The sequence below is a fragment of the Esox lucius genome, chromosome 2 (genome assembly GCF_011004845.1).
Source record: "Esox lucius isolate fEsoLuc1 chromosome 2, fEsoLuc1.pri, whole genome shotgun sequence".
Taxonomy (NCBI): Eukaryota; Metazoa; Chordata; class Actinopteri; order Esociformes; family Esocidae; genus Esox; species Esox lucius.
Genome location: NC_047570.1, coordinates 22886490 through 23142990, shown reverse-complemented (window position 1 = coordinate 23142990; position 256501 = coordinate 22886490). Strand labels below are relative to the sequence as shown.

The window sequence follows — 256501 nt, the reverse complement described above, 5'->3', positions numbered from 1 at the left end:
CAAATCTCTCTTTTACAGCCAAGATCATTGAGAGGGTTGTCTTCAATCAACTCAGCAATTTTGTGACCTCAAGCGGTCTCTTAGACAAATTTCAGTCAGGCTTCCGACCTCACCACAGTCCTGAAATGGCCCTGATTAACGTTTTAAATGATATACGGCTGAATATAAAATAACAGTTCTGGTTCTATTCGAACTCAGTGCAGCATTTGACACTGTAGTTCACAGAACACTTATAGATAGGCTTGAAAATTGTGTAGGATTCTCCGGGACAGTGCTGGATTGGTTCAGATCTTATCTAGATGGTGGGAGTTACTTTGTCACCACTGGTAATAATGAATCTGATAGGGTGGCTATGACATGCGGAGTTCTCTGTGTCCCTATATAGAGCACATAAATACCTGGATGAACCAAAATTGTCTATAATAAAACCAGGATAAAACTGAGATCATTGAGTTTGGCAAGAACAAGTATTAGTAAAGAGCTGTATTCCCGGGCCCTTAAAACCAGGGATCAAGTGCGTAATCTTGGTGTTCTGATAGACTCATACCTCATATTTAACACATTTAACATATCAAAGTCACCAAAACAGCATTCTATCATTTTAAAAACATAGCCAGAATCAAAGACTTGGTGTCCCAAAAAGACCAAGAGAAGCTCATCCATGCTTTTATCTCTAGTAAGCTTGACTACTGTAATGGCCTCTTAACTGGACTCCCCAAAAAGACTGTAAAACAGCTGCTCATTCAGAATGCTGCTGCTAGAATGGTAACCAGGACCAAGAGAACAGAGCACATCACTCCAGTTCTTAAATCTTTGCATTGGCTTCCAGTCAGTTACAGAATAGATTTTAAAGTGGTGCTTTTAGTTTATAAATCTCTGAATGTTTTAGGACCCGAATACATTTCTGATATGTTTGAAGAATATAAACCGAGCAGGGCTCTCAGATCCATGAACACAGCTCAGCTAGTAGCGTACCATCTGACCATTCATAAGCCTCAAGAATAGAAAGGCCAGATTAGACAGATTAGCCAAAAAACATTTTAAAAAGGCAGCCCAGTTCTGGAACAGCATTCTTTGGACAGATAAAACTAAGATCAAATGCAAAGAAGTGGAATATTCTGCAATGGCCGAGTCAATTATCTGATCTCAACCCGATCGAGCATGCATTTCACTTGATAAAGACAAAACTTAAGGCAGAAAGACCCATGAAAAAACAACTGAAGACCGCTGCAATAAAGGCCTGACAAAGCATCACAAAGGAGGAAACCCAGCGTTTGTTGATGTCCATGCGTTCCAGACTTCACGCAGTCATTGCCTGCAAAGGATTCTCAACAAAGTATTAAACATTTTAATTGTATTTATGATTGTGCAAATTTGTCCAATTACATTTGAGCCCCTGAAATAAGAGAACTGCAATTCCTAAACATTTCATATATTTTTTTCCAACCCCTTGAATTAAAGATGAAAGTATGCATTTTAATGGCATCTCATTTATTTCATTTCAAATCCATTGTGGTGGCATTCAGAGCCAAGATTATGAAAATTGTGTCAGTGTCCAAATATATCCGGACCTAATTGTATTTATTAACAAAATGGGGGGAATTTCTTCCAGTTCATGGAGAGGGTCATCCGATAATAAATTGTTTGGGAATGTGCTTTTTTATGACACTGAGGTTTTCTCTAAAGATAAGGCCAGAAATGTGCCGGCATTATGAATAGCAGGGGAGTGAGAAAGGGTGAGGTCAGTTGAGGAAAGTAGAAGAAAGAAGTGGAAAGAAATGAATAGAAGGCAGAGGCAAAGATGTCAAAGTCCCCCAGTAATATAAATGGTGAGCTGTCATCATGAGCTTTTCAACGAGTCGTGTATTGAGAAACTCTCCAAAGGCATCCAGTCGAAATACATTGCGTTAGAAATAAACTCAGCAATCTTATTTGATTTGATCACTTATCACACGTACTGAACTTAATATTACAAACGTTCTCCTAGGTGCAGATATCAGGAGGTTGTTTTTCAATTACAGTCCCGGTATCTTTCAGTCTTTGTACAAATAATTTTCTAAAGAATGGTTAGTGTCCAAATAGCTGGTTATTACTCATTGAGTTATATGTCTTTCATGCCTCAGAGCCCTGGGCTAGGGAAGTACTGTCCTGTCAAACTGCTCTCATCTGCTTTCCTACAGAGGATGACTGAATACTGACTCTCTCTCCACTGATCCACTGTACCCAGTCACCTACACTCTTGATTGAGTCTGCTGTCACTTGTAATTCGGTTGTCTGTGATTTTGTCCCTAACATGTTTTGTTTTTGTTCAACAGCTTATTTTCCATAAACTGACAACCTTTCTCAGTGCAATACAATGCAATTGCATATAGTTTTCAAGGAAATCTAATAGAAATTAAACAGCATGTTGCTTGCTATCATCATTTAAAAACCAAAGTTTGCTCTGAGGGAGTAAAATATGGTTTCACTTTAAGATATGAACAGACTATGTCCCTAAGGGCCACTGTCAGTAAGGAATAACTCCTGTATGGTACATAGAATATCCCTCAGTGCCACGCTTGCTTGCTCGCTCACACACTAACACTATCCTAGTGGGGACCTCACTCCAAACTCATATATCATTGTTCCCTTTTCCTTAGCACTATCCTTACCCTAACCTTAACCTGAATGAAGTAACCTTTATGCTTAAACTAGTCCTAGCCCTAACCCTAATCAATTATGCCTTAACTTTAAAGTAATCCAACTTCTAACACTAGGCCAGATTTTTCCCAAACCCTTAAGCCAGAACAATAACATTTCAGAACTGGCCCAGAAAACGTTTTCAGGTTTATCAGGTTTATCATCATCACATACAAAATGGACCTCACCCACATACATAAAGACAAAGTGTCACTGTGCTTAAGAATAATCTTTAGCAAGGCTAAATTGAAGGAAATGAATAGTTTGTCATTTTTGTTTTTGAAAATGGTAAATGCAAAATATAGACACCAAAATGTCATATCCCACTATTCAAAATGTAACAGATAACAGGCAGACAAAAATAATAACTGGATTGTTCTATTTCCAAGTAGGAATCACTTTTTTCTGTTATTTGCACTTATCATACTCTAAAAAGAAAAGTTTCTTGAAGGGTTATAGGGGTTTTTCACACTGAAACTTTTGGGGAACCCATGTAAGTTCTTCCAAGGAGCATATTATCTGCTATAGTTAACATATTTTGAAATTAACCATCAACAAACACATTTTGCATTTTAAAATTGGCAAATGGAAATACGACTGATTTCTTGTTGTTAGGCCTCATGGAGACATGTTTTGGGGAGGTTGGTGCTCTGGGGTCCCACATTGAGTAGACTGGACCTGGTATTTAGTGCCACAGGTGTCTGCAGTTGGTGTGGACACCGTTAAGTATGCACCAGCCCTGACAGTGCAGGCAGGGTAAAATGTGCCCAGTCTGTCAGTTGTCAGTCAGATGGTACTGTTTTATGGGGTAGTTATAATGAGTAAGGGGAGCAGGAACAGCTGGTGATAAAGCAGTACAGGTTTGCTCTATCTCAGCCTGCAGGGACATTCCTGTCTAGGTTCAAAAAGAGAGAGAGGATACTCTCCATTCCCCCTGGATGTCCCAGTGCAGGGTAGAGCATGTACAAGGGGAGATACTAAAATACTGTCCAACAGCATAACCACCTGGCTGGACTTGTGCGTTTATTCACAAGGACACCCCTGTCCAAAACAATGACGTTAACCTTCAGATCATTGGAGACACGTGTGTTATGCTATAGTAATAACTTTAAAACGTTTTAAGATGCAGTCTGGGACTCATTTTTTAAACCAGACATTTTGGGCTGTATGTGTAATATGTGCATAATCTACAAGTAGAATCACTATGATACCTCAGTTAGCCATGAATGTTTGAAAGCGAGTGGTTTAGCACTAATCAGCACATACATGAACATTTTAAGGAAGCCTTTTGGGTTTTGCAGCACCAATTTTCCAACCAGTGGCCAGACATTGTGGACTACATCATTAACAGGCAGAAGAGAAACTAAAAAAAAGCCTTTTGATGACATTTTTCAGAAGAATCCTTTGATTTACTCCAATAGTTATTTGATTATTGACGGACTGAGAATAAATTTCATGCAACATGTTTTGTTCATTATCAGAGAAATACACAATAGGAGAGATAATCATAAGCATGTTAAAGTTTAGGAATCTTTTAATGCTAAGAATACAGAAAAAAGTAGTAAGTCCTAAAACAAAATATGTTTTCTATGCCCTTTTCATCACACCAGGCAGAGAGTGAAAGTGCAACATAAAGTAGAGATAAAGACACAATAATTCTGAGAGACAGTGGTAATCTTTAGCAGGAGATCAGGGCCTTGACCAAGGCTTTAAAGTGCTAAGCCTGCTCCTCCTTAGGGATGACAATGCATACTCTTAACTCAAAATGTATAATGTGCATCCTGGAATCAACTAGGATAGGAAGAGAGTAGAGATAAACGTGAACATTGTATACTCCAGAAAAATTGACATTCGAGCTTATGATGCCTATCTGGTGTTTATCTTTTAGCTATAATAAAATAATAAAATCTAATCACTAAACTATTTGATTGGCTGACACCATGTGATGATGAAGACAGTTTAATGCAATGAGACAGGGCAGTCCAATATGCTTCAGTAGAAGAGTGCTCCAATATAGTTTAGTAGAAGAGTGTCCAAAATGCTTTAGTGGAGGTGTGTCCCAGTATGTTGCAGGTGTCCATTATGTGTTAAGTATGCTGTACAGTACTGCAGTGTAGGTGGTCTCTACAGCTTCAAGTCTCATTTTTCCTGTGTGGAGAGCCTGTTGAGGCAAGCTCGACGGAAGGCCGGTCGGTCCCTCATCTCCAGCACACAGTCTTTCACCAACTCTACAAACAAAGAGGGCCAAAGCTTGTGGAGGGCATCACCCTTCAGATTAGTGTCAGATGCCCTCTGCACCAGCTCCTGTAGGTATTGATCCATCATGGCCTTGCGCTCTGATGATGACTCCATTGCACCCTCCTGAGGAGAATCGAGGAACAGAGGTTTGACACTGAGGAGAGGGAGTTCAATGATGGTAATCATGCTATACAATAAATCCCTGATCCTCTCTCCAGAGAAGCAAGGTCCAGACAACCAAGCTAAGACAAAAACGTGCTGTACAGGGGCTCTCCAGGAGCAGGACTGAAATTCTCAGTAATTGCATAAAGCATGCCCCTTATTGATGCTGCTAAAGTATAATGCATTGGGAAATGTCAACTAGGAGTTGTGTTGACTACAGTAATACAGTGAGATCATCCAGTCAGTGGTGAAGCTGATAGAACTACACTGACCTCAGGACTATCGGGTCCCACGCTGCAGCAATCTTTGCTGGGGTAGTTGAACAGCGCTCTGCTCAGGCCTTCTCCTAGCAGCTTGCCGTTGTCACGCAGCTCCTCAGGGCTCAAACCAGACCGCCGCCCACGCCCCTCCAAAAGAAACTGCAGCTGACGCTTCCTAGAGAAAGAGAAGCAGAAAAGAAGGGAGGGAGAAAAGGGAACAGGTAGATGGGGGGCATAGACATGTCTGGGGCATCTGGGCATCCATTAGTGGCAGTGTCATTGTCAAAGAAGGGGTTACCTAAGAATCACAACACACATTGAGAAATAGCTTTGCATTAACACATCTGTCAAGACTGGTCTCAGTCTTACTTTTACAGTGGTGCCAAAGTGAATCACTCTAAATTATAAAGAACTACAGAAATGTAGTTAATCTTAACATCTTTTTAAATCAGTCTTTTGGCCGTCATATGATTTTCAGCAGCAGAATTGGTACAGATGTAACCAGGATGATAACATTAATAAAGGATGTTAGCTACATCAAACGTCCCTGTCAATCATCATTAATCTCAAGAAATCTTGCACTGCACCAACATGTTCTAAATGCTGGTACAAGAACTCTGAAATAGTAATTGAAGTGGAGGCTCCAGGCTAAAATACCTGCTGGCTGGTCTAGGATAAGTGTATGTGGTTGTGTGTGGGAGACAGTATTAGTATGATATGTGTAGCTGCGCAAAGGATAAAGAGTGTTGTGTGTTTCTATCAAACAGCCCCCATACTGTACCATGATACTAGTGGAAGTGGAAATACTCCAGACAAAAATCTTTTCAGGAAAACAACACATTGTTCTACAATTCTACACACTTAATGTTAGGGTAGAGAAATAATACTTTTACAGATAAGCCAGTATTATGCTGAGCTCTTCGTATGGTTGACCAGTGGACCATTACACTCCCAGTAACTGAACTCTGTAGCTCATTCGAAGTGATTTGTGGCCATTCGCTAACGTCGGTAGAATGTTCCATTTGTAATTCAGTAATATGATGGTATTCAGATGGTTTTCAGGTGGAATTATGTGGGTACTTTGAAAAAGTTCCACTGGCAGCGATCATAGCGTTGAGTCTTCTTGGATATGCCTCTATCAGCTGTACATACTAGGATTAGGGCAGTTTCTCCTGTCAGATTGAATGGGGAGCATCTGTGAACTGTGGCACTTCTTCCCAGATGTTCAGTTGTCTCTGCAGATGTTCACTGGGATTCAATTCTGGACTGGGCCACTCAAGGACATTCAGATCCTTGATTGTCACGCCTAGTCTGAGGTCCTGCTCTCTGAATCAGGTATTCTTGAAGGATGTCTCTCTATTTTGCTCTGCTTATTTACTTCTGAAACCTGAACAGTCTCACAGTTCCTGTTGCTGAGAAGCATCATAACAAGTGGCACTAGGAATATTTGAGGGGGAGCTAAGACAGGGCTTCGTCGAGGTCAGGGGGTGCTGATCACCCGGGGCCCTGATCACTTATGTACTGCGGTTCAGAGTTGCATTATGCGTGGTGTCAACAAACGGTCACTCGACGCACAAGCTATTTTCATAGATGAAGTTCGAGTTGATAGTCTGCACTTGAAGTTGATTGTCATCGTATTACTTCAAATCCAAAGGGCAGGAATACATGGACAACAAACAAAACATGATGTGTCACTGTCCAAATTCTTTTGGAGTTCCCTGTATAAGCACTACACATAACTATAAGTGTCCGCACAAAAATATGACTGTACAATGGATTGCCCAGGATGCATTGCCCAGGGTTATACATGTCTGTACTAGATCTAAAACCATTTAGTGATGGCTGCGCTGCAGCGCTCCCCCATCCTAAGCTCTACACTCTCCATCTCTGAGAAAAGCTTTAGGACTTAATGTGAGAGTTGAAGCTGAGGTGGAAACATCCATGGAAGGTTATTCTATAATCAAATACACACATTGCTGGACTCAAAGGGTCAGAGCTTTGGCAGAATGTGTAGGTGTGAAAAGTTAAAAAGAAATATGATGAATTACTTTAAGCGTCTCAAGGAATAAGTATTGTTTGATGCTCAGACAATACTTCTATGCTTTGCTTCAGCCTGGCCCAGACTAATGCAGGGGTTTACCAGGCCTGAAGCCTTTGGGCCCAAAACCACTTACAGCCAGAGGTGCTGAATCTTTTAAAAAATATATATTTTACTGCTAGCTATAGTCAGTTACAGTGAATGACTTGCATAAAAAAATAAAACCTCTTGTTGCATTATGACAGTAGATACACATTGTTAGCCATGGAAAGTAAACATCTAGAAGGGTTTTGAAACCAATTTGACTGTTGAACTCATGGCTACATTTTCAATGGTTACTAGTCCTGACTTGAAAGCATAATGCAATCTAGGGATTATATTATTAGGTTGGTTGAGGTTGTCCATTTGTCTTTCACAAATTTCTAAATACAATCACAAGAAAAATATAGTGTACGGTCTGGAAAGCGACTGAAAAGGGGGGAGGTTTCTTAATCCAGTCAGGGGACCAGCAGACAATGAGGTGTTGTGGGCAATCACACAGGGACAGAATGAAACTAACTCTTCATCCATTTTTCACATATAGCAGCTGCAAGGGACAGACAAGCACTGGCCTGTCATCTCATGGCCTCACACATTGAAGTGCAGTATATCGGCTATGTACATTATACATATGGGTGGATTGATTTCCGGCCTGTTGGGCCCTGTCCGGGGCCTCCCTCGGGTAGGGCCACAGTTTTGCCGGACCCCCCCGTCTCAGTTCCATGGTGTTACGCTGCTATATTATTGTGCTGGGGGATATGAGGAATGGACTTTCTAACTTTTCTCAGTCTCCTCCAGTTCTAAATTTGAGGTCCTGGTCTACACCTGCAGAGTACCTGGTTTGGGGGGCCCGTTGCTTTCCCTGTCCTTGTCCACCTGGTCATACTTTTGACCTAGTCTAGAATCAAATAGACTCTGGATTTAGCCCAGAGAAATGTATTTATTATTCTAATTGGACTCTTAATATCTCACCCGGCACAGCCAGAAGAGGACTGGTCACCCCTCTGAGCCTGGGTCCTCTCTAGGTTTCTTCCTAAAATTCGGCCTTCTTAGGGAGTTTTTCCTAGCCACTGAAATCTAACACTACTGTTGTTTGCTCCTTGGGGTTTAAGGGCGGGTGTCTCTGTAAAGCACTTTGTGACAACTGCTGTTGTAAAAAGGGTTTTATAAATACATTTGATTGATTGATTGATACCTACAGGACTACCAAATTCATAAATAAATACACATACAAAGACAAATCATAGCCACTGGTGATCTGTCTAGTGTTGGAAAGCTTTATTGAATTTCCTTTACCTCTCTGGCCAAGCAAATTATTTCTGACTCCAGGGTCAATCAATACCTGCTCAGCTACATTATTGCTACTGGTTTCTGTCAGCTGACATAACACTACATGCCAGCCATTTGGCTGCTTACTCAACAGTGCACAGGAGAGTAATAATAGACAGGTTTCTCTTTTCAACAATTCTCAAAAACTGAAGTTCTTGGTGCCTTACGAGACATCGATTGTAAAACGTTGGTACTGTAAAAAGTCGGTACTGATTTTTCCTAAAGAATGGAAGGATCTGGATAATTATTAACCAATTTCTAGGCTTTCCCGGGATTTCTAAACTTTTTGAACAAGCAACTAAGCTCTTTTCTATTCATAAATGTGTTGATAATATAAATTGACCTGGTTTCAGATCTAAACATAGTACCAGTATGGCTACATCCTTGGGAGCCTGAAGGTACCACGTACATCTGTACAAACAATAGTATGCAAGTAAAAACACCATGGGACCCCGCAGCTGTCATACCACTCAGGAAGGAGACACATTCTGTCTCCTAGAGATGAACGTACTTTGGTGCAAAAAGAGCAAATCAATCCCAGAATAACATCAAAGGACCTTGTGAAGATGCTGGAGGAAAACAAGTCTTATATCGACATAACACATGGGGACAAAGACTTTCTGGAGAAATGTCTTCTGGTCTGATGAAACAAAAATGGAACTGTTTGGCCATAATGACCATTGTTATGTTTGGAGGAAAAAGGGGGAGGCTTGCAAGCCGAAGAACACCATCCCAACCGTGAAGCATGGGGGTGGCAGCATCATGTTGTGGGGATGCTTTGCTGCAGGAGGGAGTGATGCACTTCACAAAATAGATGGCATCATGAGGAAGGAAACTTACGTGGATATATTGAAGCAACATCTCAAGACATCAGTCAGGAAGTTAAAGCTTGGTAGGAATGGGTCTTGCAAATGGACAATGACCCCAAGCACACTTCCAAAGTTGTGGCAAAATGGCTTAAGGACTACAAAGTCAAGGTATTAGAGTGGCCATCACAAAGACCTGACCATATGTAGGCAAAAAATGTGTAGGCAGAACATAGGCGAACAAGGAGTCCTACAAACCTGACTCAGTTAAACCAGTTCTGTCAGAAGGAACGGCCAAAATTCACACAACTTATTGTGGGAAGCTTGTGGAAGGCTACCTGAAATGTTTCACCAAAGTTAAACAATTTAAAGGCAATGCTACCAAATACACATTGTGTGTATGTAAACTTCTGGCCCACTGGGAATGTGATGAAAGAAAAGCTGAAATCAATCATTCTCTCTACTACTATTCAGACATTTCACATTCTTAAAATAAAGTGGTGGTCCTAACTGGCCTAAGACATGGAATTTTTAATAGGATTACATTTTAGGAATTGTTAACAACTGAGTTTAAATATATCTGGCTAAGGTGTATGTAAACTTCTGACTTCAACTGCATCTAAGCAAATTTGTTCCTTGTGAGGACTGGGACCTACATACCAAATATCATAATAATACTTTAAACAGGTTGGAAAGTTTGCATGTTTAATGGTATGTTATAGACTATCAGTGTAACTGTGTAATGGCCAAGTCTTTATAACAAGACACGTTAATTACCCTAATTTCATCAAAATCGTGACATTGGTGTCCGAGATATTGTAATTGACATACATACAAAGTGACGGATGAAGATAGATGTACGCTTCCCTAACCAATGACATTGTGAGGAACAATTCTCCTGACAGACAGCCCTCTGCTTGAGGCATAGAGAGATACACTACTATAGTGAAGGCTGAGGAGGTGTGACACTTTCAGTTCAATTGCAAGTTTTGCTGAACGTGGCTGTGCTACAGTGACCAAGAGTGATATAGCTGAAGTGCTGTTGGCTGAGGAGAGGAATGTGAATGCCAGGAAGGTGCCAGATACCCACCCTACCCCTGGGACATCAAGTCCAACCAATTCCACATGGCTGCTTGGATGTCAGGCTTTGTCAATCCTTCAGCACAGACTCATAAAGACATGCATACCCTAACTTAACACCTCCAAACACACATCCATACACACACACACACAAACACACAGACACACCCACCGTCATAAACACACTCACACAGGTTGTCTCTGGCACAGTGAGCACCTGAAATTTAAGTGTAGCAAAGGTTTTTGTTTGGTAAACTGACTGAGTACTGAGTGTTATTTAGTACCAGGTAGCAGGTGCTGTAGGTAAGGAACTCACCTTGACTCCTCCAGTAGCACTAACAGGCGGCAACGCGGCGTCTCAGTGGCAGCAATGTGACCCAGTGTTCCAAAGAGACGCTCCGCAGAGATCACATCATTCATAGTTACCTGGTGCAAACACACACGCAATGTGAATGCATACAAACACATGCACACACACAAAACACAAGAGAAAACCAATAACCTTTTCTACAGAACATTCCAGCACAAAATGCTTACAAAATAACTATAAACAAACAACTCAACATAAATACATTTAGTGTTAAGGATTTTACCTCAAGCCCATTGATCTTGTGTAGGTTGAAGTGGTGGAGGCGGTAAATGATGAAAGCTCTCCAAAGGGACAGGCTGACCACAGGGTTCCCCTCTGGGTGGATGGTCAGCTGGTCCAGACGTCTCAACTGGGCCAGTGCAGCCAACTGAGGCAGACGACAGATGTTTGTCTCTAGGAAGATCAGGTGCTATGTAGAGATAGAACCATAGTAAGTTAGCGAACCAATCAATGTTTGGCCAGAAAGTATCAGACGAGCCAATGAGAAGTCAGAGACCAACAGAGACCATGTGTTAATATAGAGACAATATGGTTTATAACAACATCATGCAAAGTCAGAGAAACAGTCAAAGACTCAGTTGATAGCAGCTAATGAACATACTGCAATCTTTGTGAAACATTATGTAATCTGTGGTGAATTTGTACTCACTGATAGGTTGGGAAACTTGACTCTTATGCGTGGCAGTGTTGGCACAATCGCATCAAAGTGGATGTAGCGAAAAGCTATGACAGTGACAGCCCCTGCAGTCTGGACCCCCCAGCCCCTCTCCAAGGCCTCCAGGGCCCCGGAACCAAACAGGCGCAGGGTTTCCCCATCCAGTTCTGCCAGGTGGCTGTCCGACAGGGAGAGGCTCTGCACGCTGGCACCACCTGCCTCCAGAAGCCTGGAACACAGAGAAAGACAATCAGCAAAAACACCTGTGGATGGGGACATGATTTGTTAGGAAGGTGCTCACCCCAGCCAAATCCCTCTGTAATTCGAAGCAAGACGGTTGCTCCCCTGATAAACTGAGTGATACCAATCTGGGCTATTCTCCACCCACCTGGAAAAGTCAAATACCATTTGCAGCCCCATCACTGTGTCAGAATTCTACTCTTGTGATGAATGAGACAAAGTAAAATCATGTCAGCACATTTTCCACTTTTAATGTGACCTATAATGTGAACAATTCAATTGAAAAACAAACTGAAATCTTCATGGGGGAAAAATGAAAACATCACAAGAACCTGGCATTTTAACAGGGGTGTGTAGATTTTTTATATCCACTCTAGCAGCCACCGACTTTATAAATCTAACTGAATCATTTAACATGACACAGCATGTCTCTGGTCAGACACACAATCATGGCCACACATTGGATATGATTTTAGTCTTACCGTGAATAATCTTGAAAATATTTTTGTCTCTGATCATCTTATTATTGTTTTTAACGTCCTGCTTAGTGTTTTCCCCAAAAAGGAAAACCATAATATTCACTCTTACATCATTAATTCACAGACAGCTTCAAAATGTTCAGCTATTTTTACTAGTCATAGTGAAAACCTGTATGCCACAATTAGTACTGGTGTATCACTAAATAGATTCAACATACTATGTCAAAGCACTCTTGATGAAATTGCTTAGGTCTAGGTTAAGGCCAGAAACAAAACTTTACCCTTGGTTAGATGAGAACATAAGAAACATTAAGAAGACGTAGAAACGCAGAACGAAAATGGAAAATGACTAAACTACATGTATATTACATCTTTAGGAAGGAGCTGCTATTATCTTACAATAAGGCAATTAAGGATGTGAAGGCTTGGTGTTTTTCTGAACTAATTGCAGCAAACTGTCACAACCCAAAGTTCTTATTTAGAACTACTGACTGTGTTGTAAATCAAGAACCAGTCAGGGCCATGGCCTCAACTGCTGCAGACTCTGAAAAGTTCTGAACCTTTTCACACGTATTGAAGTTCCTTATCCCTGTCTGAACTTATTTAACTACAATTTAAAACAACCTTATTTTGCCCTCTAGACATCATTCCAACCAGACTGCTTAAAGAAATGATTGGAACAGTAGGCCCTGAACTACTACCATTAGAAACATTTCTCTCTGCACAGGTTTTGTCCATGACTATTTTAAGTCAGCATGTGTTAAGCCTCTTCTTAAAAAACCTAATCATGACACCTGTTTTTAATAACTACAGGCCAATTTCCAAGCTGCTCTTCTTATCCCAGATCTTGGAAAAAGTCCTTTTACAGGTGGTGGAACACAATTAAATTTTTTTGAAATTCCAGTCAGGCTTTCTTCAGAAACACATAACTGAAACGGCTCTTGTCAAGGTTACAAACTACTTGTCGTCGAATACTGACTCTGGAGATTGTTCGATCCTGTTGTTACTGGATCTTAGTGCAGCTTTCGACACCATAGACCACAACATTTTAATTGAAAGACTTAGAAATTGGGTTGGAATATCAGGGATTGCCCTAGATCTGTGTTTCTTAATCCTGGTCCTGGGGACCCAAAGGGGTGCACGTTTTTGTTTTTGGCAGTAGGTGTGTAGGCGGTAGGGCAACATTTGAAACAGGTGTGTGAGTGCTAGGGCAAAAACTAAAACGTGCACCCCTTTGGGTCCCGAGAACCAGGATTAAGAAACACTGCACTAGATTGGTTCAAGTCATAGCTGTCAAATAGAGCTTTTCTAGTGTCCATTAACAATTACACGTCTTCCTCTGTGCCTGTCATATGTGGTGTTCTGCAGGGTTCCATCCTGGGGCCAATCATGTTTTCTCTGTATATGCCTCCCTTATGTAGTATAATTCGGCAGCATGACATTTCATTGTTATGCAGATGATACACAATTGTATTTGTCAGTTAATGACATGAGCAAGTTGTGTGTTCTGCATATTTGCCTGGAAGACATTAAAAACTTGATGTCCAATAATTCAGTTAAACACTGATAAAACCAAAGTTTTAATTATTGGCCCCCCATCTATTCCCAGATGAAGTTCAGATGGCTCTAGGATCGCTAGGAAATCATATTGTGCCTGTGGCCAGAAATTTGGGATTTTTCTTTGATCCAGACAATTTGAATGTAACACAAAAAACCTGGTTCAGTCATGCTTTTACCAACTTAGAAACATTGAAAAATAAGACTGGTTTTATCTTTTGAGGAAACTGAGAAAATTATACAAGCACTCATTTCATCTCGCCTAAACTACAGTAATGCTTTGTTTACATGCCTCAACAATACGTCCCTAGGTAAACTCCAAGTTGTACAGAATTCAGCTGCCAGATTTCTTACATGGACTAAATCAAGGTCTCATATAACCCCAGTGTAGATTTAAAATTTCTTCTTACCACTTTTAAGTGGCACTACATGGTCTAGCAACTGATTATATTAGTGACATGCTTAACCCATACTGCTCTCTTAGGCCTCTCAGATCAGCAGAAAAGGACTGGCTGTCCGGGAGTCTAGACTGAAAACTAAAGGGAACCGGGCCTTTGCCATAAGGGCCCCTAGACTATGGAACAGCCTACCACAGAATGTCAGAGATTCTACATCAGTGCATTCTTTTAAATCTTAACTAAAAACAAATTTTTATAAGATGGCTTTTACAAACATTTTATCATTGTGATTTTATTTGTTGTTGATTCTTTTTACTTCTTTTACTTTTTTACTGGACCATGTAAGCGGAGCCGGCTTAGAAGAGCGAATGTCTCTTACTAAATGATTGACAGACTGAGTGAGTGCCTGACTGACTGACTACCCCTTCTTAAATAGAGTAGTGGTTAGAGATGCGGACGACTCCCATCACAGTCAAAACACATTATGCCTTAGGATTTGTTCAGGACAGACAAAAACTTTGCTGGTTACAACCTTCAGTAGCTACGTTACAGGAAGCCTAACAAGATAGACAAACACTTTGCTGGCTATACGATTCTCTCATCTTTTCACTTGACAAAAAAGTCAGTTATTGTCACCTGTATTGATAGATACTGTATCAATTTCATTCACAAATGGCTAATTAGCTGTAAAAATGGCAAGTGGCAAAAGAGGATTTGTAAAGGATAGACAAACACTTTGTTGGCTACAACGTTCAGTAGCTACATTAGAGGAAGTCTAAAATAAAACTGTTTTTCAAATTATGTATTAGGATTTGTTCAGGATAGACAAAAACTTTGCTGGCTACACGATTCTCTCATCTTTTCACTTGACAAAAAAGTCTGTTATCATCAACTATATTGATAGTTACTGTATCAATGTCATTCATGAATGGCCAATAAGCTGTTAAAACGGTCAATGGCAAAAGAGGATTTGTTCAGGATAGACAAAATCTCAGCAGGCTACAATCTTCAGTAACTAAAGTACAGGAAGCCTAAAATAAAACAGTTTACTGTAATATGGCTATTTCTGGTGGATTTTCGAATGATGCATTATGATTTGTTCAAGACAGACAAAAACTTTGCTGGCTACATGATTCTCTCGTCTTTTCACAGTTATTGTTCCCTATATTGATAGTTATTGTATCAATGTCATTCACAAATGGCTAATAAGCTGTTAAAACGGCCAGTGGCAAAAGCCATACAGGTCATAGATGCTATTTGTGGTGGAGGTAAACTTAATAAGAAATGTTAGTCAGTTCAACACAATGCTTAATGTTGTCTAGCTAAATATTTAAACTTGGTGTGATGTTGATGCGTGACAAAATTATCTAATGTTGAAATGCTGAACCAACTCTCAGCAGATGTATAGCTCCGTGGCGTAGTGGTTAAAGACATGTTTTTATATATATTTTATTTGTATGTATTTCTATTTTATTCTACGTAAAGCACTTTGTGTAACTCTACTAGAAAATAATAATTATTATCATTATTATTTAGACCAATGCCTGTTTATTTACAGGTGTCAGGAAAATGTTACCAATCAAGCAATAAGCAATGAGTTACGAAATGTATGTAACTTTGGTCTCCCAGTGCTGCCAACTTCCTCTCTGTTCTCTGTGACAACAATGAGTGGAAGTGCTGTTACCTGACAGGGGAGATGGGATAGTAGAGAATGCCAGGGAATAATCTCTCTGTCCCTGTTTGAGACTCAATAGCTGCTCTGAGTATTTTTGGCTTCTCTTCTTGCCTCCAAGTCTGCTGACGCTTAGAGTACTTGCTGCATACCAGAGGATAATATGGCTCCATTGCCCACCAGTCAACACAAGCCATTTGAGTTCAACGACTAACAAACAAATCAGTCTATTCATATTTCCCTCCCTTTAGTATCTAACACTTCACATGGAAAACAACCGCAGGATGACTAATGCTGAGACTATTCTAGCTGTAATCCTATAGGCCCAAACCTGTTGGGCAGATTGTAACAGTCAGGGGAGTGAAGGCCATCATTGTTGCCACACACCAAAACAAATCTCTGGGAGGTCAATTCTTTCACTCTAGAGGACTGACCTACTATATCTGTCCAATCTCTGTTCCTTTTACTGCATCTAAGACCTGCCGGTTTCCAGGTAAGCAGAGACCAGAAAACCCATTTGAATTAAAGACAGTGTTCTGAGTACTTGTAAGAGGCTTTGTACTGTGTGCTGGAACAGGAAGAAAACCTTCCAAGAGTGCTAACCCAGAAAGATGAGAAATGGAAAGGTTCAGGTACAAATTAGGTAATATTTGGATGGGAAGAGATTTATGTAATGAGTGACTACTGATTGGCCCAAAAGTACTGTCCAATCAACCTGAATAACTTGGAGCAAATCTGCCAAGAATAAGACAAAATACTCCAACATGGTGTGCAAAGCTGGTACATACAGTGGGGAGAACAAGTATTTGATACACTACCGATATTGCAGGTTTTCCCACTTACAAAGCATGTAGAAGTCTGTAATTTTTATCATAGGTACTCTTCAAAATGTGAGTGACGGAATTAAAGTCATTATTATGCGAGATTAAACTTGTTAAATTTTGAGGAAAAAAGTCTAAATACAATCTTGTATATATACCCTGCAAGGCAGTGTATATATCCTCAGGGTTTTAAAAAAAATCAATTAAATTAGCAAAAAACTAAATATATATGAACACTGTAAAACAATTGCATTTATTATATGCAAGGTGGTCCTGTGAGACCCCATGCACTGCATAAACAACCATGCCCACGGCCATGAATACATGCTTTTGGGATAATGCTTAATTCTACAATGAGTACATGTAGTTAGGGTTAGAAAAATGTGATGTGGAAATCCATGTCAGCATATGATTTAATACCACCATGTGAAATGGTGGAATTTAAAAGTGAAATATATTGTGTCTGTGCAACTGTGTGTCTCAGTGTACATGCCCACATGCAAGCAGTAATCTGCTCATGGCTGCCTCAGAGTTCATTAACGCCTGTAGTAATGCTGCATTACCCTTGGGAGTTCTTAATAACCTGAGAGAAAACCCAATCCTAACAAAACAACCGAGGAATTACATTGGCCAATAAACATAACCTCCAGATAAACCTGACAGAGTACGAGTTGCTTCCAAGAATCCAGCAGTGACTGACAGAGTTGCGTCTGACTCAATCATGAAGAACACATTTTCTGGCAGGCCACGTTTCCCCATACATATCAATCTACGACGACTCACCAAGCGGTGGCTGTAAAACCCAATCTTAATCAAACAGTTTTGCATTTCAGTGAAACACCCCATCTGATACCAAGGGGCAGGCAAGGAATGTCATGGGTGATGAATGGTGAAATAAGAGTGGATGTACTGTACTACTGGCCACACAGAGGTCTGTCAGGGGAGCTACTAGACTGGGGTCTCACATACACACATACAGTATAACACACACACACTGTGGGAGACACTGGTCACCCAGAGCTGAAGTCCTGGCAGTTATAGAACAACAGGCACCAGTCAGTGAACTAAATGTATTAACCTCCAAGACATGCCACACCTCTGAAAGACAGCTCTGCCAAAAGTATATCAAAATCTGTGTGATATACTTCAGACAGACACAGAGAGACACTTGGGGCAATATGTACAATGTAGTTAAAATAAAAAAGAGTGATGTTGACTTTTTATCCCTTTTTGGAAGTATATCTGGAAGCAGGCCATAAGGATACTTAGCACTGTGTCATGTATTGTCCCCAGTAATCACTATGGATAGACTGCCAGGTGAATCCAAATCCCCTCCTGAAACAAATTGTAAAATGTGCTGCCTTCAAAGAGAAGAGACACATATATATAGAAGAGACACAAAGATGTTAGCACTGAATAGTTTAAATGTGGTAAACATTTCATGATGTGTTCAGCAGCTATTATCTGGACTGAATCCAGCAGGGGTTTCAAATTATGTCTGTCACTTAAAGTAACTGCCAAGAGTTTCCAGATTCTATGAAATACAGCCTAAAATTACAAACAATGAGTGAATTAGTGTTTCTTTCAAAAAACGTTCATTAAATGTGTCTGGTGTGGGCATACACAGGTCATAAAAAATATCCAAACGATTTGCCAGCTCAACTTCTCTAGACAGATTTTTGGCCAGCTCAAACTCCTTCATGGGAGGATTTCATTTTTCAAACGGTTTGAGATAAACATTTGAGTGTTGTTGTTTTTTTTTTACATTTTTCAATTTCACATTTAGCCATAAATAAATACTATTACAGGACAAGTCATCAACAATATTTGGGTTTGAGTTGGTAGAATGGATGGTTAGTTTAAAGCAGCCAAATCCCATAAATATGATGTAGTATTATGAGCCTTCCAATTCCCTCAAGGCCTTCCAACACAACAGACATCAATGTTAGATATGCCATCATCCAATGAGGGAACACTTCAGTAAAAAGCAGCTACCCCGCCCATGTTTTGTAATGTCCAATAACAGCAGGCAAGTTTAAGAAAAGTGAGAAACTAATTTACCATTTTATAAATAAACATTTCTCTATCAGCATGGTTGCAGATATACATTGTCATAAAAATAAGAAATGAAGACAATAGTCAGATCATTTGGCTAAAATGGGGTAACAGAACTGTAACCAGGCTACTGCATATCGGAATCATTATGGCATGATTTGGACAATAAATTCATTTTTTTATGAATGCTTGTGGTTTCCTGAAATATTTCATGCCTCTGTGTACGCCATGGGTTCAGTACCAGTTAACGCTGAAGTTATGAGGACAAAGACCTTCACTGGGCACATTCATTTCAGTTAGTTTCTCAACCAGCTTTAAAATGTAATGATTTAATTAACCTGCAGACTGCTCAATGATCATATCTATCCAACGTTAATGCCTGATGTTCTTTACTTGCACCCTCACTCTAAGATTCAGCAAGAAAGACAAAGAACCATGTCTTCACACGTCAGCCGCATCAACATGTCTCATGCTGCTTTTCAGTGATAAATGGAAACAATGCTAAACATTTCCTGGGAACATGCAGTCTACAGCGTATCAAGAGAAAATAGATTGAAGATGTGACATATTCTAAGCAGCCCATGTTAATGTTAGTGATCAGGGGACAGAGCAGGGGAAAGCCAGTCAGACCGTCTCTCAGTGAGGAAAACCCTCCACACCAGGGGGTCCCCATGCTCCCTACCCAGGCCCAGAGCAAAACCAGATGTCAGGGACAGACCTAGCACTCCCCAGTATGCGGGAATTAATAACTCTCTCTGTCTTTGAGGATTAAGGAAAAACTATAGCAGACCAGGACTGAATATCAATCCACAGATAAAGCAAATAAATCATGCTTAGATTGTTAACTTCATGGAGCTTGCATGTGGACTCACACAGAGGCTGCTGATCCCTTACCATGGGAGAATACACGGTCATACTGTAAATATTACATCTATAAGTCTCTTACCATGGGAGAATACAGGGCCATACTGTAAATATCACATCTATATGTCTCTTACCATGGGAGAATTCAAGGTCATACTGTAAATATCACATCTATAAGTCTCTTACCATGGGAGAATACAGGGACATACTGTAAATATCACATCTATAAGTCCCTTACAATATAAAGATAGAGGTGCATAACTGTACATATCACATAAATAAATTTCTGCTTAGTCCATATATCTTCTCCTCATTTAAACTTACAGGAATATAAATATTTACTATAAAACATTGACTGTAAGGCACCAAATAGACGAAATACAATGCATCACAATCAATCAAATCAACTACATAAACAAAGATAAACATTTCCTGACACAGAAGTATCAAACTATTGAACTGTGCCCTAGTTCTGGTCCCTTTGTGACACTGACTGCTGTAAATTAGTCTAGAGGAAACCAGGTTCATCTGCAGCCCATGGAGCAGGGATGTGCAGAATCATGCAATAATAGTGGTTGACAAAGTCACTCCTTTCACCTTGGCCTGATCCCCTATAACCCCCAGGCCTGGTATGCAGTCCTTCCAGAAAAGGCTTGAAACAGCCCCTCATACAGATAAGGGCTTGCTGCCTGGGGGCTAGAACTGGTCAGATAGACTGGGCAACAGAGTGTCAGTCTGCTTCAGTTTCCACACATACTGACACACGTCACGAGACTCTCACAACAGTAGGCTAAGCAATGCAGCCCTGTGCAGTTTCTAGGAAATCATCATATAGTGACAGACTGGTAAAACACAGTAAATCGTGTCTCCATGGAGGGAACAATTTGGTCCATTTGTATGCCAGTGTACATCCTGGACCACCGTATACCTCCTGTTTGGAGCCTAAGAGAATGAACCACAATCCACAGTTTGCTACAATCCTACAGATTTATTAGCTAATGGGCTAATAGTTTATAAACGGTATACAAAATGCTTGGAATAATGTTAACATATCAATATTCTGTCTATCCTCTGTGTGTATGTTCCTCAGTGGGGAGTAGTACCTACTTGGGGTCTCGAGGACTGTTGGGACGACTGGTGGAGCGTAGCCTGTTCTCACTGCCCCCTGGTGGCCGTTCTGGTGCTGACAACGGACTCACCCTTCTGGCAAAACATGAAACATTAAACTATATACAACCCTGTTACCAAAAAAGCTGGGACTTTATGTAAAATGTAAAGAAAACAGAATGCAATGATGTGCAAATCATTTAAACCCTATATCCAATAGAAAATTGTATAAAGACAATACAGCAAATGATAAAACTGAGAAATGTTGTTGTTTCTTGAAATATATATGCCCACTTTGAATTTAATGCCAGCAACACATTTCAAAAAAGCTGGAACAGGGGCAAAAAAAGTTGTGTAATGTTAAAAACAAAAGCTGGTGAAAAATCTCACAACTATTTTCAGAAGTAAAGATGGGGAAGGGTTCACCACTCTGTAAAAGACTGCACAGGCAAATAGTGCAACAATTTAAGAATAACGTTTCTCAACATAAATTTGCAAATAGTTTGGGGATCTCTTCATCTTCGGTACATAAAATCATTAAAAGATTAAGAGAATCCGGAGAAACCCAAACATACACTTCCGGAGAAATTAAACATACACTTCAACACATGCAAAGAAGAAACCATATACAAACAAGATCCAGAAACACCGCCAACTTCTCTGGCCCCAAGCTGATTTAAGATGGACTGTAGCAAAGTGAAAAACTGTCCTGTGGGCTGACGATTCAAAATTTGAAATTATTTTGGGGAATCATTGACGCCACGTCCGGCCATCAGGCTTGTTATCAGTGCACTGTTCAAAAACCAGCATCCATTATGGCATGGGGGTGCATTTGTGCATATGGCATAGGTGACTTGCACATCAGTGATGGCACCATTAATGCGGAACAATATATACAGGTTTTGGAACAACATTTGCTGTCACCCAGACAACATCCTTTTCAGGGAACGCCTTGCTTATTTCAGCAAAACAATGCCAAACCACATTCTGCATGTATCACAACAGCATGGCTCCATAGTATAAGAGCCTAGGTGATAAACTGGCTGCAATCTCAACCTCTCACCCATATCAAACATTTGGCGGATTATGAAACGAAAAATACGACAAAGGAGACCCTGAACTGTTGAGCAGCTGCTATCTTATAAGAAGCAAAAACTGGGAAAAACATTTCACTTTCAAAACTACAGCAATTGGTCTCCTCATTTCCAAAACGCGTACTTAATATTGTTAAAAGAATAGGTGATGCAACACATGCCAGTTCCAATTTTTTTTAAATGTGCTGCAGGGATCAAATTCAAAATGGGCATGTATTTTTCCAAGAACAATACAACATTTCTCAGTCTCAACATTTGATATCTTGTCTTTGTACAATTTCAATTAAATATGGGGTTAAATGATTTGCACATCGCATTCTGTTTTTATTTGCATTTTATGCAGCGTCCCAACTATTTTGGAAAGAAGGTTGTACATCTAAAGCTATAACCAATGTATTTGAGAGAGCCCACAAAATAACCACTATGCTTTGAACATTCTCTCTTGGTTACCTTAGCTGCTCATCTGGAGAAGGCTCCAGTGCAAGGCCATTGGTCTGGGCGGGGCTGTGGGCGGGACTGGCCTCTGGGCTGACTTCCTCCTTGGAGCCGTTGTGAACTGGAAGCTCCAGACAGGACCTGACCCCCTCCCACTGCTGCGCTGCATTACGGATGGCTAAACGTCGCTTCTCCTACAAACACACACAGACATTAATGCACATAAACAAACATACAAACAGACAAACACATGCAGATACTGACACACCCATACATGTACATGGCACACAGAAACAGACATAGATAATTGCATGCAGATAAAAGACACAAACACACACACACATACATTAATGCACATGGATAAAGACTATCCACACATAAACAAATGCAGATACACACAACTGCAGACAGACAGACCCAGATAAACACATGCAGAAAAACACACACAGATAAATACAGACACACAAGCAGATACACACATACACACAGATAAATACAGACACACAAGCAGATACAGACATACACACAGATAAATACAGACACACAAGCAGATACACACATACACACAGATAAATACAGACACACAAGCAGATACACACATACACACAGATAAATACAGACACACAAGCAGATACAGACATCCACACAGACAGGGGGCACAGCAGATTCAGATGACGCTAGTCCTGATCCAGGCCCACAGAGGACACAAGGTTATTAAACACTCTCTCCTGCTTCAGCCTACAGACGTAATGCCACCTGCCTTGCTTGTCACTGAGGAGTCCTGAGACTTCAGTCCAAGTTGAGTATAGAACTGCTGAGGCGCAACATGAGCAGGACTCTATGGAAACAAATGTTGTAATTTTTTATTTTTTTTAATGTAATTATGTTACATAAAAAGCTTACGGTACATACAAACATGTGTCTGGCTCCGCAACTGTCAGTATCTGGCTCCGCAACTGTCAGAACCTGGCTCCGCAACTGTCAGAACCTGGCTCCGCAACTCTCAGAACCTGGCTCCTCAACTGTCAGAACCTAGCTCCGCAACTGTCAGAACCTGGCTCCTCAACTGTCAGAACCTGGCTCCTCAACTGTCAGAACCTGGCTCCGCAACTGTCAGAACCTGGCTCCGCAACTCTCAGAACCTGGCTCCTCAACTGTCAGAACCTGTCTCCTCAACTGTCAGAACCTGTCTCCACAACAGTCAGGACCTGGCTCCTCAACTGTCTGAACCTGGCTCCTCAACTGTCAATACTGGGAACTTACCAATATTTATCTCCCAGTTACAAAGGCCATGTCTGTAATGTGAAGTAACATGTGTTGTGTTGTGCAGCCCAGGATCACTTAGTATTAAAAAAGCAGCTGTGTTGACGTCAGCACAGTGCATCCAACAGTATACTGCTGTGCCTTTCCTACCCGATAGCAAAGAATTAAGCACTCTCCTTATTTCTATCTGTGTTTTTGTTCCAGTATTTAGTCAGTTTTGACATGAGCAAGGATGGAATGTAATACTCCCACACACAGAGGAGGAAGGACATGGAAGGGGATATCCATAGTGGATCATTTTGAGACAACATGAACCCTCATTATGGAGCATTCCTTTTATTATTATTTCCTAAACAGGGATAAGATTGCTTGAATTAAACATCCTCTGGAGCCCCATCTGATCCTGCATTATCGGCCACTATGACTGGATGGCAGTAACACACACACTGAATATAAATAGAAGCATGCACTAAGCAGCACAAACACACATACATATTGTTATTCATGATAATGACTTGTCCATTCAAAAAGGAAAAATCCAATGCCAGACACAATTTGGGGAGTTTTTTTCAGTCGCCTTGGATAATTATGAGTGATTGGAGGAGTTTCTGAAAGATTTGTGACCACAGCCTTGTTTTTTAAACAGCCCAGGAAAGTTCAAATAATAACGTCATTGGTTGAAATAGCCTGTCTGATAAAAAAAAAGAACAGAGTAATGTTTCATAGCAATTACTGTGGCCTTGGTGTTTCTCCGATGATTCGATCTCTGTGATACAGTGCCCTCCACTAACATTGGCCACCTTGATAAATTTGAGAAAAACAGGCTGTGAATTTTTTCTTTAATTTATTGTTTATCCTCTTGATCTTTCTTCCAAAATATGAAGAAAAACCAAACCTTTAATTAAAGTAAAACATAATAATTTCTCATCATAAAGGAAACATTGCTCTCAAATATATGTATGCAACAATTATAATTGAATGCTTTATGCAACCTCCCTTTGCTAAGATAACAACTCTGAATCTTCTCCAACAACACATAATGAGGTTGGAGAACACATGGCAAGGGATCTGAGACCATTCCTCCATACAGAATCTCTCCACATCCTTCAGATTTCCAGACTCTCCACTGCAGCTCATCACATTTTTAGGGGTGCCAATAATAGATGTTTTGGAAAATAATATTTGTTGAATATATATATATATATATTTTCAATCATTACACTTGAAGTACAACATATTCCAACTGTTTTTAAATAAGAAATACTACTAATTGCTTTTCTCCTGCTCATCTTTATCAAGGATGCCAACAGTTTGAAGTCATTGTCCTTGGACATGAAAAAACAGCACTCTTGTTCCCTCAGAAACAAAGTGATTGCAGTCTGACTTCCACAACATAATGTGTCATCCACATTCAATACGTTACACAGGGCAAAGTTTTTAAACAACGGCAAACATACTGCATACTGTACACAAAATAAACCTTGAGATATTTTGCCGATAAACATTTTAACAGAAAGCAACCAGGGAGCTGGTTTATTATTCAAGTAAACACTTTACACAATCCCCTCGTCAAAATCAGTTACTGTTGGTCAGAGCTGAGGTATAGAGTGTAGTATGAGACAGTATATAAAACAAAGATGTTTACATAAGACAAAAAAAAAAGCATCACAGTTACCTTGTGCATGGCCTGCTTGTGACTGTCCCTCTTTTTCTCATCCTCCTTTCGGGCCATAATGCAAGCCATACGTCTCTCCTCCTCCTGAAACAAAGGGTCAATAACACAACCAGGTTGTAGCTCCATTCATGGACGAGTCTAAATAATTGAATGTGAAAGTGGCAATCAGAATAATCTCTGATGTCAGTTTTCCCTCTGCAAGAAGAAGCTAGTTGGAGAGGCAGAATCTGTTGCAGCATCATAGGATTATGTATGTCTGTCCGATATTTAGCTGCAGCCTGAACTGAACCAGCTGTTTCGGTGAGCGAGACACAGCTCCCAGCATGCACTGCACCGGCAGACACAATCTGACATTGTCAGCTGAGCTCTAGGAGATGTTTAGCCCTTGCTACTCTGAGACGATTCGGCTCAGAAAAGATGCCTTCATCTTTAAATGCCGGATGTTTCTGCACATTTACAAGTGTCTTGTAAATAAACAAAAAGATTGCTTTTTTTGTTCAAGAGGGCCATCACATCTTTTCATACAAAGGTAAATAATGAGAAGTTTAGCTAGCCCCCGATATAAATTGAAAAGCACAGTGCAACACAGCATCTAAAGGTTTAAGTGTAGAAACTGCTGCTTGCATATATATTACATCCCTTGGTTCAAAGAAGACATAATGGATGACTTGCACTTATTAAGTCAGTAATGTTTATTCAAAATGAAAACTTGTAATTAAGTGTCCAAATTAGTCATTTGAAAGTTATTTAGATTTGAACTATGCCAGCTAGAGAATACAATGTTTGTGCTCAGCACTAATTTAAGATTGAACAGGGACTTCTGTAAAGCTTTGAAAGCAGACTATAGGGAGGCAATGGGTTGATTTATAAGGTGCGGTGGAATATAGCACAGTATTGTCAGCATGTGAATATGAATGTTATATTTTTTTATATTATCTCCAATGTCATGAATGTACAGAGTGAATAACAGAGGACTCAAACTCGAGCACATCTTTATGCACTTCAAAAATTCCGATTTGACCTCTTCAGTCACAACAGCCTGAGTTCTATTACTTAGACTGTCCTGCAACCATATACAGGCATCAGATCTAAAGCCTAATGACCTCAACTTGCTAATTAAAAGTAAAGGGTGACTGCTCTATAAAGGTGTATAACGAAGGCAGCTCAGTGTTCTTTGAACACTCGGGCAATATAATTTACACAGTGCTGTGCCATGACCAAAACGGTCATTGATTTATATTTAAAATAGAATGTTCAGTCAGTAAAAGGCATAGCTGTGTATGTAATAGGGATTCCAGAATGTTTTGAAATACAATTATTATGGAAAAAACAACAGAGCATAGAGTTCGATCAAAACATGGGCCACTGAGATAGCAATAAATGGTGCTGCACAAGTAAACCCAGCTCCTGTTTATCTGCCCCAGTATAAATATTTTGGATTGTTTTGTGAGATGTACCGTGCTACATCAACGATTGCACCTTGCTTTATTCCACAGGGGATAGGAACAGATGTTCTTTCAGAAAGATAGCCAGCAAAATAAAATAGCATAACCAGACACAGTGGTTGAATATATTTGTTTTGGCTGAGCTTTTAACAGTCTTCCAAGAATTAGCAAGTTTTCCTTTACAATTAAACAACAGCCAATCAGGAACTGATTTGTGTTTTCTAGCCTTTACCCATGCAGAATTTATTTTATGAATAATTTCAGAAATAAAATCATGGGTTCAATATCATTTTTAAGTTTCTGGTTTATCTGGACATGTGTACGGCATGTGTATCTGCAATAACATTAAAAACCTTTGAGAAAAAGCTTAAGGTTATTCATTTTCTGATGTAGCTGATGTGTCACTTTGACGAATATGAAGCACAGAAGCTAGTTTGCTACAATTTTTGTAATGAATTAAGGCTTAGCTCTAGGAATCCTTACACAAAAACCAATAGACACTGGTCACTAATTTCCAGAGAAAAAACACATGTAGTGGTGTATTTGTCTCTGATGTATTTGACAGTATAAAATCAATAAGAGTAGACGTAGTGGGATCCTTTAGATTTGGCCAAGTAGGCCTGGTAATCAGCTGGCTCAAGTTAAGATGAACACAGATGTCCTCCATACAGTCTGAGTCCAGAAATCCAATCCAAATTCAAATCTAACCCTTCACCTCTGATGTTGAAATGGATGCTTTTTGGTCAGTGAGTTTTTCCTGGCAGAAGGACGATATACACCCAAAATTGTTAAAGTAGAGTTATTTCCTAGTTATTTCCTAAATTACTTCAGGATAGAGACAGACTTGAACATTGTGATTGAGAGGTGATATTTTGTAAAGATGGCAACTCCACCCCCTTTTTCCTCCCTACCTGCTCTTGACACATTGTAACCTTCCAACAAATGCCCTGAGATAACCATGATTCTGAAAGAATGGCAATTTCTCGATTAGTCTGACAGATCCATATTTGTATATTTCAACTTCGACAGTAGGCTTCAGAAATGTCAGCGCTTGAATCCAAAGTTAAAGTATTTTAATTGTCATATGCAAAATTGCATAAGTACTTCAAAATTAAATTCTTACTTATAGGTAGTCCTGACATTATCCTGGCAAAGTTCCTTACAAACCTTTAAACTCAATAGCAGTGTCAATACATACCACGTTTGGAATCTTTATCCAAAATCCTGTGTTCTTGGGTGATAATCCAATCCTGATGCACAAATCGCAGACTCTCATGTGCTTTTCATACTTCAACAGGGTGTGGTCTGCTTTAAAACTATGAGTTACAACAAGGTCCACACACCCTGAGGCCACACACTTGGCTTGCCATTTTAATAGCTACCTGCCACAATATAATAGCTTTCAAGCTGGTCGAGATTGTCAACACAACCTGTTTTCTTACTGTTGTCCGGGACCAGTTCTGAAACAAATATGAATTCACTCTGCCTCTATTTTGATAACGGCTTTAGGGTGTCATTCCCTGAGCTTTAAGAAAATAGAAAGCACACATCCCATTTGTCCTTCCAGCAGCATGCCAAGACAGATATTCAAAAAAGTGATAAGAAGAATAATTTGATCCAAATGTGGGTAACACACGTTTATTTCATTGCAACCCTCTAACAAGGGACTGATGCACACCCTAGATACCAGGTGAGTGCAAATAATGATGAGGTAGAACAGAAAAACAGCAGGCTCCGGACCAAGTAGGTTAAGAGTTGAGTATCCCTGACCTAAACCATCTAAACTGGAACAACTATCTCAGTAGGTGTCATAGATCCAACCCCTAACTGAAAGGATTGCCATTATATAAGGTCAACTAATCAATAAAACATATAAAAAGAAACATATTTTAATACAAACTGAAAGATGCAACAAAGCATGCTGAGAAAAATGATAGGTTCACTTCCCACATATTTTTCACTCAGTGGCTGCCGTCCAATCAGCAAAATGTTGCCCCTAAGCTCTCTCTCTTGCCAATTTCCCTTGGGGAATTACCATTGAAATCCGATGCAGTTTGACTGGCATCATAAGTGTAGGTCAATTTGAAAAAGCCTCCTCCATCCTTGATTTATCTTGAGGGGAAGAGTGAAAATCTTTGCTCGTTAGTAGGGTCTATATAAACCACATTTCAAAGCAAACTGGAGTCACACATCTAACACGACAGCCAGTTCAAAATTAATCATCACGACAAAATTTTGTGTCAGACTCAAATCTCATTGATCAGGGTCCTTGCAAGATACGTAGCTAATTTGCAAGAATTTTATCAAATTCACTAACTCTGATTGGTACGCTTCCTTACGTGGGCATGTGCACTTGCATATACACACAGATGTGATGATGTAAAAATGTATTTAAGGTCAGAAGGTATAGGTCAAAAGTTTACGTTTGGAGTGCAGCCAGAGATTAAATAGAAACATTTTTAAGTATACTCTAGACAGGACAATGGGAAGGTAAAACCTAGCTTTAAAATGTGAAGATTTGTTTTTATAAGGCTTACGTGGTTTATTAAGAAATGCGTTGTAAGAAAACATTTAAATCCATATGATTTTCTGTATAAAATCCATTGGAGAAAAGGACTATTAATTACAACTAGGTCAATTGTCATAGTATCTATAATGCATTAACCTAACTAGTAGACTTGAAATAGTATGGATAATCTAGACATTAACACTAATTTACATTGAACAAAGAGCAGTCTATTGTTTTGACACGGATATACCATGAGGAGCCAAAGTAACTACTGTATTTCCTGGCATTTTTCAATTTTATTCTGCCTCAAAGCAAGAGGGTTCAGCTTCTTCACATTTGCTACTAACCCACATTTCATTCATAAATTATGTAATTTGCTTGGCCTGACACTGACAGAAAGTGTTCTGTTTTATCTCAAACTATATTTCCACTGCACACACCACATGATTTCCGCATGGAAATGCAGGTAATATTTGGCTGAGATATGAATCAATGCCATTTGCACCTTTATTCAACCACTGACAAAGATTACCATAAGTGTGTTCAATTACCAATGTGTTTTCCATATTCTTTTAACCATTTAGAAGAAATATTAATATACTTTAAGGGTTTCTAATAGCAAAACCAGATTAACTGGTTACACTTCCTGGTTAGCACAGATTACACTTCCTGAGGTCATCAGTTAATATTAAAATGGTAATCTATTATTGAAAGAATATGAAAGCAGTGTTAGTATCAAAGCAGAGAGTTAGTATCAAAGCAGGGAGTTAGTATCAAAGCAGGGAGTTAGTATCAAAGCAGGGAGTTAGTATCAAAGCAGGGAGTTAGTATCAAAGCAGGGAGTTAGGCTACAGATGGTGTTAACTGTTTCTGCAAATCCTTATGTGCAAAATATCACAATATAATGGTAAAATAAGATTTATTTAACCAATTTATGGCCAGTGGGTTACCGCCAATGATGTAGAATACTAGGGCATACTGTGCAAATAAAATAAATTATCTGCAAAAGATACAGAACTTAGGATAACTATCCTACTCTATTGGTTGCAAGGACATTCCTCTAAAGCGGTGCTACAACATGTTTAAGAAAGCCACATGCACATTGTAAGTGCAAGGAGTGTGTGTGGTACCTCAGGGTTTTTCATCAAGTAGCCTAGAAGCTTAGATCTGGGTGTTACCTTCCTGGTTGAGAACATTCAGATGTATACACCTCTAAACTGAATGTTTTGCTTGTAGAGTGAATACCATGACAGGTTTGATGGGCAAATTGCTCTTTTATGCCTATAGACATATGTTGCTGTCAAGAATCAATATGCAGCTGAACAACAAGACATGCTTTGCAATACACAGAGAAACTCATTCATAGCCATGGAAACTGCATATATGGTACAATGACAGTACATTTCCCTGTTTTACATGCATAAGTATAGGTATCGCAGCTAGGAGCATTAGTACATGCATTTCGATTTAAATAAAGTTTTGCTAGGGAGTCCAGGTCGGGGATGGCGTAAACGACACCGATGTAGACCCCAATGCTTAAGTTTGAATCACAAGAGATGCACTGGAAGCATTATCAAACCTTAACTGTTTAGGCACAGAGCTTGTATACATGAACCAGAACACGTAACTGGCACTCCATACTATCATGTATAGGTGCACGTACATATTTAGGAGACTCTTTTGCATACAAACACCCCCGCACATTTCCAATTGTTTAATTGAATCAAAATAAAACATTTTAATAGGTTTCAAACATTACAAAGGTTGTAATGTGCATTGACACTCAAGGATACAAAAAGCCCCTTGTTCTCCACAAAGCAGGACTACCGATGATCACTCACACAGAGCAGTACCTCGCAAGCCACCACTAGCCCACACCGATATCCAAGGCTGCTCATGCACAACACAACGGACTGGAATTTCAGCAAAGTCCTGCTCCATGAGGTCAAATAAGCAGCCCACTTCTAGAACTAGCACCTCTTTCTCTCTGATGCCTCCTTACAATATAATATCTGGTATATTTTGTACACTGGAGAACACATCCAAAATATCAAACCAAATTCCTCTAACAGATATACAGTGTCTCACGAAGTGAGTACACCCCTCACATTTTTGTAAATATACTCCCTCATACTGGTCACTGGAAGTTCAACATGGCACCTCATGGCAAAGAACCCTCTGAGGGTCTGAAAAAAAGAATTGTTGCTCTACATAAAGATGGCCTAGGCTATAAGAAGATTGCCAAGTCCCTGAAACTGAGCTGCAGCACTGTGGCCAAGACCATACAGCGGTTTAACAGGACAGGTTCCACTCAGAACAGGCCTCGCCATGGTCGACCAAAGAAGTTGTCTTTGGGAAATAGACATATGAGTGCTGCAGCATATTCCAGAGGTTGAAGGGGTGGGGGGGTCAGCCTGTCAGTGCTCAGACCATACGCCGCACACTGCATCAAATTGGTCTGCATGGCTGTCGTCCCAGAAGGAAGCCTCTTCTAAAGATGATGCACAAGAAAGCCTGCAAACAGTTTGCTGAAGACAAGCAGACTAAGTACATGGATTACTGGAACCATGTCCTGTGGTCTAGATGGTGTCAAGCGTGTGTGGCGGCAACCAGGTGAGGAGTACAAAGACAAGTGTGTCTTGCCTACAGTCAAGCATGGTGTTGGGAGTGTCATGGTCTGGGGCTGCATGAGTGCTGCTGGCACTGGGAAGCTACAGTACATTGAGGAAACCATGAATGCCAACATGTACTGTGACATACTGAAGCAGAGCATGATACCCTCCCTTAGGAGACTGGGTCTCAGAGCAGTATTCCAACATGATAACGACCCCAAACACACATCCAAGACGACCACTGCCTTGCTAAAGAAGCTGAGGGTAAAGATGATGGACTGGCCAAGCATGTCTCCAGATCTAAACCCAATTGAGCATCTGTGGGGCATCCTCAAACGTAAGGTGGAGGAGCGCAAGGGCTCTAACATCCACCAGCTTCATGATGTCATCATGAAGGAGTGGAAGAGGACTCCAGTGGCAACCTGTGAAGCTCTGCTGAACTATTGAAACTTTGGGCCAAATTTTGACATTTTCACTTAGGGTTGTACTCACTTTTGTTGCCAGCGGTATAAAGATCATTGGCTGAGTGTTGTGTTATTTTGAGGGGACAGCAAATTTACACTGTTATACAAGCTGTAAACTCACTACTTTACATTGTAGCAAAGTTTCATTTCTTCAGTGTTGTCACATGAAAAGATATAAACAAATATTTACAAAAATGTGAGGGGTGGACTCACTTTTGTGAGATACTGTAAATGTTTCTGAATCTGTGCTGTTAGTGATGCCACCAGTCTCGCTGGCGATCATGTCCAAAATAGGGTCATGTCTAGCACAGTGTAAGTTCTTAATGAGTGGTAACCTTTAACCACATACACACCCACACAGGGTCGGGTCTTACCGTGACGCGCTTCATGTCCAGCTGTCTGAGTTGAAGCACACAGCGCAGGGCGGCCTGCTTGTACCATGTCTCCAGGGCTACAGGGTTCCCATCCAGGGTGAGCTCAGAAAGGGAGCACGAATCTCCTAGGCAGGCTAGGTCATCAAAACTATATACAGGGAGATAAACACACAGCAAACTGTATATTAATATAACTACGGATGACACAATATGCCTGATCCTATAACATCAGTACCACATCAAGAGCCAATCAATTAGTCACATTTTAGAACACCTTTAAAACGTTTTGTTTAATTAACCAGAGCACGTATTCAGAAAGCATCTCAGATTAGGATTTCTCACATGGAAACACGTCCCCCTCCACCATATAATTTTGTTATGGCCAAATGTATCCAGTATCAGCTCCTACTGTCAGTCACTTTGTGAATGCACAATGCCCAGAGCTCAACAAAAATTCTAATGTAAAACCGGCAAATTAGGCTGACCAGCATTGAATGCAACAGATATGGGCTAGGGCTGGATGAACAAAGTTAAAGATGGAAAGAAAATGTCTGTGCTAAAAATTACAGTAGATTCACTACAAAACTGTACACTTTGAGGATTTCTTATTGGCCTTATTTGTGATAATGATCAAAAGGCTTTGATGAGCCTGGGATGACAGCTGTTTCGCTCCACTGGGCTTCACCTATGACTATGAGAGCAAACATCCAAATGCAACATCTTATCCTACCAGAACTTCACTATGCTCTGTGGGTATTATTGTAGCCTACAATTCTCTGATGATTTGACTCAAAATGGTCCAATTTATTCACATAAGGCAGGAGTTTGCAAAAATTATAGATTGATATACAGTATAGCTTTTTGTTTAGGCAAAGTGGACAGTCAATTCATTATTCACAGCCTAAAAGTGAGCGTAGGATAGCAAGAGCTGCCATGAGAAATCCATCACAACTGGAGTCAACTAGGGTCCTACAGGAAGGCAATGCTGTGTGGATTTCAGAAGGCTATTTTCACAGTGCTACTGCAGCCTCCTGCCTCTCTGTCCTCCTGGAAGAACTCAATGACAACTACTGTTTTGAGAAGGCGAAGGCAAAAGGCAAAAACACACAAAGAAAAAAGATTCCCTGCATCAAAACAGATGTTTCTGTACAGTGACACGCCAACACACATTCTCTTAGCAACACTGCCAGAAAAATAATCTGTCCACACTAAAGTAACACTCATTCAATTTCTACAGTCTCCATCACATTATTAACATGTTAAACACTGTCACTCCGGTTCCTCTGGAAACACACAGCTGTGGAACCACTAATCCAGAGTGGAGATGGGGAAGCTCTCCTGTAACTTGGCAGTCATTCAAAATCAGCAGTCTGTGTGTGCTCAGACAGGGACGGCGGACAGGGTCTTCCTCTGCAGGCCAGGCCCAGCCCGAAGCTCTGTGAAGAGGAGGGAGTTAAGCAGTAACAGCAGCAGAGACGCTCTTACCTGGTGAGGCGGTTGCAGCTGAGAAAGAGACGCTGCAGACAGGGCAGCAGGTCCACCTCTGTCTAAGAAGAAGAGAGGGACAGTGTGAGGGAGGGGGATGAAGAGAGGGGACTCTAGAGAGGCTGGTGCAGCGGCGGCGAACCGGCACAGTCACAGTTACAGACACGGCGTGGCTCAGACCATCCCATCCCTCTCCGTTCTCTCAGTCACCTTGCAGCTCGCTGCTCCGGCATACAGCCCCGTCCACCCTGCGCGCGCAGGCACACAGGCACACAGGCACAGCACCGTGGCTACACAGGGAGGGGAGGGGGAGGGGAGAAGTGTGTGCTAATGCAGAGATCCCCTGCTGCAGGAGCTCGCTCACGCAGTCTGCTTATAGAAAGGTCGGAGGAAGGGTTTCAGATGGGGGGGGTGGTGGTGACACAGCGACCGCTGAAGAACAAAGAGAGAGGGCCGCAGCCGCAGTAATATGGGCAAATCAGCAAATCAACAGGAATACACTGTAGTGGTGACGTGGTGGTGGAATCTGTTTCATCATCAGACCGTACCAGGATCAGCAGAGGAAAGACTCTGGGGGAGGAGGAAGGGAAAGGAGCAACAAGCAGGCAGCCTCAATCTGACTGATGAGCACACGGACACCCAGGCAATGTCACAGCCGGCCCCAGGAAAGGAGCCAGGGGCGAGGAGAGGGCGGAGAGGAGACGGGGGAGTGGAAACGGGGGAGAGGAGACGGGGGAGAGGGGGACGGGGGAGTGGAGATGGGGGTGAGGAGACAGGGAGAGGAGATGGAGGAGAGGAAACGGGGTGAGGAGACGGGGGAGGGGAGGCGGGGGGTGAGGAGACTGGGGAGTGACAGTGGGGATGGGATTCAGCCTCATGGTAGGGTAGGGCAGCTCCACATATCTTTGCATATGGAATGCAGATGAATGACCAACGCCCGGATGCTGTGTATTGTGTGTGTGTGTCTTTGGACACTCCCAGATGGGACTGAAAGCGCTGCGTCAGCCCTTACTGCAGACACTCTGCCTTGCAGAGAGCTACTGTACAGCCTCCACCAGCACTGCCTGTGTCTCTGCCTCTCCTCAGCCAATCAGGGCTCAACTTAGCAGTCATCCACAACAATATGAAACTAGGCTCAGTTGACTGGTTGTAATCCTAGAGTAGCCACAGAGAAAAATATGTTGTTGTACCCTTGAGCAAGGAATTCAGACCTCTTTTCTCCTGTAAGTCACTATTGAAAACAGGTTCTAAATTACAAATACTGAAATGTCAGTAGATTCCTGACAATGGTCAACTACACATTTGTATTAACGCCCCATCCACCCCATATATGGACAATACCCTCTGATCATCAGTAGCATGGCTGTCTTCTACAGCTGTCACCATGACCACAGCCACTACAACACTGCATTTGTGGAGCGACTGTCCACCAAAGCCTTATCTTTGGTGGACAGCAAAATATTGGGTTTGCTGCCTGCACCAAAAATGTCCTACGCAGCATAGAAAAAAGATCCCTGTCCAGTGCATGTTAAATGTGTGCCAGACAAAGCTAGAACTGATAATAGATAGAAAAATTTATACATTCTTGATTTGAAAGTAGTACATTAATCATCAAATATAATGATGATAAGCTATCAAATTAGTTGCATAATAATGTGTCCAGTATGTTAAGGCAACTAAGGGTTAATCTATCAATACTACTATAGGGTATCAGCATGTTTCAGCATGGTACATTTAAGACTCTTTCAGACTTTCTTAATGCCACTTCGAATTCAATTTAAGACCAATTTCACAACACCCCACGGAAAAAATACATAAGGACACCAAATCGACTGAAGTAAGGCACCTATTCAGTTGTTGATGAGCACCAAAATAAGCAGCTGTTTAAGGTGCTTCTGCATGACTGTGGCATTGATATGCATTGTTAGTGAAGTAGGCTACTGCATCTCCCTCCAATGTTGTTTAAATCCCTCCAGTGTGTGGCCAATCAGTGTCCCCATCATGAACATAGTGGTTTACTATGTTCTCTGTGATCTCTGGTTCGGTCTTGTACTACCTTTTGTTCAACTAATAACTATAATAATTAATACAATAATAATAATAGGCCTATAACCTAATAATTATAACAAAAATAATATTGCACACAGATAAGAAATACAAATAATCCGATTGCTTACTCAAATACATTATTTCATTCTCAAGTTGTCTTTCATTTTTATTTAATTTACAACAACAAACAACATCTGTAAAGTAATTTTTAGACAACAAACCAAAACTAGCTTCACCAGAGCATTGTTGTTACTATGGACACCAACGCAAACTCAGCTGCTGTAGCTATTACGTGCAAACTCCCGCATTACGTGTAAACTCCCGCAATTCTGCCTACATACCGTAGGCAGAATTTTCTCTCCGTTCAGTTGTAGCTTATCGCGGTCTATCGTTAAGTGCCTGTACCCACAGTTGTCAGAGCAGTATGCCCTACTGCTAACAATAAAGTTACTGACTGTACTCCGCGGGACTGTCGTCTGTGATACGACCAAACAGAAAAGAGAAATGCCGGGAGAGAAATCCCATGGTACCTGCGGGAAGTTTAACAGCGAATGACTATGTAGCTAGCGAATTACCTAACTTGGTGCTAGCTAGGTATCTACCTCATGAATTGTGTTGGGAGAAAAAAACAGGGTGTTGGGAGAAAAGCAGTGTCTTGCTGACGTCTAACTATCTGACTGAAATAGTGGTTCTTCTCTGCGCGCAACCAGAGGTAAAATGCGTTCACAAAACAAAATGTTTTGCATCACATATTCACAGTGCTAACAGAACTTAATAGATATTGTTTAAGACATTTAAAAAGACGAAATAGGGAAATGTAAGACTTTTCAAGGCCTTTTATTTATATAAATTAATTTAAGGACCCGCAGATAGGCCTACCCTATCTGCGGTGTAGTCTGGCCCAGTGGTAGGTAGGTGACCGGAATTGCTTGATACTGTACACCCTTCCAAAATAAAAGTTACATTAGAGTTACATCCCGTTACACGTCTACTTTTTAGCATTGTATTTGTTATGTGACCACTTCAGAAAGAGCGCTGAAAGAACGCAATTTCTAATGGCTGCAGTGGGACTCGGTAGTTTCCCCAAACGATGGGCGTGGCTCTGCGTGTTGTAATGTATGATGTGACACCGAAGCTGATTGTGACCATTACCGCGTCACAGGTTGCTATTGAAATGCGTCATAATGGCTTCCTCCTTATAAAAGCACATAACATTCAGTGAGGTCCTTATATTGCTTTACATTTTTGTGTATTGTGTACCTTGACTGTAAATTCAAGACGAAGATTAAACTGTCAGAGCAGAGTAACTTTGATCTCAAATGGGTCAAGCTCAGAGCCCAAATGTCTCCAAGAGGCAACCTGAGCATATAAAAGAGGAAGTTAAAGCTCAGAAGAAAAAGAAAACCCATCTGATTGCGGCTGCCTTTCAGTTTCTTTTTATACTGTCCTGTTGTGGAGTCAGCTGTAATGAAAAGGAAGATTATAGCTCATCCACATCAGTGAGAAATATTTTTCTTCTGGTAAGCCTAGATCTTCCTCAGACAAGGGAAAACCACCAGACCGGCGCTCAAGAACCAAAACCCTGGACCATGATTATGATGAATCAAACAAACAATCTTCCCAATCAACAAGTCCAAAGTCATCCAAAAGAAGGAAAAAACTCCAGTGGGCTCCAGACCCAGAAAAGAACAGACTGTCTAAGGAGAAGAATGTAGGATTAACAAGATCTCAAACATCAAATAATCCTGGTGGAAGCAAAACCTGTGTCATGAAGATCAGCATTACCCCAGATTAGTCTCCAGACTGGCCTTTCTCCCGGCCTCCTAGCAACACATCCTCCTGCTCCATAGAGTCATTGTCCTCACTGTCTCAACTGGTTTACACCAAACTTTCACAGGTTCTCCAAGCCTCTGCTTCAAACTCATGCCAATGCTGCCAATCCTTCAGCTCACTGTCGTCATTGGGAAACAGCAGAGGTTCCCCGGACAGTCAAACGGACTGGCAACTCCTGCCAGGTGTGCCATCCCTATCCTTTCCAGGAGAGAAGAGAGACAAAACCCCTGTTGGGATACAAGCTGGCAGCACATTCTATAGACAATCTAAGATAACAGTTACTTCAGAACTGTCCAGGATTTCCTGTTATCGACCTCTGGTCTGATCTCATTCTACTTCCATTGTTTACTCCTCTTGTACCTTATATCTTGTTGGATTACTCCGGTTTTGACTCTTGCCTGTTTCCGCCCTAACTATTCTCTTGGATTTGCCTATCTATACCATTGCACTCTGTGCTTGACTCCATACCTGCCTCCTGAGGATCATTACACCATCCAACCAACCAGCCAGCATCCATCTATTTTGAACTAACAAGCTGTTCAACTAATCAGCCTTAACTAAAGACAAACAGTAAGAAAGAGAAGTTCTAGTCCCGATCCTAAACAGTACTAGATTATATTCCAATTATACTGTTCTAATTTACAAATAAATGCAGATTATCATAACTGTTTATATTTGCTATGATTCTGTATTAGTGTAAAATAAGAGTTTTGAGCTCCAGGATAGATGGCTTCATATAAAAACAGAGAAGCTGATCTCAGGGAAACCCGCAAAGGTTGCCAATGCCGATTTGGAGCAGAAGATGAAGAAAATATACTTTGAAACTAAAAATTTTTCTTCTTCACTACCACATCGACAAGTCTGATTAGAAATATTGTTAACTGGGTATGTCATAGCCTGCTCAGAATCACATTGGTTCGTAAATTCTTGAGTCAAGAACTCTCGCACTATTGCGTTTCTTCCATAATTCCGCGACAACACAAAGGTTGTTGCTTTTTAGGTTTTTCAAGCTTTTTTCCACTCTATCCTCTTGAGACCCGGTAATTCATTTTTGTACACTGTAGTGCGCATTCAGGTTTTGCGCATAACTCTAATAGTGTACATACCACTTTACCAAGTCCTGATGTTCCTTAGAGTAGACAACTGTAGCTTTAAATTGATACCCCATGTGTGGGGGTGTGGCCTTGCCAACTTCCCTTCTCCTGTCTTTTCAAAATGGCTGGCATCACCACAGGCACATTTTATGGAAGAAAGAAAGGTAAGCATTACATTTTAATTTAACATGATTTTGAATGTTATATTTTGATTGCTTTTAGTAAGTAAACATCTAAGGAGTAATTTCAGTAAGTTTTCAGAGCTGAACTTACTTAGTTTCATAGTAAAAATCACTGATTAATTAATGTACACTGTAGTGTACATCGGGACTTTGTACTCATGATTATTTCTCTTTTTTAAGTAGACAGCTCTTTGTCAGAGGCAGAGAGAATACTTTCCAGAATCAATGAGGGAGATTCAGACATAGAGTTCTCTGAAGATGAGAGTCCAGTGAGCAAGACAGGAGAGGGTGAGAACGCAGATAAGGAATCAGATGAAGATGACCAAGACACAGAACTAGCGGAAGTCGACCCAGGGCCAGCTGAAGTGTGCCGTCGTCCTCTATGGGCCAAAACTACCATGTAGGGATAATCAGAGCAGAAAAGCTAAGATAACCTACAAAGATGTTTCGGGAAAATTGATTTGATGATGATGTATAGACTTAATGTTATAGCCTAAATGTGTTGTAAGTGAACCATCCCTTTAACGCTCCTGTTATGTTGCGGGTCAAATTGATCTGTATGTCTGTCTGTCTCTATGTCTGTATGTCTGTCTCTATGTCTGTCTGTCTGTTTCTATGTCTGTCTGTCTCTCTCCAACAAACACCATTGCTGTTACTGAGAAACAAATATAACAGGAGGGTTAAAAATTGTACATGTTAATTTTGCCTTTTCTTTCTCTTAGGTTCATGCCTGTTAGAAGAGCACAGAATTGCAGAAGATTGTCCCCCTGTAACCCGTAGTAATTGGAGCCCACAGCAGTATTTCCAGCAGTACATTGACAATGAACTAATTCAGGACCTGCCCTTCTTCACCAACCAACGTATGGTACAGGATTCAGGCTTTAGCTTAAGCACAACACCAGAAGAAATCGAGACCTTTTTAGGAATCTCGATGTACACTCACCTAAAGGATTATTATGAACACCATACTAATACTGTGTTTGACCCCTTTCGCCTTCAGAACTGCCTTAATTCTACGTGTCATTGATTCAACAAGGTGCTGAAAGCATTCTTTAGAAATGTTGGCCCATATTGATAGGATAGCATCTTGCAGTTGATGGAGATTTGTGGGATGCACATTAAGGCCACGAAGATCCCGTTCCACCACATCCCAAAGATGCTCTATTGGGTTGAGATCTGGTGACTGTGGGGGCCATTTCAGTACAGTGAACTCATTGTCATGTTCAAGAAACCAATTTGAAATGATTCGAGCTTTGTGACATGGTGCATTATCCTGCTGGAAGTAGCCATCAGAGGATGGGTACATGGTGGTCATAAAGGGATGGACATGGTCAGAAACAATGCTCAGGTAGGCCGTGCCATTTAAACCATGCCCAATTGGCACTAAGGGGCCTAAAGTGTGCCAAGAAAACATCCCCCACACCATTACACCACCACCACCAGCCTGCACATGGGTAACAAGGCATGATGGATCCATGTTCTCATTCTGTTTACGCCAAATTCTGACTCTACCATCTGAATGTCTCAACAGAAATCGAGACTCATCAGACCAGGCAACATTCTTCCAGTCTTCAACTGTCCAATTTTGGTGAGCTCGTGCAAATTGTAGCCTCTTTTTACTATTTGTAGTGGAGATGAGTGGTACCCGGTGGGATCTTCTGCTGTTGTAGCCCATCTGCCTCAAGGCTGTGCGTGTTGTGGCTTCACAAATGCTTTGCTGCATACTTCGGTTGTAACGAGTGGTTATTTCAGTCAAAGTTGCTCTTCTATCAGCTTGAATCAGTCGGCCCATTCTCCTCTGACCTCTAGCATCAACAAGGCATTTTCGCCCACAGGACTGCCGCATACTGGATGTTTTTCCCTTTTCACACCATTCTTTGTAAACCCTAGAAATGGTTGTGCGTGAAAATCCCAGTAACTGAGCAGATTGTGAAATACTCAGACCGGCCCGTCTGGCACCAACAACCATGCCACGCTCAAAATTGCTTAAATCACCTTTCTTTCCCATTCAGTTTGGAGTTCAGGAGATTGTCTTGACCAGGACCACACCCCTAAATGCATTGAAGCAACTGCCATGTGATTGGTTGATTAGATAATTGCATTAATGAGAAATTGAACAGGTGTTCCTAATAATTCTTTAGGTGAGTGTAAGTACATACTTCGTGGATGATGGAGAAGTAACTACTGTTTTGTATGCTAGTATGCCAGTATTGCGACTGATTGGGACATACTACCTAATCAGAAAATTGCGTCTAAACATTAGATCATTTTGTCACGCATTAACATCACGCCACGTTTGAATATTAAACTGACTAACGTTTCTTATTAAGTTTACTTCCACAACAAATAGCATCTATGAACTGTATGGCTTTTATTAGCCAATAATAGGCCTAATAGTATTTACTTACTACTTGGAATAGACACAACAACATTTGTTGTTCTTTCATTCGTGAATGACACTGATACAATAACTATAAATATAGGTGAAGATAACTGAATATTTGTCAAGTGAAAAGATGAGAGAATCATGGAAACCTCTCCTGTTTTTCTGCGCAAGGGGTTGTGATCTATAGGCTACTACCCCAAAAGCATGCACAAATGCATACTTCCAAAATCCACCAGAAATAGTCGCAATATAAGCGTAGACAGTTTTACTTTAGGCTTACTATCACGTAGCTACTAAAGGTTGTAGCCAGCAAACTTTTTGTCTATCCTGAACAAATTCATGCTTTGTTTTGTCTGCGGCAAGGCTCGAACATGGCGAGGCTCAAACACCCGAATGTCCAGAGAGACATCAAACACACTGCATTAACGTCCAAAGAGACATCAAACACACTGCATTAACATCCAAACAGATGTCAAATACACTACATTAACATCCAAATTGACATCTAACAAAGTGCATTAACATTCAAACAGACATCAAATACACTACATTAATGTCCAGAGAGACATCACACACTGTATTAATGTCCAAATTGACATCAAAGTCACAATAATAGAGAATAGACATAAATGCTATAAACTCTCATTCTGTTTACCAAATAGGATGAAAAAAGCTTTCATTGGGGTCTAATTGAATCAAATGTTAATTAAATTATTCATGCAATGTTCACATCCCTTGAGAGCTAAGGCTCAACATCAAATGAAATGCAGTAGAAGGCTTCTAAAACTGCACCTTCCATGCTTTCGTGAGGTGGATCTAAATGAACACACGTGACCCTGTATGGCCTCCTGTTGTTGTACCATCCTGCTCAGCTATGTACATTGCAGTGACAGTGTGCAATGGGTTACCAGAATAAATGCATAGGCTATTTAGGCATAAACAGAAGGAAGCTAGTGTATGTTCAAGCACTTAATGACTTAGTTAGGTGGCCTTCAATGTTGGGCTCCTCTAACCCTGCTAGAAACAACGGCGCCAGGTGGAGAGAAGGGTATGCCATTCAGGAACTATTACTCCACACTTCTGTGCTGTTCTGTAACACTAACATTATTTCAGGGATGATGCCATAATTAGGATTATGGATGTCTTCATGGAAAACCTATGAAATAATTAAATCAATCCCTGCTCAAAGGACAATGAGAAAGACAGGGAGGCTGTACCATTTGCAAAAGAGAAAAGGTCTGTAATTTGACTGAATATTTGTGAACAGCAGCATCTGCTTGCTGCATTGCCATAGTGACAGGAACGATGTGTTTCTGAAATAAAGAGACTAGGTGATTATGTCCACTCCCACTCAGTGTCACACTGTCAGCTTTGAAGAGAACGCTGCACTGAGTCCTTATAACATCATTTTCACACAGTGTGTGCAAATACAGCAAACTAACACACAAACCTGCTTCCCAGACATACTATTCACTTCTGCTTCACAGTCAGTCCAGCACTGACTGTGGTTGAGACTATTCTTAACACTCAGAGTGATGTCATCAATGGGCTAATATCACAAAAGGCCACTGCATGACTGACACTATTTCATTGTCAATCAACACGGGCCCAGCGTCTAGAGACTTAGGAGAAATATATAGGAGAAATATAGCCATTGAGAACAGGCCCTAGATGCTAGGCCCATGCTGATGTCACCCGACAGGCTTTCACTGTCCACCCACTAGGCCTCCTCTCCCTATGGGTAGGGGAAATTATGCTTCAGATTTATACATCCGGCATGCTGTTCTCCAGTATTCAGGGTAAACACTGGTGCTGAACATTGGTCGACCTGATTGTATTTCTAACTAATTGACAGTATCGTTTAGGAGCTGAAACACAAGCATTCTACTACAGCTCTGAAAACATCAGCCATAATGACTATGCAACCAATAATGCTTGAAACTCATGTGCCTTGAACTTGGCTGCTGTATCTCCACCTCAGATCCACCTCATTTCCACCTCAGGTAAACCTTAGCTCCACCTCAGCTCTACGTCAGCGCCACCTTAGCTCCACCTCAGCTCTACGTCAGCGCCACCTTAGCTCCACCTCAGGTCCACTTCAGCTCCACCTCAGCTGCACCTCAGGTCATCCTCAGCTCCACCTCAGGTCCACCTCAGCTCCACCTCAGGTCCACCTTAGCTCCACCTCAGGGCCACTGACAACTGTCAGCTTGCATGTTTTATTTTCTCTCAAACAGAGGAGCTCTGTTACCACCATCAATGTGCCAACACAGCCTCTCATCACTACGCTCTATGCTTGCACGCACAGGTGCATGTATGTTTATCTGTGTATCATCCTTAGTAACTGCACCTGGAGACATTAGCTGAGCTACTTAGTTGTTTGTCTTTTAGAGAGTGCGTACAATATAAAGACATAGCCTCACTCATCACCAACACCAACATGATAATATTTTAAAAAATTCTATGGTAAACAAACTGTACAGTATTGACCATAGAATCCAGATTTAAATAGGGTCAAAAAATTATGTATTGCTATATAATTGAGCCCAGTGTTTAAGTGGAGGTTTAAAGTGGGAAAGAGCACTTCAATGTACTTATCTTTCCCTTTAAGATATTTCCAAAAGTGCATTCCATATGCCTCACTAGAATAAAATGGAAAACCTTTTAAGACACCTGAAAGTATCCATGGTTAGTTTGAACATGCAATAAGGACTTGGCTGCAAATCATGGTAATGAAAGAGCCAAGCGAAAACTGAAAGCTGAAATTATTTCTCCCCACTCCTGTGAATCTAATAAACCATATCCGATTATTAAAGAGGGAAATAATTTAACCAAACCTTTACTAAGTAAGTAAATAGAAGCTGCAGTAATATCAGTTATGTACACATATTTCTCAACATACTGGAGGAAGAAAGGGTTTTAAGATTTGCATACAAATGAAGGACATGTTGAAGCCTGTTTGTGCTTTTCTGTTGATCAGATTAATAGCCTACTATAGAAATATCTGCAGTTTTATAAGTATCCTACTTCAGTTCCAGTCATTTTCCACTGATATACAGTAAATACAGTAGATGAATGAAAGGAAGTCTGCTATTTAAATGTTTTTACTTGGTAATACATGAAACACATAAATGTAATACTAAGGAAAACATCAAAATGAAGTAGCCATGCCTATGCTTGTGCCAGAACCTGGGGAAAACAACAAGATGACAGAAGCTGTAGCTAGGAACATCATCAGACTGGCAAAAATATAATGTAGTACAGGATTGGGCAAACGTGTTGTATGCATGTTGTTTTTTTGTCTTTTGTTTGTGCTGTGCTTAGTCACTCCTGTAGCACCATCTGATCACCAGGCCATCTGAAATGCCTGGCATGTTTTCCTTTACACAATAGGACAATCACCATATAATATTCCCCCATGCTGCATACAGCCCATTCCATTTCATCGCAGATATGCTCTATTAACATTGGTAGAATAATCATTATTTTTATTAATCCTAGATTACCTTTTAAGGTGGTAAAATACTAACTGTAAACATCCATCACCTATACATCTACATTCTAACCCCATTAATGCAATGAAAAACTCGATTTAGGCTGAGATTCTTGTTAATCACCCGAATTTAGAAATGTGAAAGAAGGCATAGGGATAGCTTCTGCGTGAAGCTTAGCCTAGTGGTGAAGTCAAACACATTAAGGTAGCAGATGAACAGTTTGATGATTGAATGAACAGTACTGTGAGATTAGGATTTTGGGTCTCCTCACACTATCCATTGTTACCGTAAAGTAAAGGCTGTATTCAATTCATGTAGCACTTTCCTTGTAGTATACTTGTCTGTTAATGTTATTTATCATTATTATGGACCTCAGGAAGAGTAGCTGCCGCATTTGACCATATGCTAATAGGGATTCAAATAAAAACAAATATAATGTATAATCAGAAAGCTGCTTCTCTCCCCTCACCACAGTGGAGATGCAGTTGCATTGCAGGTTGAGCTCAGTCAATGAGTGCAGGCCCTGCAGGTTGTTCACACAGGAGATGCAGTTCCCTGCCAGGTTCAAAACACGCAGCTCTGACAGGTGGGAAAGGTTCTCTATCTGTGAGATCTGAAGACAGGAGGAAAACACGCAGAGATATGTCAGTATGATAAACAGATGAATTGTCAAGTGATGGAACATATCTTGTACATGTGCTGATGTAAATATTGTGGATGTAATAGGGGCCATAAGGGTGAGTTTCTGTTGGAGAATCTGCTGTGTGTTGTCTAAATTAAAGAGTGACACATCGCAGTTCTGCTATTTGTGCATAATTCCACTTTTAGGTCAATAGAATGCAGCAGACATTTGCTTCAATACTCCATAAACTTAAACTAGACCAGTATATATGCTGTTCTAAAACCAATACCAAAAGAAATAACACCTTCAAATAAGTTAGTGATGAATTGTCTGCATTTTTACCACTCAATATTAACTTTCATTCATCACCTGTTGTCATAATTTCAGTGTCAAAACAGTCAATATTTTAATTGGGCCTCAGTCAAATGTAATCCAACAGAGAAGGTATTTGAAAGGTATCCAGATTCTAAAAAGGTTCAGTAGTATTATAAGGAATGTGCCCATGTTATATGGGAGTTTATTGCCTTTGGTCAAAATGTAACTAGTTCAGGATCCAGGGGATTCCCTGGTAGCTTTCTGACTGTCAGGGTTTTCACTATGTATTTTGCTATATTATATTTTTGTGGGAAAAATCTTCAGCAAACAACTAAAACCAGGTGTTGTGTAGAAATAGTGTGTAGAAATCATAATGAACAACACACATGAAAAAAAAAAATCTTAATTGTTTTCTTCACAGTATCAAAGTATTATTTAATTACAGAGTTACATGTTTAAGAGGTTAAACAAGTTTTGTGGCCTCAAACAAGTGAGCTTGCCAAGATTTCTCAACAAGAATATGAGCAAGATGGAAATATTAACAACAGAGGTGGAATGTTGTTGCCTTGTCCACTATAATTGCTACATTTTCTATCACTGTAGGATGGACAATTGTTTTCCTGACAGGATTTTTGTAATTTGCTCAGTGAAATTACCTTTTCATATTTGGCAACTACACTAGTCAGTTCCTTAAAAGAAAATAGGTTGTGTGGAGCTCTGGAGCTGGCTGAAAGGACCTTCCATTTGGCTGGAGGGAGCAGGACAACACCCTTCTCTCCACATTTAAAGATGTTTATGTGTGATACTCATACTCTGACTCTTCTTCCTAGACTGACCATACTGCTGTCATAGCCAAAACACTCTAACACTAGTGTAACAGTTTTATGTCTTGCATGTCTGTGTGTAACAGTGTTATGTCTTGCATGTCTGTGTGTAACAGTGTTATGTCTTGAATGTCTGTGTGTAACAGTGTTATGTCTTGCATGTCTGTGTGTAACAGTGTTATGTCTTGCATGTCTGTGTGTAACAATGTTATGTCTTGCATGTCTGTGTGTAACAGTGTTATGTCTTGAATGTCTGTGTGTAACAGTGTTATGTCTTGAATGTCTGTGTATAAAAGTGTTATGTCTTGAATGTCTGTGTGTAAGTGTTGTGTCTTGAATGTCTGTGTAACAGTGTTATGTCTTGAATGTCTGTGTGTAACAGTGTTATGTCTTGCATGTCTGAGTGTAACAGTGTTATGTCTTGCATGTCTGAGTGTAACAGTGTTATGTCTTGCATGTCTGTGTGTAACAGTGTTATGTCCTGGATGTCTTGTGTGTGTAACAACTCAATGTCTTGGAAGTCTGTGTGTGTAACAATGCTATGTCTTGGAAGTCTGTGTGTGTAACAATGCTATGGAAGTCTGTGTGTGTAACAATGCTATGTCTTGGAAGTCTGTGGTGTAACAATACTATGTCTTGGAAGTTTGTGTGTGTAACAATGCTATGTCTTGGAAGTCTGTGTGTGTAATAATGCTATGTCTTGGAAAGCAGCGTGTAACAGTGCTATGTATTGCATGTGTACAAAAGGTTTTCCAGCTACCAGTAGTGAGCAATACAGGTGACAGTATTGACAAACTGACAATAAGCTCAGGTGCCAGAAGCCCGGTCCACTAACTACCTGTTGTTATTGTACAGAGATCACAAACAGCTGAGTTGTTGAATTTCAAACTACTATTTTGTGACTGCTGATTAAATACAACAGAGTAAAAGAATGTTCCTCTTGGAACATTCCTGACCGGGGCCTCCCACTGGTGGTCTTTTGGTTTTACAGCTCCATCATGGGTCCAAAGACAGCACTCCAGTCTCTCTCCTCTCCAACACAGGCAATGCATGGATGATAGAATCTCTGGCTGCAGGTGAATCATCCACTACAATTCAAAAAAAACAACACAACCACACACATACACATATAGAAGGTCCACTGACTCTACATTACATCTCTTCCACTAAACTACGGGTGAAATAATCATTGTTATTATATAAAATGTTACCCCTATTGTGCCATTTAACCCGAGTACAAATTCTCATTTACAACAATGATATATGGAGCAATTAGAGGTAACTGCCTTCCTCGGAGACAGAAAGGATCATTTTTCATCTTTCCAGCCTGTGATTCAAGTATGCTGAGGACATAGTTATTTACAGCTTATTTACAGGTTACTGGTGCTCTAAACACTAGGAAATCTGTCATAGTCAGGCAGGTAGACTCACCTCTCCTCAGTGCAGATTAGATCTAATTTAAAACTATTCAGGTTCTGATATTTCTATTGAGCACATGCCAAAAGATGTCTCACAGAAATACACCTAATCTGAAAATATTGAACTGGGTTGTGTTACAATGGGAGGTGCATTGCATTGGGGTAGATTAGGCATTCAAAATATTTAGGCCAACCTTGGTTCTCTGCTTAAGAACAATATTCAGAAAATATAAATTTACTACCAAACAATTATAAGATGATTATGCACAGTCTGACCATGACATGAATGGAAAAAAGTACTAAATAGTGTTATTTTGTATATTCATGTTTAAGAGTTAGACTTAAAACTTTGGGAGTCTGCCTGGTACTGTAGGCTGCATTGAACTCTGCTAAGATCTTTGGCAATAAGAGAGAACCTTTATTAACCAAGCCCTTCATTCCTGCTCACTGCTCAAAATAAATTATTTAATGACTTCTCACTCTTCAAACATTCCAGAAAGACTAGCGTATTATTTTTTTGGGATATTTGCTCTGCAGGCCTGGTCACACAGCTATCCTCTACATGTATAAAAAGAGGAACAGAAGTTACAGGCTGGGGTGCAGAGTTACTAAGTACGTATTACAGAAATGTATTGTCAACAGTAACTGAAGATCAGTTTATTTGTGAAGAGATGTAAACGCTTATTCAGGAAGAACATATAATGCCTGATGAGAACACAATCAAATATAAAATAAACTGCAATATGTAAACATGGCACAAACATTGTCTTACAACCATATAGTGTGGGTACTATCTGTTTGCTGAAATAGGTAAGAGATACCTTTATTTCACTCAGTGAAACTCCCAACATCCATGGTAACATATAGTATGATTGACTAGAATATTGTATGCAGCTCTCTAAAAAACAGCTCTTTCAAAGTGGGAACCTAAAGACAAGAGGTTTTAATTCAGGCACAACTGAGGCACCTAAAAAAGGCAAAACACCCCCCCTTTGAATTATACTATAGTTAAGACTATTGTCTTTCACAACATGGATTAAAGTAAGGTAAAATAATAAATAATGGTTACTACTCTAAAAGCTTTGAGCTGTCAAGAGGTGTAAGACAAGGTTGCCCACTATCAGTGGACTTGTTGCTTATAGCCACTGAAATTATGAAATTATAACATTAGGGGGTTAAAAAGTTGTGCTTTGGAAACACTCAACACTTTTTAAAAATACATTTCGGTGTGTCTTTGGTATTCATATTTGTGTAATTGTATACCTGAAAAACTTTACTTATATCCCTAATTGTTTGGATCCTGACAAATTGTCCAGTTAGAATTAAAACACTCTCAACCTTATAAATTTGAACCCTCGTATGTTTATGTATCATTTACACAATTACACAAATTGTAAAGCGCTCACCACATCGCCTTTGCAAGATGTGCTTCTGATATCCCATTCATACAAAATCAGAACACTGGTAATTTGACCATGCTTTAAAGTATATGCCAACCTACATATGAAAAGTACCCAAAAGAAAGAGGACAAACAAGCTGATACATTTGTTTTCGGCATCAAACCTAATAATGCATATGATAAAGTTGTCGATCTAGCTTGGTATGAATAAATTCAAATGTATTTTACAAAACCCTTTTTACATCAGCAGTTGTCACAAAGTGCTTTTACAGATACCCAGCCTGAAACCCCAAAGAGCAAGTAACAACAAGAGTTGATGCACAACTAGAAAAAACACCCTAGTAAGGTCCAAACTACGGTGCCTTTGTTTCATATCTGAAGTGACTGTAAAACAACTGCTTTGGGCTATATTAACAATGTTGTAATTGGATGAAAGTACATGAAAAAGAGCAGCCAGACTCAGAGAGAGGAATTGCACAGGAACTCTGAGGTGACTCTTAACAGAACAACAGAGGCAATATACAGGGTGCTCATTGCAAATAACAACCATAACAGATGGGTGGCTTTTCAGTCCCATCCTCTTTTTATAGGTGCTGGCAAAGTCCTGATTTAACACCAGCATTACTGTGTACCTACAGAGGGAGTCAATCAACAGTTTAGTCTGGTTTCCTTGATTGCATAATAAATATGAATGTCCTTGCCAATAAAACATTTCTAATAGTTAAAGAACAACAGTAGGCTAAACAAGACTGGGACGTGGGAGTAAGGTCTTAAGAATGTTTTAGTTTGGTGGGAAAATATGTAATGAAAGGTTCTCTACATGACACAATGGCTGAAAGAGCACTGAGCTTGAACTAAAGGTAAAATATACCTCATTGCCTTCACACAACTGAATACAGAAGGGATCCAAAAGCCTCACATCAAGGACTAATGTACTTGCTGTCCTGCAGCCAAGCCTGCTTGATCTTAACTGTAGCAGCCTAGATTACAAGGTAGTAACCTGAACAGAAGAATTCTCAGGTCATAGTAATTCAAACTGCTTTACATACACTAAAAGCTTAAAGAAAAATGTTTGAGATTGTTTGGGTGTGTATTTGGAAAACAAAAAGGAATGTTAGTGACGTCATGCTATTCTAAGTTTGAAATACAGTACTGTACCTTATTGCCATGCAAGTCCAGAACATCTAATTTAGTCAGGTTATCTAAACAGCATATCCTCTGGATTCTGGAAAACATTAATCAAACAGTAATGTTAGCACCACTCTCGCTGGTCTTCTATACAAGATACACATTTCTCTCCTATCACATGATGTTACTATGACAAATAACTGAAATCCCATCTGCTAATGTTTACCAGGCACAGGAAATGTTATTGTCAAAGAGCAGCAGTCATTCATTTTCCATTGATGTGATGTTGACTGTTCTCCACTGTCCTGTCACCCAGGCATGGCCATACAGACAAAACTGTAAGGTTACAGTGCCATGGAAATACCATCAGAATCCTAGATCTTTGGTGTGCTTTGCATTAAGGACTTTTGAAAGCAGGTTCTAAAAAGACAAATGTCTTGTTTCAAAACCTCTGCAACAAAACCAGACCTCAGAAACAGGTTCCTGGTGTCATTTTCCATGATTTGTGCCTTTCTCCCTCTTGACATCTTGTTTCAAAGTAAGGTGAAGCCCAATATAACATTCAGAAACAAGGCAGATGTATATTTCATTGACATGGTCCCATGCAGGAAAGTACTTTTTAGTGAAGGTTTCTACATATGCTGGTTGTGCTATGGTAGTCATAAATTATATGTTTAATATGGAATGCAGGATGTTCATACTTAAGGTAACATCTTTATAAATATAAAGACAAATTGAAACACAAAAGACAGAACAATGTGTTTACCAAGCAATCAATGTAAAAGCACTGAAATAAGTGGGATCTTTTTAATGCAAGAGAGAGCCCAAACACAAACCTGTTTTTTCCTAACATAAGCACTCTGAGAGAGGCCAGAGCTGAGATGCCAGACATCTCGGAGATGCGGTTGTCATACAGGTCTAGGAAGATCAGGCGCCGCAGGTGAGATAGATTTTGGATGTGCATGATGAGATTGTGCTGAAAATTAAGCAGTCGTAGCCTCTCCATGCCCTCAAGCATGGGACATTCCTCCAGACCACGCCTGACACACAAAACACAAAAGCCTTGTCATCAACACCACTTGTGGAGGGGGGGGGGGGTTTCTTCCAACACTGGAACGCAGGGGTCAGGAGATCTCATTAACCAAAGAGGATCAAGCTACAGATATTGGTTTATTGTTGAGATGCGCTGACAGCGGGTAGGACAATCTTTGCAAAGAACTTTGCTGTGCCCTACTGGTGAATCAAAGAAAAGGCAAGTTTGGGATAACACTGACAGTTTACTGAGAAGCTCAACACATACTACTAAACAAACCATGGGTCAAGAGTGTTTTAACCTACCTGTCCAGATCCAGCCGCTCAGTACTCAAGCCACATTCATCATGGGAACAAAAGGCAATTGGAAAACCAGGGGTTGAATTCTCACTTAAGGATAAGGTTTCACCCAGTCCTATTACAAAGACACATTCATGTTCAGAAAACATTTTTAATAATAATATGTTTTTAAATGTTTAATTGTATTAGAATGCCTTTGATCCATACATTTTTTTTGGGAGGCTGGCATTGTTGCAGAGAGAGGAAGGATCCTGAGTGTGGTCACTCACCAGTTGATGTGAAGCGGGAGGTACCGTGGGAGTAGATGGCCCCCGCACTGTGGGTTGCTCTCCTAGGCTTCACTCTGTGTGACTGTGGACCCAGGTCCCCCATCAGCCTGCTATGAACAGCAGCAGGAGGTTGGAGGGTACGCTCAGGGCCCTTAAACTCACTGACAAACGCCGGCACAGGGATGTAGAGAGGCCTGCCACCTGCGGTGCATGCATGAAGCCTGCTGTCTGGATAGAAATATTTATGTTGCAACAGATTAGACAATGGGGATAGGACAGAGACTGTAAATTACTATGTCAGTTAGCAGTACCTTGTCTCTGTGAATTGATCTTCATGGCGTCCATATTTAAGTATTTTGTAAAGTCTTTAGACCATCGGCCGTCTGGCTATGAAATAAAACATGACTTATAATACATACATTTGATAATCAAATGGTAATTCAAGCTATCCATTTTTATGTTCCTGCTTTTTCTTAAACAAGTATAGGCTGTTTGGGGACTCTGTAAAACATGAATATACACTCAGTGACCAGTTCATTATGTACACACATCTAGTACCAGGTCAGATCCTTTTGCCTCCATAACAGTCTTAATTTTTCAATGCATGTAGTTTACCAGGTGTCAGAAAGATTCCACATTGAACACCCTGCTCCATTTCTACCCACAAATATGCTTCATTGGTTTTTGGTCAAGGGAATGAGCAGGCCACTCAAGTAAAATGTACAGGGATTGGTCAAACCAGGCAGTGTTTTTCCACTCCTCAGTTGTACAGTGTTGGTGGCCGTGTGCCCGTTGGAGCCACTACTTGTAGTTTTTAGTCAATGAACCTTGTCCACAAGTGCATATGGAAAAACATTTTATTGTTTTTATGTTGGCCTTTAAAGAGTGATTGTATCATTCAGTGGGATTTGTCTTCTTTTGATTTTAGTGAATAAAAATATTGCAAAGTGTGGCCTCAAATGTAAGTAATGTTTCAGGTAACACTTCAGTTACATCCAGTCTAGTCTGAGCGAGCCACGTCAAAATACTAAACAGAAGTTAACCAGCTAGCAGCCCAAAACAATATTTTTTATTACATTTAAATTATGCAAGAACTGCCTTGTGATGCCCAAAGTCATTGCAGTATCTATTAAGATTGTTCAGTTGACCCACACTAACATTAAAATGCAGCGATTGGTACTAGGTGTACAAGATATATGGGGGAAAGTGGAAAATGATTGGTTGGTAGACTAAGGCGAATAAACCAACACCTATGCGGTGGGAATTTCTCACAACATTCTTTGTGGCAAATGAAGGCCAGGCTTCACTGTGTTCCACCAGATCTCCACAGACTTGGGCAGAGGTGCTTAGGAATTAGATACGTTGCGGGTTCCAAGATGTGGTTCTGTTTACCACTGTTGTACACAGGACTGCTCCTGGCAGGATTTTTTTGTTTGGGCTGTGGTTTCTGAGATACTGGAACCGGAGGCCTGGCACAGACCATAACACACCCCCCTCAAAGTTGCTTAGACCTCTTATTTAGGCTTTTCCAACATTTCATCTAACAGTAACTGAATTCCTCAATGCTCCTTTCATGAAAATTATTTTGTTTGTTGCTTGTCATAGACATTATGCCATGGCCATCTGTCTATAGAGACAATCCATTTTCAAGAAAGCTTTACCGTATGTACTGGCCACTGAGTGTAAAGACATCTCTCACCAACTCAGTCTTCACTGTGTATATATAGAAAAGGCAAACCCACCAGTCTATGAAAAGGTTTCTCTGGTATTAGAGATTTCACAGCTGTAAGGTGAAGTTTATAGCTGTTGACCTGTGGGGGGAAAATGGGACAATTTAAGACTGGCAACCCACTAATCACAGACTGAGAAGGCATCTATTGAATGTCTTGGTTTCAACATCCATGAATGGATATTTATGATCCAATTTGGACCAGATCAAATCTGAGACAATGATAGATGTTCATGCTTGGTTCAAATTTGTTCCAGTCCAGACAAACCATGGTTTGGCCCAAACAAAGAAGCCTATCTTTGTTTCAGACTTGGTCCAAAACTAAACCCGATTTACACCTTGTCCTGAATTACATTTCTTTCAGCATCCACAAACCTATTGTTGGCTAAGAGCATGCATATATAAATGGTTTAGATTTGGTTTGGACCAAATATAAATGTGTATGATTAATTCAGATTTGGTCTGAAATACAGAACCTATTTACACCTTGTCCTGAAATGTTATGTGTGCTGGACTATTGCTACACCCCTACAAAACAGATGTTTATTTTAAGAAAACATTCAAAATACACCTGGCCGTAACACAATAATGTGCTTTTCTATTTCCAAGTTCAATATTATTAGAGTACATGAACATTAACTTGATTACTTTTCTTTTTGTGGCTTTTCCTCATACTTTCCGTGTGAATAGGGTAAATGAAATGGACAAAATGGGTAAAAGTTTAATCCTCGTAGCTTTGGGTTAGTTTATATAAGTTTACAAATTACTACAATTACTTGCTAATATGCTGGGTTACAAGTGTTCCTGTGGGACTCATTTCAGGAAGTTTCCCCAAGAAATCTTTTTAACCTGGATAGGATCCACCATCATGCCAATATTTAGAAACCCTAAGTTTTCTTCAGAAATTAGCTTGGTTCACCATTAAGTAAACATTGCAGTATATCATTATCAAAATGAAATCAATTTAAACCGAACTCTAACGCACATTAATTTGTTTCATTACTGAATAACATCATGTTATTGGTGTAGAGCAATGATTAGCACTGAAAAACATGTACGTTGGAGTTTTACTACATCAAATAAGGTTGGAAGGCAGATCTGCCCTGAAGGCAGAAGTTAATGAGTTGATTGAGTGGGGAGAGCTCAACTTGGTGTTTGTGACAGAACGTTGCTTTAGATCAATTTGCAATTACCACCACAGATTGATGCAGAACCATAGCCCACAGAAGATCAAAACTTAAGGTCAAATTGTAATTTCCACTCCCCACGAGTAGGGTGGCTGTAGAGCAAGATGAGACTGGGACAAGTTCGGACGATTTTTGTCATCCATAGCAACACAACGCTTTTCCCAAAATTAGAATACGTTACAGATTAAAGACTGCTAGCTATCTTAGTTATTATGTGACATCGTTTCATAAAACCTAACTTGTGCCTAAACAAGTAAGATTTATTGTTGACACATCCTTACCGTGGGAGTTAGAAACCTTTCCGTATTGTTTGTCTGTTGTTTTTGAGAACGCATTTCTGCAAATGTTATAGCGTAATCGTTCCTGCCTGCCAACTTCCTAAACAGTGGATAACTAACAGGTTTATGTTGGTGGTTGAATGTCAATGTTTTCCTATTCTGCCCTATTTTCATAAACATATGCTAAAATATAAAAATGTCTCATCCTAGAACTGAGTCCTCTTGCTTTTTGGCAGTCTACTATCTCCATGGCAACGACAACTTGTAGCAAACTATTATACAACGCCGGAGATATAAAACTCTTAGTAACGTATAACCAACGTTGTTATGCCGCGTCATGCGGTTGCTAAGCTAATCGTTACCAATCACCTGTAGAAAGACAGAATTAGTAGAAAACTGAAATTGTTCTTCAAAGCACGTAATGTCAAAATTTAAAAATGTATTACAAAGAAGAAAGAACAATATATTACAAAGAATCGTCTGACACAAATTCACTCTTGAAGTGCTCTAATTGTTCACTACTGACCCATAATGCATTGCGTGTTGAATTGATAACGTGGCGCAATTTAAATAGTCCTATCTCGCTAAAAAGTATCTCTGCTACAGGAAAACCCTGTTCCAATACAAAAACAAAAAATAAACGAAATCTCTGAATCTGATCGTTTCTGAAAAAAATATTGCAGATATAATCACTTCAAAAAAAATAATTGTCACCAGGAATGACTGAGAACACATTTGCAACAATTAAATAATGTTGGTTTATTGTCTTGCATAAGGACAGAACCACATATAATAAAGATATAACATTTACTTTGTGGGCTTGGAGATTTGATCTTATAACCATTCTGTTACCGGTCAGATGCTGCAACAGCTAGGCTACTAGAGATAAGAAATATGAATCTACCCAGAGGAAGCCAATATTAACATTTCACTCTAGAGAAATGGGGCTGGAGTTGTATTGACTCCAGATTAATGTTGTTGCAGTGGGTGAAGATATCAATAGTCTGGTAATACAAAACTAAACTGGGTTCAACCCAATGGGTTCGAGTTAGGGACTGGACTGTGGTCTTTCACATGATCGGGAGAAAGTGGGGAGTGATGTGATAGCAGAAGATTTTACAGCCCTGCATCATGTTTTCAACAGGTCTGTCACTTATAAAATCTTACCCAATGAAGCCAGAAGAATACTATCCCACCTCAGAATGCAACGCCTTTCTAGGTTTCTTCCTACGTTTTGTTCAGAGGGTGGGAACTGGAAAAGGGAAAAAATACTAATGTGTCTCTAACATTTTATGTAATGATTTCAAAAAATCATGTAACCCCTAGACCCTATAGCCTCAGCCCTTGAATTACGTTTAACATTGTCAAATCCAAGCACACTTGTAAGTGCACTTGCCCAAGCAAGGGGGAGTATTGACTGGAGTTAACTTGCTACAGGATTCACAAACTAGCTTCGCACCTCACTTGGAGTCTTACAAATGAGGTTAGAGTCTGAAACAAAATGTAGTCATGTTGATTAAATTTGACATTTTGCAGCCACTGGCTTTAGACACAGTGTTGTTTATCATTTCTATGGCAGCAGCATGGCAACTTTTGTGTTGCTTGACCTTTGCTAAAATTTTTAAAAGTATAAAATAAAATAACATATAAGCTGTCAAAGAGGTGGCAGGAAGATGATCCTGCAGAACCGTAATCTGTTTCATGTCTGCTCCTGGCTAGTGGCCTTGGAGCGTACAGTATGACACTGTCACTGTAGCTGCTGCAGTAGGACATGTGGTGCAGAGAATGAGTCAGTCCACAAGCTGTAAAACCCTTGCCAACAGGGAGGAATAAACATGAAGTCATCTAACGGTTGGCAACTGTATCAGTGGTGGTGTAACAGTAACAGAGGTGGTGTGGGTGATGATTTATGGGTTCATGGAGGAAATTATACACGCCTAGGTCTACACTTATTACTGGTTTTCACTGCTACATGCATTTCCTGAATGTGTACTACATTTTCTCAAACCTCACACCATGTTAATAAAAAACCATGTCTCATACAAAATGAAACATTATATTCAATGCCATATTATCTTTATAAATCAAACTCAAATGCACACAAAATACATTGACACTGTTGAATACCTGTTATACACTTTTGAGAGGAATTTAAAACATTAACATAAAAAGGTATTTATGAATCAATGTGTTCCAGAACTTTACAAGATATCATAGACTGCAGAGACTATGCTGAAGTGGACAGAAAAACACAAATAATTTCAGGTCCACTCTTCACTATGCCTCAGACATAGATCAGCAGAGAAAACTGACTAATCACTTTTTTTCTTAGTGAGTGCAGATGATGCCATTAAACTTAATGAAAATAAATGGAATACTTTGTTTTGTCTCACTAACTGGGGGGGAAATCATTGTTACAGTCTTATTGAAAGCAAGGTACAAACTGAGTGATTTTTTCAGTCTTATTGAAAGCAAGGTACAAACACAACCCCCTAGATTGTGAGTCCATAGCAATTACACACTTGGTTGATGAGAAACATGCTTTTGCCCAGGCCTAACTTTTTTTGTAAACCGATGTAACTTTACAAGCTACTTTAAATGCGGTAGAACCTAATACTGTACATGACAATAGATTTTCAGGCACCTGTTTTGGCTCAACAATGCCTCTTTTACAACCAAGAAATCCCATCTCAGCTCTTTTGAAAGTACTAGAAGCAATAGGTGATGTCATTCAAAATGAGCCAAACCCTCCAAGAAGTGGTCAATTAGTTGTCTTAAAATTTATGTTTTTGAGAGGGTTGAGAGAATTGTGGAGATCAAGAGCAGCGGTGGGAGGATCTAGAGCAGCGGTGGGAGGATCTAGAGGAGAGGTGGGTGGATCGAGAGCATTTGTGGGAGGATCAGTCTCTCCTGTTAACTGCACGGTGACTGAAAATGGGTGTGTCGAGGCTCGATCAGTGGGGGAACAATGAGCGGTTGTGAGAGGATCATGAGCGATAGGTGTTTGCATTTTATTTTACTACCAGTAAGGTTAGTAGAATAAATGTGGCAGGATAGGTGAATGTTTAGGGTTAGCTATTATCAAAACGTTCTCAAACGTTGAAGGTCGAAACCCATGAATATAGGAGAAGTGGGCTAATGAAAAATTGTCGGGAAGGCAATATGCGTCAACTGGTTTCTGTTTTATCCTGTTCAGTATTACAATTGACTTAAATGGCACAACCATTGCAGCGATTCATAGTTCTGTGATTTTACGTGAGCGCTCCGGGAGTGGGGCGCGGCCACATTGCAATAATACCCCTTTTCATATGGGCTGCATGTGTAGATACAACCATACTGACTTCTTCAAATGTGTTTTTCCCATAAGACAACCAATACGCATCATATCATAATAAAAAAACAGGTCATGTAATACGGTGCTACAGTGTCATTTATTTTTGTCCTTCACCATTACAAATCCTCCGACAAACTCAGCTGCGACCTAATACTAAAATCCTATTATCCAATTTGTCGGTTCTGACATAGGTGGGTAATGATTGGTGCGTTTTAATTTCCCCAATTGGAAAACAGCACGTGGAATATATTATTTTACTTCCCCTATTTAGTACACGTGTAGAATGGCAGCCGTGTCTTTCTAGAGAAAGTGACAAAAAGAAAGAAACAAAAAGATGCACGCGTTGGTTAACGTATTTGTTCGTTGTCTCTATTTTCTCCTCCCTCCCTCTTGGCTTCATCTCGGGTTTTGCTGGTGGGATGAGTGTGGAAAGATGCCATGGCCCAATCCCAGAGCTCGTTTCAAAAGCAAAAAGCCTCTTACATATCAGGAAGTAACAACACAAGACGGCTTCATCCCCTCGGTCTCCCCAGCTTCTAGCTGCGTCTCGCTAGCTGCTAGCTCCACGCCACCTCAGGGTTCTCCGTGGGGTAGAATTTGGGGGCTCTGGCACGCTGTGGAGCGCATCTTCGGAGCTCCCTTGGCCGTCCACCAGCGCTGGTGTCAAAGGCGTAGAGGTTTATGTGCCCCATATCCTGGCGCTTTCAATTGCTGTAGTACGAGAAACACAGGCTTTAAGGAAAGCAACGCTGTAGCCGAGGAGGAAGCAAACGAATCGGGAGAAAACTCGTTTATTTCGGGTAAAATGGCCAGTGCCACAATGGAGTTTCAGACCCATATCGAATCTGTATCAGATTCGTCGACGGGACGGGAAATTGATGAAGTGATTATTGTGGATCAACACCTGCAGGAGATGGGGACTCAAGTTACCATAACAGTGGCTATTCAGGCAGCTGAAGACGAGGAACCAGATGAGGAGGTGTCCTCAAACAATTTAGATTTCCTCGGAGGAAGCTGTAGTGAAGACGAAATCGGAAGACATGATAAGTCCAGGTAAAGCCTTTTTTTTTGCCGGTTCTACACTATCAAGGCTATATGATTTGAATTTAACAATTTTATGTGGGAAAACATAGCCACATGTACATGCACGTATTTGTTCTAGAGCTTTATGCGTTTTTGAGTGTACCATGTTATTTTTATGTTCACTTTAATTTCACAGTGAAGAGCTATGTTAAATGCCATACTGCTTCTAACCACCTGTAGGTAATCCTATTTACGTGAATGCCCGCTACCTGGCTATTACAGACACCGATGGCGAAGGCAACTTCGCATAATTCCCCTGCGTCATCTCCCGTTATTTTTGCCCTTGTACGTTCCAGTGACCTGTGCTAATGTAGGGTAGATGATGGTATGTTTAATTGAGATATTCTAAAATAATTTGCAGCCCTGTTGTATTCAAGGCTCGCCTCAGGGATTTGTATTTGATCTACTCCAGATGCAGCACAGTAGATTCAACTTGTTCACTAGATCTCAAACCTTTGAATGGGTGAATAGAGGTCCATTCGGTTTGCTTTGCAGAACGGTATGTAGTGAATGAAACGTTTTCTATAAAATCCATGTTTTGGGTCTGTTTTGCAATGGCAATGTGCCACTTGAAATAATTTTGCACTTGTTGGAACATTCTTGTTTTGTCCACTGGAAAGGCTACTCTTAACCAGTAAACTAATCACCAGTAAAGTAATGATACTACACTACCCTCCTATGATTCTGGCAGGACAGAATTGCGGCTGGATGACTCAGTCAACAATAATTGGTCCTTTTACAGTGGCATCGTCTGCGTGGGAGGTGTTGTGCCGGCAAATCTTTTGTTGTCTAAAGGGCTTCCCCCTGACCTGAATACACAGAGTTGGATGCTGCAATCATAATGTCTGTTTTTCTGAGGGTGGACTAGTGTCTTGCCTACTGCTGCCGGCAGTGTGGGATGGATCGCTGGAGGAGGATGACTCATCCACACAGTAATTTCATTCAGTCCTTTCTTCTGATCACAGGCTGCATACCTGTGTGAATTCCAAGGTGTTCTGTCCATACAACTGTGTGAGACACAGCACTCTTCAGATTGAGTGGTCTTCTAGCCAGTTCTGTTTGTGTTGGCGGGACACTTGTGGTGTTAAGGTTCTGGACAAGGAGTGCAATGTGATGGTCATGTAGGCAGCTTGTCTCTACTGTCAGAAGGAGGAAAGAATAGAAATGGCCTATCTCCAACATGTTGCTATGAGTAATGGCTGAGGCTTTTTGATCAGTGTTTTGGCCTTGTTTCTGTACATGAAACTAGCATGTTGCCCTTTCTCCTGCTGTTTGTCATAGTGGCGCTGGGACTAGTGGTGGGGAGCTAGAGGAGGAAAGCTGGCAGCCTCCAGACCCTGAGTTGACACAGAAGCTGGTGGCCCAAATCGAGTACTACCTGTCGGATGAGAACCTGGAGCACGATGCCTTCCTTCTGAAACATGTCCGACGCAACAAACTAGGCTTTGTCAGTGTGAAATTGCTCACCTCCTTCAAGAAGGTAATATTCGATTTTAAAAAAAAATAATTTTGACATTGCGATATCAAATTACCTGTGCGTTCAACAGGATTTAATGCAACTGAAATACACTGCTGTTCCCAATGCCAATATTAGTGTAAAGAAGTGTCAGTTTTAAATCTCCTGGTTTAATTTTCTACTTTTCACAGCTGCATGAATACTTTACATGTTTTTCTGTTTTGTAAGGGGAACTTAGAATGACTGTTTGCATTTTTTGCAAATAATATTTACAAATGTTTATAAAATGCACTCACATTCTTGTTCTGTGCATGCTTACATACTGTAAGCATGTTATCATACTGCCATCAGGCCACTGGCTTTCAGACTTTCAGGAAGTTTGAAATAGAGGAAGTTCTGTCATACAGGATGCTACAAAGACTTCAGACTTCTGATCATTACTAAACAGAAAATGATTTTCCACCCAGGTGAAGCACTTGACGCGAGACTGGAGAACAACTGCATATGCTCTGCGCCACTCAACAATACTTGAACTTAATGAAGAGGGGCGCAAAGTCCGTCGCAGATCAACAGTGCCTGTGTTTGCCAGTGAGTCTCTGCCAAGCCGCATGCTGCTGCTCAGTGATCTGCAGAGCTGGCCTGAGCTCGGCGTGGTGATGGAGGCGGGGGCTGGGGACGGGAGCAGTGAGGGCGGAGCTACCCAGCAGGAGCAACTGATGAAGCTGCTGCTGAAAGCGTTTGGAACGTTTGGCGCCATTGCATCTGTTAGGGTGCTGAAGCCAGGAAAGGACCTACCAGCTGACCTGAAGAAGCTGAGCGGTCGTTACACACAGCTGACCACTGAGGAGTGTGCCATCGTGGAGTATGAGGAGGTGGAAGCTGCGGTCAAAGCCAACGAGGCTGTCGGGAGCGATGAGGGAGTGGGATCACTTGGGCTGAAAGTGGTGCTGATCGGGACAAAGCCCCCCAAGAAGAAGGTTCCTAAAGATCAGCGTCAACGCGAGGAGGGAGTGGGAGGGATGAGAAAGAGCCGCTCACTCAACAGCCGGGTACGGGAGCTTCAGTATCACGAAGACTCTGCGTGTAGCTCTTCAGAGACTGAGAGCAACCCTACCTCCCCTAGACTGGCCCGCAAGTCCCGATCTGTCAATAAGTTAAGCCCCACTGGAGGGGGTGCCAGCTTCCAGAACAATCACCTGAGCCCAGTGGTGTCTCCACGCACCAGCCCCTGGTCTAGTCCCCGGGCCAGCCCCTGCTCCCCACGCAAATCTCCCCATTCCCATAAGTCTCCTTTGGCTACTGAGGGTAGACTAAGCCCTGAGGCTGGTCGCCGCTGGGCGGACTACTCCTCTGACAGCAGCCTAACCCCATCGGGAAGCCCCTGGGTCCAGAGGCGCAGGCAGGTGGCCTCCCAGGAAAGCAGCCCAGTAGGGAGCCCAATGCTGGGCCGAAAGATCCAGGGTGCAGACGGGCTTCCGCCTGGTGTGATGCGGCTACCGCGTGGGCCTGATGGAACACGCGGGTTTCACTGTAACGTGACCGCTGGTGTCACTGAGAGGGGAGAGAAGACTGCTGCCACCCAAACCTAACACTCGTACCCCCTATGGCCCCAGTTCTACTACAGCACACAGCAATGAGATTTGATCCAGACCTTTGACCACTACATTGACATTCTTTATGATGTTTGTCACCCATCCCACATTGAATGATTGTAGATTAGTTTTGAGTGTTATGGTTGGAGTTGTCTGTACTTGTTATGCTTTTTATACAATATTTTGGTTAAAATAGGGTGACGCCTAATTTATGAATGCTTTAGATTGATTTTGAGTTCAATATTAATTTAAGGGAGACCTAACAAATTCAAAATTAAGTACTGTATTCTGTACCAGAGTAATGCTTTTGTCACCTCCATTGTTATCTGAAGTGTTATTTGTGGGGTGGGGTGAAGACAAGCTTCCATGTACCCTATTTTGCTTTTTTATTGAAGTGTCTTCTGTCTTAAGTGTGTGTGGAAATCTCAACATCTTGTCTGTATGTTGTAAATGTATAAATGGTGTGAACAGTGTTACGGGCACACACGTTGATATTAAGATATCACAATATGCCTTTTGCTATATTTGTCCATTAGGAGTATCAATGTTACTATCTCTTCAAACTGTGGCCATAATCTCCCCTGCCATAAGGTTGAATTGTCATTACACATGGAGTCATTTTCTAGTTTTCCTTATTTTGCCTTTTAATTTATCTTTCCTGTATGCCTTGGCAGTCTAACTTAAGCTTCCATTGTAGGGGTTACTCTCCTAGCTCTTAAGTGAAAATACTGGATTTGGGGAGCCCTTCCTTGGCTGGAATCTGTTTCTATCAGTGTGTAGCATGCTGGTAGTGGGGTATAAAAGGGAAGCAATGTTTAACTTTGCGTGAAAAATACAAATGCTCTTTAACTCTTGACATGTTGAGCATTTCTTATTGTAAAAAATAAATCACTAAAATTGCATTGGACTTTGCATTGCAAGTTTTTTCCTTTAATCTGATTAGGGCAGGGACGGGCAGAATGACATTTGGATTTCAGACTCTTTCCCAGCACAGTCAAGTGTTAAGTTTGCAATTATTTAAATCAATACCCTATTGCATCAAACACCCGCAAAACCGTATTGTTAGAATTGGCAAAGATATGAACAAGATGTGGTACAAATAGTGGGCCACAATATTATATTGGAAGTTCAAAACTATAACCACCTAACTGGTTATAGCTGGAGGATCCAGTGAAATCAAGCCACATTGTTTCTTGTATGGGAATGAATCAAGGGTAAGCTCTTATTACTCACCATAAGAAATAAAGCAAATTATTGGGTAATTCACTCCAATAGAAGGCTCTTTCTATTTTTGCTATTGTTAACAATGCATGTTTTGGAGGGGGCGGGCAATACTCCCTTTGGCCAGAGTTCATTCCTTCCAGAATGCAAGGATTCCATATAGGAAGACTTCCTGGTTGAGTGAACAGTATCTCACAAAAGTGAGTACACCCCTCACATTTTTGCAAATGTTTGATTATATCTTTTCATGTGACAACACTGAAGAAATGACACTGCTACAATGTAAATTAGTGAGTGTACTGCTTGTATTACAGTGTAAATTTGCTGTTTCCTCAAAATAACTCCACACAGCCATTAATGTCTAAACCGCTGGCAACAAAAGTGAGTACACCCCAAGTGAAAATGTCCAAATTGGACCCAATTAGCCATTGTCCCTCCCTGGTGTCATGTGACTTGTTAGTATTACAAGGTCTGAGGTGTGAATGGGGAGCAGGTGTTCAATTTGGTTTTATCCCTATCACACTCCCTCATACTGGTCACTGGAAGTTCAACATGGCACCTCATGGCAAAAAACTCTCTGAGGATCTGAAAAAAAGAATTGTTGCTCCACATAAAGATGGCCTAGGCTATAAAAAGATTGCCAAGACCCTGAAACTAAGCTGCAGCACTGTGGCCAAGACCATACAGCGGTTTAACAGGACAGGTTCCACTAAGAAAAGGCCTGGTCATGGTTGACCAAAGAAGTTCAGTGCATGTGCTCAGCGTCATATACAGAGGTTGTCTTTGGGAAATAGACGTATGAGTGCTGCCAGCATTACTGCAGAAGTTGAAGGGGTGGGGGGTCAGCCTGTCAGTGCTCAGAACATATGCCGCTCACTGCATCAAATTGGTCTGCGAGGCTGTCGTCCCAGAAGGAAGCCTCTTCTAAAGATGATGCACAAGAATGCCCTGCAAACAGTTTGCTGAAGACAGGCAGAGTAAGAACATGGATTACTGGAACCATGTCCTGTGGTCTGATGAGACCAAGATAAACGTATTTGGTTCAGATGGTGTCAAGCGTGTGTGGTGGCTACCAGGTGAGGGGAGTACAAGGACAAGTGTGTCTTGCCTACAAGCATGGTGGCGGGAGTGTCATGGTCTGGGACTGCATGAGTGCTGCCGACACTGGGGAGCTACAGATTATTGAGGTAACCATGAATGCCAACATGTACTGTGACATACTGAGGCAGAGCATGATCCCCTCCCTCCGGAGACTGGGTCTCAGGGCAGTATTCCAACATGATAACGACCCCAAACACACCTCCAAGACAACCTCTGCCTTGCTAAAGAAGCTGCGGGTAAAGGTGATGGACTGGCCAAGCATGTCTCCAGACCTAAACCCTATTGAGCATCTGTGGGGCATCCTCAAACAGAAGGTGGAGGAGTGCAAGGTCTCTAACATCCACCAGCTCTGTGATATCGTCATAGAGGAGTGGAAGAAGACTCCAGTGGCAACCTGTGAAGCTCTGGTGAACTCCATGCCTAAGAGGGTTAAGGCAGTTCTGAAAAATAATGGTGGCTTCACAAAATATTGACAATTTGAGCCCAATTTGGACATTTTCACTTAGGGGGGTACTCACTTTTGTTGCCAGCGGTTTAGACATTATTGGCTGTGTGTTGTGTTATTTGGAGGGGACAGCAAATGTACACTGTTCTACAAGGCGTACACTCGCTACTTTAAATCGGTCATTTCTTCAGTTTTGTCACATGAAAAGATATAATCAAATATTTACAAAAATGTGAGGGGTGTACTCACTTTTGTGAGATACTGAAAGAACCAGAATGGGATCAATTGTGCTTTGGAAGACGGAGTACAGCGCTGGGAAAATTTTTAGAACTGAGGGTTATCAGGTCTTTAAAACGACACTAACTGTTAATACTTATTAAAGTTATGCACCACCGGATGCTCTTATGTGAAAAACTGCCCTCTTTAGATAAAAAAAACATCACCTTTAGCAGTAACCGAACACTTGTAGTTATTAAGTCTTGCATAGCGCTATGTAGAATTTTTGGCCCACTCCATGCAGAACTGCTTTAACTTGTGAGTTTACAAGAATGAACTGCAAAGATTTTCAGGTCCAGCCACAACATCAATTAATTATTGTTTTTAAACCATTCTGACATAGACTTGCTTGAGTATTTTAGATAAGTCTTGCTGCATGTACCAGCTTAATTTCTGCTTCAGCTGAAGGACAGAAGGCCTGACATTCTCCTGTAGAATTTTCTGATTGAGAATTCATGGTTTTTGTGATGGCAAAGCATCCCCAAACCATGACACTGCCACCATCAGGCTTGAATTCTAGTTTGACTGATGACAGTTCTAGTTTGACTGATGTCTATAGAACATTGTTCCAGAACATCTAGGTGCATTTTTACTACTCTGTCATGAATCACATTTTTGCATTCTGTATGGCTTTGGAACCTGTGTTGACAACCAATCTGCTCAAAGATTTGTGTCAGTCACATTCAGTTTGAGGTCTGGTAAGGTTTCAACATTATGTTGATCACTTACATATGTTAGTAGATGTTGGAGACGTTGTGAGTTAAAATGTGTGCAAAAGGAGCCATGGCTGTCTGATGGCCTGGGGGTAAAGCTTTTATTCAGTTTCTCAGTCCTAGCTTTTATGCTCTTGAACGGTCTCTGGTAACACAGCAAAAACCCCATTGCTCAGATGGCTAAGGTCCATGACCATCTTTGTGTGGTTTCTACAGCACTGTCTGAAATTAATTTCCTGTAGTGCAGGCATTGTGGCCCCAGGGTGTGCACTGGGCTCACCTCACCACCCTCCAAAAGCAAAGACCCATATGATCGCGGGCGGAGCGGTTGTCATAACAGCCGGTGATGCAGTCTTGAGAGTTTGCTCGTAATGTAGGTGGTGTGGGAGTGAGAAACTGTGAATGAGGAGAATTTACACAAATAAGCCAATGAAAAGAGATAAGACACACTGTACTATAGCAAAGTAAAAACAAATGCAGTTAAGTCAGTGTACATATTAATGACCCTTACACTAAAAGCAAGATGCTAATGTATTGCAAGTATTTCGACAGGCCTGTGAAAAAACACTTCCTCAAAAATTTCACATAGCATTCCTATATTAAGGCCAGGCTGTGACTGTGCGAGAAAGCACATGTAGAGGTGAATCCTTGGTCAATGATGGATGACATAATTAACAACAGATAATTGTGTTTATGAAAGGAAAGGTCAGTTTGAGTTCTCAATTGATGGCTGCAATACTAAATAATATCAAGAAGCTGAAGACAAAGCTCAACATTTTACTTGTTTAATAATTACATTAAAAAAAAAACATACATCATTGTCATTACAGTGTTCCAACCCGAAAAACCGGTGTCATACCTCCGAAACATGAACATATTTTCAGCAGCTGTTTAGATGACCAATTTGTGCAGCCACATTCTCAAGCACTGGATATGGAAGATAACCTTTAAGGCTTAGTGATTAGCCACAAACAATTGGCAGCTATGTGGGACACAAAAAAAATGTATCCTGTTGGACAGGTTATTTAAAGTGTTTTTTGGGGGGCATGCAGAGATGTTGGTCCATTTTAAAATAAATCTGTACAAAATACCCTCTACTATCTTTCAGCACACTGAAATGCATTTGTTGTATTTTTGTTAGATAAGTAATTAGGTGTCATTCAGGAATTTTGTTCTATTGAATTACTATTATCTGTCAATATTGTTTAAATGAATATCAACTCTCCAAATACCAAATAAAACCGTTTTCACGAGGTGGTACTTGTTTCCTTACACCATATATGGCCCTGCCCTAATTACCACCATATTGAATATGAAATACCAAAGATGGTCAAAGGGGCCTGAAGTAAACCCATTTTATTTATATATGCACCAAAATGTTGAATGCTGAAAAGTGTGACCAAGAATTTCACACACACTAGAACACCTAGAAAACACTGATGATACTAGCTTTTTATAGCACAGTTTAAACTTGTGAACCTACATCGTTGTGTCCGCTTCCATTTCCAAAGAACATTTTCACACATCTACTCCTTGTAAAAATAACATCTCAGCGTAAAGCTCAGTCCTGATTAGCGTACAGTTCCATGCATTCAACAGTGGCTACCTCCCCATCACCATATCAAAATAAATCAACCATACCACTCCAAAATGCTATGCCCGGTGCATTTTCTATTAGTCTCAGTAAAACATGAGGGGGCTTGATGATCTGACACGTCTATGAAGAGGCGGACCTGACGAGGCTGACAGCAACACTCCACCGGTGGCAGATGAGAGAGGAAGTCAGTCTGTTGCAGACAGTGGGAGTTTAGGCAGGCAGACAGTGTGATAGTGGGGTGGCATCTCCATGGCCTGGATCAGGCAGTCTGAGCTGAATTGGCAAGGGCATCAACCCTTCCACGCACAGACTTCTGGAGCGAGTGAGCGAGCATGATCCCCAGGTTTCAGATGTAGAGGGAGCCATCGGCCGGCCCCACGTAGCCCACACCGATCAGTAAGACATCGATCAAGGTCCAGATGCCCAGGCCTCCAAAGCTGAACAGCTTGCCCAGACCCTCTCTCCATTGGCCCAGATAGAATCGGTCAGCCCCAAATCCACCCAGGGTAATGCTGCAAATAATAAAAAATTAAAAAAACATAACGGTGTTGCTACTGGTACAAGCAAAGAGCACAAACTGGTCAATTGGTCATAAAGCTCTTAATCAACTGAGACTTTTAAAGTCTTTTGAGACAGTGGTATCATTTTTTATTTGTCTAATTTATTGCAGAGGATCAATCACTCTAGGTTAGTGGTTCTCAAAGTGATACTGAATTAATGTAATAAATTAAATACGTGAAAGCTTTTAACAGGGCAACTGATCAGAAATATAAGTCCTTTAAAAGGAGAAACCATTGTGTAAATGTGTTCCCCATTACTGGAAAGATGTAAGCTAATCAAAATACTACATACAAGAATTGGGACAAATGTTAAAAAAGTAGATGTCAAGCTCTGGTGGAAGTCCCCTTGAGAACAGCCATAATGATGACACCGCCCAGTCATTGAAAGAATGCATCTACTGTGCAGAGCTATGGTGTACAAGTTATACTCCCCAGCACAAGTTAATGTACAGCTCCCCACCAGAGACCAAGATATCATATTATCCTTGATCAAGATATGAAAACACTGTAGACTTACAGTAATTCATCAACCGTCAGTAATGTTGTGAAGACCTGTTCTAACACGTTAAATACTTTAGGTGTGGTTCAGCTGCCCTGTAACAGTGTGTGTCTGTGTAAGTGTATTACCTGAGTGCCAGAGCTGTAGACCACTTGTACCCTCCTGTCCAGTTGCAGTACAAACCTTTCTGAAATACTCTCTTACCTGAGATGAAATGAGATGTTATTTAAAAAAGCTGTTGTAATGAATGCCGTGCACTGTCAATGTTATTGCACAACAATGACCAAGAGACAACTGGACAGTACACGTATACCCAGGCAGTGCACGTGGTCCAGTACTTGGCAGGTGGCGTTGTAGCGTTTGCGAGGACAGGCTACTGTCATACATTTGGTGGGGTTGGAGCATCGGTACTGAGATGGGTCCAGCTGCCAACAGAACTGACACGTGACGGAAAGAGAGAAATTCTTCTGCTGCTGCCCCGACTCCCCCTGTAAATAGAGACAAAGAAACTGAATACAACAGGGTGCCAATAACTCTCAAGGGGACTAATGTATTTATCTATACACTGGTGTATTTTTATTCTTATTTAGAAAATTCATAAAGCTAGTCACCTCAGACTATAACACTTTTTTTTAATGACACAAGAAATGCCTTGTTTTTACAAGCAAGTCAGTGTTAGACAGACAGTAGTCCCTCCGCAATGTTACAACGTAGCGATTGGTGCTTGGGAAGGACTGGGCGATAACTTAATATTTATCATGACATTAAAATAATCACTGTTCACTATCAACTTTTGCAAATAATTGGATGATAAAGTAATATGATTGTGTATAATACAGAATAATTGGAGAATAATTATTGTGATTCAGACAAATGCTGAATACTGATAAGCTGAAAGTGGACATATATTAGACATAAATCGAAAGCAATGATATCACATCACTTTTTTACAGCTCTAATTGTGTTAGTAGTTAGCAACGGGTTCATGGGAGCAATAAGGCATCTCCCCTCGTGCCTTTTAAACCGGATGGTTTGAATACTGAATGTTGAATGGCTGATACCAATGGTGTATGAGACTGTATACATAGAGCAGTAAAGTGATGTCTGTGCCCAATGTTGGTAACTGGTTTATAAGCACAATAAGGCACACGCATCTAAGCACTGTGCCCAGGCACTCCACGATGCGTCATGCCTAAAAACAGCTCTAAGCCATGGTATATTGGCCACATACCACTTCCCTGTGTGCCTTATTGCTTACATACACCATGACATCAATATTTCGACAACGGTTTATAATAATAACAAACGTTCCAAGGAAAATATGTCGTGTTAGTTGGTCATGTCTGGGCATTTGTGGCAGAAAATGTTGGCACAGTCACTTTCATTCAAATCCAGCCACACAGCAATGTCTGCCTATGCCAACTATACTCACTGTACAGTGGACTCCTTTCTTGGACTTGCAAGAGAAAGAAGCAGGTTTGCCATAGCTACAGTTGTGGTGATAGCTACAGCTGATGCAGTCAGCGGGCAGTCTTTTGCATTCACCCCCACTAGGGCATTTGGAAGCATAGCTGTCTGAATCTGTGGGAGATGCTGCAAAACAATGTAGAAGATGGTTAATAGTCTCGTTGACCTTCAGGAATGTTACAAAAACATTGCACGGAATGTATTTTACCAGACGACGGAGCAGGAACCACCGGACTGGTGATGACTGGTTGAGCATCTCGGCTGTAAGGGGGCTCCTGGCCAACGTGTGGAGAACTAAGGTACCCTGAGAGACATAGTTGGAGTGCGCAAAGATAGGGGTACAGTAGCTAAACATACTCAGGTAGATTAAAAATAATAATAAACGGATTTCAGCACCCGGATAATAGTGTAGGTAGCTTAGCTGTTAATTATGTTGTTACACTTTTACAGCACGTTACGTTAGGTTGTGTAAATAGCAAACTTTACTAAACACTCTAAGGTAGGATCAAAATTCAGCAAGTTGTCTAAACTGACCAGTGTGTGAATATTATTCGCCATTATCTGTTTCGCTCGTTTACTAGTTTCTACTAGCCAGATACAGCTAGCGAGTAAACCGAATCTGACGTCGTTGGGTTACGAATGCTAACATAACAATCGCTTTGCTAGCTAGCTGGCAAGCTTCGACAGATGAAGCCTACCCTGGAATATAAAAATATTATTTTTAGCATTTGTGATTTTGCATAGCCTTACCGGTCACACATTGTAAACAAAGGTCCAAGACTAACAGTATTACGATTCCATGGGCTTTCAGACTGCGAACTCGCCAAATCTGACTGTTGGTAGCCATTGCAATAACGACGTATACCAACCTTCAAAAATCCGCGATTTAAAGGGGACGCGCGATTTATTTTCTTCCTGTCAATATTTTAGGGTCAGAGAACTTGTCAAATGTGTTTTTTTTGTGTCAACTTGACGCAAGTACTATATATGGTTAACAATGAATGAGATAAGGCAAAAGGTTCAGGCAGTATTTTATTTTACAATACTTTTGTTTACAGAACGTTTAATTTTGCTTACATTGCAGCCTTCTTTCAACCTCAACAACATTCCTATCTTCCTTTACCACATTCTATACTTAGAATACATACGTAATCAACTCCAAATACAAGAACGTTCTGTACGTTTAAAAGTACAATCTATTTTCTAGGCCTTCTGACTGCTCCAGTGCTCTAACAAACCACACTGTAATGTAGAAACACTATTACTCACAGGGTTCAATCTCAGCCAGTCTGACTAGAGACTTCAATTGGCAGTTCTCATTTCATTAACTTCATACTTTTCTACCCCTTTCCATTTTCATAATTCTCTCACTGACCTCTTGCATTCATAAATAATTTCCCTTATTTTCTATTGTGACTGAGAATATCACAGAATTGGGACCTGCTGAGATCCTGATCTTATTAGAACTCCTCCTCAGCATTCAGGCAGCGTGACTCTTTCAGAAGGGCCAGACGAGCCTGTACCTCAGAGACGGACAGCTCTCCATGAACTTTGTTGTCTCTTGTACGCACGTTCACAGTGTTAGTCAGCTTCTCCTTCTCACCAACCACTGCCAAGACACAAAGCCACTCACAGTCAACACACTGTCAAATCACAGCTGCCCTAACACTCACATTTTAACAACAACAATCTTAGTAGAGAGGAGTGCAATCATCTTTTTGTCATCTTACATAATCTGGAAATATTACAGGGGATTCACAAACCCACCAAAAAATAGGAGTATTGAATATATTTCAGTTTATTAAACAGAAACCTTGGGGAAAGACAAAGGAGAGTTTTTGATTAAACAGCAGTGGGCTGGATCAGAATGTGAACCAATGTGAGCAGAATAGACCGTTGGGCTACACCTAGGCCAAGGTGTCATGAATACACAAATAGTTAAAATTATTATATGGAAAAGTTTCCAGTTTTCCTTACCCAGGATAAAGTTGTACTGAGCTAACTGCGCGTTGCGGATCTTCTTGTTTAGGAGGCAACTAGAGTCGAGATCAGCATCTGCCATGAACCCAGCCTCTGTAAACTGTTCACATAACTGAAGGACAGAATGGCCATTCAGAAACTACAAATTCATCAAAAAAGGTTTCAAAACTGCCAATAGGCAGAAATTCAGAATGTCGTCGAATGACATAGGAGCAGCATCGTGAATGGTAGAAATAAAAAAGGAAGAAAAGTTTGGGATGTAGATGGGTAGGCTTACTCTCTTAGCATATTCTTCGCAGGTAGGGTTGACAGGTACAAACATCACCTGCCTTGGGGACAGCCAGAGGGGCCTGGAGAAGAAACCCATTAAGGCTAAGTAGCAAATAAAAATAAAACACTCATTCACACTAAATATATAAATAACACAGAATCTATAAATCCTGTGTAGAGGCAACATACACTCACCTAAAGGATTATTAGGAACACCATACTAATACTGTGTTTGACCCCCTTTCGCCTTCAGAACTGCCTTAATTCTACGTGGCATTGATTCAACAAGGTGTTGAAAGCATTCTTTAGAAATGTTGGCCCATATTGATAGGATAGCATCTTGCAGTTGGAGATTTGTGGGATGCACATCCAGGGCACGAAGCTCCCGTTCCACCACATCCCAAAGATGCTCTATTGGGTTGAGATCTGATGACTGTGGGGGCCATTTCAGTACAGTAAACTCATTGTCATGTTCAAGAAACCAATTTGAAATGATTCGAGCTTTGTGACATGGTGCATTATCCTGCTGGAAGTAGCCATCAGAGGATGGGTACATGGTGGTCATAAAGGGATGGACATGGTCAGAAAAAATGCTCAGGTAGGCCGTGGCATTTAAACGATGCCCAATTGGCAGTAAGGGGCCTAAAGTGTGCCAAGAAAACATCCCCCACACCATTACACCACCACCAGCCTGCACAGGCATGATGGATCCATGTTCTCATTCTGTTTACGCCAAATTCTGACTCTACCATCTGAATGTCTCAACAGAAATCGAGACTCATCAGACCAGGCAACATTCTTCCAGTCTTCAACTGTCCAATTTTGGTGAGCTCGTGCAAATTGTAGCCTCTTTTTCCTATTTGTAGTGAAGATGAGTGGTATCCGGTTGGGTCTTCTGCTGTTGTAGCCCATCCGCCTCAAGGTTGTGCGTGTTTTGGCTTCACAAATGCTTTGCTGCATACCTCGGTTGTAACAAGTGGTTATTTCAGTCAAAGTTGCTCTTCTATCAGCTTGAATCTGTCGGTCCATTTTCCTCTGACCTCTAGCATCAACAAGGCATTTTCGCCAACAGGACTGCCGCATACTGGAGGTTTTTCCCTTTTCACACCATTCTTTGTAAACCTTAGAAATGGTTGTGCGTGAAAATCCCAGTAACTGAGCAGATTGTGAAATACTCAGACTGGCCCGTCTGGCACCAACAACCATGCCACGTTAAAAATTGCTTAAATCACCTTTCTTTCCCATTCTGACATTCAGTTTGGAGTTCAGGAGATTGTCTTGACCAGGACCACACCCCTAAATGCATTGAAGCAACTGCCATGTGATTGGTTGATTAGATAATTGCATTAATGAGAAATTGAACAGGTGTTCCTAATAATCCTTTAGGTGAGTGTATTTTCTAGTGTATGATACTTCATCTAAGGTAAAATAATTGGTCCTGTCTGTAGTCTACTCACCATTTCCCTGCGTAGTTCTCAGTGAGGATGGCTATCATCCTCTCCACTGATCCCAAAATGGCCCGATGGATGATGACTGGTCTTGCATTGTCATCCCCATCCTTTCTGTAAGTCACAGGGTTAGCAGGGTACACCACTAATATCAGTCACAGCATCTAAACAATATTAATTCATTTTATTTTTAAAGGTTAGTCTCACTGATACAAAGCAGAAAAGGAACCAGGCAAGCCTAGTTCAGCCAGCCTGTGATTCAAAGGGATGAATGTTGTTGTCCCTGGCTGGTTTCGATACGTGGTTTTCTATGTGGCAGACTGGGTCCTTAACCATTACACTATTTAAACAGCGGGAATGCAACTTTTACCTCAGCCATTACATTTTTACTGAAATAACGTGGACAACAGAATGTTTATTAACAGAACTAAAGTGTACTCATGTACAAAGATTACTGCAGATGGCTAGCTAATAGCTATGCAGTACCTATAATGAAAACAATGACTCCAATCACTCCATGGCTGGTTTGCTTCTTTAGAAAACAATAACAATATAAAAGGGTCATGTCATGTATTATTCTCTTAAATATATGAGATTCATGGTATTATATTGTTGATATATATTGTTACATTTTTGCTGAAATAACGTGGCAACAGAACATTCATTAATGGAACTAAAGTGTACTCTTTTACAAAAAATGACTGTACATGGTTGTCCATACAATAACAGTTGAATATCTAACCACTACACTATGTGAACTACGAGGAAATTTAAAGCATTGGTGAATCTCAAATCGCGTACTTCAAGTACGTACTTCGTGGATGATGGTGAAGTACATACTGTTTTGTATATTGTAAGCTAGTATGCCAGTATTGGGACTGATTGGGACATACTACCTCGTCAGAAAATTGCGTCTCGACATTAGTTCATTTTGTCACGCATTAACATCACGCCAAGTTTGAATATTTAGCTAGACACCATTAATCAACCATTAATCATTGTGTTGAACTGACTGTTTCATATTAAGTTTACTTCCACCACAAACAGCATCTATGAACTGTATGGCTTTTGTTAGCCAGTAATAGGCCTACTAGTATATACTTACTACTTGAATTGAGCAATTGCTAGTGAGACTGAATACAAACTAATTGCCAAAGCCATTTCATGGCACAACAACGTTAGTTTTTCTTTCATTTGTGAATTACATTGATACAATAATTATCAATATAGGTGACTTTTTCGTCAAGTAAAAAGACGAGAGAATCGTGGAAACCCCTCCTCTTTTACTGGACAAGGGGCTGTGGTCTATCTTACCCCAAAAAGCACGCACGGAAGCGTACTTCTAAAATCCACAAGAAATAGTCGCAATATAACCGTTTTTAATTTAGGCTTACTATAATGTAGCTACTGAAGCTTGTAGCCAGCAAAGTTTTTGTCTATCCTGAACAAATCATAATGTATACTATGTTCTGTCAGTGACGACGATCGAACCCTGGTCACCCACATTGCAGTCCGTGTCTCTAACCACTACGCTATTTAACAAAGGGTAGTCAGACAGTCACTGAGACATCCGCTCTTATTGGCCGGCTCCGCTTACGCGGTCTGACAAAAATTATGTATAAGTTGACTTGTATGAATATGATTGATTAAATCCTTTTATTGAGCTTCATAGAGTTTCTTTGACCTTACTAAAAATACCTGACCTTAAAGAACTTTTAAATAAAACATCTTATTGTACAGTGTTCAGGAGAAAACCTATTAGAGTTAAATTAGCACTCAATCCCTTCTTTAACAAATATGTTGACTCCAAACACATTGTCATATACAGAAAAAATCTGGGGAAGAGCCACACACGTGAGAAAAGGAGGTTGAATGAGCTAAATTGAAGCTTGGGATAATAGGTGGACTGGAAATGTTGCCAGCACAACCAGAGTTAACAACCCTACTCTTACAATAACAGCCATGGGCTTTGTAGTCAAAACACCTGTTTAACGTCTCATCAGAAAGACTGTACTCTATAGACAGGGCAATGTCCTCAATCACTTTTATCAAATAACCATCTACTGGCCCTCTAACACCACTTCCAGGATCTGTTTCAGAGGCAAGCCAGTTTAGGATGCAGGGAGATATGAACCACTCACCCCACAAAGGTCAGGTTGAAGCGGATAGGAAGCTGGAAGTCCAACTGAATTGTTGCACATTGATGATAGCGCCCAATAGCATCTTTGATCTTAATGTCAATCTGAAAAGGAACAACCAAAGGTATTACATGGTTTTCCAACCTAAAGATTTTAAATCCAATTAAAATAAAATGGGGGGAAAAAATCTTGCTATTATGTGATTATTATTAGCCAGAAAATAAAAAACAAAATTTTTCAACAAACGATCAAAAGCAGAAAAGGCTAGGTTTTTCTGAAATCATTATACGTTAGTCAGTAATAATGGCACATGCAATTGTTAACCCAGAAAAGATGATGGGAAGAAAACATATAACATTAGCTTGGGCAGTGGATGTACAGTATATCTGTGTTATTTCTTCATTGGTATACATTCTACTTTCTGAATTCTTAAGGTCCACATCAGACCTGAAGAGCTTTGTATAAGTAATGCACAGATTTTATGAGAGTTCTATACCTCATTTAATTTAAGTGATGAAGAGAATATCTAGCATGACCAGGGAAATTGTGGCTGTAATACACACCTTTGGTCCATAGAATGCACCGTCTCCAGGGTTTAGTTTCCATGGCTCTCCAAACTCATTCAGGCTGTTTTCCAGTTGCTTTCAAATAACATTAAAAATATATCCTGGTTAATAATGTGGTAGTAATTCATTCAAATGTTCTTTCTTTCTTTAACATTTCAGAAAGATTTAATGGGCATGAATGTTTCATGCAGACGGATCAATTTGAATAATCGAATTCTACCTTTTCAGCCTGATTCCAGACAGCGATGTCTCCTAGGTATTTCTCTGGACGGGTTGAAAGGTACAGCTGGAAAGAGAATCCAAAGATGTCGTAGACACAGCGCAGGAAGTCTAAGCAGCCTTTCATCTCAAACTCAATCTGCAGGACAGAGAAAGTGAACACAGACACCTGGTCATTTGAATGGCAAGGAGGTTAAATCATTATTTAACATGACACTTAGTGCTTTTCAAGTACAGAGATGCTTTACAAAGTAGAAAAATAAACTAAACATTTTGAAGAGGGGAAAGACTGAAGGAAGAGAGAGTATGATATCTCAGTATGAGTGGGCGGGTGTTGTTAGCGTGTTGCGGGGGCTTAATGGTAGGTGCCTTTTCGAAAAGATATGGGTTTTGAAAGGACTAACATATTGAATTCAGACTCATCAATGACGGGAGGGAGGAAGTTAAGTCAAGAGCCTAAGAGCTCAGAAAAGTGGACCTGCTCTCAAACGTGGACCTAGGGATCACTTGGTGGCCTGGTGTACACGAACAGCATGAGCATGTGGGTTGGCATGGGAGAAGAACATCTGACTAATAGGTGGAATAGGGCTTGGTAGGTCCAACGGTCCCAATGTGTCGACCTTTCAATCAATGTGTTGGGAGACAGATAGCCAGTGGAGTTTAACGGACATTGGTGATGTGCTGATGTGGAGGTGAGAAATTCAAGCTGCAGTTTTAAACCATTAGAGACGTCTGGATAGAGTTCTAGTGGATGTCAGAAAGTAGTGACTTGCAGTAGTCAAGATTCAACAGCCATAAGTAGTCTGGTGATCAACCTGTTCCATGGTGCAGAAGATGTGGGCATCATCCTGTTGGAAGCGGCGCACCCTCGTAAGGCCAGTCAGTGTCCCCGACAGCTCGTTCCTATGCAGCACCCCGAAATCAGCTAGTCTCAGCGGCAGCTCCCTCCAGGACCGAGGCCGGTGGCTAAACATCAGACTGAGGAAGGAGAGGAAGAAAAGATCCAGGAGGAGAAAGTGGAGGGAAAGAGGGTAGCGATTGATAAGATGAAAGGTACAGCTGAAACCAATGTCCCTTCCTTTTAAGCAAGCTAATAACATACAGGGCCTCCCAGAAAAAGATGACGCATAATTCTGGAATAAAAAGTTAGGGATATTCTCCAATGAGATTGGCTTTTATTCCAGGAACATGCTAATTTTGTGTAGGGAAAAGTGGCCTAGCGGTGCCTACCAGTGTCCAGGACAGTTCATAGGCTTCAGGGCAAAGATGTCCTTCTCCACAGGGAAGGAGAACATGTTGTCGCTGTAGTGTTGCCAGTGGCCTGATGTCTCCCACAGCTTACTGTTATAGACATTAGGAGACGCCACCTCCTGAAATCCCCTTCTACAGTACTCCTCCTGCACAGCATAGTCATCAGAGCACAACAAGGAGAGGGACATCATTCAATACTCTTTCAATTGGTGAAAAAGCAACAAAACAGTCCATAACCATGCTGCAAAATTCTACAGATGGGCATTATTGTGTCTTGGCAGAAGTTGGACATATTGATTCTTTGGCCGAGGTTGTCTTACCCTGATGAAGTCAGTGAGAGTGTTGTACAGATAGGCACCACGTGGGAGGAAGAAGCAGCTGCCAGGGCTCAGGTCATGAAAGAAAAACAGTTCCTGTTCCTATTGTACAGTGGAGACCAACCAAGAAGCTTAACAGATATTTAGACAATTTACACAGGCAGATCTTCCTCTTTGTGGGAAGTTACATCACATACCAGCAGCTGTGAATGACAACCTCAGACATCTAAATGTAGCACCTAAGTTATTGAGTTTCCCACAATACTAAGAGCAAAATGTGTTTTAATCAGTACTGGCTGGGCTGGAGGGCTGCTGCTGTCTGTCTCCCCCACAGGGGGGACGCATCCAGACAGCCTGAGGACCAGCTGGACTGCACGTATGACTCAGTGACATGCCATCAGACGTACACACAGCACCCCCTACTGGAAACACCCACAGCAATCAAACTGAGCATGCAGTGTTACGGCTACTTTGGGTAAAGGCTCATTTGTATTTGTCACTGGCAAAGTTGACAGTTTTGCAAGTCACATAAAAGGGACTGATAATAATATAAAATGAACGTCTCTTTCATAGGTTTGAGCAGACAGAAACACATGAACAGAACACCTGTCTCACATCAAGGTCCCTCCAAATACAGGACTGCAGACAAAAACACATGAACAGAGCACCTGTCTCACATCAAGGTCCCTCCAAATGCAGGACCGCAGACAAAAACACATGAACAGAACACCTGTCTCACATCAAGGTCCCTCCAAATGCAGGACTGACCTTTCCAATCTTCCGATGGTCTCTGTTCCTGGCCTCCTCCTGAAAGCGTTCCCACTCCTTCAGCATCTTTGAGTCTGGGAAGGAGATTCCGTAAATGCGCTGTAGGGTCTCCATATCCGAGCGGCCCTCCCAGTATGTAGAAGAGTTCTGTGGAGGAGGAGCCGAAATCAGAGGAAATACTGTGACGTTGTTCTAACATGGGTCATTGGGTTTTGTAGTCTTGCCTGTGTGGTTCACCTACCTTGTAGATCTTCAAGGCTTTGATTTTCCCTGTGTGTCTTACGTGGGGCCCACGACACAGGTCAATCAGAGGGCCACATCTAAAATAGGGGATAACTCATTTTAGCAGAACAGGGGTAAGCAAGTATTAAGAGAAACATGATTACCTTATCTTTCATATCGTAATTTTTTTTTTAAATTCCTATAAAACAAAAGCTTAAATTACTACACACCTTTAGGAGGTTAGGGTTTCCACAAGGTCATATTTTCATGTTACAGTGCTTGTTTGTGGTATACAGGTGGAAGACAGAGGTGACCACAAGCTAATTTGACATCTAGCATTCTCCAAACATCAGTGTTCAATGGAAGGAAGTGTTGGCTGCAACTGTGTCAAAAGTGGTGAAAACACTACATATACCTACATATTTTTAATTTGGCCAAGGGTTATTTTTATATGACAGTAGATGGCTTGATGTTTCCAAAACCGCATCACAAGGATAATTAACACTTCAAAAGAGTCCAACAGTCAGCAATACTAACAGTCGAGAACCCAAGTGATAAGGCAGAATGCCCACTTACCTGTAGACAGTTGTAGTGGGTGTAGTAACCTTCTCATTCAGAATGCGACACTTGAATTTGTTGTACTGAAAGATGGATGCAAAAAGTTTGATGAAAAATGTGTATCAATCGCTACCCGTTTACTCACAACCCCAATGAGAAACATATAACATTATATAATCAAGCAACAGTCTTCCAACATAGGATGGAGAGATGTCAACAAAGTGCACTTTAGAGGTATTTCTCACCTTGAACATCCTGAGCAGGGTCTCCTTGCTGACCTCCAATCTCTCAAAGGGCTGTTTCTCCTTCACCACAGCCTTACACAGTGTCTCCAGGTAGCCAAACTCAGTACTCGACACAGACCTTGCAAAGACAGGAAACAGGTTAAACACTCAGTTACAACACACGCGTTATAGCTTACTCACTATATCAGCTCTGTATCGTTACTGCTTATTGGTATGTAAATGACATTGGAATAAAAAGCAGGCTTCCAACTGTGTTCCAGTTTATTTGTTATAATAACACTGCCAAATTAATCACTGCATGTGTTACATATCTATAATATCTTTCCCGAGTCTCCTTCAGCCCTTGAAATGCTTAGTCTGAGTGGGCGTTAAGAAGTCATTGTGTGAAGATTTGTACATACCGTACACAGACCTGATTGGTTGGTGGAATTACCATTAAGAACAAAAATACGTACATCTCCTATTGGGCCTTTAATAATTGCTAGTCACTTACTGGGGTCCATCAAGGAACATGTCATAGTAGAAGCCATTCTCAATGGGTGGTCCATAACACAGACAGCCTCCATAGAAACGCTCCATGGCCTCACCAAGGATGTGAGCACTGGAGTGCCAATAGACCTGCATCAATAAAAAAAAAATAGTTTTGCCTTATTTCAGTTTAAATAGCTGAACTCCTACATCTTCTCTGCTCTGTCCTTTAACCCTCGTTTTGAAACTTGAAGGGTCAAAATTAATCAAAGTGAGGTGGTGAGGAAAAAGCAAATTGAAAGGAATTGCACTTAAAATGGTAATTAATTTGATCCAGAAATTAAAGCGATGAATCAAATCCTTGTGCAAGCGTAAGTGTAACTAAAACAAAAAAGTGATGTATATCGGTATGCCACAATAGAGATTATAACTCCTGATGGCAATGACATGTGTACTGTGGCGCACAGAATTAGACCACTGAGCCATTTGGGAAACAGCATATTGATTTTTATTTAGTTGAGAAATATCTTATCACATTGCACGCTTAACCAGTAAGTACAGACCCGGGCAGGAGTGCGCACGTGGAAGAAACGCACTCTTCTGCCTCCTACCTCCACTGAGCTCACAGGCACCCAAGCCACCACAAGGAGTCACTAGTAAGATATGAGCCGAGGCAGAAATAGAGTAAACTTTATAGAGATCTGAGTCAGTGAGCCTGTGAGAACTTCATACTCACAGCCTGGGCATCGTCGTTGTCAAAGCGCAGAATCTCAAGTGAGCAGCTCTTCTCCAGAGGCCTGTCAAGGTCCCAAAGCTCCCCATCCACCCGGGAAATCACAGCATTGTCAGCTAGGCCCTGACTAAGAGAGATACAATATATCAGCATCACCACAGAGCTCTCACATGCTGATATAAACCAATGGCAAAAAGAGGATGCAACTGGGGGTGTAATCCTAGTGCAAATCGCAGCCAACAGAAGAAAAAAACTTTAAAAGAGTAGCTCCCTCACTGGTTGCTTCTGTTTGATTCCCCTCGTGAACACAAAGGGGGAAGGTTTTATTAAGTTATCATCCTAGATTTCTTCTACAGGACATGAACTATAGAGAAACACAAATCAATGAGGACCCAGGAAAACAATTTTGAAAAAATAGGCATCTGGGGTTAAATTAAATATTTTTTAGTTACAAAATATTTTGCTAAACAGAACAAAGCAGGCAGGGACCAACCTGAATTTGTACAACAGGAACTTTCTCATATCAAATTCTATTGACGGGCCATCAAACATAATGGTCCTAGCTTGGTCACAAATGTTCTTGTGCTGCAAACGTCTATGGTCAATTTCACCATGACAAAGACCATAGGAGTTCTGTAGACTACACATCCCAAAACGTTTTCCAGATCCCATACCTGATCCCACAGGCAAGCTGGTAGGGGGTGGTGACCCAGGCAAGACCCTCCACTCTGTGTCCATCGGGCAGTTCGACATGGATGGGCTGACTTTGTGAAGCTCTCCTGGCCAGTAGTAAATCACTCTCCTTCTTCAGCTCTTCATAAAGTTGCATGCGCTCTGATATGTAGCCAGGCCATGGTTTCAGCTGGAAGGAGTAATTCAGTGATAATAAAAACTTAGGTAGACAAACAAGTGGCTGAATTTGGTTATTTGGTATGAAAAAACATGTTCTTTATGATGTTGCACAACTTTGAAGAGAAGCTGATTGCACAGATGAGGTATTGGCCCATTGGGAAGTAATGTTCATAATTATTACCTCTCCAGCACAGGCCCCACCCTGTGCCTTTTGTGGCTTTTCCTTCTTATTCTTGTCAGCAGCAGGTTTGGTATCATTAATTACTACCTGTGCATGAGGGGAAATCAAAGGGCTGGTTGATAAGTAAAAACAAACATTGTAGTATTATCATTCATGACGGAAACAGCAAGCAATTGCTTAATGAGCCACAGCATGTGTGAACGGTTCATATATGACTGACATTCTGTGCAAACCACAAGAAAACTATCATAGGTGTTCCATAAAAATCTTCAGTGAACTTTACGCACATAACTGGCCAACTATTAGCTAAGTTAAAATCCTAGCAATCTGGGTATCAGTTGGGAGATGGATGTATATTGGCTCACCCATTCACTACAGTTAGCTGGAATAGGGCGACCAGAAATTCTTTGTTGTTGTTTTTTATTGGTAAGCTAGCTAGCTAGTTACTATATGCAACTGCTTACACAACAAGCACACCGTTTCATTCACTAAACTGGTTCATAGTTAACTACCTTATCTGTGTTTTTTTTGGGTTGTTGATGCTGTTTCTCGTTCTTTTTCCCCTGGACTACATTTGTACCCAGCTTTCCCTGTCCCTCCAGTTCAGATTCTTCCTGCAGACCCCGGCGGAGGTGCACTAGACGGTATCTGAGCTTCTCATTCTCGCTTCGCAGGCTCTCCAGCTCTGTAGAACTGGCGAGAAAGGTAGCGACTTCTGGACCACTATTTAGCCCGTCTCGTAAGAGACTAAATTCCCGAGTAAGGAGCTCTATCTGCTCCTCTTGGGCGGCCAAACGTGCTGCCATGCACTCCGCCATCTTTAAATTACCTATCTCTTTCATCAGCAAGTGGGAAGGGTCCTCAGTCGTTCTGTCATTAGGCGATCCAGCAGAGGATCGAAACCGCTATGTATCTTGGGTAAATTGTCGGTGACCACCAAGGTCAATTACTTTTACAGCCACAACTGCTGTAAAACCGTTACATCTTGAATTTGTTTTCGATTTGTTTTTTGATATTTTGATATGTTTTTTATTGAAAATAAATACATCAAAGGATACCAATTCATAATAGAGAAACGTGTTGACAACTTACTACATATTATAAGCTTAAAAACACCGCAACCATAAAAACCTAACGAAAAAAATAATAAACATAACAAAACCAGGGTCATTAATGTAATATTTAGTGAGGACGAGAATCAAATTCAACGCAAATTGTTCACGGAAAATATTGTCTTATCAAAAACTGCAAGACCATCTTGAATTTTCAGATGGATGTCTCTACCAATTTTCTTTCCCATGTTTTCTGATTATTGATAAAAACAATAGCAAACATGGTTTTATGTCCCTGAAAGAAAATGGTTACATGAATACAATGGCAAAAGAAATGCTCAAGCGATTCTGTACCAACTTCACTGAATCTAGTTTCACTAAACCAGTAGAGGGCAATATTCGATGTTGTATTAGTGATGGTCAAACGAGGCTTCATTAGCGTTATTTTAGCAGCAGGATATTATGCTGGCAGCACTAACATTTTCTTTATCACAATAAAAGCCATCATTGAAATTTATAAGGCCATATACTTAACAATGTAGTCTGTAAAAAAGAAAAGACAAGAACAACATTGGAACGGACATTAAACATAAAATTACAGACTAGACTGACATATTAACTATATTGCCTTAAATTGTAATTTTTTTTATTTTGAAAATATAAAATCTGAGTTAGCTCTGCTAGCATAATATCCTGCTGCCAGAAGAACAGTAATGAAGCCTCGAATGGCCATCACTAGTTGTAATGGTTTGGATTGGAACTTCGACGCGTTTTGATCAGGTGACACAGAGTGCGCAAACGCGGAAACCCGCAATGTCAACAACCATTCTGCAAATTCTGCAGTATTCTTCAATTAATTACGGTAAGAATGTTTCTGTATAGATACACAGTACACGTTTTTGATAGTTATTGTGAAGAGGTACAGAATGGTCTGAGTTGACCATTCTGTAGCAATAGCAGCTCGTATCTATTTAGATAGCTAATGTCAACTAGCTAAATAAAATAAAAAACTCGCCCAGAAGAGGTTAAAACACAGATAAAATCAGGTGCCTGCAATAAACGAAGGTGCGAGACGGGACTGGTTGGCTACTGTGCACATTTTCGTATCGTGCGTCAAATTGTTCATGACAGAAACCTGTGGAAAGGGTTTCAAACGTTCACTGTACAGACATTTGTATATTCTGTAAAGATTAAACCATTTTGATGTGCAACAGGTTGTTTGTATGTGTATAATGTATTTATTTATTTCACTGTCAAAACTCCGTTATCCACGAATTACCAAGTTTGAATGGTAGTGTTTTTGATCACATGGAGCACAGATCAGGTTTGACAGCGACACTTTTACAACCACTGGTCAATAATGGCGGACAGCATCTAATAAGTCCATGGAGTAATGAGTAGGATTCTTTGCATTCCCATCAAGATATTACTTTTCATAAAAATGTAAACAAACAAATAAATAAAAATTCCCAGTGTAAACAGTTTGAATGTTCAAATATGTATGTTGTGTGTTTCTGTAAAATGCGTAATTCTGTCTTGTTTACATTGGTCTAAGGTCAAATGGCACCTTTTGCTTCCAAGGACAGATCGAGACAGATTGTGCTTTTTGTTATGGCTTATAACTATAAAAGGAATTTTAAAAGCAGATAGGGGACACTAGATTTACGTATCTGCAGCTCCAGCCACCCTTTTATGTTACAAAGAGTATTATTATGGAAAGAATATGCTGTATTTTGCCTAATTCACATAACTAGTTGTCTATGAGCCCATGGAGTGTTATTAATGATAGTCAGCATGATTGAAACATGGCATAGTTTGTTTTGGCTGCACACTTATAGTGGACACTAGTGCAAATGGTGAAGGTATGTGTTATAGTACAAATGGTGAAGGTATGTGTTATAGTACAAATGGTGAAGGTATGTGTTATAGTACAAATGGTGAAGGTATGTGTTATAGTAAAAATGGTGATGGTATGTGTTATAGTACATATGGTGAAGGTATGTGTTATAGTACACATGGTGGGCAGATGGGATCAACTTCTCCAAAAGTTTCTAAGAAGTAATTACGTTTTTGACTGCTGTCACCTTCAGGTGCACCAACTGCACTATGGAGCCATCCTCTTTTTAGTAGATGGCACAAATTGTGGACCAATCATTGTAGTGTTTTTGATTGACCCATGTGAACATGTATAAAATGGTACTGACAATGAGAGAAACATTCATAGATCATGTAAAACCTTGACTCACAGATTTACAGGTACATATTCAAGATGATGTTACATGTTTTACCAGCACTTTCTTTTTAGAAAAAGAAACATATGGTCAGACTGAAATTTTCCATTAATAGATTTGACATACTGTTTATTGTATCTGTTTATATGGTCAATGTTAATTCTCCATTGTATTTTTATAGTTGTTCTCTACTCTGAGCAGCAGTGAAGGGGTCCACAGACAAAGCAACTTTGATGCAACTGTCAACATCATCATGGCTTCAAGTTTTGCCCCCCCAAAACTGGCTGATTTTATTCTCACTGAGAGGTTGGGCAGTGGCACCTATGCAACAGTTTATAAAGCATACAGAAAGGTATGTCAATCAGATTTAACCAGCTATACCAAAGTAACTCAACTCGTCCTGGTTTTGTTGTCTTGAGTTAAGACGTGATCAAAGTTAGCAGGATTTACAAGCAGCAACATTGAGTCACCAACTGTAATGCTTTCAAAATATAAATTCAGATAACGCTGACCTTTACTTACTGTATGTTTGTCCTCCATACATTAAACCATGTTTTATCAGAATATAAGCTAGCCCTCATTGAATGGTGCACTGCATTTTCTGTGTTGATGCACTATTACAGAAACCCTCACTGTACCTTACTACATTGTTGACATACAGCCTCAGGGATGGATAATGTTGGAGATACTGCTAAAGATGCCTTTAATTTGAAAGTGTCTTCCACGTGGAACAATCTCCAAGTAGCCCTATAACCTAGAATTGTAAATAAAAACCTACATAAGGATAATTCATTGTTTAAACAAACAATTTATTTAGTATGAATTGAAACTGGATCAGTAATCTGGCATTCAAACTGATGTCATGCTGATGTCATACAGCAATAAGGTACACGAGGATGTGGTATAAGCTGTGTTATATTATAAACCGGGTGGTTTGATCCTGAATGTTGATTGTGTTGGTAACAGGTTATTAATAACAATAAATCATCTCAGGAGGTTGAGGTATATTGTCAATATGTCACTTCTAAAGGCTGTGTCTATGTGCTTTGCACTGCGTATTGCCTAAGAACAGCACTTAGCCGTGGTATACTAGCTATATACCACAGACCCTGTTGTGCCTTATTGCTTACATGTACCACGCCTAAAGTCTCCTCATTGGCACAATGCTATCCAGAGTAAATCCTTTGTGGTATATTTGTACTGTAAGCTATATCTTATTTCTATTATAAACTGGTTACCAACACCATTTAGAATGACATAATCTGTTGACACACCCATGTTCAGTCTGATATACCACAGCTCTTGGAGAGTCAGCAATCAGTGAACCACCTGGTTTTTAATCTGGTTTAACCAGGCAACTGGATCTGTGTGCAGGGAGACACCCGGGAGGTGGTGGCAGTGAAGGTGGTGGGGAAAAAGAGTTTAAACAAGGCGTCTATGGAGAATCTGCTGACTGAGATTGAGATCCTGAAAACGATTCGCCACCCTCACATTGTTCAGCTGAAGGACTTCCAGGTTAACAAATCATTTAATATTAAGTCTGTTTATTAACCGTTAAAGGTGTTACAGTTCTTTTTGCATTGTAATTTCAGAGCCTGTCCATAATATATCTGTAGTAATAGTGGAATAATGGTGTTTGACAGTATACAGTTTCCACCATGTATATTGTCTGTGAATGCATGTTTTAACCTGTCCCTAAATTATTATAGTTACACAGATTTGAACTTTTTTTATTTTCAGCGTGTGTGTTATTATTGTGCCTGGTGGGGTAAGAGACAAAATGAATCTGTGCAAAAAAAGCACACTTGGATGTACGCACATGGCTGGCTTACCCACATTTAGAATTTACTGTATTCAATTAGATATGGTTCGTAAGAATTCCTAGGGGTGACAATCTTGACACTTTTTAAGAAAAATATGGATTTTATCACAATTAAAGGTTATATATTTTTCATTTCTAATGGACCTGATGAACATCTTCTCCAAAGGTGCCAATAATGTTTTGTGTTCTATAAGCCATTAGTTTGGACAATAAACATTTAGTGCCTTGTTTATGCAACAATATATAGAAAGTTTTGTACTTTCTAAATGGTGAAACTAATAGGTGCAGAAATACCCTCATACAAAAGCTATTTCATAGCTTTTTGATTTGTATAGCTCGTTGATATTTTTATAGCTTGTTTGATTTCCAAACTTCTTGAATTTACAGACAAAAAATGTATTGCATTACTGTCCCAATAATGTCTCGATCCTGGCCTGGTATTTGTCGAAATGGAATTCTGTTTAATATTTTGGTGACCAATGTAGAAATTGTTATTTCCTGGTTGTTTAAAATCATTTTAAAATATATATTTTCAATAACTAAATAAACTGTAGATAATAAAGTAAAATGTTTTTGTAATTCACCTGTCTTCCCCATGTGGGAAACATAAAGATATACCCTTAATGAGTAAGTGTGTCCAAACTTTGGATTGGCACACTGTGTCACTCCTTTCACTCATCAATCCCCATTTGTGTGTCAGATTACATTAAATATTTTCTCCCCATCTCATCCTTTGTCAGTGGGACAATGAGAACATCTATCTGATTTTGGAGTGGTGCTCTGGTGGGGACCTATCCAACTTTATCCGCAGTCGCCGCCTGTTACCTGAGAGGGTGGCTCGACGCTTCCTGCAGCAGATAGGTGAGTGTCACACACTCAATTATGCATTTAGTCTTTATATTTACTACAGTGTTTTCAGTGAGCTCGTCAGGGATGTTAATGACATGCTAGAGCCTCCGGGCTTAGGCAGATCGCTGTGAGTTGTGCGTGGGCTGTAGTACATACATCCCTGTGCAGGCTGTGAAAACAAAGCACTTGTTGCATGCTTTGCTTAACACCATATCAGCTGTGTTATCAGCAGTTGACAACGCATCTGCTAGCTGATATTAGCATATCTTCACAGTTGTGCGCATGGTTATGCAAACTCATCCGTACAAAAAATTATTAACCTATTTTGGGAATTTCATGAAAAGACAGAGGGCTACTCGAATGTGACGTGGCTTTGGAACCTGTGTTCTGACAACTCTAATCTGAAGGCCAAAGTTACTCAGATTTATTTTAGGCCATATCAGGGCTGATTATGTACGAAGGTCTTCAAACTCTTGACTCTAATAACCCTTTTTGTTGGGTTGAATTAACTAGGAGTGCAGTAACATTGTCACACCTGATGATTGATTCATTACCTACAGAAGCACTCCAAAGAAATGAATCATGCACCTAATTTTGGTGATTGTTTATAAACCTACTAACGATTAATAAATCATTTGTGTATCTATTTAGGAATACATTTATTATTGATCAGATATGTTAACTGTCAAACATGTCAGTGTTTGAACTGATGTCACTGATTGGTCAAAATTGATTTAACCCCCCCCCCCCCAAACTCTGTCTGAAAACAGCCTGTGCTCTTCAGTTTCTTCATAATCATAACATCTCTCATCTGGACCTGAAACCCCAGAACATTCTGCTTAGTGGTTCGATCCTTAAACTGGCAGGTACAGTACACTAAGTTATTGGGTTTAGGCTGTGATATGCCACGTAGTTCTGAAATACTATAGCAGTGTCAACATGCCGCTGTCATTTGATGCACTCTCAGCTATTTTATTGGGCCTTATTCATACTATCAGAATTATTAAGACTCTTAAGCTGAACCAACAAGTTTTCCCCCCAGATTTTGGCTTTGCCAGTTACATGTCACCATGGGATGAGCAGAGTGTTCTAAGGGGCTCTCCTCTTTACATGGCTCCTGAGATGGTGTGTCGACGGCAGTATGACTCCAGGGTTGACCTCTGGTCTGTGGGAGTCATCCTGTATGGTGAGATCACATCATTTAACACAACGTTAACCTCTGTCTTTATCCTCTCCTAATCTAACAAAATCTATCTTCTCTGTGCTCACTACAACAGGCCAGACCTGTTTTTTTTTTTTTACGGGAATATCAAATACTCTTCAAATGTCATTGCTTTGAATATGGTTTGCAGCGTTTGTCCCTTTGTGTTTCTCTTTTCATGTGTTGTTTGTTGCTACTTCTCTCTGTGTGTAGAGACACTGTTTGGCCGGACTCCTTTTGCCTCCAGGTCCTACGCTGAACTGGAGGAGAAAATCCGCAGTGACAAACCCATCGAGGTAACATCCCAGTTTACAACAGACTTTATGAACACAGTTCCATCCCAGCCAGGTGATCTTTGTAAACTGTTTTGTAAATCGAATAAAATGTCAAATGTGTTGTCAAACCGTTGTCGTCTTCTGGTTGTGTTCCAGCTGCCCGCTGGAGCCAGAGTGTCCAGGAACTGCCGGGACTTACTGCTGCGTCTGCTGGAAAGGGACCCTGACACCCGCATCACCTTCACCCAGTTCTTCTCCCACCCCTGGGTGGACCTGGAGCACATGCCCGATGCAGAGAGTCTGGGGAAAGCGGTGTGTGTCTGGGTGTTTCCATGTGTATGTGTGTTTTCGATGTGTGGTTGTGACTTCCTGTTTCCTTTTGCAGAAGGAGCTGGTCCTGAAAGCTGTGCAGAAGGACCAGGAGGGGCAGAGATCGGCTGCTCTGTCTCTATACTGTAGCGCACTGGAGCACTTTGTCCCCGCCATTCACTGTAAGAGCAGCACGCACAACACACCTGCCACGTCACAGCGTCTGTCTGTCGCTTTGCTATTCTGTCTGATATCTAATACTGCTCAAGTGACGTTTCTCCTCTCCAGATGAGACCGACAGACAGCGTAAAGATGCCCTTAGGCAGAAGGTACAGAGTACACAATGACGTTTGACTTTTGGAAAAAGAGGTACAATTGGTCTGCGGTACACCTAAGAGGCTGGACTGAAATAATTCTGATAGTATGAATAACGTGTGTCCTGACTGCTGTGAATTTAATCTGAGCAATACAACTCTCTCCCGTAGGTCAGTCAGTACGTGGCCAGGGCAGAGGAGCTGAAAGCAATGGTGGCTTCGGACAACAGACTCAGCTTTGAGCAGTTCAAATCTACTAGAGACATCCTGAGGGGTAATACACTTCACTTTCCCAGATACAGGTATATTATGTACACTTCACTTCCCCAGGTACATAATATATAGCGTGTTTCATGACCTTTTACAATAGAAGGCTTTATTTCAAGAGTACCCTCGTAGGGCCTTAACGCAACACACTCATAGGCAGCAATCAGAGGAGTGTTCTGAAAAGTCAGTCTCTCTGTCCACCTCTCAGAAATGTCCCGTGACCAACCACGCCTGCTGGCTGCCCTCGAGCTTGCATCTGCAGCAATGGCCAAGGTACGCTGAGGGGGACCGGGTGTCGTGGGCAGGGCTCTGGGTAGACTAGCAGGGATCACGGAATGAGGTGTTGGGTGGGGGGGGGGTGGGGGGTAGATGCTGTAGGAATGCTACAGGCTTCTATGGCACGTGGGAGCTTTCTTGTAAGTGGACGACTCAGTGACAATGGGATGTCTTCCCTTTTTCCTAACATCTTTGTTCCATTGCAGGAGGAGAGTGGAATGGAGGATAATGACACGCTGGATCTGTACCAGCAGAGTCTAGGAGAGCTACTGCTGGCACTGGCAGGTTAATACTACTCTGTTCTGTCATTTCCACACCGCAGATACTATGTATCTGAACTACAGCGTCTGCTGCGCGGAATATTATAGACACTGGTGTTATGTGCCAACCCACTGAAGTCTACAGGGAAGCTGGGAATGAAACAGCATTTGAAGCTTCAGCGTTAAGAAGCGATTAGATCTGAGGCCGCTGCAGTCTGGGCTCATGGTGTCTGCCGTGTCTACAGCCCTCAGCTTTTGCCGGCTGCTATTGTTACGGTGGCCCATAACGTTCTCCTCACTTCAGTTCTGGCTGCCGCAGCTCCGTCTCAGTGTCCGTATTCAGTAGACTCCTCTCTAGGCTGTGGTCTGGCGTCTATTAGCCCTGGCTCCATGTGACCTCATCTGGGAGACGGTCCTAATGACGAAGGGGGAGAGTTAGGCGGGCAGAATGGGGTTGATGGAGCTGGTGCCAGATGTGACGTTGATCTGTGGATGGGCTCTGGTGCCAGCGCCCTGTGTGGTATAGAACCACTCGCTGCCTGCCGGCCATCTGGTTCTGATTGTGAGCGCAGCAGTTTATTTCTTAATGTTATTATTACACACTGGAAACAAATAAAAACGATTATCTCTCTAATAGAGTAGCGACTGCTTGACTCATTGAATCATCTCCTGATGGATCAGAGAGATTTTGACTTTGTGGGAGATATCTTTGTTGAGAAATGTTCCCTTCCCAGAATGCCTTGCTGCTTGATAAGTGTTCCTCTCATCCGGCTGTAGGTTAATTACAACCTGGCTCTGTTAATTACACTCTGTTATCAAACATGATGATTGGCAGAGCAGTGATCCATCTCCTGTCTCTCTCTCTATCTCTCTATCTATCTATCTGTCTATCTCTGTGTACCAGCTGAAACACAGGGGCGCAGGAGAGAACTTCTCCACAGTGAGGTGAGTTATAGGGGCGAAGGGGAGGAAAGCGTTAAGGTTAGGGGTGGGTGTTGGGGGTGAAGAGGGGATAGTTCAGTGCTCACTGTAACACCACATAGACCACCTGAAGGGACACATACCAGTAACACCAAAACAACTCTGAGACACAACACCCATGACCATTTTCTGGTCGTCACAAGGAAATGTTCCATGGAATAAAAGCCAAATACACCAGCGACACTGAAGTTAAATGGTATATTCGGTTTTGTTTTGAGCACATGTTTTGCAAGCAACCCGGTCAACAACACACAACAATGTTTCGACAATAACACCCAGCTGGAGAGGGAGAAAGATTTAAAGCTGGGCTCATAGACCTCCCTATTTGAAGTTTTATGGGCGCTTGGCTTAAGTAAATTCAGATGCGGCTGTAATAATGTAACGCTGTGCTGGGGAGGACTGCAGATTGAAAGCATGTGTGTGTGAACACAAAGAGCCCTGGCCTCCATGTGTGTCGGTTCATCTAGACTTGGGCTCCGTTCAGCCTTTCTTATCTCAGGGCTATAATTCCCAGTTCAATATGCCTGGGTTTATCGCGTAAGAATGCCTGCCTTGATCTAGCTGGTAGGTTAATACATTTAATATTATAGCTGCAGTGTCACTCTGAGGGTCATGTGATACTATTGCAACCTTGGTGATGAGGTTAATATGATTTAGTAGGTTACTCGGGTGGATGCCACCACATTGGTCTTTGTAAAGAGGATTATTCTGCCGCAGCAGATCTTTCTTTTTAACTGCAGTGGATCCCAACCATTTTCAGTTACTGTACCACCGGCAGAATTTAACACTGGGTACCCCTGTAGTACCCCTCATGTGCCTTTCATCAGTAAGCACGTGGTGTTAAAAGCCTTCACGAGCCCTAGGAACTGCAGGTGTACCCAGTGTTCATTCTGTTTCTAGGGCCACTGTAGAAGCTTTTAACCGTAGGAAACATCTCTGCTCACGTTGCAGATCAAGAGCCTAATGAGCCGAGCCGAATACCTCAAAGAACAGATAAAGGTAGGAGTAGTGAATTGGATATAAGGAGAAAATCTGTAGGTTTGTGTTTTCATGTGTTTAATCCGGGAGCACTTTTCTGTCCATGATTTTAAGTGATACGGTGTTTTGTGTGTCTTTCAGATGCAGGAGACCCAAAAAGATGTGTCAGTGGACAGGGAGCCTCTCTCCGAGTCTGTGAGAGGTTGTGAGTACACCTACTGTCTACACTACTGTGACGCTTGAATATAAGCCTTTGCAATGGTAGCATAGTTTTCACGTTTCCCCTTGGATATTGTGTACTCATTGGTGTAGGTGTGTGCGTCACGGAGCGTACCGCTAGACAGTTCTGGCACACCGACTGGTTGGTGGGACATATGAGGGCTTAAGTGAGCAACGACCACCTAAAGCTCTAATGAAATTTCCCTTCAGATGAGGATTTTCCACTAGTAAAACCTGAGCCTTCTCTTACTGGCCTCGCTGTGGGAGTGTCTGGCCCTTTGATTTCAGCTCCGTCCTGCAAAGTGCTAGGCTTCCCTGTCTTCTGCCCGTCTACAAAACCCACCTTGTGAAATTGAGGCTTAGTTCTAACCAGGCAGAGGCTCCCACCCCAAAACACACTCTCTCTCTCACACACACACACACACAGAAACACAAGTTGCAAGTGATCTAGTTGATACGTAGTAGAGCCTCACAATATCCTGTTTTAAGTTATGTGCAAAGGGGGTTGAAAGATTCTTTAGCAGACTCAGGTTTCGTGGACATGGCTTGCTACTATTTCATTGTTTTAACCCACCCACAGCCATGTCATCTTGACTGCTTTCCAAGTACAGCTGGAAGGTCTCCAGAATTGTCTGGCAAGTGACCTTAAGCTACTGCTATGCCAAAGACCTAAGGCCTAGACCTAAGCCTCTGTCTGTGTTCCTTAAGGCCCCCCTCTTCCTTCCAGTACTGAACTATGTAAAATAATGGGGTGTTATGTGGGACTGAACTATGTAGAATAATGGGATGTTATTTGGTACTGAACTATGTAGAATAATGGGATGTTATTTGGTACTGAACTATGTAGAATAATGGGATGTTATTTGGTACTGAACTATGTAGAATAATGGGATGTTATTTGGTACTGAACTATGTAGAATAATGGGATGTTATTTGGTACTGAACTATGTAGAATAATGGGATGTTATTTGGTACTGAACTATGTAGAATAATGGGATGTTATGTGGTACTGAATTATGTAGAATAATGGGATGTTATGTGGTACTGAACTATGTAGAATAATGGGATGTTATTTGGTACTGAACTATGTAGAATAATGGGATGTTATGTGGTACTGGACTATGTAGAATAATGGGATGTTATGTGGTACTGAATTATGTAGAATAATGGGATGTTATTTGGTACTGAACTATGTAGAATAATGGGATGTTATTTGGTACTGAACTATGTAGAATAATGGGGTGTTATTTGGTAAGCAGCCTCAGTCTCTTAGCTTGTTTAATTAACAGAGGACATTGACACAGTTGTACTGAATACATTGTAAATCTCACCTGTCAAGAAAATCTTTCTCACAGATCACTGCTGAGTTCAGCCTAGTCTGTTTGATGGTAATGGAGTCCCTAACACCTGTGTGCTGATGCTCTTCCTCCTCAGCGTGCTGTGTGCAGTGAGCCAGCCAGGCGGTCCTCCTCACTTTGGACCACAGACAGATGGCATCGAGTTTACAGACCACGGCCTCTCGATGACCCTGGCTTCAGTGGTCCTGCGTCACCATGCTCGTCATACTGCTGTTGTTTCTCCAAATGGTGGCATGGAATCGGAGACAATCTACCCTGTCCTTACTCTGCCTGGACTGTTGGAGCCTATCACCTCGGCTTCTCGTCCTCACCACCACCAACCCAACACAATGTACTGTAATGGATCCAGTCGAAGCTCTGCCTCAAAGCCCTCCCACCATACCATTCATATGGAAAGGCTGGACTGCTTGTATGCTAATAATGTACTGTCATGTTAAACTACTGTGTCGCGTTGTATTATGTTGCAGGATAAATCAGGGTAATACTGAGGGCTAGTGCTTTGCTTTTCGAAAAAGCTTGTAATTTTTGAGAAGGTCAACTCTTCTGTTCTCTGACTGAAGGGAGTTATGGAAATTGATCATGAACATTTGTGAGAGCTTTTTTGGCACCTCTTGCCTTGAACACAGAAACCCACTGATTCCCTTTTCTGTGGCCTGACCACAGCTTCACCAAGCTCTCTCCACTGAAGGAGAGGCCTCCACCACTATGAGAGGAAAACTGGAGAGGTGTGGATGAGGCCTTATTTACTCTATAGACTTAAATTTACTTTGGGGTTGGCGCTGGTTAGGATTAAAGCATACTGTAGCAACTGTGATGTCACCCATCACTACTGAGCTGGCTTCAGTGAAATGCCAAATGGTTGTGTGTTTTGTGGCAGGTCAAAAGTCTCAGCTGTTGTGGTTCTGTTCTTCCTGTTTGGTTTCCAAAGAGCCAGGTGTTCACTAATCTACTTTCAAGGGATCTTTCAGTATTTTCTAATCCCTTATTGGAGGCTAATTGTCTGTAATTTGGAAATGGAACTGAATACAAAGAAATGTCTGTTGAATTGAGAACTGACAATTTTGTTCTGTCTTAGTATAAACAATTTGTATGGGTATGATTTTATGAATTATTTTTAAGATTAAAAAGTAAATAAAATTGTACGTACCCATGGCCTGTATTCACCCTGATTTGAGATATAGCAGATACGTTATAGTTGAATAGCCGACCATTATGCCTTTTATGCCCCTTGCCAACCAGCCACAGCCTCATGGCATTGTGGGTTTAATTGGCCTCCATTTCAGTGGTGCTCCATCAAGAGCACTTGTACTCTTTCCTCTTCTCTATTTGCTCCTCAGGCTCTGTTGGTACTGATAATGGGACAACGGTGGAGCATATTGACATCAGCTCATGTTGTGAAGGTGGGTGTGAGGTTAATCCGTAAGGAACTTGGGACCCCTTAACTTCCAAACATGCACCCATCAACCATTCACTGTGGGTGGACTCCTATCATGAATAGAACATTGTACCAACGGGTGAGACAAAACTCTCTGCCTAAATCTCTGTCACTCTCTCCTGAGAGGGAGGGAGGGAAACAGAGCAAGAGGCTGGCAGGGATTTGTTTCAGAGAAACGCTGAATAAAGATAATTTAGAAAATGGGCTTCAGCACACTGCCGCCTCTGTAAATCCTCCCCCTGCTGCCCCTACTCACCCCCTGGCTCCCCCACTTGTTTGTTTTGATTTGGTTCCCAGAAGCTGAGTGGGGGGTTTGAAGGGGTGGGGGTAAGTTAGAGTTGGAGAACGTTTTGAAATGCATGGCAATGGTTAGACCGATTGGACTGAGCCGAGTGAGGAGGGCCAAAATCCATTTCCCTCCCTTCCGCTTCAGAATGCACCCGTGGAACATACTTTTCAGCGATCTAAGAACTCTCTGTTGAGAGCTGCATTCTTTCCAAACAAAATCCGGGTTCGTCCATGAAGCAGGTTAAGAAGGCTAGGGAACTTCATAGTTGTTTTGTCAATGGAATCATGAATTAACACCGATTTCCCTGTTCAACTAAGTTGAAGTTTATATGATTACATTACACTTCATTTTACAGTTTGTTAATGACCTGTAAATTCTTAAGCAAATAATGATGACCAACTATTTGTGTGCAAGCTTCACTCAAGTTATATTTCCATTGTTATTGCTCTGCAAAAGTAATTGGAGAGCCAGAGAATGGAGAAGCATTTAAACTAAAACCAAACAAATTCACTGTCCTGAATTCTCATGAGTCATGCATGACCTTAACACAGACTGAAGGTGCCACTTACACACAGGTAACTGGTATCATTTACCTGCTTTCTTCCTAGAATGTACCTAATGTCAAAGGAAGCGGTGACTTTAACCGGATATGTCTCAAAGAGCACAGTTTCCAAGGATGATGTATTGTGCAAACAGACACTACTTGTCTGTTCCTTTAGGCATGTTCCCTAATGTACCTACCAAATGCTGGCATTATGAAAGCTAACAGCAGTCACTGTTACTGATAGCCTACCTGTTGTTTCAGTAGACACAGGACGCATTGATTGAAATCACTTTGTTAAAGGATTTGATTTTGTGTCAGACTGTGTATGTATGAGATTAAACTGGTTTATTCCTGCTTTATCTTTTCATGTAAGTTTCTTTTGCACAGGTTTGTGAGAAAACCAAGTACAACATCTCAAAGACCAGTGATAAAGTTATTTCAACCAACTCATTGTCTATTGGTCCTTTAGCTTTACTTGGCAATGGCACAAGTTAACTTTCAAAGACAACATGTGACTGTGGAGCCTGATCCAAAATGACATTTTCCCTCATTGAACATTCCATTCCTCTTCTCAAGTTCCAGCAGTTCCATTTTCCTGTATTTTAGGTATGCAATTTCATTAAACTGGGGACTTGGAAATATTTATATTTTTGGATAACATACAGGATGTCAAATAAACCTTTGGACCTTTTGACTAAGAATTTTATTACAATCATTCTTTCCCATCATATAATATGTTTCCATTATTTCTGTCCACATTGGTTGAGATGACAAATCTACATTGCTTGTGTAAATGTAAACTGATTGATTGCTATGTCACAATGGACATAATTGGTCACACTAATGTACAGCATTTATTATTCAACATACATGTAAAACAGTTTAATTCCATATTTAATGTCACATGTAATTTTACATCAACATAATGGTTACATTTCCCTATTGCCCAGCTTCTAAGATACCTGAAAAAGTGAAATAAAAAAATAAATTGCAATGAAAATCATTACAAAAAGCTGTGTGACATACTTTAAAGACATGGAAACATTTTCTTAGTTAAAAGATTTACCATACTTATTGCCTGGAAAGGAAAGTAACACTTTATAGGAGATTAATAATAAATTAAAATAGGCCTTTCAATAAGTAGCTTATACAAGTCATGTACCGCAGTTGAATGTATACTCTCTTTTATGGGGGGGGGGGGCATTTTGGTTCCAGGTAGAATATTTTTCTACCAAGGGTTCTTTTCTATAAATGGTTCTCCCTGGAAACAAAGAAGTGTTACCCTGCAGGGACATCTAAGGAAACATTTTTTGTGTGTAATTAACACTCTAAAAAAACAACAGTGCCTCGTTTTGCTTCAGTTTTCTGGGGCAAGCCCAACTGCCCACTAAATAAAGGCACTTCAGTTAATTTAACTAGGCCTACTTGATCCCAAACACTCTTCCGTCCACTAGCAGTTCCCAACAAATATTTGAAGTGTGGTCGCAGTAACAATGCAGAGGCCCCTAAAATTGAGAGGAAAGCAAACAGAAACTGAACGTGCCCAATGTTTATCTTAAGTCTTAATAAAGCCACACTCCAAGGACCATTGAGACGAAGCAAAACAAATAGGCCTATAGGAGCGAAAAGGGAAACTAACAGTAATTGAAACATGGTCAACTTTTCTGTGAGGAGTCAAGTTTGCTCGCTTTTCATTCTCTTGTCTTTGTGGATCGTTTCACTTCATTCCAGATCGGTTTCTTTGGACCGGGATATTCCATGAGTAGCCTTGGTCTAGTTCTCACATTTTATTGGTTCTCCGTATGTCCTGTCTTTACGTTTACCACAAGACATCATATTAAATTAGGCCATATCCTTTAGGTCTTGTGTTTACAAAGAGCAAGTCTTTGTAAACAACACCAAATATTACATTTGATCCTGTCCCAGCACAGGCTATCCCTTCTCTTCAACTGACCTGGCTCATAGCTCAATATAATATCCGTGTAAAAGTGATGCATAAAAAGGCCATATAGCTCGAAAGCTGCAAAGAACTAGAATTTGAATCAGGTGGATACATCTCCTCTGTCTTCGAATCATAGTCTTCGTCCTCATACATATCATCCATATCTGCCTGGTCTGAAACAGTGTGGTCTCCAATCTGGCACAGTTTGTTCATGTTCTCCTTGACCACCTCACAGAACGGCCTTTCTACCCCGTCGCACACACATCGGTTAAGCAGCATGCCATTTGGGATGAATAGCATCTGTTGTATTGTGGCCTTGCACCTGGACGAGCATTTCCTGCCGTTGAAGAGTTGTCCACAGTAAGACAAGTAAGCTGTCAGGGAGGAGTGGCAGTCGGCGTCCTCCTCGCAGCGTTGACGAGCCTCTGTGCACCCAATACCCTCCGCGTCTCCGGAATACCTCCGAGGGAGGCATGGCTCAATCTCCCGCTTTTCATTTCTACACTCCATATCCTGGCCACAGTCACACCTCTCGAGGTCAGGCCCATTACGTGTGTGATTCAGTCTAATCAACGAGTTTATACAGTGACTAGGGCATTGTCTCCTGATACCTCTGATATTTCCTTCGCAGGCAGCCAGATACTGACTGTACGCTAGCTCGCAGTCTGGCTCCTCATGGCATCGGAGCAGGGCTTGCCAACATATTAACTGGGCATCTATCGCTACCAACACGGATGAGAAAAGCGCCAGAGCGCTGCCCCAACTTTTCATGCTTGGCGAGAGCTTTACTTCGGTGATGGACACCTTTTCCTCCAGTTAGGACGGGACATTAAGTCTATAGCGGTTTCAAAATATAATGTAACTAATGAATTCATTTGGTTAAGCCATGTATGATCCAAGTAACATGCATGTATTGATTATTAATGTAGAAATGTCCCTATGTCTTTCCAAAACGCGCTTGACAGTTGTGGAATAACAGTCCGTTTCATGAAGGTGAATGTGTCCAGTGGGACGGTTGAGTAGCCTCAATGTTGCAATCCTTTGCATAGACTCGGCGACGCTAAAAGCGTCAATTTTCTTCGCGAAACTGTCACATTTGCTTGTAGTCGTGTCAGTAAAAAAGTTCCGAAAAGGGACCACATGCGTTCTCCAAAGTTTTCGAAAACAGACTATCCAAAGGTTATTACCCAAGTCAGAAAGCACAAATCATCTTTTTGCTCGTTTCCAAAACTGGTCTAACATTCCTGCCTTTAAAATACATGTATTCCGTGTTCTGTTCCATACTATTTTGAATTCATCAGTAGCCTACTGCCTTCTCGTTGTCGCATTTCTCCCGCTAGCTTGTCTTTGTCCCACTTGCAGTTACGCTTCACGCTTCGTTAAGCATTTCCCCACAACACCCCTCCTCCTGAGAAAGAAAGGAAAGTTTTCCTTCCCCCTCTCCCATTTACAATCCCTGTCAATGATTGGTCGTCATTGAGGAGTCAGCCGTGGGACTCATTACTATAGCAACGTAGGTTTTGTCCATTTTCTCGTCATTTTATAGTCTATGGAAAAAATAATCGTTGTAAATCGTTGTTTTTGTTTGATCGAATCAGGGTCTCCCCTTCTACTCTCCTCCCATTACAAAACGCTAAAATTCACACAAGACCCCGAACAGCCGACAGAACGCATTCCATTGCTAGAAGATCACATCTGCAGCCCAAACTCCAATTTTAATTGTAGAAAACAGACAATATATGTTGCGTTTTAGCTTTAAAGTAATGAGAAAACCTTTTTGTGATGGTTTCACATAACATTTCGAACTAATTGTCAACCTGTTCCCTCTCCCTCTTCCTCTTCATTCTAGTTTTTAAGCTCTGATTGACACAAGAGAATGGAAGAGAATGGTATTTTCTGGCCCGTTTCACCCCAATTGTGTCAGATTGGCCATGCAGTGGCCCAGTGTCTTTCTACGCTGAAGACTGTTCACGCCCTGAAGCCTATCAATAGAGAAAGGTTTCTGCATCAATATATTTTGCAGCTCCTCCCTTTCACACTGCACTTGAAACCTTCCAATAGCTCAGGCATCCCCGCTATTGAAATGGTAACTAACTTGATTTGGGAAAATTGATGGAAAACCCGTACGGACACCATGGCTGTCTAGAAATGTGACAAAGCCGTTTACTGGCTAGCCTTATCGTGAAAAACGATGGCCATTTCTGAGACATTGATTCTGCCAGGTGGCTGAGTCAATAACTGCATTGATAATACTTTTAGATAATAATCATTAACATTGTAATAACTTAAGAACACTGTTTTAACACTGGTTATAAAAATTAACCTATAATATAATAATTTGGCCTATCATCGTTGTAATGAGAATTTCATGATATTTTGAAGGATGAAATGTCTATAAAAATGTACACAAAATGCATAAAAATTATATGAAAACTACTGTAGATAACAACAGTAATGAACCTTGATTAGGGACTAATAGGGATTTTGGATTAAACATTTCTGTAATTTATATCCAATACCAACGACACTGTAGGTTTGTCTCCACCTGGTGGTTTAATATACTCAAACCATGGCTCCTGTATATAATATTTTATCAAACATCTGTCCTGGAGTTTTGATCAGAGGATCAGGCGTCCTGCTTATTGGGGAAACATGAAGCATAATGTCATAAAAATCTGTTTTATTATTGCTTCCATAAGCCAGGCTGTATTTAGGCAGGTAGTCAGAACCCATTTACACTAATCAGGTCCTTCTCAAAACTCATCTGAATGATCAAAAGACAATCAGTGGAAACAATTTCAGAACAGGATGCCTGTCTAAACACAACTTTAGTCACAATCTAAATTATATTCATACAGTGTTGAACAAGAAAGATGGTACAAAAGAATCATGGACAGTAAACAGAAACCACATTGACAACTCTCTTTTTGAAATATCATCATAAGATCACCCTGAGGTGACAGAGGGACAGGAATTGAAAGAGGCTCTTGTTTAAGTTTCATTGCAGATAACACAGTCATATAGAGGTACTCATTATTTTGAATAATTTATCTTGTTTCATTGGACTGAAAAGTAAGTACAAAGTAGCTATCACATAAAAGATGCCACTAAAGGCAGGTTTACAGTGATGTCATAAAAGGACTGTTCTACTATCACAAGACATATACCACTGTATTAAAGAAAGATGTCTCTATATTACTGTAACACAAATAAGGCTGACTAAGCCCTTTCCTGCTTTCACCTGTGTCCGAGTGATTGACAACAATCCAGACAAATAAGTACTATAAGTACTAATAAGTATTATATGTTCATACATGTTCAACTGTAAGGTGTGTTTTTTTTCCTTTTTCCATTTTTAACCTTTGTCCTTTATCCTTACAAATTTTGTAATATCCAATCTGTGATTAAGACCCTGCTTTATCACAGCAACTCCCAGCAGACTTGGGACAGTCGATGTCAAGATATATCTTCCGCAGCACGTCTTACTGTTCTGGTTCTTTTTTTATTACTTGCACAACCAAAAAGTCTGTACCAAAATCTTTACGTCCAGGAAGGAAAGCACTCTCCGGCTTCCTACCTCAATTGAGCTTACAGGTGCCCGAGCCACCACAAGGAGTTTCTAGGACACAATAAGACAAGGTAACCAAATTTGATTACTAACCCCCTATACATTGAAGGTGCAGGCCGATTCCACCACCTTTTGCAGGACCACTGGACTAATCTGCATGCAGGATTTGAACCCCTGTCCCCCAATGACGCAGCTAACTGCAAGACAGGGACTTCACCTCTGCCTATGACCAGGACTTTCAGCCAGAGAATGACATTTCCAAAGACAGCACTTGACATGAAAGCAGCTAAACAACACCAAACCACCAGCACAAAACAGAACCACTGAGATCGGGAGTTCAGGGGTTAGAGGTCAATATGAGGACAGGATGGTTAGAATTCAAAGGTTGGATGTGTGGTCATCGTAGGCTCTGTCAGCAAAGACCCCAACAAAATCATGACCACACTCTACTGCTAGGGCAATAGACCAGGTTAACAGCAAATACATCTACACCCGCGATTAGACACAACAGGCAATTGGTTTCAAATGTGGTGATTGTTGGCTTCAGACATATGCTTTATTTAATCTTACAGTCAGTACTGCGTAGGAAAAAAGGGGGGAAAATCGGGAATTCAGTTAGCCAGCCAGATCACATGAGGTTGCATTTCTCAGCGGACTGTTTGAGGTCTTCCAGTGTGGCCTGGGCCTTGTCCTTCAGCTGGTCCATGTCCACGTTCTGGATGTTGGTCAGCTGGCCCAGGACAGAGGTTTTGGATTCCTCCTCCTTGTTGTCATCAGCGATCATCTTGGCCAACTCTGTGGGCAGTTGCACATCATCCCCTGCCTGCTGGATCTGAGTCTCATCCAGCTCATTCTGCATCAGACACACAGGCCAGTGGCAGAGGGTGGTGTAAGCCAGGACAACATTGAGAGAGAGAAATTGGATGGTTGACAAACAAGGAGAAGGGAAACAATGCAAATTTTAATCATTAATTTGGAGTAACATGGTCATGATATAACAATGTAAGAACATTTAATAAGAAAACGCTGCTATCAAATATGCAGAGTCAGGGATGGATGTACCTTTGGCAGCCTGTATTTGTCTCGGAAATGACTTCTAACTGTTGCACGCTCAGCTTTCTTCTGGGCAAAACTTGCATCTCGTTCCTGCCTAAGGAAATCCAGAGAAAAAAAAAAACAAGGTTGTAATAATAAAACGCATGCAAAACACCCAGAGACATAAAAATAGAAAAACACACGCAAATACACTTGAGGTGGGATGGACTTAGGGGCATTACTTAAGTATATGCATCTCAACGAATGCCTTCCTCAATCAAATGTCCACCTCCGTAATACGAATTACTGATTTAAGCAACATTAGTGGATACTTGATAGCATTAGTAGCCATTTAGAATAAATACTGTAATGAACATGCTTTTTCATCCAGAAGGCCCTATGTAATAAACATTTATGGTCTTAATTATGGTACTTAGATATTTCATAATGTCAGGCATCACCAATGTAAAAGTTCACTGGTAACTGGCCACATGCAGTATCTCAGCTACGCACAGTATAACACTGGGAATTAAATGAAAAGAGCACAGGGACCCCTCTGCTGAGCTGCACTTTGACTCAAGTCTAGGCTATCAGACGGTGAATGAGCAGCAGTAGTGCCTGGAGGTTGTGGAGGGGGAGGGGTAAAGAGAGGGAGGCTGTGCTCTTGCGGTGAGACCCAGATGCAGTCTGCTCCTCGTCCATTGCTCTACTGGGGGATTGTTTTCCGATCTCTGGGATGTAGAGCAGCAATCACCTACTTCTGGGATCACATCAGTCTACAGAACTCCAAGCCATTCCAATCATGACAAAACGTATATTCCACCACATGCAGTAATCCAGTTATATACCATAAAGTTAGTGATACTATCTATTTGGTAATTCCAGCAGAGGGCAGATAAGACACACTTTGTGTTTTTAGCTACAGAACTCTTAATATTACTAAAATAATATTAGACCATTATTCTTTAACAATCAGATTGAAAACCTACCAAGGAAACAATAAATGAATAATAATAAATGTGAAACTGTATAAACACCAGAAAATGATCTAAATTAAGGACTAAATTAAGGAGTCCACATTGTAGAAAATATTCTCAAGCAGAAATGTGACCGATGTGGTCATGTCAATCCTGCTCTGAATCAGGGGATTTCAAACTGGAGGGTCTGGCGGCCAATAAAATGCCAGGGATTCCTGGACATTATGGAGCAGAAAAAAACACAGCCCTCTTACTTTTCATTAAATAAAATATTTGTATATTTTATTTATTGAAAAATAATCTTTCAATTGATGGATGTAGCGCTGAAAGTTGGAAATGATTGCAAAACACACCCATAAAGTATTGTAAACAGACATGACTCATGTACAAGGGAGCAGGGTGGGGCAGTGGGGCGTAAGTTGGTCTCCTCCAATAATAAGAACACTGCAAAAAATATTAAATGTGTCCCCCCAATATGAAACCCGCTCCTATGCCCAGTGATAAGATTTTATACCTATCATCAAAAGAATATTCATAGTGGCATTCCTGGTATCTTGTCCATTATGAACAAAATATCACCACAGGGTCAATCACCAGACAACAGCACACAGGGCAGTGCTCTGAGCCAATGGTAGTGCTCCATTCTCTGATGGAATTGAGATGACTAGTCTTGTGTCTTTTCCTCTTAAGGGCATCATATGACCAGGACATGTCATTGTGACTACTGTGCTGTTTTGGAAAGGGACTTTTTGTAGTGGCATGTCATAACATTACTATACATTTACATGCCACTGCAAACAATGTAATAGCAGCGTGATAGCAATATTTTAATGGCTCTCCTCTGCTGAAGGTCATTGCAGTATTTGAATGGAACAGGCTGTTGTTTTGTTTGACCTCGCATGTTGAGAAAGGCCTATAGCTTTCCCACAAGACAACTTAATGTGTATGGTGTTTGTAGAATGATCCTTCTCAAACTAAAGGACAATAATTATGTAGGCTAGTCCTTTAACATAAACTCATTTGGAATTTAGACTTTTTATGATGTGGACAGATGTAAGTTCTGACAGTTGTATCTGTGTACTAGGTATAACATTTTACAACATGTAATCGTTTCGGTTGTCCACTCTTTGTGAAGACATTTTAGATTCACATCAGCGACAAGCAACAAGAAGGAAAAAAACAATATCCGGAGAAAACGTATTGCAAATTAGGTTTACATTTTAAGTTGCACTGGACATAAAAGTAACATAATTCATGTTTTAGAATAAACCTGAGGAGACACATGCAACTCAAACATAACCTACATAGGAGAATTAGTTAGTTTTGCCTTGTAATTTAAAATTAGTTTGTATTTGCATCTTTTCATTTTGCCGAACCCCTCTTATAGAATTCGTAATATCTGAGAGCTAAAAGCTCCCAGAGCGAGGGTAGCAGCTGTTGGATGAACTCGTCACGCCGTGGATCCCACTGATGCGTAAAATAGTGCCTGGCACACAGGGGGCTTGTGAAGGCACATGCTCAGCCTGAGCACCGTGCTTACATTGGAAATTACACAAAATACATGCCACTTTCTAGCACGCAACCCATTTAAACCGACAGGCTATTGAAAATGGATATATATACGTGGGTTTGGTCTTACTTTTCCTCCTCCAACTGCTGTTGATATTGTTCAAATTCCTCCTGGGTCATTCCTGCTGCCGCGGCTTCCGACTTATCTCCTTCGGGCTTTTCCTCCGTCAAACCCCCGGTCAGGTTCTTCACATGCCCTCCCACCATTTGTTTCACCATAAAAGCCATCTTTCTGTCTCTTTAAGAGTCCGTTACCTGCCCGGGTCAAAAAGTTGGAGCTTCGATGTTCTCTTGATGACAGCCGAGTTGGCTAAATCAGTGGATATTCACCGAAGTAAAAAATATAAAATATTCAACTAGGCGAAGTAAATAAAATCATGCAATGTTTTGCTTCGGACACTTCGTCGCGCTCCGCTGTGAGGGATTAAGAAGAAACGCGTTTCTCGCGCCCCGTTGGGATTGAGAAGAAACGCGTTTCAGCACCAGCGCCAATGGACAGCTCCGCGTTGAAGGGGAAGGTAATAGCGAGAGAGGACGCGGCTGCACAGATATGTGAGTTAATAAATTAGACTCTAAGAGCTACCAATCCAGGTTTCTCCCCCAACCCAACCTCCACTCACTCTTCCCACGGACAGCTGGATTAAGCGTGCGCTTGCATGATGCGCCATGGGATCATGTGTTTGGCTGACATTATAACTCAATATTGAGTCAGACTAGTGCTCCTCACATTTCCCTATAGCGTCTCCTATATGTTGTCAGGGACGGGTTTATTACATTTGTGGCCCCAATCAAAGCTGAGTTTAGGGGCCCCCAACCTCTAGCATGACCATTTTAGCATTACCACATATACCAGTATCTGCCCTAAATCAAATGCCATTATAAGTGGGATAGGTGGGATACAGTATTGACTGCTAGTAAGTTACAATAGGAGAGTGAAAGACATTTTATTGCTAATGACAGAAATGTATTTGTGCGATGTCAATATCCTTAATTTGGATTTTGGCCCCTTTTGATCAGCTGAGATTTGTTATGGTTGGTAAGATTTTCTGGCCAAAGTGCAAGGCCATCCAAGAAAAGAACAGTTTCACATGCCCTTTAAGGGAATTTTCCCTAGCCACTGTGCAACAACCCTGTTTTTGCTCTTTGGGGTTTCAGACAGGGTGTTTTGTAAAAGCACTTTGTGACAACAGCTCATGTAAAAAAGGCTTTATAAAATACATTTGATTGATTGATTGACCATTGGGTCATTCATAAATTGTTGATCAAACAATTCAGGCTAGACATCTACAGCTTCTGAGCTAGCCTCTTTAACTTCAGGTCTGTGCTAACAGTGGTGGCGCTATCTCAAGAAATATTTCCTTCTTCATCATCGGGATTCTTTGCAGTGTTACTCTCAAAGAAATTAGAGAGCTTGTGCAAAATTCCCTATTATTCTGAAATGTTTTAGCTTCACTAGAATACAGGGGCTTCATTTTGATAGTGCGCACTTACTGAAACACGCTTAGCTAAGTAGTTTGCAATGGTAGCTCATATGTGTCATGAGGCATGTTAAATAAAATGACCCTTTTTAAATAGATTGATGTGCAGATTCATGTGTGTGGTGTATAAAATCTACAGCTCCGGAAAAAAATAAAGAGACCACCCTACCTTTTTCAGTCCTTTCCAAAAAAGTCAAAAAGGAAAGTTTTGAGTGAGGAACAGAAGCGTTCAATTTGCAGTTGTCTCTTAACCCTTCTGCTCCTCACTCAAAACCTTCCTTTTCGACTGTTTGGAAAGGAAAGAAAAAGGTGCAGTGGTCTCCTAATTCTTTCCGGAGCTGTATGTCATTATGTTTGAAACCATGTGTCTATGATATCATGTGTGTATTATTTATATTAGTTGCAACACATGTTTTATTTTAGTGTTAACTTGCAATTCTGCTTGTAATACCTGCAACTAGGCATCAAGGAGGCCCCCTTCCCCACGGGGCTCCAAGCCATTCCTTGTTTTTTTTGTGCTGTGAAACAACGCACTTGTATGTTTTTTTATGGCTTTTAAGCCAGTGCAGCTTTGGGTAATATTTTATTATTTTTCAGATTGGAAATTAGTGGGTTCCAATTATGTAATTTGGAATAAGCCTATCCTTAAACCTTGAGTTACTGTAGGCCTACACCAATTTTCAATCATTTGCAACCATTGTGTTTTATATGATACTCTAATGGCACTATTCTTTAATGTGGATGAAGGAATGTAATCTGGTTTCCACTGAGCACACATAAACATGTGTCTCATATGGGGCAGTTGTCTGCTGCTTAGGGAGGAGAGAAGAGAGAGCAGCTCCTGCGGGCGAACTGGTGTGTAATTGCATTTGAAAGGAAGGCTGCACAAACCTCAATAAACAGTTTTCCACGCGCCTCGTATAAAGGCTCTTCTATTTAATGTTTAACACGCAAACCGGGCATCCTCACACGCCATTCATTTACATCCATTTGATCCTTCAACACTTTATAATTTACAGTCTGCATCACCTAAACTTCCTCCATAATTACACCACAGTACCAGAAAAGGCTAAAGTGCTAAAGATCAATTAGACCAATTACACATCAAAATGGATCTCTAGCCTTTCTCTCGCATCCGTGAATTATGAAATGTATATTTTCCAGAGATACAAAATGAGCAACATCTAAAAAGCAAACAACTTTTGCATCGTGGTGGGCGCTGCAAGCCTAACACTGAGAAGCATGGCCTACTTTCAAGTGGATTAGGAGAGACAGATCATGTCTCAATGCACTCTGTCATAGGCTTAAAGACCCACCTAGGTAGTGTCAAATCCCCGGGCTGCCATACTTCAAAGGATCAACTATGTAAAATAAATTGAATTAGAACTTTGTGAATACGAACGATCGAAGAGTAATCTGTGTAAAATTGAAAAAGAATTGGCACCCGCAGGCAATGTTTTTTTTATTTAAGCACAAGTGTTCCATCTTATTTGATCGGTACTCTCCTGGACACGCTCTCTGTTTACAATCAGTGTTTTATCTGATCTCACACACAGCTTATCATGAGTCAACATTCAGCCATGGATAAGAAGGTTGCATGTGTATATTGTATAGACTTATAGTTAGAGATTACAGACACCAGTGGGACCACTGGGTTCTCCAGTGAGCAGTCAGTGTATTGCAGGTCAATGACACATGACACTGATGGTGACACAGTGAGCAAATTAGGTACATTTTTGTTCTGAATGAATGCTTTAAAAACACATTTCCCTGACATTTTCACATGTTCTGGATATTAAGAAAGGGTACATTTATTCTTCCCGTTTAAAGTAATTTGCCCCATCCAACTTCCCATCATCAATCTGACTGCAGTGTCTATAGAATGTTTATGTCCTTGGCAACAATATGATGGAGTGATGGTATTCTAATGGTAATCAAGACTGATGTAAACATTGTATTGTAGTAAGTATCATATTCCAGTCATTTACTATGGAGGACAGGCCACTGACCATGTAGACACAGTGAAAAGTGGTTTATTAGATTACACTGCATGTATTTCTTCTGAATGTGTGGCCCTTCTTGTGCTAAAGACTAGATCAGTGGTGGGCAAACTAAGGACCGCAGGCCAGATTTAATCTGGCTTGTGGTAGGTGTTGTGTATAAACATATTTAGGGGGGGTTAACAAAACACCAGCCTACTCTTGAACATCGGAAACTAGGGTGAACATATGTAGAAATTATTATGGCCCAATACATGTTTTTATAATGGGCCATTTTTGACTTTCAAATCTACATTACATGACAAACAAATCATACATTACAATGTGACTCATGAGCCAAAAAGGTTGCCCACCCCTGGATTACATAGTACTGTTATGACGTATGTGTGACGCGACTGAGGATATAAATACTGTGAATTTGTGAAGTTCAGTGTGCAATCGTGATTATATCCCCAATTCCTCACATTATGAATAAACTTTGATTATTGAACATGGACTCCACCACACAAAACAGCCACACATCACTAGAAACCTACAGTGGGTTATGAACAAGTGGGTATAAACCATAATAAAAAAGAAAGGAAAAGGGTATCATTAGAGTCCACTTAACTGTACTTTACTCTGCACTGTACTCTACTATATTTACCTATACTCAACTGTATTGTACTGTCCAAACTTGTGAAACAGAGTGGATGTAAAAGATTAGTTCACATTACAGCAGATGTATGAAGCAGATTGCAAGTATAGCACTGTTCTTGTGTCACAGCTACAAAACAATCCAGGCGGTTAACTTAAGCAATTCTATAAAGGATTTTAAGTCTAAATGTACAAATACAAAACCAAGTAAATTGGATATCAAAAAACAGCATGGTGACCTATTTCCACTATGTACACGGTACAGCAGAATGGACTGAATGTGTTTTTGCTTGAATTTGAAAGATAGCCAAGATTGTATAGAGCAAAGAATATTACAGTCTTTAATATATCCTTCTGAAAGGAGAAACTTGCCATTACTTTGTTAGATTTATTTAGCGGGAATTGGATGGTTGTAAGAAGAATACCAGGTGGCAGTTAGTGGTTTGGCTGTCTCATCAGCCTGACAAGAACATTGCCTCTTCTTACTCTTCTCCAGTGTCTGTGGAGATACCTGGCTGAGAGACCAGCTGGTATGAAATTCAGACGATGATATCTGTCGCAGTTGTGGTGTGATACAAAAGTCAAAAAGTGATCCACAAGTCCAGAAGTTTTTTCGGCTGTACTTTATGATACCTGAAAAGATAACTTGATAAATAATTCAAAAAGATAACAGGATGTCTTTGTTATTGATTACTTTCACGTTATGTCACAGGTGTTGGATGATGCCCACTAGGGAAAATACCAATTCAGAATAGTACATTTTTACTTTCTCATATAGGCCTATAGAGTTACTGTTATTGGTTTCTCAGACAGTAATCTACAGTATCGCTATTGACCCGTGCCTCTCTTCCTGTCTCTGTCTTAACAACAACTGAACCATCACCAATCTGCTATGAAAAACAGACAAACAAGCTTTTTAATTATTTCTGTTCTGTACATATAAATGTGCAATGGAAAATACACACAACACAACATGTGTCTGATTAGATCAAAGGGTAGATAATACAGAAAATCCTTAGCATTATATTTTCTATTTAGTCTAGATTAAGAATACAATGAAATGGTCAGCACACCATATTCTGATGATGTAAAATATAGAATGTTCTGTGATAATGATCAATAGAGCCATACGTAATACAAACAAAAACACGTGATGCAGAAGTGCATTCATGCAAATACCTTCCATAAAGCCTTATATAGGCAGCATGCATGGGTAACTGCTGGGCCTGTCTTGGTCAGGGCACAGCTGGCTTCACATCCGTCTGCCTGGATTAGCCTGTTTCTGTGCTTGTGTGTCACAATGTAACATCTATATCTGTAGCTGTTACTTTTCCTGTGTGAAAAGTTATCGCCCCATTACACTCAATAACTGGTCGTACCACCGGTTACCCTTTTAAAATTATCCTGTAAATAGTTACTGCAGCAGCACACAACAAAATGATTCAGAGAGCTTTTCCTGCTCTACAACAGCGAGTATGCAGTCATCAACTAGTGCCCAACTGTCACGTCCTTAGCCTGAGGGGCCATTTCTAAGCAATTGTCCAGAGGGCCACTCGCAAGTGGAGTAATGCTATTTCATATACGATACTTGGAAGAAGACAATCTGATTTCAGGAGTGCTCTCATTCCAATGTGTAAAGTGTTGTTTTTCCAACATCAGATCTTCTGAAATAATCAAAGAGGCAAGTGTTGCTTGGTGTTAGCATTAAATCATGGCAGGCTGCACATAGCTCATGGACAGCATGCTCGAAATACATCCCTTAGGTTTCTTTTTAGGTGCTAAACTACATTACAGGTCAAAATGGCAACACTGGGCCTTCCCTTTGCATCAGTGTCCACTGTCCCATTTAAACAAGACATTATGACCGTGCTTAGTGTATGAAAACACTGTAAATTGTTGCGAAGGTGACGTTACTGATAATTACTTCATGGACTGAAATGTACTTATGCTGGGTTGTGTGGTGGTCTCACCCAGCTATATTATGATGAAAGCACTTACTGGAAGTCACTCTGGGTTAGAAAGTCTGCAAAATGTCTAAAATATACATTTCAGGGTAAGGTCAGAAGGTATTAACATGAAGAGAAAAACCATGGCCATTATAATGTTGACTGGATAGGAATCTGGCCACTGGGAACTGAGTTATATACACACAAGACTTCCCACTATACAATGAGTTACATACAGACACACAATACTTCCCACTATACAATGAGTTACATACAGACACACAAGACTTCCCACTATACAATGAGTTATATACAGACACACAAGACTTCCCACTATACAATGAGTTATATACAGACACACAAGACTTCCCACTATACAATGAGTTATATACAGACACACAAGACTTCCCACTATACAATGAGTTATATACAGACACACAAGACTTCCCACTATACAATGAGTTATATACAGACACACAAGACTTCCCACAATACAATGACTTATATACAGACACACAAGACTTCCCACAATACAATGAGTTGTATACAGACAAACTCATATAACCTCTTACGTTTTACCCTCATCCTTTCTCTGGCTCCCTCTGTCTACTTCTCTTACCTTACCTTTCCACATTCCCCATTTTACCAACCTGCCCCTATCCTGTCTTTTCTTGATTTCGACCCGTTGCCTGAGAGGGATAGAAGATGACAATATGTTAGTACAGGCGGTGGATAAATGGGTTGCGATAACAGGAGAATTCTCTTTCATCTGAACTGCTGTGAAACATCAGGAATGAAAGGGTGTAAAAAGGAGGGGAAGGGTGAGACAGAGGAGAAAGGAAGTATAGTGAAATGAGTATGGGGTGGAGAGAAACAGTGTTAGTGGATAAGGTGAAGGTCAGAGGAGACTGGGGGCAGGAGTAGTGGTAGTGCATACGATTATACATGAGAGTGGAATATCCCTAAATGCTGATTATAATATTTATTAAAAATAAATGATTATAGCATAACATTTATAACGGGAAACTGTACTTCCCCCAATTCTAGTTGGAGGTGGCCCCTCAATTTCAGGTCAGTAGGACGTGGCGGTACTCTGAGCTGACCATGATGCATCCAATAAGAGCTGCAAGAAACAAAAAATGGCAAAACATAGAAAAAATGTTTAGTATTAAAATAGTGTTAAAAATGTAAACCTAATAGCATACACTCAACATACAACTAACATGCGACAATAAAAAAAGTGTGTAATACTACTAATTGATTGGCGCAAGTTAATGTTGAAATACAAAGTATGGAGATAGTGGGGTTTATTGCTCTAATGTGCCTGAGACTGGCAAAAATGGCCATTCAAAATAGGCTTTAACACTGTACGTACATTTGATATTGCTACGCATATAGTGGAACCGGATTAGACTGACAATTGCTTTTGCTTGACTGCTGCGAGGGTGCTGACAAGTTATTCAGAACTCCAGCAGCTCCACAAAAAATGTGTTGTCAAGTTTGCAGAAAGTCTGTGTATTTTAAGATTTGGTTCTACAAACTGTATCACTGTTTCATTCTTACACCATTCGTCCAATCATCCGTTCTGAACATCTATGTTTCTCTGTGCACATGAAACAAACCTCTGTTAGAGAGAGCACTTTGCTGGAGGACCACAAATGAATATTGCCACTGATCTCATCCTACTGAAGAATTTGTTGCTGCCAGCCGCTCAACCGAACGATTAAACTGAACACGTCAGTCAACATTTCTGTCGTAACTCAGTAAAGAGTCACTTGAACTGCACATCACAATAGTCTTTAGCTCTTACCTCGGTTATAAACTAGGGGTCAACATAGATTCAATTATTAATTATTACCGCTACAGGATCTAATGTTTGTTACTACTCTCGATATTCTTATTCCTGCCCAGTTGACAATTCGCTGTCCGGTCTTGCTCTTGAAAGAGTTTGTGTTAAACTTAGACTGCTTTTCTAGGTCAATGCTGAGTGTCTGGCATTGTGAAACTCGTCAGCTAGCGGGTAGACAGTGAGGGAGATGAACTACTTTCTGTCATAGTAGTTGGAGGAAAAGAGGGTATTACTCCATTGCGAACTCTGTACTTGGAGAAAAGGTTAACAAAATACATTTTATATACTTTATCATGCCTACCATCTAAGGGCTGATTTGTCATTCTAGAGTGCATGTTATGAAATATGATAGCATGTTATGCACCATCTCAAGTGACGAGAATATTTACTTATAACGCTATACACAATTCTCTAATTTCTTAAATGGAAATGAAATAAAACATAGGGCCACAGAGCAAAATAACATGATTTCACCCGAATGGGGTATGGTAACCCGTCCAGAAGTGGTGAATAATATAGTTTATACAGTTTTAATGTTATAGTGACCACTCTTAAGACACTCATAAATCGCTTCAGATTCAACCAGTAAAAGCTAGCAAAGCTAGCTGTACTAACTACAGTACTCTACCTGTCAGTCTTAATGAAAATTAATTCTAACAGCCCATCTGCAAACAAACACAATATATTTTAAGTGGTATGCAGTAGGCTGATAATGATTACATCAAAGGATGTTGTTATAGACTCTGAACATCATTCCTGCTTGTTTATTGTCCCTCGAACATCACTTCCAGGTACATGTAGTTACCATTGATCTTTCACAGACCAACCAGATTCGATGCTACCTAGCTTTAGAGGCAAGCCAGCTGTGAGATGCAGGCTGCTTTGCTGTCAATATGCTAAACCTGAAAAAGTATAGGAAAGGACACATTGTAATCATTCATCCCATCATACAGCAGTCAATGTCTTCCATTTCATCCTGCCATCTGGTCCTAGCCCAAAAAAGAGTTCCTGACACAGTCAATATCCTGTGGGAATGTTTAGAGTTACAGCCCCGACTTCTCACCCCTCCTTCTCAGTTCCCCACACCATCATCCCCCGTGTCTATTTTTTATTGTAGACAACGTAAGTAGAGTACACAAAAACCAATGTCTGTAGCCCTCTGCTCACTCCCTAACACATCATACACAGAGGCAGGCCGGGGGTTAAGACTGTCACGAAGACCATGACGAAGATCCCTGCATGTGACGTACGCTTGAGTCATGGCGGAGCCGTGTGCACTCTTGTCCACGTTCAAATAAACAGTGTCTCTGCATGTTTATATAATTTGAACTGACTTCCCCCCAGTGTCCTTACATGCCTATGTTAGGGTCTCTCCACAACACAGCAATGACTGGCCAACTCTGAATGCAAGAGAGATTTCAAGGATTAATCAAAGATAATCGCACCTTGGTGCAGGGCCTACAAGGCGTCATACCTCATTCAGTCCGTCAGGGAACAAGGACTATGGAAACAACCTAAAATCCCCTTTAAGTCTAAAATTTTTTGTATGACACATTATGGAGACCTAAAATCAAGCTCCAAGTTGACCAAGCACAGCAATGAACGAGGTGGCACATGGCTGAAATGGCCACAGACAAGTGAGTGTGCGCAGATCCTGTATTCAATCATTATCCCTGCCTCAGCTAAATGTGACTTAAAATACAGCGTCCAGAAACAGAGCCAAGTCCCACGTGGGTGCGCTCTGGTTTTCAAAACTGGTGGTGCCCAGAGTAGCCTTCCTAAGAAAGAAAAGCAAAAAGAGCTTTCTTTCTTTTCTGCCTCTCCTCAAGTCGAGTTGTCTGTTACAGTGTACAGCCTATTACATTTGATCCTGCACTTAATACCCCTGAAGTATCTTCTCATGTGCATTTAATCAGTAAGCCTATGGTCTGTTCCCACTGAGCTAAAGGACGTTGAATAGATGTTGAAAAAACGTTGAAAAGACATCTTCCTTGTTGACAAGACGTTGAATGGATGTTGAAAATATGTTTTACAAATGATTTTGCTCAGTGGGTTGAGTCTTCCAAAGTACCCACAGGGGTTGAAATACCCCTAGTAGTGAAACATTGGTCTAGAGGTCCTGCGACAGGGTCAATTCCCCACTTACAAGCTAAGACAGCTCCATTAAATTGGACCAGTTCTTTACTGCCTCGCTAATATCCATTGACTCAAAGCAGAATATGGGGGAAGGATAGGACATCCATGCTGGATTTCTACTTTTTGCAGAAACACAATCCATCTCTCAAGTGTAACTGGACACAGTGGGCAACGGAAATTGCAAAAATTGAGATGACAAAGGGCAGCAGATGTATGGAGAATAGTGCCACAATGTTTGTGAAAACTTCTTTAATGTTAGTATTCACAACATGTCACAAATGTGAACAACGATCCCGAAATACACAGAATTAAACTCACGAATTTGTATACCGAATTTAAAAAAAAAAATATATTAACAAATGTTATTCACTATCCACAAATTATTTTTAATTTGCATTCTGACCAAAAAAGTATTTGTAACTCAACACTTTGAATTGTTGAATTTGTATTTGCGGATCAGGTTTTGTGAATGGATCCGTTAACATTTGTGCACAGAATAATAACAATAACATTCCATGTTTATTTGGAGAAATGTTCCACAAATGTGAGTTGAGACCATTGGTTGAGACATCTTTTTAATTACAATATATTGGTGTCGTACAACCAATCACGTAACAAAGAGTGATGACTTAATCTTCTCTCTTGGCATATTTCTCTAGCAGGGAAATTGTTCATTTTTCTAATTATAAAGTTTTGGAAAAGTTTATTGGAAAATATTTATAAAGTTTATTGGAAAATAGTTAAGTTGTGCTGATTTCACAACAACTCTAAGTTGGAAGGGTTACACAACTTACATTCCTTGTTTCTATGGAAAATCATTCCACAAATATGAGTCGAGACATGGGGTTGAGACAGGGATGATCATTTTATTTAACACAAAAATCTCTGGAGCTAGTTTTGTTGAGCTATTGGTGAAACCACTAGGGTGGCAAGGGGTGGCAGCTTCCATCCTACCCCACATGCCACCCCAGTTGCCAGGAGTGTCTGCTATAATATATTAATATTTAAGTTTATTGAATTGTATTATATTTTTTCCACTTTCGTTGTTAATCTCTATGGTAACCCGTTCCAAAATCTTTGAGTCCCCCCTTCCCCGTAAAAATTGTTTTGAGTCCAGGAGTCTGACTGCTCCTTTCACCGTGCCGAAAACAATGCTCCTGTCCCCCTCCCTTCCAGTGAAAACACAGGGCGTTAGTCCATGGTACTCTATGCAACTGAGAAGTCAGGATTGCCCTAGACTAGCCTAGAAGTAATGAAAGAAGGTACTGCTGCACATATTTACTAAACATACAATACAAAATGTAATCTTACAATCTTGCATTGGCAGCAGCCATTTATTATAGTTTAGATATGTCTGATATCGTCTTCTTGCTAATGAATGCAATCATCAACATTATTGGTAAAGTTCACAAGCTAACAAATTTGCAGATGAATTAGCCTGGCATCATTGCCATGTAATGCTTGCCCTGATGACTAGCAAAGGGGCATTACTGTATCAAGGTTGATATAGCTTGCTTAGTATGTTACATTGCTACTCTATAACCTCAGTAACCTATATTTAGTGCTTGTGTATTATTCCAAGCAATACAAAGCATTCATTTTCAGGATGCATTGATTTATGCTCATGCACTTGGCAGAATAACCTGAACCATGTGTCCAAGTCAAATACTGCATCTTTTCCCTCAATTTGTAAGTTACATAATAAATACTTAGGGAACTTTTGCACACTCGAAAGACTTGTACCTAACTTTGAACTCAAACATCAAAGTCTAGCACATATATGATATTTAGCAAGACATTACACTGTCCGTTTTCAATAGCTGGATTTGTATAAATAAAGTGGACAAAAAACCAACAATAGAATGATATGCCACCCTTGAATTTCAACTTGCCACCCTTCGGCCACCCCAGGTAAAAAAATCTAGAAATGCCACTGTGCTGATTGAACTAAGTCAGAAGGACTATACAGCTCTTGGTTATTCTGTAAAGGTGACACAAAACTTGTATGAGATTGATTACTGGCATATAATGCTTACAGGGTAAGTTTCAACACAACTTTCAGTGTCATAATGTTAGCTAGCTAATTTACACTGAAACTCTGCTACTAAATCCCACAGCTAACTATTTGCCAAATTCTACTAAATAATGTTAATTCCAGCAAAGTAGCTAGCTAACTATATATTGTGAAACTGAAAAAGTATCTGGAAACATTTTTGTTTTGTTGGCTCTGTATTCCAACACTTTGAATTTAACATGATACATTGACTACGTTTATGATGCAATGACTTTCAACTTTAATATGAGTGAGACTTTGGAAGTCTGGAACATGATATCTAGACTTTGGGCCATTATCCATATGTTTCACAGTGAAAATGATTGTGGGGTTTACTGTACCTGGCCCTTGGTTACAACCAATTTGTGGTAGAACTCTAGGTGTAAATGGTTACAAAGCCCCACCCCATTGGTCATTTTTGCAGGTCACTTTCTTATTTCTTGCTAGCTCATTGTGAATTACATCATTATCCCTAATATTAGATGTCCACATGAGTTATATTGAGTCTCAAGTTGGTTGGTACCCTGCCAGCTGTTTGACATCATTGTGGAAGATGTCTTCAAATCCTGAGGAACAAAGTTGGTTGAATGCAACTTTGTTCCTCAAGATTTGACAGACTTCCTTTGGGAAGGTATGAGAACACATCTCTCATGTCTAATCCAGCTTTTCCCATCCCCCTTCTCTGCGAAATGAATGTGTTTACATTGTTTTAATGTGTGGCTCTGTTCTATATTAAAGCAACACCCAAGATATTATCTTGCTGTAACAAGATTAACTTAGTGGCACTGTACTGTTTTTTCTGCTTTAGGGCACCCAACAAATCTTTGTACTTTATTGGATCTAAAACAATGTAATTAAATGAAAACCCTATTATGAGAGTAACATATAACAAAAGTAGTACTTGTCAAATTCATATATTGTTAAAGTCACTGGTTTTGGTTATGCATTCAAACACCAGGAATGATCCTGCTTGGACATGTTATCAGCTAGATTAAAGAGTGTTTGATTTGACCATTGGAACTTTATAATTGGATTACACATATTTGCAGCACAATGACAGGCCAATTTATCCCCATTTATTTGGTTTTATTCAGATATTGAAATGCTCTGAGTGGGTACTCCCGCAGTGAACACGGAGTGCAGTTGAACTGAACTGATTTAGCATAAAGACGGTAAACATGGGTCCGTTTGGAGTAAACATGTGATGGAATCAGTGATATGGACCACAGACATTCTCCAGGAGTGTGGGTGAAACAACAATGTCAGGGAACATCGCCAAACACACACAGGCAAATATCCTCATGTAGACATACACACACACACACACACACCCACACACACTCATTTCTGTACAGCTGACTCAAAGTACAACTGTCGCCATGAGGATAATCAAAGCATCTCAGCATTCCATCCTTGATGACTTGATCTGATTTCCCACTCTTTCACATCACTGAAGATGCATCATAGTTGTCCTCATGTACCTCACAGAAAAGTTGTAACATATCACTTTAATATGTATGTATAGATGTTTGAACTAAATTTGAACTAGTTTGCTACAGCAGGGAAAGAATCCTGCAATAACAGGAAATAAAAATTATCTGGTTAATAACTATAGTATATTTTCTGTAGGAGTTGGTATAGGTAAAAAATTAAGTTGATAACATTTTTAATGTTATCAATTTTAGTTACTTTTCTTCCAGTTTTATATTATTACATTTATCGTTATTTTCTTACTTGTATGTCCAGGAAGTCAGGAACCAATGTGTGTTGACACATCCAGGAAGTCAGGAATCAATGTGTGTTGACATATCCAGGAAGTCAGGAATCAATGTGTGTTGACACATCCAGGAAGTCAGGAATCAATGTGTGTTGACATATCCAGGAAGTCAGGAACCAATGTGTGTTGACACATCCAGGAAGTCAGGAATCAATGTGTGTTGACATATCCAGGAAGTCAGGAATCAATGTGTGTTGACACATCCAGGAAGTCAGGAATCAATGTGTGGTATGGCACACGTGAGTAAGGATGTCCGTTTATTTTGTGTTGTCAGTCTCAGATTAAATTTGAGGTTGCCTGGCTGACGGATAAACTAAAGTTAAAGTATGTAAAGAAAAAACATTTGATCAGATAACCTTTGATTTAAAAAGAAGCAATGGAGGTTCTTTTGTCATGGTTTTGTGCACAATACACTCTCCCATCCTACTTTCTAGTGCTCTTGACGTCTGTGAGATAGTACAGGGTAGTTCAAGCGTGGGAGATTCCTGTGGTGTGTCTCTGAAAAAGGTTGGTTTCTAACTCTTTGCCTGGTTGGTGGTGAAACTTGGCAAGATAGCTGAGAGAAGGAAGAAAGTCTTGGAATATCTTCCCTGCAATTATTTTTCCTTATGTGTTATTACTTGGGTATGCTTGTGAAACACATATGGGGGGGGATTAAACAGCACAAGATGCATTCGTAGCCTCACAGAGGTGCATTCTCTTGAACACAATACATGCACATTATCCGTTCACAGTCTTTTACTTAACGTTGCATGAAAGGTCAGTAGAATCTTTCCTTGACTAAATGGATCACTTCGTCTGCTCTGACACAGCCCATATCATCATGTAAGTTCTTCAGCAATTCTGGTTTAAGCATGCAGAGTAGGACCAGTTGCTTTTCATTGTCAGGCTGTTTGTACATGAGTTTTGTCCACTGTCGTTTTTGAATGTTTTCTTACCATTTTAATTTTGTATTCCATCATTTGTTTTATGCATACACTTCATAGACAGTAGAGTCTCTGTAACACAAGGATGTTCCCTACGGATCTTAAGGTAAACTGTGAGGACATTTTGGGACCAATGACTAATTTGGTGCTGCTTGAAAATAAAAAAATCTTATAATTCCTTTAAAATGCCTTCTAGACAAGCACTACATGAATATGTTAAAAATCTGCTGTTATTTCCCATTAAAATCAGTTTTTAGATTTGAATGGGATTTCCATATTTTCCTTTCTGTTGTTCCCCAAGTTTCTCTCCACACGTAATTTTTTTTTAATGAAATGCACGTTTTTTGTGAACACACATACACACTTATGTTTGGCTGCGGCTCTGACTAAAGACAAAACTCCTTGTTTGCCTCAGTCAGTCTGTCCAGGCCAAAGAACATGAGATTAGTTCAGTGGAGGACTCAGATGTTTGCTGCCAACTAGACTTGAAAAACTATCCCCAGGGCAACCTGTCATTCCTTCTATCAATGGAGAGATTGTCTACCCAACCCCATCCCAGACCTTCTTCCCTGCTCCTCACTCATCTTCTCCTCTATCAACAGACTAATTACTACTGGCCCAATCAGAGAGGCTGTGGTGTGAGTCATTGGCCTACCGGAGGAGAAGACTAGGTGAGCTCTAAACTGGGCTGCTCCTAGCTGAAGCGATGTCTTGGTCGACTGCAGGCAGGAACCATCAAACTCCCAGGACTGGGGACAGGCTCTTGGATTTATGTGACAGGCTGCCTGGAGACATTAGCATCGCTAAGTGATGGGCCATGCACATGTGACCACTAAATATTGCACACTCAACCAAGTCCACCGTCACACTGTATGTGGCCAGAATAGGAGGAGACCCAGGGTCCAGCAATGCAACTAGTTGGATGTAGATATGGATATAGATTATGGGACTATAAAGGCTATGAAGCGTTTTCCGGTGTACATTTAGTTAAAATAATTTATATGAAAAATATTCTGCTTCAATCTAATTCAGCAAGACAATCTTCCCAAGTATTTGGCCAAGAACAAATAAGTGACTATACTACAATGACCCAGTCAAAGTCCTGATCCACAAGCGTCGTCCAACCAACCTGAACAACTTGGAGCAAATCTGTCAAGAAGAACGGGACAATATCTCACCAAGGCTTTATGATAAGCTAGGTAGACTACATGCAAATAATTGTCAAATCTAACCATAACCTTATGCCTACATTTGATCAAAATTCAAGTCAGAAATATATTTTTCCTGCATGATTTTTCTTGTTTTGCTTCTTAAACCGGGTTATTAAAATGTGAAATCACCCTGACACACCCACTCTAGACCTGCCTGAGTGGAAGTGATTGTTGGCCTTTCTCATCACAGCTCTGTAAAGATGAGACCACTTGACTCTTTTGTAGTATCTCATGAATGCCACAGGTTTGGAGCGCTGGGTCCTTCAGCTATCACCTCCCAGTCTCCTCAGACTAGAAAACCAACCCTCTGTTCAGACACAAGGCCCAGCACACAATGTGCATGAAGGATTTAATCCATTCAGGACCTGGTATGAGTCTTATTGAATTTGCTGAACATCCTCCTCTGGTATATTTCTTTGTAAATTGACATGAGAGCTTCTTGCTTGTATGATGTCTGTCCTCCTGTATAACAATAATTATTGATGGTTAAAGCAAACATTTTCTAGAGAGCGAGAAAGCGCGTAGTGAGCAATCTTGCCTAGGGTTCCATCTTCGCCTTACTGTGAAGTCATTATTGTTAGCTGACACAGAGATGTCAGACAGATAAACAGAGTCTGGCAAATAAAATAGTTCATGCAGAAAAAAACAGTAGCATCCATAAAATGATACAGTGCCATCGGAAAGAGTTCAGACCAGTTCACTTTTCCTCTTACATATTGTTTCATTACAGACTTATTCTAAAATGGATTACATTGTTTTTTTCCTCATTGATTTACACACAATATCCCTGTCACAGGTGTTGTTGAGGTGCGTGTGTAGAAATAAGGAGCCAAACGCAGGGAGGTAGTTTACTATCTGTTCTTATCTTATTAGCAAAATGGCACGTGTAAAGAACAATAATCGTGCAACAGCTTCACAAAGTAACACCAAACAGAACAAAACCACACAAAGACAGCCAGGAACTTATATATGCGATCTAAAGAGGGAATGGACACCAGGTGCGTGCGATAACAAAACATGACAGTGCCGTGGGAGGAGGAGCGGCGTGGCTAGAAGGCCGGCGATGACGTGCGCCGAACACCACGTCGGGAGGGGTGGCGCGCGTCCTCCACGCGCGTCTTCGTTACAACCCCATAACGAAGAAGCCAATACAGATTACATTTTTTATTGTAAATGTATTTAAAAAATGCAAACATTAATATCACATTTACATAATTACTCAGACACTGCTTTGACACTTAGAATCCCACATGAGAGCCCTTATTTGCCAAAAGGTACTCTCAGACTATGAAAAACAAGATTCTCTGGTCTGATGAAACCAGGGTTGAACCCTGTGTGTCACATCTGTAAAGTTAGTTGGCTAGCTATGTACGAAGGAGAAAACACATTTATTTGGTTTTGCCGTGCCAGGGGTCAGACTGGGCCAGGGAAAGCACCATCGAAGATGTAGTCTTAGATTATGGAAAAAATTTTGACACCTTGTATGTTTGTAAATACATCTGAATGTAAGTACATCTGAATATTAACATCACGTAAATAAATTCAGACAACCTAGAACTAGGACAAGCGCCACTACACACAAATGAAACATGACAATATATGTATTTTTCCAAATCATGCTCTCCCTTCAATACACATGTTCTAGTGTTTGTTGGTTGAAGCACGAAGAACATTCGCGCTCTTATTCTCGCTGTATGAGTGACACACATCTCACTGCCCTACAAAACCTTTCAAACATGATACCTAAGGTCCCTCCAGGGTGAAGTGCCCATTTAATGATTCAGCTGAATTCCCAGCTGAGCCATCAGTCTTGAGGGGAAGAGTCAGGAGGACAACAACCACCTCCGCGGTTTGGTCTCTATTCCAGGTGATGGAATACAGTGCTGAAGACTCCAAATTTGCTTAACCACCTAAACATGCTGCGTCCCATAGGTTAGATAGTTAGTAACTGACTGACCAATGGAACTGAACATGTTTTGCTGGGAGAGTTTCTCTAGGATGATTGTGTTGAATACATGTTGAAATGTCCAAATTTTGGAGGATGTAGTGGAGGCCCAAGTTAGAGGAAAACTGCATTGAGTTGAGTTTTGAAATGGGACAAGACTTGATGCTCATGACGACCAACATTTTCATGATGAGTTAAGTGTGACAAGTACCCATAAGTTCACAATGGGTCTTGAGAAGTATGTTAAGTTCACTTAATCACAGTCTGTGTGGGGTCATGAATATGTAAATATTGTAGTTAAAGCTTTCCTGTTGAAAAAATTGGTCAATTGGTCCCCCCAATAACAACAACACTCAAAATATGAAACGTGTCCCATTCAATAGCTACCTCCTATGCCCCTGCATCAACTGTTCTGCTAATTATGTTACTCAAATGCGCCTTAACTCTAGGTCTTGCTTTGAAGTGTAAGTAGTTGTCATGTAGTGGGTGATAGGGCAAATTCGTTACCTTTTAAAAATTCCCATCAGGCTCAGTTGGTAGAGCATAGCACAAGCAAAGCCAGGATTGTAGGTTTGATTTCCATAGGGGACCAGTGTGAAAATATACACTTACTACACTTGCTCTGGCTAAGAATGTAGTCATGAATGTAAATTTGGTTAAGTCAAGGGTTGAGGCCCTTTAGCTCAACCCTAACACCACCTTCACCCAAAGCCTAACCTTAATCTTAGCTTCATGCCAACCCCAGCTATATCTGAAAACTTTCCGTAGCTTCATACCCACAAAGAGATATGGGTGTTGAGAAAAAGAGGGAGCAGTGAGAGGGAGAAATTAAAGGGAGAGCATGGAGTAAAAGGGAGGGTGGAAGTGAGAGTCAAGACAGAGGGATAAAAAAGGCAAAGAGAAGGTGAGAGACAGAGTGAGATGAGGGTGGGGTTATTAGAGGAGAGACATTTGGCTAATCATTTTATATGTAATCACTTAAGCATCATGTCCTTGAAGCATTTCTCTTGGGGGTTTCATTACGTTTTTCAATGAAATTTGCTTTTCAGTGATATAATGTTGGTAAATGCACACAAATGAGAGTAAAAGAAGTGAGTCAAGAAAGTCCCGGGTAAAAAGTCAATGGTATGGTACTGAACAGTACCATACAGAAGCAAGGCTGTCCATAGGGTCTGATGTACAGTACCATACAGAAGCAGAGCTGTCCATAGGGTTTGCTGTACAGTACCATACAGAAGCAGGGCTGTCCATTGGGTCTGCTGTACAGTACCATACAGGAGCAGAGCTGTCCATAGGATCTGGTGTACAGTACCATACAGGAGCAAAGCTGTCCATAGGGTCTGCTGTACAGTACCATACAGGAGCAGAGCTGTCCATAGGGCCTGCTGTACAGTACCATACAGGAACAGAGCTGTCCATAGGGTCTGCTGTACAGTACCATACAGAAGCAGATAAGTCCACCTCTGGGTCCACAATGCCACACACAGTAACTGGAATAAGAATCTCTTCTGTTGCTCTCCCGTCTTTAATCAGGGTCCTCTTCGTTTTCATGTAGAACATGTCTGCTCTGTTTCCCAACAGCTTGTTGTTCTAAGGCTATGTGATTATATATGTCTCCTCGCCTGTGAGTTGCCACAACGTATCATCTTAATTAATATGAATGTACTGGAGCCGCAAGTCATCCCTGCCCACGAACGGTACAGAGGCTGTTACATCACTCACATGCATACACCCCAGTCTGACATGCATGCTGGAGTTGTGTGTGGACAGATCAAAGCTGTGTGGACTGTGCGCAGACATCTGTAGACTAGAGGGATGCAGTTTAATCCAGGGGATAACACGTTACAGGGAGGCTGGACCCGTCTGGACCACGCAGTTCGCAGCAACACACAACAACCCACTCCTAGGTTCATTCCAGCAATGGGTCTGAGAGCGTCTGACCCAGGTCCACCTGCCTTCACTCATCATCTCTTCATCTGGACAGATCTATGGCTCCGATCTTCCCCTGCTCTCATCTTGCCTACCCCGCCACACAGGACCCAGGCCGGTCTGACGGTGGGGTCCTCTAGGACTGCACCGAGGCGGTGGGGGCGGAGGATGGGCGAAGCAGGTTGACGGAGGGGGACCATCAGCACACTCAGTGTATGTGGAACACACAGAGCCTGAAGGACATTCAGGCTGCACTTCCCTGCCCTGTGTGCTCATATGATGTACTGTAGACAGAAGACACCCTCAGAGGAAACCCTTATGACTCCCCTTCTGTGTAAAATAACAGTATCAGACTGAGACCAGACAGTTTTGCCCCCAAGTCTCCCCCCTCACAAAAGGCCTGGCGATGGAAGAGGGTTTGTTCAGACACACAGTGCTATAATGGGAAGTATGGGTAAATACAAACACAAGATGGGTGTTTACTGGTTGTTGTCTCTTCAATTGATTTACGAAGCGTGACAGGAACCACTGACGTTATTCACGCTTGGCTGCAATATCATGTGTCGAGAATATTTACAATATGTTCTCTGTATAGGGTGCAAGTAGAACCTCAGAGATATTGTAACTGGCACAGACACGTCATAGACACGCGGAGAACACATAATCAGAAGGGCTGGTCTGAACCAGTTACATTTGACAATATATAAACCTAACCTGTCCTTTTTATCCAGGTCCACTAACATTATAGTGCATTAGTAATTGCATACAATGAAAACACAATAGTTTTTTTATTTACATTGGGGAGGAGAGGGGATGGACGAGCCATTTGTAAACTGGGGAGTATTAGGCAGCCACCCTATTATTTTCAGTCAGCGCTATGGAATCTTTAGTGACCACAGAATCAGGACTCCTGCTGAATGTTTAATCTAAAAGATATCACTCTACAATGGGCAGTATCCCGTTCACCAACACCACATGGGACACACCAGGGCCTACCATGCTTAGCCTCATTGGCAAGCCAGTAGGGTAATGCAGGGGGTTATAATGTCTATCAGTCGTGTACAGTCATTCCATTTGCTCAGGATGTTTTTACTGCCGTGCATGAATAAAGTGATAACGTGGATATACAACTGAATGACAACTAGGATACTGGGCAGCATGGGCAAGATAATATATCCTGTGACTCATGTAGACTCACTGAAATATCCCCAGAGGCTGACTGTCGCACCCACGAGACAGCGAATTGTTATGTTATCCTCGGTTTCTTAAAAAAGATCTTCAAAATCATATGTTAGCTTGGTAGAAAATCAAGTCAATTCAAGGGCAAAGTCAACACTGTATGTATTTAACCTTGTTTCTTTTTAATTTTTTTATGGTTTTCATGCCAAGTAATCTAATGTTTCAGGTGGCTAACAAGGAGAACATAGATGGAAGATAAAGACACCCAGAAAAGAGGATGGGGATGGGGGACGGGGTCTACGGTTGTTCCAGGGGCCCCTCATCCTGCTGTGAAAAAGATGTGTGTTGGCACCACATACCCCTCTGGAGGGCAGTAGGCGGTGGGCTTGGGGCAGAGGGGTGAAATGTCAGTGATGGAATGCAAATCCAGCCTGACAAGTGGTGCAGAAAACATGTTCTCTCTGACTCTGGGAACCTTGATATTTCACAAAGTCAAACGAACATGTCAGCCATGAAGGGCTGCGGGCGCCAATCGGGTTATTTTTAAAAAGATTCCAGAAAAAGAGCAGAGCGAGCGTTACGTCATCACAGCCACATCACAGCCCATTGTTGTTGTAGATGCAAATCTGTAGGGGTATCAGGTTTGATCAATTAGTAAGGTAACTTTGGTGTAACTGGGGAGAACTAATAGCCAAAATCATATCCCGTTTCACCCAGATCAGACTTTGCTAGTGACTAATCCCTTAGCAGTAACCTGCTCTGGGGGCAGGTTAACTCACATATATACTGATGATGCATCATCACCCCTTTTCATTATATTCGACAACTGATGAAATAATGTATTTATCAAATGTTTTGTAAAAAAAAAAATATATATATATCACATTCCACATTTAGTAATGACAGGTAACAGGTTAGCACACTAAAGCACATCAAAGAGCATTCATAGTAAGTAATGAAAGATGGCGCATGTAACAGCCAGCATTGCTTGCTAAATTTAGAAGATAGATTTTCTTTCATGTTGATTTTGGCAAAAAAAATGTATGTGTCACTGACTTGCAAATGGACGGATGATTCAACATTGTCGCATGAAGAGATTAGCTTTTGGCTAGCCATGTGCGACATGAACGCACATATTTTAGCCTGCTAGAGTTAGTGGCATGTGAACAAGCAATATTCATGAATTTGGAATGTAAAGCAAGGCTGGCCCTGAGTAGAACACGATTTTTACTAGAATACCCCTCTGCAGTGTAATAACGTAAGAGCTGATGAAACATCCTCACATGTTGGGTTAGCATGATCATCTCTCTGATATGCTCATATCTCACCAGATCAATGCCATGTTCACAATCATATATGGTTGCTGAACCTCACCATAATGATATCCTCTTACTACATGGTATCTACTACCAACGAGTCTGCCAGGAATAGCCCAGTTCAGTGATGTCACCCGGTCGCAGGGGCTGAGACGTGTCCTCCCTCCTCAGTTATGTACTGAATGAGGAATTAGGAACATTGACAAATGGCCCCGCCCGCCCACCCGCCTTTGTGAGCGAGTGGGTCAGTGGCTAGCTCTGATGGCAAGGTCTTGCCCTCTGCATTCAGACATGCACAGTAAACTGAGCTCAGATGTCGGCACAACTAAGAATCATAACTGAGAAGAGCACAATTAGAAGAATAACAAACCACTGAATTGCATTTGATTCAGCCAAGCTGGGAATCTCCAAAAGCCATCTGCACACGGCAGTTTATTATGTACACCCAATAAGAAAACCTAGTCTGACACTTTATTGTTAATGTAATGTCCTTTGAAAATGTATATTCCGATATGAAGGTGACAAACAATTTTTATACTTTCAATCCTGTTCATCCATTTAAGAACATCAACCGCTCCCTGGGGGTGAGGAACACCTCTTAACGACACCACAAGCACAACCAACTCAGTCCCCAAACCAATAGTATTACTCAGTGGTACTATATAACACAATAAAGAACAGTCTGAATTATTCAGGGTATTGATTGCACAATGTGCCTGCAACGTTCTACAAAGATGTTGGTTCATGCTGCATCATACGGTACATGTTTTCTGCAGTTTGGCTGGCGGTGCAAACACCCATTCATTCTCATCCCACAGATGCTGTATTGGGTTGAGGTGGTTGTGCTGCAAGGCAGAGAATAAAACACAAGGGGGCGTCCGGGCAATGTGTTTTTTTTCCCTCATTTAGTTGTTCAGTGTTGGTGATCACATGCCCACGCAAGCCTCTTTGTCTTGTTTGTGGTCCCACAGGAATGGAACCGGGTTTTGTGTTCTGCTGCATTAGCCAATTCATGACAAGGAACTATGAGTTTCATGTTGAATATGTAGATGTTCTGGGTAACAATGTGGTGCATGAAATCCGGGGAGGAGGCCATTACAGAGATACTAGAAACAGATGGCCTGGCGCCAATGATCATATCACTCTCAAAGTTGTTTAGGTCACTGGTTCTGTCCGTGCTAACATTTCATTGAACAGTAACTGGATGCATCAATGCCTGCCTGCCTGCCTGATATATAATACCAAGGCCATGTGACTCACTGTCTGAAGGAGTTATCCATTTCCATGAGCAGGATGGTGTACTTAATATGCATACAGTACCTACAGTCATGCGAAAAAGTACAGTCACCTTCTGGAAATGTCTTATTTTTACATATACATATTATAGATATTAAATCTTCACTTCACCACTACTGACTAATATAGGTAACCTAATTGAACAAATTACACTGAAAGTTTATATTATACAATTATATATTTTCCTGTCTTATCTGTCTTTATTTATCTGTTTTATAGAGTGGAAACTGCACCCCTAGCTTCAATAGGTGGTGGTGCACACATTGGCCGAAATAACATAACGGTTTCTTGTATCAGTCACTGATTCAACTGTGTCATGTTCGAGGGGTTTCCTGCATGCACAACCTGCTTCAAGTCCACTCACAGCATTTTGATAGGATTGATATCTGGGGATTTGAGTTGGCTATTCCATAAGCCTCCAATCCTTCTCTTCAAGCCATTCTGTTGTAGCATTGCTCGTGCATTTTGGATCACTGTCCAGTTGCAAGATCCATGATCAGTTCTGCTTCAGCTTTTCGACGTATGGCTTTATGTTCTCTTCCAGAATTATTTGGTACAATATGGAATTCATGGTTGACTGAATGATAGCAAGTTGGCCTAGAGGTCACAAAGCAGCCCCAAAACATAATGCAACTGCCTCTCTACTTTACTGTTGGTATGAGGTTCTTCTGTTCAAAGGAATGGTTTTATTTTCAACAAACATGGTGTCTGTCATTGCTGTCAATCTCCACCTCTGACTCATCTGTCCAGAACTCATTCCAGTAGTTTTGGCCTTTACCTAGGTGTCTGACAAACATCAGTAGAGTCTTGACATTCTATTTTTGAGAAGATTCTTCCTGACCTTTCATGTAGGCCAAGTTTGTGCAGTTCCTTTCTGACAATTGACTCATCTACTTCAACACTGGTTTTGGCAAATAGGCCAAAATGTTACTCTGGGGATCTTAAAGGCTTCTACGAATGTCTTTTGGTCAGCTCTTGGCCTAAATATGGAGGGATGACCTGTCCTAAATAGATTGCAAGTGGTCTGGAACTTTCATCATTTGCAGGTGATCCTTTGGGAAATGGAATGGTGCACTTCGAATTACTTGGAAATGGCTTTGTAACCTCTTCCAGACTAACGGGCCTCTATAATCTTTCTTCTAAGGACCTCTGATTATTGATCTTGGCATGATGTTACAACACACCCATATGGTTTACACCAAAACAGACCCAGTTTCTAATCTTTATGAAACACTTTTCCCTGCCAAGTCACTGGTCTAATAATTTCTGTTTATTTATAATTGCGTATATGGTATTTAATGTCTATTGTTTTGTGTGATTTGATAAATTTGGTTACCGTCCTGAATGAATCTGGTTGGAATTTAGCTTAGATACCCATGGATACAAATATGTAAAAAAAAAAAGGACAACTTTCCATGGGGTGTACTTATTCTTTCACATGTCTGTGTGTGGCAGAAATTACTTCTGAAATTAACAAATACGTTGCTAAGATCTGCATCAATAAGTATTTTTATAAGAGCCAAAAGCTGCACAGGCAAAACATCCCTCTCCACAGACACAAACCAATGTCCCAGCCACATGGTTAAGACAACAGTGACCTCCACAGCTAAGATGGCTGGACACATGGCCACAAATAGAAGCTAATTGCTGCTGAGGCATCAACTGAAGCAACATATTATTTTAAGGAGCTGTTCAGTGGAGTGAAAGACCATATCCCAGCCAAAGCAGACCAAGGGGAAGAAAGGAAGTGATGGGGGCTATGTTTGCGAGCAGGGAGGAGCAGATCGGGGTGCACACTGGGGCCATGTGCACAGCTGAGACAGCCACACATCTCTGCTGCATCAAGCTGACATCAGCCGGACTACCCCCTTCAGCTCCAATCATTTCACTGCTCACTTGTAGTCGGCGCTTAAATGAAACTTGATTGAAATGGCTTTGTGAAGATGGCAGAGGATCTCTCAAAGTAGATCTTATGGAATCATTAAGGCACAAAACTAGCATTCTTCTTATTATAATGCTATTATTTATTCTAATATTACAATGGGTTGAATACAAATTATATCTAGATGGTATCTAGAATATAATGTTTATTCTAGAGTATCTAGAATTTTTTTTATCTACCAACTGGTCCCAAAATTAAGCTGAGTATATGTTCTTAGATGGTCTTTTATTGATCAGTAATATTATAGTGGGTTATTTAGGAAATTATTGTTGTGATGAAGCAAGGACATAACCATGAATTGGAAGTCACAAATAAACAAACCCAAGTGGTCTAATTAGTTCCTATGATGTCTCTGGTCAAATGGATTTAGTGTGCAAGAGAACCATGACTGCAAAACCTGTTATGTACTTGCATAAGCCATGTTGGAATAACTATAAAACACTACAAATAGTGCTTTCAAAGCAACGACATAATTTAGTGATATTCCTGCTGCAGTGCCAGAACAATTTTTTTTCAGTTTGTTCTCAGTATGTTTGTTCTCCACAAATTCTTCCTAAAGGGAGTACGAAAAGACAAAGCACATTGCTGTTACATTCAAATGTTTCGTAGTATATTTTCAAAATACCTACAAGGGTTTTAAGTTTTAAATTTGTACAAATTAGAAAGGGACAATACTTGTAGTTCAAAGATAATAATAAAAACAAGTATAATTATTTTCACCCTGTAAATTTGTCAATCATTACATAAACATAAATAAAAAAGCTATTATGATATTCTAACATATTTGCACAACTTACATCAACAATTGTTTAAAGCAATTGTGCATCAGCTCAGTAGATTTGTTTAGAAATCAATAACTACTAGCTCTACCAGTGAGGATCCACCTTCTTCTTCAATGAATAGTTAATCTCTAATGATTGTGTCATAGTAATTCATATACAGTGATAAATGAGAGTTTAAATTAAATATTTTAAGTGATTATTATGTTTGTTATATATATTTGTTTGTTTGACAGCTGTTTGGGGGATTATTTTATGGAGACAATATATTTTTTTTCCCTTTTCCTTTACTTTATAATTGTAATGGTTAAACAAATCAAGTGCAAAATATTAATACATGAAAATGTACTACATGATACAAATGTATTATTTGACCAATTTTAAAGTTGTATTACATTTTCTTCCTAAAATCCACCCTGAACCCACCCTTCAACCGAGATTAGGATAATCCAGATTTGTTTGGATCAAAGGTATCCCAATCCTACTAAAATGTTTTGAACAACATATACTGAAGGTTGGATCCAGATAAAACATGATCTGATTTCAGAATCCTTTTTTTCTCTTGAATACATTTTCAGGATCTGATCCAATTTGACAGCCGAAATCCGATCAGATTACTTCTGAACAACTGAGACCTGGTGATTACAATCATTGAAATAGGATGGATACCCGAGTGAGTTTCTGAAATTGTTCACAAAACCTTGTTGGATCAAAAGGTTCAAGGAAATTCCTGTAGATCTCCAATATAGAACATGAGGTCAAAGATGATATTGATGAGAAAAACTATTAGGCCTGAATGCCAAGTGTTACATCTGATGAAAACAAGGTACCGCTCATTACCTGGCCTATACCATCCCTACATTTGAAGCATGGTGATGGGAGAATCATGCAATGGGAATGCTTCTCAGCAGCAGGGACTGTGAGACGTGTCAAGTTTGAGGGAAGTATAAACCAAGCAAAGACCCTGATACAGATCACACAGGACCACAGACTGGGGCGAAGATACATGACTTGCAGCACAAAGCTAAGACAATGCAGGAGTAGATTAGAGAAAAGTCAGTGAATGTCCTTGAGTGGCCCAGCCAAAGGCTGTACTTGACTTTGTGGGGAGACCTGAAGATTGCAGTTTGCAGACATTCCCCATTCATTCTGACATATTTTGAGAGGTTCTGCAAGGAAGAATGGGAGAAACTGTCCAAATCCAGGTGGGCAAAGTAGAGACATACCCAAGAAGTCACAAGATATTTCAGCATAACTTAAAATCATTATCAACGAATTGTCACAAATTCTAAAAACGTTGTCTTGTCATTGTGGGGTTTTGTGTATAGATAGACTGCAGCTTTTTAAATGTATTATAAATTAGGTCTACAAAGTACAAAATGTGGAGGAAGTGCAGGGGTCTGAATTCTTTCTGAAGGTACGGAGTTGTGCAAAACAGGTGATTCAAAATTATTTACAGCAGCATTGGCTATCAAAAATACATCAAACTAGCAATAACTACTGGGTATGAATACGGGCAGTTAATTTAGTACTTCTTGGTTATTTGTTGACTTCCACTAATGACTGTACAAGAGTCTCTAGTCTACAAACATCAGCATCCTCCTGGATCAATTAGACTAATTAATGGTGAGTTTTAATTTGTTGCTGTCAAAAAAGATCAGGCATAGAAGATCTGTGCTGACAACATGACAACATAACACATTGGTTAAAACATAATGCAGTGTCACCCGCCCTTCTCTAATAGTGTAGAACATGCAGTGTGTGTGTGTGTGTGTGTAGTTTGGCATTTGGGTGTGAGGTTACATTCCCATGCTAAGACGTTGCATTACTCAACCAGTTGCATTGCCATATGAATCATTAGGTTTTGGGTGCTATGCCATATGAATCAAATGGAATCAGATGAATCATATGGAATCAGATGAACCATATAGCAAAAAACTCTAAACCCTTGGCCCTAGCAGTAAAACATGGCATGCGGTTAGCTGTTTTTCTTTTTTTTTCAACTATCCATGCACTGTAAGATCTTGCAGGCATTAGCAACACCTGGGGTAGAAGCTTATGCAGGAAAATTGAGAAGTCCTGGAATAAACTATGACATATTCTGTGACACTTCCAAGGTAGGACGACATCTCTATTGGCTGCTACATTTGAAAACGCATGAGCTTTTTATTGTAACTATATTGTTACCATCATAGGCATTAGCAGTTTATCACATCAGGGTATGAAACTCCATGAAACGCTGTAGTCTACTGGATCTTTCTCCATCCATCAAGTAGTTTTACAGCAGCACACTACACAGCACCACCTGGTGGGACTTTTTAGTGGTACAACATCACACGAAGCATACTAGTGACATTAAAAATGTGTTGCCAGAGACAGGAGACACCAAAACAAAAATCTGAAAAGGTTCCCTCTGCTGTTTTAGAGGTGCAACTTAGAGGAGCAACAAGGGTTAAATATATTCCTCAAAGGAACAACAAATGTTTATGTTTTACCTTGTCAGCTTTGGGGTTACTCATGTAACAGGTCCTACTCACTCTAACCACTCGCACAAAGCCCTTCACTAGCTCATTTTCACCTACAGTAGTCACCTAAAGTCATGTAACTGCCTTGGAAGTTAGCTGCAACATTGCGAGGCATGGGTTTAAATTTTGTTTTTGCATTATCCCAGGGATCCCACAGAGGGCGGTGCAATTAGCTAGCATTGTCCATGTGTGGTAGCGGGGTTCCTAAGAGTGAAATCGAAGTAGAAGGCTGAAGAATGCATTCCTTCTGGTGTCTAAGGATTCTGGTATAGAATTCCTGTTTGAAAATAACTTGAGCTGCATTAGATGTGCTTAGGAAGACACATCTTGACAGTGACTGCCCTGAGTTTGCTGGGAGTAGCTGTGATGAAGCAGACCTGTAATAAATTGGATATAACAAAATTGGGGAGATAAACAGGGTATAAGTAAAAATAAAAAAAAAACAAGATAGACATAGGTCTTAATGGCCTGTACTCTGTAACCAGGTCTGTCTCGAATTACTATTTTAGTAATTGTGTATTCTGTCGATTAATCAGGTTATTCGGATAGAAATGACTTTGATACGTTAAAGTAAAACTATGCACAATATTTCAATTTTTTTCCCAAATACTACATAGTAATTGTTACCTTTACAAATAAAAAAAAATTGGTTAACTGCAGCTTGGGCGGGTTATAGATAAAGTTGGTTGTGGAGTAAAAAAGCGTTGCAGTAGCTACATGCAACCAGGTTATCTTTACTTTTTAAGACGGGTGTTTTCACAAACTTCGGACATCTGCCTTTTTTTTCTATGACCATGGGCGACCGTCTACACCATTCGCCAAATTTTTTTGACAACAAGCCTCAAGGCAGTACATTCCAACAGAGGATTTTTTTTACTCGAATTACTCGAATAACTCGATGAATCATGACAGCCCTACAAAAGGCCAAAGGAGGAAGGTTATTAAACAGGAAGAATGAGACAAAAGCTGAAGATAATTTGAATGAAAATGTTTTTCTTTTTTTTTTTACAAATTAAAATGAAAATACAGTCACATACAAACAGAACAGAAAAGGCCCTTAAGCAGTAAAATTCGAGCTGGTCTGTTTGTTCTGCTTGGTTCAGGCTTTGAGTTGTCACGTGAGCCCTATTTCCAGCAGATCTTCACTTAAATGCTTACCAGGGGAACAGGCACTCCATGGATAGAATGTGGAAGAGGAAAAAAAGATGAGCTATAATCTGACCACTGGAAATGAAAACTGTTCAGATATGAAACACTGCAGCTTCACATCTTTAAGACTGTTTTGGCACCTCAGCTATATCTGTATTATATGTCACAATCTCACACCCTCATAACATGTCCACATTCTAAATCAGAGCTGTGTATCTACAACGATTATTTTAGGCTCCAACTGTGAAGTGACAAGTTCTTCAGTAACGAAGACAGCAGGATAAATCCCTATTTAAGACGCCTTATTCACAGATCAGTCAAATAAGATTCATTGGCCCAAGTGTATGCATTCAACCCAGTCGGGCCCAGTGAGAAAGTAAAGTGTGTGGAATGGTACTGTAAAATACTACTTAGTGTGTGTAAATGTGTATGATGGATTTATGATGAGTAGGTCCTTTAATATGTAGTAAACATCATGGACATCATCTCCAGTGGTTGACTGCTGTGCTATTAGGTCCATCATCGAGGACATTCTCTTAGACACATGTACACATGACTGAACGGTTCCCAGATGTTCTCAGAGGTGAGCCCATTCTCCCTGTTTTGTGTTGATGGTGTTTCCACGCTGGTCAGATGGAATGATTTATTCATAACCATGGTAGCATAATAAAACAATGAACATTGAAAGCACTGACAGTTAAACCCAAGGCCTCTCACAGAGCATGCACATACCCAAACCGTAGCGATGGTTTCACAGGGACACTGCAACATTCAAAATCCTTCAGTCCATTTCTTTTCTTGGCTTCTTTCTTCTTGTGTTATCCTTTTATCATATTTTCCTGTTTTTTTGTTCAGTTTTTGTCCTTTAAATATATTTTTTATATAAAACAAGCACATATAGGATGAATCTACCATGTGACCTGCCGCTCCACCCTCCCCTGTAGTCCTGGGTTAACCTTAGAGAGAGACAGCCTCAGCTGGGAAGCTGCTATCCACTACTGCTCACTGGCTCACTTCCTCTCGTGTTCTGGAGATCGGAGGGAGATGACAGCACAAAGTACATAACCCCCACAGAGAAAACAAATTAAGATGTAAAAAAAAAAAGCATACAAAAAATTAAATAAAATAAAAAAACAACAACAACTGAATAGTCTGAGTGGAGGCTGAAGGGGGACAGGGGCTGTGTATACTGGAGGCACTTTGGCACAGAGCAAAAGCCCAAAGCTAGGACATACAGGAGGTGGGGGCAGGAGGAGACGGAGGGAGAGAGCATGCAGGGCCACACTAGCAACCAACACAGAGATCCAGGAATGGTCAGGGCAAAGAGAGAGAGTGAGGGAAATAAAAAGGGAAGGTGAGAAAGCAACTGACAAACATGTGGAGTAAAGGCCAGCCTCCCCCATTATTGTCAGGTTTTGGAGAGGAAGAACAGTGTGTCTGATCAGAGGACACAGCCGCTAGGGTAGAGACTGGGACATGAAGAGAGGAGGAGAACCAGCAGGCAGAACAATACACAACACATAGAGAACAGGTGTTGTGCTCCTTTCCCTCCAGAGGTGTGGACGAGGTAGGCATCAGGGGAGGGTCTACTGCAGTCCCAGCGGTGTGGTCTCGGGTTATGTCCACCGTGAGGCAGAGGACTTCCAGGCCAGCTCCAGTTGGTTTGTCCCAGCCTGGCCCGGATGCGCCCAACCCTCTTTCCTAGGCCGCTGCTCCTCCCCTTCCCCGTTCCTCACAGGTACTGCTCCTTGGCTCTGATATGCGACAGCTTGTCTCTCAGCATGCGGAACGAGGGCCGCAGCCCCACGTCCAGGGTCCAGCACTGCTTCATGACATCATACACCACTGCCGGGCAGCCGTCAGGGGCTTCCATCTTGTAGCCTTTCTCAACCCGAGGCACCACTTCCTTCAGTGGCTGAGGAGCAAACAGGAGCATGTTCTCAACACACAAACTGTACTTCTACATCCGTTAATCCTTTACTGTGAGAACAGTTGTGTAAAACCTCTCTGCCATTACACACATTGCATCGCTATTAAACGATATCAACTACATCACATCTGGATATCTTCCACTGGTATTTATTTTCACCTTGCTTTGGAGAAAGCACTGGCAAAGAAGGTGGCCCCCTGCTGGAGACTCTGAAAGCCGGTTCAAAACGTGGTTGTACTTACAATTCTGGGGTAAGGCACACGCCCAAAGGAGTAGATCTCCCACAGCAGGATACCATAACTCCACACGTCAGACTTAGTGGAGAACCTCTGTGGAGGGAGTAAATGCAGGGACTAAGATCAAATGCACAAGACAACATGTACACAGTTCCAGTGTGGCTCAGTTGGTAGAGCAGGGCGCTTGTACTGACACGGTTGTTAGTTCAAGTACCTCAGGGATCAGGAAGAAAAATTATGAACATTTACCCACTCACTACTTTCCATCACACTCCAATCTTGGATTAGGTGGTATACTGTATCCCAGACTTTTTAAAAAGAGACACACAGTAGTTTTCAATATCATCAATACTGCTGTAACAGTTTCATTGAAATGCCTTTCTTTGACATGACGCGCTGCCTACTTGGTGTTACATTGTATTATGAGATCAGCTGGTCAGGTTTTTAATTTCACCCGTCACATTCAAGAAAATAATGAAGCTTAGTTATGCAGTAGCTCCGCAGAACAGTTGATCTTACCATGTCACTCACCCGTGTTAGACACTAAAAGAGGGCAGCTGGAGGAAGCGGGAGTCATTAGGTTCAACTTGCTTAGCTAGTTGTGCTAAGTAGGCAAAGGTACTGAATTAATAAGGAGACAGGGCTTCGAAGAGTTAGCGTTCTGCTTTTTTTGAGAATTCAAAGAGCTCAGGATAAGTTCTCTGTACAGCCGCCTCTGACTGCACACTGGTGTTCTTTCGTCTCCATCCTTACAACAGCCCCCCCCCCCCCCCCCCGCACACTCCAGTCCATGCATGAAGACAGCGCACGTCCACACTGCTCCTCCATAATTTCTTATTCACATTCACTCACCAAAATAACTACTTCCTATACTTGTAGAATTTTTTAATTCAATGTCATTTCTCCTCACCTTCTCTCGCAGGGCTTCGGGCGAGGTCCATTTGACAGGCAGCTTGGCAGTGTCCTGTGTGGAGGAGGCCTCCTTAGTCAAACCGAAGTCGCTGACTTTGGCGATGTTATCATCAGAGACAAGGACATTACGGGCTGCCAGGTCTCTGTGCACAAAGTTATTGGCCTCAAGGTATTCCATTGCTTCACATACATCGCTGCAAGCATGAGAAGGAGAAGAGTTCACCAAATGGAGACATAACAGACAAAAAGAGAAATGGGACCATCCAACAACAACAAATAACACATTTCATTACAGATAATTGATCCCAATAACTATTTACAAAAACACACATTTTAATTGTGACACCTTACTACGCTTATCCCATTATGGTGAATAAGGACCTCCAGCAAACCCCAAAACCCCTGAGGAAAACCTACAGTGAAAATTTGAGTAAACAGTCTCCACCCAGCACAGTCCGTCCTCGAGATCGGAGATAGTCCACGAGACTGCCCTGTGGTGGGAGAGATGCCGGTCAGGACGCGGAGCAGGAACACACTATGATCTACCAAAACAGTGACGTGAAGTACCTTGGCCATGTACTCTGTGACAATGTAAAGACTGCCCCTCTCTTCTACAATCACCCCCAGCAGCTGGACCAGGTTGTTGTGCCTCAGTTGCCTACACAAATTAAATCAGGTTTTAAAGTAACACGAACACAGTCAAAGGTTATTAGAGACAGTGGATGATACCATCTAACAGGGTTGGGGTTACATTAGGAATTTCAGAATTTGATTCAGGTCAAGCCGATTTCATTTGACAACATCCAAAAAGAGGAGGAATTAGTAGAAAGTATTTAAAACAAATTGAAGGAAAGGAAACACGACATGAGATACTAGGTTTTTCCCGTACTTTCTGGAGTGTTGTAATGTAATGCATTGCAGGAAAAGTATTTTTCACAATATGTACTGAACATGTGTGTGAATCATAAACGACATTTTAGGAGGATGAGTTGTGAATGCTTGAGACATACGTCATGACAGAGGCCTCAGCGATGAAAGCCTGGGCCGTCGCATCGTGTTTGATGCACTTCACTGCCACCTTGGTTCCTCTGTAGTCCCCCACCATCACATCTAAGGACACAACATGGATTGGACAAAGGAAAATATGATGTGAACAGACAGAGACAAATCTATTCATTAGCATATGATCTGAATAAGGCCCTTACCTCCAAACTCCCCTTTGCCAATAGTCTGGATAATTTTGAGTTCCTTTCTGTTCAAGGCCCAGCCGCCTTTGGACCAATGCCAGAGAGATGAGAGAGAAAGACAGTCAGACTCTGCTTTCAGCAGTACTAATGAAGCATTCCTAGCCACAGAGAGAGTAGCAAAGAGTACAAGCTTAATGACTCACAGTTTACTAAATCATTAAGCTCAGGTTTACTGAATGTGGGTTCTAACAAACAAGGCTGGAGGCCCTTAGAGAACACAAACACAAGGTTCCTTCTTACTCCTGGAGAACTCATCTTGGGCTGCCACCGTTCCTTCCATCAGTTTTGGCTTGATGAGTCGGGTACAGAGGCCGTCTGCGTCTTTGGTGTAGTGCTTAAGGAGAGAGGGGAAGAGACAGTGTATGTTGGATATCAAAAGTAACTGCATAGTTATTAGATTAGGCACATTTGCTTGTAAAATCGACTCAGTCCTTGCAGCCTTTTTTAATTTGGCTGACTTAAGTGTCTTTAACCCCCAGAGTTTGAAGTATGCACCTTTAACAGCCATTAAAGCTATAAATCGCTTATTCTAGCAATATTATTACTGGTACAATATTATTCTAACAACTTTGCTCTTAGGGCAACATCTGTAAATAAATCAGTAAATTGCTATGTGAATAGAAAGTGGAGTTTCACCACTCACTAACACTCAACATCATTTGGAAAGAATTTACGATGTGTATTTGAAATAAAAATTACTGCAATTGTTCAATATGAAAAATAAAATGAAATCCCAGGGTTAAGGTTTAAGAATAATGAGGCAGGTTTTTCCTATATCAATTCACGCAAGCTTTGCACCTTTCATTATTATTTTAAACCAAATATACTCACCAGTCTCTGCCAGTGATAAACATACCCATAACATAATGCTGCCACCACCAATCTTGAAAATACAAAGGTATAAAAAAAAACTCTCTTAGAATATTGATGTGGAAACATGTTCTCAACATGTGCTTGTTGCCAGAAGGAACTGGGGAGTTTGACAAGACCATAAGGCATTTTAAAGAAGCAAAGCTCAGGTTAAAAAAAACAAGAAACCAGGCAAGTCTAGTTCAGCCGGCCCACAACACAAAGCAGTAATCGTGTCTGCCTTCTCGAGATTCAAACCCAGGTCGCCCGCGTGAAAAGCTGTGTCTTTAACCACTACGCCACAGAGCTGACCTTTCGCTGGGATTCAGCATACCATATTGACCTTATATAATATTGTCATGCATTAATAAATTATATTGTAAAAGTTTTAATATGTCGCTAGACGTCATTACGCATTGTGTTAAACTTTGTAACGTTTCCTATTAATTTTACCACCACCACAAATAGCATCTATTAACTGTATGGCTTTTGCCACTGGCCGTTTTAACAGCTTATTAGCCATTCGTGAATGACATTGATACAATAACTACTGTATCAATATAGGTGACGATAACTGACTTTTACGTCAAGTGAAAAGACGAGAGAATCGTGTAGCCAGCAAAGTGTTTGACTATCCTGAAGAAATCCTAAGACATCTTTGGAAAATCCACCAGACATAGTCGCAATATAACAGAAAACTAGTAAACTAGCAGTTCTTCTAGCAGCAGGATATCATACTAGCAGCGCTAACTCAGATGTTCTTTTTCCAAAAAAAAGCCAACACTGAACGATATAAGGCGATATAGTTAATCTAGTCTGTAAATGTAGTCTGTCATTTTATATTTAATGACTGTTCCATTGTTTTTCTTGTCTGTTGTTTTTTTACATACTAGATTATTTATGTAGCCTTATACATTTCAATTATGGCTTTTGTTGTGATAATGAAAATCTGAGTGCTGCCAGCATAATATCCTGCTGCTAAAATAACGCTAATGAAGCCTCGTTTGGACATCATTACAGTAAACAGTTTCATTTTAGGCTTCCCGCAGATACAGAAGTTTGTAGCCTGCGAAGTTTTTGTCTATTCTGAACAAATCCTCTTTTACAACTGACCCTTTTTACAGCTAATTAGCTAATTCGTGAATGACATTGAGTATCTATCAATATAGGTGACGATAACTGACTTTTGTCAAGTGAAGAGACGAGAGAATCATGTAGGCAGCGGTTTGTCCATCCTGAACAAATCGTAATACCCACCAGAATTTTAGGCTTCCAATTACATAGCTACATAAGGTCATAGCCAGCGTCGTTTTTTCCTGAACCTCAGGCACAATGGCCCTCATTTATCAAAAGTGCGTACACCAAATTTCCAGCGTACACCCAAAACCACGGTGACTTTGAGATTCATCAATAAGGACGTTGGCGTACGGCACTCTCAAATCCTACGCCAGCTCAGGAGGTGGTGTACGCACGTTTTGAGTTAGTGCGGAAATGCGCATGTTGAGTTATATGTTCTCATCATTTATGTTATATTATGTTGTTTAATTATGATACTGACTGTTGTATACCCAAAATTGTGCAAGAGTTAATTGTGCGCATGTGTGAGACAGGACTTTTATTTTGACCTGTCTCAAGTAAAAAATGTGTAGCCGTATACTCAGCCCCTGCTGCAGTTCCCTCGTGCACTGATGTTATGCCAGTGCAGAGATGTAAACTGAAAATAAAACAGTATTAATAGTTATATTTGGAGTGATCTTTGGTGGATGGATGACAACAAAATATTGCACATGGACATGGCGGAGAGAAATGAAACCTTAACAGCGCAGAAAAGAAAATCCTAACGCACTGACAAACTAAAAGATGTGATATATTATGACCTACTGTAAAAAAAACAACAACATAATTACAAACTTCAGTGTTTATTTTTGTGCAACATGGACTACAAGGTTTCATTTGTGTGACTTTACCAAAGCATTTGACTTATATGTATTCCTTCAGATGCGAGTCTGTGCGCTTTACATGACGTTTCAGGGTTAGGCCCGGCAGTTGCGCATGGACTGGGTTCAGTAATAAAAGGCTTTGCATTACCAAAATATAATTCAGACTGACAAAATAATAAAAATGACATTCTTCTTCTTTTAGACAATAACGACAATAATAATAACGACACTTTTAAATGACAATAAACGTCATTGATAAATATCATGAAATAATAAGACGAATATTACACATTTTCATGCAGTTATTAATGTGAATGAATGGTACTCCACATCACATCATCATCTTTTATTCCGATTTTTAAACTGCCAAATGAAACAATTCTTTCTACCTCCCTGGTGATCGTCTCAATCTCCACGTCAGAGAAGTTTCTCTTTTTTGCCGTCTTCCGTGTGTCCATGGCGTAAAATGAGGGCGTGGGGGAAGCGGAGACTTGAATATATAGGGGCGTGTTATTCTAATGACGATCGTTTTCATCCGCGGCATTTATCAAGGGAAGGTATTGCGTACACCTGGATTTTAAAGGTACGCACAGTTTCATAAATCAGGCGATGAGAGGAGTGTAAGCAAAATCTTACGCCAACATATACGCCCGTTTCTACGCAAGAATGATAAATGAGGGCCAATGTGTTTAGACTGTTACGGGAGTCAAACGCGGGATCCATAGCCCGCGTTTCTAACCACGACGCTATTTAACTAGGGGTAGTCAATCACCCACTCACTCACTCAGTAAAAGACATTTGCTCTTCTAGGGTGGCTCTGCTTATGCTGTCCGGCAAAAAGCACAGATGGAAATTTGCATGAACAAGAAACCAGGCAAGCCTAGTTCAGTCGGCCCGCAACAGAAAGTGATGCCATCTCAAGATTTGAACCCGGGTCGCCCACATAAAAGGCTGTGTTGTTAACCACTACATCACAAAGCTATACGTTTGCCGGCTGTCAGTATAGCGTCTATGTATTGCGTTTGCCACTGGCCGTTTTAATGGCGTATTAGCCAGTAATAAGCTTTACCGGTATCTACTAACTTACTGGAAAAGTCATAAGAATTTAGCAATTGCTAGCGAGTCTGCCAAAGCTATTTCATTTCATGGCATAAGAACTTTTTCACCTTTGATTATAAATACCTCCAGCACATTAACTTTCCTACTCATGGGGGTCAGACTCTGACCATTGTTAATCACAAATATGAAATGGCTACAAACTCCTCACCCACCCAGCTTTTGGTAAGGTGGATCACATATCAATTCTGCTCCTCCCATCCTATAGAAAACACCTAAATACAGGATAAACCGTTTTTTCAGGCATTGCAACGCTAAAACGAGCAATCCATTACCACTCTCCAGGACTGCTTTGAAACAACAGACAGGCAGATGTTCTGTGCTGCAGCCGATGGGACATTGGTGAATACACAGACTCTGTCTCAGCGTATATCTCCAAGTGCATCGATGATGTCGTACACAGGATAAATGTTCAGACTTTCCCCAACCAAAAGCCCTGGGTTAATGGTAATGGCCGTGCTATGCTCAGAGCATGGTCCTATGCTTATAGTTACAGGGACCAAGAGACTCTGAAGAGGATCAGATATGAACTATAGAAGGATATCAGAGGTGCCAAAACAGACTAAAGGGCACGTTGGGGTCTAACTACCACAGCTCTGACCCGAGACGCACGTGGTGTGGACTGCGACACATCACAGACTATAAAGGGAGAAACGGCAACAATGCCCAGCCTGCCGCCACGCTCCCCGACACCTTGACCAACACCATTCCTTCTGGAAGGCTTGCTGAGGACTAGGACGGCTGCACTCTGTCCCTAACTTTTAAAAGTCTGAACCCTCGGAAGTCACCAGGGCCAGACGGCATTCCAGGCCATGTCCACACAGGGTGCACCGACCAGCAAACAGGTTTTTACCTGGATATTCAACTTCTCCCTGACTCAGTCTGCAGTCCCTACCTGCTTCAAACGGACCACCATTGTCCCTGTACCAAAGAAACCTTTCATCACCTGCTTAAATGACTACTGCCCTGTAGCACAGATTTCGTCATGAAGTGCTTCGAGCAGCGGGTCAGAATTCACGTCTGCTCCACCCTTCCTGGCACCTTGGACCCAATTCAATTTGCATACCGCCCCAACAGGTCAATAGATGATGCCAACGCTGTGTGGTTCGGTGCATTTGACAAATAAAACCTTGAAACGTAAGTCCTGCCCACTTCCCTGTCACATGTTAGGTCCTGTAGCTGTTGATGAACCCATCAAAGACGTGGACCACAGTTAGGTACTTCAATTTATTTGTATATAAACAAACAAATCTCACAAGTACAGAGCAATAAAGATGTGGACTCAAGTCGCATATTTTGCCATTTGAGACTTGACTTGGTAAAAAGAGAGATACTTACAACTTAACTTCAACTTCCTGCCTATGACTTGTGACCTAACTTGGCCTTGAGCTGCAATGCCTCGAGAGACTTGTTAAAAACTTTCACAGCACCTTCCTCTTATACACTCTGACCTGTGCACGCACTGCCCCTACACTCACAGACCTAGATCTCAAATGGCATGCAACATACTACTACTACGTACTTTTGTGGGTGATGGTGAAGTACATACTGTTTAGTATACAGTAAGCTAGTACGCCAATATTGGGACATACTACCTTGTCATACAATTGTGTCTTAACACCATTAAGCACTGTGCTAAATTAACGTTTTTTCATATAAAGTTTACTTCCAATACAAATAGCATCCATGGCCATTAAAATAGCTTGCAGCCCAGTATACATCTTACTAATTGTCATAGTTATAAGGATTGAGCCCATGCTAACAAGACTGAAGATTAACTTTACACTGCCAAAGCTAAGCTTGCTTCCACAAAGGTGGCTGACTACAGCTAATTACATATAATTGACTACATGATAACATACCTAGCGTGCTACATTCCATGGCACAACAACGTTCCTTTTTTTCATACGTGAAAGACATTGATGTAATAACTGTCAGTATAGGTGACTTTGTCGTCAATTGAAAAGACGAGAGAATCGTTACTAACCCCTCCTCTTTCACTGCGCAAAGGGTTTTGGTCTATAGTACTCCAAAAAGCATGCATGGTTGCATAGTTCAAAAAATCCACCAGAAATAGCATACCATCCGGTCACTTTGGCATACGATTTTCAGCGTACTATGGTTAGGGACATACAAAACATCTGGCACACTAATCTGGCACACTATGTAGTATGCATAGTATGTGATTTGAGATTCAGTCCTAGTGGTCAATGTTAACACACATCCATGGGCCGGGTGGGACAACACAACGATACTGGACTCTCATTTTAGTTTTCTTAATGTCACTCAAACCCAGTCGTTCGTTCTAAATGTTGGCTGAGATTTAGGACAATTCTAAGGGCCCTGAAAAACTATTAGAACATTAAGTAGAACAATTCAAGTGTAAATTATTAACCTATGCACCTATACTATTTCCTGTTCTTGTTCTTTCCAAAAAGTAAACATGGAGCATCAATGCCTAAGCTCACTAAAGAAAAATCTGGTATCCTAAAATGAAAAGAAAGGAGAGAGAAAAGCATGCAAGTATGTTACCCAATGTGTGATTTAATACAAAATGTGGATCATAACTAGCGATTATCTTAAGTAACAATGACGTGTTACAAAGTCACACACAAATGTCCAACAATTGCACGCGCGAGCATTCCCCAGGCAATACATATGAGCAGCTTTTGTCAAACGTTATTCATGTATTTCGGAGGACTATATATGGATCATCATTACAAGTAATCTTAACCAACTATCAACAGTTTACCAGATTAGCAGACCCTAAGCTAGTAGCTTTATATCATGTACACAGCAACCCGACTATTTATCTTGTAATTTAAGCTACTTAGTGAAGACCATAACGAGACAATGATTAATTATCAACTGGCTAAGTTATTGACTATAGTTAGCCCCTCTATTCTGTGACTAGTTAGCTTACTTATTGCATACATGCCCAGGCACCTCACTAGAAATTAAAACGTATATTTGTAAAAGTAGTTACATTTTGATCATTCTATCAACTCACTCCTTTTTCAATAAAGTAAACTCACTTTACTGTGGCAGAGTTGAGCAAGAGCATGCACATGTCCTGATGGCGGAAGCAACATTTTTCAATCAACACTAGAGGGTGCTCTTTCGTTTAATAGGTAAAGGGACAATCGCAGTGACGCCGATAGAACACGGCCGATAGAGAATTGACTAGAAAGGCCCTATGGGCACCGATATATCAGAGATCCGGTATAACGGTCGATCCCTAGTAGACAGTACCTACTGTAGAAGTTAATTTTCACCATGCTATATGTCAAACATCCAATAACAAAGACTGGGAAGTCAATAAGGGTCTCAGCAGTCTAGGGTGAAAATAATGCTGGAACTGGAGAATAAGACTGGACTTGTGTAATAAAACTGTGGGGGGTAAGTTTAGGAATTGTGTATGGGTGTTAGAGATTATTAACTGCACCTTGTCTTCAGATAAACACTCAAATTCCAGTCGACCCCAACTGAACTTCAAGTAATCAGGTAAACCAGTAAGACATCCTCCTCTTTATTATTTTGACGTATGATTAGTCAATCAAAGGAGACCTGATTTGCTGACGTAATCTGTATTTGCCTGTGAGTAGCTTTAACAACCACCAGAGGGCAGTATGGCATTGGAACCTTTCCTTCAGATCACGAATCTCAACAGCAAGTCACATTTAATTGATTGCTAAGTAGCTAAATGTATATCAGCTACAAAAGATTTCTAACAATTAGGACCTTGATATTTAAGTTTAGTTGTCTCAAAGCAACATGAGGCAACTAACAGTTCCAAGGAGGCCAAATAGTAAGTGGCTGAATTGCAGGTGCATTGGCTACAAAAAACAAAATAATTCAGTCTAAAAAAATCATGACAGCACATGCCAAAAGTAAAGAAAAGCATGTCGAAAATGACTGACAGGGACAGACAGACACTCAACAGGATAGTTGCTCAATGCCTTAAAAGCACAGCCTAAAAAATGACCACAGAATTGAATCAGCACCTCTGTGGCTGAGTCTCAACAAAAACTGTATGTCATGAGCTTGACAAAGCTGGAATTTATAGATACCTCTTGAATCCAAGGCCAACGCACAAAGACCCATAACCTGGTGTAAGAAGCACAAAACCTGAACCCCAGAGCAATGGAAAAAGGTGTACGCTCTGATGAGCCATCATTCACCTCTCCAATCATCACATCTAAACATCATTGAGCCTTTATGGGACGTTTTGGAGAGTGCAAAGTACATTTTATCTCTCAAAGACCTGGAGGCTTTTATTCTTGAAGAATGGTGCAATGACTGCTTTCCAACAATAACTGGAGCTGTTTAGAAGGAAAAGGTTGGCCCTACTCCTTCTTAGGTCCTTGATATTAAAATACTGTTGGGTGTTTCCGATACTTTGTTCACCCCGGGGTACATACACACACAGTCATAGTAAACACCAGAGGCGTCGCTAGGATCACAATACGTTCAGGGCTCAGCCCATCTTTCGCCCCGTCCGGGACAGGAAGTAAAGGGTTTTGAATGTACATGCGGATAACACGCTAGCGGCCTACACGTCTACATTGTCATGATACGCGATTGGAATTATAGATGAAAAATTAATACTAATAGATCCGGGGCTATTCATGAAAGAACCAGGCCCAGGCCTAAAGACGCCACTGGTCAACACAATAACTCTCCTCCAGCAGGAGCATACAGTAATGTTTGGACTGTATTTAAGCTCTGAATACTTAACACAATTACATATTACGTATGTTTGCGCTCATAAAACCACAGTTAAATAACTGATATCTGGAGAACAGAAAGACACTTAGTATGTCTACAAACACAAGCCAACCTCCAGGCGTTAGCACCAACCACACCAAACCAAGTACAAGCACAGGCATTCCTAAATCTTTAAATCAAATGGCTGTTTGCTTGTCATTGTGTGGTTAACACCGCAAAGCGCAGTCTATTAATGTGAGGCTAAGTGAGTGTATTGACAGTGATAGGCAACAATGTTTGCGCACGAGTGAGTGCGCGTGCGTGTACTGGGACCCCACGTGGAGCCAACTGACAGGCCAGGGGGAGTCAAGGGAAGCTAGGAAAATAAACAAGAACGTGAGGAATCTGTGGGGCAGGGGGTACCACAGCAATGTTAAGACTAAAAGCTGCACATTTGACCATGCCCTGAATTATGGTCTGACAAGTGACTATTTTTGTCAAGTTTGCCTCAGACTAAGTATAGAGTCGTAATGCTCATGCGGTAAGTGTTATTCTTAAGTTAACACAGAACTGTGTAAAATTAATTAAAGTCCAAATGTACTAAACCTAGCTATTAGCAAACCAACTAACATTAGCCAATAATAGTTGGCTAGAAAAAAGTTTATGCACCACTCAACTTTAAGTTCCTCATGCTTGCAAAGCAAACTTGCCATTAGTCAATAGTTAACACCAAACAGTATAAAATTACATCCTATTAACAACTCATTCAATAACGTTATATATTCAGCATGTTTGCTTCCAAAAAGCATAGAAAGCTAGCTAAAATTAACATCAAACTGTAATAATATATGCTTAATTGAAGCCAAGAAGTATTACACTTCAAACTACCAGGCCAGAAAAGCATAAGGATCATCATGTTTGTTTCAAAAAGCATAGCTAACTTCAGGTCATTAGTAAACACTCAACGTTTGAAAACTATGTTTGCTTATTTATAATGTACAATAGAATTGTGCTGATTTGTTATGTTAATTATAGAGAATTAGCTGCACTAGCTAGCTAGCTCCACATCTGCTGACAAACATATTGCTTAGCTTGCTTCTTTAAGCTTAGAGTTGTATACGTAACTTGTTCATTTCAGCCTGTGTTAATGGTCTTAAAGAATGCTCCACAGCACTGGGAAACTTCACTGAACAGACAACGGTAAACCTTCTTACCTCTCAGAATTCCTGTCTACAGCCATGGCTATGTCAAATGTGCATGCTGACAAGAACTGGGTAAACATTTAAAAGGATACCATATAAACATTCCTGAATTATTTTTCACAAAAATACAGAAATGTAAAAGAGAAAAGAAAGGAGTAGGAGGAAATGTGAAGAAAATGAAAAGTGAACGCAAGAGGTCAGACGGAGAGAGAGGGGGCGAGGTCAGACGGAGAGAGAGGGGGCGAGGTCAGACGGAGAGAGAGGGGGCGAGGTCAGACGGAGAGAGAGGGGGCGAGGTCAGACGGAGAGAGAGGGGGCGAGGTCAGACAGGGAGATGGGCGAGGTCAGACGGAGAGAGACAGGAGAGGTCAGACAGGAGAGGTGAGATGGCGAGAGAGGTCAGACAGAAAAGGTGAGATGGCGAGAGAGGTCAGACAGGAGAGGTGAGATGGCGAGAGAGGTCAGACGGAGATACAGGAGAGGTCAGACGGAGAGAGAGATCAGAAATAACACGCGGCGGATTGTGGCAGAGTGATTGAGATGGTCTTTGGTGCTAGTGTGCAGATTCAAGATTGCGGCCTAAATCCCAGCAGCGCCTCTGCGAAAGACTTGAGCCTAAATTAAACTGTGATTCCCAACAATCTAGCTGTTTCCCACCAATGCTCCAATCCTGCTCTTTCCTTTCCCAACACACTGAGACAGCCCTATTGCTGCCGAAGTGCTTAGTCTAAACGGTGACAACTAGGGAGTGTTTGGGAGAGCTGAGCGCCATAGGCCTTACCTCAACCAGCTGCATGAGATTATCAAAGAACTCCTCCTCATCGATGCTGAGCTTGCCGTTGGTATAGATGATGCGGTAATGCTCCACCTTGCCATCACAGCTGACACACAGGGTGTAGTCCCCCGGGTAGTTGGTGCTCTCCCTTACCAGATACAGGCCTGTCTCGGGGGGGTAGAGGAGACGCTCTGCCTGCTCTCGTGTTATTTTCCCATGGAACCATCTAAAGATGGGAGAGGAGGGTTACATAATTTAAGGAACTACATCAATTTATTTCTAAGTTCTATGGGGCTAAAGATAAGCTAAAATGCAGATGGAAAACAAGATCTCTAAATCTGCTCATCATTATTGCTAGGACGTAACATTACCATAGAGAATTTAACAAAGACCTTTCAAACATCAGCCATAGGACATGAATTCAGGGGGTGATGTCATGCAACATTCTATGCATTCCACGTGGTTGCGCTTACGCAGTGGAGCAAGTCTGTCTGTGCCTTAACGAGCCACTGAGAAAGTACCTTTGCCCAAACAGGAAATCCAGACACACAAGCATGCACGCACAAATGCATGCACGCGTACATACACACACACACACACACACACACACACACAAACACAGAAAGACACTATTAGAAAGACACTATAGAAAGAGTAAAAACTCCTTTCCCTCGCCTCAGAAAAGTCTATAAAACCTGCTTTCGGGTTGACCAAAAGGCTGCTGCAAAACATAACATGTAAAAACCCAAGAACACTGATAATGCCTCACCTGTTGTGTATTTCGGGAGTGCTGTTTTACATGGCAAAATAGGCAGCATGTGCATTGGAAATGTGTAACACAACCGATTGTTTCCAATGAAGCCATGACAGCATTTCATGGTCTATAGTCTGGGCTAGGAATGACACGTACAATATCCCAAACAAAAGAACACTATTTGAATACACATCATCAACTACTCAGTTTATAACAGAGTCTAATAACACGTAATTCCAGGCTATTGTGAAATAATATATTTCTTTAAGTTCTGAACTAGCTGTGCGCCTCTCACAACACTCATCTCTGTGACCTTTACACTATGGGTTGCAAGCCCTCCATAAATGAAAAAACACCAGACTCAGTGGATCCAGCTATATTTATAAGTACTTTTTACAGTAAATTCCCCCTTGTTCCTCAAAATTTGCTATTCCACTAGTACCCTGCACTGTGGTAGATAATCCAACATTTTCTTTGGCTCTCATTCAGTCCTGTAAGTACCTTGCCTTTTTATATGAAGCCATAAAAAATTAGACACAATTCAAATGTAATCCTCCAGAAGATGCAGAACAAATATTACAGCAAATATGGTTAAACTGAAATGTACTGAGAGGATCAACCATTATTTTAAACAGAAATGTACTGAGAGGATAAACCATTATTTTAAACTGAAATGTACTGAGATGATAAACTGAAATGTACTGAGAGGATAACCCATTATTTTTGGAAAGAAAATGTATCAGGAAGGTATAATGTTTTTTAAAGATATTGTAAATAACAAAGGTAAAATAATGTCACAATTAATCAATGGACATGTTTTGAGTCTGTTCAATACAAAACAGTCAGCTCATTGTAGACTTGCCACAAAAATGGAAATGTCTGTTGTTTAACAGGAAGGGGAAGGAACTAGTTTGTTTGCCACCAATTCAAAATCATAAACTTCAGGACAATTGGGAACAGATCCTTGATATCCCAATACCATGGCAATCTATTTATGAGCTAATATCCAAAATCCCCATTGATTTATCAATTTGTAGTTTTCAGTTTAAACTGTCAGAAGAAATTCTGGCTACAAACAAAAGCTAAATACATAGGGTATTGAACAGTCAGCCATATGTAGACTGCCAGGAGGAAATTTAATCGATAGACCAACACCTTTGCTATTGCCCTGTGGCAGCTTGGTTTTGGAGTCAGATCCAATAATGCCTTTTAACTCATAACTTCAGGGTTCAGATGGGCTTACAAACTGTTTTGCTATGGGATCTTAAACATATGTATCCTTCAATCTGCAGTATGATCCTAGTGATCTGGTATTTATGCTTACATGGTTGTTGCTAAATACTAACATGGGTGTTGCCCAAGTGGGTGATTAGGATAGGGTGAACTATATCATTTTTATTTCTCATCATTTTTGTGTTTATATGGAAACATGTTATTGTGGGTGAACCCGCTTCCATCTGCATGTGTTTGGCTCTTCCCATCCCTGGAAAATCCCATTGGGCCTCGTTGATTGCAGTCTCTGGCGGGTGGAGTTGGTCGCGCCCACAGAAAGGGAGCAGCTAGTTACAATAAGTGGCCAGTCGCGTTGTATTTGTGTGTTGTCCTCGTATTTTTACAAATACAATATGAGGATCACTGTGGCAACATAATCTGTCACAGGAAGTAGGTGGGTTCTGAAGGGATTGGAGCATGTCTCCTGGGCGCGGATGAGTATCAAGCCAGCAAAGTCCAGAGCCTGAATCCTCCAGCCCTGTCTGGTCTAAGATGTCCAGATCTCTACACTTGATGGCTTTGAGAGAGAGTCAACAGCTACTTCCGCAGGTGTCTGGGATTACCTAAAAGCCTGAGGCGCATTGCTCTGTATGGCCCTAAAAGCTAAAATTCCCTTCTGCAGCCTAAATGAGGAATTCAAGGTTACCCATAGAAGGGAGGTGATGCAATTCAACTGAAGCGACAGAAACGTTTCTCAAGCAGACATCAAGATAAGGACAAGAAGTGGAAGGCACAGGATACAGCAGAGTAGGCTACAGCACAGTGCCCACAGTGCCCACAGTGCCCACAGTGCCCACAGTGCCCGTGGTGGGCACAGGGACTTCCGGAAGAGCATTATAACACCACATTATGACAAGGTCCCTGGGAGAAAGACAGGCAGAATCTGGTACAGGAAGTAGTCAAGGACAAACGAGCCAGCATGATGGTTGGAAGGCAGCAACAAGGAGTCTGGACAAGATGAGAGCATGCAGCAGAGCAAAAGGTCGGAGCTTTGGAAGTCTGAGCCCCATTGCATTAGGTTCATGATCCAGGCAGTCTAAGGAATCCAGCCAAGCCTATCCAACCTGGGGTATGGTCCATTCGCCCTCAGGGCCTGTAGATAGGAATCCTTGAGCACATCCTCAACTGCTGTTCAGAAGCCCCAGGTGAGGCCCATTATCGTTGGCACCATGGTGAGTTCTTTAAGCCTTAACAGACACTATAAGCTGTAGAATCATCCACTGAAAGTACCTTTGACCAGTGAAGCAGGCCATCACCTTTGTCAGAGCTGGGAAAAAGCCATCCTCAACTACCAAAACCTTTTCAGGTATTTTTGAGCAACAGCTCAAGACTGGAAGCTGGAAGTTGACCTGGGAAAACAACCCAGTTTCCCTGTCACCATAACAACAACAACACGGAGGCCAGACGTTGTGCTGCTTTCTAAAGCCTCAGAGAAAGTTGTCTTACTTGAGCTAACTGTCCCTTGGGAGGACCACATTGTTTCAAATGGTTAGGCATTGTTTCAAATGCTAAAATGTCTTTTGACTACTACGATTTAAATGTGTAATTAGCATGAAATAACCATAATATATTATCACTTGAATAGCTAGAGAGACTTGGCCAATTGTGTTTCACATGTTATGGCTATCCCAACACTATGGAGATGTTACCAAAGGTCAAATCTAAAACCCGCAACTGACATTTATCACAATGTTACGTACAACAATCAATTGAGCTTCTCCAAAGCTTTGTTTTTGCTGTGACAGAACATTTGTTTAACACGTAGATAATCGATATTTCACAAAGTCCGATACAACTGCATTAGTGGAGAGAGAGCAATTTAACCAGGTGACGGTGGTAGCTCGACCCTGCTCTCCCTGAGTGAAAGAGTTGCAAGCATACATCAACAGTCCAACAATTACTTCAAGCAATTTCTTAACTTAGAAAAATTGTAGATATGTCATTATTCCCCTTGTGCATATTGACAATGATGACAAATGAACATACAGCTCTGGAAAAAATTAAGTGACCATTTAAACCCTTATGCTCCTCACTCAAAAACCTTCCTTTTCAACTTTTTTGGGAAGGAAAGAATAAAGTGCAGTGGTCTTTCAATTTTATCCAGAGCTGTACATTTGCAAAATTAGTGTTATTTAACCTTAAAACATATCTCTTGAACTGTTCAAGCTAGAGAGCGCAAACCAACTTTGCTTTAAATGGTCACAACTTCAAAATCATAAACTTCATTTATTTAAAAAAAAAAGAGTTCAAGCAAGCCCCAGCAACTCCACTGCTGAATACAACTTTGATCTGAATTAAAAAAAACTTTCTACAAGATGTAGTGCTGTATGTTGTTCTTTCCTCTAGCATTCTTTTTTAATCCTCACTTTAGCTGAACTTTTTCTCATTTTTAGCAATGACCTGGGAGGAATTACGAGTTAACTGCCTTGCTCAAGGACAGAACAACCAATTTTTCACCTTGCTGTTCCAGGGATATGTTCCAACCGGCTAATAGCTGCCCAATTTTTACCTTTGGCCAGGTCAATATTGAAAATTAGACATTGTTCTCCACTGACTGAACAAGTCAAATAACTATAAAATAAATAAAAACATAAAAAAAAAAATCTGCATGTGTAATTGACTTATCACTAAACCCCTCCTACCTGGCCTCCCTCTTTGTGTTGCCCACAACCAAACACAGACCAACAGACCGAGCCTATACTGCACAAAACGGCTAAGTGCCGGGGGAGTATCGAGTTGATGAGATCAGCGGAGTTGCGTCTCCATGGACAGCAGCTCCTTATCTCCCATTAATCTGAGAGTGGGTGCCAGTCAGCCAGCCAAAACCTGAGAGACCAACGGCCATACACAGTAGGGCACAAAGGAGCGACCAGCTGAACCATTAAATAAGCAAGCAGGGCACGTCACATGCGCCGTGTTATCTGCTGCTGTTTGAGCCATTGTCATCAGTCATATGATAGAAGAAAATGGAAAACAGTCGGTTAGAAAAGGGGAAAGGAGTGAGCCCGGGCCCCTGTCTTCTGCACCCACCCACGCAGAAAGCGCAATATTGTATTCGGATTTGTGTATTGTATTCAACATTCTCCATGATTCCCCAGAAAAGACAGTAACTTATAGTAACATACAACTTTCAACTGTGCAAGCCGGCTGTAAACAATTATTTCCGATTGACAAACTATAAATTGACACTCCATGCCAACCGGAGTAGAAACCCAACAGGCAGTAGGCAGCAGTGACACCTGTGAGGTGAAGAGAGCAGCATCTCATTCAAACTGACCCCAGCTGATACAGTCTCCATTATATAATTCAGCAGGAGAGAGGTGCTCCCCAAAACGTATGTAAGCAGTTCAAACAAGCCCTGCTGGATGTGTCATGGCTAACCACTCCTCTTCAGAGGGGACCCACAGGGCTGATGATGCAGCATGCAGTTGAAGTCAACACATTAAGGCAGGAGACACTCTACTGATATCATTATAGGAGTGGCAGACGTATCTGGCCTGAAGAAAGAGTTTTCAAGGAGCATTCGCTCCCTTCCAGCTGAAGAATATTGGTGGGTTCCTGTGGCCCACCGTGGACTGAAGCAAGCCCCTTCGACCCCCTTCCCTCACCAGTGGAGGAGCTTTGCCTTTGTTCTTGTATAGCTTGACTGGCTGCCCTTCACCACACAGTTTGAGTTCTTCCGCTCCTCAGGTGGGCCATTAATCTTAGTAGTTGGGGAAGACAGTGTGCAGTGTGTGTGTGTCTCACACTATTGGAACAACAGAAAAGCCTTTTTTCTTTTGACGCTACTGCAAATGTTTGTATTTGGGGGGAGAACAACATCACTAAGATGTCACAGGCTAGAGGCTCAGCTTCTATCTGACGGTATTGTGTACATATTGGTAGAGTGAGACGCTGGTATGTGTCGCACCCTTTCTACATATTCCTACCATTTCAGGGGAATATAAATTGAGGCACGGCGACACATACTAGCGTCTCCCTCGCGCCGACCGAGTGCACGTTGACGCTGGAGGTGTGCGCGCAGGGAGAAGGCTGGTATAAGCCGGTGCCAGGAGGTGCATGCCGGGCGAGCAGTAACCTTTGGAGGCACCTGAGAGGGAGAACCCCACCCCTCCACACCTGCCTAGAAGGGAAACTCATTAATGGCCTGTGTTTGGGTGTTTTACAGGCTGCTACTACAGCAGCAGCATGGCAGTCCGAGCCGTACCTGCAATCCCAAGAAGAGCAGTACTCAACTTTATGGTTACCGTGTGTTCCTTGTTTTCTTCTGTCCAGTTACGTTAAGTTTGTTAAATAAAACGCCCACAGTCCTTGAATCAGAAAACCCTGTCTCATACTTTGCCTGTCCCTGCTACAGCGCTTACGTTAACTTCATGGTTAAACATTTCTATCACACAATGACTACATCAATCTCGACTGTACAAATATATTTTCGTTGTGTTTCAGATGACTTTTTAAGAAGAATTGAACAACCTGCCTTGTGATGTTAGGCTCACTTTCATTGTAAATCAGACTGTAATGTTAGTAATATTATTCATTCTGAATGAATTGTGAATAATTACAAGTTAAACTGTTGTAAAGGTAACACCTATAAGTGCTATAAGGAGTACAAGGTAGACTTTTTTGTTGTTAATATTTTCTGCAGGGACAGAGACATTATGTAATTAGCTGGCTATATTATAAACATACATACATGCTCTGAGAAGATATTGGACCAGGATTAATGCTTAAACCTATCTTATACCCTAACCAAAAATACAGGTTAAATGTTTTCTATTCGAAATTCACCTGGATTACTCAGAGCAAACCAATCACAGAATATCCACCATAGGGCCGAACTGCCTCCAAAGCAACATTAATGACAAAAGGCCTAACATAAGTGCGGGGTCAAATGTCATTGGACTATCTATGCCCCAGGTCATGCAGTAATGGATGACAGGCCGTCGTGGGTCAGACTACCTTGCAGGTGTCCCAGAGGCTCACCCTACCACCACAAACAGATCCCCCAGAAAGTGTGTCAGTTTTGGTCTCTCTCTGGGGAGGAGATAATAAGCAACAGAATAACAAAAACAATTAGGGAGTGTCTATATGCCCACTAACCCCAGTTCTGTACGGTCTCTGGCCAAAGGTAACAGCACGCTGCCAGGTGAAGGTCGTTCCATCCCAATCAGTGTTTTTTCAGAACGATTTACATCTGTAATAGCTGCTTAAAGTGCTTCCGATAAATATTAACCCTTGGGCATGAGTTCATAACTCATTGAAGACATTGTTGAAATCTTGAAAATGTGAAGTAGGTTTTGTTCATCTGTATGAAGAAAACCCAACATAATAAATGTTTAGGTAAATAGTACTGTCAGGGACTTGGCACTGTGTTTGTGTGTGTTCAGAGTAATCCTTGTAGGCAGCGGTCCAAAGCAATCTACCGCAACGGCTTCAGTTATAGAGACTAACCTCTGTTGACGGAGGATCTGGTTTTTACAATGCATATTTAATTCGCCTGAACACATTTTACTTTTTGTAGAGGAGTTACAAGAAGTCTAAATTATTAATTTTCGTCATACTGACAAAGAAATACTACGTTCAAAGCCTGCGATTGAAATCTCAGGCCCAATCGGCCCTACCCAGGGTGGCAGTCAGCCACATAGAACAGACAGGAGTAAGACAAGAGTCAAAAAACTAGTATTAAAAACATGAGTATTACAAGTCTCCAATCAGGTGTTGGTAACACTCCATACCGGACAATATTTTAAGCTTCATACCATTATTATACAGTAAAACTGAGCATGTGTGCCTGAGCAGCAAGGTTCTACAGTGTGTACTTACGGCATAAGACTGAGTTTCCCTCCTGACTTCACCCCTTCCCTTTTCTGGACGTAGTTAGCTGGGATGGTTCCCTCTCGGCCCACTGTGTTCTTTGCTTTGTACCAGTTGGGATCCTGAAAGAACAGCAGAAATCTCTTTAACACAACAAGAAACTACCTGTATCAGTTCACATGAAATAAGTTCCGCGTCATGATTGACATTCATATTGAAAAAGGACTGCAACGGTCTCTGTAAAGAAAGGAGTCTCACCCTGGTGACCCCAATGATAGTCAACACGTCTCCTTTGCAGAAAGGCAGGTCCTGTTCATTGCTAGACTGGAAGTTGTACTTGGCTACACACTCTGTGCCAGGTGACCACGGCACCTAGGGCAGGAGCGGTAAGAAGGGGAAGTTTACAGGTAGATTTACCAACTGAATATATATGGCGAAATTTCATTTCCATTGGCCTACAACAATACCGTATAAGCTAAAAGCATAATAGTGTTCCTATTCATTGGTGGCTTAGATGCTGTGTCCTGACAAATCATGACTAGTCCTCACTGATATTAGTAGCATTCTTAGGCATAGAGTTACATCCTTTGGGGGATACAAAGATAGAATGTTTAATGTTTGTGTGTGTATGTGTGTGTGTGTGTGTGTCGGAGATGGCCATTTGGGATGCAGCCTCTACCCTTACATAACCTGGCGTATTCCTGAAGCAATGCACTAGCCACAATGCTGGTTCTGATAACACATCCCTGAATCATTTAATGATAGGAGTCAAAGAGAGATGCAATGGCAGAGTTATGTACTGTTGTGTGACAAATATGCAAATCAACTGGATGGATAAGCAAATGTAAAGACTGGGGATGCAGTGAGATTGTAATCAACCTCAATAGCCGATGACCAGCAGATGAACCAAGATTGGAAAAAAGACATCTGAAAATGGCAGAACACTGTGTGTGTGTGTGTGTGTGTGTGTGTGTTACACTCACCGGGGTTCCAGACATGGTAAAGGGGTAGGTGTCCTCAGGCAGCGGTCACAGGTCAGCTGGTACCATCAGAGCTTCAGGACAACAGAAGAATAGCAGTCAGTCAATACTTGAGTTCTAAATATTCACAGCCATTTGAACTTGGTTAAAACAAAAGAAAAGGCTGTTCATTTGAACATTTTAACAAAAAGAGCATCTGTTTAAATTAGTTCTGTCAAATGATTAAAATAATTAATCACAATTAAACGCATAAAGATCTGTAGTTAATCGAGATTAATCACAATTTTAGAATGTGTTCAAATTTGGTCCTAAATAAAAAAGCAGTGCATGATGTTAACGGCATTGTTTTGTTGGAAACTATGGACATTGCTTGATTTGAAATGCCGGAGCACTGCAGGAGGTGTCCTTTTACAAGTTGGTTCATTCATACAGAGTATGTTATGGCCCACTAATGTCTCCCTTCAGTAATCACAATAGAAAACCCCTGGTCTATGATGCAATAGTTCTACCATCTTCAACCACTGTGCTCTTGATCAAAGCACCTAGTACAATAACCATTATGTTAGGATTCTGTTTAAAACACCCATCAGCCTCTCTGGAAAGCTGTAGGCATGTTATCCATCACCAAATCACACATATGCTTTTAAGTTTTTTTATTTTATTGGGCTAAAATGTTCTAATCTAAAATGTTTACATATGACAATATACTATGACATTAAAATAAAAACCCAATGGATGAAGGGATGAATGTTGTTGGCCTCACTGGATTCGAACTTGGGTCTCCCATGTGAGGAGCTCAGTATAGTGTCTTGACATTAGACCATTTTGTCACACATTGACATCATGCCAAGTTTGAATATTTCACTAGACACAATTAAGCATTATGTTAAACTGACTAAGGTTTACTTCCACCACAAATAGCATCTGCAAACTGTATGGCTTTTGCCACTGGTCGTTTTAACAGCTTATTAGCCAGTAATAGACATACTAGTTAGCCTATCTACTAATTTACTTACAATAGTCGTAAGAATTGAGCGATTGCTAGCGAGACAGCCAAAGCTATTACATTTAATGGCACAACAACTCTTGTTTTTCTTTCATTCAGGAATTACATTGGTACAATATATATCAATATAGGTGTCGAGAACTAATGTAATGACTTATTACATATAATGCACTGATTATTACAAAATGTGTGAGGTTGACTTTCTTTTGACGAAAATGTAATAATATATTGCATTATCTAATAACCAACCAAATTGGATGTTTTCATTCATAAGTATCGTTATAACATAACAATGTTTATTTAATGCATTCTAGCATGAATCATACTGACTCAAAATTCATTTGAAAAGATAATACTAATCTACTGAACAATATATCATTCATTGGTCAAAACTCCATCAAGTGTCACTGTATTCCTTAGCTTAACAGAGACTGTACTTGAGGGTTGAACTGCATAACACCCAGAGTTATACTGGCACAAAGTATTGGTATACACACAAATGTCAGGACACACATGCACGCAAACACACACATAGCTCTGCCATTATGGATTATGCAACTTTTTACTGTACAGAAAGAGTCAAACACAACAACAAATGACCAATATGGAACAGTAAATACTTTCAATTTCCTTATTCCGTCAATGCCCAATTACGGTATATTTAGGCAAAAAATATATACCACACTGTAATGGTTTAACCACACTTTGGATGAACATTCAGACTTTTAAATACTTAAATATCTCACTGGGCGAGAAAATGGAAGTCTGGCGTGAGAGCATGTGAAACGTTTCAAATCTTTGAGTCTTGCGGTCAGTGTGTGAGAAGTTGGCAGCCCTGATGATCACATTGCACATTTATGTAGGCCTAGTAAGTCTACTTTCTAACAGGCCTGGTAGCTACTGCTAATTTTCTCCAAAATGCTCAAACTCAAAAATATGAGTAAATAAACATGGATATTTGTAAAATATGTGAACTATTCCTATGAATACATTCCTATGATGTTAAACAAAATGAAGTAAAACAAAATTTTCCCATCAGAAACTAAGACCAATATTATCTAAAACCAATATTATCAGCTAGGCTAGCGTGTGTTGTCGTTGCTAACAAGCAAATGGTTATTAGGATAAAAGTTTCAGCTACTCTACAGTAAACTGTAAATAAGAGAAATTTTAAATCCAATCCTTTGCAGAGGTATGACATTTTAGTCACACTCAATATCATACCTTTCAGCATGTTGCCTTTCAACTAGTGGCCAATGAAAGATAAACATATTGTCCCTCTTCAAAGGCAATTCTAAAACTTTATTTAAAACATTTTTCATACACAGTGGCAATCCAAGATACTTTACAAATTTAGATTAAAATACAGTTTATGAAAAATGCAATTGAAACATTATTAGACTATTTGTAAGAAAAGACAATTGATTTATAAGAATAATGAATACATTAATTGTGGTGCAGTTAGAAAGTAGATGTAAATAACTCTACAAAAATTCAAAGGACTCAAATAACTTAACTAAAAGCATCCATGATCATTGTGGTTTTGAGTCCTGATTCAAAAGTTTTTGAGGGTTAGGCTACTTTAAATATAGATAGGGAGTCTGGTCCATAGATGCGCAGCATGGGTTGCTTCACCAAGTTTAGCTGAGGCACTCTCCAAGTTTAGCCCCAAGCAGTATTGCCTTGTATTAATTTCTGTGGCTGACAGGAACCCAGTGTAGTGACTTAAGAATCGGGGTGAGGTGGTCTGACTTTTTGTTCCCTGTAAGAACTCAGGAGCCCTGTCAAAAGACCATTGCCATAGTCAACCACTGTAGAAATAAAAGCTTTTATGTGGCTATTTAGGTGAACTATAAAGGCAAGGGGGGCACAGAGGTTTTAGGGGTCTTATTTAATATTTGTAAAGTTTAATTTAGCTTCATTGTTTTGGTATTACACATATGCCGTCCCCCCAGCCCCAGGTCATCTGTCTGAGGCTCAGAAAAACAAAACATGCGTTAACGGCAACACAAAAATGTACGCCGTTAAGCATTTTCAATTAGTCATGTGCTAATACATTCATTTTGAATAGCCAAGTGCCTAAAGTGGATCTAGTGCCACTTTCATTAACATGTGACTAAACAACAAATGGTTAAACATGTTTGTAACAAGCCTAGTTTTCCCTCAAGTTACTTATTTGTACAATACCTATCCAGAGGCGGCCAGTACCATTAGGCAAGGTAGGCAACCGCCTACGTCCCCTGAAGGCTTTGGGCCCCACGAAAACTCTAACTGAAATACAATTTAAAAATATAAAAATACATAGTTTTTTGTAATTTTTTTTTTTTCTCAAAATCTGATTGTGTTTAAATTGACTTAAAATTATTGAATTCAATCATTCCTTCCAATACATAATTTGTTTCATACCGAAGCCCCTTCTTAGACAAACAATCTGTCCCATATTGTTTCTCCCCACAGCATTCCAAAAGACGTTAGGTAGCTTACTCAGTCAGCCTGAGCCTGCTACACAACACAAGAGATAGACAGAAACACTTAAAATGTGAAATGCGCGCAGGGCTGAAAAAAAAGGAAGGAGAAAAATGGCATTAGTGGCCATAACAGTTGTAGCTTTGTGGCAGTGGCAACAACTTGTGTCATTAACGTGAATAGCTTATTGGCTATTACTGTTTGACAGTCACATAAAGCGCTATCCCTGACCTGGGCCATCATGAACCACCAGAGGTAAAGAAGACATTGATTCATTTCAATCATGTCGTTCTTCTAACAACATGCATGTTGATTATAATGACACAAAGGTTGATTATGATCATGATAGCAACAATGCTACTGATCACAAATTAGCAATGTTGATGTCTTGGCTCCCCAAGAAAGCTCTGACAGTGAAGTGACAGAATATGAATGTCTGTTCCAGGTATATGTGGCCCTCTCAGCTGACAGATAAGAAAAGGTGCAGGATAGTTAGAAAAGGAAAGCAAATTAATGCAATTGATCATCATTAAGAAACTACAGTGGAAAAAAATTGCTAAATGCTTTGTGCTTCACTGTAGTCATAGTTTATAAGGCAGTATGGACCCTTCAGATCATTATTTAATTGTTCAGTAGAGTAAATCAACTAATTTATTTACTCTCCTGAAAGGGGCAGCAATGCAAGTGTCTTTGGAAGTGGCAGTTCCATTCAACGATGAAGTTGTTGTGTTCAAAATGTTACCGGTATGGCTTTGATAAAGACAATAAGGTAAAAAATAGACAATGTTGGGGCTTCAACCAGTCTCTGCCTAGGGGCCACAAATCTCTAAAACCGCTTCTGTGCGTATCCACTTTTCCATTCTACATAATGACACCATTTCCACAAATTCATTGCTCTGCCTGAGGGTGTTAATGGATTTTATTTGGAATCGGTGTGAAAAAGTGGTGTCCCTATCCCTCGAACACACGTTCCTAGTAGTGACACAGGGTTGGGCAAGGGACATTTCAAAATCCTGAACGCTGGTACTCTAGCAATATTTTATTTTTTATAAAATGATTTTTAGATTTTTGGTATAAATAAAAGCTCACTTCTGATATAATAACATCACCCTAGAATAGGATCTAGGCTACCACTCACCCAAAATAGACCTGGTAGACATTCACATCCTGTGGTCTGGTAAGCAAAGGAGAATCAGAGTCTAATGTTACTCTGGTTTAGTTTCTGTTAAGCAGATTCAATCTGCACTTTACTTTATGCCAGCTTAAAGGATATATTGAACATGCAGAGAAAAAAAAAGAGCCTACTGCCACTACCTAGCTTTTCATCAAAAGTGCCTGAACTAAATAACTGAAATAAAACAACAGAAAGTAAAAAATGTTGGTGTTATCAACAGCTTACATGTTAGGAAGAAATAGACCTAAGAAAAAATTATAATAATAAATAAAGAGTCCTCTACTGTATGCTGCTAAGAGTTTATGAGAGAAATAATTGACCTTCAGTGCAATGCGTCTACGAAGGAGTTGATGGTCGCCGAACAGAAGGCTTCCTCTGTGGTCGAAACCCAAAACTATGTAATCTGTGGTAGGCAGGGCTCTTTGCTGGCAAAGAGCAGAAGGATCTGGATTGGCTGGAGATACAGTGTTGTGTAGTGTAGGCTGGACGGTGTCTGGCCTGCAGTATGCAGGCAGCTCTAAGAGAGGACTACATTACGTAGGCTAGGGTACAGTACGTGTAAAGAGCAGTATTATCTGTTTTGGCTGGATGTATGCTACAGTATGCATGGCTGTAAGAGTAGCATAAGCTGTATTAGCTGGATCTAGGCTACCGCATGAACCCAGCAGATGCCTGGCCAGAGGCATGTCTCTGTGCTCCATCCCTAAGGACGAGAAAGGAGGCCAGAAAGAAGACTGCAGGAACACATCAAGGCCATATTCTTCATGCTACAACACACAGCATGGTCAACGCAGGAGGGCATACCCTATGGTCTCTCTCCAGTGTAACAGCCTCGTTCTGCATCTCAATTCCGACAGCATGACAACAGGAAGTGAAGGGGGGGTGGGGGGGAACGGAGAAGTGGGAAGTGGCTGACGCATACTTTTCAACGGCTCGGTGGTGGGAGGGGGCTGGCTTTAGGCTGTCCCACTATTGTGATCTGTACTGTAGCACATTGGGAGACAAATTTAGTGACTCTTCTCTGGCACATTCCTGACAGTCCTGCTGCTTGGCTGTGGTAGTCTCCCAACTGTCTGTGATGTGGACAACAGCCCCACCCAGCAACACGAGATACATTCCATCTGTGTACAGCAGAACTCTGGAGCATTTCAACAATGAATATCCAGTGTCCAGAGTGCCTGGGCGGGCTGGCTGATCTAATCCATACAGCTGCAGTGTATCAATTCAATGGCCCCACTGCATAGGAAAGAGCCAGAGCCCTGCTAGTCCTATATCCTGTGCTGAATCAGGAAGCTGGCTAATTGCAGACTGTTGCAGATCTGAATGCAAACTGAGAGAGCCAAATAGCAGTTCAGCCAAATAACAGCTCTGGTTTACCCAGAGGGAGGCCATTTCATTTTATTTGCCATTATTTTGCTTAACCTGTGTTGGTTAGATAGAAAGGCGGTAGCCCCAAGAGCTCTGATGATGGTCTAACCAAACTAACAGCTGAAGTAGACTGACCAATAAAAGAAACAACGACTTAGCATTGACCTTTTCCTTAGGTAGAGTATTTGAATGAGTAGGCCAAGTCAGAAGCCCCAAACATCTGTGGTCATACCAAAACCTATTGGTTTTACTAAGAACATTTTTAAATGTAGCCCACTTCCCTGCTCCTACAAGAGTAACTGAATATCCTCCACACTTTGGTTTCAGTCAGGGCATTTGCATGTAATCCTCCTGTAGACCTTGAGAATGGAGAGGGTTTTCAAAGAGCCAGTGAGATAGGGTACATAAGGTGGATTATGTCTGAGAAACCAGCTCAAATCCATAAGCATTGCTGACTTGGGTCAAAGACTCAGAGAGAAACTTACCACCCATTCAGCAAGTCAAGTTCACTGAGGTGTCTACCCCCACCCACCTCCGCCCACCAATCCAGAGAAAAACTGACTACAGACATCCACCCATAAACAAGATTTTTCAGGCTGCATCTCTGCTTTCAGCTATCTAGTTGAAAGAAAAACAATGTGATAGTGTGTGTAGAATGCATTACATAGTAAGTCTATAATAGCAATACAGCATCTCGGGGTCTTTGTGAGGCGCCGTACCTAAAGACTTTGTGGTATATTGGCCATAAGCCATACTGTTTTCCTGTGACTGAAGTCAACAGGGCTGCGGCTGGTGAACATTAATTCACACTTCCTTTCAGAAACAACCACACACAATCATGAAATCATAAAATAACTAACAAGAGACAACTATCATTTTAAGATGCAAAAGTTTCTGAACAGCTTAAGGCAGGTTTCCCTTTAGAAATGAATGGTGCATAAATATCAGAACTTACCTTCCTTGACGTGACTCAAACGTCTGGATGTGTGTATAGATTTTAGTAGCAAATAGAGCTTCTAACTATTAGAAAAGGTTAGAGTGCAACTGTTTGACTACTAGTTTGGATCCTCTTCCCCTAGTAATGTTTCAGAACCAATAAAATGTTGATATGCATGAGTCAGTTTTGTTGACGTTACGTAGGGATGAATTTCACCTCAGGCTGAGAAGCTGCATGTGTGCCACACAGAGCTTGCATTGTAGAATTTACTGGAAGCAAATAAGTGTACTGCGAGAAATATGGAAATTACCTACTGACTATGCAAAATTCAGTGCAACTGCTCACTACATTACAATTTCACAGCTTAGTTGTAGGGCCTGATACGGAATAAATAGAGAAATGATTCTAAACTATAATTCTTAATAAATGGTGATTAGCCTAATCCCAAAAAAATACAACCACAAGTAAGGACTTACTACAACATATACACCAAAGACAATGCAATTGCATACAGCATGCAAAGAGCTATGCACACAAGTTAGGTAATTGTTGTGTCATTCCATATGAAACGCTTTGAGAAACATACACAGAAATTACATAAATACTTCTTACATTGCAGAGAATGAAGCAAAGCTTCGTATGAGACTAATTAATTTGCTTTATTGTCATGCAAGCATGCCAAATTATTTGGCAGTCACTAACATTTTCATATTACATACACTCTACAGTTTAATATTTTTATTTTTAATATAAAATAAACAAGAAGGTATGTAGGAAATACAGTAGACAGTCTCCAGAATGCAATCTCTCTTCTGAAGAATCTTTTCAATACTCCTTCTCTATACACCTAACCACTGAACCTTGGTATGAAACGCAACATGTTCCGATCTTAAATCTCCATCAGAAACATCATAAGATAACCTACCTGAACACCATTAAATAAAAATAATCTGTTCTGGAAATAGCTGTTTAATATTGTAATGGGCCTAAACAAATTGACTATAGCAAGTACAGACCACACAAAAAAAGGAAGACAGACGGGTGAGAGAGATTCATGCCGAAATGACCTTTAGGTTAATTGCAACACCTAGCAAATGTGATTTATAGAAGATGTTTATATTAATCCGAATATTTCCATCCATCATTATCAGTGTTTCACATTTGATACGTTGTTCCTAGCCTGATCCAACCTAGGAACCTAGGGTCATTAATATGATGTCTATATCAGGTATTTATCTTTAAAAGACCTCTACATCACACAACCTTCTAACGAGGAAACATTGGTCATCGGGTGGTCCAAACTAACATCCTAGGAACATTAGCCCAAAAAAATGGATATGAAGTGATATTCCTGCATTCTTTAATTGATAAACTATGAATGACTAGAGTGCCATTCTGTGGAAATATTAGGTATAAATAAAACTAAAAAAAATACAATAGGTAAATACGGATTGTCATTTAGCTTTTTAGCTGAAAGATTATTTTTTTTACCAGCAATACTAGAACTGTTATACTGTATTCCTGGAAATGCCCCTCGCCCTGAACTTTTGTTTATTGAACTGCCATAGACCACCATCAATTTTACTATTTCGTAGGATATTGATAGTCTTGAGAATGTCCCACCAAAAGTCCTGACGTTGTCTTTATTAATTCTCAATGATTCCCAGGGAGCTTATGTCCTCTAGACCTTAATGAAACAAACCCTGTATAACTGTAACATAAACCCTAAAGATGCAAACATCTGTACCAAAGATATTAAGAATATCAAAACAAAACAATCAATAAAAGATAAATAAATGATAGATTATGCCAAACCTGGATGTGAAAGCTGGCTTTAAGAGAAAGTTACGGTATAAGTGCATTCCCTAAAAAAAAAGAAAACGAAAGAATAATAATAAGAAAACATTACTGCCCCAGAAAAATGCTAGCAGAAACTAACATTCATATCTGGTAGGTTTTGCTTCAAAACATCTCATTATATTTACAATGGTCGAGATTGATAACAGTGGAAAAACACACTAGATGAGCTCTTTTAAAAACTAAAATAATAATATATATACATTGGATCTAGAAAGTTTACAAACCCCTGTTAAAATGCCAGGTTCTTGTGATGTACAAGACTTTTCTACATTTAATGTGACCTATAACATGAACAATTCAACTGGATACAAACTGAAATCTTTGACAAACTGTGTGAGATATATATATATATATATCTATAATGAATGAGAGGATTGCCTTCATTTGGACATAACCACCTATTCTACAAATTGCCAAAAACCATGCAGTTATCTACATATGCTAGTAAAATAAAGTATGCACTCAAAAAATGACTTGAGGATGACATGATAATGAGGAACATGGTTCATTTTTCGAATTAATTAATTTAGGCTCAGGTTGACCTTTGCAATGAATTGTCCTTATAAGTGCCCATTTGAATGAAGGCAGTGTTGTGACTAGTCATCAAACTATACCATTACTTTCTACTAGACAAAGGGTCTATTTTCAGGCTGTGGTGTTTGCGGATGTAAAGCAGTGCCCTGACAGCCCGAACCACAGGCTCCAGTAAGATGCAGTGAGACATGAGAAGCTGGGCTAGCTGTGTCACTGTGAGCCATCGTCTGCTAGCTCCCTGGTTCCAAGCAGCAGGAACCAGCAAGTGGGCTCCAATTAGTGCTAGTGCAGTGAAGAGTGCCCTGGGACAGAGCAAACTGGTTCCCTGAAACCAACTCTCTGCTCCAACCTTGAGTTCTTGGTAACAGACCAGAGAATTCTCACCCACTACTTCACTCAGTCACTGACTCCCTCTGTGACCAGGTCAGCACGCTTAGCACACAATAAATACACTAGTTTCAAAGACTGCAGATCAATGAATAGACTGAAACAGTAGTCACGCCATAATCTCCATGAAACCTAAAGGCAATTTCTTTTCTTTTATGCATTTCACCATTCTTTTATCCCATAAGGAATGTTCAAATCGCTTCAAATATGGTCTGTTTTGTTTGGGTATACTCAGTGTTTTGATACCAGTGCAAATCTCTACCCAAAAAAACATTTGCTTATATTTAGCGAGTATTGATAAGTCAACTTATACAATAGATGTTTACACAGATCAAAAGGCAGACATGTTTTAAGCCTACACGAAAACACATTTATTTAAAGTGGATAAAAAATATCCCCTATGAAAGAAATGTATGGTGTAATAATGAAAAGAGATGGGTTTCTAATTTGGTTGCAAGGTTTTATGGGGATTATGACTCATACTATTTCAGTCAATGTCACATAGCACTTTCTATGGCAATGTTGAGGACCCCATTAAACCACTTAGAGGGCTGACAAGCTCCCCTCAGGCTAGCGTTGTCCCTATATTCTTTTTTGCATCTACATCAGGCACCCTAAGGGAAATTATATACTGACAATTGAGAAAGGTTGGGTACAGAAATAGTAGAATTCCCAAGCCCTTGATTGTGGGAAAGAGCTAAAAGTGGAAAAAGTGAAACAGTGTGTCCTAAAAAGCCAATCCTCCTTATTGAGTGAAGTTGTCAGCCTAGAGCGGGAGAGTTCAGAGATGCTCTGAAACAGGTGGAGCTTTGGGAGGAGAAAGCAATCTAAAGGACAGAAAAGGAAACAAAGATACGCCTAGAAGAAAATGAATAGAGAAAGAGTCATATAGAGATACACATAGAAGAAATAGGATAAAGAGAGAGAGAAAAAGGGAAAATAGAGTGCGAGCCAATGAGGGAGATGGGCATCCCTCCACAGCATTGGCCTTCACTCCTCCTGCTCATTAAACAGAGAGTGGCTGTCTCTGCCATCTGCTGCACGCCACCTTCTTTTATCCATTGCTCACGTCTCTCCGTTTTTAGACATGGTCCGTTCTTCACAGTCCCACTGAAACTGCGGGGCCCATCTGCTGTTTTTCCCTTTTCTCCGTTCCTTTGCTCCAGCAAGATTGACAGACTAACAACAGGCTGAGTACATGTGAGAGGCGGGACAAAGAGAGATTGTGATAGGCTGTGTCCTCTGGGCCCATCAGGACTGTTAAGCCAGGTATTCCAAACCCACTAAAAGGCCTTTACCATTTGACCCAATGACCTTAACCCAGACAAAGCTGATGCATTTCTTGTGGCCATATGAGACTTATTGGTCAGATAGTCCAGGCCTTGTGTGGTAATAACCTTCATAATCTCCATCTATTAGAATGTAGAATGAGGGTCGGAAAACCCTACAGGAAAGATAGGTACAGTGGGGAGAACAAGTATTTGATACACTGCGGATTTAGCAGGTTTTCCTACTAACAAAGCATGTAGAAGTCTGTCATTTTTTATCCTAGGTACTCTTCAACTGTGAGTGACGGAATCTAAAACAAAAATCCAGAAAATCACATTATGATTTTTAAGTAATACATTTTCATTTTATTGCATGACATAAGTATTTGATACATCAGAAAAGCAGAACTTAATATTTGGTACAGAAACCTTTGTTTGCAATTACAGAGATCATACGTTTCCTGTAGTTCTTGACCAGGTTTGCACACACTGCAGCAGGGATTTTCTCCAGATCCTTCAGGTTTCGGGGCTGTCGCTGGGCAATACAGACTTTTAGCTCCCTCCAAAGATTTTCTAGTGGGTTCAGGTCTGGAGACTGGCTAGGCCACTCCAGGACCTTGATATGCTTCTTACGGAGCCACTCCTTAGTTGCCCTGGCTGTGTGTTTTCGGGTGGTTGTCATGCTGGAAGACCCAGCCACGACCTATCTTCAATGCTCTTACTGAGGGAAGGAGGTTGTTGGCCAAGATCTCGCGATACATGGCCCCATCCATCCTCCCCTCAATACGGTGCAGTCGTCCTGTCCCCTTTGCAGAAAAGCATCTCCAAAGAATGATGTTTCCACCTCCATGCTTCATGGTGGGATGGTGTTCTTGGGGTTGTACACATCCTTCTTCTTCCTCCAAACACGGCGAGCGGAGTTTAGACGAAAATCTCTTTTTTTTAATAGAAATTATTCTGTGGAAATGGGGCGGGTATCTGGAAAGGCAGGGGAGGGTAGTTGTCAAGGAGCAAGTTGTCAAGCAGCATGGAGGCAGTAGGAAGATGGAGAGTGAGGAAAAGCATGCTAAAAAGACTGGAAGACAGGAGAGGAGGGATCCTGGGAGGTTCAGTCTGCAGCTTCCCCTACCCAGGAAGAGAGTGTGTATTAACTGTGCTCACTCTTGACAGAGGGGCCAACTCCTACTGATGTCATCTTTTCAGATTTAGGCAATTGGATAGGGGTAATCACGGAATACTACTCAGCTAAATAACGGCTACATAAATAATGTCTTCTGGTTGCTAAGTTAGTACACAAATGAAGAAAAATGTCACAACATATACAGTATCTCACTAGTGAGTACACCCCTCACATTTTTGTAAATATTTGATTAGATCTTTTCATGTGACAACACTGAAGAAATGACACTTTGTGTACAGCTTGTATAACAGTGTAAATTTGCTCCCCTCAAAATAACTCCCCTAAGTGAAAATGTCCAAATTGGGCCAAATTAGCAATTTTTCCTCCCCAGTGTCATGTTACTTGTTAGTGTGACGAGGTCTTCATTGTGAATGGGGAGCAGGTGTGTTAAATTTGGTGTTATTGCTCTCACACTCCCTCATACTGGTCACTGGAAGTTCTACATGGCACTTCATGGCAAAGGACTCTCTGAGGATCTGAAAAAAAGAATTGTTGCTCTTCATAAAGATGGCCTAGGCTATAAGAAGATTGCCAAGACCCTGAAACTGAGCTGCAGCACGGTGGCCAAGACCATACAGCGGTTTAACAGGACAGGTTCCACTCATAACAGGCCTCGCCATGGACGACCAAAGAGGTTGAGTGCACGTGCAAACAGTATGCTGAAGACAAGCAGACTAAGGACATGGATTACTGGAACCATTTGGTTCAGATGGCGTCAAGCGTGTGCAGGATTGGGTAGGTTGTTTTTTAAATGTAATCCGTTACAGTTACTAGTTACCTGTCCACATTTGTAATCAGTAACATAACCTTCTGATTACTCAAACTCAGTAAAGTAATTTGATTACAGTAATCTCCCCCATTCACACCTGAGACCTTGTTACTTTTAGATTACTTTCATATAAAGAGGCATTGGAAAACCAATAGGAATAGCCTATAACCAACTGAACACCTTTTACAGGATCAATCAATGTTAGAGTTTACATAGCTGGCCAAAAACGGAAATCGTATTTTACCTTATGGGTTGTGTAGGTTACAGTGCCTTTGGAAATGGGTTTCTAAACCATTGCTTTTTACTTCAATATGATTGGGCTACATCTCTACATTACACGCTAAAGGTCTGTCAGATATTCAGTCATTCCAATTAATCCAATAAACCTCGATCTTCCAGAATCTGACTTTTTATCTGAACATAACCCAAAATCTAATGATGCTTAAGCCTGTGGTTATTTGTGTTTCATTCATGTTTAATTGCTTCAAAACATTGTTGAAAAATAAATGGCAATTACTCAAAAAGGGAATTGACATTGTTGTATATCAAAATTAAGATATGCGTAGCTTTTCGTGCATAAACTAAATCTGCAGCAGTCTGATGATTTGCTCCATAACCAACATTGTTAAAATGTTGCAGAAACCCCAGGCACGCAAAACCACATTTGCAATCGTGAACACCCACATAGAAATAAGATTTACCAGCGCAAACCTAACCTGCGATTATTATGGCCACCAGTGATGGATTTTCAAAATGCAAATGAAAGAAACTGTGATTATAAACCTGCACTCTTAGCTTAAAGTAAATGATGTCAGCAGCCAATGATAACCAATGAACACAATTTTCAGAGATGCAAAGCAACCAGAATCACATGACCTACCTGTATGGACAGAGATCATGTGGCCGCGTCAAATGCAAATAATCATCCTTTGGCAGAGTGCTTCACAACACATTTTCTCCTCAAATGTTGTGGTAAATTCCATATAATGTTTTATCTTGAAAGCAGCGCCATGTTACAGCGATCTAACAAATTGATCTAAAAGTTGCCTAATCTATTAAACAATTCCTGTAAAAGTTATTCGGTGCAACTCGTCCTGACGGTGTTGTTCGGTGCATTTGACAAATAAACCTTGAAACTTGAAAAAGACACCAGGTAGGCCTATTGCCTATCATTGTTCTGAGAATAATGTGTCGAGTAGATAACTAAATAACATTTTATATGACTCTGCTTGTTGTCAGCGGTTTAGACATTAATGGCTGTGTGTTGTGTTATTTTGAGGGGACAGCAAATGTACACAGTCATGCAAGCTGTACACTCAATACTTTACATTGTAGAAGTGTTGTCACATGAAAAGATATAATCAAATATTTACAACAATGTGAGGGGTGTACTCACTTGTGAGATACAGTATATAACTATGTATATCACTGGAACGTGTGGTTCTGTTGATTACCCCTTTAAACACAATTTTTCTACCCTTATTTTAACAACGAAGTTGACTTAGAACCCATTCTAGTTAACAGCAATAACCTCGGAGCAATTGGGGTTAACTGCCTTGCTTAGGGACAGCAAATAAAATCTGTCATCTTGCCAACTAAGGGATTCAATCTAGTCACATTTAGGTTCCTGGACAGATGCTCTGAACACTAGGCTACCAGCTCCCTTGAACATTTCACAGTAGGTGTAGAACAAACAAACTCAGAGTACCCCTTCAAGGGCTATACTGTGCTTTAAGGGTTTTGTAGAGCTGTAAGGTGTTACTGTAGTTAAGGTTGTAGGGCTGTTAAGGAAGTGTTACTGTAGTAAAGGCTAAAGGGCTGTTAGAATAGCTACTCATGGTCCTATTTTACCAGTTAGCTAAGCTTTTTCCGAGACTTGGTTCACAGCAAGGTTAATGTTGATAAACAAAAATGTCAGAAACATACATTTCCACAGAGGAGCTGTTAGGGGAGAAACTGGAGGTGGCTGAGATTACTTTGACCAAAACTGACCCTTGTCCCTGGGCCTGAATAAAATAGCTGAATCCTAAGTGTGTGTGTTGCTCAGACTGTACCATCATGTCTCTATCCCACCTTGAGGGTATGAGCAAAATCATACATAACCCACTTCCTGTTTGTGTATACTACTAGAAACAGTCAACCCATTTCCTGAAGCCACTATTTTTAGACACTGTAAGCGGAACTGGCATATGCAAAAGCAAAGCAGTGACAATGACTACAAATAGGCAAAGTAATTATATATTGAATGCAGTGTAAAATATAATTAATGTGCACATTATTCATTTCATATTAAACTGATCATAGTAGTAGGCTGATAATGCACCAATCATGGAAACACTTCTTAAAACCTGTGAAAAATGTAAAAACCTTAATAATCATTCCAGTTGTGGATTTTATTTGCACACATGCTTGCACCAGCTAAGAATCCTCCCTGTTTAAGTGAAGAAAATACAAAGTGTGTATACAATGTGTCTTAGTTTAATATGCAAACATTGTATGTACTCAGAATCAAATGGGGTTTATTCTGATAAGAGATTTTCTGCATTTAACTAAGTCCCATCAGAACTATGGTAGGGTGTTGGTATGATACAACTGACAATGATGGGGAGCCATCCCACAACTGCTGAAGATTGTAAATTCTCTTTCTTCCTGAGCCTCAAAGAGCACAACATTGGAGCCCAGTGAGCAACCAGCAGGGCTACAAGCCAAATCTCAATGACATATATGTGGTACTTTATCTCCACCCCACTGATCTCAAGGACATTAATCAAATTATGTACAAAATTATTTTTAATACATGAAAGCAAATTGGTTGAAAACTAACTAAATTATCCTGAGACTGTAGTCTTTTCATTGCCATCAAATAGATTTTTATGATTTAAGACACCACTCAAATGGCACATTCATTTTTTAGGTATCTGGATAAAGACGCATCATCTCTGCTGCAATGGAAATCATGGATACAGAAAAATCTACTTTCCAGAAAAACATTAGAGAAACGTCTCAGGATCATTGAGGAGAGGTTATGAGACTTAGGAAGTATTCCGACACGTGTTCAAGTAATTGCTACTGCACTGAACAATGAAACTCTCAAATAATGTGTGAACATTGACAAAAATAACTCTTGAAAAGGGACATATTAGGGTTGACAGCAATGTGAGCTTGACTTTTCGTTTTCACACAACTAATCGATGACTACACTTCTGGTTGACTTGAGGTGATGAAAGTGGTTACTGGTATTACTACGTATTACAACTATGGTTTGACATATTTTGCAAAAGTTGATTTCTGCTTGTTGTCTGCTGTTTTGAGTGGTAACCATGTCCAAACCTGGTTTCTTTCAAAGTAGTTTTTAATCGTTAACCAATTCTTCAAGCATTGCTTCCTGCTTTGCATGTAGTACCTGCTCCCTTCCATTTCACCGCTCATCTTTCATTACAGAAATCCAATTTCATTATGGTGAAACAGAAAAGGAAACACTATAATAAGTTAATGAAAACACATATTGGTATCTCTTTTCTGGTCAACAGAGAACATTGTGTTTTACATCAAAACCAAAATCCATGCTCTTACCAACCATGTCAAATATTCAAATCTATACCGTGGGACATATTTATACCTTAATTCCTGTTATTTGAAGTTGGCTTATCCTAGTTGGCAAAATCCTATAACCAGCAGATAAAGGTTGGGATCCCCTATGACATATCCAGTGTTTTATACATATGGGGGTCAGTCACAATTAGTCCCTACAGCAAAAATATACAGCTCCATTATCAGACCACTGCACCTTTTTGTTTCCTTTCCAAAAAAAGTTGAAAAAGAAGGTTTTGATTGAGGAACAGAAGGGTTAAAATTCAGAGACCACTGCAAATTGAACGCTTCGGTTCCTCACTCATAACCTTCCTTTTCAACTTTTTTGGAAAAGAAAGAAAAAGTGGCAGTGGTCTCCAGAGCTGTAGATGTACACCCAACATCCCCACCATCAGAGAGTTACACAACAACCACTAACCAGAATTTCTTGCCCCCTTTCAGTGAGGGCTTATACAATCCCAAGTCAGCCCTACACCACAGACCAGCTCACAAAGAAAGCAGAGAGGAGGTGAATCCCCAGGGTGGCTAAAGGAGAGCAGGAGAGCAGCATACATCTCTGATGGTAAACCTCATGCTAGCTAAGTGATCACCGGGCCAGAGTAACCTAAGCCCTGATTGGGTAAAACAACAAGGTCACATCCCTCCTTGATGACAAACAGACCCCGAAACCACAGCAATGGGACAAACACTCATGTACCCTCAATGTGGATAACAAGAAGCCAGGGTCTAGCAAACAACATTCCCATTTCTGTGACATACCACCCCCAGATCCAATACTATAAGAGTCCATGAAGTCAAGCAAGGGTCAGTCAGCCATCCAGTCAACCAACACCTGAAACAGTCAGTCAGGTTAGCCAGCCCTAGCCAGCCCAGTGATGTGCGGTCTTCTGCACGGCTCCAACCAGAGGAGGAAGTGACCTTCTGTTCCCATCAGCTCAACATTATCTTCTGCTCATTAATTCAAATCAGCCCACACAAACACAATGCCCACACTGGTGCTGTCCAAAGCCTGATATTTGAATAATTACCAAGGGTCACCAGGGTGTTTACAACAGCGAGGGTTGCAGTAGTTTTCCAAAGCAGGTCTGCGTCTTAAAACAGGAACCACAGTAATCCAGTGGCTGAACTTCAGTTCCCTCTACTACCAACCAGTAAATCTGGAGCTGGAGCATGTCTCTAGGCACAGCCTTTAAATCATCACATTGTGTTGAGTGGGATGGATGGGATCATGAATAGGTTTAGGTTGCAGCAGGTCTAATGTGCTGCACTGTGGCCTGGTCAAATCAACTCCTCTCTCACCTTTGGGTACATGCTCAAGATATCACCCCTTTCAGACACTCAATCCAAGGCTGACCTGTAAGGCCTCTGAAACAATTGTGAACGTGAAGGTCAATACACCTTTGATTGTAGTGAATCAGTAACCATACCAACTCCCATGACAGTAAGGGATCATTTATAGAAAGTGTGTTGTGTGTGTGTGTTAGGAGGCTGTTCTCTTCAGTACGTGCCAGTCTTTTGGTTCTGCTTTCCTTAGAAGTCAAAGGGTTCTTGTGGCTTTCCAGCAGGCCTAGTTCCTCCCAAGGAGCAGCCTGCCTGGCCGGACTCAGCCCAGATGGAACTGCCCGCCCACTGTTTGCGCCTAGACCACCGCAACAATGCCTCCATTCTAATGGGCAGCAGGCAGGGCTGGAGGGGGACTGGCCTGCCTGCCTTGTGGGCCACAACACAACACTGCTCCTTCCTCCCAAAGCTGCTGAACAGGGACACATGAAGCACAAAGGAAGAGGACAGAGAGAGCAGGGCTAATCTGGCTCTCTGCCACCTCTACTCCCACTGAACAGAGACCACACAGTGCTAGGGTTGTTTTAATCACAGGGAATAATATGAAATCTATGAAAGCTGCTCACTGGCTGCAGTGTAACAGTGGTTATAGTGCATTGGCAGTACTACTAAAACAGATGTTGTGGTAAATAATCCTGTATATCCTAACATGATCCACAACATCCAGGCAGGACAGAACAAGGCCAAGGGACAGACTGTGTGACTAAATACTATCTGGGCCTTCCCTTCTGGCTGCCATACAGCTACTGTTAAGTATTTTGGACACAGGTTCCAATGCATGCCCCTGAAGCAACATTAAAACGAACTGCACTCCATTGATCAGACAAACTTGTCCAAATAGTTTCTACAGTTGTACAAAAAGTTTCCACTGACAAGAGTGGTAAAAAAAAAAAAAAAAAAAAACGAACAAAAACATGTAGACAGTCTAGTACCATCCGAATCATTATCGTCCTCGCTGCAACATTTATCTTCCATCCCTCTATGAACAGGGCTGGATTAATGAAGGGGGTTACCGTGGCTAGACACCTTGGGCCCAAGACCACAAGAGGCAGAAACAATCAGTATATATTTAGATCTTTCTTAGAACCTAGAACCAGGAAATGTGCATTTAGGGCAGAACACAAGTCAAATATAGACTAACATGCTTGCGGAGTTGTAGGCACAATATAATCCATAGAAGGTTTTGCCTCAAGAAAGACAGTTTAAACTCATGGGTGCGCTATACATGGTTGTCAGTCCTGACTGGAATGGGAACTGCCATTTAGAGACTATCCAGGGAGTATATTCCTATAGTTGGTCAATTTATTACTATGCTTTTCAAAAGCCGGGGGAAGAAAATGCTTGTGGCATAAAAGAGTAGACTATTTTGTCCGTAGAAACTGCATTTTCACGTTCAACAACTCAGCGTGTCAATAGCAGCAATGCTTTTCAGTTGCTTATTTTGACATAGGGAGCACATCAGCCATCACCGCTGAATAGCCTACAGGTCTTTTTCATCAAGCGGTGCCACTGGAAAGTCTATTTAGCAGGCTACTGTAGCCTATTATGTATAGATGTTCTCCTGCTTTCTTCATTGGCCTGTGTATTGTTTGCATTCACATTAAGGGCTTGATTTACCAAAAGCACATTTCAATTTCATCTTTAGAACCTTGGTGGGGTCTGTTTCTCAAGGTCTCTGTTAGCAAAAGTTCCAATCCAGGGCACTCTTCATGTGACAACTGTCCAGGAAGAACCAGTTAGGTACTCTCTCCATTCCGAGTCCCTTTACACAGAGAACATCGTAACTGAATCAATAGGTGTTTAGTCTAGCTGCTTCTTTGTGAACGGCCATAGCGTCACAGCAAAGCTGAAATAAAAAACATGATGACAATTTAATAATATTTAAGTAAATTACACCTATACATCTTCTGTTGCCTGAAAGAGGCATAGTTAAAACCATAGATATAATGTACATTAAACCTGAGACCAGTTATGAAGTTAAGCAACTTGACACACAAAACAGATCAGATGTATAAGAGTGGAATCCCTTTTATAAGTAATAGTATAGAGATGCAATAAGATATAAACATTCATTATTGGGGGTGTTCAGAGTACTTCGAACAAAGCATCATAATGGATACGCAGAATTTCGAGAATACAATTATGAGGACTATGTTTTCGTAATAATCCTTGATCAACAAAACCTTAAAAATATGCTGCAGTATGCATCCCATTCTATATTTTTAATTACAAAAGGATTTCTAAATACGGCCCGGTCTACTAAGAAAAGTATAATAGGAAAGAAAAGAACAGAACAGAAAGTGGCTGTTGTTTAAAGGTCAGGGTTCCTATTGGTTAGGCTTCAGATGCCTCATGAGCAATCAGAAAAAGACAGAGCACCAGCCATTACTGTCCCTGTCACCCTGCTGTGTAAGCTGAGGTCAAAAGCCCAGGAAACCTGCAACACACACCCGACCAGAAAATATGCAGTGACGAAAATGAATGCATTCTCCCTGTGCCAGGATATATGCAGAGGCTATAAAAAGCATGAGATGAGCAGACTGCCTGCGTGTGCTGAGATTGTGACCAAGCTCAGCTGCACCTCTCCAGCTGTTAACACAATACACATCTCTGCTAAGTGTCACAGAGTCACACAATCGCAGTTTCACTTCTCGGGCTGCTACACTGTGGCAGTGATCTCTGTCAGACACTAATGCTTCATTAAGACAAGGGAGCGCAGAGATAAGCTGCAGCTGAAACCCCTAGTCTCTTTCAGCCTTCCCTGCTCAGTGATTAACACCATCTGCCAATCGGTCAATCAAGGGTTCAGGGAAACAGACAGGGCAGAGGTTAGTGGGGATGTGGTTGTTGTATTCCACAGTAGCACGGGTCTCCCTCAGTAGGTTATGTCTAAAAACAAGGAATGCTGATGGATCATTTTACAGTGACACACTTTTTCTTTTAATAATTTTGATCAAAAGTTTAAATTAATGTTTGATTTTACCGTTTTTAATTGATTTTGGTAGAGTGGGTTTCACATCGTAAAACTGTCAAACTAAAATTGACAGACAAAATGACATGGGCATGCTGGTAATTTGTTTATTCTACAAAATGCTCACATTCAATTATTTTCACGATTATCACAAAGCATCACTGCCTTTATATTACGTTTGCTTTGGCATATTAAGGTGAAATAAACTATTTCATATAAATAAAAACCATCATATAATGAACATTTAGAGAAAGTAATGGACTGTGTCAGGTAATAAATAAACACTTCAAATGCCAAAATCGCATGGCTTTCATTGAGTAAGCGCCATGTTGATGTAGAGATGCAAATTATATTTAAACAATGGCATCAACATAGTCATCAGTGTTTCCATGTTTTGATGTTTCTTTTCAGTTCAAGAGTTTAACTAAGGGAAGGCACGGCGATGGGAGTGGCATATGTCAATCATAAGCTCCACAATTACATTTAAACCTACTAAATAGTCCTCCCGTCCAGCCTCCTCTCTCCACTCCGCTCTGGCCTTCTTTTGAAAAAGTTCAAAAGTAAACTTGGTGAGGACATGGTGACATTGGACGTAAACCACAATCAGGCTACAACAATTAACACCTAAATAAAATAATAATAATTTAAAAAAATCACTACCTGACAGGGGAGAGTAGAAACACACAAGTTCTGAGTTCCCTGTGCTTATGTTTTTTCCTAGGAATTAGTATTTTTCTACCAACCCCTACTTGATGGATAATTGATATCTATAGTATGATGGTGTTCCATGCAGCTAAAACAGCAGTACACAGGACATGCCCATAAACATGCACATTCAGTCCTGGTGCAGAAAGGTGGAAATCATTGGTGCCCCTGTGGGAAGTGCAACTGAGGTAAGCTCATAGGCTGCTATTTACTCATCTTTGCATACATGTCATAAATGGATAATTAACACAAATTCAGTTTCAGTGTTACTGTGGAATTTCCCTGTCTATGACATTACATTAGTGCCAAATGTCACATGCACGGATTGAAATGCGAAAGCAAGATAATACTACTTTGCTGAATGAGGAAAGCGCAGTGAAGGACCTTATAAGTAGCTAGCTGCTGCCTGCTGTTCGTAGACAGTCCGAACGATCAAAGCATTCCTCTTAAGAGATCTAGGTGGGACAACCATTCAACCTAGTAGTACTACACATTATGTACACCTAAATAAATAATGACTATCAGCAATTTCAATGTCCGAACGAAGAAAGGAAAATATACAGATAATATGCAAATTAAGAGACCACTGCACCTTTTTCTTTCCTTTCCAAAAAAATTGAAAAGGAAAGTTTTGAGTGAGGAACAGAAGCATTCAATTTGCAGTGGTCTCTTAGTTTTAACCATTCTGTTCCTCACTCAAAACCTTTTCCACTTTTTTGGAAAGGAAAGAAAAAGGTGCAGTGGTCTCTTAATTTTTTCCGAAGCTGTATATTTTGTCTTATGTGGTCAATTAAATCTTTATTTTCAATTATTAAATTTATGTCTGGACAGGAAACATCCTACATCATCATTTGGCAAATCTATTTTAATGGAGTCCACACAGACTGCATCCTGGGAATTTTCTTCCATGCCCTGCCTCACCCAAAGGCTAACCTAATCAACACTTCTTGCAGTAATATTAATTCAATATATGGTGGTTGTCATTAACCTTAAGAGGTATTTGAGTAGGTCGGCTTTGGCTACTGTCAAACTGTAAAATGATCTACAGCAATAACATGAAATGACTTAAGTAAAGTCTATGGTCTCTTTTGAACAACAGAATTTGCCCAGCCAGAGATTAGTAACCATATATAGGCTTTAGATATGAAAGAAATTTAGTTAAACAAAATTACATCTATCCTATTGATTATCTGACACAAGCTTTTGGTAGAGAGCAACAGGGCAAGTATAGAAACAATCCACTGCGTGTAGCACTGGCATACATAATTCATGGAAGAAAAATATTCTAATCGTTCATCCTGATATTCATTGACACTTAAAATCTGACATTAAATGATTATACAAAACTAGTTAGACTTGTCACTCCGCTATCCCGATTAAAACGCGGTAAAATAATCTTCCCGATGTTAATTGCCCCCATGGCAATGGCTAAATGTTTACCATAACGGATAGATTACTTTGAGATCAGGGAAACACAGCTCTGCACACATGTCACATTCAACACTATTCTAACAGAATACCTATCACTATCTCACTTTCAAAACCAAATGTCTGGAGCCCAGATATGAGAAACTCTTGGCAGAATAATTAAAGTTTGCTTGCAAAAATATTTATTATATTAAAACTAGCTGCCTTTCAAAAACCGCCCTCATCATGGCATCATTAGATGGGTCGGCTTGTTCTTACATATTAAAAAGTTGAGACAAGCCTAGTCTTCACTCACTCCATTTAAACTAAATATCAGTGCTTTCAGTGTACACTTACCCTCATAGATTTAAATGGAATTCAAAATGAAAAATTCAGCATAAAAGATATACTCGGAAGTAATCGTTTTTCATGAGATGGCCATTAACATTAACAATTTCAGTATCAGGTTTACTCAAAGCTCACCCTTCAGGAAGAATAGTTTCTGAAGTGGACTCACTTTTTAGGCCCAAATAGCATTGAACTAAATGTAATTAAAAAGTATATTTCTTTCCTATTCCACAAAATGTGAGGACTCAAATGACAACATACATTAACAACTGAATGATCAATGACTTTATACCAGATGTCACCTTTCATGTGACATTTTTACAAAACATTTGCAGATCCAAACAGACATTTACATTCATTTAATTGAGCAGATGCTCTCACCCAACGTGACTTACAGTCTTGAGTGTACACATTTACATACCTTTCTCATACTGGAAATGTGCATAGCAGACTCATCACAACTTCAGCCTAGAGAGAGACAAACTCCCGTCTGTGACCAAGGGAAAGTGGTTGTATTTAATTTCGACAGAATTATTTTGGATTCATAGAGATATAGGTAGAGAACGACATACCTATTCATGAAGATAGAAGAACAGTTAAAAGCAGTATTCCAAATGCAACTACAATGCTCACACGCAGAATAAATACTTTTTTGACTCGATAGTCTGACAAAATGTCTGCCAAGTCCCTTTGTCTGGAGAGTTTTTAAAACAGAGGTTTTAAATATGTAGAGAAGAGAGCATAAAGGCCCACTTTGGGATAGCCTAATCGGGACACCGCTTCCATGTGTAGCACATGGACACGTGACACATACACCTAAGCTGTCCACGTTTGTGTTATTCAAGATGCAAGATGCAAAGATTTAAAATGCAGATTGCACCAGTTACAGTAGATACTGATTCCGGATGCAGTGGCACTCACTTTCATATCCTTTACACATACACCGGGTGGACATCCCAACAACGCAGCAGAAGACCAACTCAAAAGACAAAACATGCAGACCCCAAACATGTTGAAGTCTGGTTTCCCAAATACCTCAGTGGATAATGGGTGCAAAGATCACTGGCCCAAATATTGAAGATGGGATTTGTGCATTAGCAGAAACATTTTCACACCTCCGTGACTGCCCAAATGTTAATGCAATATATAACGATGACCTGGAAATAGCTACATTAGTCCATGTAACCTAACAACGACCCTACAAAACCAGGGACAAAAGAAGTGTTGCAGAATACTGATATGGTTGTAGATAATGAGTGGTCAAAATTAAGCTACATTGTCACAGAGAAGCATTCCACAGCACGCTACGGCATGTACAGATAACATACAGTGCAACATCTGTAACGAGTTTGACAGGCCGGCAAAATGTAACAAACATGACTGACAGTGGTTGAACGACCAGGCAGACACACGTGAACACAACATCCTCAACAAACGCATTTCACCACAATAATCAAAACACTTTAAACAGACAAACAACAGCTTGGGTAGTTTTGTGTACAGTACAACTGCAACTATTGAGCTGTGAACAGGAAAATGAGATCAATTCAGCCATAACAAGGCTAGCCTTGCAGACAGTAACATGCCACTTCCTGTTATGGGTAGCTTTATACTAAGGAAATGTGTCCTTTGTACGTTATTGCTGACCTGTCGGTGGCCACAAATTACGGGAAAACTGTACAGTACGTCAAACAACCCGTTGTTACAGCAATGAGCAGAACCTCGTCGCTATACACAGCAGTCGTGTGACAGAAGTAAGGAACGCTGTGCTAACGGTATTATATTATTGTAATGTATGTAGCTAATAGTAATAACCCAGGTGAAGCAATAAAAAAAAAGTGCATGTACCTTGTAGAGGTAACAGCCATGGCGCTATTAAATGTAATAACAAAACCGCTTAATTTTGACATCTTCAAAAATCATGAGTTTTTTCTGTGCTGATACATTGCTACACAACGCAAAAGAGAGGAAACGCTGCTTGAGTGTGCAACAACTCACCGTATGATATAATGACCAGATTGATGTCTTTATAACATAACTCAGAAGGCCATGAAGATAAAGTCTGTTATTGCGATCATCCAGTTTTTCTGCAGTAAATCGAAGACAATCCCAAAGTGAGGTTTGGCCGGGCGCTGTTATGCAGAGTTCGCACAGGCCTCGTAAAGGAAATGGATGGTCTCTCCCTCCGTCCAGCCAGCAGCAGTACGCATGCGCTCATTTCTTGGCATATTTCCATAATTGGGTCCTTTTAGCTGACTGAAGAAATGTGAACTGTGAGCACAACCTGGTGGTCTAACGAATAATGTGTAAACCACCAATAATTACCACTATAGTTTCAACATACCATTTATTCATACATTCGAAATCTAAGTAACATTCGAGTCCCACTCTCTTACAATCCAAAACATTACCATTCCTTGGGATTGCATAGATACATACACTCACCTAAAGGATTATTAGGAACACCATTTCGCCTTCAGAACTGCCTTAATTCTATGTGGCATTGATTCAACAAGGTGCTGAAAGCATTCTTTAGAAATGTTGGCCCATATTGATAGGATAGCATCTTGCAGTTGATGGAGATTTGTGGGATGCACATCCAGGGCACGAAGCTCCCGTTCCACCACATCCCAAAGATGCTCTATTGGGTTGAGATCTGGTGACTGTGGGGACCATTTCAGTAGAGTGGACTCATTGTCATGTTCAAGAAACCAATTTGAAATGATTCGAGCTTCGTGACATGGTGCATTATCCTGCTGGAAGTAGCCATCAGAGGATGGGTACATGGCGGTCATAAAGGGATGGACATGGTCAGAAACAATGCTCAGGTAGGCCGTGGCATTTAAACCAAGCCCAATTGGCACTAAGGGGCCTAAAGTGTGCCAAGAAAACATCCCCCACACCATTACACCACCACCAGCAGCCTGCACAGTGGTAACAAGGCATGATGGATCCATGTTCTCTTTCTGTTTACGCCAAATTCTGACTCTACCATCTGAATGTCTCAACAGAAATCGAGACTCATCAGACCAGGCAACATTCTTCCAGTCTTCAACTGTCCAATTTTGGTGAGCTCGTGCAAATGCTAGCCTCTTTTTCCTATTTGTAGTGGAGATGAGTGGTACCCGGCGGGGTCTTCTGCTGTTGTAGCCCATCCGCCTCAAGGTTGTGCGTGTTGTGGCTTCACAAATGCTTTGCTGCATACCTCGGTTGTAACGAATGGTTATTTCAGTCAAAGTTGCTCTTCTATCAGCTTGAATCAGTCGGTCCATTCTCCTCTGACCTCTAGCATCAACAAGGCATTTTCGCCCACAGGACTGCCGCATACTGGATGTTTTTCCTTTTTCACACCATTCTTTGTAAACCCTAGAAATGGTTGTGCGTGAAAATTCCAGTAACTGAGCAGATTGTGAAATACTCAGACCGGCCCGTCTGGCACCAACAACCATGCCACGCTCAAAATTGCTTAAATCACCTTTCTTTTCCATTCTGACATTCAGTTTGGAGTTCAGGAGATTGTCTTGACCAGGACCACACCCCTAAATGCATTGAAGCAACTGCCATGTGATTGGTTGATTAGATAATTGCATTAATGAGAAATTTAACAGGTGTTCCTAATAATACTTTAGGTGAGTGTACACACACACACACACACACACACACACACACACACACACACACACACACACACAATATATATATATATATTGAATACGAAAGTGTACACACACTTCGTTTTTTCGTATTCACTGTCATTTCCGATTATTGGCACCCTTAATACAGATGAGGGGGGAAGAAATGTAAAAGAAATTGACACGTAATGAAAATGAGCTGTTTTTGTAATTTTTTAGGAATGTATCTTTTTGTCAATAATGAATTTAAGCAGCCCCAAAAATCAAATGTCATTTTACAGTTGGGATAAGATTATTTCTGTTCTGCATTCATCATGCAAGCATTGCATTATAGAATGGGTGCAAACTTGCACTAATAACTGTCTTTTATACACTTCAGTTGTCATGGACTTCCTGAGTAGAAGAATGGCCAGGGATTGGTTTTCAAAGGTAATTTCAAGACCAGCACAGTAATCTTCTGCTGCCACAAGGCAACATAATTGTTTTACCTTTTTATTGTTCACTTTGACTGCTTTTTGACATTTAATACATTATTTTGTATTTGTATACTTTCTATTACTCAAATGAGTAATAAAAAGGTAAAACAAGTATTTTTCTTTATAAAAGTGAAGACAGTTCTGGAGTGGCTTCAGGGTAAATCAGTGAATGTTTTTGATTGGCCCAGCCAAATCCAGGATTTAAACATTTGTTGGGAGATTTGTACACCAACGTTTCCCATCCCATATGCCAGAAACTGCCCAAATCCATGTTTGCAAAGCTGGTAGAGGCATACCTGCAATCTGAAAATCTGTGGCTTTAATTGAAGAGGGCAGCTCACAAGCACAGAAAGAAGAATCTTAAGAATCTAGGAAGATTATTTAGGGAGAAATGGTATAAGATCCCTTCCAATGTGTTTTCTGAAGAATTTGTAAGAAAAAGCTGTGCCGTTACCCCTGCACTGGGAGGTTGCAAAGTAATGTACAAGGTTGCCAAAGATTTATAAATTCAGAAATAAATTCAAATGTATTCTACATGTTGGAAAATTACAATATAGCTCATTACCTGTGTTTATTTCATACAACTGTCTTTTTTCATCATTATCAGTGCTGTTAATTTGAAGTGACTATGGTGTATTCCTCTGGCTACACAATGAAAACAAGTCAGAAGTATACATATAAATCAATGTAATTCTTTTTTTTTTTTTTTTGATTTTACTGAATTACTGCCAGGTGCAGTGAAAACTGGGAAATTTTTCTGAAAAAAATTAGGTTAGATGCAGCTTATGGTAGAGAAATTAACATACAAATCTCAGGCATCACCTCTTCTAGACATTAGTGCAAGTCAGCATGCCAATTGATAACACAATGCCACAGATTTTGTTACATGTTGGTTCATCCACAAGGGTTCTGGCCAAGGCCCATCCTATATATTTCTGGGACCACTGAAATGCAACCCATCGGTTGCTGGGAGAAGCAAATGCTATGGTTGTTTCCTTGTGGAGAAGAAACTAACAAAACGGGATTAGCTTTTGCCTGGAACAGGGTTGCCAGGTAAGCATTTCTGTATTTTTAATAATCATTTACCAATTGCCTAGACTATTTCAAAAGGCAATGGCAAAAATCTTCATGGAAAAAAAAATACCTCCAAATTCATTAAGTAATGCTCTGAAAAATGCTATGAAATGTGCAGCCATTCATTACTTATCATTACTTACTATTAACACAAAAAGTTACTAATACCATTTCTTCCTACAACAAAAAGGACGATGAGGCAATTTTTAAAACCTCTGTGATGCAATTTTGGCAGGCAAGAGTGAGTCTGACTCTATAAGTTGATCCGAGTTACCTCCCTGATTACTCAAACTGGATTTGAAGGATACTGACTGGTTTCAACTAGATTCTACAAGAAAATTCAGATTTTACATGCACAAGATTATATAGCCAGACACAGTCAGAGTCCACAATTGGAAAAAAACACAATTGGGAAAAAAAAATTCCGGTTAAAACCCCAAAAACAAAAGTTGGCGTTAATGTGACAACAACCCAGTCACCGCAACACAAACAGACCTTTTATTTCCTAAATTCTATAAGGCTAACAGCTGCTCTCTGGATTTAGTTTTGAGAAAGAGAAGAGAATGGGGAAGTATTGTCTCATTGAGAAAATGAAATGTCGATTGGCTGTGGCTACTTAGAACCATCTGGTAGACAACATGTGAAATGTATCCTCAGACACCAGACACCCAGACATGCAGAGCATCCACATGACAAAATATTGTTTCAGTTGCATCAAAGTGTGGTTAGGAGAAATTGCAAAACATTAAATAATGGTGCATGTAGCATTTACACCACCGTATTTACCATAAAAGATAATCTAATTCATGACTGATTGAATTCAATCATAATCTCAGTATAAATAACCCAAACCTGGACCATGACTGCAGACACAGTAACATGGTACATTTGCCTTCCTGAAGTTATGATAAAGTATGTTTATTAATCCAGAGTCTATACACCAATTCCACCCAAAAAGAAAACAAGATTAAATCTGGAATGAAATGGACAAACAAAAAGTTTATTTCTTTCATATAATGTAACCCATTATCCTTTTGCTAGCTACCTCAGAGGACACTTCTGAAAAACAATTACTGTCCTTCAGAAAATGATTACTTGGCAGTAGGAAAACATGGCTTATTTTCTGCCAAAACCTTTGTAACAAAATTACCATAAGACCATTAGTAACTTTAAAATAAGTTACTATTTTACAGTCAACCAAACTTTCATTGGCACAACAGCAAATATACTGGAAAAAGGGCAGTCATGCATTGCCAAGCAAAGGACCACTAGTCTGTAAAAGGCAGTTTAGAAAGAGATATTTGCAAAATAGTGTGACCTTCATATTATTCTTCATAATGTTCTTATTAACTTTAGCACAATGCCTTAAAGTCCATGCATTAATGCTAGTTAGTTGGCAGTGTGTCTGGTAACCACCTCAAAAATCTTCCACACAGGTGGCATTCACAGCCTCACATGACTATGATAAGTTGATAAAAGGTTTGGCAGCAAAAATCCTGAACTATATCTTTAAAACTAGCACTTTTAGATGACAACAAAAAATCTCTTATAAGACTGATCTCCTCAGAATCCAACAGCTGCCTTAGAGCCCAACAAGGCCAAAATATATTTTTTTAATATTTTACACTAACATCAGTTCTGATATCCTCAAGACTTCCAAGAGAATGATGTGCACACCAATAGCTGGATTCCGAAAGACCCCCTCTGCAGCAGAGCAAAACTAAACTATACAAAAATTTACCAATTGTGTTTGGAAAATTGCTTATCGTTTGCAAACAATTGAGACATATTTGGTGCCCTAACAGGTTGCCAATCGCAGATTTGTTTATACAAACCTTTCATACCAATCCAACCAAATACATGCTCAGTTTAAAAAGAATTAACAACACTTTCCTACTCTAATCTACTGTGGCTTCTCATCCAAGCCTTATTGTGCGAATTGAAATTAGGTAATGCCTGCACAAATGAAATACAAACCCATTCATATAAAAATGTGAAATCAATGGTAGACTGACCAGTATTAGGAAAATTGGCTACCTCTAAACACCTAACTAGACCATTTATCTCCAAATAAATTCAGTAATATTAAGTAATTTGTAATGTCTGGCAAATGACATGTTACAAAAACAACCACAAAAATACAGCTGAGAAAACAGCCACAGCAACAGAGGTAGACTGTGTAATCTTTATATGTATAGCTTTTATCTACTAAACTTTGTAAACAATGTGGCCTGATCCAACAGGATTCAAAGATTGTACTCATATGAAATAGTTTAAGACAGAAATAAATGATTTGTTTGTATGGTGACTCGGGTACAATGAAACATTTGGCACCACTTTACATCTTCTATTGCAGATAAAGTTCTGAAAAGTGATGCAATTCAAACTAATACTAATACTTTCATATTCATCAAAAACAGGCACAAATTCTTAAACCACTTCTCCTGAGGTAATTGAAACAAGACACAAGTTGGTGCGGAGATACCACCTGTGCTAGCTAAATGACACACCAAATAAAAAATGACACCAAAAATCTCCAATTCAAATCATAGGGACTTTCCCAGAGATGAGCTCTGCATTGGGGCACTGGGTCAGCCAGGTCGTCTCCATTCCATTCCACACACAATCTACAGTAGGAAACAACGGTATGTCTGGGGTCACAGATAGAGAGTCACAGCGGTCAGTCAGCTCTCTGTAAACATAACATACTTAGACTGGCTGATAATGGAGGGCAACACACACAGACCCCTTATCACAAAGTCCAACAGGACAGGAAGCCCTCCTCTCCTAACTCCCCCCCCACCATTTCCAGTGGTACCTCACGGCACGCGATACACTCCCAGAGGTCACACAGGAGCAAAGGGAAAACAAACCGACCAGCAATTCACATTGTATTTTTAGAAATCACCCTTCAACCTTTGTTCAGTAACTATACACATCAACCACTTTGAAGTCATTGACACTGCTCCTGGACTCTCAGCATATGCAGGACTTGAGGCTGGTCCTATATACATCTGCACTGCAATGACAACCCAATGCCGTGCTCAGCCAGGTCGGTTGGTTTAAAACAGGTCCTGCTATGCAGAGTGCAAAGGAATAACAAATTTGCATCCAAAGGGTGAATGGTAGTTGATCCCCACTTCCTGAAACACCTGCTTGGGCACTCCGATGTCACACAGGTATACCCTGGCCTCCCCACCATCCAGAGGAAGTGGCAGGCCCAGAGACAGGGTCCACTTGGCCTCCACGACCTGCTTCTGGCCACTCACTGGGGGGTCGATGGTGAGCACTGGGGCTTTGTTCTGGTTGGCCCAATCTGCAGCTGCCTGGTACCAGGCCTGGTCCCGTAGGAGGCTGTTCTCATGGCAGTCCAGACAATTTATGACCAGGTCCACTGGGCTGACAGGCAGGTCTAAGGGAAGGGACAAGAGAGAACAATCATGGTTTGAACTGAAAAACAACAGCAACACCTCCAGCAGAGGGCAACATTCACTCAGTGTATTACCATTAACATCAGAAAATAACTTGTGTGTAGTTGATTTTTGTCATATCAATGTCCATAATAGGAAAGTGTCTACTATAGATTAGAAAACAATGAACTTGAACCAGGAAGTGGATTCACTATCTCAAATTACAATCCATTTATAACTTTTTGTCTAGTCTCATCTAAATTAAGTGTAACAAAACAGAGAACAGATATACTGTGCGTCAGTCAGTATTGGTACCTTTGATGCTGGCCACCTGTTTGCCGCTGGTCTTGCTGTAGAGGTTGAGTTCATTGGTTATGGACTCCTGCATCTTCACAACGTTGGGGATGAAGAGGACGACGTCCACGTCGTGGTTGGCCAGGTGCCGGCCGCAGCTGATGCCCTGGGCCCCCTGAACATGGGGCCCACATAGCAGGGCCACCGTGGGACGCTGATGGTCATTTTTAGGGGTCAGCCTGGGGATATCCAAGATATGCTTTTTAAATTTGCAATAACCTTAAATATAGGTCTACTGGTAGAGTCGATTAGTTAACATTAATGACATTTACATTATTGTGTCACATACAGTCATGACTGATCTGAACATCATGATCTGCAGATTCCATAAAATACAGAGGAAATCTGCATGTGTAATAAATGATTGTCTACTCTTTCACTGTATTATGGACTTCAGAAGAAGCGTTCATCTGCCATTCATGTAATCACAGTCAGCAGGGCATTGTGAGGCATGTTGACCATAAACACAGCTTTCCAAAGGCTGCTACAACATGTCCTGCAAAGAAATGCTTTTCTGTCACGATTACCTGCTAAAGCCACTGTGTACTCAAAAATAAGGTGTTTGAATTAAATCATTCACATGCACGCAAGAGGCAAGCCTGTAGGCATGTTTACATAACACTGGGTTGTGTTCATTATGGAACATCGTACCTAAAACAACATGTAGAAACTTTCCTTATTGTGTATTGAATGTGACTGATGTGAAGGAATCACATTTCATGTGATGTGTAGAAAGCATCCAGTCACTTACCGGTTGGGGCCCCCCAGTAGAGTTAGGGCCATCTGGCTGGCACACACACCAGTCATCTCCAGCCTCCGTTCCAGAGAAAGGCCATGCTGCTCCGCTACGGCCAGTAGACGCTTGTGAAGTTCGAAAGACACACTGGGGACAACCAGGCCTGAGTCTACACACACACACACACACACACACACACACAATTAGTTTTTGTGCCAGACTAGAATATAGTATACAGCTACATATACACATGCTACCCGACAAAGGTTCCGGAGTGCACCGCTATGTTCAGCACTTTCCAACAATGCTTCAACAGGACTGTTGTTGCCATGGACAAGCAGAACTGAGTCAACAAGCCCTTGATTAGTTCAAACTGGGAATTAGTTAGGGGCAACATGTAACATTTTCTCCTCAGATGTTCTGGCATCGACCTTTTAGTAGTTCCAAAAGTCAGAACTAACCTTGTCAGTCTGGCTGCTTTTTACTATGCAGCTCACCTTTGGAACAGCCTACAAGATGTCTGAGGGCTTTTGAAACAGATTTCTTAAGTTCTCAGGGCTTGTTTACATTGAGCTACATTTTCTGAGATCGTAGCAGACTCAAGGTGCTAGATCATTTTGTTGTGTAATCTTGAAGATATAGATAGCTTGTGATGGCAATTCTCTCCGAAATGTATCAAGTTTCTATGCACATTTTCCCGTGACTGATGACCACAATCCTACATAGTACGTTTTGAACATGCCAGTGTAAACTCAAACACTATGGAAATGGTTATGCAAACTAAGATAAGTCTATCCAGAGATTTATTCTCTCTCTTGTAAAGTAAACAAGATCTTAGTAATGGTTCAAACAAGTGAATCCTTTGTTTGACTTCCTTATTGTCTTAGTCAAGTCAGTTTGTTTTACAACTCTAAATTATTTTGAGATTTTTAATGTTCTGTCCTGATTTTACACTGGCACAGAAACAAAGATTTGACATTGTTCTGTGTGTAAAATAGGTGTAATGCATTCCATTGTATAAAATGTGTTACAGAAATAGTTCTATTTGATCACCAAAAACGTACGCAGCTCTAGAGACTCCTTGTTTTGTGCAAAGCTTAATAATGTTTGGTCATAATTGAACATCTGGAAATGTAATCTGTTGTGAACCTTTTGGTGAACCTTTCCCATATTTTATATGAAGTACCAGTCAAAAGTTTGGACTCACTTATGTCTTAGAACTTTTTTACACATTCCAGATTTACTAATAAAAATGGAAATGCTTCCAATAAAAGTATAACCATATATTATCCTCATTATCAGTGAAACTTGTTACTCTTAAAAATTACTATAAGGCCCAATATACTAACAGCATAAGCCTCTACAATGAAACCAAATCCACTAATGTGCGCACACACACAAGAAGTCTTTAGGGAATAGGGGTTTGTGTATAAGCACATCCTCACGCAAGGAGCCAGTTCCCTGGGGAATGCCTCTTCCCCTGATCTGATCTATTTCCCATCACTAAAGGAATATTCCCTTCTTCCTCTCATTTGTCACTGATGCCCGCAGCCTTTTACGAAACATGACAAACATGATGAAGCTAACAGAGAGACAAATCTCCCAGGTATCCCCCATGGCCATCTGGGTTCACACGCACCAGCTCATCCCTCCTGAGCTCCCTCAGCATCCCCAAAACCACATAGTGGGGAAGGGCACGGCACCACCCCGGGCCCACACACACTAAACAGAGGCCTACACCAAAACATAGGGGTAACACAAAGGAATCTTCAAAACAGGAAGTTGAGCTTACTGGTTGATACACCTGTGTGCCACGATGATGGCTAGCGTGTGAGGTACTGTTGCAGAGAGAATACTACGGTCCAGAACCATATACATTTGTTTGGGGCTGAGATCAGGACTGTGTCAAAACAGTAGCAGGCTTCTAGAAGACTAGTCCAGAGAAGAAGTTGGGAAACAGTTGTAAGACATCCTCAGGGGATTTCACTTCTCATGTGGAAAACCCATATCCCAAGTATACAATAAAGAATCCACAATAAAGGGTAAAACTATTTATTGTGAGCAACTGCAAAAATCAAGTAGTAGGTCATCCACAGGGCTCAATCAGATTAAAAGTTGTGAGGTCAGACCCCTTGTTTGAGGCAGTATGTGGTAGCAATAAAGTATGAAAGAGAACAGTCACCCCTCCCCATGACTAACCTGGACCACCTGTTGAGGTGTCTTTTATTAAGTCAGGCTGTTGTGAAAAGGAGACAGAAAAAAAGGAGTGCCGTAAAGGAGAACGATCACACATTTTGGACATTTGTCAAAGTACTTGATACTCTGACTCAGTGCTCGACTGTCACTCTGCAGCTTACTCTCACGGAGAGCAGAGCAGCGCTGGAATTAGGTCACATCTCAGAGCCATATGAGTCTCTTGCTACAGTGGAACAATGTGTAAGATTCAACTGCTAGTGATAAATGAAACAAAGAGGCTACTACCAAGGTAGCGATGATGCTTCGGACAATCAAGGGGGGAGAACAAGTATTTGATAACACTGTCGATTTTGCAGGTTTCCTACTTACAAAGCATGTAGAGGTCTGTCATTTTTATCATAGGTACATTTCCACTGTGAAAGGCGGAATCTAAAACAAAAACCCAGAAAATCAATAAATAAATAATTAATTAGCATTTTATTGCATGACATAAGTATTTGATCACCTACCAACCAGTAAGCACTCTGGCTCTCACAGACCTGTTAGTTTTTCTTTAAGAAGCCCTCCTGTTCTCCACTCATTACCTGTATTAACTACACCTGTTTGAACTTGTTACCTGTATAAAAGACACCTGTCCACACACTCAAACAGACTCCAACCTCTCCACAATGGCCAAGATCAGAGAGCTGTGTAAGGACATCAGGGATAAAATCGTACACCTGCACAAGGCTGAGATGGGCTACAGGACAATAGGCAAGCAGTTTGGTGAGAAGGTAACAACTGTTGGCGCAATTATTAGAAAACGGAAGAAGTTCAAGATGACGGTCAATCTCCCTCGGTCTGGGGCTCCATGCAAGATCTCACCTCGTCAATGATCATGAGGAAGGTGAGGGATCGGCCCAGAACTACACGGCAGGACCTGGTCAATGACCTGAAGAGAGCTGGGACCACAGTCTCAAAGAAAACCATTAGTAACACACTACGCTGTCATGGATTAAAATCCTGCAGCGCATGTCCTGGCCTGGCTGAAGTTTGCCAATTACCATCTGGATGATCCAGACGAGGAATGGGAGAAGGTCATGTGGTCTGATGAGACAAAAATAGAGACTTTTGGTCTAAACTCCACTCGCCGTTTTTGGAGGAAGAAGAAGGATAAGGTGGAAACATCATTCTTTGGGGTTGCTTTTCTGCAAAGGGGACAGGATGACTGCACCGTTTTGAGGGGAGGATGGATGGGGCCCATGTATCGCGAGATCTTGGCCAACAACCTCCTTCCCTCAGAAAGAGCATTGAAGATGGGTCTTGGCTGGGTCTTCCAGCATGACAACGACCCGAAACACAGCAAGGGCAACTAAGGAGTGGCTCCGTAAGAAGCATCTCAAGGTCCTGGAGTGGCCTAGCCAGTCTCCATATCTGAACCCAATAGAAAATCTTTGGAGGGAGCTGAAAGTCCGTATTACCCAGCGACAGCCCCGAAACCTGAAGGATCTGAAGGTCTGTATTGAAGAGTGGGCCAAAATCCCTGCTGCAGTGTGTGCAAACCTGGTCAAGAACTACAGGAAATGTATGATCTCTGTAATTGCAAACAAAGGTTTCTGTACCAAATATTAGGTTCTGCTTTTCTGATGTCATGCAATAAAATAAATTAATTACTTCAAAATCATACAATGTGATTTTCTGGATTTTTGTTTTAGATTCCGTCGCTCACAGTTGAAGAGTACCTATGATAAAAATTAGACTTCTACATGCTTTGTAAGTTGGAAAACCTGCAAAATGGGCAGTGTATCAAATACTTGTTCTCCCCACCGTATAATAAACGAGCTGATGTGATAAAGATTTATGCAATGTGAACTCCAGCGCTGCCTTGCTTTCTGTGAGTGACAGAGCTTAGACAGTCCTCTGAAATGTGACATTGTTCTCCTTTAAATGGACAGTCTGAAAAGCTTAGGCCTGGTTGCTGAGTAATGCCTCCCTCAATGTATAGTGCCGGCACGCATCAGAAACATGTACACTCAACGCAGAACACTTGCAGTGTGACACACACACACATGGGCAGACAGATGTCGTGCCTAGGTGAAATGAACCTTATCTCTTCCCTGTTCATATCTCCTCCTCCCTTCCACTGTTCCTTTATAAGCAGTACAAAGACAGGTAATATGTTACTGTGAGAGAAACCCAGTCTACTCTGGTGTGCCGTTCCTCTGCCAATCACGCGAGCGATAAGCACACAGCAAAGTCAACTGCTCCTTGTCATGCAATCTGCTGCTGAGGAGAGGCAACGTGAGGGGAAGTGGGAGTTGTACTATGTGCTAATTGCATTTGGACCATCCAGCCAGGTGTGTTTAGAAATAATTCCCCTGCTACACCCCCCCCCCCTCCCCACACCCCCAAGATTCTGTGTACTCTCGCACACACACAGCACATACACACCCACTCCACCTCACGCAATGTTCAACCTGCTCAACTGGGTATCTAGGAGCATGCAGAGGCAGTAAAATAAACTGAGCTGGAAGCAATCCTTCAAACTTGACAATAAGAACATAGACGCTGAAACCAATACAGACACGCAGGCTGGACGAGCCAAGGGGGATTGGTGGAGCTGGGGGGGGGGGGGGGGGGTTAGTGGAGGAGACAGAATAGTGAGGTTTCAGCTTTTATTTTCTGTGTTTTGTTTAAAAAATTATCATTAGATGCTAATCCAATTAATAGCTGGCTGGAGTACAATATCAGAATATGCATTTGACTGTCGCCAGCGTACAGGTGCCCGACCAACTGCAAGACACTCGCTAGAGCATGACGATATGAGGAATGGTCTGTCGGTCCAACCCTACCCTAATCCAGGCAATGTGAGGCCAACTGTACACAGGCTATTGTAGATCACAGTCACAACTGGCTGCGAAATTCAAATTGGAGGGAAACAATAGAGCTGAGCCTGTGGCTTTAATGTGTTTGCATTAAAGAAAATGTAAACTTGCTGTTGAAGTGGTTTAATTAGCATGCAAAGTAGCAAATGAGATTAGACATTCACTTTCACTGAAACGTAATGATTAGGACTAAAACAAACATAAGTCTACTTGCAGCAAGACCTTCGTATTCCTAACCTCTTATCTGTGGTCTGAAACTGTTGATTTAAATGTTTACAGTTCTGTAAAAAGGAAATGATTGGAGGTCACAGACAGAAGCCCTCAGAAGGGTATGGGTTTTTTCCTGTTGTAATGTGGTGGCATCCCAAATGGAACTCTTTCCTGTTGGCCTTTGGCAAAGGCAGTGTGCTACCCAGTGAGTAGGGTGCCAGTTGAGGGGAAGCCTGTGTGTGACTGAGAGGTGCTGTTTATGTAAAGCTCAAAGCGGTCTGATAATTACTAGGTACAGAGGATGAGGATTAACATAACAGCGTACAGACAGAAAGAGGCAGAGGCAGCAGACCTGCCCAGCCCGTCTGGTAAGGAGAGAAGACAACAGTTTCCTCATTCAGCTCGTAGTTCTCAGCTCCTAGCACCAGAGGCAAGGCATTTAAAAAAGATTTTAATGGCTACATCATAGTCCCTGCCCAGCTATCGCTATGGTAACACTGGCTGGCAGCCATGTTAGGCCACTTAGAAATAAGTGCCAATATAATAATTGCCAACCCCTTTCTAGGAACCACCACACCACCATGAAAATTGGTACAGTGTGTTCTGTAGTTTAGTCACCAGTGAAAGTCTACACAACGCTTGCAGAATTGACAATTTGCTGACAAAGTGTTAATATGGGTAATTGGCCAGCTCTGAACCATGCTACCAGCAGAACATATAGTGGCTTCGTAAAGTATTCACACCCCTTCCCTTTCTCCACATTATGTTGTTATAGACTGAAGTTGTAATTTATTTTGGCATCAATCTAAACAATACCCCATAAAGACAAACTGAAAACCCCCATGTTTCACTGTACAGATGGTATTAGCCAGGTAATGTTTTCCCCCTGTTCTCCCCAGATGTAGTGCTTGGCATTCAGGCCTTACAGTTATATCTTGGTCTCATCACAGCAAAGCAACAGCAAAGCAACTCAGGAGTGGCTTAATTAAGGCCTGAGTGATGGAGTGGAGCACAGAAACTGATTAAACAGCATGATCATTACACAGGTGCACCTTGTGCCACTCTACTGTAAAGGAAAAATGTGCAGTTGTCACACAACACAATGCCACAGATGCTTCTAGTTTTGAGGGAGTGTGCAATTAGCATGCTGACTGCACAATGTCTAAAAAGAAATGCATGTTCATTCTCTACCATCAGACGCAGTACAACCAACAGCCCTAATAACAATAGACCATGTGTAATCATCAGTTTGGCATTGATTGCCACTGGCTTGCTGGTAAACAGAGCTCTTCATGGACCATTCTTAGTTTCAACTATACCGGGCAGATGGCAGACAGTGTGTTTGGCACTGTGTAGGAAAACTGGTTGCTGATGAAGGAGCTATGAAAAGTGTCCCTTACTACAGTAATTGTATGGGCAGGCATTAGTTACGGAAAAATTGCATTATCAGTGACAATTTGAATTGCACAGAGATACTCCAACAAGACACCAAGAACCTGAGGCCCATTGTTGTGTCATTCATCCATGACCTCATGTTTAAACAAAATACTGATGATTTCCCAGTCATATGAAATCCAGAGCTTATGGCTAAATTTAACTGACTGATTTCCTTTTATGAACTGTACCTCAGCAAAAACATGTTGACATTTAGCCCCAAAGTGAGCTGTTCTTGTAACTTACATACACTCACTTAAAGGATTATTAGGAACACCTGTTCAATTTCTCATTAATGCAATTATCTAATCAACCAATCACATGGCAGTTGCTTCAATGCATTTAGGGGTGTGGTCCTGGTCAAGACAATCTCCTGAACGCCAAACTGAATGTCAGAATGGGAAAGAAAGGTGATTTAAGCAATTTTGAGCGTGGCATGGTTGTTGGTGCCAGACGGGCCAGTCTGAGTATTTCACAATCTGCTCAGTTACTGGGATTTTCACACACAACCATTTCTAGGGTTTACAAAGAATGGTGTGAAAAGGGAAAAACATACAGTGTGCGGCAGTCCTGTGGGTGAAAATGCCTTGTTGATGCTAGAGGTCAGAGGAGAATGGGCCGACTGATTCAAGCTGATAGAAGAGCAACTTTGACTGAAATAACCACTCGTTACAACCGAGGTATGCAGCAAAGCATTTGTGAAGCCACAACACGCACAACCTTGAGGCGGATGGGCTACAACAGCAGAAGACCCCGCCGGGTACCACTCATCTCCACTACAAATAGGAAAGAGGCTACAATTTGCACGAGCTCACCAAAATTGGACAGTTGAAGACTGGAAGAATGTTGCCTGGTCTGATGAGTCTCGATTTCTGTTGAGACATTCAGATGGTAGAGTCAGAATTTGGCGTAAACAGAATGAGAACATGGATCCATCATGCCTTGTTACCCATGTGCAGGCTGGTGGTGGTGGTGTAATGGTGTGGGGGATGTTTTCTTGGCACACTTTAGGCCCCTTAGTGCCAATTGGGCATGGTTTAAATGCCACGGCCTACCTGAGCATTGTTTCTGACCATGTCCATCCCTTTATGACCATCCTCTGATGGCTACTTCCAGCAGGATAATGCACCATGTCACAAAGCTCGAATCATTTCAAATTGGTTTCTTGAACATGACAATGAGTTCACTGTACTGAAATGGCCCCCACAGTCACCAGATCACAACCCAATAGAGCAACTTTGGGATGTGGTGGAACGGGAGCTTCGTTCCCTGGATGTGCATCCCACAAATCTCCATCAACTGCAAGATCCTATCCTATCAATATGGGCCAACATTTCTAAAGAATGCTTTCAGCACCTTGTTGAATCAATGCCACGTAGATTTAAGGCAGTTCTGAAGGCGAAAGGGGGTCAAACAGTATTAATATGGTGTTCCTAATAATCCTTTAGGTGAGTGTATATTGAGAAAGTAAGTGCCAACATTGGTAAGATTAACACAAATTACTATAAAATTCAAATACTGAGCTAAAGATTTTGTTTAGCACATCAGGAGAAAAAAAATAACTCAGACAAACATAATTGTTAAAATTAATGACTTGTCAGCTTTCAATACCTCACCATGCAAGAATAAAAGTACCAACATGTTTTATGAGTGTAAAAACATTGTGAAGGATGTGAGACATTTGCCATATTTAATTGAAACCACAGGTTTGGAAACTTGATTTTGAGCATGCTATACAGTTCAGTATTTGAATTATTACATTTCATTGTACCATTTCCTTCAACATTATATATAATTTTCCACCCTACTGAATAATACATTATACTGTGTAGTTATCTACATTTGTTCACCAATTGCTGATTTTAATATTTACAGTGCTGTGAAAAGGATATCTTTCCAGGTTGCAGACAGATGCCATCAGACAATAAATGACAGCTAAGTGTTGCTTTTGCTAGCTTGGTAAACTATATTTTTAAAGTCGCTTCTCTTACATTGGACATGACTTGCAAACATGCAATGAGTCTCATTGAATGTTTCAGACTAAGTTATATACAGCTACGAGTATAATCTGTATCTAGGAGTAAAAAGCTGTCTGGGTAAAGATGCATAAAACTCAGGGTGACCAATAGCATTGGAATGAGCTATCCTCTCTTTCCTAACAGGTGAGCTACCAAACTGGCAAGTGTGTGTATGCGTGAGCGACAGTACACAATAGGTGTGTAGGTCCTTAGGGAGAAACCTGTAGTGATTACTGGGAGGGAAAAGCTCATCGTGGCCTAGCCTTCTCACTTCACACTGCACAGAGGCTAGCTTCACTTAGATTAGCATGATGAGCGTCACTTGATGAGAGTTACACTGTTATTCCTCCTGGTTGCATCAGATTACTGGGACAATCTCCTTGTCTGTTTCTTTAAGGGCTATTTTTAGAGCGTTAGACAATGTATTGTATCTCCAGTAGTCTGGCTGGCCCAGCCAAAAAGTCCCAGGTCTTCTTGTGGCCCCAACAAAGTGACTGTGGTAAAGCCTAGTGCAGACCTTACAGAGACATAAGATAAAGAAACTGGTTTGCTTATTGCTCAGGTAGCATAGCAAAGTAAGATCATGTTGTAGGGTAAGTATAACAATATCCGCCAGATATACATTTTATACAATAAATCTGATCATTTCACACTGAGAAAATGGAAGCTAAGATAGCTTGCCATGTTATGCTAGGACTCAACCTCCATGCATTCACGCTAAACAAATAATCAGCTATCGCCCCCTTGTGTGGGAGTGCGTCTAGCAATGGTACCACGCTATGAAAAGGTGTCCACTGCTCCAAAAATTTTAGATCTGCAGGGTGAAGCATGTATTGGCATTGACAGACTAGTTCTCTCTCTGTGAATGTGTGATCTGTGACAATGAATGGAGGGTGTTGCATCTGTCATGCCCTTAGGGCTGCCGGTCTATGTATGTTTGATAGATACATTTGAATGAATGGATGGCGCTCTCATTCTTCAATTTACCCACAGGGCAGGCCTCTGGATGTGGGATGTGACTGGAGTGTGCTCAGCTACTAAGTCAGTCTTTCCAGCCTCAAAGCATTTGTGAGAAATTGTGTTGAAAATACTAAAATATCTCTATAATAAACTAACAAAGCTCTGACGGACATACACCTAAGTGCACAAGAACAACATTGCCGAGGAACATTCATTAACACACACACGGATGACTCGTACACACACTTCAGTTAGAAAGGTATTGTATTTTGTACATTTATTTTTTATTCATATATGTTTTGTTGTCTTTTTGACCCCAGACAAGCTGTTGCAATGGTGTATGCTAAAAGCGATCCTAATGAAAACAAATATAGCGATTTGAAATAGTAAAATAAAAAGTGAATGAAATTTGGGTGTGGTTCTCAATGATAGCGGATGTGTGAGGTGTTATGTCTCGCTTACCAGTGCAGTACTCCTTGCCTCCATGTTGAGACACCGTAATCTGCCGGTAGACAACTGGTTTGGCCTCCAGGATGTTCTCGTCGTGACGGTAACGTGTGGGTGTGCTGCGTTCGCCACCGGGCGTACCTCGGGATCGTGCCCCATTGCGATCTGTGCTGGCAATCTGGGAGAACACCGCTGCCTTGTCAAACAGCGCCAGGTTCCCCTCAAAGTCAAAGTCTGTGTCCAGACCTTCGTCCATGTCTGCGCCAAAACACTCATCGTCCCTTAGCTTCACCTGCCCCCCTCCTCCGTTCTTTTTCGGCGTGGGCTGTTTTAGCCCTTGGTTAGTAGCTGACGCTGGAGAAGCTGAAATAAATAAATAAATCAAGACATTAGAAGAGAGACAATTTTTTTCAGGAAAATGTTTCCCACAAAATATAAACTGAATAGTAACTGGAATACCCAAGGTTAATCTTTTATTTTTTTCTAGCTCTTAGAGCCGACCCAGGGTCCATTTATCTGTCAAGGCTCCAGTCCAGTTATCCTATGACTTTAAGGAACTGTAGTTGTGACAAAAACCAAATGCTAATATGCTAGTAATAATATGGTAACATGCTATATCGCAACCTAGAGAAAATGTATATCCTAGAAAACATTTACATGCATGCATTGCTCAACAAATCCAAACCAAAAAGAACCAAGATGAAAACAAAAAACTGGAAAAACCTGGTGTTCAACCCTAACCGCGCTGAGCTCTCACGCTAAGAGAGCGGCACAGTCGCACGCGAGTGTCATACTGACAGCTAGGTGCTTTGGGCTCTTACGCAAGGTATCCAACAAGACTCCATCAAGTCACATACAGCCTGTAGTCACATTGGCTGATCAGGGACCTGCTACTACATCAATGTATTTGGACAAGGGAGGGAGCAGCTTTAAAAACAAAATCAGTTAGTGTGTGTATATGCATCAGCATTTCAACATAGGAAAATGTATTACAATAAGACCACACAGTATTATTACCTACAGCTCTATTGTAAATGCATGAATGCACTTGGCATTGTTCCACAGTGTAACAAAGCCTAGCAGTGTCTGACAAAAATCGTAGAAATGTGATATTTGGACAAAACATGAACTTCAGCCTTGTCCATCTGATAAACTAAGCAACATTTCAAAGGGTGATTAAACATTACCCATACTTAAGTGTAACAAGCAACATACTAATATTGACTAATACAGAATAATAAATCACTATGACAATAGTGAGATAAACACACATGATCTAAAGCTGAATTGATTGACAGCTTGCTATGACAGCGTGTGAGGCTTGTCAACATGTCATCATGTTGTGAATGAAGGGAAATGTGTTCACATGCAAGGTAAGACTGACATAAGGAAAACAGTGTCAGTCATCCGCAACACCTTCCTCACTGTGTGTGACAGTCCAATCAAGAAAAGGAAGGAAGAGCTTTGCTGTACACTCATGTTATTCACTAGGAGCACAGTTAAAACAACTGACACAGCTGACAGTATATACAAGTAAAAATAATAAAACAGCCACATTAAATGAATACTTGCTTAAATGAGGAATTTTAGAAGGAACTGCCTGGTGGAGATTGTTGTTAAAAGAATAACCTCCAACAAAGAATACTCCACCCCCTCAAATAAGGTAGAATGGAAAAAATTCCCACTGCAATTGTACTCCGTTATTTTAAATATATTTCGTTTCAACATTCCCATACTCTCCCATAACTCTCCCAGAAAGATTTTACAGTGGCTTTGAAAAGTATTCAGAACCCAATTTCTCCATACCTTTTTTGTATTAAAGATTTAATTTATAACTGATTTAAGAGAATGCCATCAATGTACACACAATAAACCATAATGACCAAGTAAAAACAGATTTTTCTGAAAATAAAAAAATACAAATCTTATATGCATAAGTAGCATTGAGTGTCCTTTGATCATCCTTTAGATGTCTCAGGAACTTGATTGAAACCCTACAGCAAATAAGACTGATTGGACTTGATTTAGAAAGGCAATCATCTGTCAATAAGAATCCACATCACAGCAATTGTCAGAGGAAAAACAAAACCCTTAGGTCAACCATCTCTGCAGTAATCCAAACAGGCCTTTATGGTACACTGGCTGGATGGAAGCCACTCCGGAGTAAAAAGCATATGAAATGTGGAGAAAGTGAAGGCGTCTTTATACTTTAAGAAGGTATGTCAGAATTTGAGACCATCTGTATAGCCCATGACTTTGATAAGCAGTCAGTAAACCCACCTCCACTCTCTTTCAAACAGCAGGTGCTAGGGGGCTATTAAGGAACATAGCATTGCGTGCTCAAGGCCGGTACCAAAGTTCCTCTTTATAATACGTGTGTGACTAAGATCAATAAACATCCCCCCAACTTCACCACGTCTGCTGCTAAAGAGGAGGTTATGCAATTTCTGGCTAACGTGCCTCTGTTCTCCTCTCCCATCTACTTTTCCCTCTCTCCTGCCCGGAACAGGAACCCCCCCTCCCAACAGGAAGCCATGTTTTCCCCAGTGCCCTTGGAAGGGTGCAGGCATCAATTGTGGAAACACTGTTTACCTTTGACTTTTTATTTTAATCTCCAGCTTCTTGGGCCAACAGCCAAGGGAACAAATGCACAGATTTCATTGGGCCAATTTGCTGAGTGGCAGGGGTTGGGCTGACCCTTTCACACGCTATGGGAATCTGGAGGAAGTCACAGCATTGCAAATAGCGCCTGCCTGTTTTCATGCTCGGGCTTGTTAAGAGTAACTGGTGACACTAAAGATTAGAGAAAAAGAGCGCCTCATCACACAGACAGAAATAAACTTGACTGATTAACTATATAACTACTACTTACGTTATGAGTTGTGGTTATTAAAGCTAGCGAGATTCATTCTCAGAACAGGGTACATCTTAGGCAATCATTAACTCTAACATTTGTGCCAAAACCTTGCAGGGATTTCTGTTGATAATAAACAAATAACAGTGGATTGGCCAAACGGAAGCTTGCTACATGTAAGAATGTGTCAGTGCAGTATAACATACAAGGAGTATAAAATGACCAAGACCAACCATTGCACAGAGGCAAACATTCCCTATGAACTCCCCTGTCTACTAAAGGCCAAACAATGTGTTGGTTTGACTTAAGTGATTGAAGATTCACAGGGCCAAGGGATTAAGGAGTGAAGTAACATGTGACACTGAGACTTGTACTTTCACATTTCCTCCTGACAGTGAACACCAAAAAGATAAACAATGACTATGTTCACCCTAAAATCACATTTAGATGAATACGATTATTAAATTCAGGGCTCTGCCGTGAAGGATTACACTGTGATTGCAAAGTGAAACATTCCCAGAGTGGGACTGTTATGGATAGAACCATGCTATAGGTCTACGAACAAGCGATTTCTGTAAGTTGACCTATATAACTACATATAGCATGTTACTTTGGTCAAAAATAACCTTTTTCAGGTCAATGTCAACAAACAAAACAAAATTGTATTACAATTTGAAAAGATAAACCAAATTTATTTCATCTGCCACATACACTTCCCATATGAAACTTACCGGCGTTCTCAAGTAAAATAGCGTTTGTTTAAAAGCACACAACAATAACAGTATGGAGCCTTTTGAGTCACTCCGCTTACTAGTTACCTAGCTAAGTGGTTAACTTAATGCAAAAAGCAAGATTCTCTGAACCATAGCAACTGTGTGTATAATTTATTTGTTAAAATTTGAGCTGAAATATCTACAATGCAAACAGTTTATCAGAAACTGTATAAAATGATCACACAGGCTCATTAGTATTCACTACGGGATGTTATATGTACTTAGTAGCATTGCTAAGCTTTGGCTTAGAGAGGCTCTGAAAACAGCACCCCTGGTGTTCAGCATTGGTATTACCAAACATCCCAGGTTGACAAGTTTGGTATGAATGTATGACAATACAGAAACCCCAAAATTTACCGATAGCACTCTGTTGGACCTCTGGAGTACTGCTTATCAAAGGTGGTGCTTCACAAAAACAGTATAGAAATCCCATACACATATTTCTGCATTAGGGCCTTGCAACCAGAATTGCATAAAATAACCTAGGGGAAAAACTGATTCCCCAAACTAGTAATCTCTACTTACCTTTTTGTAGAATGGTAATTGGAACATTGTTGGAATGTAGGTTGACGGCAGGGTAACCACCTCTGCCGTTTTGACCGCTCTGCCCTGAAGACATGATGCCAGGATCAGACAAGGCCTGCTGGCAGGCACTTTTTTTGCATCCACCACTTTGACTTTGGATATCCAGGAACTTGAGCTCTTTGATGTCCATAGCACTGCATGGAATGTAAACAAATGGCATGTTAGTCAGGTTGCTTAAAACAATAAAGTAGGCCCTTATGTCTTTGTAAATTAACTAGACCAATACACAGAATGTACATTGTGAGCAGAAAGTACTCCACTCCCTTGACTATAACTTTTTTCTTTTTTTGCATTAAAAAGTGGGGTGGTTAAAAATGATTAAAATGTAATTAAGCCACACAAGCATATTCATTGTCAACTTAGTAAATAACTCCAGTGTAGAATTGGCCTCATCTTTTAGGTTATTGCCCAGCTGAAATGAGAGATTCGGTATCTGTTTGAAAGCTAAGAATAAAGTTTTCCTTTCAGGTTTTTGCTTGTCATTAAGTCTGTTTACTTAGATCCTAAAAAACCTTTACATGAGACAGCCCCCACTTGAAAATATGATGAGCGGTATTCAGTGATCTGCCTTGTTGGAAACAATATGCATATTTTGTAATATTTTAATGCCTTGCTTATTTTCACTCAATCATTTAGGTTGGTATTGGACAAACCACAATGCAGTCTTCCCTCACTAACAAAAACAAACAGTAGCATTACTTAAAGGGAAAATCCAAATGTTAGACTCCATTTGGGGGTGTTTTTTCAGTCTCCCTACATAAGGGGTGATTGGAAGTGTTTCAGGCATAATTATGCAAAGAATTCTGCACTGGGAGTACAACCAACAATGTCACAGGTTGAGCCTGGCATAAAAAAAATTGTCACACTGTGTAGCACTTACTGTGGCTTACGTGTTTTGCCAATTGAAAGGCAGAACCGCAGAAATTCACAATTTTTATGGCGGATATGACAGGTTAATACCCTATTTAAGGACTTATGTAGGTAGAGAGAGCAGCAGTGACAATTCTCTTTTAAACCACTATTGGCTTCATGGTTAAATGTCTGTCTCTGGTTTACTTCCTCTCTGAAAACTGAATTCCAAAGGACACCTGTACTGTGCTGGAGTATTAAAACACTATCCAAAGTCTAATTAATAACTTTACCATGCTCAAAGATATACATGTATACTTTTTAAAATGTTTACATATTTACAAATTGGTCCACTTCTTTCCGAGAATGAGGAAAACCTCCATGTGCTTGTATATGAGCATAACTAAATTCTAATCTTCAAATGAGACTGACATTTTCCATGGAAAACCGTGATCTCCACAGCAGAAAGTGAGGACTGGAACACCTGGTGGTGGAACTGGATTTGGACCCATTTTAGATTTATTCCAAATAGTCAATGAATTATTGTAACCAAGGGATTTAATGTATAAAGAGAGTATTACAAATACAGTACAAGTATCAAAGATTAAAGTACTCCGGAGTTTGAAGATGCTGACAGGAGGAAAGGTAAATGCAAGAGAGCTTCTTCAAACCCTCGCTCTGGTTATATCCTAAAAATCAAGTAGTGGGGGTTGGTCAACTGACCAAAGGAAAACAGAACCAGTCCTGTAGAATAGACCCCTTATCAATCCCTGGGGCTTTTCCAATGACACAGGGGTGTTATCTCAAGGATCACGCAAGCTAGGCAATTAGAAGCAACCCTTTTGTCTCTGCATTCCCTCCTAACAGAAACATCTGTTAACCATCAACATTCCAAGGACAGCTTACTAGAACAGAAATTAAATACATAGGTATACATGTGTCTATAATAAATTATGAAGAATCATTATAAGTGTAAATAGACATAGAATTGACATTTTTCGGTTCATTCACTGGCATCTAACCTAATAGATCCACTAGAGCCACTGAGTGTCCAGCATTGCAATTAGCCATTAAGGATTGCCTCTTCTGAAATAAATGACAACTTCTTTACAACTCCTGTTGCGTCGGGTCCAATGGCAGCGTCCAAGCTTCATGAATCGTTGAGATACAATTCATTTGTCAGACGCATGCATTCAATTACAAAAAGGATGATTTCAGTAGTTTCTGCTTTAGCAGGCAAAACCTCACATTGCTGGCATTCAATAGCCACTCTTGATAGCTCTCAAACACCACATCCTCCTACCTGACAGTGACATAGATTTGTCCCAAAACTAAAAATATAGCTAGATATAGGCTAACATTTAGTTCAATACATTGAAACGCATTAGGGTATGGCGAAAAAACATTTCTCGTCTTCAAAAGTATTTGTATACACTCTACAGTCTCTACTTACCAAACCAGGGGTTTCAATTTGTTTCTAACAATCAGCAAGGTTGTTAAAGAAAATGTGTCCACAAGTAGTCCCACCAAGAAAATGTCATTAAAACTTAAAGGGAGCACTTTCCCCTGGGAGACCTTAGATGGTATGTATTATATCTGAATGATTTCTAGGGCAGTAAGATATGTTTCAAAAAGAATTGGCCAGAAAAAGCAAGGAATGTCTTTTAGGCTACACCACAAACCCCCCACAGTACTACATCACTGGGGGCATTGAAGGGCGGGAAAAATGGCTTTGACTTATCGATGTCATTATCACCTCATATATTCCCTGAAATCTGAGATGCCATATGAAGGGACCTTACCTAAAGGTGACCTCAGGGACAGGGCACCTGATCCCATTGTGGAATGGTTGTCTGAGAGAGATGGTCTGACTTGTCTGGTCCACAGATGACACTTCTCCTTGGTACATGCCCAGGGTTGGTCCACAGTTTATTGACACCAGACTGCCCAACCAGTCTGCAGCCATGTTCTTTGGATCTAAGGCTAAACAGCAGACAGAGACAACAACTTTACAAATGCAGTTAATACATTGCAGCTTTCTTAACAAGAAAGAACCAATTAAGTAAAGCTGTGTAAGCACTTACAGTACCCGCAAAAGATATTCAGATCCGTTCACCTTCGGATTTTTCTTCATTACAAACTTACATTTATAATTGCCCTCAATTGACACACAATACCCATTACTGAAAAGTTTTTAGAAATGTGTAACAAATGTATTATAAATTAATATATTAAATCTCATATACAGAGAATTTGGAAACTATTCAGATCAAATTTCCACATTTTGTTACATTACAGCCTTGTTCTAAAATGGATTCAATAGTTTTTTCCAAATTAGTCTACAAACAAAGCCCCATAGTAAAAACACAAAAACAGTTTTTTTTAGAATGTATAACAAAATTAAAAAAAACTGAAAAATTACATTTACATGAGTATTCAGAACTTTTCCTCTGACACTCAATTGAATACAGGTGCATCCTGTACTCAATTGCCGAAATCTTGCAATCACCTGAATTAGATATGGTTTGATGTTAATTAAAGCTGATTTAGACAATAAAAATAAGCATTCTAACATGGCTTAATTATTTCCTTTTGCTAAAAGGGGCATTGTGTGGGATATTGGCATTTTAATATTTAAAAAATTCCATAATTTATCTGCAGTAATAGCAGAATTGTAGTTTCCCAAAATGTATTCACCAGAAATGATTTTGGGTGCACATCCTAACATGTTGAATTGCTACTGGTTAACAGAACACAACCTTGGAAATCAATCAGTCTTATTCTTGTTGCTAAAATGCTACGCTGCAATGATCATTTGATTTGCAAAGGGGAACCAAACCACCACAGAATGTCCATGAAACAAACTTAACCATACTGGATTGAAGAGTTAGTTTGAATGTTAACTGTTGCTGCAATAAGTTCAGAATCCTTGAAAAGGACTTCAACTGTTCCCTTAAAAGGGTCTAGTTAGAACTCTATTTGGTTCCATAAAGAACCTGTTCCACTGAGGATTCTAAATTTAATACAAAAGGGTTCTAATAGAAAAAAAATTGCCCCTTCAAGTTAGCTGAACATTGTTAAGATAAAATGGATTTATCCTTTAATGATTGAGAAAGAGGCCGTTGTTATGCCTGAATTAGAGACCAACTACAAGATAACATTGTTGATAACTGGTTGTGAACGGTTGTACCAACTCTGTGACATTTATATTATGTCAAACAAAACACTCAACCGTACCAATGCGCTGTTAATTTATATTTAAATCGACTTCCAGTCAATCCCGCATCTGAACTTTGCGTAACGACGTACAGTGTAACTACTCGGTACATGGCTATGTTAAGACAAAGAACTTACGCTATCTAGCTATAGCCATTTGAATTAAACCAGTAACGTTAGCCAGCGAACTACATACCAACTAGTTAATCCTCTGAACTTACCATAGGAATACATTTGGTTACCGCACCGAGCAATATAGCAAACATTTAAATAGCTGTGTTATTACAGAGAGAAGATAGGACAGTAAGTAGCCTTGATGAATCAAAGTGGCTAAATTATGCCGTAACAACGCGTGGTTATTAACTCATGTTTCCATCCTTCTGATATTCACGAGACGCTGTGATGTCAAATTTTAAAAAAGTGCATACCGTGTCCTTTTCACGAGTTTTATGATGAGGAATTTCTTAGTTCGCTTAGCTACTAACACTACTCACTACCCAGAAGCATAGTTTCAGAGCATTATTGTTTCCTGTTCGCATCGTCACTTCCTCTGCTTTTTTCTTTTTTCTTTCAAATATTACAGTTTTTTGCAATTGCTAACAAGCGTTCACCTATACTTAAGATACTTTTTCTAAACTCTAAACACAGTAACACACAATTAGCCAAATAGTTAATTTTCTGCTCAAAACCACGTTCTGTTTATTAAAAACCAACTCAAAATGCAAAAAAGCTTTCTCAACATACACTAACACGGCAAACTCGACTCAACATCTAATAATTCTGTCAAAACATTAGCACATTTTCTATCCAAGAGGAACTTACAGTTAATCATAGCACAACGACTTTGAAAATACTACCAGTTGATGGCATTACAAAAACTCCATTACTTTTCATGTGTCAGTTCTACCTTCAGACAATAGACAATATTAAATCCATTGTTTCTTATAATTTTATTTCTGTTTACTGTAAACCACTCTACATATTTAGGTCGAATGTCGAATGTGTGCATTTCTGGCAACATACTATCTAAAAGTGAATGAGTCTTCTTTATAGAATGTAAAGTAGAAAAAAATTGTGACAGAATTGCTGTAGTAAAAGCATTACTAGTAACATGAAATTGCTGCCAGTGATCAATAAAAAATCCAGCATACATGGTCCTTGGTTCCAAATGTGTAAAAATAAAACACAATTACAGTAAAAAGGGCACAGAATGGAAAAAACACAAAAATGCACAGTCCTGTCCAAATCTTTACAATCTTCAGTATTTGTCTACATGTTCTCATCCACATCACATCGTATGTCGTCTCTTGCTACGCACCTTGGATAGAAACACTTGGCCTTATCCACCCCTGGCAATCTTCAGGTGAGATGTCTCTGCAGCCGGCATCCATTGCATCCAGGAAAAACATATGGTCATGTGACCAATCCTACATGCTCTTGGTCTTCACTGAGGAGCTTTCCTCTTCCTCCAGAGGGGAGGAAGACGTTGGGTCCTTTAGAGGCACAAAAACACAACATATGTATTTCCATTGGGACTGGTGGCCTGCAGTAACTGTGGGGCATAGCAGCAGTTATGATAGAAGAAGCCCTTGTGAAATGCATTACTTTCCTGTTGGTTTGTTGAAAATTCTGGATAATCGAAGGCACAGTTGATCGTCTGAGATTAGGCTGGACACTTTCACCAGCCTCCCTCAGTGATAGACCATGGTTTATCACATGATCTATGATGGTGGCTTTTATTTCATCACTGACAACACCACCACACATTCATACTCCTCTCTCCCTACCTCTCCTTCTCCTTTGTCCTTGTTTAACTATTCTTCTGCCTGGTCGAGCTACTCCTCTCCATGGTCCAGATACTCCTCTCCCCCGTTCTCCTTCTCCTCTCCCTGGTCCACCTACTCCTCTCCCTCGCATCTGCCAATGCTGTTTAGTGGCAGGTTTTTCTCTCTTGGGTTTTCACATCATGATTAGTGTATGGATAAAAATTGGTACAAAAAAATCTGTGTTATTAAGCTGCATGAGACATTAACAGAATGGCAGTAGCCTACATTTGTCATAAAACTTTTATCATAAACACAACCAGTCTTGCTTTTTCAACCTGATTCATACATATACTGTCAAAATGTTGACTCTGGGCAGAACCACATCTTTTTGTGTGGTTTTTGATTGCAGAGTTTTGGTAAAACAAAAAAGATGAGAGAAATATATGTAAAAGATGGCTAGAGAAAGGTGTGTTGAAAAAAGGACATGCGTATCAAGTCTCTGTGATATAAGGTTGAGGGGATCTTATGTTTCAGGCATTTATGGCTCGTCTAGATTCATGACATATTTTCTGTGTGAAGTGTAGACAAACAGATCCAACCAAATTCCTCAAAACTCATTGGAGGGCACTTCACCTTGCAGCAGGGAAATATACTGCTAAAGAAACAAAGTAGTTTTTAGCAACAAAAAGTAGAATGTTGTTGACTGACTGAGTCAATCACCCAGCCTGAATTCATTTGAGCATGTGTTTTACTTTCTGAAAAAAAGACAGAATGCAAAGATGCCTTGAAACAAAAAGGATGGCTGCTGTACAGGGCTCGTAGAGCATCATAAGGGAAGATACCCAGTGTCTGTTGATCTCTATGGGTCACAGACTAGGGAGTAATTGAAAGCAAAGGACTTGCAACCAAGACCTACCAAGACCAACTTTATTTAAGACTAATAATTTTTGGTCTCTATAAATGGGATATACTTTGTATAAAAAAAATGTATTCCTGTTCACTGTTTATAGATGTAAATACACTCAAATAAATGTGTCAACTTGCACTTTTACGCCTTAATTTGAAAAATAGCAAAACATCATTTTAATTGTCCAAGTATGTATTTACTGCAATGTAAATGGTTAGAACATGTATTTATGCCTTCAGTTACCAATGATATAGTTTCTATTTGAAACCCAATTTGGTATGAATCAATTAACTTTGCATTGGTGCTCGTGGATCCATTTAAATGGAATTGCACATTATATTGCGTGTGCATATATTGGTTACTGCTTTTATCACACAAAACAAGACATCATATTTTCTTTATTTTTCAGCTTTTATTTTAGTGGATAGTTTCTAACAACATTTTATAGATAAAAATGTATAGTTTTAGTTAACAAAAGTCCTTTTTATGTAATAACATTTTTGACATTTACAAAAGAGTAATCCAAAATGTTTTATATAAAGATTCAATTAATGTGTTTTAATATCCTAAAAAGTCATACAAAGCCGACGTACCAACATAACTCACCAAAATATACACATTAGGCACATAAAACAAATACTTTCCAAAACATATAGGCTATAATATGTACACAAATTACCAATCACATTTTGAAGGGATACCAACATAGCTTCAATGTGTCGACTTTTGACAGATATACTCTATCTAGCTTATGTAATTCAATATATCCAGTCACCTCTGACTGAGATCTATGACCACTGGAATGACAACTCAAATGAATGAGACCAGGCACTTCCTCTTTTAGTTTGATACATTTTTACCTAAAAAAAAAACATAAAAACATTCGGCCCTTTAAAACCCCACCTTGGGTTTAGGTGTATAGTTTCTATTGAATAATGAATAGATTGGTCCTCTGCAAAGCGACCCTATACGACGTGAGCTGCAATCAAGGCAATCTCATAGTTGATGAAACCAAGGTTGAACCTTTTGACCATAATTCCAAAAGGTATGTTTGGTGCAAAAACAACACTGCACTTCACCCAAAGAACACCATACCCCCAGTGAAGCATGGTGGTGGCAGCATCATGCTTTGGGGCAGTTTTTCTTCAGCTGGAACCGGGGCCTTAGTCAGGGTTGAAGGAATTATGAACAGTTACAAATACCAGGCAATTTTGGCACAAAACCTTCAAGTGTCTGTTAGAAAGATGAAGAGGAAGTTCACCTTTCAGCATGACAACGACTCAAAGCACACATCCAAATCCACAAAAGCATGGAAGATTAACGTTTTGGAATGGCCCAGCCAGAGCCCAGACTTGAAACTAATTGAATATCTGTGGGGTGATCTGAAGAGTGCTGTGCACAGGAGATGTCCTCGCAATCTGACAGATTTGGAGCGCTTTTGCAAAGAAGAGTGGGCAAATATTGCCAAATCAAGATGTGCCATGCTAATAGACTCCTACCCAAAAAGACTGAGTGCTGTAATAAGATCAAAAGGTGCTTCAACAAAGTATTTGTTTAAGGGTGTGCACACTTATGCAACCAGGTTATTGTGAGTTTTCTATTTTTCCCCCTTAAAGATTTCAGTTTGTTTTTCAATTGAATTGTTCACGTTATAGGTCACATTATAGGTGGAAAACTTTCTGACATGATTTATCTTTGTCTCATTCTTTTACATCACAAGAACCTGTCATTTTTGACAGGGGTACTGTAACTCTGAACTCAGCGCATACCACCCAGTGTATGTGGCTTACTTTAGGTTGGCTTACTTTAGGTGACCTAAGCCCTCACTCCTCATGCCCCCATGTCCGCAGGCTAGCCTTCACCTGACAGCGCTTGTGTTTCATGGTGAGACCGTACTCTGGGGTCATGTCCAATGGGTGTCCAGGCTTCTCTTGGAAGCGCAACCGCTGGAGGAGGATGGCCAAGAAGAGGAAGAACTCATTGTGTGCGATGACCTCACCAATGCAGCGACGTTTGCCTAAGCCAAATATCAACACCTTCTCTCGATCCAGCTTGTTGACTTCTGAGCCATCAGCATTCAGAAAACGGTCAGGGTTGAAAGAAGAAGGTTCTTTCCACAGTTCCCTGAAGAGCACAGGAGTAACAATTTAAAGTTCCTGTCACAAAACGTGCCTTCAGCTCGTTTCTTAAAAAAGCAGAGGGATGGAGAAATCGAACCCCTCTAAAATTACTCTACAGTTACAGATGCAGGGGGTTGGTCATGATCTCAAAATGAAAGTTTGAACAATATTTTTAGGCCATAGAGTATTTATTCAAATGTACTTTCTTTAAAAACATTTACACGGTGATGTTCTGGGTTCTGATTGGTGGATTGGCCTAAATTGTGTTAATGCCATACTTACGGGTCATGGTTGACCTGCCACTGGTTGATGAAGACACATGTGTCCTTGGGAATGAAGTACCCGTTAAGAGATGTATCCTTGGTGGTACTGAAAAAAGATAGACATTACCAGATTTAGACCATGTCATATTTGTCTATAATTTGTATAATGTAAACTTGTATTTTGAGCAGGTGCAACTCACCAGTGAGGGATAGTAAATGGCAGAAAAGAAGAGTGACGGAAGAGCTCCAGAATAAAGGCCTCTAAGCGGGGTAAGAGGATTTTGTCAGACAGACGGGGGGTGCGGTCCATTCCCACCCGTTCCTCTGTTGGTAAGACATAGGAGCACATTAGTTATCAAAAACAAATGGGACATTTTGTGATTCATGTACATAATTATACATAAACATTTAGAAAGCAGAATAATCAATTTCTATTAGCAAGTTTCTCTTACTCAATTCTTGATGCAGTCTTTCCTGGATGTCTGGATAAGCCACAAGGTACAGAACAGACCATGATAAAGCTGTGCTGATGGTGTCAAAACCTGAGGGGGAACAGACATCGCTTTGTGTAACTAAAACATTCTAAACAGCTAAGCGTTTTTCCAAATGGATGATATAGATTGTCATCGTATTATTCACTGTTGGGTCACTCAACTCACCTGCCCCAAAGAGATCATTTACAATGCCCACAATCTTCTCATCAGAAACCTGGATGTTGGAGTTTTCATCCAATTTCCTGTCCTCACAGATATCAATAAGGGAGTCAGTGATGTCACGGATGTTGTCCTGAAAACAGAACAATCAACTATCAGCATCACAGACAACAAATGGAAATATACTGTATTCATCATGGAATTAAACTTAAAACAAAATAACATTTTACCTTGTCATAGCTGTCATAGTGTTCCCTGACAATTTTCTGCACAAAGCTATTAAAACGTGCGTTGATATCCATAAACTTCTTTATGTTGCGGTTGGGCAGGTAACGGAGAAAGGGAATAAAGTCAGCAGGATTGCCACTGGCCACTACTTGACCAAACTCATCACTCAGGTTCACCAAGCGCAGCAGCTCCTGGTCGTCATGGCTGTAGCGTCGGCCGAAGCACATTCCACATATGACGTTGGCCACGGATACGACGATATGACGGAAGGGATCAAAGCTGCCATTGACATCCATAGCCGAGGTCAGCTGTTTCAGCAGATACTCTCCCTCCTTGCAGATGTGCTCCTCCAGGGCACAGGAGTACTCTGGGGATGTTCCGTCGACGGTGGAGAAGGAGCGGAGGGCACCCATTGCCAGCTTGCGTCGGGCGCGCCACACGCCAGCATGGTCAGGGCTGAAGGACAGACTTTTGCCGTTGTTGACAAACTTGAAGGTGTAGAGATCGGGCCTGCCGGCAAAGTCTTCCCCTTGCTTGATGAGAGCCTGACGCACAGTCTCACTGCCACTCAGAACCACCACGGGACGCATGCCAATCTGGATCTGGTAGACTGAGCCGTAGAGTTTACTCATGGCAGTGAGGCTGAGGTGTGGATTATTCCCCATATCCAGGACATTCCCAATAATGGGCAGGGGCTTTGGTCCTGGGAGTCGTTTTAGTCCTTCTGGGATCTCTGTGTGCATGTACTTCATGAGCATGTACACCAGGCACAGTGTTACCATGCCCACCAGGCCCTCAGACAAAGAGACTGAGCCGATAAGGGGTAGTATCATGAGAACCATTCTGGATGTTTTCTTTAGGAGTTTGGCTTCTAGACAACCTGTAAAATAAGACACAGTGAATTTATAAGAGAGAAGTGAAGCAGTCATAAATGGCACCGTAAAACCAAGCGTTCACGGTCTAAACAGACTTTTGAGTAACACTTTCTAAATGCGTCGCATCGTTTAGATTGTTAACACCGCAACATGTTTGTTGGCTGTAATAAATGTGTTAACACATTTTAGTTATGGTCTAGTTATCCTCAACATTGTCAGCTGAAACTCCTGTCTCGTGCCACAGCCATAATCATTCCTGCAAGCCACAGTATTCTGGTTTGTGATGTGTAGCTTAATTCCTGTTGGAATCAACCCAGAGGGAAGATAAGGATATTTTACCACTCATCAGGTTTAATTATAATAACTGCTATGGTAAAAACTCTGCAGTCAGTCTGGAGCTGCAGGGTGGCCTAGTGGTCAAGAGTTCTGGGCCAATGAAAAATGTGTCCTTCTTCACTCTGACCAATGCAATCAACCAAATTGCTACCAGGTCATTTCTGAAAACAAGAATGTGTTAGTCATACTTATCTGGTAAAGTAATAGTCCAAAAAGTTGACCTTAACCATTTAAAATGTAAATATGATAATTAGACCCCTCCCCAGAACTTTATAATTCTGAGAACGTTAACAGCAATTAACAGGATACCTTTAAAATTATGAATTGTGTATAAAATCTCAATACTTTGAAGATATACAGTCTCTCAGAGGTGAGTACACCCCTCACATTTTTGTGAATATTAGATTATATCTTTTCATGTGAGAACACTGAAGAAATGACACTTTGCTACAATTTAAAGTAGTGAGTGTACAGCTTGTATAACAGTGTAAATGTGCTGTCCCCTCAAAATAACTCAACACAGCCATTAATGTCTAAACCGCTAGCAACAAAAGTGAGCACACCCCTAAGTGAAAATGTCCAAATTGGGACAAATTAGCCATTTTCCCTCCCCGGTGTCATGTGAAGTCTCAGGTGTGAATTTGGTGTTATTGCTCTCACACTCCCTCATACTGGTCACTGGAAGTTCAACACGGCACCTCATGGCAAAGAACTCTCTGAGGATCTGAAAAAAAAGAATTGTTGCTCTACATAAAGATGGCCTAGGCTATAAAAAGTTAGCCAAGACCCTGAAACTGAGCTGCAGCACGGTGGCCAAGACAGTACAGCGGTTCAACAAGACAGGTTCCACTCAGAACAGGCCTCGCCATGGTTGACCAAAGATGTTGAGTGCACGTGCTCAGTGTCTTATACAGAGGTTGTCTTTGGGATATAGATGTATGAGTGCTGCCAGCATTGCTGCAAAGGTTGAAGGGGTGGGGTGTCAGCCTGTCAGTGCTCAGACCATATGCCGCACACTGCATCATATTGGTCTACATGGCTGTCGTCCCAGAAGGAAGCCTCTTCTAAAGATGATGCACAAGAAAGCCCACAAACAGTTTGTTGAAGACAAGCAAACTAAGGACATGGATTACTGGAACCATGTCCTGTGGTCTGATGAGACCAAGATAAATTTATTTGATTCAGATGGTGTCAAGCGTGTGTGGCGGCAACCAGGTGAGGAGTACAAGGACAAGTGTGTCTTGCCTACAGTCAAGCATGGTGGTGGGAGTGTCATGGTCTGGGGCTGCATGAGTGTTGCCAGCACTAGGGAGCTACAGTTCATTGAGGGAACCATGAATGCCAACATGTACTGTGACATATTGAAGCAGAGCATGATCCTCTCATTTCGGAGACTGGGCCACAGGGCAGTATTCCAACATAACGACCCAAAACACACCTCCAAGACGACCACTGGCTTGCTAAAGAAGCTGAGGGTAAAGGTGATGGACTGGCCAAGCAAGTCTCTAGACCTAAACCCTATTGAGCATCTTTGGGGCATCCTCAAGTGGAAGGTGGAGGAGCGCAAGGTCTCTAACATCCACCAGCTTCGTGATGTCGTTATGGAAGAGTGGAAGCAGACTCCAGTGGCAACCTGTGAAACTCTGGTGAACTCCATGCCCAAGAGGGTTAAGGCAGTGCTGGAAAAGAATGGTGTCCACACATAATATTGACATTTTGGGCCCAATTTGGACATTTTCACTTAGGAGTGTACTCATTTTTGTTGCCAAGTAATGTCTCATCACCTGTAAGGGGTGGGCTGCTAAGAAAGTCGGACAAGACTGCCTTGTCTCAATGTTCTCCAGTGACTCCTTGTGGTAGGCGCCTGCAAGCTGAATAAGTCGTTGTTGGCTGGAGAATATGCTCTCCTCCAAGGTAGTATTCACTGGCGTATACTTCATGATTGAGTAAGCAGTGTAATAAGCCAGACACCAAGATGTGCATCAGAGGATATGGCTTAATCTTTGACTTTTCCAACCCACTGGGGAATATCTAAAATGAGGCTTACCAGGCAAAAAAAGTACGTAAAAAATAAAAGCAATCTGGCAACGTACAGAAAATTGCCCTTCGTGTCCTAACACTAAACTAAACTCCCAAGTGCTCTTACCTGCATTGGAACTCATACTCCCAGAACACACAGAAACACACTCATACACAACACACACACATGCATAATGAAGTGAGGGGACCACACTTGCTTTTTTAAATCTATGCAGGTTGAGGGACAAAGCCAAGGTCTGCACTGTATTTTTATCTTTCAGTGTTTGATTTTTATATAGTAAATTAAGAGTGTACTATGCATATATACGTTTTATTTCTAGGACATAGTACCATACCGATGTATATTGTTTTTGATTGTATTGTTGTCCTGGTAGAATTCATGTATCTGAAGTAGCATTCTACTGAGAAATTGTTTTATGAATCTGGCTCTTCAATCTTGCCATTTGTTTGGTCTATTCAATCTATTTACTTAAAATTGTCTCCTATTGGTTATTTTTCATTAACAATAGGATTACCTTAGAGGCAAATTCAAGAGTTATACACCTCAGGTTTCACGCTTTTACAGTATAAGTAAAAAACCCACCGGAAAATTTCATCCGGGCGTTTACGCACCGGTGTGCCCACTTTGACTGCCTTGCTTATTATAATGCAGAGCATTGTATTTTACGCATGATACTATATTTTACGCATGAAACTAAATCTTACTTGGCAAGCCAACCAACTCTGTTAGTCGCTGATTAAAAACATAAAGGGCATGTTATTGTACGAGAAGCAGTAAAAAACGCACTGTTATATTGTACGTGCGTTTTTCTACCGAATAGATAATACTGAAAAGAAGACTCTTGAACACAGTATGTCAACAGTATCGAATGCGTTTTGCAATTTTATATTGTTATACAGTAATACTTTCACGAGCAAAATATTTGAAAAACACAATATTAACAACAAAAGACATCTGCATTTTCAACTTCTCTTTGTTTACACTTAAGTTAAATAAAAAAGAATATAGATGCAGAATAAGTAAGTTTAATTACCTTTAGGTGTGAGCTGCAATTATGCGTCTTTCAGGAAGATCGAAGAATTTTGCAGGCAAGTAAATTTTTCCACAGGTTCCTCACTTGGAAGAAGAGAACTTAAAATCTCTGTACCTTAAGGTTGGCATTTGGGTCTTCTTTTATAGAGAGCTTATCTCCATTGGTTGATGTCTGATTGGCTGACAGCCTTCTCCGCTTTCTAGGGGCAGCGGCTTTCTTTGAGGGGTGTGTAACAAACGTCAATTAGTTGCGTTGACCAAACAAATAACTTAATTTAGCTATCGCAAAAGCATAATTTAGCTATCGCAAAAGAAATGTCTAACAAATTAGATATGTTTTCTAAAAAGTCTTTTTCTGATGGGCCTATATGTGATTTTGGAAAATATATCGTTTTATATAGTAAGGTGAACATATTACAACTTCTATACATAGGCCTAGAGAAATTCAATAGACTATTTTATTTTGTATTCTCGCCAAATCAACACTGATTTTATTCGAGACCAATAGGCCCGCTATTTTGGGATGTACAACTTTACATTGATTCAATAAGATAAAAACGACACATTGTTTTGTGTAATAATACGCTTTCTGATATTTTTTCTGTTGAATGTATTCATAGCAACTGAAACAGAACATTCATAACAGAAATACAATAATACGATCAGCCTACGTTTATATCACAATATATTCTAATAATTATAAGCAAAACCATGTAAAAGTAGACCTAATCACTATCATATGGTACAAATCACAAACGCAGACTATGCTATCGTTGAGTATTACTTGTATTTTTATTTAATTTATTTAGGCCTTTTGTATCAATCAATCAAATCAAATTTATTTATAAAGCCCTTTTTACAACAGCAGTTGTCACAAAGTGCCTTACAGAGACACCCGGCCCTAAACCCCAAGGAGCAAACAACAATAGTGTTGAATTTCATGTATTCTATGTTTAATCTTTACCATAAATGTTAGGGTTCCTGGTCCAACATTACAGGCTCTGCTATAGCAGTGGGCTAATGTATGGCTTAAACCAACAAAAAAAGGGAATTGATCCAATCCTAATCAAACCTTTACAGGAAACAGACCTATCCATTTAAAAAAACACAGCCATATAGTCTAAAAATAACAGTACTTTGGGGCTACATACTAATTGAATCATATATATAATTAATTTTGTTTTAATGAATTCCTCAATTTAAGGACTCAGTCAGTGTTTTTAATCGTCCACATTTACACTCAGTATTTCGGATTTCAGTGGTATTCATTTTACATTTGATTAGGCAGCATATTTCGATTGCGTGCTAGTACCCTATCGTGAGAACCTACGGACACAATCTTTTAATCAAGACACTCATCTTTGACAGTTTGATAAATCTCACTCAACCTGTCCAGAGTAGATACATTACAGTGGCGACATGGATACTTTCAAACCACACAAGGATAAAATATAATCCTAATAACATGTAGGATGCATTAGGTTTTCATATCAAGTGTGTCATGGTAGAGAAAACATTTGATTATAACCAATTGTAAATCCCTTTTGGGTTAATCAATGTCCCAATTGGAATTCGGCGGAAGGTACGTTTTACGTGTTAAGAAGTTGACTATAGCGCTCTAGACCTCAACATCCTACAACACATAATTCCGATTGGAGTCTGTTGAGAAAGTCGTGATGAAAACTGTCAAAAGGCATCGCGTGCGTGTTAGTGCTGGAGTTAAAGATTGGCTAAGTTGCGTGAGAGCGCTTTGGCCAAGCCCTCACCTCCCCCAACCCTTGGTTGAGGATGCTGGGGGGAAAGTACTCTGTCAGCACTGCAAGGGTGAAAGGGTAAATTAGTTCATTGCCCTTACAGTCTCCCTTCTTTCAAGAAATGTAGATTATTTTCTATGACACATATTGAGTTTGCCTTATGAATAGCAATATAAAGAGGTTCCAAAATAGCTCGACCTTAAACTGAGACATTCTCAGTGGTAGTGCTGTGTTTATACACTGACAAGAATCTAGATATTCACTATACGCACCATTTATATAGATACAGGCTTATGGACATTAAGCACAAAATCAGAATTGTGTTCCTGAGAATGAAACATTTCCAATAAAATGTTTATTTTGCAGGCATACAGATTTTTCTGTTAAAGAGTATTACAGTGTGGCTGTTATATGCTTTGCTTGTTAAACATAAGTTGTTGATGGTAAAAGGTAACAGTACACGACTTTTTAATGTCCGAAATCTACAGTAGTGAGTGCTTGCATTTTCATAGTTTTTCATCCTGAACCTCCCCGCTGGGAATCGAACGCAGGACGTTAATTTTGCAAGTGCCATGGAAGACAGCTTTAGAGAACCACACCCGACTGAATTGTAATATCCAAGCACGTAATACTTCATGAATCTTCAATCAGTGCAGGACTGTAGACACAAGTAATTAAGCATACATATCTCCTTCATTTTCTCCATAATGGCATTTCCATACAAATGAACTATCTGAAATTGTTTACTATTGTTTAATCATAGGCCGCAGAAAATTAAATGATGTTTAAATGGTTTAATTGAAGTCTTCAATAAAGACAATTATAGGTACATTTCTTTATTTTTAAAGGCTGTGTCTCTCTTATTTTTGTTTTTCTCCACATCATCTGTACATGGATTTATGACAATTGCCCTTGTTGCAATACGGCAACATGCCTGCATTTAAACCTTCCTATAGTGTTTTGTTTTGGGGTATGCTGTGAATGTAGGGTAACGTTATTTGTCAATATAAATAAGTTACAGCATCACTCACCGGATATTTCAGGACATTTCACTGCACATTTCAGTGTATGAATGTGTTGTTATTAAAGAGCATCACCCACATTTTAAACAATACCTAATACATATTGAATGTGTTTGTTTATTTGTATATTCAAAGATTGCAAAGCAAAGCACATGTATACGAATTACTGCAATATTTGAATACAAAAACCAAACACAAAATAGTTAAAAGAAGTATTGGTTCGCTAAATAAAAATGTAAAGAATCATTCATTATCCTGAATTAAAACAAAAAGCTACCAGAAATGTGGAGGCTTTGGGTTAATTTGACAAATGTCAAGGGTCACTTCAAAGTCAGATAAAATCGCATTGTTTCAATTACGGTCTGAAAAGCAATATTATAGCTGTTAGAAGTATATGACTACCATAGTATTGAGACGATGTAATAACTAATTAGAATGCCACCGTTGTTCCTTTCCGCACCAAGATCCACACCGTTTTATTGGCATGGTCAATATAACGAATGAAGTCCGAGTCGTTGCTCTCGCCTGCCACCCACTAGCCGTGCCCCAAGCGCTGCGTCCATGGTCCTGCAGTTCGCGTGAGAAAGCGGAGCTCCCGCTCGGAGGGGTGGGCTTGGTCTTCGGGACAATCCTAAATCTGCTTGGTCAGTCACGCGAAGGCAGCAGCCACTGGAAAGACACAAGGGTCTTAAACTCTACAGAACAAAGAGCGCAGGACGTGAGACTTTTTCTTGGGCACGGAGGTGCACATATTTGCGCGCTATAGCTTCTGTAAATGCGAGGATCTTGAGCTTTGGAGTCATGCGATCTGCCACTCAGGTTTCATGCAGGCATGCAAGCGGCTGTCTGAAGTCAACTGCTTAAATCCACCAAACAGCAATTGCCCTGGATAGTCACGGTAATACCAACACCGGCAGGTACCTTCGCGTGTAAACTTAGGAAAACATGACATTTCAAAGAGCTGCTTTAAAGCAAACGTTATGGGGCTGTTGAGTGGTACAGGGCACAGACAAGTCAGATTTATTCAGTACAAACATAAAACATATAATAGGAATATGCGCAGCATCGTGAGAGTAGTACAAGGTAGCGTGAGGCCATGGGAGGGACATTCCATACAGCTCCAGCATTCTTATCATTACATCAATTTGAAAACTTCATCCTATTGTTAAGGACTAACACTCCCTGTTCATTATTACGTACCTGCTTAATGAGTGCTAATATTGTGTTCCACCTACAAAGTTGGATATACATGTAATTCAGTAGAGATCAATTATACTACAGCAATCAATCATACTATCTAGTCACAATAGAGTTCATAGCATGTCCAGACATATTATACCCTCAGGTGATAATTTATCAAAAATATGGTGTAGACATTGTTAATATTGTAAATGACTATTGTAGTTGGAAACAGCAGATTTTTAATGGAACATCTACATAGGCGTACAAAGGCCCATTATCAGCAACTGTCAGTCCTCTGTTCCAATAGCACATTGTGTTTGCAAATCCAAGTTTATCATTTTAAAAGGCTAATTGACCATTGGAAAACTTAAAAGCTTAAAAATGTTGTGCTGAATAAAGAAACAATAAAACTGGCCTTCTTTAGACTATTTAAGTATCTGGAGCATCAGCGTTTGTGGGTTTAATTACAGGCTCATAATGGTCAGAAACAAAGTACTTTTTTTCTGAAACTCGTCAGTCTATTCTTGTTCTGAGAAATGAAGGCTATTACATGTACATCCCGTACAATGCTGTGTACTACTCTTATACAGAACTGCACAAATTGGCTCCAACCAGAATAGAAAGAGAAGTTGGCCCAGGTGCACAAATGAGCATGAGACATTAGAGCAACTAATTTGTGAAACAGGTGCTCCAGGAAGCATAGGGTGAAATCTCTTCAGATTGACAAGTAGAATACCAAAGGTCTGCAAGGCTGACCTTGTTAACCTTGTTAATGACTATATTTCTAATTTCAACTTATTTCATGTGTGTTTACATGGAAAACAAGGACATTTCTAAGTGACCCCAAACCTTTGAATGGTATTGTACTTAATCCCTGTGTAGAGACTGAGATGGGCATTGCAAAATATACATTTTCTGGTCAATCTCAAATCAAATTTGATGGTATTTAGTGGCTAGCTGGATGATTCACTCGTAGACCAGTTTTAACCTCCTGTCATTTGCGACCAGGTTTTGAGCTAAAATAAATAAAATGTATTATCTTAACTCTTTACATCAACAGGTGTGAAATAAAGTGGCTAGGGAAAGACTCTCTAGAAAGACAAGCAAAGTGGCTAGGAAAAACTGCCTAGAAAGGCAGGAACTAAGGAAGAAAAGTAGAGAGTAGCCATGCTCCAGGTTGCCAATCCTACAATAAGACCAAAACATATCAAGATATTAAAAAGTTAAGATGACCAGGGGAGTAAATGTGAGTTGGCTTTTCAAAGGCCTGTGTCTAAGAGATTGTGTTAATGAGGTCAAGCACAATCTCTTTCTCTGAGCAATTGAGCTAGTATAAAATAATATTATTTTCCTTTTGGGTGTGCACATTCAGTAGGCTATATATTTCTTTTTATCTTCATCAAAGTTGCCAGTAATTTTGGAGGTGACTGAGCTCACACGCTAAACAAAATTTTGTTTAGCCCACAGCAAACTGAAACTCCCCTAAAGAATCTTTCATTTCGAGTCTAATGGCTGTTTGAAGTCTTCATTCCTTTTGCACGCAATATCCAAACACCTGTCACACTACTTTAAACCAGGTGTGTGTGTCTATGTGTGTGTATGTATGTGTCTGTGTGTACTGTGAAATCAAGCATTTAAGATCTGAACACACTGCAACACAATTTACACATTTTAGTACATTATTTAACGTGTTATGACATTTGTAATTTCATTGAAGATGCATAACAATGTTTAGATTGTAATGAAGCTATTTAATGAAGCGGCCAGTTGAGGCCCTGTAAGGCATTTGTTTCTTAAACTAGACACTAATGTATTTATCCTCTTGCTCATTTGTGTGCCAGGTCCTCCAACTCCTCTTTCCAGAGGGCGTTGCTAGGATCACAGTACATTCGGGCTTAGCCCCCAACTCATCTCGGACAGAAAGTACAAGGTTTTGAATGTACATGAGGAAAATGTCAATGTACATGCTAGCGGCCTACACATCTACATTGTCATATTTATAGATTAATAGATCAGGGGTTATTCTATTATTATAATTTCTTTGTGTCAATTTGAGATTCGGGGCTATTCATAAAAGATCCAGGACTATAGCCCCGAACACCCAGGCCTAAGAACGCCACTGCCTCTTTCTGTTCTGGTTACAGACAGTTTGCAGTGTTCTGTGAAGGGAGTAGTACACAACGTTGTACGAGATCTTCAGTTTCTTGGCAATTTCTCGCATTGGAATAGGCTTCATTTCTCAAAGCAAGAATAGACTGACGAGTTTCAGAAGTTCTTTGTTTCTAGCCATTTTGAGCCTGTATTTGAACCCACAGTTGCAGATGCGCCAGATACTCAACTAGTCTAAAGGCCAGTTTTATTGCTTCTATAATCAGCACCAAATTTTACATAATTACAAAATGGTTTTCTAATGATCACATAGCCTTTTAAAATGATAAACCTTTTATTATTTTGCACTTTTCAGCCACTGAAACACAGGACTGTTGGTTGCTCTGTACACCTACTGTATGTAAATATTCCATTAAAACTAAGCTGTTTCCAGCTAGAATAGACATTTACAACATTAACAATGTCTACACTGCATTTCTGATCAATTTGATGTTATTTTAATGGACAAAAACAAGAACTTTCAAAAACAAGGACATTTCTAAGTGACTCCAAACTTTTGAATGGTAGTGTATGTTTACATTTGTATGTTCTGTCCTTTAGCACTTCTTGTATTATATTGTTCTGTATTGTTCTCAAAAACATGTCACAATTATTGGCTTACTTGCATTTAATACTTTTTGCACAATCCTCTTGGCAAGATTACAGGTCTTTATTACTTATCATGTTTGATGAGTTGGGAGAACACAGCAAGGTATTTGTGACCATCCAACCATTGAAAATCTTTCCAGATCATTCAATCCTTGGTCATTGCTTGTGGGCTTCCCTCTTCAGCTTGCCTCACATGTTTGCAATTGGTTTTAGATCAGGTGACTGGGATGGTCTTTGCAAAAGTTGGCTTCTGTTGTCAGTAAGCCATTGTGTACATCTGGGGGAATGCTTTGGATCATTATCTTGATGGAAAATCCAACTATGACCCAGTTTTAGCCTCCTGACAGAGGCAACCCAATTTTGGTACTTGACAAAGTTCATTATGCCATGGAAGAAAACTGCTCCAAAACATTACAAATTTACCTCCATACTTCACAGAGTGGAGATGTTTTTCTGCATGCATGACCATCTCTCTTATAACGCTAAATCAACCTCAGATGTTTTTGGCTAAATCCTCTCTTGTCTCATCTGACCATATACAGGTAGATGCACATGAGCCCCTGCCCTACTCTCAGAATCAACAAGTGTGATGCGTGAGGCATGTCACCCGTATCGACACATATGTGTTGTCCTCACATTGTCCGAATGTGTCCTCGCATTGTCCAAGTGTGTCCTCACATTGTCCGAATGTGTCCTCGCATTGTCCGTGTGTGTCCACGCGTCGTCCGAGGGTGTCCACGCGTTGTCCGTGTGTCTTCACGTGTTGTCTGTATGTGTCCATACATTGTCCATCCGTTGCGGGCTGGGCCAGCCGAAGAGCATGCATAGTCCCATGTCCATGGAGGACCATTTTACAGATTCAGTAAGTTTTTTCAAAATGTCTGTGCACGGCTCTGACCATAGATCCTGGTTCCAATCAAAAGTCCAACAACATTTCTACTTGATGAAAGAAGAAGCTTTCTTTTGATAAGAATGTGGCATCCAAATGTAGTTTTGGAGCCCTGGTTACCCCAAGATTCAACAAACGTCTTTATCACAGCTTCAGTTGATTTATACTTCTCACTCATTGCCATAATGGTGGAGATGGGTGTTTTCAGATGTTTGCCTATTTCATGTTTTATAGCCATTGCTTATGTATGAAGATCAACACGTCTTAATTCCTTAATGTGCTCCCATCTGGAACTGCTGGGGCTCTGTGAGGAGAAACTTACGAACCACTGACTAATTAAGTGAACTATTCTCAATTGACCCAAGGCCTGATGTGGTACTCTCATAAGACACCATCAATGGCCAGTCACAAGAAAAGCCTTTAAAAGCTACAAGTCTTATTTGAGTCATTAGGCTTCCACACAGAAACATCTCCCTACCAAAAGTGAGGAACTCTAATTTCTTTGTGTGAATGGCCACAATGCTATCTGCATTTCTCCCCCTTTTTCTACTCTATAGTATAGACTATATGCACAACTTTAATCTACCAACACACTCCAACACATGCACGTTCATAACATGTACACACATACATACCGCTGCTGCTACTGCGCCTTGATTATTTTCTATTAGCTACCACCCCTACCTATAGATATTCAGAGACGTGTGTAATCTTTCCTTGTAATTCATATAATTGTGTACCGAATATTCCTTAATCTTTTTACCTTTACATGTTCCTGTGTTCTTCAAACACATTTTTTACTCAGCGTTTTTGGAGCCAGTGTTTCACTATTTGTCTAAACTTGTTGTTAGCGAAAAGCATGTAAATAAAAATAATATTTAATTTTATCAGTGGGAAATCAACAAGAATTTTCCTGGCCTTGCATGTACTGGTATCAAGCTTACTAGGATTATCTGTGACTGCAGGTCATGATACTTCACTCATGAATGTGTGACTATGACATCATACTGTAACCCCTTATATTGAATTCCACAATAAACCCATGACCCATTAAAAAAACTACCATTCCCAGAAGTCATATTTCACCCTTGAGACAGCGTGATGTCATCACATTCTGTTACATGTGTGTCTGTGGAAGTTGGGACTTAACGGTTGGAACAAACACCTCAGACTCAGTAAAGTCTCTGAAACACAAGGATCTTCACAATATTTCTCTAGAATGTAACACAAGATTTGGGATTCATACCATTCCTTTACACATGTTAAAATGGCTAAGCATGGGTATGGAAGACTATCCTTGTTAGAGAATAATTGTTAAAAATTTTTTAATTATATCTCACAGATGAAAATTTGGGGGGATATCTGTTTCAATGCTCCATATGAACATTATCTTGCATTTTTGCATTTGTATGATTAATTTAAAATGCACAGTGAGAGGGCTAACATTTGGAGTGCAGTAGAGAGAGGCATCCAGCTGCTGAATAGATAATACTGTAGGTAAAGAAAAACATTATCCCTGTTGCCCCAAGAAAAGGTAACATTGTTATAGCAGTTAAGTCCAGTAGTCTTTCTACTTGTGTGTTACTGAAACTGTCCTAGGTCAAAACCAACAACAAAAAACAGTAATTGGTGAAAATATGAAAACTGTAATTATAGGCCACATTATTTTATGTTAGCCAAAAATGTAAAAAATACTTAGGCCTATAAGTGAAAAACTGATTCAAGAATATAATTGATAGAAACGAGAGTAATCAGATCAGATGATCTGCTCTCACTATCGTCCTCAAAAAGCAATCACTTAGCTTATGCATACACAAGTTTAATTGAGCAACATTCTGTCTCGCTCGTTCCCGCGTCTCGCTCGTTCCCGCGTCTCGCAGTGCGTTCACAAAGACAATAGGGAGAGGGGTCAGTTGTTTCACCTTACCCTTACGGAAAGGAGTAAATATTAGTAATAGTCCCTGTCTCTCCTTACCCTGTGTTCAGCGGGAATAAAAACAGTTGCTGCAAAAAAATATATCATCTATCTTTTTGTGAAGTATCCCTATTCAGATAATGTGCCATGGGAATATTTTTCAGATTAAAACTGTCGGAGAGAAGAGAGGAAATCGTAAAGAAAGGAAAATGTGAAACGTTCGTGCAGAACTGTGAAACATTGGGTATGAATATTCGTATAATAACCTGTCGGCTATACCTCTCAATTTCTCACATCCGGCTGTTTGCCGGCAGTGGAGTGAGTTGACAGAACATTTACGGGTTAATCATTCTGCCACAGCCCAGGCATTGCGTGCAGACTATGTTTGTTCTGGCCGTGCCAAGGGTCGCGAGGTTGTGTATAGAGAGCAGAGGGAGGCATCGGACAGTTTCGCGGGTCACCACTTTCATCAAAACAATCACTGAGCGTTCTTTTTTTGAAGCACGCTACAACTATTGTGTAAATAGAAAGGCTTACAGCCACTGGCCAGACTCGTGGGTTTCCTCGAAATGAGTGCAATGCAAGAATATTTCCGTAAGTATATATTGACATGAAAAACTGGCATGAATTATGGAATACAAATTCCTAAGATATGGAAGCCAGCCTACACGTAAAAATCTCCATACATTCTTCAATTGTGTTTCTTTGTGTTTTTTGTCATGTTGCCTGGAAGTCAGTACATGCCAATAAAAAGCAATATTCTTGTAGAAAAATAAATTTCCCTATAGCATAATTGCTTAATATGAATGCCTCTGACAAGAAAGTGAAAAATACAGAGACAGAATTTTTCGTCTAGTGTGTCAGGAGTTGTCTCATCTTGTGTGCATGCTGTCTGTGGGACAGTGTGTGGAACAGACTGAGTGTGTTTTGGCCAGATATCTGCAGTGTGCAGTGTTTTTCTGGAACAGCACTGAAGGCTTATCCCCAGGGCCCTGTTGAGTAATGGACTGAACCCGGTTCAAGCATAACAATACCCTTCACCCTACTGAGACAGGATGTCTGACACCACTGCCTACTGTGTGAGTGTATGAGTGCTAACAGTATGCAGCCTACATTAATGTACACACGTGAGATGTGCTAACCCTGCTATGCCTGTTATGGCTGGGGTGGGGGGTGGGGGGGGCTTGGCTTTGGTCAAGCTAGTTTGTCACAAGAAACTAAATTTAAATCTACATGTAAAACAGGTCAGTCAATATTAGTGTTACTGTGAAACATCACTATATTTCCTGTCGCACGTGTCAGTGGTATCAATGTTAATAAGGCTTCCGTCATTGCCACTCGCATCCTGTCACCTGATTGATTGCATTTGGTTTAATAGGTATTGTGTGAAATTGTCACACTAAATCCAGGACTGCAGCTTTACTCACAGGTCCTTTAACACCAGGTCTGAGGATGTGAGTGCATATATTGAACTTACATTAGATATAGGAGTTCTGAAAACAGTCCTGACTGTGAGTTCAATGTTTTGTTGTTTCTTTTCATATTTCACAGATTTGTGATAGTTCTTCCCGCTTTCCGGTGTGATTTCTAAACTTCTGTGGCGTTCACCTCTTGGTATCTGCTCCAGAGTTCTCCCACATCCACTGTGGGTTACAGTCCTTCCTAAGTCCAACATCTATTTCTGAATATTGGCTCAAATTGATAGTTTATTGAACGTAAGTTTCCATGGGAACTCTGAACTTTAAATGTGATAATCAATGTAAATGCATTTTATTTTCCACGTGTGGACAACATAGGAGGTGCACTGTGGGATATCAGTGTGTGAGTGTGCAAAGGGATAACCAACAGACAATGTAACTAGCACCCTTGCGTGAGGTGGCCCTATTTTGTTTCCAGGGGTACCTGTAGTTCCGCCTTCATCTGTTAATCAGTTGCGTTCACAGGCACTTAATCAAGTGTGCATGCCAAAACTCAGCCTCCATGTTGACAACAGCTCTGTCCTGTCTAAGCTGTGTAAAAAGGAGAGGCCTATGATCCAGTGACCAGCACACAGCAGGAGACTAAACATGTTGGTCGTGGTAAAGAACCAGTAAAGAGAGAACAACGGGGGCCACAGCTCCTGTGGGCACCTCGCTACCATTTCGATGGCGCAATACTTGTCGTTGACTAAATGTGTGTGTGTGTTTATGTATTGTAGCAGGTAGGTATGTGTATGCGTGTTAGAGGAAGGGAGTGACAGTCAGCGAGTGAGAACCAGACTCACCCTGCTGCGGTGTGCTTGTGTAGTGTATGCCCATGGGTGTCACCTGTCCTGAATAAACTGTTGTCCCCACAGGGCCCTGGCATTCCCTTCCACCCAGCCCACCTATTGCTTTCTATTTAGTATCCCAAAACAGAGAACCACCTCCACCACCTCTGCCAATAGCTTATTCATTAACAGACATGGTGAAGCAAAATAAGGATTTTCTGTCTAACTCTGGCACCTGTTCTCATCCCGTTCTTGGCACCAACTCCCCACTTTCCATCCCGCAGGCCTGCTGCGACTGAGAGATTAATACATTCAGTCAAACCAGCACTCCCTGTCCTGTCTTTGAGTCAGCCCCTCTGAAGAATGGCAGCAAACCAGTAGTTTAATGATGCATTTTAATGTTACATTTAGCTAGTTGTCGGCTAGGGAGGCCTGAGGGAGGAGCTTTTGGAAAAAACATCATAGTGAATACAGGGCAGATAACCCTTTGTAATGGATACCGGAGAGAGAGCCCTTTATAATGGATACAGAGCAGATAACCCTTTATAATGGATACAGAGCAGATAACCCTTTAGAAATTGATACAGATCAGGTAACCCTTTATAATGGATACAGAGCAGATAACCATTTATAATGGATACAGAGCAGATAACCATTTATAATGGATACAGAGCAGATAACCTTTTATAATGGATACAGGGCAGATAACCCTTTGCAATGGATACCGGAGAGATAACCCTTTATAATGGATACAGAAGCGATAACCTTTTATAATGGATAAAGAAGAGATAACCCTTTATAATGGATACATAGCAGATAACCCTTTAGAAATTGATACAGAGCAGATTACCCTTTGCAATGGATACCGGAGAGATAACCCTTTATAATGGATACAGAAGAGATAACTGCTTATAATGGATAGAAAGCAGATAAACCTTTATAAAGTCCAGAACATACCCCTTTAAATGTGCAGTATACTTAAAAATAGACATATAGATATAGCCACTGTGATGGAGTAGAAATCACTTCCAGCACCCCATCAAATTGGGTAAGATTTTGCCACAGCCAGCAGACCTGTTACCTTGTCTTACCTTGTGTGTCAGGTGTGAACTGTTTATTCCAGTTTGATTCTCAGCCAGCTCCCAACCGCCACCTGCAATTAAAAGCAGCGGTAATTACAGCACTTTTCCTTGTGCTACAGTTCAGTCTTAGCTTGTCTGCGGATATTGCAGCATTTGTATTTGTTTTATTTTATATTTCCCCCTCCTTCCTTTCTCTGTCTTCCATACAATAAAACAACTCTTGCACCACGACTCACAGGACAATATGTATCATATGGCTCCCAGGAATTGATTTGACATATTCATATATTCACATATTTTTCTAATCCAAACAAAGACATTAGTTCAGTGGCACAATGTGATGATTATTACAGTGATACATTTGAATGTTTCATCACAGTATTCATCACATCTTAGAGCTGAAACCAGCAAAGGCATGCAACATAGGTGTAGGTCTCAGAAATGTGGCATGACAAACTCCAGGAGGACCTTTTGTAACAGGGAGGTGGAGAGAACACAGATGAGAAGATAAAAATATGCATTGGTGGGGAACTGACACCATCTCTCCTTTCTTAATTTCATGTGGACCTACATTTTTTGTGTATAACGACAGAGAGTGAGGGACAGGAAGAGTGAAGGAGAAAGAACAGTGAATAGATGGGCAGGTATGCTACATTATGTTCTAATATCTGTAGCATGAGTAATAACCAGGACTAGCATTAATACTACCATTCAAAAGACCACAAAATAATACTGAGTTGTGACTAATGCTAAGTTGTGGTTAAAAATTGTTATATAGATATAAATCCATTGGAGTTGATTTACCAGTATCATCATTATGCTAATAATAATAGAGCAATTCTTATACAAGATATTGTGCTTTTCTGGAATACTAGAGACTGAAATAAATTCAGCAGATACTGGCTCCTTGTAATTAGTTTCTACTTTGACTGTTAAATAATCTACTGTCGTAGCAATGGTTTTACCGGATGAACTGCAATTAAACACAGGTACTTGACTTGTGATGCTGTTCCAAGCAGATATTCAACAATGTTTCAGGCCTGACAGTACTGAAACGCACCATTTTGTCAATGGAGTTACTCAGACTTGGAATGCGTGTGTGTTCTGTCTTCCAATTTACAAGCGCTAAGATGTCAGTGCTGACTAAACAGCCTCCGGGAAACTCCCATTCACTGAAAAGGCAAAACTCTTTTGTGAATGACAATGGCTCTGTGACCGTGACATTTCTCTTTCTGTCTCATTGCTGCCTATAAGTACAGCTACAGGTCAAGTAGAGAAGTACAACAGGATTATTTCAGGGACAGGAAATTGTGCAAAGCTAGTTCATGTTCATTTCATGCGTTTAGCAGAGTTACTTGGTCTAGAACTTCAAGCATAAATGTATTTACTAGGACTATATGTGGTTTCACCTGGTTATCTTTAGTTGAATGTTCCTGTTGAAAATATTTATTTTGCTTCCTCTTGCACATGCACACACACTCATACACAGAAACACACATTCACACGCACTACTGCCTGCTTTGGCTTGCCTGCAACTCAGGATCGTGTCGTCATGAGCGAGCATCTTATAACCGCTTCTCACGCCACTGTCCATCATTACACGTATCTCAGTGGAAAAGAGAGTGCATGAAAGAGAGGGACGTTTTAGTGTGTGTGTGTGTGTGTGTGTGCATTTCCAAATCAAACATCAGATATAGTTCTCCTATATTGTGTGACACCTTTATGCTCTCAGGGCAATTTCAGATCTGGATGAGGTGAAGGTGCTGATTTGTTGATGGTTTGTTGATTCATGGCATTTTAGGGTATTTCTGACTGCGTACAGGTGCCTGTGAAACCCTGATTCACCTGAGTCCTAGGTGTGCGTGTGATCCACTGCATGAAGTTATGTAACCCAGCTGTTTACATAATAAGGAATGTGACCCATATTCAGAGAGCAATCATTTTGAATGTCGCAGGAGCACTAACAGGCTTTAATTACACCCTTTTTTGATTGAGCTCACTGGCTTTAGTTGCTGATACATACAGAGTAGAATCATCAGTATACATCGTCTTTTTAGCTTCTTGCAAGACAAGTGGCAAGACAAGTGGTCACTGTTAGAGCCTGTTGTTAGAGCCTGTTGTTAGAGCCTGTTGTTAGAGCCTGTTGTTAAAGCTTGTAGTTAAAGCCTGTTGTTTGAGCCTGTTGTTAAAGACTGTTGTTAAAGCTTGTAGTTAAAGCCTGTTGTTAAAGCCTGTTGTTAAAGCTTGTAGTTAAAGCCTGTTGTTTGAGCCTGTTGTTAAAGCTTGTAGTTAAAGCCTGTTGTTAGAGCCTGTTGTTAGAGCCTGTTGGTAGAGCCTGTTGTTAAAGCTTGGAGTTAAAGCCTGTTGTTTGAGCCTGTTGTTAAAGACTGTTGTTAAAGCTTGTAGTTAAAGCCTGTTGTTAAAGCCTGTTGTTAAAGCTTGTAGTTAAAGCCTGTTGTTTGAGCCTGTTGTTAAAGCTTGTCGTTAAAGCCTGTTGTTAGAGCCTGTTGTTAGAGCCTGTTGGTAGAGCCTGTTGTTAAAGCCAGTTGTTAGAGCCTGTTGTTAGAGCCTATTGTTAAAGACTGTTGTTAGAGCCTGTTGTTAAAGCTTGTAGTTAGAGCCAGCTAAGGGCCCTAGCTTTCTTCCATTTGTCATTATCACTGGGCATTTTATTTTAAGCATGCCTGTTAGTTGTTGTTACTACTCCTAATTTCATTCAGTGTGGTGCCGTTACTCTGTTAGAAGTAAACAGACCACTGTTCAATCTCTGAAAGTGGAACTAAAATAGTTGTACTTTCCCTACCCCAATGTCTGCCCGTCCTTGTATCAACCCCTTAATGCTGTAAATTCCACAGATCACAGCAACATCTTGATATCAAATGTTTTTCCGTTGTTAAACCTAAGAATCCAACAAGTGAGTAAATAAATACACAATTTAAAGTGTTTTCATTTACTCACTTGAGAAAGAGTTACAAACCTTTTCATAATGTGTCACACATGTTTTTTAAAAAATAAGAAAATTAAGGTATTGAAGTTTGCCTTTTGAAATGGTGCAGAAAATGCAATAATGGCCCATGTATGATCAGAAGATAAACTCAACAAGTGGCTGTTATCCTGGCAATGTTGCTATGATGGATAGTAAATAAAAATAATTTAAACTGCCTATAAATAATTTTAATATGAGCTTTGCTTTCTTCCCCGGTCCTGATCCTCACCTCAGAGAGCTTTGTACCCCTGGTTTTCATGCACCTGCTGATAGACTTCAAACATACACAAACACACACAGATATACACACCGAGGGAAGAAAAAAAAATATTCACCTGTTAGCTTCAATTGTGAATCTAAAAACATGCTGTTGGAAAAAATGTTTTTTTCCCGTTGGCCTTTGCTTTCCTTTACACTCATGTACCCCCTGAAGTTTGACATCACCGCACAAATCTCGTGTTATATTTACCCCATAGACCTGGATAAACAGTTAAGTCCTCTAACCAATCTGCAAGTTGTATGTATGTCTTTGTGGCAGCAACCGCAGGCTTTATGATGTTATTTGACTTTCAAGGTTATTTTGATAGCTAGCCAGATCTGGGATGCAGTGCAATATTGTTTAAACTGACTTGAATGGAGAGATACTCAAAATGCTGGCTCATGCCTGACAATGCTATGATAATTCATTGATTGTCTCTAACAGATCAGAATATTAAAGAATATGGTCAGAATGGATTCACCACTCCACGGTCAGCTCAGGAGAGGCGGAAGTTGAGTACCCTCTTTGGTCTGGGGATGTTCGCTACTGAAACAGGCTACATGAGGTGTGTCCGTACTGGAAAAGCCTGCATGGAGCTGGGGTCCAAAGTGCTTTGCTCCTGGAATTAGGCTGCTGTCAGGAAAGTCCAGGGTGCCATCTCTAAAGGCCTGACTGAGAGCAGAGTTGGCCAGGGTGCCCTTGTCTCTTGCCTACATCCATTACTTGGAACAGGTAGCTGGCGTCCACAATCGCCAAAAGGACAATGGAGTATGTCCCCTTGTAGTTGTGGAACATGGAGCCAGAGTTAGTGGAGCTTGCAGGATAACATGCTTTCCATCGATGGGAACAAACACAGGTGGGGAAATTCCACCTGTCTTTGAAGCCAGCAGCGTTGGCCCACCAGTCTTTGTTGGGACAGGCATGAATTCCCCCACCAGGCAGTCCCAGATGGCCTGGACACACTGCTAACAACGGATGCAACCGTGCTGTGCCCAACACAATAGCTGAAGGCAACTGTCTAGTAAGAATCCACAGTTGTGGATAGGAAGGTATCTGTAAGAATATGATGTCATCATAACCAGGCATGAAACACCAGGTCATTTTGGCTTTTTAAAGTATAACATCTCACGTTATGTACAACATGGATCACATAAGATTGTTATGCCGTAAGCACGTCCAAACGCATGCCATTCTGAGTGATGCTAGTGTGGCAACCTGAATTTCTGCAAGCAGTGGGTACGCAGGGATAGCCGCCAATCCTGGAACTCCGCCAAAACCCATGAAGGCCCGGCTAAGACAGCCCCGGAGACAACGACCGGGCAGCGTGGCTCGGCAGGATTTCAGTGGCTCTTCTCAAAACAACTGCTGGGGCCGGTGGTCTTCTCCCCGCCAGATCTGCAGCTACGGGGGTCCCACGCCAGGGAATGGGAAGCCGTCGCCTCCACAAATAACACAGGCACTCCCCATGACCAACGAACCCAGTCGCTCTTTTCCTCTTGCAGCGACTGCTGGGACAAAGCGCCCTTCTCCTCCATGATCCCGGATTTGCCTCCACATGAGTACAGACAAGCCCACCCACCGCCATAGCTTGTGTTAGAGTCAGGAGAATATGTGGTCTAGGCATTGCACAGCTGATGCTTCACTTCTCCCTGGGTTCCAGACACATGCTGGTGATAGTTTTCATGTTTCATTGTACCCCTAGTCATTCTTGGTGCCACTTAGAGTGTCTGCAAGCTGACTTCAGTAGTCAAAGGAATGTTCGGTTCATTTTCTGGTTAAGCTAACAATGCGATAAGAAGCAGTACAGCTTGGCAAAGCATGTTTTAGAGGATGCATATTCCGATCTTGGACTCTCTTGTGTCTGTTGGAAATTGCTATACTAAAAAGGCCAATTATTTTAAATTTGACTTTTAGGAGAAAAGTTAGGTTAGTCCTAACAGTCTTTGCAAATCGCTGGAACATTCCTAAGAAAATTGCAGGTAATGACTTAATTGACTGTTAAAGGAATGTTCTCTAAAGCTACAGGAACGTTAATTGTCAGTTGACCTAAACCACTTAATATTTATTGGTATTTCAATGTTGTTAGGGTTAGGGTTACATATAAAACATTTATTAGCCTACGTACCAACTTCCATAGTTCAATCTAAACATGGCCTGGCTACAGTACCAGTATTTACTAGGATTGTAAATTGTCTTATCATTTTGTAGACTTGAAAGCACTGGACTCCCATTTCCCAGAGACATATTCTATCACACTGTGGGAATCACGTAAAGTGAATCAGGTACTGCTACAGTCAAAGAAAGAAACTAAAAGTTTAGAGGCCTCCGTTTAGATCAGCTATAGCTATCATCTTGTGAGATGTAAAACTTTTGTAAACTACTTAATTATGTAATTTTAATTTCTCTGTGTTGTGTCTTCTCTGCAGCTGCTTGCCTTATAACCTGTTCAGAGTTGCATGACCTGGGCAAGGCTAATCACAAATATTTATTTAATATCAAAGGTTAGTTCTATATAAGACCAGAGGCAAGGTGACCAGAGCTTACGTTCACTATAGTGACTGCACAGAGCAACAACAGCACAGTGAAAGACAGCCTATAAGGTCCACTGTACTTAACACAATTCAAAGGCTGTTTGCAGGCCTAAGAACAGGTGAGAAGAAAAAAGAAGGTCATAAAAATGCCGCTGCCACAGGCCAGGTTGAGAGGCTGTTAGGATTGAAAAGATAAAGCAGTTGTCCTCACGCAAGCCAAGCAACTTTGGAACCGGAGGCAACACAGTTTTTTCCAAAGACAAAGATGCCGCGGACGCATACCTGTCCAGCCGGTTCTTGCAGCCTGGCTCTTGGCTGCGTGATATGCATGCGAACAGCTTGTAGCCTGGAAGCTGAGGTGTATAGACAAAGCGCCCGGGGCAAGGGGAGTTTACACAATGCCATACCATTTATCTGGCCTAACATGACAATAGCAAGAAAGCGCAACCTTCCTATGAAAATGTTCAAAGGTTTTTGGCCGTGGTCCGTCTTTCACATACACCTGAAAACATTAGATATTCTGTTGCTGCAATTGAAATGTTGCAAGAGGAACAGCATGCAGAATAGAATAGAAACAGACAAATAGCACTAATGATTAATTCTGATGGCATGTGCTGTCTCATTAACTTATATCAGCCTCCGTTCAACACAATTATAATGATTAGCATAATTGTGAAAAATCTGGTTCAAACTTTTACTTGTTGGTTCTTCATGAGTCACCTGTCAAGTCTCCACTGTGTAACCATTCAGAATCAGACTCCTAATGATAAGAGTATCTGTTCAGCTGTGCCAAAGACCTACACATATTGCGTACAAAAGAACTTTAACTCGTTCAGTAAACCTTTAGTCTCATGCTCACTGTTTTTTCAAGAGAGATACAGCAGTACTATTGGAAAGTGTGTAGCAAGAGGAGGGATTGAGCGTCAGAGCTTTAGCCCAGCAGTTTTCAGCCAGAGGCACGTACCTCAAATATAAGAATGAGTTAGCGTGTCAGGATAGCGTGTCTTGCTACAGACCACGCCTGCACCTGTCAGGTGTTCCGTGGCATGGCTGTACTTCGTGTGGTACATTGTATGTGCGTGTGTAATGTGTACTCTGCGTGAGAGAGAGCATGGCTATGTGTATGTATTATCTCTCTCTTGCTGCCTGCAGCTGCATACCCCAGGGTTGATGGACACCTGGGACTTACATAATGCCTCCAATGGCTGAGCGGTCCTGGAAACACCTAAATATTGACATGAAGGTCCTCAGCAGTTGAGTGGCACTGAGCTGCTCTCTTCCTCTTTAGGCTACGTTCACACAGGTTGGGGCAGTATATGTGAACAGGAGAAAAGGTGTGTGTTTAGTTTCACCTCACAACATGACCGGATCATTCAGGAGATGTTGCGTAGACAGACCAAGGCTAGGGACATTTTAGCACTGACATTTAACATTCGCCATTTCCGTCTGTAACCCGATGATCATCAGTGATAACTGACTGCAACACTATACTCAGTGCCAGGAGTTCATCCTAGCCGCGTTAACAAAAAAGGGAAAATCCGGACCCTGGCATAGGTGAAATGTTCTGTTTTTATGATCACCTGCATAGTGATTGATATCATCAGGAAAGCATTAATTTAGTCCTCTCTGGCTAGGCACAGTTACTTTGGCTGTTGAGTGTGTCAAACAATATAAAGAATTCAGATCTTTCAGGTAGCCAGCCCCACCTGCGAAGATAACAAGGTCCCTCCAATGCAGGAATGACATCTCAGTAGAAGTTAAGCAGCATGCTGGAGCATCTCAGATTCGTAATGAAAGCAAGGATGATAGTTGTGCTATTAGAATGCCAAGGGCCTTTGTCTGTTTCTGACCACAATTAATGTGGGCACAGAATGAAATAGAACTCTTTTGTCGATCTCTATCTGTCTGGCTATGGGTTACTCTAATCCTTCATCAGTGACCTGCCACATTTCACAGACTTCTGTTGGCATGTCTTACGTGCCTCTGGTCACATACATGCAGGCATGAAAGCACACACACACAAACACACACACACATACGCATGCACACGAACACATATGCATGCACACACACACGTACGCATGCACCCACATGTACTAGGTAGGTAGACGGTGCCATTGTTTTAAATGCAGTGTTTCCTCACCATGGCGTGTCAGGCGGAGAATAACTCAAGTCTGAGGTTACCTAGGGAACGTTTCTGAAACATTGTCATCTGCCACAACCCTGTGGTCATCTGAAGCTAGCAGTGAATAGCTGAGTTAAGGTGGCAACAATCTTTCCAAATAGTGAATTAAAACATTCAATATACAGTAGGTATAAACCCGATTCCAGAAAAGTTGGGACACTGTACAATTGGGAATAAAAACAGAATGCAATGATGTGGACGTTTCATTTTTCAATATTTTATTCAGAATACAACATAGATGACATATCAAATGTTTAAACTGAGAAAATGTATCACTTTAAGGGAAAAATAAGTTGATTTTAAATAGCATGGCATCCTCATATCTCTAAAAAGTTGGGACAAGGCCATGTTTACCACTGTGTGGCATCCCCTCTTCTTTTTATAACAGACTGCAAACATCTGGGGACTGAGGAGACAAGTTGCTCAAGTTTATGAATAGGAATGTTGTCCCATTCTTGTGTAATACAGGCTTCTAGTTGCTCAACTGTCTTAGGTCTTCTTTGTCGCACCTTCCTCTTTATGATGCACCAAATGTTTTCTATGGGTGAAAGATCTGGACAGCAGTCTGGCCATTTCAGTACCCGGATCCTTCTTCTATGCAGCCATGACATTGTAATTGATGCAGTATGTGGTCTGGCATTGTCATGTTGGAAAATGCAAGGTCTTCCCTGAAAGAGACGACATCTGGATGGGAGCATATGTTGTTCTAGAACTTGGATATAACTGTCAGCATTGATGGTGCCTTTCCAGATGTGTAGGCTGCCCATGCCACACGCACTCATGCAACCCCATACCATCATAGATGCAGGCTTCTGAACGGAGCGCTGATAACAACTTGGGTTGTCCTTGTCCTCTTTAGTCCGGATAATTCCTGTATGTGATGCAGTGCCTTCTGAGGGCCCAAAGATCACGGGCATCCAGTATGGTTTTCCGGCCTTGACGCTTTACGCACAGAGATTGTTCCAGATTCTCTGAATCTTTGGATGATATTATGCACTGTACATGATGATAACTTCAAACTCTTTGCAATTGTTCTGTGAGAAACTCCTTTCTGATATTGCTCCACTATTTTTCGCCACAGCATTGGGGGAATTGGTGATCCTCTGCCCATCTTGACTTCTGAGAGACACTGCCACTCTGAGAGGCTCTTTTAATGTTGCCAATTAACATAATAAGTGGCAAATTGGTCCTCCAGCTGTTCCTTATCTGTACATTTATTTTTTCCGGCCTCTTATTGCTACCTGTCCCAACTTCTTTGGAATGTGTAGCTCTCATGAAATCCAAAATGAGCCAATATTTGGCATGACATTTCAAAATGTCTCACTTTCAACATTCAATATCTTATCTATATTCTATTGTGAATTAAATACAAGTTTATGAGATTAGTAAATTATTCCATTCCTTTTTTACTCACAATTTGTACAGTGTCCCAAATTTTTTGGAATCGGGTTTGTATAAACCAAAGTAATATTCTACATTTCTCAGTAAATTAACTCAGTAAATCATGGACAATTAAATTGAGTGGTTGATTCAATTTATTGGAAGATGTTTGGACAAATGGACAAAGACCATTGTATAGTTATTATTATAAACAGTGTGGTTAGAATTCTGATTGCTGATTGGCTAAATTCCAAGATATTACACTGTATACCACGGGAGTGATATCACACACCTTTTTACTGCTCTTACTGCATTGGTAACTGATTTAGAATAGCAATAAAAATGCAGTTAGGTCCGGAAATAATTGGACACTGACACAATTTTGTTATTTTGGCTGTTTACCAAAATATATTCAAGTTACAGTTATATAATGAATATGGGCTTAAAGTGCAGTCTCTCAGCTTTAATTTGAGTGTCCTCGCATCCAAATTGGAGGAAGGTTTTAGGAATTACAGCTCTTTAACATGTAGCCCTCTCTTTTTCAAGGTATCAAAACAATTGGACAATTGACTCAAAAGCTGTTTCATGGACAGGTGTGGGCTATTCCTTTGTTATTTCTTCATCAGGTAAACAGTTAAAAGGTCTGGAGTTGATTCCAGGTGTGGCATTTGCATTTGGAAGCTGTTGCTGTGAACCCACAACATGCAGTCACAGGAGCTCTCATTGCAAGTGAAACAGGCCATCCTTAGGCTGCTAAAGAAATTCCATCAGAGAGATAGCAGGAACATTAGGAGAAGCCAAATCAACAGTTTGGTACATCCTAAGAAAAAAGAACGCACTGGTGTGTTCTGCAACACAAAAAGGCCTGGACGTCCACAGATGACAACAGTGGTGGATGATCATAGGATCCTTTCCATAGTAAAGAAAAACCCCTTCACAACATCCAGCCAAGTGAAGAACACTCTCCAGGAGGTAGGCATATAATTATCCAAGTCTACCATAAAGAGGAGACTTCACGAGAGCAAATAGAGAGGGTTCACCACAAGGTGCAAACCATTCATAAGCCCCAAGAATAGAAAGGACAGATTAGACTTTGCCAAAAAACATCTAAAAAAGCCAGCCCAGTTCTGGAACAGTATTCTTTGGACAGAAGAAACTAAGATCAACCTGTACCAGAATGATGGGGAGAAAAAAGTATGGAGAAGACTTGGAACGGCTCATGATCCGAAGCATACCACATCTTCTGTAAAACACGGTGGAGGCAGTGTGATGGCATGGGCATGCATGGCTTCCAATGGCACTGGGTCACTAGTGTTTATTGATGATGTGACAGAAGACAGAAGCAGCCAGATTAATTCTAAAGTGTATAGGGATATATTGTCTGCTCAGATTCAGCCAAATTCTGTGAAGCTGATTGAACGATGCTTTACTTTACAGATGGACAATGACTCAAAACTTACTGCAAAAGCAACCCAGGAGTTTTTTAAGGCAAAAAAGTGGAATATTCTGCACCGTCCGAGTCAATCACCTGGTCTCAACCTGATCGAGCATGCATTTCACTTGCTGAAGACAAAATTTGGGGCAGATTCTCCACGAACAAACAACTGAAGACAGCAGCAGTAAAGGCCTGGCAAAGCATCACAAAGGAGGGAACCCAACGTTTGGTGTCCACGTGTTCCAGACTTCCAGCAGTCATTGCTTGCAAAGGATTCTCGACAAAGTATTGAAAATTAACATTTTATTTATGACCGTGTTAATTTGTCCAATTACATTTGAGCCCCTGAAATAAGGGGACTGTATATGAAAATGGTTGCAATTCCTAAACGTTTCATGCAATAAAACTCCTTGAATTAAAGACTGAAACTTTGCACTTCAATTGCATCTCGGTTGTTTCATTTCAAATCCATTGTGGTGGCATACAGAACCAAAATATTGAAATATTGAAAAGTGTCCAAATATTTCCGGACCTAACTGTATACCACACCCTATCTTGCCTTATAATTTAGAATGAAAGTCACTTTAATTTACTGGGTACATAAACACATTGTTGTAACCAGAATTGTACTTGGTGTAATGGTGCTACCAGTCATAGACAACATGTAGGGGGACAGTGCACAACATCTTGTTAAAGTGGATACATTTATACAGCCAAATGTAATGGTGCCTTTGCTTTCTTAAAGTAACTCACAATTGCCTCTAAAATTAAGTTGAAAATGTGTTCTCCACAATTATTTATTTAGCTGTATATGTTAAAAAACTGATTTTTAAGTCAGAAAATGTTCAGAAAAGGTTTTTCAGATATTTGGTAGCACAGCAAAAATAACTGCATTCAAGCTCTTCCTGTAGCCACAGATGAGCTTTCTGCACCTCTGTGTTGGCAGGTTGGCCCACTCTTGTGCAAACTGCTCCAATTCTCTCCACAGATTTAAACATCTAGTCATTGCTGGCCACTTCAGAAAAGTTCTGCGTTTTGTCTTGAACCATTTCTGAAGTGTTTCCAGGGTCATTGTTCTGCTGGAAGACCTATGATCTTTGACAGAGACCCAGCTTTCTGCTTTGGTGTCCTCCCAGTTTCCTTCAGTGCACCCAGTAACCAAAGGCATCAAAGCCACCCTAAAACATCACTGAACCACTTACATGTTTGACTGTGGGGAGGTGTTCTTTTCTTTGAAGGTTTTGCTTTGTTTTCCCGTAAACATAGAGATGGTGTGCTTTTCCAAAAAGCTCTATTTTGGCTCTATATCTGTCTACAAGAGATTCTCCCAGAAGGATTGTGGCATGTTTAGGAGTGTTTTGGAAAATTAATAGTTTCAGTGTAAGGAATTTTTACTCAAAGTTAGTGAACATTTCGTGATGAGAAAATAATAAAATGACTAAATGTTTATGTGATACTGACATTTACTCAATTAAGTTTAAATTGAAAATGTTCCAAGCATGCTCTGCTAATATTTTGGTTTGTTTTATTATCCTTTTTTTTGCATTTACTGATGAATTAATCTTAGCTACACTAACATTATACACATACATTTTTCTAAAGTAATCCAATCATGCAGTCAAAACTTGAGCTGGATTCCAACAGGAATCCCCCATGTCTTTGCAGGCCAAGGCATTGTGGTAATTGTTGCAAAATTCTGGTGATGTTCCCAGGTTTTCCAGAAGTCTCAACAGAGGCTGTGATTTCTTGTTAGGAAATCAGGGAATTTTCTAAATGTTATGAAATGTTTTCAACCAATGACTTTCTGGCCCTTGTACTATGCAAAGCAAGACTTCAAAATAAGGCCTTATTGGATATGTGGATATTAAGGGTTTAACAGTAATAACAGCAGAATAATGAAAATTAATGAATTCAATAACCACGTCTGTGTCATTAAAAGAAAACAGTGAACGGTGGTAACTATATAGTTCATTTGAAAGACCAATGCATACTGGGAAATTATAATGTAGATGTGGCTGAGTATATTACACAATTCCTTTAAGCAAATACAATTCAAATCTGTCAAACTTTATGTCTGAAGCTCAGTTTAAATCCGTGCGCCAATGGATTGAGGTGCTTTCTCCATCATTTGAACAATCTTTGCTGTGATATTACATCAAGATTTAACTTGCAGCCATGTCCAGGGAGGTGGCTGGAAGTTATAGTGGCATGGGCCTTAAACATCTTGATCACAATTAGATAATTATATACAGTTGAAACAGGAACATCAAGGTCTCTGCAGATAAATATTGTAGCCTTGAGATTGTCCATGCTTGGCTACAGTCTTGTGTCTGACCTCCTTAGACAATTAGTCATTTGTGTTTTATGCTCACTGCAGTACTCACAGTGATAGAATACAGGAGAATGAGTCTATTTCTCTATCCAAACTTCTTAAAACCTGTGATATTCATATTGCAGGCATCTGTAACTCACAAAAGATGAGTTCATTTCCAAAGTAGAAGAGAATCTACTTGAAATCTAATTATTTCTAACAACTTCCATTCTATTTTATGATTTCTCTGTGGAATAAGATAAGATAGACAATAATTCTCTTTTATTTTATATTTTTTACTGCAAACCAAAGAAATACATATGTGTATACCAAAATATATTTTGTAGAAGAAATGGTGAATTTGATTGGAGATCTGAGAGGAGCTCAACCTGTAGCCCTATACGGATAAATACGCTGTGCACTACAGTTCTGAACTGGACTTAACTCCTCAGTGCTGACATCTACAGGCCAAAAATAAAAATTACATTGTAATTGCATGACGAGTGATAAAGGAAATGAGGTAATCACTCCCTCTTCTATTTATCTCTGACATAGTTGCTCTTAAATAGTTTCATGTTGTTTTTCATAATCTATGTTGCCTAGCAACATCTGTACTGTGAGCTACGGCTGCACGTCTGGGGGCGTAGCTGTTAGGTGAGAGGCTTATCTATATCTGGGAGGCCTGTCACAAACGCCTGCACACACATGTCACTTCCACCTGTTCTATCCCCACAATGGGGAAACCTAGCATGTGTCCAACATGTCTGGATCAAAGAGACCAGAACAGAAACTAGTCTGTGTTCTTCACCAGAACAAATATGGACTCAATTCCGATATTGATGTGAACATCCGATCAAAGTCAAGTTAACTGGGAGAGGCTATACAGACAAGACTGGCCAACCAATAGATGTGCCACACCTTACCAAATAACACACATCAACTTTGTATTTAACTCCAACATATTGGAAGAGTAGAAATTCACTGTTCTTTTTGGGAAGAGTGTGGACAGGTATTGATTCAATGCACTTTTCATTCTCTCAAACACAGCTATCGATTTCGCACGTTCACTCGGACAATAGGAATTTAACTATGATGTGCAAGGGATTCTTCCAGGCTAAACATACTCTCTGTTTAAGTGATTGAGCGAGTTGAGACTGGCTGCCACTGGGGGTCTGGAATTACCCATCCAGCTGTCTTTGCCAAAGCATTTGAACTTTAACCTCTAGTAATATTCAGACATAAGCAACAACAACATGGAACATGGAATCAATCAGTGTGCATTTAATATGTGCATTTACACATGCACAAAAAACAAATATGTCATTTAATCAGAAAAATGTTATGAATTTTCTATGAACACAACCATTAAGGATGTAGGCCTAGTAAAACAAATCATTTCAAAAAGTTAGTGGTGAACCGTCACTATTGGAGTTAAGGGCCTAGCAGAAAAAGATTTGACATCATACTTATAGATAGAGAACTCGGACGCCTGTGTATATGCATGACTTGAGACCTTTCTTTTGCAGACCTATGTAGGAGAAGCAATTTGTAGGAGGAAAATACAGTTGTGTTGTTTTAAAGAACCATTGGCCAAAACAGTCAGTCAAATAGTGGCAGAATATATTCAACCACACCACTACTCACTTTGTTTCAAGACCAAACAGCATATGCTGTCAGAGAGAAAAAAATAGCGTTGTATTCAATGTTCTATCCCCAGCATGCAAAAATAAAAAACCACCACAACATGAAATGTCATGTACCCAGTATTTCCAATTGCAACATCATGACCTTTGTTTTTACCACACAACCAGTGATCTAAAGTTGAAATATATTTTACACATTGTATTCAAAATGATATGAACGAGATAGCAACAAAAAGAAAGCTGTAGATGAAAACAAAAAGTCCACTCACCATTATGATTATCATTTATAAATGAAGTCCATTCTCCTGTCCTTCTTTATGAAATGGGCAATGGCAGGTTCATATAGCTTCCCTTTTGATTTTTTCGAATGAGATCAAAGCCAGAGCTGACAATCAGACCATCACCATCTTTATATACAATCACTGCAAAAAGCTAGCCACCTAGCCAGGCTCAAGCATGAGAAAATAACACAAGACTCACTACTGGCTCTGAATTAGTGACGTATACTTAGGTCCTCTAGAGTGTATGCCCTGCATGGAAGGGAGATGGCAGCTGATGATGCGCTCCACTGACTTTCACCACCCTCTGGAGTGCCTTGCAATCAGCAGTGTAGCAACTGCTGTACCAGGCAGTAATGCAGCCTGAGAGGATGCTCTCAATGATGCACCTGTAGAAGTTGGTGAGAGTTTTTGCAGACATGCCAAACGTCTTGAGTCTCCTCAAGAAATATATGCGCTTTTGGGCAGTTTTTACCGCCGAGTCGGCTTGCCTGGACCAGGTGAGGTGATCTTTGATGAACACACAGAGGAACTTGAAGTCGGAGACTCTCTCTACTTCAGCTCCATGTGTAGGGGGGAATGACCCCCCTGGCACCATGTTGCCAAATCACTTACCTCCTCTAAGTATTAGGTCTCATCATTGTTGGAGATGAGACTCAAGATGGTGGTGTCGTCCGCAAACTTAAGTATGACGTTGGATCTGTGTGTGGCCACGCAGTCATGCGTGAACAGGGAGTACAGGAGGAGACTGAGTACGCAGCCCTGAGAGGCTCCAATGTTCAGGGTCAGTGCAGAGGTGATGAGGTTGCCCATTCTCACCACTTGTGGTCTGCTCATCAGGAAGTCTTGGATCCAGTTGCAAAGGGAAGTGTTAATACCCAGGGTTCTGAGCTTGGGAATGAGCAATTGTGGGTTTGATTACAGACTCAAAATGGCCAGAAACAAATAACTTTCTTCTTAAACTCATCTGTCTCTTCTTGTTCTGAGAAATGAAGGCTATTTAATGTGAGAAAATAGCCAAGAAATTGAAGATCCCGTACAATGCTCTGTACTACTCCCATCACAGAACAGTGCAAACTGGCTCTAACCAGAATAGAAAGAAGAGTGAGAGGCCCAACTGAGTGCACAACTGAGCAAGAGGACAAATAGATTAGAGTGTCTAATTTGAGAAACAGACACTTCACAGGTCCTCAAATGGCAGCTTCATTAAACAGTACCCTCAAACACCAATCACAATGTCAACAGTGCAGAGGCGACTCTGGAATGCTGGCCTTCTAGACAGTGTTACCAGGAAAAAGCTACATCTCAGACTGGCCAAAGGTTAAGGAGGACAAAATAACAAAGACACTGGACTGAGGAAGATTTGAGAAAGGGTTATGGACAGACGAACCAAGGGTTTGAGGTGTTCAGATCACAAAGAACAACACTGGTGAGATGCTGACCAGATTATAAGATGCTGGAGGAGTGCTTGATGCCATCTGTCAAGCATGGTGGGGGCAATGTGATAGTCGACGGGTGCTCTGGTGGGGGTGAAGTGTACAGGATAAAAGGGATCTTGAATAAGGAAGGCTATCACTTCATTTTGCAACGCCATGCCATACCCTGTAGACGGTGCTTGGTTGGAGCCAAATTCCTCCTACAACTGGACAATTATCCAATGCACAGCTGCAAACTATGCAAGAACAATTTATTGAAGAAGCAGTCACACAATAACAAGCACACGCTCACATACTTACACTTGTTACAACTTTTAGGTTGCTATTTAGACTAAGGTCTTTTTTGCCAAATGTGAAAATGATCTATGTTCATTTGAAGGAAGTTGTTTTGACATCCAGTTATTCTCACACGCACAAGCACTCATTCCTATTACTTAGTGCTTATTCCTGTTACCCTGTTTTCATTCCTGTTACATAATACTTTTTTATATTAAAAAAATAAGGATAAACAATACTTTTTTCAATTATATTTGGTCCATCATTTAAACAATTGTACGATAAATCACATGATAGATTTTGGAAAATATTGAGGTTGGGGTCTCCCTTAAAAATAAGAAATTGGCTTTCTGTTTAAAAAAATAAATAATTGCCTACATATTTTTTGACTGTTTAGCCACAGATAAAACATTTTTGAACATGTAACCAATTATTTATGTAAAATACCCTCTTAATTGAGGGAAAAACTAACTATTTGGCATGACTTGTAATTGATATTTAAACAGTTCTAAGAGTTTTGGTAACAGGACTCAGAAAAACGCAACCATTTTCCATTAAGAAATCTTGGTAAAAAAATAAATATAATTGCTTGAGATTGACCATAACACATTTTAAATAGTTAAACGTGTGTTATTAGATATAGTGCGGAAAAAAGATAATGAGTTTTTAAAAGTTTTATTTAGGCAGAGTGGCCCATTAGCTGTCTGATCTGTTAATATCTGAAAATATAAGCTTAATATAAGTCTGATTTGTGGGTGATAATGTCAACATATTCATCCACACCTTTCAATTTGAATTGGCTATCAAACTGCCAAAATTGGGATCAGGAGAGTTGTCTTGGTGGGCTTAATTTTTAATGCATTTTGTATGAATATTAACTCTAAATGAATCATTTAATTGGCCATAACACTGTGTTTTTTGAAGAAGGCGAAGATATACAGTCATATGAAAAATGAAGTACACCCCCAGGAATGTTGTATTTTTTTGTACATATAGATAAGTAATCTTCACTTCAACACTATTGTCAGAAAAGGTTAACCAAATTTAACACGACAATGAAAGTTGTTAAAATTTTATTTTAAATAAAAAACCTACAGAAATGCATTTTATAGTGTGGAAAAATTAATGTATCCATAGGCTGAAATAACTTCATGTATCCATTTCTTGTAAACGCCTATAAGTTTCTTACATCAACTGGGAGGATTGTTTCCCCTCTCTTAAATGTACTCCTTCAACTCTGTCCTGTTCAAGGGCTTTCTTGCATGCATGGCCCGCTTCAAATACTCACACAGCATTTTGATAGGACTGAGATCTAAAACCTTAATTTCCTCCTTTTGAGCTATTCTGTTATAGCTTTGCTAATTTTGTTTTGGACCACGGTCCTGTTTAACATGTGTTTGTCTAAGCTTCAGCTTTTTGAAAGACCACCTTGCATTCTCCAAAATAATTCTCTAATACAACATGGAATTCATGGTTGACTCAATGATGGTAAGTTGGCCAAGACTCAGGGCAGCAAAGCAGCCCCAAACCATAATGCCACCGCCTCCGTGCTTTGCAGTTTGTACTAGGCCTTTCTGTTCAAAGGCCATGTTTAATTTTCGCCAAACATGCCAACTGGCATTAGGGCAAACATATCCACTTTTTACTCATCCGTCCAGGGCACATTGTTCTAGTAGTTTTGGCCTACTTAGGTGTTTTCTGGCAATTGTCAGTGGTGTCTTCATATTCTTTTCTTTCCTAACCTCCTATATAGGCCAGATTTGTGCAGTCTCTTTTTAACAGACACATTTCCAAGTTGATTCTGGCAAGAGGCCTGTAGATCTGTTGATGTTACTCTGGCAACTTTCGTTCACCTCTTGGCATGATTTGGTGGAACAACCTGTTCTATATACATCTTCACTGGTCTGGAATATTCTCAATTTGTAGAAGATTTGTCGAGTGTGGAATGATGTACTTTGAATTGCTTGGAAATGGCTTTGTAACCGCCCCCAGACTCAGTGGAATTAAAAAATATTTCTTCTGAGGGCCTCAAATTGGTCTTTTGATCTTGACATTGTGTGTTACCACATATCAACATGGTTAAGACAAAACCAGTACAGGTTTTGGACCCTCCGTAAAATTGTTCTACAATGATTCTGTAATGCTTTTTTTTTTATTTGCACATGGTGCACCTGATTAAAATGTTAGCCATTTTATGTGATGGCAGGGAGAAGGTAGAGGGGTATTAACTTTTTCTATTACTTTTGCTCAAATATCCATGTGTCCAAATTTATAGAAAAAGACAACTTTCCAAGTGGTGTTCTTCCTTTTTAACATAATTGTAGGTCATTATATAGTAATTCATTTCTATGATCGTAACTGCAGTTCATTTTATTTCAAATGCTTTATTTTAAGCTGCAGAATAAATAAAACACTGTAAACAAAATACATAAGAAAGCAAATAGACATACAATATTATATTAAACAAAACAAAAATAGTTCTACTAATAATTCAAGGGAAATACTGAAACCAGATCAACACAACATATCAAATAATAATCCAGGGGTCACAACATTCTGAATTATATGTAAATATCTTTGTTCCCTTGGCGTAGTGATAGTGAATGTTAAACAGGTAATTCAACCCCCAGAATCAATTAATGAAACTGTACACTTGGTGTTGTATTACTGGGTAAATTCACTATTAACCATGATTCCATGTCTGATGCGATCCATCAGTGAAATCTGAAAATCATGCAGTTACACATCATAGAGATCAGGAATAACCCTTCATGATGCTTTGTTGACAGTAGGAAGCAGAGGGAGACAGGTACTGAACACTGGACACTGGTGGGGATCCAAATATGTGCATGGAGCCTGGAGCACTGCTACTTGACCACAGCTCTGCACGTAGATGTTTAACTTGCCACTGAAGTAAAATGTACCTAGCCAGCCAGAGGCAATCTAGAGCAGTTAAATATAACTAAGCCATGTTACACTGGCCATATATCACACCCGTCTTTCCTTATTGCTTAAATGTATTTCCTATGTGTTGGATTTCACTCTCGCCGACATGTCATGAGCAGGTAAATCCCAACAACTACAATATAAATAAAACAACATGAACCCTAATAGTCAAAGATTTTTCTTGAAGTGTATTTGTACTGTTAACAATTCTACTGTATCTAAAGATTTGTCAGAGAGTCCATTGTGTGTTGACTGCAGTATAAACAAGGTTGTTGCATATTCAGCTGTAGATGAGCCTGGGCCTGGGTTTCGGTCCTGCAGGCAGAGTGTCAGGCAGCAGAAACCAAAGGCTCATCTTCTGGGACAGGACAGACTCAGGCAGGAACAGGGAAAGATGCAGATAACAAAGCCTCTGCAGTGTTTGAAGGGGTCCCACTGAGAGACCACAGGGACACAGAGTTTTGCACCCATCCTCACCCTGGGCTGGGTATAAAGGAAACATCAAGGCTGGGAGTGGTTTGGTTTGTAAGGTCAGTGGTTTTCTCTCCCCTTCTCTCTATATTTAAACACTGTAGACCTCTGACAAAAGAAATAGGCAGAGTTTTCCTCACCACTCAGTCCTGTGGATGAATACAGTCTATATTTGGGTTTTAGACAATGGAGTCAGTTGAGTAATTTCAACATCTCTGCTTTACAAAAGCCAGTTAATTACTTCCTTATGAATGTTCCATTTTGCATTCAATTAGAAGGTCAGGTGTTGAGCATGTGATCTCCTTGTCCAGACCCCCACTCCCTGAACCCGGTCTCTCCACTCGAGTGGGGCGGGTTGTCTAAGGAGAGGCCCTGCCTCTTCCCAAACACTTGCTCCTGAAGCTCGATGATGTCATTGCGAATGTCGGCCATCATAAGTAGGAGGAAGTCAAATGAGCCAGGTGGACCCTGGGATGGAATGGGGGGGGGTATTCAATAAACAGTCTTCAGTGGGTAGACAATGTTTGTACTGTACATCATTAAAAAAGATGAACACAATCATTTTTATATAGTCATTAGTTTGGTATTACAGTTGTTTCTATAATCATTGGTTTAGTATAACAGCTGTTTCTATAGTCATTAGTTTAGTATAACAGTTGTTTCTATAGTCATTAGTTTAGTATAACAGTTGTTTTTTTAACAAGTATAACCCCAACGGACTCACCGGTGGCCCTGCAGGGCCAGGACTTCCTCTGTCACCCTGTCAAAACATCCACAAACATCCTGGTCATTTCAACATGTATGCACATCTCTACAAGACTACACACCGGCAGCAAAGATTTCTAATTAGGTTTAAACATTTTAAAGTTTCAATCAATTGCTTTTAAAAGTTTACAGGATATCAGTTTCATGGTTACAGCAATTACATTCTCTTACACACAAGCCTTTACTAAACACACAGACACACGGTTAGACTCAAGCATTAAAGTAAGGGTGGGTGGGTGATTTAAACACTTTATTTCCATGTAGCTT

The 256501-nt window shown here is 40.6% G+C and overlaps 11 protein-coding genes across 21 annotated transcripts in view; 2 read left to right on the top strand and 9 right to left on the bottom strand.

Moving 5' to 3' along the window:
* Nucleotides 1–4195: 4195 nt before the first annotated feature.
* Nucleotides 4196–55982, bottom strand: LOC105015386 (leucine-rich repeat-containing protein 49). 4 transcript variants are annotated; one of them, XM_013137675.3, is made up of 20 exons: nucleotides 55749–55982; nucleotides 54294–54362; nucleotides 52863–52938; nucleotides 52552–52779; nucleotides 52289–52397; nucleotides 51787–51990; nucleotides 50981–51047; nucleotides 47961–48092; nucleotides 45713–45856; nucleotides 34206–34267; nucleotides 32721–32868; nucleotides 25317–25400; nucleotides 23139–23216; nucleotides 22394–22572; nucleotides 20850–20945; nucleotides 11651–11885; nucleotides 11225–11410; nucleotides 10948–11057; nucleotides 5352–5514; nucleotides 4196–5040 (listed from the first exon to the last, which is right to left on the bottom strand). In XM_013137675.3, the coding sequence occupies exons 1-20, from the start codon at nucleotides 55923–55925 to the stop codon at nucleotides 4819–4821; spliced, it is 2769 nt and encodes a 922-aa protein (XP_012993129.2). In that variant the 5' UTR covers nucleotides 55926–55982; the 3' UTR covers nucleotides 4196–4818. The 4 variants fall into 4 exon arrangements, with proteins under 4 accessions (XP_012993129.2, XP_019912006.2, XP_019912012.2 ...); XM_020056447.2 differs by having other exon boundaries at nucleotides 20850–20942; XM_020056453.2 differs by having other exon boundaries at nucleotides 52863–52934.
* Nucleotides 55983–59337: 3355 nt separating this feature from the next.
* Nucleotides 59338–64112, top strand: larp6a (La ribonucleoprotein 6, translational regulator a). Its single transcript, XM_010878494.4, has 3 exons — nucleotides 59338–60132; nucleotides 61444–61642; nucleotides 62086–64112. The coding sequence occupies exons 1-3, from the start codon at nucleotides 59414–59416 to the stop codon at nucleotides 63205–63207; spliced, it is 2040 nt and encodes a 679-aa protein (XP_010876796.1). The 5' UTR covers nucleotides 59338–59413; the 3' UTR covers nucleotides 63208–64112.
* A 3623-nt stretch (nucleotides 64113–67735) lies between these two features.
* Nucleotides 67736–71971, bottom strand: tm2d3 (TM2 domain containing 3). Its single transcript, XM_010878479.5, has 6 exons — nucleotides 71840–71971; nucleotides 71298–71393; nucleotides 71055–71215; nucleotides 69936–70110; nucleotides 69751–69826; nucleotides 67736–69075 (listed from the first exon to the last, which is right to left on the bottom strand). The coding sequence occupies exons 1-6, from the start codon at nucleotides 71934–71936 to the stop codon at nucleotides 68910–68912; spliced, it is 771 nt and encodes a 256-aa protein (XP_010876781.1). The 5' UTR covers nucleotides 71937–71971; the 3' UTR covers nucleotides 67736–68909.
* A 137-nt stretch (nucleotides 71972–72108) lies between these two features.
* tars3 (threonyl-tRNA synthetase 3) lies at nucleotides 72109–84183 on the bottom strand. Its single transcript, XM_010878471.4, has 19 exons — nucleotides 83818–84183; nucleotides 83306–83392; nucleotides 82947–83134; nucleotides 82276–82399; nucleotides 81565–81689; nucleotides 81072–81189; nucleotides 80845–80909; nucleotides 80288–80366; nucleotides 80047–80193; nucleotides 79282–79380; nucleotides 78941–79107; nucleotides 78526–78688; nucleotides 77712–77849; nucleotides 77489–77566; nucleotides 76929–77029; nucleotides 74797–74901; nucleotides 73347–73419; nucleotides 73067–73181; nucleotides 72109–72698 (listed from the first exon to the last, which is right to left on the bottom strand). Exons 1-19 carry the CDS (start codon nucleotides 84145–84147, stop codon nucleotides 72550–72552), a joined length of 2451 nt encoding a protein of 816 aa, XP_010876773.2. The 5' UTR covers nucleotides 84148–84183; the 3' UTR covers nucleotides 72109–72549.
* A 910-nt stretch (nucleotides 84184–85093) lies between these two features.
* On the top strand, nucleotides 85094–98322 carry ulk3 (unc-51 like kinase 3). 4 transcript variants are annotated; one of them, XM_020056463.3, is made up of 17 exons: nucleotides 85098–85219; nucleotides 86770–86940; nucleotides 87963–88103; nucleotides 89151–89271; nucleotides 90030–90125; nucleotides 90302–90445; nucleotides 90674–90756; nucleotides 90892–91047; nucleotides 91121–91226; nucleotides 91333–91373; nucleotides 91530–91632; nucleotides 91834–91898; nucleotides 92108–92186; nucleotides 93066–93106; nucleotides 94094–94141; nucleotides 94262–94322; nucleotides 95774–98322. In XM_020056463.3, exons 2-17 carry the CDS (start codon nucleotides 86842–86844, stop codon nucleotides 95788–95790), a joined length of 1401 nt encoding a protein of 466 aa, XP_019912022.2. In that variant the 5' UTR covers nucleotides 85098–85219; nucleotides 86770–86841; the 3' UTR covers nucleotides 95791–98322. The 4 variants fall into 4 exon arrangements, 3 of the variants coding, with proteins under 3 accessions (XP_019912022.2, XP_010876745.2, XP_019912028.2); XM_010878443.4 differs by having other exon boundaries at nucleotides 85099–85219; nucleotides 94262–94325; XM_020056469.3 differs by lacking the exon at nucleotides 85098–85219 and having other exon boundaries at nucleotides 86850–86940; nucleotides 87943–88103; nucleotides 94262–94325.
* Nucleotides 98323–98841: 519 nt separating this feature from the next.
* LOC105015340 (growth arrest-specific protein 1) lies at nucleotides 98842–102487 on the bottom strand. The gene has a single exon (XM_010878430.4). It carries the CDS (start codon nucleotides 100676–100678, stop codon nucleotides 99932–99934), a length of 747 nt encoding a protein of 248 aa, XP_010876732.1. The 5' UTR covers nucleotides 100679–102487; the 3' UTR covers nucleotides 98842–99931.
* An 85-nt stretch (nucleotides 102488–102572) lies between these two features.
* cplx3b (complexin 3b) lies at nucleotides 102573–107735 on the bottom strand. The gene is made up of 3 exons (XM_010878419.5): nucleotides 107127–107735; nucleotides 104538–104625; nucleotides 102573–104328 (listed from the first exon to the last, which is right to left on the bottom strand). Exons 1-3 carry the CDS (start codon nucleotides 107282–107284, stop codon nucleotides 104104–104106), a joined length of 471 nt encoding a protein of 156 aa, XP_010876721.1. The 5' UTR covers nucleotides 107285–107735; the 3' UTR covers nucleotides 102573–104103.
* Nucleotides 107736–137757: 30022 nt separating this feature from the next.
* Nucleotides 137758–186362, bottom strand: LOC105015320 (C-terminal Src kinase). 3 transcript variants are annotated; one of them, XM_010878398.5, is made up of 13 exons: nucleotides 186173–186362; nucleotides 160866–160936; nucleotides 160141–160254; nucleotides 159892–160004; nucleotides 152049–152268; nucleotides 141694–141787; nucleotides 141412–141477; nucleotides 141217–141316; nucleotides 140774–140864; nucleotides 140624–140697; nucleotides 140205–140400; nucleotides 139301–139387; nucleotides 137758–139043 (listed from the first exon to the last, which is right to left on the bottom strand). In XM_010878398.5, exons 2-13 carry the CDS (start codon nucleotides 160878–160880, stop codon nucleotides 138861–138863), a joined length of 1353 nt encoding a protein of 450 aa, XP_010876700.1. In that variant the 5' UTR covers nucleotides 160881–160936; nucleotides 186173–186362; the 3' UTR covers nucleotides 137758–138860. The 3 variants fall into 3 exon arrangements, with proteins under 3 accessions (XP_010876700.1, XP_019911911.1, XP_010876708.1); XM_020056352.2 differs by lacking the exon at nucleotides 186173–186362 and adding an exon at nucleotides 184596–184644; XM_010878406.3 differs by lacking the exon at nucleotides 186173–186362 and adding an exon at nucleotides 167832–168056.
* A 2474-nt stretch (nucleotides 186363–188836) lies between these two features.
* On the bottom strand, nucleotides 188837–212788 carry LOC105015307 (enhancer of mRNA-decapping protein 3). 2 transcript variants are annotated; one of them, XM_010878384.3, is made up of 7 exons: nucleotides 212691–212788; nucleotides 210849–211029; nucleotides 208138–208331; nucleotides 204001–204348; nucleotides 193872–194025; nucleotides 193082–193299; nucleotides 188837–192768 (listed from the first exon to the last, which is right to left on the bottom strand). In XM_010878384.3, exons 2-7 carry the CDS (start codon nucleotides 211010–211012, stop codon nucleotides 192434–192436), a joined length of 1413 nt encoding a protein of 470 aa, XP_010876686.1. In that variant the 5' UTR covers nucleotides 211013–211029; nucleotides 212691–212788; the 3' UTR covers nucleotides 188837–192433. The 2 variants fall into 2 exon arrangements, with proteins under 2 accessions (XP_010876686.1, XP_010876678.2); XM_010878376.4 differs by lacking the exon at nucleotides 212691–212788 and adding an exon at nucleotides 212484–212680.
* Nucleotides 212789–216587: 3799 nt separating this feature from the next.
* LOC105015303 (cytochrome P450 1A1) lies at nucleotides 216588–222602 on the bottom strand. The gene is made up of 7 exons (XM_010878361.5): nucleotides 222485–222602; nucleotides 218202–219079; nucleotides 217978–218104; nucleotides 217771–217860; nucleotides 217519–217642; nucleotides 217338–217424; nucleotides 216588–217059 (listed from the first exon to the last, which is right to left on the bottom strand). Exons 2-7 carry the CDS (start codon nucleotides 219039–219041, stop codon nucleotides 216759–216761), a joined length of 1569 nt encoding a protein of 522 aa, XP_010876663.1. The 5' UTR covers nucleotides 219042–219079; nucleotides 222485–222602; the 3' UTR covers nucleotides 216588–216758.
* Nucleotides 222603–254420: 31818 nt separating this feature from the next.
* The window catches only part of LOC105015295 (collagen and calcium-binding EGF domain-containing protein 1), a 19521-nt gene continuing 17440 nt past the window's right edge, over nucleotides 254421–256501 (bottom strand). The window contains exons 10-11 of one of the 2 annotated variants that reach the window (XM_010878339.3): nucleotides 256194–256229; nucleotides 254421–255937 (exon numbers count right to left, since the gene is read on the bottom strand). In XM_010878339.3, coding sequence (XP_010876641.1) covers nucleotides 255749–255937; nucleotides 256194–256229 — 225 coding nt within the window. In that variant the 3' untranslated portion in view covers nucleotides 254421–255748. The remainder of the gene's footprint in view (nucleotides 255938–256193; nucleotides 256230–256501) is intronic. The other variant, XM_010878348.3, reaches the window with a different exon arrangement.

What these genes read in the sequence shown, in the direction of transcription:
- LOC105015320 (XM_010878398.5), bottom strand. An exon ending in CTATCATTGGGGTCACCAGG is followed by an intron (nt 160,005 to 160,140) that starts GTGAGACTCCTT and finishes CTGTTCTTTCAG; the next exon opens with GATCCCAACTGGTACAAAGC. An exon ending in GTGTGCCTTACCCCAGAATT is followed by an intron (nt 139,044 to 139,300) that starts GTAAGTACAACC and finishes TTTGCTCCTCAG; the next exon opens with CCACTGAAGGAAGTGGTGCC.
- ulk3 (XM_010878443.4), top strand. Translation starts at nt 86,842, where the DNA reads ATGGCTTCAAGTTTTGCCCCCCCAAAACTGGCTGATTTTATTCTCACT. An exon ending in CAGAGAGTCTGGGGAAAGCG is followed by an intron (nt 91,048 to 91,120) that starts GTGTGTGTCTGG and finishes TTCCTTTTGCAG; the next exon opens with AAGGAGCTGGTCCTGAAAGC. An exon ending in TACTAGAGACATCCTGAGGG is followed by an intron (nt 91,633 to 91,833) that starts GTAATACACTTC and finishes TCCACCTCTCAG; the next exon opens with AAATGTCCCGTGACCAACCA.
- LOC105015303 (XM_010878361.5), bottom strand. Translation starts at nt 219,041, where the DNA reads ATGGTTCTCATGATACTACCCCTTATCGGCTCAGTCTCTTTGTCTGAG. An exon ending in ACTATGACAGCTATGACAAG is followed by an intron (nt 218,105 to 218,201) that starts GTAAAATGTTAT and finishes TTCTGTTTTCAG; the next exon opens with GACAACATCCGTGACATCAC. An exon ending in TGGCAGGTCAACCATGACCC is followed by an intron (nt 217,060 to 217,337) that starts GTAAGTATGGCA and finishes TGTGCTCTTCAG; the next exon opens with GGAACTGTGGAAAGAACCTT.
- cplx3b (XM_010878419.5), bottom strand. Translation starts at nt 107,284, where the DNA reads ATGGCTTTTATGGTGAAACAAATGGTGGGAGGGCATGTGAAGAACCTG. An exon ending in CAGCAGTTGGAGGAGGAAAA is followed by an intron (nt 104,626 to 107,126) that starts GTAAGACCAAAC and finishes GGATTTCCTTAG; the next exon opens with GCAGGAACGAGATGCAAGTT. An exon ending in ACAAATACAGGCTGCCAAAG is followed by an intron (nt 104,329 to 104,537) that starts GTACATCCATCC and finishes TGTCTGATGCAG; the next exon opens with AATGAGCTGGATGAGACTCA.
- LOC105015340 (XM_010878430.4), bottom strand. Translation starts at nt 100,678, where the DNA reads ATGAAAAGTTGGGGCAGCGCTCTGGCGCTTTTCTCATCCGTGTTGGTA.
- larp6a (XM_010878494.4), top strand. Translation starts at nt 59,414, where the DNA reads ATGCACGCGTTGGTTAACGTATTTGTTCGTTGTCTCTATTTTCTCCTC. An exon ending in GGAAGACATGATAAGTCCAG is followed by an intron (nt 60,133 to 61,443) that starts GTAAAGCCTTTT and finishes TGTTTGTCATAG; the next exon opens with TGGCGCTGGGACTAGTGGTG. An exon ending in TGCTCACCTCCTTCAAGAAG is followed by an intron (nt 61,643 to 62,085) that starts GTAATATTCGAT and finishes TTTTCCACCCAG; the next exon opens with GTGAAGCACTTGACGCGAGA.
- tars3 (XM_010878471.4), bottom strand. Translation starts at nt 84,147, where the DNA reads ATGAAAGAGATAGGTAATTTAAAGATGGCGGAGTGCATGGCAGCACGT. An exon ending in GTGGGGCCTGTGCTGGAGAG is followed by an intron (nt 83,135 to 83,305) that starts GTAATAATTATG and finishes TACTCCTTCCAG; the next exon opens with CTGAAACCATGGCCTGGCTA. An exon ending in CTCTCACTGACTTCATCAGG is followed by an intron (nt 79,108 to 79,281) that starts GTAAGACAACCT and finishes TATGCTGTGCAG; the next exon opens with GAGGAGTACTGTAGAAGGGG.
- LOC105015386 (XM_013137675.3), bottom strand. Translation starts at nt 55,925, where the DNA reads ATGTTTATGAAAATAGGGCAGAATAGGAAAACATTGACATTCAACCAC. An exon ending in TCTCCAGATGAGCAGCTAAG is followed by an intron (nt 20,946 to 22,393) that starts GTAACCAAGAGA and finishes ATGTTTTGCCAG; the next exon opens with AAGGGTGAGTCCGTTGTCAG. An exon ending in AACAGTCCTCGAGACCCCAA is followed by an intron (nt 11,886 to 20,849) that starts GTAGGTACTACT and finishes TCTGTGTTCCAG; the next exon opens with GCTTCTGGAGGCAGGTGGTG.
- LOC105015307 (XM_010878376.4), bottom strand. An exon ending in AGGCAAGGAGTACTGCACTG is followed by an intron (nt 194,026 to 204,000) that starts GTAAGCGAGACA and finishes GTGTGTGTGTAG; the next exon opens with ACTCAGGCCTGGTTGTCCCC. An exon ending in CTACTGGGGGGCCCCAACCG is followed by an intron (nt 193,300 to 193,871) that starts GTAAGTGACTGG and finishes GGATATCCCCAG; the next exon opens with GCTGACCCCTAAAAATGACC.
- tm2d3 (XM_010878479.5), bottom strand. Translation starts at nt 71,936, where the DNA reads ATGGCTACCAACAGTCAGATTTGGCGAGTTCGCAGTCTGAAAGCCCAT. An exon ending in TTGTTTACAATGTGTGACCG is followed by an intron (nt 71,394 to 71,839) that starts GTAAGGCTATGC and finishes TATGTCTCTCAG; the next exon opens with GGTACCTTAGTTCTCCACAC. An exon ending in GGACCACGTGCACTGCCTGG is followed by an intron (nt 69,827 to 69,935) that starts GTATACGTGTAC and finishes ATTTCATCTCAG; the next exon opens with GTAAGAGAGTATTTCAGAAA.